The sequence below is a fragment of the Styela clava genome, chromosome 13 (assembly GCF_964204865.1).
Source record: "Styela clava chromosome 13, kaStyClav1.hap1.2, whole genome shotgun sequence".
Lineage (NCBI taxonomy): Eukaryota > Metazoa > Chordata > Ascidiacea > Stolidobranchia > Styelidae > Styela > Styela clava.
Genome location: NC_135262.1, coordinates 6,261,782 through 6,547,621, shown reverse-complemented (window position 1 = coordinate 6,547,621; position 285,840 = coordinate 6,261,782). Strand labels below are relative to the sequence as shown.

Sequence of the window (285,840 nt, the reverse complement as noted above, 5' to 3'; positions counted from 1 at the left end):
TTTAGATATATATTTACATTTCAAAACTTTTCATTTATTTCATTATTTACGTTCCATCAACGTATTTTCATCGTGTTTTATGAATAAAACATACTTCCCCCCTATTATCTATCATGTAGCTTGTTGTTAGCTAGTTTTTTTGAGGTGGGGCGCGAGACTTGACAAAATCGAAAAAGGGGGTGCGACCTGAAAAGTTTGAGAACCACTGGTTTAAAGTTAACCCCAATGTATTGCATCGAAGCTCACTGACAACGCCGCGAAGTGAGTATTAATTACATCGGAATGACGATCAAAGTGCTCCATATTTTTGAGCAAAATGCCATGTTTTTATTATTTTTCTATAGTGCGATAAATGCATCTTTTATAATAAGTTGAGCAACTTTCCGTTAACATTTCAATACAATACAATACAATACTGAACTTACTGATTCTTTTATATATGTCATTCTGATTTGTCAAGTGTTGTAGCCTAGTACAATATTGACGTTCTCGTGCTAAAATGAAACCGTTGAAATGAGAAAATGGCGATATCCTTTATTTGGAAATTAGCAAATATCAGCGAAATTACGACGTATTTAAACAATTGATTTGAGGATTTCAATTGTAGTTTATTCTATTTGGAATAAGTCTTTATAATAACGCCATTTGTAGTGGGTATTTAATGTTGGCATATGTTTAACATTATGCATATTCCGATGTAACCCAGTTCTAGGTTACACGTTTGAAAAAACGATGTCGTCTCAAATTCCACAAATATTGCGAATGAGTTGTTTTTCAGCTTCAGGGGGACACGTGATGTCTTTTATATATTGATAGGCTTACCATACGTCCCGCTTTAAGCAAGACAATAAATAAAGACAGCCGAGACAGCTTTAAATGTAGGCCTATGTAGTAAAATCGGAAAATGTGAAGTTACAAAATCACAGCTAAGGGGTCGTTGTCTTTTGAGGCGTCCCGATTTGAAGTCACAAAAATATGGTAACCCTATATATTGATAACCCTGCGACGTTAAAATGAGAAACAATCCTTACGCTAAAGCCGAAAACCATGTGACACAAGTTCTCTATGAGCCACTTGATGCTACAAAAGCTACACACTTTTCTGATATGATGAATAAATCATAACACCGACATTTTCACGACTTGATATATATTCTCCTCCCTGTTGATTAATCCCTCAAAGTAATAGTCACATAATTGCATGTATTACGATTTTATACTGGTCTAATCTTCTGCTAACTGATCTTATTTGCCGCTAATTTTTTATCAATGGAAACACTATTACTGACATGTATATATCGGCGTAACGCCCCGCTGATTTTCAATACGATCGACTGTGAGCTTGCGCAGCTCATTGTCGTCATTTAACAACGTGGCGGGAATGGGCAAGTCAGCGTGCCGTGATGTTTACACAGAATGCTCGTCACTGGTTGAAATATAAGGGAATTTCCAGCGTTATCGCGGTAGAGACAAAACTTACGGTTCGTTTATATTGTCTTGGGACTCAAATTACGTCACTGAGCAAACATCGTTTAAGTACGCATAAGGTTTCACCAGTTCGATAAAGACGTTCATGTATAGACGCGTTCATGCATAATTGCACCCAGGTTTGAAGATTGTATAATTTGGTTCTTGCTTCACGTGATTTTAAGTGATGTAACATACGATTATGATATTTCATTCAACATTTTGAAATTACAGAAAATCCATATCAGTTATAGTTTGGCGACTGTCAGTTCTGAAGCACGTAATACACAAAAACAAACTTTTTAAGCAGACAAAAGTAGTAGTAGAAAACTGCATTTATTGGAATAACAGGAATAGCGGTGCACTGTGAGAAAGAGTACTAATGTCTTATCTTCGTGTCACTAAAAATATTCGGCTTTCTTTGCTATAGCCGACAATGTGCAAATGCGAGCCGACAGGGACAAAACTCCACAACCTGCAAACTGAGTTCTCTGCAACTACCAGAAAAATGCAAGAGTCGGGTACAACTGGGAGCTATGTAGAGAACTGCATCAACTACCAACAACATTGGACCGAAGGTGTACCGTAGTGCAAAACCGTCAATCATAGTACACTGTGTGCAATCGTCAAAGTAGCTGTCTGGAGTTGGGAATTAGTGGATCCAGCAAACGCTTTTTTTCAATCAGTCATTGGATGGCGCTCGAGGGTTAAAAATGATCGTAGATTTAACACGTTTACACTGTACAGAAATACCTTCTTTATTTTGTTCTCCCGCGGTATGTGTACCAGGTTAGAGTTGGCCTATAATTTTATTCCGTGTTTCCTTATTTTAGTTCTATCACGAGTTCGGCGACTGTCTCTGTTAGGCAATTGAATATACCTGCCTATATAGGTTTCAGTCCCTTCACACAACTTGATGTGAAGTAGGCAAACAAAACTAGTTACCTCCATATTGGTTCACACATTTCTGGAGCGCCCTTTATTTTGTATACCTTCCACTCTCAGATTGCATTCAGTGACTGAATTTCATTAAATTGAAGTTAATCAGGTTTTCCCACATACGTGCATAAAATTACTAACGACAAAGTGCTAAGTCAGGGATGTTCAACCTTTATGGTCGAAGGGTCACATGTAGTTTACGAATGATTGCGCGGGCCACTCGACGTGGTAGTTATGTTCTAGTTTTCACTACACCGACTACAGGTTAATGAAAAAATAAACGAAACCCTCACACCTAAATTATAAGAACAATGAAAATACAAAGATACAGTGAAGTCAAAAGTTTTTCTCACACATAGATATTTCAATGTGAAATACGGCACTGCTTTTATACAACAAGTTTTTCAATATTCGGTGCGATGGACAATGTAGCAATGCCAAGCGAATTTTCCTTATGATGGTCAAAAATGAGTGATCTCATGGGGGCTCTGACATGATTCATCAGTGAAAAAACTTGCTCGTACAAGTAAGTACTGTCAAATATTGAGGTCGTGAAAACTGTCTCTTCTAGCTTCACAAAAAAGCAGATTGAAATACTTGGTAGACGATAAAAATAAATTCAAATATCTCTCTCCAGCAATAATGCCCGCAAAGAGACTTAAAAAAGCTTTCTAGTCTAGCTGGATAGTGCTTCTCGCACGTTTGAACGGCGAGGAATAATTTTTTATTAGAGGTTTCAATAGTGGCTCAGATTTGTGAAAGACATCGGGCTTCGAATAATACCGCGCGGGCCACTCGGAAACCTTCCACATGTGACCCGCGGGCCACAGGTTGGACGACCCTGTGCTAAGTGATCCCGCTTATGTAAATTGACTCGATAGACATCAGCCAAGATTTAGTCCTGTGTATAATTATTCGGTGCCTCGAAAATGTAGTGGCTCAATTGTCCCGCGTGTACTACTCGTCTCACTTCCCCTTCGTGTCGCACTTGCTGCACGTGTCCTACTTGTTTAAAGGTTGTTAAATTGGCGTATAGGTGAACTACACCTGATTAAATTAACGTATTGTAATTACAATTTATAAAAATTATTTCTTAATGCAAAAATTTGAATGGCGATACATGCATTATTATATCGCTTTTATCGCCGATACCGGTGTCGATCGAAATCGCCGATATTTCAAAATGTCGATAATGCCGGTATTCCGATAATGATATCCCGAGAATATAATGATCAAGTGGGACACGAAATTTTGGAAACACCCTATTTCTCTATGTTTTCTATCGCCATAACCCAGGAGATATTGTCAAGCGTTTGTTCATGCAAATTCTCTAATGGAACAACAACTTCCAACTCATGCGATATCCTGGAACATCAGGGATAATATGTATATATATATATAAAATATATGTGATGAAATGATATAAATATTGAGATATGCCACCATTTTTACCACAAAATACAAAATTTAGTATGCAATATAGTAAAGATCTATTTATTGAAACGTTGAAGTTCCATCGCCAAGTCCCCCACGTTAAGCGGTATATTTTTATTACTGTGGCAGGCAAAGACTGTTGGAAGCACATGAAGAATTAATTGGAAGTTGTAAAAACTTGACGTAAAAATATAAAATCGAGCGCGAATGATCTATTGTGGGTTGTGGAGATGTTAATTGGTGTAGCAGTTGGTAAGAGTAATAGATAGCCTGACGCATCATTGAGATAAGTTAAACTTGTCACGTGAAGAATTTCGTCACAATTATCAACTCATTTCACGATAAAAGTATTTTACCTCATTCAAAGTTGATATTAAAAATACCCGACATCGAGAATACCTGTCACTAAAATACTAGTCCAACTATATGTTAGAAATTCCTATTTTTGAACTAAAGCTTCAATATTGCCACGACTGACCATAACAGGTATAGAGAAAGTAACGGCGGCTGCGGCATAGCTACTGCTTCTCGGTAAATTCCAAATTCATGCAGTGTTTCATTTTTTACCTAAAATTGTTGCAACATGTTGCAACCAGTTTAATTCTATAAAAAAAATTTATGACGTCAATTCTGAAAAAAAGAAGAAAGTTGTTCAAAAATTGATTTCGGTTTACCATGATAGCACATACCACAAATAATCGAAATATGCTGGAAATCTATATGAACTTCCACATAGAATTTTATGACGTAATTTGGATGCCGTATGGTTCTACCAATCGTTGATGACCCGAATGATGTCTAATTCCATTGTCTCTGTGAAAGGGACACGAACCGCAATATGGACGATGACTTTTTGGTATGAAGATGCCTCACAACGATTCATACATTGGGTCGTAATAGTATGTCCTTTGATCTTCGATAATGCATAATACGAAGCAAATAATTTGATTACAAATTCAATCAAGAGAATTGGAGCAGAAATATGTTTTTTGATAGTCTATTCATTGTCTTGGTACGTTTGAAAAACTCCACCAAATGGTATTGGTGTTCGTTTCTTTCTACCAATAAGTGTTCTCACCCTCGGGCCTACCGCTATCCACTTATATTTCTATCGCAAAGATAAATCTCTATTTTCTAAAGCTTTCTGCGAAATACGGACCGTGGGTCAAATGGGTAATTCAATCTGACCCACTTGATGATGTTACAATCAAACTGAAACCAATTTTCGATATTTTAGCTAAAAAATAGCTCAAGAAATTTGTTGAGGTTGCGATTAAATTTAGTTTAGGCACGAGGCCTATTGTTTTCCAATTTTGCGTTTATAACACTGTAAATATTGTTCATAAAATGTAACTTTTAACGTCACACTTACATGGCCCGCCAGTCTAATAAGTGGGCACAATTTTGAGTGCAAAACCCTTGCCCACCCCTGTTCTATAGTGTCAGTGGTTGTTTGTTGACAACTCTATCAGTGCTGTTCTTAGTTCTTGGTGTTTGGGAACTTACATTCAGAAAACAAAAACTAAACCCTGAATTCACGCAGATTATGTTGATTTCCGATTTCCAAGTTCAATGCAAAATCTTGAAATGATAAAAAGTCGTAGTCGCCCAATAAGATCGTTTGGGTTAATGGATTCCTTTAAAAAGCTTTCGAGTAGAATAAATTTTTGGACCATTGTGCGATTGAAAATGATATATATTAAACACAAAATAAATAAAACAAACGATGGAATAGAATTTTTGAGGAGATCTTGATCCGAGAATAAGTATTACTTTATAAACACGCACAGATCAAACATTCAAAATTTTTAAAAAAATACAATGACGAATAACGGAGCTGGCCAAGAGAGTGGGTAAATTTACCAATACCACTACTGTGCATAATAAATGCTTCCCAGGTTATATTACATTAATTTACATAGACCTAGTACTTTTACCAAAGTATTACCTTCACTTTTAATTTGGCACTCACTTAATACAATTAAATACAATTACGAATATTGGTGCTAGTCAAGAGAGTGGGTGGATTTACCACCACTGTGAATTATATATGTTTCCAGGTTATATCTACATAATTCATTCCATTAATTTACATAGACCTAGTACTTTTACTAAACGAGTACAAAGACTACTACTAAAGTAGCCCCTTCACTTAGAATTTTATCTCGAAACTACCAGGCCGGCCGGCATATTTACCGGGTTTTACGTATTTCTATTCCCCACCAATCTTTGTATAAGTTTCTTCCCAAGCCATCATTGTATTCTTTTCAGGTGAATTCTTGTACTATTTCCTTGTTGCAAATCACAATTGACGTACTTCGCGTCATTAAACTCACAGTAAATTTTTTATTGAAGGCTCTTGCAACATGAGCAACTCGAATTTGTTGAAATTGAATGAAATACGCGTTCGCTTTCTTGATATTGATAATTTTTGCAAAATATCCAAGGTTCAAACGACAGAAGCAACCATTTGCATTGCCTGCATACAATAGGCAAATATATATTTCCGCACTCATACTGCCCATTCATTACCGTTCATGACTCACGCAAAACGTGTGACGTCATTTCAACGTAGCCACTACACGTTGCTTGATTAGAGAAGGACGCAAGTTACGCATCGCAGCCAAGCGCTTGCGCTCAGCAATTTGAACACAAGGGAAATTACAATTTTCTGCGTATCTCTGCGGACGCAACGTTACACATGCGTAACCTCTTGCCTAAATATTCAGATTAAGCGCTCGTTTTTCTGCCACAGTGTTACAGATAATGCTACTACAGACCTATCATTTGCTATACAAATGATAACATAAATATAACATATTGAAAATGATTGAATTGTTGAAGTTGTCAAGACCAACTAATATATGAAATCCAGTTCTTGAAAATTCCACTCTAACGTTTGACCAGCTGCTTGTTTAACACCTTGTAGTTCAATATCTCGGGTGACTATATTTAACTAAAACATAGGACTGTTAGCAGACACAAATGAAAGTTCCCAGTCATCTAACGCAGACACAATATGGATCACCACGTTATTTCAAGCCATCCATCACATAACAGTAAATACCATATACTTTCAATGTAATGTTTCGAACGAACATTTTGGCCTCTGTGTCTCCTTGTCTTTTCCTTGGCGTTTCCTGAAGCTGTTACCGCATTATAACTTAGATCAAGGGAAGTGGGATGATGTAATCTGCAATACCAATATATCAAGTTTAAATTTGAACGCTATAATGTATTTTTGTATATATATATATATATATAGTGCTGTGGTGAAGAAAGACCAAATCACTGTGCAACGTCAAAAATGAAAAAAAAAAATTTGAAGAGATTTTAAAAAAGGTCGTCAATAATTATGCCTAAAGTACAACGATTGCTGTTTTGCAATTGCTGCACTATCAACATGTGAATAAGCTACTCTCCACTTCAGCCAACTTTTGTTTACATCTCCACAAAGAGTAGTTGCACGCTTATGTCTTATTGTACTTTAAATATGCATTTTGGTTTGTAAACTAATTTATTAGGCACCAAGCGAGTAGGTATGTATATTTTTTGAATGGCTTCACCAACATTAAGGCGTGTCATATTATATTAGCACATGTTGAATAGAAGAATTGGTTCCAATTCCGAACCCAGCACTGGGTGTTTACATGCCAGATATTGCAATTTTGGTCGCATGTCTTTATAAAGCAAGCGGTCGACTGAATCGGAGAATCTAATCACATTATTATAGATCAACCTCCTCATGGCACACATGCATATTATTTTATGAAATACTTCGTATTATATTGGATTTTTTCTTTAATTTATTCATCATCATAGATGGTACGTTTATTTTACTTTTTGCCATGAAAGTGGAAATCTAATTTTAACTCAAAATTATGGAATACCGGAGTAAAAATAATTTTGAAACAATAGCCTCTAAAATGAATGACATCGCAACCTACAGTAGCGCGAAATGAGCCATGGTTGTGACTCAGGTAAATTTACTATATCTATATGAGTCAATGCCTCATGTATATAAATACTGGTAAGGTCGACGTAATTATCATTCAATTACTTGGACATACAACAAAAAGGTGAAACTTTAGACAATTGTACAGGGCGTCAGAAAACTAGATATGTTTTGCAACGAATACAAATTATTTTCTGTCATTATTATACTTTGCAATATTTTTCATTTGGGTGCAAATTTTTCTCTTCCAAATGCTCACCAATCGATGCAAGAAGAACGTTTAGAAGACAGCACCCCCTATCACGTCATCTCATACGGTGAAAACATGGACATCACTATAACGGAAACTCGCAAGAAGAGGGACGTCCATGAAGGCATTCCATGTGAGATAAAACTTAAAGGAAGCCATACTCGATACTTGACTGTAAGTTACAACCGAAGAACTAGAACATGGAGACCGATAACGCGAATTAGCTCTACCAACACAAAAGTTTGGCGATGTTTCCCTATGCCGGATACTAATACTAATCTATCAGGATTTCCTTACGTTTTTGCTGCAGAAATTGTGTACCCTAGTGGAAGTTACTTCAGACTTCTTGGAAATGGAACTGGAAATAAACTTGCTCTTTCAGAATGGTATAGTTCCACCAGGATAAGAAAGGTGGCTGAAGGAGAGATTACCAAGAAAGAGCGAACCAAATACTTGTTTTCTCATGCAAAAGACGATAATTTGGGTAAAACGGTTTTGCGACTTGATTCCAATGGTCGATACGTTCTTTCCAGTACATCCAGTACAGTTGCTTTTACAGACAACGGAAGAAATGCCGATGAGGTTACCGTGTCGCGATCTTAAACGGTGAATTTGCAACCATTCAAAGCCTGCCAAGTCCTAACTAAAATTGATCCACTGTGAAAATAGTTTCATTACATTTTCATTATTATTTTTGTAGAGAAATTTTATTTATGCCAAATTGAATATTATATATGTGTATATATTTTATGCTAATTAATAAATATTTTTTATTCATAAAATTGACGTGTAGTTATAGATATTGAGCATGATTTTAACGTAACAAAGACTTTTTTAGAGTTGAGGTTGCCCCATATCAGACCATAATTAAGAACGTAAGCCTTGACTTTTTTAATTGGAATGAATATTACTTAGATAAAGGGTAACAACGCTTTAATGTTGGAAGGGTTCCATCCCACAATTTATTTGCATCTGTCGTGTTTTGTTCTTATAAAAATTAGGTCGCACCAATATCCCATCCCATCTGAAGCGAGAGCGGTGTAGTTTTCTAGAAAGTCTTTTTGCGTAAGATACAGTTTTTAGTTTCGTCTTCAGTGGGAGTAACCTCCTCTCGTATTAAGTGTAAGTTTCTTCAATTTTACTGAAAATTTTCCACTTGCACAAAGTGACATTTAGATGAACTCACCTTGAAAGGAACGGGTTTTAAAGAAAGATTTGTATCAATTAAAACACCACACCCAGCTGCTACTCTGCTCCCATTTTATTGTCGTTTCACAAATCTTATTACTCGTCAATCATTAGGGCCTTAAACTTCACTCATGGCTTTTTCGAATTGTATGCTTCTATGTTCTTCGCGGCGAGATAAGGCTACGGATCATTCTCGCATGCGAGGCAAAAAAGTGATTTGATTTATCATGATTTGATAATTATTTTATTGGATTGTCGATAAATGCTGAAGTTTGCTTTTATTGTTTTTATTCAAAGTTAACCGCAAAATAAAATGTTCGCGATCGCGCGGTGTTATTGAAAACCGTATCCTTCGCTATGGCCTATATCCAATAAGCGTTTCGTTTCAGCTCACGACACATGGCCTAAATAAAACCCTTGTGAACATTGTAATCTGCAATTGGCCTCTTTCCTGGCGATATAAAAAATATATATATTTTCAGTATATGACATTTGAATTTCCGAGAACTCTTAGTTTTCGAAAAAGTGATGATTTGATTCGTCATTATTTGAAGAATATTTATTCTCAAATCCATAAAATTACCTTAACTGTTTATATTCAAGTTTGCTGTTATTGTTTTTATTTTAAAGTTGGAACAAGCGTCGAACGACTAAGCGTTATCTTACAATTGACATATTTCCTCACTCCTTTTGTAGTCGATACGCATTGTCGTAGCTCCCATCATGCTCTTTGACCCCATACATGGAATGGTTGGTTAGGGATTTCCAATCAGGATGAATATTGACTTGTTATACCATCAATGGCCCGAGTATGCAGTTTCTTAACTTTGGGTTCTTACTTCAGTTGAAAATTTTCCCCCGACCCGGTAAATGTGTCTACATTTCTATTTTAGTATATTTACATTTCATTTATATGTAAGTGAAATTTAAATGGGTCTATTCCACCATTTAAAAATTTGAAAAAACCTTCCAATTCCTTTACGTCACGTCTAAATGACGTTGCCCAACCAATGACAGTTCAGAATCAGTATAGAAAATATGCGATGCAATTGCATATAGGAGATTCACATACATCGAAATATAATTGAAAGTTCATAATATCATGACTGCAATTAACATTGAACATTTTAGTATTGAAAACAAGTTTGCAAATATGCATGATGTCGAGAAAAAAGATGCCTCGACGACCCAAGAGAAAAAAGTCTCAATACTTTGTTCAATTCCCAAATTTCAATAAAATTGGATTTTCTTGTTTCGGTATCTTTACTGGTAAAAACAACGGCACTGAATTTTCAATCGCAATGTAACGAACGACTTACTAAGAAAATATTTGCCTAATAATTTGCATTAATTGAATATCTATGAAAAAAAAAATTCTGAAGAAATAAAGTTACTCGGGTGGCTTTTTTAAGTGTTCTAAACTTTTTAATTTTATTTAAGAAAGCGTGAATATTGATGATTAATCAAAAAACAGGGGCTTCAGTGGTGACACTTTTAATGGAAATAAAATTAGAAATTGAATGTTGCATAAAATTCTGCGGTTTCCCACAGGCAAAATTTCCATCCGGAGCCTGCAGGTATATACGACGCAACCGGTTTATAATAATAGCACCACGCAATTTACGTTCAGTAGCGTAAAACTGTGCGTCAAAAAAATTTGCATTCGATGGCCACTCATTCATCCATTAAATACGACTGAAACCTAGAAAAACTGTCATTCGTGTGGATGAGAGACTATAGTCCGGAACTCAAACTAATCATAAGCTAAAATGGCTTTACATTTACTAAGTATTGATTTAAGTTATGCTGCTGCTATTTTGATATGTTTTGTTGGCCCTTGCTTATCATTGCTATTGTCAGAAGCAAGGATGGAACATAAATTCAATTTCACCCAAACCCGGAATATATCAGACAAAGTCAAAAGCGTGGAAAAAAATGATGCCGAGTTGGAGCTTTCACGCGAAAAGAGAGATGCCTACGTTTCTACCAGCTCTTGTGTGATAAGATTGCAGAAAGGCGGAATTCGACGATATTTATCTTTGTACCGATATGGAATATTCGGTATGTGGAATAGAAAAACAAAATGGCAATGTTTTATTTTATCAGGCTATGAATTCGAATTGCCTGGTGTTCAGTACGTATTTGGAACAAGAATAATTTATAAGAGGCGAGTACATTATAAAATGCTGACTTTCAGAAACAGTGACAAACGACTAGTACTGTCGTCCCGTTCCTGGTCTAATTATAATTCAATGGGAAATTCATTAAAAACTATGAATTTAAAAAAATACCTTTTTGTGAACATATACGACTATCATAAAGGCTTCGATGTGTTGCGACTGGACGATACCGGTGATTACGTTACTTCTGTGGGATCAAAACTGTATCTCAAGTCAAGTGGATGGAATTCCGACAAAGTTACCATATCTGTTTGAATACACCATAGCGCAATGTATCGACTGCTCTCCTTACTTGATAGATACCAATGTGTCGTTTAATTTTTTTTAAATCAATTTGGCTCACGCTAATTGAGCCTCGAGAAATTTCATTAAAATGTCTTCTATATTATGATGTACCGGCAATTAGTGAACAAACAAAACGGTTGGTGTTAACCTATTACTGGTGGTGTTTATCACTGTTAAAATTTGAGCAAACAATTCTCACGAGCACAAGGAGTAAGGTTAAAAAACTTTATGAATGTTCTATGCTATGAGGACAATCAACAAAACAAGGTCTTTGTATTGTTTTTATAATTTTGATCTACCTCAATAAAAAGAAGCTTTATTCAATATATATGTTTCAAAAATGCTAAATTTTAAGCAACTTTTATTTAAAAATGTTATATTTTTATACTTACGTCTTAATGTAAATAAAATTTTTGCAACAGAAAACAGCTTGGCTATTTTAACATTTTTAAATTTTCCAATAGCTGATTTCGAGCATAGAAACAGTTTTTAAAAAAGGTTTGGTATTATTTGGTTTCTCTGTATCCTGGTTTCTTCGTTGGTTATTTTATTCATCATTTAACCATATCGAGATTGTAGCATGGCCAACACTGAGTATTGCGCTTTGTGATGAAATATGACGTTAGTTAGATAGATGTTATGGTTCTGCTTTTCTTGTCAGTTAAGGCTATTTTCCTGACATTACTCACTTATGTAATGTTTACACCAAGAGAATAACACAAAGTAGCTTACTTGTTTGGTTATACAAAACAAACTGGCATCTGCCAAAGTATAACATAGGCTTTTCCTATACGGAAGTTGCGTGAATGTGTGAACGATGAGACACAGTAATGGAAGTACTAGAAATCTACCCAGTTGAGCCAAATCTGCCTCACTTTAGCACGAATGCCAAAATCTGTTAATGACTTCATATCTCGGTTTCAAATTTTCAATGAAGGACGGTTTCGAAAACGTTTCAAGCAAACTTCGGTGTGAACTATTATGGAATCATAAGCCAGTCAAACTTTGCTGTAATTGTACGTGTACAATGTCGGTATTTTCTCTAAAATATCTTTCAATTATTGAAAGAATGATTCATCATTTGAAAAAGAGTACGACGAAAGCGGCAATGCTGCCAAGTATAGCAGTATAGAATTATAATGCAACCATGTGTTGGGGTCATAGTATAAAAATTGTGTGGTGTTAGCATACTCTGATATTTAACGAGTTACAACAAAGTCTCATATTTTGCGCTTCTTTTCTGTTTGATTGTTATCGGCCCGTTACAAAGCACAGCATTTCTCTCATACAGCATGAACCAGAGGGAAGTGATTGAAACATGTGCATCATCATCTCATTGCACTACTGTGTTTCTAAATTAATCGCATTTATCGATATTTGGCAGGATATGCGTGGATGATTTCCTGGTATTGTTGCAAAATAAACCTATTCAGTTTAAAATTGTTTTACGGATGCGTTTACCGGTACGCTTTGTCTCATATCATTTTCATGCTCATAAAGTATCTCTAAACACAAGGAGAAGTTTCGTTTAAAGTACAAACTACTGAGACATATACAAATTAGTTGACAGAAGAGCAATCAAAAAGTTGTAAAAGTGAGAGCGATTGGAACATGCTCCTATTACTAAACATAAGAGCACACAAAATAACTTTATTTCCAATCCCTCGGATGTCGGAGTCGAAATATTTACCTTCACGGAGTCAGAATTTAAGACTTTTAGCAGTGATAATCGAAATCAAAGCTTTCTACAGAAACTCAACTTGACTAGGTGTTCATAATACTATATCAAATATGACTTGTATATGCCATCAAAACTCGATTTCTTCAAAATTACGGGGCTGGAGTAGGAGTCGCAATCTTCATCAACCTGGAGTGGGGACGGAGTCAGACTTCTCATTTTTTAAGTTGACTGATTGTAATGTATCCCCGAATTCGCAGCCCCGAATTAAATGCAATTTTTCTTGGTCAACGCTGCTTGGCCACAGGTTGGCGCTGATGGGAAATGTTTGCCAGCATACAATAGCATGTATTACATGTATTATTTTATAACAATTAATGATATACTTTGTACCTGGTACATATATAAGAAATCTCATGCCGATATCCATAACGAACCATTATGGTACAACAATAAATTACAATACTCATTCAAGAATGCTATGTTATATAAAAGCTTGGATAGAAAACGGAGTCTGTGAATTACATCATTTGGTGAACAGGAATTCTCTTATTTTCAACTGATAGAACACTCGATATAGAATACAATGCAAATGAGTATCGGGACTATTATAAATTGATTGCCTGCTTACCAGAATGTTGGAAGGGTTGTATTGAGAATTCTTGTGATTTTAATTGTTTACAGAATATAAACATGTTTGATTTTGATAAATTTTTATCCGGTACATTGCGTGAAAATAGGTGTCGCTTATAGTATAAATGTGTTATAGAAAAGAATTTTATTCCCCCGAAAAAAAGAGATTTTGAAAAAAAAATCCAAATTTATCTAATGACCTTAATTAGCTGTCATACTTTTCAAATAATTATTATCCAACTATTGAAACTAAACTGAGATCTTCCTCTGAAAGCCATTGTAATAAATACTGTGTTTTAGTTGAGAGAGTGAAATTATGTTATTGTTAGAAAATAAAATTAAAAGCATGCATTACACGCGTTGTTAAAAGTTCTAGAGCTGCACACAAATCTTCGTCCAGCTAACCACGAATCGGATCCCGATTTGCTTCAATCATATCTGAAATAACTGGAATTTATGGAAAACAATGTAGCAATTCCACGTTAATGCGTTGGTCTAACTATGGCAGTGTTTCCCAACCCGAGTCCGCGGTCTCAAATGAGTCCGCGGAGCGTTTGAATGAGTCCGCAACGAGCCAGATTTTCACTGCGGGCCGCAAACGTTTTAATTATCAGCCAGGTTACGATTCACGTTAGAGTTTACATAAAACATAAAAAGCAAGTTTATTCACATAACTACTGGTTATTGAGTAGGGCTGGGCAAAAAATTCGAATATTCAACTATTAGAATAGCAATTTACTATTCGAAAAATTGGTAACAGGTGACGCGACAGGTCACTTGCGCGTCGCTTAATAATCAAATGATGGGATTTCACAACTCACCCGCAGATTTCCGACGAAAACACGAGTCTGCACACGCGATTTTCTAGTAGATATCAATGGTGGGCTTGGTGGCATCCCAAATTTTCTAAATTGAAAAGCGACAATACAAAATACTAAAAATAAAACGGAGAACACCATCAGTTCTGTTTTATGATGGTCCGCGAGCGATTTAAAACGCTTTTTTAGACATTGCAAATCGTAAAATTTTGGGTGCTACCGCAGTATACGTACCAAGACATTTTCCTTGGGATTCTTTGCTTTACTGCCTCCACATTGGTATGTGCCGTAGGTGTTGTACGAACAGCTCAGATTTGTCGAATTCACAAATATACGAATCAAAACAAAATATAATCGGGCACTTGTCCACAGATTGTCATGATATTTTCTGAGTAGTATTGCTTTTATTTCGTCAACACAACCGCAGATTAAAATGATCATAATCAAATTTATAATAAAGCAAGGCGATGAATATGTAATTTGGATTTACTAATGCAGTATACTTTAAAAATATATTTTTATAAGTACTAAATCAAGTTGTACTTTCTGGAAATTTATAGCAGATAGTTGGATTTTAGTAACGGCGATAACAAATTCCCAAGATCACAAAAAATATGTATCAAAACTAAAATAATCGGGCAATATATTTACACATTATTATGTTCGCAGATTGCCGTAGCATTTAAGAAGTAATACTTTTATCTTGTCGTAAGTCGACGCAACCGCCAATTGAATTGAAACAGAAAGACATTTTAAATTATCGTCCTTGTCATGGATTCAATATTGTGCGACAGAAAGGCCATTGTTGAAATTCGTTAAAATTCTGTTGTTTTTGGTATTATTGCTTCTTCACACAAAGTACGGTTGAAATAAACGCAACTTGAGTCCGCAAAGATTTTCGCCGGTGAGTAAATAGTCCGCGACCAAAAAAGGATGGGAAACGCTGAACTATGGAGACATAGTTGATTGATACTAGACCCAAGACAGTGCATGGTTCGGTGCGAGAGAACCGTTGCACAAAAGCTAGGAGTTACTGGGAAAGGATTTTTTTGTTTTCCCAACTAAACCTATAATAAACCCCTAAATTTAGTTGACGCTTGTCTAAAGTTTTTTTCTGAGTAAAAAAGTGTGATTTAGATAGAATGTTTCCAAATTAATCATTAGCAGAGACAAACTCCGTTTATCAGCAATCATCGGCTAATCTGCAATGATCGCTACCGCAAGCATTCTGATTATGATATCGCGTTACTAAGATAAAGATTTGTAATATTAAAACCATTATTGCTTAAATTACTTGCTCAGATGATTAATGAAGTGATATTTTTAGTCAGTATCGCGTTTCGTACAATTTTAAAATAAAAAACATTGGCATATAGGAAACTTAGGAAATTCTATGGATATAAAAAAGGATCTGTTGCCTGCAACGCCATAATTCCAACGCGAAACAAATACAGAATATCAGTCAAGAGTCAAGACGGTACTCCCGTAGTGTGTGTACCAGGTTACGGTTAGGCCATAATTTTATTGCGATTTCCTTATTTTAGTTCTATTACGAGTTTGGAGACTGAACACACCCCCTTCCTGCCCATAGGTTTCTGTCCCTTTACACAACGTGATGTAAAGTGGATGAACCAAATTTAGTTACCTCCATATTGGTACACACTTCCATGGAGCGCCGTCATGACTGGTAATATAATCTTAGTTGAGTACCCTTGTGCGTTTACCCAATATTTACGCCGGTCAAATTCAGAAACAATACCTCATCATTTTTGTGCTCTCTCGAGTCGACATTACGTAATATAACACACGAACTTTTTTGGACTGTGGAGACAGATTTCGGAGAATTGCTGCCACTTTTAGAATATATTCACACATGGTTGGCCTCGTAGTTTTTACCGCAGAATCGGATAAGTTCCGCTGGTTAGTCACTCATAAGCTATCAAATGCGCTCATCTAGTAATATTCAGCCAATTGTTGTTTATTATATTTCATTTATATGGATCACCTATCAGAAACCTATCAGCTATCATAAACAGTCAGTCGTGCAGGAGGTAAGCTTCCCTTCTAAATTAAATTATATTTCCTTATATGGATGTCAAAATCTAATATTAGTATTTCATACAAAGTTTTTATCTCTTCTTTTATTAATCATTATTTCAACCACTTCGCACCTGGGTTTTACTACAGAAACATCGACTCGACCTACACACGTCGATTAGTCATAACACAAACTACAAAATAACAAAATAATTTTGGGGGATTTTTTGGACCGCAAACATGAGTCAATCACGGGTGAAGGAATGAATACTTATCACCGTAGGTGCGTTGAAAAAAGATTCGAGTAATTGAATTATATTTTTCAAATTTTTTTGAGATAATAAAATTTTAATTTATGGACGACCAAATTGGATAAACAATAGTGAATTGTGCCATTTAAATTGAGTAATTCTGTTTTTCCTTGCATACTAATTGCTCATATTTCCAATTTTATTAACGGTTTCTGACAGACTGCTTTCTATACAGAAGCAGATTAGCATTTTGCTTTGTTACAAATCATTCTAAATTAAGCTCACAAATACAACCCATGACGTCATACCAATTAAAAATCAAATTATCAAATGTATTTTGATTGTGGGCGACTAACATAATAGAACGAAACTAACTAACCTATCAATATAACCAGTGAATTCGCAATCAGTGCGTACTTAGTATCGCAGAAAGCCGTAAAGTATAATTTCGACTTCTTAATTATTTTGATAATTCTGTTATTTAGGGATGTTTGCGAACCTTGTCAAAATGATGGGTATGGTGAGCCGCTGGCTATACATAGCTCTAACATAAGCACCGATAATGCCTAATATTACATCAAAATATACATAGTTATGTAGATATAAAAATAGCTTTGTCAGTAGATGATGAAATTTGTGTTCTAGTATCTCCAGAAGTCTTGTATCGCTACTTCCACACTATTATTAGAAATGAGAATGACATTCAATATGCTCTTGTACGGATACTTTCATATGAAAACAGATGTAAACAAATACGTGCTTAATATACTTTGCTACCAATATGCTTTGCTGAAGTGGTTTTCAAACATTTTGACCGAAAACGAAACGGCCTTTTGTGACGTGCCAGACGATTTGCGCAGACGTTTTAAAAATATTTGCACAGATTGTGGTACGCCTGCTGTCCCCCAAACAAAGTATCATGTATATTAGTATCATGTAAACAAAATTTTGATCCGAAAATCATATTATTCATATCCATAATACTTTTCTGTAGTTTATCTCCATTATCCATTTGATACCTAGAATTCAATGTATCTATTGACATAACTGTTTTAAAAATACCAATTCTTGTTAGTGCAAACTAATCCTTTTCTAGTATCTCGATTTCAAGGATTTCTCGCATTTTTTGCATTCTACTGCTGGAGTACAACTTTCTCTGAATGATTTTCCATGTTGAAGAATGAATTACCCTCGAATAAATAAATTAGTTTATTGTCAAAATCAAAAATAATATAAAATATAAAAAACAACAATTCTTTAATCTCGACATTTGGTATAAATATATTGTATCGTCATATAAATAAATGATAATCGGAAGATCAAATCAAAAAAAATAAAAAATCACAGTTTTCAAATAAATATCAAAAAATAGGTAAAATAAATTTTAAAAATATATATACATGTGATACAAATTGTAAAGTAATTTAAATCTCTTGCTTTTAAATGCAGCAACTGATATTTTTATCTTCAAACAATACAATTCCCTGGGTTCATTTTCTGCAAAATCTTCTTTTCCGGCAAGTCGATATTTCTAGCAATTTTAATGACATAATATTGACACGGACGATGAATGCTATAGTCTTCAGTTTAGCTTATCAAAGCGGAGGGTTTTTGAACCTATTACACCTTTCGGTATCTTATCTTTTAGCAATACAATTTGCCATGGGTGAGTGACAGTACATAAATGGGGTTTGCTTAGGCCCTCAATCGCGATATTGCCGCCATTGAAGTCGAAAAACTCGCTTCGCCTGACTTGATTCGGTCGCATATAAACTAGTTTAGGTCCTATATATTTGCAATAACGAAGCACGGTTAGGAGGCTTGCAGGATTTCACTGGTCTTCCATTTGAAGTTAGTTGTAGGTGACATCCATTGCCATGGAATGCGCTGGTTCTCAAAACCACTCCGCCTATTTTTTCGTCTCTGACGTGAGAAAAAACGATTGAATTTGCAACATCTAACGAGTTAACTGCTGCACGTGCACTGTATCGCCGTAAAACAAGATGCTTGTTGCTAGATGTCTTTGAAACGCTCAGAAAATATCTTTTTCCTCCAATAATTTGCGAAAAAGCATATCCATAGATATTGTTTTTGCTGTACAAATGGCAAGACCAAGTGTTTGAACTGAAACGTCTAGTTATCCATCTTGAAGATAAATATACGTTATCAACCGATCTAACACGACATTCCCTTTCATACCACAGTGTCCAACCAGACGGCATCGCCCCACGACCGTTTTGAAATACGCTAAAACTTATACTGCTTACGTCTTGAGCACTGTGAATAGGACTCGATGACGACAAATGATGACCCATTGTCAATAAATCTACGCAGAGCATTGCAAATAATCGTCGTCTGGACTCCATAGCAACTGCAGTTTTATCTTACAAATACAGATGAGAAAATATCAAGATTCTCGCATAACGCAGCGCATCAAATTGATCGGAAAAGTGCTGGGAAAAGGTCCCATACCAACGATTATATATTCCAATTATTAAAACCAGAAAAACGCAATGCCCACGCACAGACATTCTGTCACAAGTCTGAAACGAAGTGTGGCTTTAATATATCAGTTTAAAGTATCCACACCGCTCAAAATTGTTTCTGATTTCGATCACGCACGGAAAGTTTAAAATATATCTGGGGTACAGATATTCACTCGACCGAAAGATTCAACGATATGGCGATATGGTCTGCACTTAATCCGATGCTCGATTTAGACGAACGCGGTCAGGATTTTCTCCTTACTCGTTTACAATAATTTTTTTCAACCAAACCAGACTAAGTATATATATATATGGGTTAATTTTTTGCATATCATCATTATAATTAATCTTATAATATTATACCTGGGTTGAACTTAGAATCATCATATAAATTTAACCATCGGCCTGTTGAAATTTATCACAAAAATAAAACGTTTTAAACGGGGACATTTCATGGTACTTTCGTGGTGGCTTCCTGCACTGTTTCTTCGACAAATTCACAAAAATTTCACAATATTCATTTAATTATATATATACGCAAGCTTTTACGATTTTTTCACGACACGTTCATTAATAGTTTCGATTTCATATGTACTTTTGTAATATTTTTTTCTAATGTTCTTTGTTTTCTCCACAAAAAGTACGTTTACAGTCTAATTCTGTGTTCAATTAGTCACATTTTTTCTTCGTCGGACACCAGAAAGATATCTGAATGAATCCGAATTTATATAACTCCTACGCGGTAATACAGTCTTACGTTACAATCCAAAAATATCGGAATTTTATATAAAAAACAGAACCTTTTATCTTATCAAGAACTGGAATACGACACATCATAATCGAAGTCCTAGTCCTATTACTTTTATTTATTTCGAAAATTCCTGTGGGCTCATTTGTTTTTGTGTGCGATGGCGTCATCAAAATCGAAAATTGGGCAACTTAATGGCGATTCTGCGTTGGTCAGGGGTCTAGTGGTCAGGCATTACGGTCCGGTTGTCTACATATCTACAGTGCCAGATTGCATGCCCTTACTACTTCGATTTGGCCTTTGTGTCCATATATTTGAGCATTGCTTTCTTGTAATATGTTTAGTGTATTATGAAATAATCCGTTCTTACCAAGACATATTAGCAGAACGGCACATAAAATAATATATCGATGGTCAATTAATGATCTTCTCCTTACAAAGTTTCGCATGCCTTATCTCGCAATATTCATGTTTTGCATTTAATATTCACTTTTCCATTTCATCTTCATTCGTTCCTGTTCAGTTTTAATCTAATACATTTCCACTTCAGTGTGGCCAGTGTCTTTTTATCTTATAGTTCCATATTTTTTTTTGCGAGATTTAAATCATGAGCGAATGATTTAAGAAACAGTGGTCGTAAAAAATGGCGATGAAACAATAATGCGTGTGGTTATCGATTAGGCTTGCACGTAATTTACAGATTTACGGAATTACGGAATTATTTCGAGTTACGGAAGGGAAGTTACGAATTACGTAAAGTCGTAATTATTGGTCGAGCGCTTTCGCGATTGAAACGAGCTCTCTTCAAAGCAGTCAATTCCGTCGATTGTAAAAAGTGAAAGTTTAAAAAGAAGTTAAAGCTTCGGTATTTGCAGCCGTTTTTCTCACTTTTCTCTCTCTTGCCAATACGTCACCGTGATAATTAATGTCGCGCTTATCAAACAGCAATATGACGACGGAAGAGAAATTGCGTAATGAACCAACGCAACTTCGTCTTTTCGGCATCGGTAAAGCGATTGAGACGGCAGAGAAACAACAATATGACGGGATTTCCCGCGATCCGGTAAAAATCCTTTGCGGACCATTGACGGTCCGCGGACCGGCGGTTGGGAAGCACTGTTTTAGAATACTTAAATCGAATCCAGAATCCTATTCTATTTTTATAGTTACCGTATTTAAATAGTGGGATTTTTCCACCACAATGATTGAAATTTAAAAAAAAAAAGCTAAATTGTAGCCTAAATGTTTAATGTATAACTATCTTTATGCAGTATTTAATTGAAAATGTCCTGTTCATTGGATTATATTTAACCAAGGCAACGAGATTCACGAATTTCGACAATCGTTTTTTTTTGTTTTTAACAGTTCAATATTCTCAATTTAACTACTATCAAATATCAAGTATGAGCCAGTGTGTTTATTCTGTGCGAGCACCATTTTCAATTACAAAACCTTGATGTTCTGTTACCGGTTTTATCGTTTTATATCAGTCCGGACTTGTCCTTGCTCAATATATTTTCCACAATGCCTCGCAATATTTCGGCCAAATATGATTAACTGTCTTTACCAAATGCGGCAACTTATTTTGATTCTTGAAAACCACCGACACTCGACCAAATTTGTGTCAATCTTGGCCGATAGGATCGTCGACTTGAGTTAGAAAAATAAGTTAACTTTTTCGTGCGTGCAAAATAAATGTCACAATATGCATTTTTTTGCGATATAACTTTGTATTTTCGGAAAAGCCATATCATATAAGTACGGTATTTAAATTATGCGCAAATAATTAATATTTGATCTAAATTTGTTGCAAATAATGTTACAACATTTAGGCCGCGACATGATTTAATGTAAAATGAAGCATGGTAATCGGAATAACGTCAATAAGTCGGCATCAATAATTATTATAAAATGCTGACTAGGTAGTAAAGTCGAATAATGTTAAAAACGGTGCAATAACAAGTCTTCGTCGCGAGGCAAGAGCAAGTATAATCAAACGAGAGAATACGCTCGTCATGGCATTGATAAATTGGAAACCCGACATTTTTTCGAATACGATTTTAAAAAAGTCAACTATCGTTTCATAAATATCCGTATACCAGTGTCGGTAATGATAAAATTGATCGCATAAAATTGGGACGGTTAATTTGCGAAGGTGATAAAGGAAATCAAAGCTAGCACAAAAGATAACATTCAGAATAAAATTAATTTGAATTCACTCTTGTCTTAACATCTGTCCCCGGCGTGTAGTACTGCCAGGAATATGAAAACCCAAACTGCCAAGATGTCCCAATCGAAAATGAAGTGGATTCAATTGGTTGTTATGATAGGTTTAAATGTGTGAAAAAATATCGCAATTACGGGGTCATTACGTAATCGATTTGGCCGTAATTACGGAATTGATTTTTGTCAATTACGTGCAAGCCTATTATCGATGCTTTACCTTGTTCGAAATTAACGTTTTATTATTGCAATACTATATTAACAAAATATATTTATAATTTTGGCGTTTTTTCATAATTTACCCAATATCGAGTTCTTGATATTTTATGGTTTCCAGAATTTGATTTGTTGTATTGGGTAACGCAGGGGTGTGCAACCTTTTTTGTCGGTGGGTCACATACCATATACCCAAGTTTGCATAGTTTGTTAAAATCAGCTTAGACAGAAGTTGTAGCATTAGCTGTATGATTAGGATTTTATGCTTGACGGGGAAAAATCTGAGTGTTGACACGGGCCACGCTAAATGGCTTGGTTGGCCGGGTTGTGCCTCTTATTACTAACATTTTGGTTTCAAATTTGCTCAAACGTTAGATTAAACTCTTATGTACTCGTCTGGCAACATTCAGATTTTTACATTTTGAAATTCGTGTGATAAATTGATTAGGAATGGTCCGTACTACTGAATGGGTCGTTAGTTTCTCATTAAATCTTTAGAAGGGTATTTCCATGAAATGCGAGTACATATTGGAAGTGGAGTTTCTGGAACTCGGGTCGTTATGAGTGAATGAACGGAAGCATTAACTTCAGTAAAAAAATCCCTAATTTCATATTTACGCAAATCTGATGTCACCATATATATGGTTTATTCTTCAAAATGAAAGATAGAAATTGTCTGAACAACGTTCGAATCCAAACATTCATCAATTTATCCAAGTATTCCTAAATAGTTCCGCTTGATAACTTTTTGTGGGGAAATCTAAACCGAATTAAAGCATTTTTTCTCATTCAAGAAAAATTTTCTTTTAATAAAATTATGCCTGAAGCTGCTAGAAAAAAATAATTTAGAATTGTTTTATACCATCAAATTAGTACCTACATAAAATCGCAATGATGATTTTGTGAAAGGAGACACGACTAAGGCAAGCTGGTTTGTATATTGATAAAAGGCGGATCCGAATTGAACTGATGACTATGCGGGATAATTTGATAAAGGTTTTAGTTTTAAATAAGCGTTCTAGAAAAACACACACGATGTTGATCATATGGGTTACGATAGTAGTACGAAGGAGGCAACACTTTAGCGCGAAAACATCGTGTGCAAGCAGCTGATTTGAAACATGATACAAGCAGATTTGAACTCGAATGACCCGCAACTCGACTTCATTCTCGATCGGGTTTTAGGAACTCCAACCCAACACGGGATGCTAGTGGGTAACTTGAGTTTGATAATATGTTATGCGTTAAATTAAGTATAAAACTTTACCCATGCGAGAAAGCTCTGACTGTCGGATGTGTGACAATACAAGTGGTTTATTCCAGAACTTTTATCGTCAAAGACACATGATACCATTCCACATGCATTTTTGTCTTAGCAACAACAACAACAACAACAATTATAGAAACAACATGAACATGTTTAGCAGAACGATACACAGGTCCATTTCGTGTCTAGTAATCGACTTCGTCGGTTGTGACTAGACAATTCGTCGTCATCCCTTGACTGATTAAACATTGTTCTCTGATCTAAATACAGTCAGATGGATGAAAGTAAGGAGAAAAGCACTTTTATAATGTTTATGAGTCAATATTACCTCTCACTCACTTTGTGACTTGTATGTCAGCTTCCAAACACTTAACTATGAACTTATAGGATGACTGGCATTTCACGATATTTCAAATCAAAATGTATCGTAGAAAAAATCTTGTAACAAACATTTCTAGAATATGGAAAGGTTCATTGTTAGAATATTTCATAACTGTGTGTCATTAACTAATCATTAGTAGGTCCATGAGAAATATCAGTGATGTACTCTTACGTGATCAAATATCACCAATTCTTGACCGACAGTACGTCTGGTGGCGCTGACGCACCATGTTCACTGATGTGAAGGCCACGATAGTAATGGCATGTTTATTGCGCAGAAGGGTGACTTCCAAATTGAATCAAACCTGCTCATCCCCCATGTGATCAGTATACTTCTTGATTTTATGACGTTATAATTGAGAAAGGATGGGAGAATGACTGGGATGAGAACGACGTAATGTCAAGCATAACATTTACAGTGAACTATACAACGAATGCTTTGATTGTTAAACTGGAGAGAAAAGAGGGTTAACAGTCCCAGTTTCCATGAAGATGTGTGACATTTTGACCCTAAATTCCGGTTATACGAATTTTGCGTCACCACGTGGTATTACATCATACCAGTCCGACATCTTTCAGATAAAGCGGCGATCACTGCCCAGCTGCAGTTTCGCCTGCAGGTTACCCATGTGGATTGGTAAGGCAGCGAAACTTTACGATTTAGATTTGAAGCCTTCAAGTAATCAGGTAACGGATTTCAGTGTGCTACCTTACCGGTACTGCCATTAGTCGTTGGACCTTTGTTATCCTGGAGGTACCGGTAGCGACATTTCGCGTCCACGGATGTATGTTTGTATGCAAATGTTGTTTTATCCAAAAAGCACGTTAAAATATGTGGATGGAACGTAAATATCCAAAAGAAGGCGGGCAAAATCAAATCTAACAAAAATAATTTTTTTTAATTAGCTTCACGCCTCTCAAAAACTTGTCTACACCCACCCCTTTGTTGGGCGCCCCACCGTTTGAGACCACTGGACTAGGCACTTTCATCTGCCTTTATACTACAAATAAACACTGTAACATATCGGCTATAGTATTTTTATACAAACTGTTAAATTGTCACAATTCCTATCCAATAACAACATCACGCATTAGGAAATTTTGGTTCGTGAGTGAAATTTTCAGAGACAACAAAAAATTGAATTGTTAAAAATGGTTTGTTTTATGATTTTACGGTGATAAATACAATTTATATGTTCACAGATAAGTTAAAAAATAAAATTACAAGTTTTTATTCAGATTTAGTTTTGTAGACCTAACGAAGACACGGAAAATACACAAAAAATAGAATAGTTTTACAAAGATTAAAGCTTTTAAAATGTCGGTAATTTAACTGATGTCAATATTTGTCATGATTCAATTGCATTGCTGATTTTGTAAACGCTTATCTGTGACAAATAACTTGAAATCGACCCAAATCGCAAGTGTCCTAAATGCTATAATTGCAGCATATCTTAATAATTGCATCTCATGTGGCCGGTTTTTGTTCTGTTCTTCCGCCGAAGTACATCGATTCTTAATTAGAAATGGCGATAATTGCTGATTTCAGAAAATGTCACATTCAAGGAGTCGTAAGCCATTAAAAAATTTAAGTTGAAAATATTTTCAATTCAGCGGTATCGGTCACGCGAACTCGAGTATAGCAGGTGGGCAATTGACCTGGTAGAGATATCTATTTGACATCAAATTCCGCTAGCTACTTGCTACTAAAAATTAAATCTCTTACAATTTCTCCAAAACGAAATTAAATTCACATTTAAGTTTATTGGTTTGTATATATGTATATGTAATCAATTATGTTTAATTGGTATTTTAATTTTGTTGATAAGAGCTTTTATGGGTAGTTCCCTCGCAATGTTGAAAACTTTTCCTGTTTTGGATTAAATTTGTTGTTTGCGATAATAAAAGCTCTCTCTTTCTCACTACTCAGGTATAGACGGATCCTTAAAGCTTGTGAAAACCTGTGTTGGACGGTTGTCCGTGTCCAAAAAAAACATAAACACTCATTTTCGTAGTGTCTTGGCTGAGCAACAAGTTTGCCGAAACCATCTGCGAGAACCGTGATAGAATGATCTATTCCCATAATAACATAGGTCGCAAGAGTGATCTTTGGATTAAATAAAAAAGAAAAAAAATTAGGTCCCATAATACTCATAAGGGGTAGTTGGGTAATTTGAAAAAATAAATGAAAGCAATTCATAACCTTCCAGAGATGTCTTCCATCTATACCTACTGATTTCGGGGAAAATTGATTTTTCCAACAACGTTAACATTTGAGTGAAAAGATCCTCATTTACACTCCGTAGTGCTAACCCGTTATCTGTATGAAAGCCCAATAGGTAATTTACAGAGTAGGCTATTCAAATTGTAATTAGGGTCATAACTATCCTCACTGCTGATTGTTTTACTTTTCTACGTATACATTCGCAATCAAGCTTTTTTTTAGTTTCAATTTTTAATACTTCAAGCACGAAATCGAAATACTTTACGCTATGGATCATTGGAATTTACAAATTTTGAGTTGTGTTTTTCAAGTTTTTATTTGAATAAATGCAAATAAATTATAACATGATCCGTCGGGGTTATTGCAACTATCTTCACAAACTTTTAGCTTAGTTTTGAGATTTGGGTAAAGCAGTGTAGACGGGTTCATTGGGATTATAAGGATTTTGGTCTGAAGGTTTTACGTTTAGAGCAAATTCCTTGACAAAGGTTATTTGAAATAAAAATCGTAAAATTTTGAAAAATATTTTATCGTTTTTTCGGGATACATTTCAGCTATATTGTAAAACAAACCCCAAGATTTTTTATTTAAATTATTGCCCCATTATGTAAGCGCTAATGACATTATTTCCCTTTCCAATATAGTTTTATCCACGGACCATGTTTATCAAAAGATTTCAGCTTTGACAATTATGTAAAAATCTAAGATAAAAATAGAATATTATTTAATCGTGTTGCTAATGTATAAATATAACCTTTAACTGAAGGATTTGTCAACATTAAATTTGAATACATATTGCCGAAACGTAAAGTTTTTGGTTTGTGGGAAAATATGCTCTTTCACACAAATCGAAAGATAAAAAATCAGCATTACGAAATCGGTTGAAATATTTGAACCTATAATTAGATAGCAAATAAAAATTCTAAATTTCATCTGGGCTTTTTCAACAGTTGTGTGACTTGCTCAGTTTTGATATGTGCTTAGCATTCGAAATCCAAATGAGTTGGTCAAATCTAAATAAATATCCATTGTTTTATTGGCTTTCCTCACAAACCTCTGAGCATATAATGATTATTAATTAGTCAAGAGAATCCGTGTATTTGGAATGATCAAAACTAGTTTTAACGGATATATTCAATTCTCCACGAAATAAAAGAATTTTCATGCCGTATACAAGGAGGCTGCCCCTTTAGTTTGTCAATACTTTTATACAATTTTCCTATGAAACTTAAATTAGTTTAAAATATTTTAGTTATATATGACGCTAATATTGAAAAGGCATTGAATAGTCGCTTATTACAATTATATCTAACGTTAATGATTTGAGTTCTACGGGAATAACTACTTATCCTTCTTCTATGTTGAGTATAGTTAGTTCCGCAGAAACCAAATCATTACCACAAGTAAGCATTGTTGCGAGATTCCGGACCCGAGAATGGATCATACCTACTCCCACCCACCAACTACAACAAGGATTGCATTTACAAACATCACAAAATTTGTTCCTTACATCAAGGCTCTTCATTTTCTTAGGATATATATATATCTAACGTATTGCTGAAAACTTCAAATCAACAAAAACTGGAGGCAAAATGGGGGAATCGTCTCGATAAACGAACTATATTTTAAATTACGGGGGACAGATTTTAATAGTTTTACATTCATACAAATTAGATATTGAGAATCTGAAAGACGAGTTTCAAAATAATAAATTCAATTTTTTCCGTTTTCCAATTCTTTTCAACGGTTTAGTTTGAAAAATATAATTTTTCGTATTTCAAAACTCAAAGCCGTTACAATTGAAGAATTTAACTTGAAAATGAAACACAATACAAACTATCGGATTCTGTGATGAATTTTATTTCCGACTTTCATGATTTGATCGATGTTCGTTACAATTTCGTTGATGGTCCTATTAGAGAATAAGCATAATTTGGTAGCTTGACAATTTTAGGCCAATGAACCTAGTTCAGTAAGATTGTCTTTGCTTCTGTAGTTTTGCATATTAACAAACAAGTTACATATCATTGCAACTACTTATTGTGTTTGGGTATGGGAATTATTGTATTGACTTTGCTAATAAGAAATTAAAAATTCATGTTTCAAGTCTATTGAATCTCGCGAGGTGAATAAATTGAGCTGGTTTCGCCGATTGGTAAAGATTCTGTTTTTGTACATATAATAGATCTGAATGGATAGGAGGTACGGTAGTTCACCTTATGAAAAATATCCGATTTAGTTGTGGTACTACGTTTTTTTTTTGTCAAAACGAAACCGCAACTGGTAGATATACTATAGTCTCTTTATTGAGTTGCCGGTTGCCAGCGATATAGTTGGATTACCTCGAATAATAACGATAGAGGAAGTGGAAAAACGAGCCAAAATATGAATGAAAATGTGCTTTCCATAACATTACATTTAATTATTGTTCAAATGTGTGGAACTAGCGATTAACGTTGTCAATTCTATACATCTATATTTAAAAGTACTGCATCTCATAGGCCACGGTATTGCTTCAGCGACAGAAAACACAGTACATATAGGAATGGTAACGAAACCACATTTAATTGCTCAAATGGACTTACTGAGTCCGGGATAACTAAATTCTTACAGCATTTTTTTTTTATATAAATGGATAAAGTGAAAGTACAGTAAAATACCAGGGGATTTACGAACAAAATTTTGCGTTTCATATCGTAACTTTTTTTTTTTGAAAAACTTTAGTTCATAACCTATTTTTCTGCTTGTAATTCAATGGGAGCATGATCTGGAAGGTACTGGTCTGGACCGGTGTTGCTCAAATTGTAGAAAATTCATCTACCTAACCCGAAAACGTTCACGAATTATTACGCTGTAAAAATCGCTGACTTAAAAATTTGGTATTTTCCCATCTGGCCAAAATCACAACTCAATCAAAAATTTTGATTTATATTTTCTTTATTAATTTAATAGCAACGACATATATAAAAGTACGATAAAGTGAAAAATAAGGCAAGAACGCTAAAATCGACCATAAGAAAAAATTAATTTAGCCTATGGCTGTGCATAGTAATTTTTGCTTTGGAACAACGAAAGCTGGATTTAATAAATATACTATTGAACGGGATATTCGCTTCCTTAAGTATTCATAATAATATGATTGATAAATAAAAATAAATAAACAATAATTTAAGAAATGCGGAAAAAATAATAAATAAACATGTGCTCTTTTTATTTTTATGAACCAAAAAATTGGAACGTTTTTTTGAAATAATAGAAATATAAAATAAACATGTAAACTTTAGGTCATATTCCAAGGTTAATCAATAAGAGCATTTTGTGTTCTATCAGTTCATGTATGTTTCAACTACAATTCATTCTTAAACGTTTTTAACACATATTTAAATCAATGAATATTTTCTGGAATATCATACTGCGAATATAAAAGGCAAGTTTGTATACTTTTAATGTAGCCGAAATCATATAATCAAAATTAAAATTTTTTATTTTCGACTTTAAAAGCTATGATTGTCTTAAACTTATAATAGTCTACCATGTACACACAAAATACAAAATTTACTTTTCAACAAAACCAGACAAAATGACATCAAAATAAAATGGCGTTAGTTTTCTAAATTGCATGTTCAAGCTCCAATTCCATGCATGCTAAAATTTAATTTGTAACTTTAATCAATTTAGGTTTAATTCGAGTGAAAAAGTTAATTGTAAAATTATAATTTTACTTGACAAATAAATAAACGTTGTCATTGTAGTTGTTTTCTACAAATTTTCAAATTAAAACCTCAGAAAAGTTCGAGGATATTTCAATTTAGAAATCTCAGAAGTATATAAATGGAAGGTTATTTTGGTGCAATTCTTACTTGAAACTGGTTTATGAGTAATGTATTTATATTATGCACGTATTACTACGAACATCATTTCCGTTTTAACATTAACTATGATGCTTCAAATTTAAGCAGAACGTTCACTAATATTGATAAAATAACTCTTTTTATGCAAGAAAGTGGTGTTTATGTGCTATCTATAAGCAGCAGACGAATCACGCATAACATCGCACTTTTTCTACGATCCATAGTTGATTCTGTGTGTCGTATAAATTACAATAACATTTGCAATATATGGCAGTGATAAAATTTTCGACGATGTTTGAAAATTCCAATCTTGTTGGGGTCTTTGGACGCTCTGAAAAAGTTTTCGGAAAGATGTCCTTTCACATGTGAAAATTTCCACATGTTACGTCACTGACTACGTAAATTTATCTTAAATTGATTAATAACATGTTTCTGTGATGTATAGTTTAACGAAAATCTTAGTATTGAGATCTAAACTGCTGGAAAATGTGTTTTTTCTATAATTCGAGTCTCAAAGAATCCAACGATATTTTTTTATCTTCCATTTTGTTTACTATACTTCGTAGTTCTCACCCACTTTTGGGCAAAGATTTTTATAATTGGCATAACTTTTCAGCGTTAATTCAGACCATATTTCCTGACTTATTCATGTTCATTATAGTTTACGATACATAGGCACCAAATTGTCAATCTTTTTTACAGTGGCCCATAACGGCTTCCGTCAGACAATTTTATGATTGTTCAATCTCTTATACATGAATGTGCAATATATGCTGCAGAATTTGAAAGTATAGATTGAAACCATCGGAAGATATCGCAGGTGTGATATATACAGTGGCTCAACAATTTTGTGAATGCGTCCAACAGACTTTAAAATTTGAAAATAGCCCAGGCCGCCTGCATTTTTTAAATAAAACGCTTCGATATATGTGAAAAAAACAATTTTCTTGGCCAGGTAGATTGATTCTCAATTGATCGTTGCCAGCTTTTCGATCACGTACATGTGTAAATATCATATGCTTAGACAAATGCTCAGAACTGTCTATATCTTCAACGTTAATCGTATCGTTTGTAAATTCGATTCGAATATTATCTTCCGAAGTTGTCAGAAAATACCTTTGATTTAATCCTCTTGTAGAGAATACGTATCCCATTTGAGAATGGGTCGTATACATGTAACAATCCCAATCGATTATCCCAACTCTTCCTCCCCATGGCATAGGTGATCGCGATTTTTTCCAATACTTCAAATAATTATTGTCGTCATATTTTATTCGACATTTTATCGGGTCCCTCATCGTTAATTGCCACTTCGGGTCTTCACTGATTTCTCTTGTTTCTCTGCTTAGAAGTTGTTGGTCGTCATTTCGATATAACGAAACACTCTCACATTCATTCAACAATATCGCAGCAAATACCAACGTAGTATAAAATGCAAAAACGAATCTGATATATTTCATGTCTTCAAGTATCCTGACTTATAACAATTATTTCACCGACGTATCAGAATATATAACGGAGCCGATTATTATAAAACTTTTTTCGTTGTTACTCCACGGATCCTTCAGGGGGTCCAGGGGTTGGAAAAGGTCTCCCGACGCTCTTATATTTCGCGTCTTTGGAGATTGTCTGTTCGGGTTGAGTTCCTCGACTCCCCTTATACTGTCCATTCTCACTTTCCCAAAATACCCCGATTGCAGGAGTCAACAATAAGTACCATGTAAATATTCTTTCAATAATTTTCTGGTTTTACCATAATATTCTGGAAAAAATACCACAATGAATTATTTATTTCATTTATATGCAAATAAAACAAAAATTCACCATATTGTCTTTCGTTTTGAAAGCTATTTTGTTCATTTTGAGCAGATTTTTGTGAGTGAAAAGCATCATAATTTTGCACTCTTAAATTTCACTGACAAAATTGATACTGTAGTTGTATTAATTACTTTTACCGACAAAAACAATTACTTTTAATTTTTAGTAATATGTTCAAATCTTTTTAAAAATTTTTTCCGGGTTTTACCAAGTTGAAGCTGTCGAACAGCAACGCTATACTTATACCCAGCCGGCACTAATACCAGGTAATACCTTTAACAATACTCTCCCAAAAATTAAAACAGCGGTTTCTACCTGGAGCGTCTTTCTTAATAAATTGGCGGACAAATACTTGTAGCAACAAAACTGAACACCGGTGCAGAAACTAAGATTAGAATGCTACAGAAGCTGTTAAAGGGGCTACCTGTTTGGTATCCGTTCGTAAAATACAGTTTTTTTTCATCTGTTTAAAAATAATTCTTCGAAGCGCAATCGAAATACTCTTATCGTGTTTAAATATTGGAATAAATTTCAAAAATGATACCGATAGTGGTTGCCACTGCCCGTTTTATGCTAAAATAGAGTTATTGTCATTATTTATTTACAAAAATAATCCGACAAGTAGATAACGTTTGTTGGTTATTTCTTGTTTTAAAAATTTGTTAGCACGTCATTACCATGTTGGCTTCTAGTGCTAGTATATATCAAACGCCATATACAGTATCTTATCTATAGAGATAATGAATTAGGTTTCGAAGTTAATCTAAACACAGAGCAGTGCTTGGGCCAGTGAAACTATAAGCCAAGTGGGGGTCTAGTCTGGCCGGCCGAAGCCTTTTCTGTATATTCAATATTTTTAAAACTTTGAGATTATATGAAGAAAAGGTTTTGATCATTTAAAATTTGGTGTTCCCTGGTGAATATCGGAAGATTGGACGAGCGCAAATATTGAGTAAACAAATAATCAAAGAGGTAAATTTTATTTTCTCGAATATAATTGTTTTGAATTTGAATGAAAAGTTTGGTACAGAAATGATGTATACACAATCGCTGGATTTTAACATTATAAATTTATTGAGACAAAAGTTTCATTTTCAATATAATTACTTCCTGTATTCCTGTTCCTTTTTTTAGTAACTCGATATTTCCTAATCATCATAACATTGAGAAAAATTCGTTACACGGTTTCTTTCAATTTCAGTTTTCTCTTCTATAGACGCGACGAATATTTTAACATAGATGTAAATATGTAAAATAAAGCGAATAGGAAACCATCTGATATCTGAACTGCGAAAATTCCACCATTTTTAACACGGGAAATATTATATGAATTGAGCAACATTTAGTACCTCATTTTCGGCAAAAAATTTAGATTTTTCCCTTACCTTGTTTACACTTGCAGTGCGCTATAGACCGCTTTTACTAACTCAAGTTAGTATTGTACCTTTATATTGGTGTACGTATTCTAATTCTCATTAAAATAACTAGAAACGTGTATAATGCGTTGCCACTAACCAAATTCAGAATTCGACACAAATGAAATTGCTACGCTAATACGTGCTGAAGACGTTCTTTACTTTAGAAGACTCGCTTTTATCTGTCTAATTTAACACGATTTCACCGTTTTAAATACTCGTGCGAGAGATTTCATTCCGGAAAATTATTTGACGATATTTTCGATTGTAATGAAATTTATGTGAATCTAAATAAAATTTATCGTTCAGCTTAAAATAGCGACACGCCAAAATCAAGTTTGGCAAGGTATGATGACGCAACTGCGTCATCAGGTTAATAGTGAGTATATCATACCACGGTGCATAATAATGGGATCATTATCGTCTACAACTGACCTTGAGAAAATTTTCACATATTTGCACATATATAACATATTGAAACAAATATATGAATAAATATATTTGATTGCGGTATAATATGTGGCAACATTACTTTCAATTTCGTCAAGGACTAAAAAAGCGTCACAAAGAGTATTTTAATTACTTACATATCCCAGTTATCATTATCCAAATGTTTATTTACATTTATATTCTGGTCGTTGGAGCCCGGTTCACTTCTTGGTCAATGCTTGGTAAAGAAATTTATTCTGGCAACATAGTTTCGATTTATTGTCATCGATTTGACGTAAAATGCGAAAATTTTAGGGAAAATTCATCTTTTTATAAAATAATTCAAAATATCATAGCAAATCGGAAGCAATTATATCTCCATAAAACGAAAATTTGTATATTTATATGAAACTGATAATCATATTTGGAAAACAGAAAATGAAATCATTTGGGTTAAATGTTAACTTATTTTAAATCAATACCATATACTTTTAAATAGGTTCCAAAGTTGAGAGGCCCTAAATATCACATAACATTTTGTATGGAACTTTGCGATTTCTTCAAATCAAAGTGAATATATTTCGGGAAAATTCAACCACGATTAACAATATACGAAATAGAATATACGAAACGTCAAATACAATAAGAATTATCAATGTTCATTATAAAATGTCTGTACTTATTAAAATATTGCGACTTTAGTGCAGCTGAACTGTGATAACTTGAGAAATTGTTTCAAATTTGTTCGTTTTCGGGGAGGGAATTAGTTATATATATCAGTAATTAAAATATCAAATTTTCTCAAAAAAAAAAAAACGCAAAAATAAAAATAAAATGCCATCAGGCCGCTTTTATAATTATCAGGTAAATACTGAAGATAACCAAGTGTATATTGAATGTCGTCAAATCATAGGTCCACTTTTCGTGTGGGTAATGAACAAGTAACGATTGACTATCGAAAACACGGTTTGACAAGATTTGTAATCAGTAAATGGAACCACGGCGCCAATTTCTGGAAAGCTATTGCTAAGACAAACAATCACGGTTTCGATACTTTGTTATGGCGCCACTGAGAATTGCATAAAGTTTTTTTCCAATATAATGTGTTACCCTTGATATAGACTAGCTAAGGCGGTCACCAGCGACTTCCCTTTTGAGCAAGGTTTTCGGGAATATAGATGGCATTTTAGTAAGATTTGTACATAAAAAAGCCCAGTAAAAGTCTGCGTTATTCATTAATTCGTTTCGCATAAATGAGCATAGCCAATAAGACACTGGGAGAAATGTTGGCTGACGCTGTTCATCGAAAACCAATACAATCACAAACTCGCGTTAGCTCTCATTAGCACGTCCCCACTTTTCCGGTGTCGCCAGCGTTCAACCGCGTTTTAAATGGCAGTTAGTAGGTTTTGTGGGTGTTCTATATTTAAAATATCGGGAAACGCGACAAACCACAGCCTTGTAACATTAATAGTCAACCGGCAAAGATGTGTCAAACGAAAATTACTAAATCACTTTCCATTTGGAGACTTTCCAGTTTTAATTAGTGGAATTATATCGTTGTGATTTATCTCAAATGACTCAAACTAGTTATTAAGGAAATTGAAAACGCTCAAACATTAAGGACAAGGTAACTAAACGAAAGTAACACTTTGTAGACTACAGATTAAGACTCGATAAATATATCTTGTAAAACAGCTACCAACAGGTGCACGCATCTCCTAATACTGAACAATGAAATCGCATTTTTCACCTTAATATAACAATGGTCATGTATGGCCACCCGTAGTAATCTAGCAGTTCAAACAAAATTAAATAAAGAATTTGCATTGCGTCATATCACAGTAGAAAAAGTAGCAAATCAATTTAACTTTTCTTTAGGCTTTTCGCCTTTCTCGTTAATTGAAATTACCATAATCTAGCTAATCTACTTTCAATAATGACATAGCGTTGCCACCGGTCAAAATCCAATAACATAAAACGGAGGTTTGAGCAAGCCGTTAGAGAAATGAGAATTAAATTTTGGTAACCAGTGGGTACACTTACGCAGTTGCAGGTGACTTTGATTCTGGAATACAATTTTGACTTGATGGCTTGGAAAGTGTTAGGCTGAACCAAATAAATCTGAGTGCAGTTTTGACTTGAAAGTGTTCCAGCTCAGCGGGAATATATATATGTATGGCAATGAGTATTATTATCAATCTTGCTTTCAAACACTCCGTGATTGTTAGAAATTTACATGAAAACCACGCCTACACGTAGGCGAGTAGAAGACACAAGTCTTCCGAAAAGCATAATCAATAAGACACTGGGAGAAATGTTGGCTGACGGTATTCATCGGAAACCAGTAACACCAAAAACTCGTGTTAGCACTCATTTACACGTCCCCCACTTTTCTGGTGAAAAATTTTAACTTTCCGTTGAGTCGCGGAACCACATTTTTCTTCTGAATAAATAGGGGTCATTAAATTGATATTACAGACAATCCCGAAAGTCTACGCTTTACCTGTGACTTATTGTAAATACTTCCCAGTTTTGTAAAGTTACGCAGATACACCTCAATACACACCCTATTACAGTCAACCAATCAAAATCGACCACGGTTTAAATTAAAGTTCCATAATAATATTCCGAAATTAAAACTATCCCTTCAATAAATTTAGTCACTATATACAAATAATAACCAGTATCCCTTCGTGTTCTATTTTAACTTAATCATTAGCCTGGTTGTAAAGTTCCTTTTTATTACGCTGAAATGGTTAATTACACATCATATATTTTTTATCTTCGAAATTAGATTTCGCTCACGGCATTCTGTCTATTCGAATTAGTGGAAAGATAACTATAAAACTAACTCTAATCCAAGCAGGGCGGTTTTGCCTCGACAAGCCAAGCAACTTCTGTAGGTATATTCGTCTGTGATTTATTGGATTATATATCCAGCCTTTTATATCTATTATTTTAATGAATATTCCAGAAAAAAATTAAATTAAATTTTCGTCGTTCACAGTACGTGAGTCGTCAATATTAATAATAACTTTGAATCGGATTCGATACCTGGAAGAATCACTTTATGCACAAATCTTTAAAAAAGTACTAAAATATACAACTGAAATAAAATTCATGACTTTCAATACATGTTTTGAATATTTCAATCCTTAAAAATCATATAACGATTAAACGTGACGGCCAAGGGTACAAGCAAGGCATGACCTGATTTTGATAAGAACGTGGCCCAAGTGTCACAAATTCGAGCCATGTGCTTGCGCCATGCATTTGGCCTTGTTATCCGAAAGAGTCATGGCTGTACTTAAAGATATAGGTTTTGTTTGATACTTGCCATCGTTATGCGCGTACATGGTTTTTTAGCGTACAATCGAGGAATGACATAATTTTTTGTTTATATTGTTGCACAGGGCGCGTGTCACCGAATTAGTTAGGGGAGGCCGTTTGAAATTCTGTGTATTTTTCATTATTACTTTGACTATGAAGCTATATTTACCAGACGTGTTTCAAATTAATAAACTGTTTCAATTCTATTCATCTCTTACGCATATTAACGTCATCTTTCCTACTTCAAACACCAAATACAGTCATAAATATTAGATATTTAAATACAAATGAATATTGTTGTTATAAATGTAAGATTATGTCGAGCACGAAATAAATCATCGGGTCACGCATTTTCACGCACAATTGAATACATTTTGCGTATAACTTGATATACGATGCGTAAGAAACGTGATGATGTCACTGCGATAAATATAGCTTTGCGTGAGACTCGTTAACGGAACGTCGTCTGCCCTTGTTACATTTTATTGGCCCTTACTAAACGTAACGTCTGTCTGTATGTTTCACGGCACGTTTTAGGCAGAATTCGCGAGCAGTGAAGCCTGAAAAATGCAGCATTAAATCTTTTAATATTCAATAATTTTTTTTTAAAGGCTGAAAGAAAAACAGAAACAACCGTGGAATTAATTAGGTATTGTAACACTTGATAGTGTGCTGATGGAGGGAACTAAATTTAAGACTGAACCCGACCGAGCTTTAATATACAAAGCACGAGCGTTTTACAAGACAACCACGTCACAGTCTACCTGGTGCATTTATGGATTGCATTAATGAAGTTTACGGGCTTCCATTGGCGTAGTTGATTTTTCATTCAGTTACATAATTGTTAGCGACTCAGCGCGTTGGATCGCAAATTCTTGATTTCAGTCCTTTTCTTCCAAAACATGACACAATGCCATGTAGAAAGAATCATGACAAGTTCAAGGCAACGTGGACTGTAGCTAAACAGGTTCCTGTTATGTCATGACTCAAAAGAGAATTAAAAATCCAATGGATTTGAATTTTTGGAGAAACCTTCGTTTGCGTGGGAAATGTTTACGACAATAACACAGTCACACGCCGTTAACAAAGATTTGTCGACATAGCAGGAAACAACTAATCTTGCTAAATTTGAATTTTGGAAAATTTCCGGCATTTTCGTCAACACAAATACGCTACTCTATTTTCGACTTATCAGAAACATTAATCTTAGGTCTTGAAGATCAAGTTTATTTTTTTTGCTTTGTAATCATTGGGTCGGAAATGAAGTCATAATCATCAGGTAACGATTCTCAATACGGTCGAATAAAACAACTGAAACAAAAACCTTTTGCATAACAGAATAATTTGAAGCTTGATATTTTAATCAAGGTGATGTAAATTTTATGTTGTTATTCTGGATAATGCTAGATATAAAACTTTGGGAAAATGGTTAGAGTACGCCAACATTGACCAAAATTCAAGCTCGTAAAAAGCTTTTCACGCAATTGAGACCAACCTATTTTATGAAGTCCTCTGTTTCATAAAAAAACAAATTAAAGTTTATACTCATGTTTTAAACTGAACGCTCATTCAGTTTAATTTTACAACTATGAGTTTAAAAGTCAATGGGTGATACAAAAACTTAACTCAAGTAAATCTGGCAACACCCAAACGAAAGCTACAGTCCAGTACAAGACGCCGTAACAAGCTGCGGAACTGAGTCTACTTTTGTGCCAGATTACTCTATTTCGGAATTAACCCATTTATGGTGAAAAAAGTGTACGAAGCGCAGTTTGGAAATGTTAATTTAATGACGCACGCCGTCGTCTCATACCGAATGACCAAGTGTCGGGCCTAGGCCTACGTTGGAACTCTACACTACACTAAAATTCACGTGAGTCTTTGAGTCGATCGTTCTGCTATTCAGGCTGAAATGCGATGTAAGCAGGATAACAATGTAGCTGATACAAGAGTGAGTTTCAACGCTCTTATGCTTCAGGTCACAAGTAAGTCTTACGTTATGAGGACAGCCATATGTTCGCAAACAGGTACAAAAGACAATGCATACGAGTGAAAGGACACGTACTTCTCCAGAAAATATTGTGAAATACTATAATATCTGATTCTAAAACATTTGTACGGAACGTGATATTCAAAATGATCTGTACGAATTACAATGCAGGTAAAGGAAATAGGTGACTTTAATTCAGTCATTGTCTGCGTCACAGGCAAGGAACGACGTACAATTGTGACGGTATGTTTTTGACAATGATTTATCAATTAGTAACCTATGAACTTGTCAATCAGGCGATGATGACACGCCTTTACCGTAACAATCACCAAATTGATATTAATTGATCCCTCAAAACCGAAAAAATGTGTGAATCAGGGTTTTCTTAATATTCCTAATTCTAATTTCCTTAATTGTAGTACGTACGAAAACAAGAGTCATGAATACAAAACCATTCCAAAGCAATATTTTCAATTCTTAAACAATACAACAACAAAATCGAAGAAATGTGGAGAAAGACATATTATGATCTGATAATATCAAGCGGTATTCCTGAAACGCTGAGTAAGTACAGTAGTAGCAAATGGTATTTATCTGGTGACAAGACTAACGACCGTCGGTAGCCCTAATTTTTGAGTGTATATGGAGGCTTAACAAAATTATTAAAGAGTATAGGCTAAAAAATACATAGCGTTAAAATCTTTTTATGGTCTGCAGAAGTTTTTATTTTTAAAAATACGTTTAGAGTTATTAAATGACGAAACATCGATGTTCTGGAAACTAGGTGATATATCCTTAATGCAGTGTCTCTCAAACGATGAGGCGCGCCCTACAAGAGGGGCGTAGACTATTTTTTTAATAGAAAATAAAAATATTTGTTAGATTTGATCTTGCCCGCCTTATTTTGCATATTTACATTTCTCCATTATATACAGATTGCAAAGAGCTGTACTTTATTTGCGTTCCATCCACATATTTGCAACGTGTTTTTGAATAAAACTTTCAAACCGGCCAAAACTTAAGCTCGGAATCTTTAGCCTGAATCGCGAACAAGGTAAACTAACGCCTCGATGGATTTCATGAAAATTCAGCATTTTGATTTTTTGTTTGATAACTGGAGAATTTTAGAGAATTTCTCATTAGCTCGATGACTAATATTCGAATGCGGTTTAGCATGTCTGGTTTACTAATTTCACGTCGTGGGCAGTTTTGAACTTAAAACAGCTTTGTGGAAACAAAAATCGACGATTATGACTAATTGCAGATATACCAGCTCGATCATGTTACGAAATTTAGATTTTTCAGAATCGTCGATGTTGGAAAATAATAATAATACGCCTGTAACGTGAATAATACCAATGACTAATTCAATCGGTTGGTGCAAGTATATCATTGCATTGTTCTAATTTACATCCATCAGCGCGATTCGAGCTTAAGCCTTCGGGACACATGAGATCCCGACGTAACTTCTTACGCTGTCGGTAAGACTTAAATTCTTCTCCAAACCTTTATTATAATCCAATTTACCACGTTTATTTATCACGTTCCAGCGATTGTTGATGTTTCAACTAATCATACACGAGAAAATACTACGTTTCGGAATCTATATTTTTGGTGCTTTCAAGCTTTTACAATAACGTTACTAATAACTTATACACAGACTTTGACTACTCTGACCATTGAATCAAATTTTCGAATTATAACTTGGTATATATAATATAATTATAAAATGTCATCTAGTAGGCCTAATATTAGATTCATAATTTTAAAAACCTTGGTCATCGTGTTGTCACAAAAGCTTATGCCTAACAATGCAGCAATACACTACAAACGATATTCCAAATGCAAAATTACGACTTGGACAACGTAAAGTATAATCACCCCGACTTTGACGACAACAGATTAAATAAACCTGCTCCGGTCTTTTTTCTTGTGAGATTCTCTTCCTTTTGCTTAGTTTATAGATAAATATATATATGAGATCTAGTTTTTCGATTCTGAGCTATTTACAGAATTGTTTATTTCAGAGAGTGATTTACCTGGTTTTGATTTTGCCAAATGTCTATTTCTACGACTACGCTAAAACGTACATTTTTTCAGGCTAGAATTTCTTATAAAAATGTAATGTATAATCATTTTCCTGATCGCATCAACACTCACCAACCGATACCAACTTGTGGTTAGAAGATAATAATCCCTGCTAAAAAAGGGAAAGCACCATCTTAGGATCAGGCAAAACCGAGTTTATGCAAATTATCCAAGAACAGAATATTATATATATATATTCATTCTGCCAACCTTATATAAAATGCTAAAAGCTGAGAATACCGTTGCATACAATTAAGGGCACCATACGTCTAGTAAACGATTCAATAATAAAAAACAAGGATATATATATTAAATTTAACAGATAGGTATCATTTTTAATAAACTGCTTGCCCGCACCATCGTTACAAGTTAAAGCTAAATAAAAAAGTTTAATAAGTTTGTGTTTCCGAATGAGCGTCTACTTTAATTAATCAAACGAAAAATTTTCTAAAATATTTGAACGAAAAAAAAATATTCCAGCGAAACTTCGTTATGTGTATATTTGTTGACACAACAGGAAAAATTATGATTATGCGACCACCATCACTTGGTACGTCACAGCACGGATTTTCGTGATGTCAACTTAAGTCTCACCTCGGATGGAAGTTCGCAGAAATTACCACGACTGACTTAAAATAGTCTCTATTTTTCCTGTAGAAAATCAGGAAATTTCAAATGATATTTCTAAAAAATTATATATTCTTGATAATATATATATGAGCATACATTATGTCATTTTTGTAAAGTGCTGATTGCCACTCCTAGATTTTCGGTACAAATGGCGTGATATGCAAAAAGTACATTCCTAAGACTGAGAACAATTGCCCATATTAGTAGACAAGATGAAGCTCATATCAAACAAACTTTTGAACCAACAACTGAATTAGCGCAATCGTTGCGGTCGATGTTGTGCCACAGAATAGTCCTAAAATCAAATTAACGCGATACAAAAACGAAAGAGGCACATAGACAAAATTATAATTATATTAACCAATTCATGACATGAACCTTGATACAAAATTCTTCATCAAAATCTGGCAACTCCGCTTTCTCTATAAAACTGATCACGTTGCTTATGTGTGTTCATATTCCTACATCCAATCTTATATACTTTTGATCAGTTGTTCGCTGAAAATTGGCAAATACTAAATTTGGTTATCAATTTATATAGGATTTTAGAAAAAAAAATTTGTTTCATCAAAACGCATTGTCAAATTTCGTTCCCATTTTACGCGCATATGTCTAAGTATATTGCGTCACTGTGATTACGGATGATGAAAGGTATGTCATCAAACGAACAGAGAAAATCTTTTTCCTTTTCATCCGATTGATTTCTGTTGAATTGTACGAAAGAAACAGACTTCTTTCGACGAACATAGGAAGGAAATGACACTAGTAAAGCAGTAATTAATCCAATAAAACGTCATTTGGTGAGTTTTAGAACCAGTTGATAACGCAAAAAACTTACCGACATTTATCGTTTTCTCAGTTTTGATGGGTCATAATCATACCTAATTATATTTATTAATTGAATATAGGTTCCCGACGAGGAATCGTTGAGAGACTCGACTCATCATATTGAGCATGGGCATTCCACATATTTCATCTCAATATTAATGAACCTCCCAAGAATGACGACATATTGGTATTACGAATTGAATGGTAAACGTCTACGGTTTCATTAAATCCCTCCAGGGCAGTTATACAAAAATTCAGAGAATTTATCATGCGAATTTAGCGTTGTCCCGCTAATCGACTGATGGATTTTCCACGTTGCGTCCCTGCTCATCACAGACGGAAACGCCAATGAACAGCGGCCAATTATAGCTTCGGGTTTTCAGTGAGGTCTTATTTGACTCTGTGGCAATGGAACGATCACGGCAACGTCGTGAACATTGCCACCTTAGCGTGCTCGGTGATGTTCGATTTCGAAACATTGGGCTCACAATTCAGTCTCTATTCAGAAAAAAGTATCTGTAAAGCAGGGTGAAACCAAAATTTCAATAAACAAATTTTACTTGGCATCAATCAAAACGGAATCGCCTAAAACAAAGATTTATCAGCCCTTATCTATACAAACCAACGACACGTAGTTGTACCGCTTTGTTGCCCGGCAGATATTCGCTGTATATATATATATATATATATGATTCTCATCTTACATACCACCACAATGAGACTTATTGAATGACAGTTTCCACGTGATTTTATACTAGACGTCTATTGGTGGATGAAGACATCGTCGAAGGATATTTGTAAAGAGGCCGTGTAGCAACTTTCAAAGCGCCACAAAATCGCTACGTCATTTCATTTATCTTAGCGACCAAACAGAAATACACATCTTGTCATGTTCATCTACATGATCGAGTTTAGCTAAACTTGGTTAATATTTATACTTCCTACCTTTTACTTTTCTGATATTGCAACAGTCACAGTATGGCGCAACAGTTGGCATTGGCAAGAAAAGTTGATTATTTCTTTTAGATAAAGAAATATGTTTTCTACCGAATAATTTTGAAAAAAAATTACCGGGAATACATGATTAAAATATGTCGTATTTTGTAATTTTTAAATCCATAATATTGTGGGTAACGAAATACACAACACCCGTTTTAAATTTCAGAGTTTATTGAAAGTTTCAAAACTATTGCAAAGTGAAAGATAACATATATATGACATTGGATCCTTCCGTAAGATTTAATATGAAATATGAGTAAACAATAACATCAACTAAGAAATGTAAAAAATTGCGCAATTCTGTCTCACTTTAACAAGCGTGCCAATAGTTCGAATCGGGGCACTCCCATATAGTATGTGTGATGGGATTCAGCCGGTTCGCACTGGTTCTATAGAACCTCTCACGGAATTTTATGAGATCAGCGAACCGGTTAGCGTTACTGGTTACTGTCAATGTTCTGTTTGTAACAAAACCGGTTGAAAAATATGACATTTGTGAATGAACCGTCTGACAAAAAATTTGAATCCCACCACTGAATATACCCTCTGCCCATAGGCTTCAGTCTCTTTACACAACTTGATGTAAAGTAGGCAAACAAAATTAGTTACCTCCATATTGGTACACATACTTCTGAATCGCTGGAATCGGAATGGTAATGTAGCGTTAGCGATTCGAGTCACATTATGTCAGAGATTCAAATTAAGCCGATTCATAAATTGTTGGTTTGAAATCTTGAAGAATGGTTCCAATCAAAAATATATCTTGTTCAATGACTTGGCTGGTTCAACTGGAAGTATGCTTTAGTTAGATAACTTTTTATGTGACCTATGTTTCTAGGAATTAAATTTGCTTTGAACCATAAATGGCAAATACCGTGCCAGAGAGTTTTAATTTTTTTTTGCATCAGCGGAATAAACTAATCGGCTTAGCAACGATTTTTACAGTACGGATTATTTTTGTTGCGATTTCTTTTGTCTCTAAATACTTTATCATATTTGTTGTGAAAATAAAGCTGTAAACACCTATTGTACTTGTGTCAGCAATTCATAATAAATTGCAAGTAATTAAAAGTCGCAATTGACCGACTTCAAACGAGACTGTACACAAACAACAGACATGCTGAACATGTCTCAAGTTTTCAAACCGGAAAAATAAAAATTTTTGTATTGTGTGAAATCCAATCTGACAAACAAAATATTCTGAAATATAAATAGTATAAAAAAGTAATGCTTAGCCTATCCATAACACAGATGTTGTAGAATTGTTTTCTTACATTTTGTTTGAAAGAAAACACAGCGAAATACGAATCATTGAGCCAATCATGCAGTCATAAAAAAACTGTCAAAACAAAAAATATTTTATTTTACCAAATAAGGACGAAAAACAAGGTCCTTGAAGCAACAATATCCTAAGATTATGAAAACTTCCATTGTTGAATGCCATTATTTATATCTGTTCTATCTATCCCAACATACCAATAACAATAATCACAGTTAAATATCTTATTATCATATCATTCATATGTGTCAAACGAAATTTAATAACAGTATAATATTGCAGTTATCTCAGAGCATTGGTTTCCAACCGGGGGATCAAGATTCACCAAGGAGATTCTATGGGCCCATGAGCATTTTGTGTATAATATGAAAACATAGAATTTATAGCCATTCGCTGAATGACAAAAAATCAATCAAACAGTATATGTAAACCAGGATACGATACAACAGTATCTCATATGAAAAACAGTTTATCATGTTTTCATTTGATCAAGTTTAATGGGACGTTTGACATTTTTTTTTCCTGAGTATTTCCTATATTTGCGAACAATTTTGAAAGGGAATATCCTTGAGCATCTTCATAACTCAAGAAGATTCTTATAGAGAAGTATTATGTCTGGCAGAGCATTAGTCTAGTATACCAATTGTACATAACAGTACATAATTAGTTTCTTGTAGGATAAATAATGGATGAGATATTCTTTAAATTAGGAGTTAGTGAAGAAATATCACAAACATTCTTCGAAAGTTAAACAAACTCAATATCTGCCATAAAGTATTATATATACCTGTATACACTTGCTCACTAACTAATCTGGTGTTGGCCAACTAGTGCAGGGATCGACAAACTACTGCCTTTTTCTTTAACATCCAATATATCACTTTGAAAATCTTTAATTTGGGATATTTTGCATCTCACATTTTAACTGAGGATAACTATATGATAAGTCTTTTAAATAAATTACTTTTAGAGTACTTTTCTAAATGCCTGTTACGGCGTGTCTGCTCTATAGTACTCAAGCATGCACGTTTCATCTTTTCAGTTAATTTTCTTCATGTTGAGAAGTTTTATCATAAACCATTTTCTAAAGTAATTATACTGGATTTTATATCAAACCAACTTTTTATTTCCCTTGAATCTTTTTACCAGTAAAAAAAATCTGATTTATTTCAATTAACACATTCACTATGAACTGACGTAGAGAATCTATTGTTTTATACTAGTAATATATGAACTGTACTACACATGCGACACAATTCACGATTATTGGACGATTTTCCGTGTGTAATTTTAACTGAATTGTAACACAAGTTCAACTTTTATCGGCTGGATCTGCGATATGCGGTAACTATATCATTTCAAAAAATCGTCATTATTAACGTCTGTGCAAAAGTGAGAAATTCCTGAGTAACTGGTCCTATTACTTTTTCTATAAACATTATAAATTTTATAGATAAATTTTTTCATAGGTTTTCCCTGAAAATTCACGCGTATTTTGTCAAACTTAACGAAATATATTCAACAAGGTTTGTTTCCATCTAGCTCTAAAAAAAATCAGTATTTTACTAGCATTTGGCAGCAACTCAAGAACCGTTTAACAGCGTGCTTTGATTTTACATAAACTTCCATGTTAGTTAAAAGTGCTCTGTTGGGTTTGAATATGCAAATTGCGTATAAAACAAACACGATAGAATATGTAATAATAGACTGTAGTAAAAAGGTATCAATAAATAAACTTATACATCACATGAACATAGAATGAAGCCAAACGCGTTCAAAAATTTAGACGAATAGCGTTACGCTATAACTTATTAAACTATAGTTTAAAATTTATCTTTAACGCCGTTTAGGGACATCAGTTTTAGTTGATATAATAAAAAAAATCAATTCAAATCTGAATTTAAAGTGGGAAATTTTGTACTACATTCTTCTATTTTCTGTGACATTGAGTAATATATAGTGGAAATACAGTGTCAAGTATGGTAAACACTTATTGCCAATTGCCATATTTTGATGAGATACGGAGATTATTTCCAAAGTCGCTGAAGTTAACCGCAACAAACTCATTCGTGGGACATGATTCAGCATTACCTTCTAATCTCGATCGACCATCACAATTAGCTAAAGAATAATAAATGCAGCTTGCATATCGTTTACATCAAAACAGTAAACACGTCTTACAGAGGCAAATAAAGGACAATTAAATGAACCTGAAAGGTCATAAAAAAGGCAAAAAGTGTTTGAACGATTTTAACTTTACTGTTGTTAAATTAAACTGCATTTTAATAATTTAGACTTTAGAGAATCGAAATAATACTAATTCAGATTAATTGCAAGAAAAATAATGATTTACTTTGTGATATTTATCCCATGTGTGATTTCACTGTCCCGCGAACGAATGGTTTTATTAGGATCATTACAGGCGCATCAATTCCTGAGAATATTTATAGAATAGCTACGTTTTCGAACATCAATATCTTTAACATTACATTTTTTGTTGTTGTACATTTGCGCTCTTCAAACCACCGAAAAGAATGTAAATTTATAACCAATCCAGTTTAACAATTATGTCCAATATTCCTTCCCTCAGGTTTAAAATTAGTTTTCATGGTACTTTGGGCAACAAGCAGACTTGACACAAACATTACCTATAGGACGGGGATGGACAAAATACGGCCACTAAAAAAATTTGTGCGACCCCTGCTCTTAGAGCCACCCATTCAGGGGTGACACCCATGAGTCTTTAATTTGGGATATTATGAAAAGATGAAGTACTTTTATAAATGTGGCTCTTGCTCAAAAGTTTGCCCACTCCTGACCTAGAACATACATATCAGTAGCAGTTAGTCAGTATAAAAATCATAATTTCAAAATCGAGTTTCTATTTTTGATACTATTTTGAGAGATTACACTTTCCCGCTTTTTTACTCGCTGATGATGCAAGCCGTTTTTCCGGTCTATTAATATTCGCCGCAACAATGTATTAGAATCGAGTAACGCCTCTAGAAGTTGACGCCGCGAGGCCTTGTGTGTGGAATATATTAAAATACTAAATGCTTCACTTTGAAGAGATAGCCAAGGTATTTCGCCGAGCATAAATAGTAGACAAAGTTTCATCTTATAGTGAAAAAATTGAATCTCATTGATTAATTTCTTAACTAGACTTGAAAAATTACACATATTAGGCTATTTGTGTCACTTTTGTGATAATTTCTGATCGTCGAGATTTGAAAACATAAAAATTATTCATCAGCAATTTTCTTTTCCTCTCATGTTTTTTTTCGCGTGAATCAATTCCCACAAAAACGTCAACAACAAAGTTCATGTCGATGTTGCCCACTGGCTCAAATTTACATTGGCGCGGAAGTGACTTTTGTCTGATAAGAACAAACAAGTTGCGGTGAATTTGAAGTTCCAATAAAATCAACATCAGAATCAATCAAATACCATTTTTATCACACTGGTTGATCTGTATATAATAAATTTAGGCATGATCCGATTCGATGAACTTTGGAGTTTTATTGGCCTGAAAAAAGTTGAAAACCACTTAATTATCACTTTTGAATTTTTTTTCATTTGCGACAGGGCATGTTAAATAGACTTTAAACCAGTTTGTGTACACGTATACGAGGACCACAAGATTCGACACGCATCTACATTTTCCACGTACGCTATTATTCGATATAATATCTAAAAAAATAGCGATTTCTTCCATCAAAATGTTTATTCAAAACTGCTTCATGGGCATCGCCTAAAGTATGATTAATATATCTAATGACAGGATCGCTAGATAAAATCAGAGTCACGAGAAATTAGTTACTTGTAGTTTACTTATTTCTGACGACATGGCTAATTGCAAGAGCAGGGTGAAGGTCAAAAGCGAGAGTGTGGTTATGTCAATAGTCTTCGTGGATTTGTTACCGCCAGTACACGTTAACTCTTTTATATAGCACGAGGTCCACTGTTCTACAAAAAGTTGAAATGTGATGCATTCGTTGGTTTTTAACTTGACATCTGCACCCCGCGATAGAAGGCCACACACACGCATATAATACACAAAATGACAGTACGAAAGTTCAAGAAAACAAACGAAATCTGCACTTATTTTTTATGAAAATGTCAGCAAGATTACAATCTGCAAACAAAACGTGTCTACTCAAAAAACCGACCAGAAACATGGATTGAAATAATTTCAAGGTCATTATCTCAATTAGTGGATCAATATGTTTATACTTGTTGCAACGTGGTACTGTGGGCGTAATGAAATCTGGTATCTCAATTAGTCGTTTTAAAATGTTAGAAACACGTTCCGATTTTTTTTCACCTCACTTTGTCAACCCGCTGGGCACTGCGATCTAAGTAAAGTAGGCCATTATTTCCATCTTAAAACAAGTTTTTCCGAACAGAGGTTAAAAGCTGTGTCAGTTGGTTTATTATATTAGGCATTTACGAATACGTTCAATGTTTCACGGCTGAGCATCCACACAAGCAGGACTGGTTCTAAATAATGCAGGGCCCTATGCGAAATAGTTTGGGGACCCAGTTTGGGCAAAGATAAGGATAATGAGTTTAAAAAAAAGGAAATTTTTGTAGTGTCAAATAAATTTGTGTTTACATTTTATCACTTTTAACTAAGCACAAAATCACGAATAAAGTAACTTCGCGAGTCTCACGTATACAGTATAAACACGCTGATCTATTATTTTGGTTAAATTTAATAATTTACAATTATTTCGGGGCTCGATCGTATAAGCAGCGGTGCCAAAATGTTAGTTCTGTACACAAAGATCTTTCGCTTTAGTATGTTCGGTTGCATAGAAATTGTCGAATTACAAATTTTCTCATCAAACAGGGCCAGAAAATAGGACATACAAATCCACCGCAAAATAAATTTCCATGAATTTCTAGACAAAAAAATTGAAAAAATTAAATCAAGTTCAACAATATATCATCTACAAGGCTAATTCCGTTTAATCGAGATTCGATTGAAAGAAAACTTAAATATTCTTCGATGACTAAACCAATTACTCACTACCCATCAATTTAAAAATTCTCACATATTCCGAAAATTTTATTAACTTTCTAATTAAACCACCTAAATCCAAATATCCTGATGCTCACTTCAAATTACTAGTCTGTTTAGTCACTTCTGTTACATGTTAAAATTAGACAGGAAATGTTTAACTAGTCAGCCTCGGTATTTCAATTACTAAATAATAACTTACTAAGCGATACAGGAAAGAATCCGACAGCTGGCACGCCGTTGTATAAGCGTGAGAAACGCATTATTGTCGCAAACGATTCATTAAATTTTTTTTACAAACAATTTAAGTGTTATCTTAAGTTGATAAGAATTTTTTCGTATACCAACAAAATTCTAACAACGCCTCTCCAGGACTGTGTACCAATATGGAGGTAACTAATTTTGTTCGCCTACTTTACATCAAGTTGGGTTAAGAGACTGAAACCTATGGGCAGGGGGTATATTCACTTGGCTAACACAGATAGTCCCCGAACTCGTAATAGAACTAAAATAAGAAAAATCGAAATAAAATTATGGTCTAACATGGTACAAACACTATACGGAAGTACCATAGGTCTAACATATATATTTTTGCAGAGAGTTCTTCTTTCCATATGCCTTACTTTTATTCCAAACTTTGCCGTTTAATTAAAGAAGTTACCACCAAAATACAATTATAAAATAGCATGAAAAATATAATATTGGTCAACAATATCAGGTTAAGTTGCATGCTATGAACACGAAAATTGAAATAAATTATGGACGCATTTTTCTCAAAATAAATTAAATCTCCCATTTAACAACCGTATACTCTTGTTCGACTTGCAAATAAAACATTACATGACAGCTTAGAGAATCGAGAGTGAAATATGTTAGGAAAGGATTTAGGGGTTAAAGAGGTGAGGTGAAGTGTAACTTATCCGATGTTTCACTGTATTGGTTTTTTGTTTGACTACTGCACGGTTCAATAGGCATGACCTCGGTAGAATAACTGCAATGTGTGCTTGAATTTTGGCGCGTGTTGCAATGCGCTAAATGTACGTTATCGCTAAGCTGATTGTCCTACATGGCGTGGCGCAACAATATTTGGGATAATATGGAGACCCCCTAGCCCCCGCACCCCCCAAAAAATGAACTTTATATTATCCAATATTTGCATATGTCATTCCTGACTACGTGATCAAAAAATTACGTCACTGCTATGTCACCTCAAGGGTCTGGTATCTTAGTTTGGGACGGTTTGGTATGCAGTGAAAAAGGCTGGTGCATTTAAGACATTGTCAAAATTTGGTAAAATAGCATATTCGAAATTCTGTTCGAAATATTGTACATACGTGAAAATAAACAACTTTTCATTTTCTCACTAAACAACAGCGTGTCATTTGTACATGTCGAACCATGCGACCTAAGAAAGTATTGTTTATGAGATTACATGGTTTCTGGTCAACTAACTTCACGTTTTTCAAAATCAGCAGTTTTTTCAACCTGACAAGCGTTTATGGAAAGCATACGTAATTCTTGTAATATCACATTTTTTAAACTCTACAAAACACGTCAGATAATTATAGTTTTTGTTTGCTATCAGTTTCAAAAAACACGAAATATAAATAAACAGAATATGAAAATTATACTCGAAATTTAATTTAGGCGCTACAATAACATTGATAACATGTTTGATTAAATGAGTACCTTCGAATGTGTCTGACCATTTTTGCAGACCATAACTTTCACAGCACATTTTTGACTCAAAGTTCCAAGCAGGACTAAAATCAATTGATATGTATCGTATACAAATCGTACAAAAATTTTTTTTTTGAAAAGATCCAAATTTTTGAAACTAAATAAAGCAGAAAATCTTATATTTTCTTGACAAAAATAGCTTTGGACATGTATTTAATTCAGTATCGAAAATTTGAATAAATGTCGACGTGGAAAGTGTATAACAACCGCAGCATCTTAAATAATTGTGACATCACACAGCATTCGGTTGACCTCATAGGAATTCAAATATTCAAATCATAATCCTCATCATACGCTTAAAATTCACTTAAAGATAACTTAATACGAAAAAATAATAAACTATTCATAACGATGAAGATCGCAGGTAGATTTTTTTCGTGGCAGATAAAATTTTCAAAGAGTTTTTTCATTAAGTATGTTAACAAAAAAAAACATTATAGTCACTGGACACAAGGAATATAGACGACTGAACTCGAATCTTCACAGAATAGTGTAGACATGACACCGGACTTTTTGATTTCTGTGGTGTCACAGAGACTTTAGCAAGGCTGTAGGTTTCGAGTCAGAAAAATCGGAACGGAAGGTCTGTGATTCGAACGAGATGTTTTGACATATAGATCTGATAAGTATTAGGTATCAATTTTTGGTTCAGATACTAGATAATGTGTTATGCAATAAATATAAAGTTATATTTGTACAAAAACAAGATTTTTTGCGATCCGACCGAATAAAAATTTCGTGACCTTTTCAGGGCTTCGATTAATTATCAATCGTGGTCGCAATGTTTTTCTATGTCGTGGAACTACACTTAACAAATTACATTATCGTTGCCACGAAAAGATCCTATCTAAAGTTTTGTGGGATGCTTAAAGCTAGACACAGCAGAGAAAACAAAGATGGCATTCCAATTTGGTTTAGTTAGATTTAGAGTGGGTCTAAAAATACTTTCGAAACTTTATTGAAACAAACTGATGAACTTAGATTCGCCTTAATATTTGTTTCTTCTGTCGAGTCATTGAATTAACATAAATTATAGATTATAATAGTCAAACTAATGAAAATATAAGATTCAAAATAATAAGAAAAAATGGTATTTGAATTAAAAAATATATGAGTAAAACAATGATCTTTTTTACATTTCTGCTTCCTTTTAAAAATCGATCTTTTTAAATAAACAATATATGCATTTATTATTCAATATTTAATTAGAATGTATTTTAAAATACTCAACATTTCAGTTTTCACAGTAGTATTTCTACCATCCGTCTATGTCAAGCTGCCCAGCTAATAACAAACATATTGTTCTTACACATATTTTCCACTTTTAGTCATCAGATATTTTTATTTATATCTGTTTGCTGAATTTAGAAAGTTACAACCCTCAATAGTTCTGAAATAAAGCTGCCATTCACTGAAGGTCTCATAACGTCACTTCAGAATTAATAATGACGCAAATATAGAAAAGAGAGCAATATTTCTAGCTATCAAGTTTTTTTTACCACACACACACACAAAAGGGATTGTCTTCGGTGTAAAATAAAAATAGTTCTCCGCGAAATAGAAAAAAAATTCTTTGACAGAATGTGGATTGACAGAAAATTTGAATTTGCACACAAATGAAAGTAAAACCTTTTCATTCAAAAATAAATAACAACGCCCTCACAAACATTTGCCTACTAAACACAATACCAAAATAGTAAAACACTGATACCAAGCATTCGTTTCTCAAATATATATCCGCGGAAAAAAGTATAATAAAAAAGTTTATTCGCCATTTTAATTTTCTCTTATGACTCATTTCTTAGTTGTATATATCACCAAAATAGGCAAAAAAATAGGCATTTTAACCCCAAAAAGTTGAAAAAAGTCAGTACGATTCTTGTGGTTTTTCGTTCAAGAGCATATTCTCCCGTTCAATCTGAAATAACTTTCGTTTAAAACTGTCTGTATTATCCGTATTAATACATCATGAATCAGTTTATTGTTTACTTTAAAAAAATGTGGATTTACTAAAATATAAGGTGCTGTAACCATAAGTTTTCGTTTCTTTTCCATGCGCGGTGTGTAATATATTTTGCCAAATTGATATTACATTACAAATAAATATAACTAACTTTACCACTTTTAACAAACAGTAATCTTCAGTTCGTCGCATTTTGAGTAAATAAAAAATAAATCTCATCCATTAGTCATCAAGAACAATTCTGATTTATGCCGACATGTGATGTAGATTTGTATGAATATTCATGACTTAGGATGTTATTTTTGATCTTTTTCACGTTAAGTTTTTGTCTCACTATTTTGGACATATCGTCGGACATCACTACTAGCTTTAGGTAGTAAACAAAATAGTGTCTCGCGAAATAACAAAGAAACTCGCTCCGTGGCCCCCTATGTGGGCCTACGTCTAGCTCGGCATTGCAATTGTCCACAAATGAACCGAATAAAGCTACCATAGTTTGAAATGAACTGAATCTTTTCTGGTGTGAAATAGGAAGCGTTCCAGAAGTGTGTGTACCAATATGGAGGTAACTGATTTTGTTCGCCTAATTTACATCAAGTTATGTAAAGGGACTGAAACCTTATGGGCGGGACCGGGGAGTGTATTCACTCGGCTAACACAGGCAGTCCCCGAACTGGTAATAGAACCAAAATGAGGAATGAAATTATGACCTAATCCTAACCTGGTATACACACTACGGAAGTACCAAATAGGATACCCGATATATTATAACATGGATGCGTGAGTTTATATCAATCAATAATATATTGTTGATGATTAATACGGTTATATCCTTTTTAATTTGTTTTTGATCAAATACTTTTTTTTTAGTTTCAGTGACTCACTCACGAATTTGGTAGTTTTAACAAAGGTTACTTAGATGAATTGAATTTGTAATTGTGTTGCTATAAATTTTAAGCGTTAATGTTTTCGTCGTGAACGTTTTCGTCGTTTTGCTTCATTTTTTTTTACTTAATTCTGTCTCTAACGGTAACAGAAAGCGACTATAATGGGAAATTTAGATTAGAAATTATCAGCCTCACTTTTTAGACATTGAACCTCGTTTGAACTTGAAAATACAATATCTGATCTACAATTTAGGTATTTTATATTTGGAAGAAGGCTCAATAACTGAATTAAATTAATGTTTATCACTTTTGAAAACTGTGAGGTCTGTTGAATAAATAAATTATACTATATTAAAATATTGCTTTTTAAATTTGTTTTGGACTCTCAAGTTAAAAACCTAAATCCAGACTTCATCCGGAAAGCCCGTCCCTACTTACAACTCTTTTTTTGACCTACCTTCAAAATATGACACTGTGGCAGACAACGTTCAGCCACTATCGGCGGTTGAAGCCCTGTTGTGGTTAGTGGTTTATCTCGACATTTGGAACATTTTATGACTAATATTCACGCGGCTGAAGTATTATTTAACCAAAATTGTATCAAAATGTGTAAATTGGTGTTTTGAACGTACCGACAGGTCTACTTAAGTGGCACATTTACCCTAAATTCAGCGGTAGACAGGTGTCGCAGGTTAATCAAACACGGACAAATATTTTGATGGTATTTGTTATATAAACCAGCGGTTTTATGCATTACCTTTAAGAGCACTTTAACTTTAAGGAATTTTGATCAAAGGCAATGATAAGCTCTATGCAGTCTAGTCGATTCCTTATCGTTTCGAGAAAATAGGAGATAAACTTGTTTCTTTTGACATGTTATTATATTGAAAAAGTCCCACGCAACGAGGCGGGAAATATTATCGGGAAACATGATTCATTCTACGGAATAAACCCAATTAACATAGATCAACAATTAATTTTCAAACATAACCTTTATATACTTTAAAATAAATTGCGCTAAAATTGATTTTTAGCCATTTGCTTGAAAACGTTTGAAACTATTATCTAACCTTTCATGCAAGCATATAATGCTTTTTCAAATTGAGAGATTAAAAAGGGTTTGTGGAACACAAAGAATCGCCATTGGGGAATCGGACATTGTTCAATCAAATTAGTTCGAAATACCTTTAACAGCAACAGTTTCTGTATCGGGACATTTGCAGAAAAAAGTTTGAGAAGTACCACTATCATCAATTGAAATTACTATATAATATGTCCAATTTAAACTAAATAAATCATCTTCTGTATACGAATCACAATTGATTATTTCTATTTAAATTTAAAGCAAACTTCACACATATATGATTACGCTTGATTACATAGTGTTACTAACCACTGGTTAGTGGATAATCAACAACTTGTCAGCCATAAAAGTAACTGCAGTATATACACAACGGCTGGACTGATCATTCGTATTAATATATCCAAATTACGGAACAAACTATAAACAAAGGTAAAAATACCAAATAATAATATAAAAAAATACAAAGTTTCTTACCAATTAGCTAGATAACTGAATTTTTCACTTTATCATGATTCTCGTGCTTTGCTGATGTCTTTTCTATTTTTTAGGATTTGGTAACTCCAACCTTGGCTTACACGATACTAGACAGAAATAAACGTAGCAGAAAGAAGTTAGAAATTCGTGACTTGTTGGTCAACCATAATAACAAAGAATGTCATAAGAATAGCATAATCCTCGCCTTTCGAAGTTGTCTAATTTTCTGTACTTTATGTTTACATGTTAATACTAAATCTGGTCTGCAAAAATTAAAATCACGTTATCTAATTTTGATTTTTTGTGTAAAAATATTTCATATTTAAAAAAGATTTTTAACACAGCTGAATAACAAGCAATTTCCGATATTTAAGAGGTCAATTTTCAAATATTCTGGCTTAAAGTCTAAAAAAACGACAAAAATAGGCAGATTTGCAGAGAAAACCGCAGACAACATTGTAATTTTCGGCTTTCGTCATTAAATAACCACTATTATAAACTCGATATTTTCTGCAACAAATATTTCTATATTGCCAGACACTAAATATGACCGTTGTATACTTTTTATATGGAAATTAATTGTAGATAGTTTGTTTTGTAAATATGATGCAGAGAGGTCAAGGAATTATATCGAGAACAAATTGGATAATGAGGCTGCTTTTAAGAGCTTATTAAAGTCTCATTTAGTATTAAAACCAGATAAGAATATCGTGCGAATGCTTATTTCATAAAAGTCGCGATTTGTATAAATTTTGTGTTGCCAACTTGACATTCTTAATCTTTTATTTTTCGAAAAGAATGGTCGTTTTACTACAGTAAATATGAAAGTAAATATAGAAAATAAAGGTGAATTACAAACAAAAATTTTTGAATACTAGCTACGTTCCCACCACTCACGTTGCAAATATTTTAAAATTCAAATTTACGGATAAAACGTTTCATAATATCAATAGATATATGTCAATAAAAGTAAACCAAAATGAAAAAAATAATTAAAATACTTGTATGTTTATTAATTCTGTCAGCAGATTACTGAGTGTGACGATTGTATTTTTTGTTCCCGAATGCAACTTTTGTGTTCACTTCAGATGTTCAAGCAAAGAAGAAAAAGCTTGGGATGTATAGTTTGTGGTCAGGGTCATGATCTGATAATATGCCCTCACTCATATATGGAAGTAATAATTTAGTGCTCAACAGGTGGTCTGCCTCAAGCTCGTCGTGGGCGTTACCGTTATGTTTAACAATATTTAACCGTGCTCACCGGTGCCATATTTTCCTTGTGTGAAACGTGCTGGCTTGAGATGTTAATCGCATTAACATTTAAAAAACCTTGTCGCCACCGATTGTTACATTTTGCTGTTTACTCGTATTTACCGCAAAATCCGTCATACTCGAGTCGCAAACCTATTGTTGCAATGCTTAGTTGTTAATTATCGACAGCCAAACTTTCTACTTAGCATCACTCTCACGGCGAACCGTCTGATCATGTCGATTGTTTATCGTCACAATTCTAGTTTAAAAAATAAACCGATACTGATTACTGGCAACTGTCATAAACGTTTCGGTTGTGATCCTGAATCTTCTAAATAAGTTTAAAAGTCAATTCTTTAATCTCCCCTAACAGAAAATGTCTTTTGCCAAAAAAATGTAGTTATATTGTAGCAGAGTTGAATAAGATTACTGTAAATGTATATACAAAAGTGCATTACAAATATGCCCATATAAGGTTACAGTGGAAAAGCGAAACAGTTTAAAATTTCGAAAATATAGACGAAATATAAGAGTACAATAGAAGAAATCAATGTATATACGCTGAACTTAGTAGTTCATCTTCAATTTAAAAAAAAAATAAACAAGATGTGATTTTTTTACAGAATTTAATGTATATGAATGATAATTTTTCAGTCGTCGTGTATTTGTTAGTTTCATTGAATTGAGCTTTTCTATTTTCAGTAAGACTTTCTAGTATTGCCTACGATGGAGTTCCGGTTACTTCCGGCCATTATTCTTAAATTAAATTTTTATTTTTTAAAACATTTCGATCATTTACGATTAAATTATGATAAGACAAAAAAACGAGTAATAGAATATTAGATGATATACAAATTCTGAAAATATTTTCCTCATTAGGCACTGAAATTATTTATTTGAAAAACAAAGTAAGCTCAAAAGACAAAATATTGCCACTATAATTAAAAAACGGCGCTCCAGAAGTGTGTGTACCAGTAAGGAGGTAACTAATTTTGTTCGCCTACTTTACATTAATTAAGTTGTGTAAAGGGAGTGAAACCGATGGGCAGGCGGTATATTCACTGCTAACACAGACAATCCACAAACTCGTAATAGAACTAAAATAAGGAAAATGGGAATGAAATTATGGCCTAATCCTTGAATTATGGCCTGGTACATACCCTACGAGAGTACCAAGCAAACAATTATCATCGTTACGTGATCTATCTGTTCTGCAACTTTCATTACTTAATCGTACATTGAACAAATATTTAAACTTAATTGCAGCCAAACTACGAACTTACTTTGTCATTCAATCTTGAAGTAATAAATGTTTTCGATTACAATTACCAAAAATGAATTCAAATCTAAAACATTGCTTTACATTACGGCATATACAAGAAAGTTGTCCGTTGGTGTACCCAATCCACTCACATTGAAAATTTGTCACATGGGATTTGAGGGTAGGTGGCCTTCAATGACAGTGTTAAACTATTTTAACGTACTAACGTTTCAAGGATGAAATGCCAAATTGCCACCCTGATTGTTGCAGATATTTCCCCAGAGTATGCTCTAACCTTATAATGGCTTCAATTTACCCTTCAAAGGATATTTTGAATCAAGTGTATTATTTTTAGATGTAATTCTATCCAAGCGGTGGGAGCGCAAGGTGGATATTATGGTTTTTAAAAGATTAAATGCTACGACTTTACGAGTGGAACTCATATTTTAAAGTTGGCTAACAATAGCGGAGGTTGTATATCTTTAGGACGACCATAAACCTCCATGAGTGATTACCCATGAAACATACCCACATTTTACCCACAAAAATCATATTCTGGACGAAGCTGAAATTGTGGACTATCGCAACTTTCTAGTACCGGTACCCGGACTGCCCTAGCTATACCAGGTCCGTGACAATGATGATACACGTGTCCTAGGCTAACGTGAATCAAAATGCTAAATGATTTGACTCACAACTGTAGTATTAAATCAATAACAGTAATTTACCGTCTACTCCAGTGCTCTTCAACCGGGTATACGGTATACCCAGTGGTGGGATTCGGCCGGTTTGCACCAGTTCTATTTATTGCGTGGTGTGCGATACTTCTCGTCTGCAAATGACAGTATTAATTTGTTGTTGATTTTAAATTAATATGTTACCGACATATGGTTCCAGAGTTACTTCTATCTTACGGTATAGTAGTATATATATCTCCGTGATAACTATAATTGCGGCTACGCCATTTCGAATAATTACGGGAAGCGCATAGGGCGTGGTGCGAAGCATACAAACAGACGGGCGATTAGTCGTCGATCATCGCTTCCTAAGCTCCGCACCAAGTTCTTGCTCAGTTTGAATCCTCGTCGCTCGACCAAGATTGAGTGGCTTATCGGTGATGGAAAAAATATGTTTGGTCTGCTCGAAAGTGTCTGATTTCATTAGCTTGCTTTGTTTTTCTAGTGCCTTTAATCGTGTTTTATACCCTATACATCGGCTTACGATGATGATAGTAAAAATTAATTTACTTCCACATATTGCTTTCTGCCAGGCGTCTATGATTATTCAGTGACCTGTAAACTACTCTACTACATGGAAATTCTGATCTTTACCTAATATATAGTAGTTTACTTATAGTTTTGTGCTGATAAGAACATGCTGATCATCTTCAATTAATCTCCATGAAATTTAGAAACAGTACTCTACTCTACAGTAACTTACCGTACCTACCTAAAGTTCGTCACCGATATCGGAAAACTTTCAACTTCTGCAAGATTTTATAAAATCATATCGCAAGATAGCCGTCAAGCTTGTCGTGTTGAAAACTGTGTTCCCGTGGATAAAAAATATTACAGCAAAGTTTTGGATGAAATATCAGATCCCATAGGAATCATAGAATATTTAGGAATAAATAAAAGTAATAGCCTTCTAGCGACAACAACAATTTTTAAACACTGGAAATTTCAAAGCAATTGATACGGTAGTTAAAGAGAAAAGATATATTTTCGTAACAACAAGGACATGAACCGGAACATGACAAAGAATTCTAACAACAACATAAAATTAAATTGATATATAGGTCCATTTCGTGTACAATAATTCAGAACTGGCCACTACAAATGATCGTGTTAGGTTAAAGGTCACTGAAATGCGGAAGCGTATTCCCAAATTCTGTCAAAGTCACTTGCTGTGTACTGTACTGTTTTCTGCTTTGTATTTAGGCTGTTGTAGGCACTCGTCGTGTTTAAATCTGACTGCTTCTGTTGACTAAAAAGTTATCTGTTATAAATACTGATTACTAAATAATATATAAAGTCTATTTATATATATGTATGCAAGAGGGATTTGGCAAGACAACAAACGACAGAACCAATTCCAGAATTCAAGTAAAAAAATTTAATACATCAAATTACCCATTAACTATATCCCGATTTGATCAGAATATTGCACAAAAATAGCAACACAAATTAGAGAATAAGCAAAAATCTTAGCTACATGAAGACCAAAAGAACATCTAGTAATCTATTAAATTTCTAATGCTTGACTATACAAAAATGGGAGAGCAGTATTGATCAATTGTTGTGAAGTAGCCATCCAATTTCTGGACAAATAATAAATGAGCAATATTTCATCATTCTACTTTCCTTTGAGCCATCATTTCCATTGTCCATGGTTTTTCACCTCTAATCAAATTGATGCAAGTTTGGTTATTTTTTGCTGATTTTTTTAAGTTAAACTTTTTCATTACAACACCAAGTGAATCATTAACTCCATCGGATGCATATTTTATATACTTATTACTCACTGCGCCAACATCAATGCAATCATGTTGTAACTGTGCATTCATTTTGTTCAAAGTTATCAGGTCTGCTTGCATTCTCTCATGACCATACGCTTCAATCTTTTTCCAAAACGTGTTATTAAAGTGTTGATAAACTGCTGCATCGATTTTATTCCATTCATAAATTTTCTGTTTCACTCTATCAGTTAGCAGAGTCATAGGAGCGTCTCTCGCATTTATTTTCAAAGCTAAAATATCTTCCATAGACCAACATAAATGTTCTCTCAGCAACAACATCGACTCCGCAAAATAATCAGACAACAAAACAAGATCGAAAACTTTGTCAAGTTCGTTAATTGCTCGTTGGATATATTTGTCATCGTCGCTCAAGTTGTCATAACCCATATCAAAAAATACTCCATTCTTTGCAAACCACCAGAATCGCCCATCATTTCTACCACGGAAGAAGCTGAAAATAAATGCAGCATATTACAGAATTATATATATAGCCCATATGTATCAGTGGGGACTGGTCTAAAGCCTTAATATGAAACATTTCATAAAATCTCACATCATTACATTAAAAACTTGGTTTTCGAAAAACTTTTGATTAATTTGCCTCCATGCAATTTTATTTTGGGTCAGGTTAACTTCAATCTGATAAAAAATTCCACGAAAATAAATGAAATACTCCATGATAAATACAAACTTACTAATCAGTGTGGTTTAACCAATATTCCAACGAGTTTGGTCTTTTATTGACTCTCGAAAATGGCGTACTATCATAATGTAGATAATCGAACATAGATTCGAAAAGCGAACTTGGTTCTCTTAGAATCGTGATATAAGCTGAATTTCTTGGCATAACTTTTTGTAATTCTGGGTAGTTGAAGACCATATGATGACATAATATATTAATAGGTTTTGTTGCAGGTGCCACAAACTGTGCTTGGAATTTATGTCCATAATGAAATCTTATATCTTGAGTATTCGATAATCCAACTGTTAAATCAGCTTTGTTTGCATATCGAAGCAAAACATTTTGGACGGCTGAACTAGCGGTTTTATGTGTTTTAGAAAACATGATATCAGAACGAGGAGAACAAATTCTATTAGAATTTTCATTGAAATAATAACCGTTCATCCGCAGAACTTCCTCTACTTTTTCCTCTTGTTGACTACAAAACAAATAAAATTTTAATTTAATATATAATAAAATGAATCAGCTATTCTATTGAAATATTCAATAAACAAATGAATTGTATGTCGGAAACTAAACAGATGAGAATATAAAGATCCCAGCTGATTTCTGTCTGTAGATAGTTTGACGGTTCAGTTCAATATGCGTCTAAATATGCTAAAAATACATGTTCCATACCCAACATATGTCAGTTTGTAAAATTATTACATAGGCTCGAGGAACTTTTGTGCAATACCTGCGGAACCCTGGTGGGGAAGTGCTGTCTTCTAGTGTTGTCTCACCTGACATTAGAATGGTATTGTATGAAACGTTTGTGCAATTGTACTAACTCTACTGCATTCAAGTGTCTTCTCCCGTAATAGCCGACCAATGTTCCAATTGCGAAGGTCCATGAAGTAAGCAATACAAACCTCGATTTAGAAAGAAACATATCTTGCCACAAGCAGGCGACACTCAGTGATCCCTTCAATTTACCAAGAACAACATTAAAAAGTTGAAGGAAGGCAAAGCTCTAGTATTTCTAAAGATGAAAAGTAATATAAAAAAGAAAAGGTTGAAAACTAAAAGAAAGAAGTGAATGAAATTTTGTGTTTATAAATCGCGACTTTATGTTGTTAAAAAATAGCTTTCCCGCGCAAGTAATAACTTTTAAGTACTTTTGAAGATGGCGAAGTCACATTAGTCAATGGGCTATAACTTTTATCTTTATCTAAAACTCTAAACGCTATTTTAAGGCTTGTAGTTTTACTTATTTTATTATTATTTGTTTCTCAAACTCTCCATAAAACACTAATAAACTGCTATGATGTTGTTAGGGCTATAAAATCACAAATACGACCACTAGAACTTTCACTCTGATTTACAGATATTTAGGGAATCAGTGGTGTATGTGACAGGCCTACTTTAAACATGTTCTAAACCTAAAGTGCAAAATTCATCGTGTAGGCTAATCATTCTTGTGTATAGTCTGAAGGTATAAATATATACAAGTCAGATGCGTATGCATGATAGATCGGTTGTTTACACATATCAATCGATATCAACTCTATTATTTGTTTGTAGCTGCAATGTTGTGATTGATTCGCAATAAAACTGCTGGTCTTTATGAATCTCCTTCTTCTTTGTTTCGTGTATCCTGTACACTATGATTACGAATAACGTGTTGAAGATATTTAATACAGAGGATATTAAAATATCGAACTGATAACAACATTTTTTCGAGGTATACAAGTGGTTTTCAGCTGTAAAAAATTTGATATTATCAAAACAATATTTTCAAAGGATTTTATGAAGTACACACAATGATTCATGTTTCACGATGCATGAAATTGTGTTAAGAAATCTTCGTCCATATGTTAAGAGTTATCACTATGAGCGATCTAAAAACTGCAAATTTCAGTTTAAACGTTTTTGATCTAAGCTTTTTATAGTTTATCTCTCTTACTCACTCTCAAATCAAGTACTTACTATTCATAAGCGTTCACTTGGAAAGGAAAATGGAAAACTTAGTGGCCGATTTCAAATACAAAGAATTAAAAGTCCTAAAATACAGACATATAGCAAATTACTTAAACACAAATGTTATGAATACGTGGTCCCCAACTGTCACTCAAATGACACCGACGGGTTCGCTATTCTTCCATGATGAAGCACAGTACAGCTCATAACAATCACAAGCTATAGTTATGATAAAGAAAAAGTGTAAAAATAATGAGAAATAAAAGAAAATTCTGCGGAAAAGCAGAAAAACCTATTGACGAAACTGCCATATCCCATCGGAAATACGGTACATTTAAACAATTTCGTCATTTTAGAGTTTTGTCTTGTAGTAATTGCTGAAACCAGGACACATCGGAATAAAATCCACCTGCATTTATTCCCCGGTCTTATTGTTATAGTAAAATATTTTGTATTGCTCGTCATATTATTGCAATGGCCATTTCGGCTTTCTAGGTTTTAGGATCGCAGAGTACCTTTTCATTTTTATACTATTGCGGAATTTGAACTGACATTTCTCGTGATACGAACGACCAGTTATTATGAGGTTTTATGACAACATGTGAAGGATTTTAAAGGGAATTTTAAAGGTATTATTTTGAATGAATGATATTATTTTTGCAATGTTTCAAGAATCTACTAATGCCGGGGGTCCTCAAACATTGGAGATATATGACCCTCTTTTAAAGACTGGCGGCACCCTAAACTCTTCTATGAACGCTTTCGGTGCGTTTCCAGATGTTACTTTGTGCGTAAAAATCTATAATTTTTTTCATTGTCAGTAATTTGAAATATACTAGGTTCGAAAGTTCGTTTCAATCATGCGTTCAGGTGTCGGCATGGAAAAAGGTAATGAAAATTTTGTTCGAATCGTCAATGTCTCAGTTCTTAATTTTCGACATATCACGTACGTCGTACGGTGTTAGAGATAATAGACGCGTTTTAATTAATTTATTACGTTAATTAGTCTCCGGGACCACCGTTATTAAAGTGATACTTGTTTTTTGTCACGTGCTGTCTCTTTATTGTTCATTGTCATACCACGATGAGTAAGGCATTTTCACCTTATAACCTACTTGCCAAAGCTTGCACCTGGTCAGATAGGTTTCTTCATGCAATAAATTACCGGAAATTGCGGGGATCGCTTACAAATGAGAAGTAGATAAATAGGATTGGTAACTTTTAATTTGAATACTTTAAATTGATATGTAATTAATTACAAACAATGACGTCGTTCTGTTACAAATGTGATTTGTTTCTGGGTGAAGTAAGTAACGTTTTGTTCGTTGGTATCTAGCCTACGATTTTTCAACAATTAGTAAGGATTTCTCTAATGTGCCGCTTAATTGTCCAAGTGTTGAAATGGATCTTTCACATATACAATCTTAAGGTTGTTTGTAACTTCAGCAAAGATAAATTGTACTAATTTGTCCTCACAAACTTGAATGAAGACATTAAAACTATCTATGGAAATCGTGAACGAAACCGTATAGCTCGTGAAACATAAATATAAATCAAAAAGTTTTGTTCTCGCTTTCTAGCAAGTATCACTTTCTATTTGATATCACACGTGTTTTTGAATGAGAATATATTTGTAAATCCATATAAGCACGCAAAATATTATTATTCCATACAAGTCAATTGATTTTAAAATAGATCTTTTCAATGAGCTTATACTACGTGTTACATGTGTGTGTACTTGTGTATATTTTCATTCAAAATACTTCATTCAAAATTATATCTCTTTATAAAATGAAAAATACTTCCCAACTATAGTTCTACATTTAGTAGAATATTTATACTGTACTAAACTATCATTGGTATTTTGTAATATATATAGCAGCTTTATTTTACCATAGTTAAGCAATTACAGATTATTAGCTCCTGTGGACATGGATTTTAAACATGAAATAGACTTATAGCTTAATACGTAAAAACCATGACTTGGCATACAAATAAGCGTTTACCATACTGTTAGTGCGTATTGGAATTGTGTGAAAGGAAATATCTCACTTGGTGAGGTCGTTCCATTGATACGTACGTGCGTCTATAATTAAAAAAACTAACTTTAGGACCCCTTAGAAATATGACGTATATTTTGACACTAATTGGGTTCAAATATGACAAATTGGTTATCTTTCTGCTTGTACGTGCACCTATATTCCTGTATTTTAAGAAATTCGATAATAAAACTTAAGCAAACGTAGGATATCTCTATAAATACATAATTTTCGTGAACTTTTGCACGCTGGATAGAAAATGCTTATACGAAAGACGCATTAGTGTAATATCAGTGTTTTATGTATGCAGCTACGATATTAAAATTCTCTGATGAAGGAAGATCACAGTTTCTATGAACAAATTCAACTGGATGGAAATCGAAAACTTTTCAAATAATTCAACTCTCGATACTTTCTTGATCGTATACTGATGACGCATTAATTCCCAGGACCGGTTTACAAATCCAATATTACCTATTCGCTTCCAAGATAATTTCGCCAACAAAGTTTTAAATAAGCAATTATTATTGGAATAAACGGATATGCCTGGCATTTCATGAAAGATCTATATATAAATGGACATCCACAATGTTTGTGAACTTTGAATGAAGCGTATGAATCATCATGGGTAATGATATATTTAAGAGGAAATTGATAAAATTAAAATCAGGAAACCTAATTGTAGATTAATAATTTTATTTGAATTTGCTAAATGGAACTTTTCTATATATTCAGCTATATACAGGTTTATAAATTTATGATTATTATACCTTCACTCTTTTTCAAGAATAACGTAGTGTTTCTGTGCCATCTTTCACAATAATATTTATTTCAATGAAATATAGAACATTGCGAACAAAATTGAACCACATTTCCGGAAATGCACACATATAAGTTTCATCATTATGTATTCAAAACAGAATACTATTCGCCGATCAAAAAATCAGCTCATGACTGAAACCCTCATTGGATTTGGTGGGGCTCGATTTATACGAGTTCTTATAGTACCTGAAGACATTTATAATTTCTATGATACATAAGCGGTTACCGATTGTGTTATTAAATTGAAATAACATACTATTGCGAGTGCGATTATATTTCGAAACATAATCACCCGAAATTCAATATGTAATACCGTTTCCATTTTTTAACAGCTTGGAAAACGGTATTTAATTGGTGTAATATCGAAATGATCATGAATATATATTTGAAGTATATATATTCTATCCCAAAATAATAATTTGCAATCCTTGAATACTAGTTTGTGAAACGATGTATGTAAATACATGAAAAACGACACTTTGGAAAACGAGTTAGTAGAGGTAAACTCTACCCAAATTACTTTAGGCCGCGAGCCGAGGCCCTGAAAAACGCCTAGAAAGTGAGTTTCGTAGCGCACATCAGGTAACTACCTGAAAATGATTTTAAAATGTTCCTTAAAAATTTAGTAACAAATATTGCCTTGTTCCCACTTCCAAAAGTTGCACGTTTTACGGAAAAGACGCTTTTACTACAAGAAATATGTGCTACGATCTGTCCTATATTCTCTACATTTTCGGCACTGAACAATGACTTCTGCATGACGTAACAATTGAATTAAACCAGCTGTTAGCGAGCGGATGAATATTAGTTATTTCTGCTCGACCTTGCGCTGAGTTGGGCAGGCTTTCCATAGCCCTGTTTAGTTATTATTAGTTAAGTTATGCTAAGACGTTGTTGAAAAATGTATAAGTAAATTATTAAACACTTGTAGATCCTTACCACGGATATGGGCCGTGAGACGAAACCATGAAAACGCCCAGAAAATGAGTTTCGTAGCGCACATCTGGTAACTAAATAAATTCTTCAGTTTTGTGTGAAAACGAACATAATGAACGCATTACAGCTTGTTCCACAATCCTGGTGCGAAATTGAATATAAGAGGTTCCCGGAAATTCAATAACCATAAGTTTACAACGCATACATAAGAACTATACAATTCGAGAGCCCTACAGCACACTAACACAAATGTTTTCCTGTAATGTTTTGCCTGACCAAAATCGGACTTCCTCAGTCAATCATAATTTATTAGGTAGATTACGAAAAATATGGCATACATGTAACCAACAACAAAAAATACTTTAATTGTGTGACAGGAGTCGGGAGTGACCTCGAAAGCAGCGACACCAACAACGCTGATTCACATTTGAGAATAAATTTTATGTAATAACCACAAGCAGTTTACAACAAGAACAGCATAAAAAGCTACATCCGTTTTATAGAAGCTATCAAGTATCAAACGTATTTATTTTTAAGCAATGAAGTCACAAATTAACATCGTGAGCACGAAAACACAAATAAATCAGTTATTTCTCACTTAGAAATTTACCGCAAAAGTCAAGAAAATTAAATGAATGTACAATATGTACATAACATAGTGAACAGAAATATTACAATTTACAATTAATCTTTTTTTAGTTTATGTGGTTATGTATTTGAACAAAGGCAATAATATTTCTAGAAACAGGACTACGACACTAACAAATGTCCGAAAAAAAACAACAAATGTATGATACTTATTAAATCAACTGTAATATCTAATTCACTTTCTTCTGAATTGTTTTCGAAATCCACTATCTCAAAAATCGAATTTTCCTCTATAGGTGTACTGTGATTTCTGCAGTCAATACAAAAACAAAAATCTGTGCAATTTAAGTTGATTTTGGCACACTTTCATAAATTATTTTGACTATTTTTCTTTGCAGTTTGCCAACTCAAGAACTGATTTGAGGGCCACATGCTTTTTCAGTGAATCATTGTTGGGTGGAGAGTATAATCCTTATGTTTGACAGTGTTAAATAGACGTGCCCTGGTACCGGTATCATTTACATTCTTCATATCCTCTTCAAATTCCTCAGCTTTATTTATTAATACCTCGTTAACCTCAAAAGATCTTCATAGTCGAGGGAAAAAAATGAATTGAAAATCTCAATGAAGTCTCCAACATGAATTTGATGGGCAGTTCCAATTGCAGAAAAGTATACCTCATATACCTTTAAGCTTCAAGACTTCTTGTTTAATCCATTTTATAGCACTGATAGCAGCAGGGATCAGAGCCTGCGTTAGGTCGGATTGGTGGAACATTGCCGTTTTCTTTTGTAGTACAGTATCTAAAATAAGGAAGAAAATAATATTTGGAGCAGCATGATTTTAAAAATACCCCTAAATACTAACTAATACCTTGAATACATAATGCATTTTATCTGATGTACTAAATGAGCGTATATATGCTCATTGCATGTTCTACAGTCCACTCCAGCAGTGTTTGCATACCATTACTAGACTATATCTACACTAAATTTTGATATATCACAGTCTGAAATGTCCTATGACAGTATGAGTATGGACTATAGACTATATTTTGAAACATCAACTGTTTGTCTACAACTTCATTTCTCACCTCTCAATCATTTCCAATGCTACATTTCTTTCCACTCCGGCATAACTTATCATTGCTTCCCAGGTTCTTGTCGACTCTATGAATTTAGATTTAGACCAACCGACATTAGTAAAATTGATTAATTTCTTCTCTTTCACACAGCCGTGCATAACATGAACAGCCATTCATTTCTATTTCCAAATATGCTGTGGCCTATATAGTAGTATAAGTCTGCTGAATAGTCAAGAAGAGTCATTAAATTAATCATAAACATTTCATGCAAGCCAGAAAATATCGTTGTTTGTGACATATTACAGTATTATTCTAGGTCTAGCCTTCCTTGGAGTTACCGCACCGTACCTATTTAACAACGTCTTATGAGCTAGTGCTCAACTAAAATTGCTATTTATGGCAAGGATATACAAGTGTTTAATATCTTACCTATACTTTTCAACACCTCCTTAGAATAACTGGACTAATATTACCGGTAACTGAAAAAAACTATGGAAAGGCTACTCAACGCAAAAGCGAGCAGTTGAGTACATCTGATATTCATCCGACCACTGGGGATCCACCTACAGCTGACTAACTTGACTGTTACGTCGTGCAGAAGTCTGCGTTCATTGGCCCATGATACCGGAAAAGCAGAGAAAATAGGACAGATGGTAACACATATTTATTGTAGTAAAAGCGTATTTTCTGTAAAACGTGCAACTTTTGGAAGTGGGAACAAGGCAATATTTGTTACTAAATTTCTAAGGAACATTTTAAAATCATTTTCAGTTAGTTACCTGATGTGCGCTACGAAACTGAAAGATAAATGGCCTCGGCTCGCGGCCTACTTGTGATTTGATGAATTTCCAGAAATTCGTTCTAAAGTTTAATTTTTATTCCTAATGGCGTTGAAACATTTCGACGCATTCTCTCTTTGGTGCGTATGCCAGTGTATCAGAATTTTGTTTTGGATATCCATCGGTTTAGACAGAGGCACGTAAAGTTCACTATATAGACGAATACAGCTTGAGGTTCTTCAAGTTGGAGCTGAGTCAGTATTCACAGTCACATGAAGATCTATGCCGCCTCCAAGCGACAAAGATTTTAAATTATTTTTATTATCAAAAACCGGGTCCATTAAAATTAATTGCATTCGATTTGACTAATCTCAATGGATACGAATTTAAGTAAACATTAATTAAGTGATAGACGTTACTACAAGATAGGGATATGGAAATACTATATACTACCCTAGCGTAAACTAGTTGTGTTGCGGTAATTTTAGAAGATCTTCAACTCGATTATATTAATAATCACTTATTGAATTCAGTTGAACGTTCATGAACATTGTTGCACTGACATTTCAACATGACAAATGAAGCAATAGAGCAGTGGTTCTTAATTAACCTTTGCAAACATGTCGAAGCCTACGTTATTCTGCAAGCTTCCGTCAAACCCCGGTTTTGAAAAGTTAAAACCAGGGGCGCAATAAAAACTTTGTAAGCGGGAATATAAATTGCAACAAGAGAACTACTAACTCCACGCCCGACTGAGAATGAAATTGCCTTTCAGACAAACTTGCAACCACCCCGATCATTGTGGTGTAACTTAAATTGTCCTTACACTTTGTCGAAATATCCATTGTTGTGTCACTAACAATGACGTATAGTGACAAGGGACTTGATGACAGAAAGATGGTTTATGTTGTATAACTTGTGTGGGTGGAAACTGGATAGGGCAAATAATGCATTGCAAGTAATAATTTGGAGATTCGAAAACTGAAACAATATACCCCGAAAACGGTAATGGCTCTCGTTATTTTTTTTCTCAGATTTCAAATATTCAGCGTGAATCCCCAACGAAGCCATAAGCAGTATCTAAAAATGTTATAATGCAAAAGTACGCAAAAACGTGCGACAGTTTCGATGAAGTTTACCGAGATCAATCATTTCCAGGAACACAGAAACGGAGAGAAAAATAAAAATTAGAATGCACTATAAAAACGAATAACCTTCTACGAATATACGCGATACTTTCATATTCACCTGCATAGAATTTATGACCGGTTAGCACAGTATTTAAAGAGGGGAATGTTTTGTCGAAATATATAGGTTGGCCTAATTCTGACCCCCTAGGAATTATGGACAGGCCATGCAAAATCCTCATGAAAACGACACATTTCATTCGCACGTGACAGAGTAAATCATTTTGAACAGCACAATTCAGCTACCTAAATTCTGCATTCTATTATCGGCAGCTATCAGGAGTCAGGACCAGTGGATGCATTAGATAAGATACATACCCTAGTACAGAGGTTTCCGAAGGAGGGCGCTGCAGTTTATTCATCTGCTGGACCGAGTTTGGCGAACATGAGTGATTTTTTTAGTATTTCAAAATAAATCAGAAAAAGATAAGAAATGAGACTCGACATTGTCTTTATTCTTTGAGCCTACCTGTCTACAAATTTGAAAAGCATATGGTACGCATTAATCACAAAACTGAGTTTCATTTAAATTTTAAAGGCAGCATTTTTTTGTAACGGAGTCGTGAGTTTTTTCCGGATAATTTGGCTCTGCACGAACAACAAGTTTGGAAACCTCTGCCTTGTTAGTCTTTCACTGCTCATTTTGAGTAGAAAAGTCAAAAGAATGTTGATTGGGGGAGAAAGTATTTCTCAATGGGCTCATTATCGCCACGTGTTAGGACAACTTTGTAAACCAAATGAATCAACTCTTTTCGACAAATGTTATGTACTGGGCTTGGGGCATTGCAATGAACGTAAACTACTCATTAACTTTCAATGATATAAGGAAGCGTGCATTCCATTTGCCATCACCAATGACTTGCTCCACATCTTTTTAAAATAAACTGAAATGAAGGGAATGGGTGGATTTTGCAAGGGCACGATGGCCTTCTCACAATTCGTAAACCAGTCACTTTCAATTCAAAGAGCGGTTCATCTGAATAGTTTAATTGTCAACGAATCTTTTGATTTATCAGTGACACTATGATGGGTTATTTCTTGTCTAGAGAACCTTCTCGGATTTATAATGTATATGAGACAGGAGTAAAAAGTATTGTTGGTTTTGACGGTTCAACGTACTCGAGTGCAAAAAGATGGGGTGGAGGTGGTCTGTCTCATATACGATTGAAAACTCTGTAGGTGATTATGTTCCACTGAGTTGATATTCGAAGCCAAACGGGCATTTCCCATTTCGTCCGACACTGTTGTTGAGCAAACTGCGTCAGGCTTTACGAACAGGAAAATTTTGGACAATAACAAAAATCTGCTTTCTGGAAAAGTCGTGCTCATACTAGATTAGATAGACATTCTTCGCACACACGAAGCATCGACGTGCTAGATTTTACAGCCAACAACAACATCGAAATGATCAGCTTGCTTACACACTCAAGGCACATAAAACAAATCCGTATGAAGGAAGTCATAGTTCAAGACAGTAGTTTGAAGTGAGGAGTTCGTGATGGCAATAATCTGAAGCAGGGGTGTGCAACCTGCGGCCAGCGGGCGGGGAAGTTCCAATTTTCAATTGGGCTCCCTTGATCCAAGTTTTTGATTTAGTCTAGTATGTTCAAATAATTCGAATGCCTTTGCGCTGCAAGAGTTTGTGCAAAGCGAACAATGCATGTCATAAGATCAAAAACCAAAATGTTTGGGCCTGCAACTATTAACAAACCTAAGCTAAATAAATAAAGGCATTTCAACCAGTTATTAGTATCTGGCCCTCCTGTATTAAAGGTTGCACATCTCTGATCTAAAGCATAATACAGAAATCAGGAAGTTGCCTAGGAAAAAGGGAATAGTGGTAGGATGTGAATATTAAGAAAAATAATCGTGATCTGATAGTTTTTGTTCAATTTGCATATCTGAATTGACTTATGATTTGCTTTCTAATAAGGTAATTTCAGTATAAACTCTGAACACATTTTCTAAAACCTCTTCATGTGTGTGGACTATAACGTAAGATTATCATGTGCAGTTACTTTATTACAAATCGCTAGTAATGGCCATCAAGCCTACAATTTACTTCGTGAGCCATATAAACTTCTTTCAACAAGAATTTGCGCAAAGTATAGTCACGCGTATACTCACTCACAAGTATTGCGAGATGGTTTATTTTGCTCGGAGATTCGAAAATATATAGGGCAGTATATTTGAATTGTTTGAAACAACAATGAATTATGGTTTGTTTTGAAGCAAAAAATACTTCAAAGCTAGAACGTTCATTAGCCATGCCAAACAGACATGCTCATCAGCTAAGATAATAAAATATGCTAATGAACCAAAGAAAAATGACGTTATGCATGTAATACAATTTAATACACTATACAAACACGCCTCAAGCTACGATAAATCATTACTGTACATTGATGTTGAACAAGCAGATTCTTCATACAATCTGTTAAGCCAAGCTTTACGCAACAAACGAAATTTCTATTTTTTTTATAAGCAGAGTAAATTTAGAGGGAAAAAACTAAAAAGTCAAAATGGTTTTTATATTAGAATTCTTTAGAGCAGGAATTCAGGGGTGGCAAACCCAAATGCGATCTGAGTGCTAAACAAGGGGAAACGCAAACATGTCATGAGGTATCGTATACAAGATGATTTAACAAAACGTGCTGAATTTATTTGTTTGTACCACTTGCTTACTATGACGCTGGTATATGGGTGTACGCTCTATGTTTATGCTGTTGATTGTGGCATCACCGTTTGGTTTCACAATGAAAACGCTTTTTGTTGATTTGGTGATTTGAATTTTTATCCAAATATCCATATTCATTTTAGGTTGGAATAGCAGTGAAAAAATAGATTAGGCTTCCCGAATCTTCAATAAAATCATGGCTATTAAGCAATCTTTTTTTTTGTAGTCCATGCATTTTATAAATGATTAGCGAGCAGAGGCGAGTAAGCTGATGCTCTGCCTGCTCTGCCTGCATTTAACGTAAGACTGACCTTAATTTTTTAAGAAATAAGTGAAGTAAGTTTCTGTCAATTTTTCAAGTAAGAACAGGCAGTATATATAAGAGCATATATAATGTGCCTGTATATAAACTATTCGGAGAGGGTTTTTGTTAGATAAAAATTGTTTCCAGTCATATTGGAAGTACTAAAACCTCAACCAAAAAAGTTCTATAAATTAATAAGCACGGAATCGCCGGTGTAGGTGGTGAAGAAATATGTGTTATGTGTTCTAAAGAAAATGCCTAGGAATCCCCTCCAGATACGGAAATTAATTAGACAGTGGCAATTCCCGATTACAGAATTATTGATTTTCAAAAAAATATATTCATGTGATTTTGCTAATTTTAATTGGAATAAAAAATGAAATGTTTTCGCTTATTTTACTAAATATCCCCACATAACCAAACTCTGAAGTTCAGTGAAAAAATATGTTGAACAGTCTACTCATAAGAATAGTAATCCGGATTCAATCACTCATTTATATTAAATTAAGCTCCTTTGTTTAGGAAAATCATTGCTAGTTATTATTATAGTGTTTCACAGGCTTGAAATATGAATTATGAAAAGCATGTCGGACTATTATGGATTATTGCAACCCTGATGTTGATGCAAGCTATAGACATCGTGGCTTCCTCTCCCCCATGGGATCAAATAGGTATGTCAAATTCAGGTAGTTTGATATGTATTATGGATTAGAGGCATGGATATTTGTTGCTCAAGTTCAAAACTTTTTAGTTGGGTGCTAAATTCAATTCACTATCTCATCCATGGTCAAATAAGTGTGCTGTGCGATGTCAAATGTGAAAGACTGTCTGTTCAATATACTTTCTCGCTTACTATGTAAAATCTTTCAATAAAAAGTGGGTCTAATTCGTATTCCAGGAGGCGGATTCAAGGAACAGTTGGAGATGAATGAATATTGGAGAAAAATTATTGAAGAATGAAGCCGGGAATATATTTCAAAGTCTATATTTTGGTTTATGCAACCCGCACCAATTGTATATTTTTGTACAGTATTGCCTTAAAACTATTGTTCTTCCTAACAGGTAGTCATCGCGTATATCAGAATAAACATTGAAATTTATTATAATTTGAAACACACCCAATATGTATTTACGCCTAAATAAAAGCTGAATTGAAATAACTGTACCTACGATTTGTTATTATTGCCAGAATGCAGGGAGTTCCAATACATATTCTAGCGATCTCATTTCCTGAATAAGCATGCTCGACAAGTCTGCAAACCCCCATATTCCGTGTACTGCAAAGCTACACAACTGGTTAGATAATATGATCACGAGCGTAAAATACTTTATGAAACTCCAGAAATGCGCGGTTTGTACAGTTATATATAATACAGAGCAGCGAAACTTATCGTCAACAGCAGCCAGGCAAAAGAGTAATTAACGGCATGCTAAAATACGGTCACGTGGACAGAGATGCTCGGAGTCAAGTAAGTACAGTCAATCTCCCTAAACTCCTGTACACGAAAACCGAGACCATACAAACCAGGGGTGGGCACGGTTTTTGGATCAAGGGCCAAAAAATTTGCCCATCTAGACTGGCGGGCCCTGTAAGAATGACGTGAAGAGTCGCGTTTTATAAACAATGTTCACAGTGTTACAAAAGCAACAGTGGAAAACAATAAACCTGGTGCCAAAACTAAATTTAACCGTAATCTCAACAAATTCCTCATGCTATTTCATAACTGAATCATCAAAATTTGGTTTCAGTTTGGTTATGACAGCATTAAGCGGGCCAAATTGAATTACCTAGCGGTCCGGATTTGGCCCGCGGGCCGTACTTTGCCCATGTCTGATATAAACCATCGGTTCTCAACCAGTGGGCCAAAACCCACTTCGGTCACAAACTTTGAATAATAATTGATGATGCTGAGGGGTAATTCTCATATTAATTACTAAAGTGGAAGTGTTTATCTTTTCGAAAAGAATTTTTTTTAATTTTCCTGTGGATTTTTTTGCAAAGTGGGTCATGAAAAAAAAGGTTGAAAACCACTGATGTAAACAAATGAAACAATAAAAAGAGCCAATTCAAGGACGCCACAATACTCGTTAAAAGCTAACTGGTTACCAGAACGTTTCTTATCGACGTCTAATTCTCCTTATGAAAATCCTATCCAGATTTGGTCACCCATAGGAAATAGAAAATGACTGTTCAGGATTGAAAAACGGAACTGTTGGGGGAGAACATTGTCAAACGGTTGAAGACTGTTGGCTCTAATCCACAGGTTTTCAACTAGTCGGACATGGCTCACTACTGGGCCACAGAAACATTTTCAGATGGGCCACAAACCTACTGGAAATTGAGTTTCATTTGTCGCAAGAGTTAAATTGCAGTAGCCATAAATGATGCCGCTTTTGTTTGCTGCAGAGTGGTTCATTTTGATTATTAAACTGGGTATATTGCAGAACGAATTCTTAGTTTTGTATATTTACTCTGGCATGAATACGGGCCGCGACAATTTTTGTACTGGGCCACGACCGACGAAATGTTGAGAACCACTGCTCTGATCTAAGCGACACGCTCCCAAATCCCAATATGTTCGGTACAGAGGTTTTAATCCAATAGTGATTATTATGGGATTTTGGAACATAACCGATAGCCGTTTTGAGGGTCCACACCGGTGACCAACCATAACAATCCAGTAAAATAGAGTTGCCGGTATTTTCAATATAATATATTACCAAGAGACCGATGCTCAAATATATGGACACCGAGGCTAAAATTAAGCAAAGGTATGCAATCTGACAGTAGACTACAGCCACAAGGTGCGTGATTTTTATTTTTGATGACGTCATCACACACACAAAAAAAAATTCGTTAAACCCGAAGAAATTTTTGAGGAATAAAAGTAATATCCTTCCAGCGACAAATACATTATTTACCCACTCAAAATTCTAAAGCAATTTCATACGTGGTGTCATTACATCATTCTAATGACTTATTGGCCTCTCAAATGGTTAAGAAATGCTATTCTGATATTTCGGTATAAGTATTTCTAATTTCCCAAATACAATCGTTGTATAAACATCCAACACATATTCCATATACTTGAATTATTTAATCAAAACAATGATTTATATCTTAACCAATTATATAAAATTATGAGTCAAAATGAACGAATAATTATGTGCATAGTCAATTATGATATTTACTGAATACTGTCACCAATACAAAAACTCTATACTAGGATTTGATCTCCTAGCATAAGATACTGGAGATTACCAATATTTTTTTTCGATAAATTTAATAATTGTCAGCCTGTTCACCCTATATTGATATTCACCTAGGCACCAGGGATAATCAGAAATATAATATTCAAAATGTTGATTTTAATCTCATATACATTTTAAAATATGCTCATATTTTTCAATCTGGAATATATATATTCTGTAACAGGCAAAGTAAACAACCCATGTATAAGTAAGAACGTTGAACCTAGAAATAGAGTAAATATTCAACAGCATATTAGTTCTTCATCCTAGTTAAACTAAAATTTTACAGGCCGGACAGATTCCAGCAATGTACTCAAAATTGAAAGCAAATGCGAATATTTAATACAGCTTCATTATGGATAGATTGAATTCTCAATTATAAGCATCATTGTCAACCATAAAAAAATTATATATAGCAGGCATATATAGCATAGTTTTAAGTTGAAATATTTTCAGTAACTCCAGTAGTATAATTTCAAATTGGCTCTACACCAAATGTAAAGTGAATATCTGGTACTTTGTTATGATGTAACATGAAGAGTAACCATTTATGCATCAGGATTAACATATCTTCCAACAAATAATATGGTATTGGTAGGTTTGTGCTTTATGAAAAACAAGAATGGATGATCACACATGAATTCATGTGGCGGAAGAAGTGCCATCCTCGTCATAACAATTGCTGTAGCTGCTGCTGCTTCAGTGCCTTCTTCGTTAACTTCAACAAAAGCTTTGTGAGCAATCGCTGACACATAAAGATCTTCTTTACCTGCGAAATAGTAGTCATATGTCATGAAGCTGAAACGATAATTTATTATCTGAAAGATTGATTTCAAACTGGAAAATATGAATGGTGATTTGGTTATGTATTTCAAAATAAATGTCTTTCTGAACTTAGATCACTTATTGCTATACTGGCCAAACTACTTTTATTCGGCTTGTATTTGTATAAAAAATCTATTATTTAGCATGACAAACTTAGGAATGAGTGGAAGTTATATAAGAATTACACTGGGAAAAGTTCAAAATGCTTTGATGAACTATTTTAATCATACTCAATATTCCAAATTCTTTTTTTATGCTATTTCAACAATATCCCTCAGGTTGATAGTAATTTCATGACTTGAAGTTGAAATTTCAACAATTTGTGCCCCATGTATCCAATCAGAACAGTTAAATAATGCAAGCAATAAACGTGTCTTGCATAAAAATTAGTTTTCAAAATCAGAAATGTATTTATTTTATCAGACTACCATAGCACCGGGACACAAGATATACAAAATGAAGAATTCAGATGATTAAAATTGCATTTTTTTGTTTGTATAATTAGCCACTTTTGAGGGGAATCACAAATATATTTCTAGCCTACACCAGTGATTCTAGACACTGCACACTAATTTTGAGGTGCGAAACTGCACTTTAATTCCTAACTTGTATTTGTATATCCAGAAAGTGGATTATGTGCCGATGTAGATGATCGATCAAATACATTTTGCAACTTACAAATAGTTTTATCGCCAATAGCAAAATATCTACCACCCCATAAATTTGAACATACTGTATAGCCCTAAAATTAAAGATTAGATTTGGATAGGTAAATCAGCACACCAGAGATCTAATATTAAATGTGTTAATGAGAATCTCTTACATGAAATTTTACTGAAGTTGGCACCAGATCCGAAGATACTTCTTGCTCCAAGACCTTTGAATGATTCGACAAGGTCACTGCTGTACTCAATCTTGAATCTTGGCAAACTAAGAACAACTTCTTCTTTGAAATAATTTTTTTCCATTTCGCTTAGTTTTTCTGCAGAAAATTTCTTCTCAAGCTCATTTAGACCAAATTTTTCTGATGGAAGAGCAATAACCATTGATGTAGTTTCACCACTATAGGGAATTTCCAGCAACTGCAATTTCAATTCTTCATCAAAAGCAAATTGATATTTAGCCTTTCTCTTCATGAACTTCGCTTTCACAACTTTCTGTGGTGTGACATGAAAATCTCTTTCTGTGGTATTCTCTTGTTTGAACTGTTCCTGCCAGTTTCCTTTGAAGTATATGGCATTGGCCAAAACAAGGCGGGTGTCTGCAGTTATGGTTCCAGGCTGGAGCAGATCTTTGATTTTGTCTTTGGTAACGTCTGAGACCCATTTATTAATAGCTTTTCTTGCCTCTTCCCCATTTTTAATAAAGTCTAGGGGCTGTATGTCTGTCTGGAACACTTCTTTAACCAGAGCCAAAAAATCCTCCTTAATTTTAAATGAAATCTCTGGGTAAAGTTTGTTAGCTGTGCTAAGTTCTACGCCTTTCACCGCTTGTAAAATAGAACTTCTTGTTTCCCGTAAATGCTCAGGAATATTACTGACATTCTTCAGACTCAAAGCTTCTTTCAATTCAACCTCGCTCTTTTCGGCACTACCCAAAAGCAAAGCGCTGGCTGCGGAAAACACGCTGAAAGGGGAGAAGAACACATTTCTCTCGGCATTATTGCTGGCTTTGAGAAGCTGGCCGAGCAGAGCAAATGCAAACTTATTGTTAGCACTCTGTGTGGGTTCTTGAGACATAATTTTCAAACGAATTAGTGCAACTGTACCAGAAAAATCGATTGAATAACTGTGGGCGTACAGTAACAGTCAAATAATTTATAAGCTTAGGAAAATAAACAAGCTCGTCGGCATTGCGTTAAACATTAACTATTCACCAATGGAATGATGTGTCACATCACATCCGTAGCAACGTCAGTAAACCATTGGCATGGCTGTGACATGTGATTAGGTAATAAAGTGAACCGGTATAGAATTATCATTGTACCCAGTGCGTCATTCGTCATATGACAGCTTGAACGAATACCGTACCGTGCGCTTTGTGAAATGTGATTGACAGTGAAATAGTACCTTTGGGCAACTGCATGAATACGTGTCGATGATTAACTCGTTTACGGAAATGACGGAAGAGGTTGAAGAAAAAAAAAGTTTCAAATCGAATTGGCGTATATTTGAGACGTATCCACACTCAAACGCAATGGTATTTGCAACACGTATCCACACTCAAACGCAATGGTATTTGCAACATATATTGCAAATATTGTTAGCGGTCTGATGTTTGACTGACAATAGTACTCGCTAGATGGCGCTGGTAAGCTGAATTTTTGGAAAAATAAATGTGAAAAACATACTGCAATTGTACCACTCACCCGTTCCCTGTAATATGGAGTTTACCTATAAATTGCACCAATGTATGACATCCTTGACTTTATCTAGACTAGACTTGGACATTTCACCTTCTTCTTGTTTATGAATTGTTTAAAGCGGCCAGTAGGACCTACTGACGAAAGCAAGATACAATATACTTATATATGATGTAGGGCTTTGTAGGCATATGTCTAAATTCTTCGTACGCGCTCAAACCTAAATATTATTGTTGTATTTTTACCCGTATTGTCCTGTAGAAGACAAAACAAATTTATACGATGCCATAGACTCGCTCGGGTATAATATTAAATTCAGGTTTTTATACAGACAAGTTTATTTGTTCATAGAAATCTAATAGAAAACAAGTATATAAAAAAGAATATCAGTGAAAAACATGCAATTGCCAATTTTCATTTATTTATATTGCTTACATTTTCATGCTTTGGAAAACTATATTTACAAAATGTAATCAGCAAATTTTCCACCAAACCCCCAAAGTTTCATTAAACCGAAATCTTTAGTGCCGAGATAAAATTAGTGTCATTTGCTTATTCCATGTATAATAGAACACAGTTTCTGAGTGCGATCATTGTGCAATGCTCTTTATGCACTTTTGCGCCGACGCCGGAATATTCACAGATGTTCCGTTTTTGCGTTAGAATAGAATAGATTATTATATTTAACATATATATGAACAAAGATTGTCTGAGTATTATAGATGCACTCAAAAACAGTTATAAAAAGGATGGATAAAATAGTACGAAATGAGAACTGTTTTAATAGGCGCAATAGATAGACAAGCAATTTACAATAACACATAATTACATGAAATCCTATTTTTATCAACAGAGGACTTCAACGAATTCAAGGTCATGTGTTTCTGGCGAAAAATGTTACAGAATTTCCAAGTCATGATATTAAAAGATGACGGAGATAGGTATCTGGCATAGTTGTCACCAAATACATCCATACTGATCTTCAATATATAAAACGCAACCGAAGTGCGCAAAACATTTATATAAAGTGAGCGAAAAAAAAGCGACGATATTTTTGCCACTGTGTGAAAATTTATAATATTTAAAAGTTAATAATAAAGTGTATGAAGTTCACCAAAACATGTCTGATAAAAATTTTGTTTGGATTGTAAATGTCAACGAAAAAATAATAATTAGAGGTATTATGTCAATTATGTGTCATCATAGGTTTAGAAATGCTATATAAAACAAAATAAAATGCCACAGAGTACGTGGAGATATATTTGAAAAATGTTTCATTATGTACTTTCAGTCAATTATCATCCTTAACGCAAAGGTCAGGAACATTATTTCATATTTGCGACAATATCTCTGATGTAGAGAAAACGACGTCAATTTCTTCCATCAATTTTTTACAATTCCATCATAATAAATAGGCCGAGAAATTAATAAAAAATAGATCAAATCGTATTAGATATGTACCTTTAGTATTTGCTTTTGCTTAAAATAAATTTATGCAAATGCCAAATTTCCATACAATAAATAGACATTTTAGTATTGAAAACCCATCTCACGCGTAAACATGAAAAGGGGCATATTCAGCACTCTCGTGAGAAAAGCGAATAAAATAGCAATAAAAAATTTTTCTAAGAATATTAACTGTTTCTTGATCTTAAAAAAGGTTGAAATATAACGCCTTTTAGCGCTAAACATCAAATAACGCTTTTTAAAATGATGTGTGAATTTACAAAACAAAACTGAAATTTATGCTAAGGTAACCACATTTCCCATCGGACGCCATGTTAAATATGGACATGTAGGACGATTTATTTAACTAATATTTTGATGATGCTTCATTAAAATTATAATAAAAAAGGGTTTTCTAATCGGGCACAAAATATGTTGAGAGCCATTATAGTTTGTGCATGTCACAATTTTGCTTGTCAAGCCCTATCAATATGAGTCACCGGCGCCTGCGGGGTAAATACCGAGTCAATTTTATATGCAAAATTGGTTGATTGTATGTGCAGTTCATATCCTATCTCCAATTGTTTAAAAATAGTACAAACATTGATGATGCAACGAGATGAATGACATACAATGGAGATACTCGTCCGGCGGACGATCCGTCTCCGTCACTTTCTTGTTTCTCTGCAACTCCAGTAGGCTCAACAGCAACTGCAGTAATTGCAACTTTCACACTCTTTGGAGATGGTCGCGGGGTGAACTGTCCAGGGGTCTCTTTTTGAGGTTTTTCTATAACTTTATCTGTGGTGGCTAACACCTCATTTGTCGTTGTACTTGTAATGTCTGTCGTGTAGTACGTGTCTTGAGACGTTGTTTCAATCAAATCCGTTGATTTGGTGCTTTCAGTTGACTGAGGCAATGTACTCGTTATTATTTCCTTCGCAGCTTCAGTCGACCGTTGCGAAGTTGTTTCGGTTGCAATTGTTGCTGACGAAGCAATACCGCCGTTTGTTGTTATTACTTCCACACGTGTCGTGGTGGTGAAAAGTTCTTCGGGTTCGTCGGTTAAAGTTGTGGTGGGGTTGGTAGTTGATATAGTCTCAGACTGTAACGTGGTAGTGGCTTGTGGTGTTGTTATCATACCGGTATCGTTTTCCTCTTCGAAAGCCGTGGTTTCAAGATAAATTGTGGTGGTTTCGCCTGCTTCCGTAGTTATATCTTCAGTAGTTTCTTCCAAAGGCTGCGTCGTTTTGTATTCTTCGGTTGTCTCCTGAGAGGTGGTTGTTTCGGTGCCGACAGTTGTAGTTATAATGTCGGTTGTTATTGTTGTTGCAGCAAATGAAATCTTGGTAGATTCAGTAATTAGTATTTGAGTTGTCGACTCATTCACAAAATTTTCTTCAGTGGGAATTTCTTCGGTGATTTCAACTTCAAATGTTGTCAAATTCAACATCCAAGATGGAATTGTTGTCGCCAGATCTATAATAAAATAGGTAATGAATACATGGTATGCTTTTAAATAAAAATTTTAAACTATCTGGTAAGTGTTACGGTGAGCAACGAAGAGGTTATCTTCAAGACGGGTGTGATTGATAAGTACTGATTTTGCTTTGACGTCAGTGTTCCCACAACTTACAAAAAAAATCGAAAAGGAATGAAATGTGTTGAACTCGATTACAGTCATGTCTAAACTTGTGTAGAACGTTCATTCATGTGAAGTGATAACTAAGTACTCACAGGCAGTTGTTTCGTCATAGTAAGTTTCGTAGTCTTCTGTCGTTTCTGACGGCGGGGGTACGGCGGTCGTTACGTTAAAATCACCTAAAAAGAGAAACAATTGTTTACTGACTAGTGTTTCTAGGTAAAACAGAGTCGTTTCGTTGGGCTCTTCAATTTTTTTTTATCATTTGTGTAATCGTCGATATAAAGTAAAGTAATTCTATATCATTCGAAAATGCACGATGTTACAACTACAAGAGAATTGGAAACGCTCGGTGTCCAGAAAATGATCCTCCGTTTCCATTCGATTACGCTTACAGTAACTCTACTAGTGTATGAGTTTTTCGAACAAACAAAAAAATTCAATATTTTACTAAATATATTTATATAGAAAAAATACTTACGAATACATAAGAAATCACTTTCGTCGTCTTTTTCCGGACAGTCAGGATTTCCGTCACAGATTTGAGCATCTTTAATGCAAGTCACTCCATCCATACATGGATAGTCGTCTCCCTCGCACTCATCTATTAAAGAAAAAACATTGGTTGTTGAGATAAAATTCAAATTTCTGGCTGATGTAGCGATGAAGGCGATATGTTGGGCAAAGACTTATCTCTTGTTGCTATAGTATTGAAAAGTTATGCAAAAACAAGGCATTGTTAACATTCTAATTGAAAAAAGTAAACATGTTCCCACTTAAAATACATTCATCGTATAATGTAATACGGTCCAAAATAAAAAGTGACGACATTTTAATGCCAACAGGTGGAGGATTTGAACTCCTGTACAATCCTGTCAAGTGCAAGAATGTTTTTTTGCCAAATTTAAATTCAAGTTTTTGTTTGTGTTGAAACATTTTCAAGGTCACACAATTTTCCAGAACATTAGAAAATCCTTATCGCCACAAATACAGATTGTTTGAAAAAATCGCCCGAAGCTTTCGTAATTTCACCCAATTATGTCCAAGGTAACGATTTCGAAGGCCAATTTTGGATGTTTTTGTGGCAAAAATTACAACGTTCGTATTGTAAAGTATTAATTTAGCAAATATGTGAATACCTCATTCAACAAATCGTGATGGCAAAAAGTCATATGGGGAGACGATTGGCGCACGTTTCGAGTGCTACCGCAAAAAAGATATTTAAAATGGATTATAAAATTCTCTATCCGGTGAGATTTGACATTTTGCTATAGCTCGATAACAATTGCTGGTTTATCGCGTCTCCCTTCACAATGAAATGCATTTTTTTTTATCTTTCTTAATTATGTTTGTCCAATGTGTACTTCCGATTTTTGATAAAATAAACTACTGACTATATGTCATATAAATTGTGTTACAACTTAATTTTACAACAGTTTTGTATAGCGAGGGAAACCTTAATTGATATTTTAGGCGGATTATAATATACTTTGTTACGAAATACTATCTTCAAAAATATATCCATATTTGTTTTCCAAACTGTTTCAAAACTCAGCATCAAATTTTCCTCTCATTCTTCATATTAGGTTGTGAAGTTATTTTTCATAAAATATGTAATATAACACAAAAATGAATAATGATAGAGTTATAAACAGAAAATAAAACACTCACGTTCGGGTACTGGAGGTTCAATGAGACGACCTTCCTCTCCAGCTATTATAAAAAAATATATTAAGAGGTAAATTTCAGCCAGGTATTGCAATTTTCATAGATTCTAGACTGAGTACATTCTGGTCTTGAACAAAAATGAATGAATTGAAGAAAACAATTGAGCAACGAAATTTTGAAAATAAATTGTCGTTGTGTTGAGCAATACAAATACGGATACGAACAACTGAAAATCATATTTGTCTGTCAAGTGCATTTTCGAGCGTTATTACTGTAACGTTAAGATGCTTGGGATTGTGACTCATTCACTTATCGTCTGCAAAAGCGGAGACGCGTGTGCAATTAGAAACCGCAATCCCACTACGACCGATACAACATATTTTCGAATGCTGCGCGATGCACAAAATCTTATTCATTGCCGTCTACAAAGCAGTATTTTTTAATCAAATTTCGTTTGAGAACTTACCGTCCGAATCCAATGACGAACACGGTTTGCTATGTACTGTTATATCGTCGATAGCGATATCAGATGTGTAAGCTCCACCTCGCACGCCAGCAAACATGACCTACGATAATAATAAAAACAAACATGAAGATCAGATAGAGTGAATTTACTCTTAACATCCTAAGGTTATTTTTTGGCCACAACACAAGTAACACTGCTTTTTTCCGATATCTCAAGAAGATGTAACAGCATTGAAGGAAAAGCTTAATCATTATCCAACTGTTCTAACACACTCAATGTACGACAAAATCTGTATTTTCCTCGGTAAATTTTTTTTCACCGTAATAGATAATTAGCTTACTTTGAATGGATTTTCCGAACGTTCTATTCCGAAAGTGGCACGTCTCCATTTATCTCCTTGGTTGCCAGATTTTATCCATTCAATATTTCTATTTTCACCGTACGCCACACCTACTACAAGTGACCCAATACCACTACCATACATATGGTACCTGAAAATAAGCGTGTAAAAGATATATATATAATCGTAAGTTAACCAGTAAAAAAATTAGATTCAGGAAATCGAAATTACGGCGAGATGAGAGAAAGCTGACATAATAAACATTAGATGTTTAGCAATACAACGTTTTTACATGAATAGTTGTTAAAAATATAAAGAAATTATCATTTCAACTCACCAAAATTCGACACAGAAATTTGTTTGACCATCAGCGAATTTCATTTCGGGACTGGAAAAGATTGCGGTGTCGTTTTCTTTTTGAGGTTTCGATCCTTCCATGTAAGCGTATTTGCCCACTGAAGTAAAATGCAAACACAGTTTTAATTTTTTTCAATCAAAACTAATTTCTTCATTTTCGATCGAGTTAATTATTCTATACTTTCGAAAAATTCAATTTATTTGTAATATTATATACAATTTGGATGAGGCGATATACAGTAATTTGAAAAAAAATATATTCAAATAATTAAGTTAATCGACTTTGACAAAAAAGAAACCATTTTAACCAGCTACGACGATGAATGCCGCATATTTACCTTGTTTTCCAGTTGTATGATCAACAGCTGGTCCCGTATTAAGTGTTTTTGTTTTTCCACTGGATATTTCCCAGTCAAATGTATCTTCGCTTGATTGGACATTGTTCCAATCTTTGCAAAAACCTTCTTCGAAGTTGCACTGGTATTGTACTTCTTCTGCAGAAATTATATTTTTATAAAAATGAATATCATGTAAAATTAAATATTTTATAACAAGCAGAAAAACGAAATATATATATATATATAAAAACGCCTACGCTCAACTTTTTAAGATCTCATACCTTTATCGCCTTCTTCGGTCGGTTTATTTATTGTATCCCATGACAACACGAATCCTTCTCCTTGGCTGTCGCTGTCAGAATAAAATCCAATCCTCACTGCGTTCGAAATACTGACAATTGGGTCGAATGATTCCTGCCCGCAATATCGCTTTTTGCCCAGGGCGGTTGGTGGAACTTGTGGGTCAGTCACTCCCATTGCAACTGGACCATGCAAATGGGGACTGACTCCAGCATCCCACATTTTTCCGTAATCCACAACGAGAACACCATCGAAAGGACATTCTGGCGGCCCAACTTCAATGTCCATGTAGTCAAATTTCATCTATGAGGTAACAAATTGTTGAAATTGTCATAATAAATTTGAATAAACAATTGTCCTAAATTTGAAAGAATATGTTTTTGTGGCTCCATATTTAATTAATTTAAATCATGTGAATCTTCTTTATCACCAAGAACTCTTATTGGAATCATTTTGAGATATGTACATTGTTAACTCGATGTACAGCAAAGATATTTTGTAGTCGCCGGGTTTGCGGTCACAAGCTACTGTAGACACGTATTAACTTAGAACAATAAAAAAGTAATATTATCGATAACGGTATCTTTTTATTTTATGTAAAGCGTGCAATAAAAACCAATTTTAATACATGACACTCACTCTGATCAGCTTTCCTGTTTGGACTTTTATCTCCCAAGAGCAGTTTGAGTTTGGTGGATAAGTTGCGTTTGGAAATCTTGGACTTGCAATTCTCCCAGTTTCTTCAGTAAATTTGCCTTCGCAGGATCCCATTGCGTCAGCTGTGTAGAATGAAGTATTTTAATTTGAGAATATTATTTTACCAATACTGTTCAGCTGTTTATGTAAATAGATTAATAAAATTTGTGGCTGAATAGTTATCTATTAGGATATATCGATCAATCATACACTTTAAAAACGAGGCGCAATACATGAATATGGTCGCACTAATATAATAGAATATTTGGTACTCCCGGAGTATGTGAACCAAGATGGCGGCACCGGAACGTAGTATGGTTAGGGTCAGGCCATAATTTTATTCCAACTTTCCTGATTTAGTTCCATTACGAGTTCGGGGACTAGCCAAGTCACTCCCGTAGTATTTGCACCTGAAATTATGGCCTAACCCTAACATGGTACACATACTACGTTCCGGTGTCCGCCATCTTGGTTCACATACTTCGGCAGTATCGAATATTTCATACAGGAAGGCCCACTCAAACCCGAATAGATGAAGGTCGGAATACGGTCAAGGAGGTGACGTCACATTTAAACGCAAATCAATTTCTGTTACATATTATGAATATGATGTGTTTAGCAATTCAACTGTTACTTTTGCTTCAAATTAGAAACTCAAAATTATATTATTTGACGTTTATATATATTAGCACTAACAATTATATTATACTAAGAAGGGGAAAACGTAATTTTAGAATCATTAAACACATTTTTCGGGCATTATGGGTAATTTTGCGTGTATGTATAAGATATTTTTACTGAATACTGATGATCTACCAGTCTCTGCTACAAACCAAACGGGATTCTTGACAAATGCAGCTAATTTTAAGCAATTAGCTACTAATGTTATGTTTACTTGTTCGAATTTTTGTTTCGATATAGTCTAATGCAAATCTACTTCTGTTCACCTGCTGCATTGTTTTTGGAGAAAAAAATAGTTTTAGGAAATTTATTGACTTGCTTTACCGGTAAAGGTGTAAAAATTGTTGCATAAATAGAGCATCACCCCATGTCGCGCGGTGAGTGTCATCAAACAAATAACAAATAAATACACAGTCACGACATTGTTTTGTGACACATTGAGTATTATCATATAAACTTACGAACGATTTTTAAGAAGATACATAAATTTTTCCAAAAATTACATGTTATTAATTTTTCGTTTTTTATTTCTTGTAAAAATATAGTTAATAATTATACTATGGCCAACGGGAGCAGCTCATCAAACACAAATAATTATAAAATAATTTTAAATAAAAAATAATGTAATAACGGAGTAATTTTAGTAATAATGTGCAATTTTGTTGACGATACACAAACAAGCCAAGGTATCACGATAATATGATTGCAAATGCGATAAAAAAAATTATCACCTATCACACATCTTTTGAAGCTCAAAAATAATGTACATAAAATTTTTTGTTTTGAGATATAAAAAGATTAAGTAAAATATCGTTTTTAGGCAAACATTTTTGCACTAACACACCGCATTGGTTCAGGTATAAGAAATTACACAAACCGAGAATAACTTTTAGTGAAACAAATTCGTGAGTAAATGAAGATATATTCCTATCCGGTTTCGTAATGAATATACATGCGTGCAGAAAAGTCGTTTAAAAATAAGTATTTGAACTATTTACTTATACTTTTGTTTATGTTAATAGGAAATAACGAAAACAGTAATTATTTAAACGTGCTACTGATTTTGTAACATAATGTCGTCATAGTTGATTGATAATATCACGGGTTTTTAAATTATTTATTATTCTTATTTCATTTTTTGGTAAAATATTTGTAACAATGATCCTATAATTAGTAATTCCTTGTGCGAAGTGATACTAATTTGCATATTTCTTTCGAAAATGATTGTTTGTGATGATAACAATTGACCTGAGTCAGCATTTCATAAGTAATAATAATATAAACAAGTAAAATCTGATTTGAAAGTAATGTTGCAGCCAGCCACGCACAAGCTGACACGATAAAAATTGCTTCAAAATATTGAGCTTATCGTGTTAATCACATTTCCTGATTTTAATTGGTGGCGGTGATAACATCAGAAAGGGCAGCTGGATAAAAGTATATTTTTATTGAAATTCAACTTCTTTCGTTGCGTGTCGTAATTGTGCATTAAGTGGAGAAAATTTGATGTATTTTTCCCAAGTTAAAATCTCAATTTAGCTTTGTATACTGTTACTATAAACTATTTATTTACAAAAAAATATTTTATAACACGTGTATCATATTATACATAAGTCAAAAATTATGATTCGAATATATTGCAAATTGTGGAATCCTATCTTGAATAAGCTAGAAATATGAGAAAAAAAATTTTGGTTAAAAAAAATCGCACAAACTCTGACTTAAATCGGCAAATCTTTTCGAAAATAAAACTCTAAATGTGGTGTCGAGCATAAAAATGATTAGGCTGTGGGGTTAGTGTAAAATGGCCGTTTCATACTTACGTTTTGGAAGGTCATTAGGAGGCGGTATGATCGAGTCAAACGGATCAATTACGACGCGATCTCGTCCATTCGTATCCAATGCAAAGTTTTCCATAATATTCAGAAAGTCATCGTCGCTAACTCCAAGCGCTAGTTCATCGATTTGACCTTTTGCTTTGATTATGAAAATCCCACATAAGATAAACAGCCGATATAGCATGCTATTCGTCATATTTTGATGTATATATGTTATTTTTTGATAAATGGATCTACACATAAAAAAAAATATGATAACAGAGAATAAATCTTATATTAAAGTCTCAAGTACCAAGTTGCATTTAAACCAATGAAACTTATAATATTTAAAAATAATTTGGAATATAGGAGCTAAATCATTTGAGTTTGAAAACGAATTTAAAATAAGCAATTAAAATAAATGAAATTGAATTACTTCCAAACGTTGATAAAAAATTGGAAAAATTTTAGAATGCCAAACTCCCTGTATGTGAGCATCGTAAAAACATCGTTATACTAATTAAAATTACGTATCTTGTCGATCTGAGTACATTCTCAACATGATTTTACTTCAGTCATTACTCGCAAATGTTAAAAAATCTTGATATACACAAAGAAACGCATCATGAAAATAAATAAGAAATGCATAGGATTTGATAAAAACGAATTAATTTAAAAACCGACTTGTTGATGGTAGGCGAGTTAACTTAAATACCTTCAGATATTTGATGAATTTGTATATTTACTGTAAAAATATTCGTAAAAAAAAAATTTCACCGATGAAATTTAATACAGATTGATGCTTATGAAGTATATGAGTATTTTCCCAGCCATTTTATCATCTTGTAATCATAATGTTTGCTGTCGATTCACTTTCACTTTTTTTTTTGAAGTTTATTGGAGAGCGCATTGGCATTTTCTTACGCTACGTCTTATTTGCCCTTTACTCTTTTCACTCACATTTAATACCCAATTCTCCTCTATGCTTTGAAACATCTAAATGTCGATCAAGTGATTGAAGGCTGGCGAGGAAATATTTGCCGAAATTTGGATAACAATGCCAGACTCGAGATATGAAAATATGCCATTTATACCGAAAGTAGGAAGCAATTTGGGCTTTACAGTTAACATATCTCTGGTGTTTTCCGACCACTTTTCTACCGAATTACCGTCTGTCTGTCTGAACGCTAATTGCCGATTGACAACTAATCTTTCGCCTTAACAATTCGTTACCATTCTGATTTAAAATATTTATAAAAACAAAAAAAAATGGCGGACTGAACCATCAAAAATGCATAGCAATTATTGAACAGCTTCGTTGGTGACGTTGGAAAAGCTAAAATTGAATACTAAAACCCGTCGTTTTGAATCCTAATCCCAGTTCAAATTGTTTAAATTTGTAATCAATTTTTTTAGTTTATAATACAGAATACTGTGACCTGCAATTGGCATTTTTATTGAGAAAAGAATAACGATAAATTAATTTTTTATACCCTTTTGTATAAAATTTTTGATCATGCTAAAGCAAGGCTACTAAAATTTAATGTCAACTGATAAATAATCATTGTCACAAGAAAAAGTTATGCATTCTTTTATCAGTATTCGTTTCACCTGTTGCGAAAACAATTGAGCTTTACTTTTTGACATATGTGACCAAAATATTTATCCTATACTCTGAGTATAATTAACGTTACACATTTCTCGTATCTTAAAAATACATCTTTCAGCAAAAATTCAAAATTATGTTTAGAAGCAGCTCTCAAATAAGTCATAAATATTTAAAAAAAAGTAATTTCTTGATCTGTCACTGTTACTCAAAATGCAATCCAGTTAACTTTCCGAAATATCTACAGGAGCGTTCTGATGCTGATTTGAAACATCTTGCGGTTTTCAGCACTTATCTCTTGTTATCATGAGGTTAGTTTGGTTATTTACCAACATTGATTCCCGTCTTTGATATGCTTTCTATACCAGTTGTTCAACTCAAAATCGTGCTGCCGTTTAGAATGTGATGAATAAGGCGTTTGCTACTGACTTGATCTGTTGTCTGATAACGCTAATTTGACGCCAACATCAATAAATGACTATTGATTGACCGTCTAAACTTATGTATGTTGTCTAATAACTTGGACTCAAAACTTCAGTGAAAATGGCTCGTCGCCGCGTCGCAGTTTTCAGTAATTACGCCTTTTTCTTTTATTTCGTTCATTTCGAAGCGCTCGTAACCACCTTTAATTTGCAGTTGCATCTTTGTGGCATTCTAAAACGCCATGTACCACACACTAATCATCGAAGAGCTTTCGGAAACGTCATTTTAATTATACGGTTGCCACCTACGAGATCGTGATTTAAGTATGAGCAATAAAATAATTAGAGGTGCATCAATATAGTTTAAAAATAAAATAATAAAATACGATAAATGTGTCCGAAATCAACCCCCAATATAAAACTTGAAAATAATTGATAACGCAATGAAATTAATTCGCCAGTTAATCAAACTTTTGAATTAATTCTCAACTTTAAGTCAAAAATATTCGTAGTGGGCTTTTTAAATAGATAGGTAAGTTTTGATATAATATAATATCTTATTACAGACAAAACCATTCCTCGCAATCAAGGTACATTCAATTCCCACTCAAATCCAAACTTTTCACCTCAACATAATTCCTCATTGCATAATTTAAAACGCAATATTCATCAGCACTTAAACCTTTATCTTGAATTAATATAAATATAAACTAAATGAGACAAATTGTTATAAAATTTTTCAAAACGCTGTATATCATTCTAATTTTAACTATCTGACGAGTTTCCGTCATTGTACCGCATTGCTCTATCGCACATTAAAAATTAGTTTCACTGGTTACCGAACTTCAATTTAAATTCGTATATTTCATTTTATATTACTTTTTTTTATTATCAAACTGAAGGCTGTAGATACATCACAGACCCTCAAGGCATAACCATTGTTGGTGATTTTCCAATATTGTTTTTTAATGTTACCGACGATCTTAGTGAACAAAAGTGGTTGGTATTCCATGCTCATGTAGGCGGTCATTAAATATCTAACAAGATGAAAACTTCGTGCTTCATGTACAATTAATTTGGCCGATTTTAACTCCCGGTTGAAGTATTTGATAAGCGGTGGCAAGTGATATGTCCTTTGTTTAAACTTCTCGTCAAATTAAGCCGCTTTTATTTGATATTTACAAACAAAACAACAAACGAATGTCGTTAACATGTCGTCGTTATGGCATGAATAATGATGAAAGAAATTCGAAGAATGAATAACGATGGTAATTTTCAAATTATTCAAATCATGTTTTCGTGATTTTTTTTGCGCATATGGAATGCATTTACCTATTGAAACATACAAGAATATTATGTCCTTTAATGTTAATTAACATGTTAGCTTTTTGTTTCGCTCAATTTTTTTTTGAATGAAATGACAAATATATATATTTGTTTCTAGATTACGTCCGAAGGGCATCGGGAAAACTTGGCTTTGATTTTTGTATTGTCAGACTAGTTTAATTTATCTTGTCATGCGTTTGTTCCTTGTGTCTTAGGCAAGATTTCAATACTTACCCAGAAATGTTATCTATGGTGAAACCCATTTGAACAACTTCAATAACTACACGGCACCAATCAACAAGATGTAAAACTTCAATGGAAATTGTCCTTTTTTTAGGTTACTAAAACTTTTTTTATCCGCTCCTAAGTTTGCTCAATTCAGAAGTTACCATGAAACACCACACTGAAACTATAATTGAAAGCGTTGTCCTTTATTACACGAAAAGTACAATTTTTAGATGAATATGACAAACATTGTTTCCAGAAACCGAAACTTTATTGAAATGTCCTGATTAAACAAAACACTATCGGAATTGGCGCAATGTTTCCATAACAAAACTTGATGTTTGAATTTTAATTTATTTATAAATATTATTGACACGTTCATAAGCTATTATCTTAGAAGTTTTGCTCTTTGCTCCATGTTTACTCATAATTGCAACAAATACTCATTTGCATATGTTTCGAGCACCAATTAAGTAGATGAAAATTGATGGGAAAATTAGAGCAAAATATTTCAAAATTGGGGGATGATTCAAATTCGTCTTTGGCTACCGAGAATCCGATAGATGCTAATTTATATTCCTGATGAAATATTTACACATTGTTATGATCCTTACATAATTATATCCTATTTAACGTCACTTTGTTATTCATCCATCATAGCATTTACATGCTGTATCATGTTACATTCCACGTAAATATTTTAGAAACAAACTTGTATCGTTATTAACAAACATTCAATGAGTCTTTTGTCTTTAGACCTTTGACGAATACCAAAATAGAACTCTTGGTCCGTTCTAAAACTGCTTCGGTTAAATCAATTAGTTCCAATAATAAGTTTCATGAATACAATACCCCGATACAATATTGCTCTCATGCGCTATTTTTGTAATGCACATAAACCTTAAAACAGTAGTAAGTAGCCGGTGGTAGGTACATTTGCTGGCGGCGATATGAGACTTGCCACTGCATCAATACTTAGAAGGCGTGAAACGTCCTTATATCATTCTGAGTATTGGAATCGAAATTAATCTTTATCGTTGAGAAAATGATCTTTATTTGTTGGGTACGAAGTGTACATAACTACATGTAGGTTGCTTTGTCCAATTATTCTTGGAGTGGGATGATTGTTGTGAAAAAATCGTTTTTTCTCCGCCGTAATGGGCGATTCGATTTCCAACCGATTTCAAAGATACCCGATATTTCACCAAAACTTTTGTTGTTTTATTTTAGTTCTCTACTGCTTCTGCACACGGAAAAAACAAGGAAATCGCCGGTTGCATTTACTGTTTTGATTAGAAACATATCGAGCAAATTTTTTAAAATTTGATATATCTATTCATTTCTTACATAATACCAATGTCTTTGCTTGGGTTGTGATCGATTCCTAAAGTATGTTTTCAAGCGTTTTTCGTATTACTTTCACAACATCGTATACCGGCCTTCCAGGTATTGAATGTTCGTGTGTGTACTTCAATCAGTAATTAACTCGCCTACAATCGTTCCACCTATTTACTTGGAACCTTTATTGTTAGCTAATATAATAACAACTAAAGTTGTTATGTAGTGCTCCGAATGAGTCCGTGAGCAAGAGCTACTTACTCCCCACGTGGAGTATTGAATTATCCAAGTTCGTTATAAACTCAGAAATATCACCTTGATCAGTTCTACATATATTTTAATTGTAATTTCATATGTACAGATATAAGTATGATGCACACTAAATTTTTTGTTTTATTTGGTAATGACGCACTATTGTCTACTCGCACCGCAATATTTAATAACAGTACTCGCATGCACGCCAGTATCGCATCTTTGTCCTCTGAGCTATCTGTGTTCGTTAGCGTCATCGTGCGGCCCAGGTCTTAGTCCGATATATTCGAAATGATGCAAGCGTTCAGCGACTCATTTTTTGGAGAGGAAACTGAATATTGACGCTGTTACAGTGTTTGGCTTTGATTTTTTTAATGCGTATGTATGACCTTGACTATGTCAAGTAATCACTCGTATGTCTTCACTTCGGCATTGTCTCTAGTCTTTTCCCGGTTCTAAATGCAATGCTTTGCGTATGTCATTACTGCATATATATATACGTTCAGTATTATTTGCGCTAGAGCCACAAATTGGAACGAAATCACCTAATATACAATCGATCCTAATATATTTTTTTAGGAATTAGTCGAATCTTGAGTGGTTTGAAACAATCTCAAGTGGATTTATAGTTGGGCTCAAAATATCTTCAAGAACCGACTTCAAGCCCAGAATTATCAGATTTGTATATTCAATAAAACAAAAAGGCACTTAACATTGATCACTAAACAACGTCTTGTATATTATACTAGAATCATGCAAGGTCGGATTTTATATCTACGAGTGAGTATGATATATAATTAGTGTAGTAGGATAGGTTTCTATTTGATTTTGAAAGACAGAAAAGATCGTTTTTACTGTAATCGCGAAAAGTGCCAAGAAACTTGTTTCTATTTTGTAAAATTAATCTCACACTAGTGACTAGAACATCTTGATTTTACTTGGGGGTTTCTACCTGAAAATGAATGAGTAACATAGGAAGGCACTTATTTGTAGTTATTCAAGTGTTTATAAAGCACAGACTAGTCACTGCTCCAAGCTCTAAAGACGTATAAACGTTGGCTCTAATGTTGGATTATTTTACAAAAAAAGGCATAATATGATCCAACAATGATGTAGATTGTAAATAGTTGCCTGAGTTGGCCTTTATTGTGTTTTAAATAATGGTTTTTACCTCGGCTAATTTGTGTAATTTATGTTCTCTGTTGGTTTACTTGTCTACCACTATATGGATAGTACACCGCAACATACTACTTTCTCACGCAAGCAAACAATATTACGCGTCACAAGTTTTATTGAACACCTTACCTTTCGGTTTACACTAAATAAACTACAAATTCAGCAATTGCGCTGTAGAACTGCTAGCAATGTATGAACATCGACAGATACTTTTGCATAGCTTTCAAGGATTTCCAGGGAAGGGTCTTTTCATGTACAACGGCTTTCAATCTCAGTCGGCGTTTTACGGTTGTGAGGTTGCGGTTGACTGGTCAAGACTGTGACGCAATAATTCTCTTTGTTACTAGCAATATTCTTAGGAAACGAACAGTAAACATAGCATCGATAGGTTTTGCTTAATTCCGAAAATATTTTAAAGCTTTGTTTGCCGAAGAAGCGTAAGTTTTACGTTTGATGCCATCCCTATATTCCAACGTATGTTCCATAATTCCAAGTATATTTTCACGACGCCAACAAGAGGGCCGTGTAAACCCGTTTGTATCAGATTCAAACGCGTGCAGCTTTGTGTAGTGGACAAGATAAGTCCGTATCACGTTTCGCTTATAGAGATTAATATGTTTGGAGACTTCTAAGTTGCACTATTAGGTGAAGGGTGAGCAAACAAATGAGGAAAGTTTTTAGTAATTCGTTGTAGTTCGCTATCACAGCTACACAGTTATTTTTAGCAGAAGCGGTGTAAAGGCACGGGATTTTAGGAATCTCTTAAAATCAGATTCACAGAAAATCTGGTGTTTCGCGGTCATGATTTTCTCAGGCAGAATACTACGTTGTTTAGTCGCGAGCCTTTCACAGGTTTGATGTGTGATTATATATAGAATTGTTAATCCCTTTCTTGAAAGATTCGTTCTTGACTTTTCCATTCTGATGACGACCAGTTAGTAACCTTGGGACCTACGGTATTGACAATGTACAGTTTCCAGCATAGTATCCAATCTTTTGTAAAAATTGTAACGTGATATTGCCAAAAATTGAATCTCTAATGTGTAAAAAAAATCGTCGTTTAGATAAGTAAGAGTCACATTGCCAATATTCGTGATTTCCAGCTAAAATCTGTGACTTGCCAACAATGGAAACGAATATAAAAGTTCACTGGTGTTAAAAACTTGAAATGATATCAAGAAAGAGACGGATATCATATTAAATCAGCAGTCCCACAGAATGATTGCGTAATTTCTCGTTTTATGAGGCTTTTCCGCACCTTGACTACGAACAGGGTTCATTCCAAACGGATTTGCATACATTAATGCCACAAACATTCGGGTGTGATGTTTTACTTTATTACATACTTCAAACTTCACCAGCGTTCACTCAGACGCAAGTTTCATTTTCTGGAATACGTTCGCCCAAAACGAAAGTCATAAATTAGGAAAGTTATGCGCAAATCTGTAATGGAATAGATAACAGCAATTGCCATACAATAAGCGCATTGGGATGAGCTGTCATTTTCAATCGCAACTGTGGGACAATGTTTCGCGTTTCATTCATCTTACATGTATTTCAGTTGAGAGAATATTTATGTAAATGAACGCAACGGAAATGTTTTAGTCACTCACCTCGAATTTTGGTTTCTGATTCAATTAGTCATTTTTGACGTAATATACGTTGTTTACGTTTATGACTAAATCGGCGTGGTGTTATTACACTCAAAATATTGTTGATACAGGAGGAACAATTTGTTTGAAACATCTTACAGGCGAGAACATAGTTTGTTAAAAAAATGATTTGCAAAGTTTGGCGTTATTTTTACTGAAAAGAGCATGTTCGAATAAAAACAGCCAGCTTTAAAGGTGAGTGAGGTTAAAATCAACCCAGTCGTTCTTCATCTATTTCCGCCTGCAACCCCGCCGAGAGCGTCAAATTTTCAAAGGCGAGATGTCAAATATAAATATTATAAACAGACGATCATAAATCAATGAACAAAAACACCTGTGAGTAACTCTATCCTTGATTAATATACGATAAGCGCGAAATATACTCGATATGGCCAATTAATACATAATATATTCATGAATGCGTGAGTAATTTAAAGTAGACGGCTAATTACGAAATTAAGGCTTTTTTATGCAAAAATGGTAATTTTGTGGCTTATATATATATGCAGGATCGAAATAAATTGTAAAGGACTATGAATATTTTTGAGTAGCATTACAATTTTGAATAAGTCTCATCAATGTCGAGGATATTTAAGTGCGGAGATCAAATGATACAACTTTTCTTGCATAACTTTGAAATATTTGAAATCTTACTTCTGAGAGAATACGACGACTGTTTTTGTTGAATAATTGTTAGCTTAGATTCTCCATAATATTTTACTAAATTTCAATATCAACTCATTTCCGGAATCCAGACATCGACGCATAATTGCTGGTGGAGTGTTTACACAAAATTGTCAGTATTCAAAAAAAATAGGGATACTAAAATAAATGAAATACATCACAACTTAATTTTCTTTACCATCAGGATAATGTAAGAAAGAAGCGCAATAACGCAAGCTAAGTTATTTCAATCTGACATGTTTAATACAGGGTTTAATCAAATCACATGTCGGAGTTCCTTTATTAGGTCTGATTAAAATGCCTGCTGGGATTTCTCAAAGCATCCGTGCGTTGAACAAAAGTGTCCTGCTGGTATGGCTCATATTTTATGATAATGTTGTTGTTTGTGTTAATATAAGAAAAAGCGTCAATTCTAAGAGTGTGTGGAAATATTTGTTCAATGATTTTGATAATGATTGTCGTTCGAAAGGTTTCCTCGATGTTTCTGTTTTAAAATACTTGTCACGTAGATGGGCTTAAAAAGACATCCTTTTGTGATAATAATAACATTGGTTGTTTACTACTCGAACTAAAATATTATTCACGTAGGCAGATGGACATTGGCCATTCAAATTTACGTATGTGTTGTTTTCCCATAAGATCATTGAGCAACGAAGATGGAGAATAATGGTTTGGTCAGTAGGTGTCTGACGTCACACTTGGACGCTCTAACATTCGTCATAATGCAAGAAAAACAAGGTTCGTTCACGCCGTCGCGTTCTTCAATGAATCTTGTTATTGGTAGTAGCCATGGGGCTTTTACCCCGAAACGAAATATATTGGTCTATTCACGTTAGGACGATTAGCATTGTTCCCGTCGCACGGGTGCTATTGATTTTATCAGACGTGTATCGATTTTTAGACTCTTATTTTTCGCGTTTTTGTTTAGGCACGAACACGATGCGGTTTTTAGAGAGATTCAGGAAAAGATAACGCCAGAGTAGATGAGGTAGTCATAGACGATGCGCTTGCAGTTGCCAGTATCGGGTTGACAACGCGGAGTGCGCGTGTGGTAGGTGCGAGGCAGACAGTTGTAGATGCAAAAAAACAAATTATAATGTACATGACATAATTATATATTATCGGGTTGGGAACGTCATCTATATTTGTATTTTAAAAATTTCTTCTCGTTTGGACTATTTTGGGAAGTTACTGTGTTTACGTGATTTTTCGAGGCAGATTTGTTAGTTATGAATTACGGCAAATCTCTAATAACAAAGTCATGCTTATTGTATTGTGCAGAATATGTTACTTACGAACCTTTAGTTTAATTTTGTTGGCGTTTACTGTTCAGTATGTAGACAGAATGCTTATATACAGGTAAGAGAATTTCGAGTTTTCTGAATTTTTTTTCTTGAACGATATTTGGGTAGTCGATATTTACCGGGTTGTTATCGCAAATACTAGACGTTAAACCAAATCTTGAGATGTATGAGAATTTAAATAAAAATATGTTCAAATGATCTTATGGGTTTGCTTACATAAAATAAGAATGATATAAAAAAATATAATATAAGAAGATTCCTAAAAATGCAGTTTTATTCAAAAACACGTCTGAAGGCGTCAATTCTTAAGCAACAATGATTAAATTCGTCTGCGGTACAGTGTGTGACAATTATGCCAAGATCTTGCTACATTGTACCAAATGCGCTACCGTGTCACAAAACGGTGAACCTTTGTGGTCCGAGCTCATTAATAAACAAAGAGGTCCGTATACACTAAATAAAACATCCATGTGCCGTGAAATTGTATACAAAATACAATTAAAAATGAAGTGCAAGTTTTCAATACAATATCTAGTTTGCTTAATCTGTTATTTCAATTATGAAAAACAATACTGTGCTGGTCAGATTATATTACATGTTATGGTTAAAAAAAAACGCTCACGTTCATCAAATCAAAAATTCCGTTGCGGTATATCGCCTTGATGTTTGTTCCTCGGAATATATAACCAGGATTGCGGGATTACCTTATACCAAAACGCTTGCATAACCCTGCGACAAATGCCAGTGCAAATGTATTATTCAGTATCAACGCGTTTAGCGTGTGTCGCGTACGACATAGGTCTACAGAAAGCTATTTTGCATACTGTAGTACTACTGCCTTGCGACGGTGACGTATTTGTTTATATTCTTTTGATTTTAGCGGTTTTCAAGCTGCCCGTGAATGCGGTAGCAATGGTGACGTACTAAAACGTCAAATTTATGAATAAAAATGAGTCAAATACGCTCAGAAGGATAATTGAAAGTAGCTTTGGTTTTATGGAAAAATACGACAAATCCTCGGGGGTGCGCATACCTAGCTGTTTTAGGCTGTTGACAGTCGGCTGGCGACAACACATCAATGCAAACGCAACTTATTAATTGAATTAATACTGAGTGACACTGGGTCTTCATAGGTTGCTGAAAGACATCATGTATTGAAGTTCGACTTGACAGGCGCCACACGTCGTAATAGTAACATGTCGAAACTATTTTTTGATATTCCATGAGTTATGCTCGCTCGATAATTGATAATTCATTGAGTTATTCCGCTATAATATTCATGTCGATTATATGATTCTGGTAGATGTGCCGTCAACCCGACAATGACTGGACATGTTCCAACTTAATGGAGTTATTGCTATGACAACGCTCCAGGAACTAAAATATGACCAAAGTAAAATTTAATGATACAAAATATATTAAAAAAAATAATAAAAATGGCAATACTTTTAATGAGACCGATGTGCTTACATATCTTACAAAAAAGATCGAATCTTGGCTTTATTTTGGCGATGACGGGTCTCAGTAATGGTTCCAAAGTTTTCAAATTTAATCGATATTTTCTTTTAACATAAGTTAGTGTCGAAAAAGATTTACCGCGACCTCCATTGAGCCTTTCCGCAACCCACCGGGGGTCTGAACCCCCAGTTCATAGAACCCTTGTATAGGGAATAAGATAAAGCCACCCATCACCCGTATATGTTGTAAAGGCAATAATATCCAGCTCATTACATATGTATAGGCCTATTCAATGCTAACATCTAATTAAATTTACAACGCATATACGAGCTGATTTCATTTCTTACTCGTCATCTTTATTCCAGAAAATATTGCTTCGGTAATAATAGAATTGTTGCATAAATTTGCCTAATTTGTATCAACATATGTCCCGTGTTTATGCTGTGATTGTGAAATCGATCGTCAGCTTACTTCTACAATAACAAGATACGATGTCTATTGAAACCTCGTACTCAACCCATGGGAACTTTGAGGTCAGCTCTCCGAGTCTGCATTCTATACAGATGCATAACGAAACCACAATGTTCGTGTTGCGGCATGTATCAGCGATTTCATCTTCCGTGACCTCGCAAAACTCAAAGAACATTTTCGCCTCGTCTGAATATGACGCTCCAACAACTGACGCAATGGCGCAATCTTTGTACACCAACGCGTTTAATGCAACGTATTACGATGTTTTTACCACGCAATCGGAATATTTTAATAACTCAAATTCAACGTTATCTTTTGAACAATGCGAGGAAAAGCTGCAGGTGAGTTGATTTTTGTCTTTTTTTAAATCTCACTCTACCGCTGGCAACTATACACGGCGCTCCAGAAGTGTGTGTACCAATATGGAGGTAACTAATTTTGTTCGCCTACTTTGGATCAAGTTGAGTAAAGGGACCGAGACCTATGGGCAGGAGAGGAGGATAATCACTTGGCTAACAAAGACAGTGCCCGAACTCGTAATAGAACTAAAATAAGGAAAATCGGAATAAAATTATGATCTAACCCTATCCTGGTACTCACACTACGGGAGTACCCTATAAAACGGAAGAAAAAAGTATCTTCCATGGTTTTTCAGTGAAATTCTAGATTACCATCACTTATTAGGGTTGAAAAAAAATATCTCAAACTATTACGCTATTTCGGAAACTCAAATTAAAACAACATAACAATACTATATCGTCCTAAGCATTTCCATGAGTTAACGGCTCAGGGGTGGACAAGGTTTTTGGACCAGGGGCCAAAAATTGTGCCCACCTAGACTGGCGGACCATGTAAGTGTGTAAGTGTGAATAAATTACATTTTATGAACAATATTCACAGTGTTACAAAAGCAAAAGTGGAAAACAATACGCCTTGTGCCAATATAAAGGTAAACGCAATATCAACAAATTCCTAGAGCTATTTAAACTAAAGGCAGCATCAGGCGGCCCAGATTAAATTACCCAACGGTCCGGATTTGGCCTGCGGGCCGTAGTTTGACCACGTCAGCGTTAACCGGTGGTTCTCAACCTCTTTTTTGGCACATTCCTCCACTGGCCTGGTTTTGAAGCTCCTAATTCGTCCCCCTCTAAGCATACAAGTTTCATTTGCAATTGTTATTCAACTTTTAACATGACATTTTATTGCGAGACTTGCAACACGCACTGTGGCTTTTGTACTTTTTGAACAGTTTATAGTGTATGCATATACATGCGTTACAATAATACTAAATGAGTAAAAATATCAGTGATGCTACACGCAAATACCAAGTAAAATTTCCTTTCCAAAGACTTTCAAATATCTCCCCAGGGATAAATTTATTCCTGCTGGAAAACGTGCAATAATCTATTTTGTGATGTGTACCTTTTAAGTGAATAAGTGGAAATAAGCAATGTCCAAAAATATGAACTGTAATTTTATATCATTGGTTTTTATATTGTATTATGAGCAAAACACTACAAAACTAATCATACTTTTAACAGTTGCCGGCAATAAAAGAAACGTGAAAACTTGAATTTTCTAAAGAATATTCGTTAAAATTATATATAAGGATTATTAATATTCATCAAGATAAACTGATAGTGTACCTTTCAAGCTTCGCCTTTCTGCTATTCATAATTTAGAAAACGTTTCCTAGAATTCTGTGTGTGCAATTTGGTCTGTTACGACGTATCGACGACATATCTTTTGCGACAAAATTATCAAATATAACTCTTGTTTTATTTGTATACAAAATTTTTTTTACAAATTTGCATGTTTCTTGTAATGTAGTTTGGTATGTTTATTCTGGTTCCAATGTAAGTATTTTACTAACAATGCATAATACATGCATTTTAAATTTTTGCCTTTTGTTGTCAGTTTCCACAATGTTTCTAAGTAAATCTAATTGTCATCGGCTTTCTGTCATCTCATTGTAACAGCCAAATCTTTTTTGTGGTATACACTACCAAACATGAAACGGAGGTATCGAAACTATTTAATCTCGCTTTACCTTCGGCCGTACTTAATTTCGGAATACGATACCGGTTAAAGCGATGCATTGCGGTGTAAAATGATACGTTTAATATTGATATCTCGAGACGAATTATATTACGGAAATATTTATGAATTTGTGCAGAATTATACGCTCGAGTAAGTGGCAATATGCCTCAAATCTAGAGAGCGCTAATCGCCATAAAATGTTTGTATATTACACAATCTTTGCGATAATTTTGAATGACTTGAAAATTTAATGTGGTTTAAATGTGGAATTGGATAAGATCGAAAAATGGATCAGATGAAATCCACTTTGGGCTCAATATCAGGTAAAAATGATCGTCACGAAATTGAATTAAGAACCACATGGTAATCTTTACTATTGCGTTGGGGTTTCAAATAGAGTTAAAGTCAGTTTTCGAAATAAAGGTGACTAATATACATTTTATCTTTCCACGTTATTATGCGATACCACATTGTTACAGGTTAATTATTGGTATGTTTTCGGATGTGCCTGGACCACATTAAAATTCCCCCATGCCCGGAGATGGACATTGCTTTCACTTGCTTGTGCAAGGTTCTTGTATGTTACAAACACGCACCATGCTCGATTGATATTAAAAGTATATATGTCAGTCAACGAATATTTAATACTTGACATGTAAACCGCCAAATACAAAATCTTTACTGACGGCATCAAGCCTTCAAGTTACAGTTAGCTTCTTCTTGGCTAAGTTGTCGTTCCCTCCAATTAATAATTTAAGACCACCTGCCGCTTTTTGACATATCTGCAAAATTAGCAATCCTCAGCGGCCGCGCTGATGCCATATTGCAGTATATAACTACTCTGAGCTAACACGCCGTAACTTAGTATAAATCTTCGAAATATAAGAGTGGATATAACAACAATGGACCATCGTAAATATATTTTCCACCTTAGAAAAGAAACTTGGGCCCTATTTGGCGAAGTAGAGGATTTTACGCCAATATTGACGAGCACCCCTCGGGAAAGGAGTTTCAACGCTAATCGGTCGATTGAGGTTGACTGACGGGGGTGACTTTTTAAGATATTTTGACCTGCAATAAAAATTTGCAACGATTATTTGAATCAGTTTTACTCAACTCGGGCGATAGAATGAATTTTGAAATTTTGATATAGCTGTTGACGTTCCAGACGCGCATAATGTCCACAGCAAAGTTTATCGCCTTTTACGAAAAATAGTGAAGTTTTATCATCAATTACAGTGAATCTTTCACCCTATGTCAATGCACCGCTCCTATGGCAACGAAATTGTTATATCCCATAAGCCCTATACAAGTAACTCATTACCATTTATTAACATATTTTAGATATTTCAGTGGAGTTTTCTAATCGATTTTTTGGGGGAAAATGTCAAAGTCAGTACTTTTCAGTGACTTGAAATTAATAAAATATCCTTTATTTTCGGTACGATCCGTATTCCCTACTTGAAGTTTTGAGTAGACGTAGTATTTCTCAAAATCGGCAAGTGTGTACGAGTGTTATCGCAAGCTACCGTGACATTTTGACGATTATATTGACAGGGACAGGTGTATTTGAACGCCATTGAGATTTATACCTCTAATAGGTACTTCTTTGTGATTCGCGTAGCACGGTAGGGAAACCACAGATTTACAAACAGTAACGCAAAGTGTTCGGTACGGTATTTGAAGATCCGAAAGGTTTTGTCTTGCTTTTTCGTTACCGCAGACAAACAACATTCCACACTTTTTGATCAAACTTTCAATACTCCTTATGATTTGAAAGTTAGTCACACTATATATGCAAAACCAACCAATTTCGGTTTGACGTGAGGTTTCGTGTGGGCGGACAAAGGTACAATAGGTTGCAGAAAGCGCGAAGAGCATGCACGCATACACACTAAAAAAGGAAGAGCTGTAGTTTATGACCTAGCCGGCGTTTGCAATGTATACCACGTAAAATCGACGATTATACGATATCCGATTTTATTCACCACGAAGGCATGTTCTGTACCCTCATTCCAAATACTTCCTGAAATTATTCCCTTTTTTGATTCTTGCATTCCTGTCATTCATTTTATTCCCGGCTTTCAGTAATTTTATGTGGTGAATAAAAGACGCTGATTTTGCAAAGTGATCATTTTCTGCCATTAATTTTATTTTGAATGAACGCGAAGTAACTTTAGCAGGAATGCTCGGTTGAAAAAAATGTCATCGATTTCATTAAAAAACCCCAATGATCGGACGGCTTTGCAAACCATGTTTGGAAATATGTAATGAATTGTAGCCTACATAGTTGATCGAATTGGCACGATTTGTCCATGAATTGTGAGGTTCCATTTAGTATTTTTCAATATAAAACAAACAGTCAAAACAAAAATAAATTAACCAGTAATATAATAATTCTGAATATTCGTGTCTCAGTTATTTTTTGTTAAAATTAAAATAATTACTAACATTGGCCATTATTGACAAAAAACTAGTTAAGAATTGATGCCTGGGTTATACTTCTGATCTCGTGATTATTTTTGACCTATAATGGTCTTGATCTATTTAGAATCAAATCTTTTATATATATATGTCTACCATATATTGTGAATCAGATTGTTCCAAGTTCTTTCGACTGACATCTCACGAGGTTCGACATATATATTTCTCTAAGTGGGGGTTTGGTAAACTTGCAAAAATTATCGAATTTTGATAATTTTTTTCCTGGAAAGTCAAAAGTCTGTTTAAATATATTTTTTTAATATAAAATTCTTTAGTTTTATTTCAATGACACGTAAAAATTTTACGGCGATTTGCGAACAAAAATTGTGGACCATAATATGTGTTAAAGAACTTCCGTTACGAAATATCTGATGTTTTGAATGCAACAATACAGAAATTACTTCAAATGCTTTCATTGGAAAATGAATTTTTGATGAAAAAATATGTATCGTACGAATGTATGTAAAATAAAGAATCGATATTTCGACAAATTATGATTACAAAAGGGATCGTCCACTTACTAAAATCGATACCACCTTTGTGTTAAAAATACATTGTCGTACGTTACATTATAATTTAAAAGGAATTTCTTCTATGTTTAATTTGCTCACAAGAACAATCCGTATATTCTACAATATATTCAAAATATTGGTTAATTTATCTCGAATTTTGAAGTAAGTTCCCTGTCTTTGATTGATTACGTGATGTAATTGTCAGGTGTAACGACAACGGGTCTAAGGGAAAGTAAATTTTCATTTCAATCAACATTTATTACGAATGGTTCTTAGTCATCTAATAGGTGTAAATAAATTTATTTTTGTTTTGATATTTTTTCATTAAATTATCACATTGCAAGGATGGCGCTACTTGGAAATACTGGCCATTGACATTTAAGGTATTCTGCGAATGAACAGGCAGATCCCAGACGCCCCCATTTAATTGCCTAGCTTACAGAGTTAGTTGCTTTTTTAGGTTCTTCCACAAGCTATAATAAATGCTACATACTTATTACTAACGAATTCCAAAAAGATTATGAATCAAGATTAGTTTCTCCCCTTTTCAACTCGTTAATAATGATGCATGTGAGTTTTCATCATTCATATTGAAAGTCAAATGCAGGTCGTCTGCTTATTTTAACGGAACGTTAGTAAACGCGCCCTTAGAGTAAAGAAACATCAGTTAAGCTTAAATAAAATATCCAAAGATTGGAAGCGGAACATAATTTTAATAATTTAGAAAATTACTAAAAAAGTCTTAGGTCTCTCTCTATCGTGGGTTTAACAATCAAAGTCGAGATCCATATAGTCGGCTACTCGGCTCTAATACGAACATACCAAACTTTTCTTAGTTTGGCGCGGACGCATTACGCACTATTGAAGCGTATATTTTAAACAAATGTAGATCTTCTTACGAAATTTTCATCAAAAATATCATTAATTAGTGCTCTCAAATCACTATGAAAAGGGTGCATGAAATAGGAATTCTTTTAAAGTGGTAATTCCGTCATATTTCCTACAGTTTACGTCATTTACGTACTTTTCACAGATGGTTATCAGGACACGCATTGGCATTAAAAAAAGATTGCGTAATGACAAGTGGGACTCGAAAAATGGAACATCTGGTTACCTTGAATGCTGTGACAATGAGGAAATTAAATTGTATTTAACACCACTGAATAATAAATATGACACATACGTTTGTGCGTGACTGATGGTAACATAACCTTCCAGTAAAAAAAATTGTAAACTGTAGTTTAATAACAATACAATCTAACAAAACGCACATTTACAAGGAATTTGCGTCTAACTTTATTTGATAAGTTGTTATGATTGCTAAGTTACGGGAACTTTCCAGAAGGTACAAAAGCAAAATTTAGGGATTTCGTCAAGCAGAGCATTTACAAATGATGAGAATTTGTGTCAAAATTCAATCATAAAAAATATTTAGTGTTCTCAAATACCGATACACATTTAAAATATTCTTAACGCCATTTCAATACCAATTCTGAGTTTGGGCTTTCAAAAACTTCAATTCAAATTAGCAATCTATTCAATTACATTGCAGCAAAATCCCATCAATATCTTACTTGTGGCATTACTCAGTACCATATTGGATTCAAATATCAATCATTTTGAAATGAGTGTCATAAAAACACATTTTATAATGTGACTCATGTGCAAAATATTCTATTATTTTTAGCTAAAAACAAGTCGCTATGCGTACTACAGCTCAACTGGGATTATGGAAAGCTTACCCTACTGTATTTAGTCTAGAAAAGGTTGTGCAAGATACATTCATATGTAGATAGAACGCTATAAAACTAAAATCAATAACGCATTTAGGTAACTACAGTAAATTCAACTTCTATCAGGATCACGGTAACCTAGATTTTAGAACGCAACAATTCTAACAAAAGAAGTTGGTATTTTACGCGGTCGACATCGTTCAATTTCCTTGCAAATTATCCTTGCTGTTATTTATCATTCCATATTATAAAAGTTCAAAATCGAAATTCGCAAGTTCTTTTCAATTTTGAATTTTTTGAAGACGAAACAGAAAAATAAATCGAAATCCGGTACCATTTTTGCGACGCAAATTTGAGGAACCTACAAGCTTAAACAAAATTATCGCGTCATGAAAACCAATGCTCCACGATTCGATGAAATTTTCATGAGCAGCATCAATAATTCAAGGTATTGTGGCTCAGTATAATTCCTGTGATTTTCGATTTTAGTCGTTAACCTACCATTACCCCCACTTCAAATATACATATTTAGAGTGTTGGATGATTTTGCAAAGTTGGAATAGTTGAGGTCCCATAATCGCACCTTGTGGTATACCAATTTAGCGTTCCGAGATTGCTTTCTTCAATATTTTTGAAGATATTTCGTCAACGCTGTTTCGTGATCGCTTGTCCTGCTCTTGGTTTAAATATATAATATCAGATGAAAGTAAATCATGTCATAATTTCCTATGTGTTGTAGCTACAGTCTTGTTTGTGCAAGATTTCCACGATAAAATATGGTTTATAATACGTTCAAAAAATTATTTGCATATATTTATTCCATCGTCGTTTATTTAATAAGATTGATGTCGACTCTAATTTTATACGAAATTCCCTTTATTTTTCTCTCATATGATTTATGACTGATATTAATGCAATTTATGACTCATCGACCATCAAAAAACACACAAAATAAGAACAAAAGCAGATTTTCTCCACTACTTCAAATATTTGATGAGAAAAGAATTTTGAATAGCTAAGGCCAAATCGGTTCATCAATCAGGGAGATTTAAGTCGATAATTTTTGGATTGTAATTTAGATAATTGGCCAAATTTTCGGTTTGTAATCCGAGCCTTGCTCATTGATACGCGTTTATAGGTCCATTCAGATAATACGAAGGTTAAAATGTCAAGAAATTATATAGCATTACGTAATGCGGTGTTATATTTTTCACGGTTTTAATAAAAAATTCAACTAAATAGTTAAACACTCATTCTATGCCTGTTTGTATGAACAGTTTCATTTTATTTTTGTCCATATTATTTACTCACGGTAAATAACAAAAAATAATTCTCTAATATTGGAAATTTACGTGATAAAATTACTGTAAACAAAATCTATATAATTTACTTAGATTTTGTAATGCATCAAATTCAGATCAGATAAAATTTACTCTCTCCATAATTTAATGGTTTACATTAATTACTGCAAAATTCGAAACAATATATTCATTTTTTGAATTTATACCTCTTACACAGTGATAGTATTGTTTGTTTATTACAGATGAAAAAACTATAAAATATTATGAAATAGATTTCGACATCTGTAAATATATTGAAGTGTTTGTCTATAGAATTTAAATATAATTTTATTGTATTTGGTATTTCAGTAGGACGGAAATAAACGAAATCTCTGATTAAAAGGTTGCATTCGGCATGTTGCATTTTTATAATTTAAACCGGGTGGTGGTACTATAAAATCTAAATATAATTTTATTGTATTTGGTAATTTCTTTAGGACGAAAATAAACAAATTTTGTGATTAAAAGGCTGAACTCGGCATATTGCATTTTGGTATTTTACCGGGCAGTGGTAGGGACCACATCCCTATAAGTTTTTTTAGACGAAATAACTATGTTGGAGATCTAAGAGATTATTTCTTGTAGTGGTTATTAACCTATTTAGGCATTTACCAACCACCAAATTCACGTTCTCGTTTTTGCCAACTATGCCGAGAGATATACATCAGAGCCATTCTATTCTTCCATACACCAACCCAAGGTGGGGTTTTTCAAATATACTCCATCTTTAAAGCTTGGATGAAATTTTTATTTTGCTAATTTAGTAGTGATTTATTTCATTTTTTTTTTTATAATTCCAGGAGTTCAAAGCCGAGTCAAATCTGGTATTCGATCGTATCAACATGGTTAGAGTTCTGGTCACGTGGATAGTGTTCCTGATGTCAACAATCGGAAATTCATTTGTGCTTACAAGCGTAACAATAAAGCGACGAAGAAGAAACATTTCTCATCCTCAGTTAATGATGATGCATCTGACTTTTGCTAACTTGGCGTTCACATTCTTTATTCTTCCAGTAGGTTAGTAGAGCTATTTTTACATTTGTGTGGTATAGTGCAAGGTACACACCGTATGTTCAAAGCATTTCGTTTAAAACGGATTTTGAAATTTGTCACCGCTGATGGGGATGACTCTATCTGGGGTGATAACTGGAAAAGATGACGCAGTCTGTTTTGTGATGATTTAGCACTAGGGTTGGGCATTTTTGAATACCTGATGAATTCAGTACGGAATCGAATATTTTTTTCGAGTCGAATCTCAGATACTTGGGAGAAATTTATTGTTTTTTTATGGGGATGGGTCCTCTCAACATATGAATTACTGAAAACATAGAATTCATCACTTTTTGTTCATAGAATTCATCGACAATTTTGCTGATCGTTTACCCACAATAAAAACAGATTTTACTATAAACTCGCTAGGAAGAAAATTTTATTGAAAAAATATGGCTCCAATAAAAAAATTGGGGAATTCATCTCGATCTTTCTGGGCACAGAAAATAAAACAAGATGGTGGAGATTCCAAATTTTTGTCTGAACCTATTCGAATATTTCACTATTCGATTCGATACTGATATTCTATCCGAAATGCCCAGCCCTGGTCAGCGCCAATTGCGATTTTCTTTTTCAACTTGAAGATTAGATGCAAATTCCCGAGCACCAATTGGCGACTACCGAACCAGTTCAGTTGAATTTGAAAATGAGATTTTAATTACTTCAATTTGTAAAGCAACTATATAGTAAAATATTTATTGGTTAACATTTAAAGTGTTTTTTAAATATACCAGGCAATCGTCGAAAATATACAGAATTGCAAATCATCAAATGAAATATCAATGAACTGAGCCGAATTAGCAATTTCGCAAAAAAAAAAAACGATGTTTGCGATGAGGCGTGGACCAAAAAAATGGCGTAAAAGGGTGTACTGACCATCTGACACCAAAACCTATATTGCATGACTTCTTATTGTGCGATCTGGTTTATAACAGACTTTACAGATAGTGATGATGAATTGATATCGTTACGTTATTTGTAATTGTAATTCAGAATCTTTTTCGGAATTTTCAGACCACAAATATAGATTTATCCATATTGTTCATTCTCGTTAATTACTCCAATAAATAAAATAAACAATCGTGAGCAAAAACAAATGTAAGGGTTATGCATATTGATGAACATTTGATCGAATCAGTTTAAAGCGGGATTTTCGAATTTGGAAAACAAATGTCTCATGCTTTCTTTCACTTGTATTGTTATTGACTAACTAGTTCCTATTCAAATTCGATTGGGAACCCCATTATATTACTTCATTTTCTTGGGCACATGCCAGATAAACAGCCGCCAGTTTGTCAATTTTATTGAAAGCCGAGTACGAGAACTATCGCTCGTGTGTCTCTTGGCAAACACTTATGGTAATTTAATTTTTGTCTCCTCCCAAGAGAAAATGTGTCCAATTTGACAAAATAAAGACAACTTGTTTACTGATGCTTTCAAAGACCGACATTTCCAAATGACGTAGGTAATGCCAAGAGTAATCAGTTTGTAGCATTACACAATGTGCAATGGTCTCACCTCATACTACTGTTATTCTAATAATGCCTCTTGGTGATTTCTTGTACCATTTATATCCGTTGACTGGACTGAAAGTAACTGGACTGGACTGAAAATAATTCTCACTAAAGATAACTCACTAACATAATTTCTCACTTAAGTCCGAACTTGGGATTGTTTTATTCCTTTCTAATAATCCATGACACGAGGCTAGTTTACAATTTCAAACTAAATTTTTCTGCATATTCTTAGCGATAATTTTCTATTCATTGAAGGGTTGACCCCCGGTGAAATATATATGAATAATCAATACCAAAATTGCAATGGTAAAAATATCAATAAAATCATTATTAAATTATGCAACGATGATGATTTAAAAACGTTTAAATTTTTGCTTCGATACTGTGAAATCAAAAAAATTTTTTTTCGTAAATTTGCCTAGAAAAAATATGTCTCCATAATATTATATTTGGAAGCATTTTGAAAAAAAAAAAAAAAATTAAAATTGGGCTAGAAATGGAAACATAGGTATGCGAGGGCTTTTATTCCTAACGACTCCAAATTTCTGTCTAGCCAACAAAGCCTTCTATTTGATAAACTACATTAACGCGTGTTATTTTGTGTTCAATTGATCCACAACAGGGCCGTATGTCGTTGAGTGGCATTATCAAAATACATTAAATTTTAATTTGAAGATGACGAAAATGTTTACCACCTTGAAATAGACAGGGGATTTGAAATTAATGTGAAAAATAGCCTTCGGTTATTTGTTTGAACGCTTGGTATTTGCGTTGCTGTCAAAAATTTAAAACTTTTTGTTGAAGAAATATTGGTGTTATTTGATGAAAACGAAACCGAAAACAATTCAGATCTTAATTTAAATCAATGATATGTTTAGGATTAGCACGTGTACCTATGTTAAAAATTATTCCATTCAAACATTTACAAATATCCAGATTTGCGCGATAAAATGTAATTCTTTAAATTTGCAAAAAAAAAAATAGACACGGATTCACAGTTTTCTTTTCTTTTCGAGACGTCTTCCGCTGAAGATTCTATTATTAAATCACAGCCAGGCTTGCCAGAACGCAATCATGTATCGATTTCTTTTTCAGATGCGATATGGAACACTACCATGGAATGGTATGGAGGTGATTTTCTATGTCGGGCTGTCAATGTTCTTCGACAATTTGCAATGTACATTTCATCAGCTATGATAGTGGTAAGTCAGGCAACCACGATTGTGAAATGTATTAGCAGTATATATATATATGCATATCCGTTAAATAATGCGTCCAAGTGTTTATTATTTGTGATTTGAAGGTATAGGTTCCTACGCGCGAGACGAATAATTTTATCTATTGTGACCGAACTTACTTTACTATGCGAAACTTCAAACCTAACTTATGCTACAATATACAATTCTGATAACTTGAAATATCTAAAGTATGTTTGTTGGTGGGCTAACAATGTAAAAACTACGTACAAAGCCACGCCCGACATTGGAACACTTATCTATATCGACTTCATCGGCGTTTCAACAGACATACTTAATTTAATTACAGTATTGCGCAATAAGTCTCGAAATTCTACAAAGTTTATATTACGATATCGTTTGTGTAATACATAGGTTTCGTTTACAATTTTATGTCGCACACGTCCGCTTCCACCAAGTCACGTAGCAGCGACTCGGAGCTCAAATTAATCCGATGCCGTAACCCACATTGATTGATAATGAAAGGGATTGAACCCGAAGTCTGACCGTAAGCTGTATTTTTGAGTGGATCTTTTGTAAAAAGCCCTGCGACTAATGCAAATAGGTGAGATTTGAAAAAACACCACCGCCAGGTTTTTGAGTTATATACTGCAAATTGCGCTTCCTGCGTTTAAGTTATTGCTCGTTCAGCGCATTTTAGCAGTGGCGAGGGGTTTCTACGAAAGATCTATTTGATTTTACTGCAGCGAACGTATGTAACTTTGATCTAGAAATCTTTGAAACATAAAAGAAACCACCACCCAAACAATATTACTAATTGGTATCGTAGACAAAAGGAAAACAATATTAATGATGAAATGCTTTGATCTATAATTTGCAAGGAAGTCTGTTGCCAGCTGCAACGACCAGTTGAAACGGACAGGTCAGCCTTGGCGCCAAATACCAGATATGACCTTTCGGACAATACGTTATCACTATATGCACAAACACGTTAAAATAGATAGCATAAAGTAGTTATTGCAGGCACATAATAAGCAATAGACCTTGTTACCAACATTGCTTATAGATAAATCGTGCGTAAATATTCAAAACAAGCTGGACTGATCGGAACCCATTTCATTAATGTTGACATCCCGGTCCGGTTGACGACGAGATAGATCATATTTTATATATTTATATTACAATCTGATATATCTTCAATTACTGTATTGTCCGTTTCCCAAGGGATATTATCGGCTATTAAATAATTTTTGAACAGAAGTCTTTTGAACGCGATATGATATATGTGCCATGGCCTAGCGGTTAACGTATTAGACTTAACCGCATTTGCATCGCAGGTTACACATATCAGGTTCAAATCCTGCTGCCCACAATCTCATCCAGGATGTAAGAACCAGTTCAATGGCGATATCCACTTGTACACAAGTAACTACCGGTTTTAGAATCCCTCTGGGTGCGGTGTTGGGCATGGGTGGTGATTGCGAGATATTTTATCAACGGCGGCAACATAGCTATAAGTGTTTTTATGTACTTGTATTTGAATTACCATTGGTACATTCGCCAGCAACCATGGTCTCCCCCGCGCTTGGGGTGGCAAACGGTATTTATAGAATAAATGTGAACATGATTTTTACCTGAAAAGTAAATCGAATTGAACATGAAAAAGTATAACACGTCAATATAAAGAAAATGTAAGACTTTTCTAACTGAGCCAGCCGATCAAAGAAATATAAGAAATAAATAGATAATTATTCTGTAAGTGGTACATTGTCTGGCGTATGATACATTTTAAGATAACTAAAAGACGCGTCAACGGCAGACACGGACAATTGACGGAGAAAATAATATGCATAAATAACAAATATAAATTGTTTCGAGGGGCTGGCAAACTCGGCGATGGGTTCTCAGTTCTCACTACACTCTAACGCTCACACTGTAATCACTTGGTCCACGGTTGCTTGCATGAGTTTGTATTTAATCTAGTTAAGTATTTAGAAATCAATAACGTGTATCGGTAAATGTTACTGTATATTGGCCATATTCGACTTCCATTCTGCCCTACCACTGGAAGTTATGTCCCCAGTCCTTGCGTATTTTTCATCTTTCAATATATCTAGGTGATGGGAATAGACCGAGTAACTTGTTTGAAGTGTCCGAGGGCATTGGCTGGTCAGAGGCAGCGGATTACAAGGATGTTGGCTATTGCTTGGATCTTTAGTTTTCTGAATGCAATTCCAGCGGTGAGATTTTTTGTTTAAATTGGAGTTCGAAAAAAAAAATTATTTTTCAAATTGTTCAGATATATCGATAGCGCGGTGATCCTAAAACTCTCGGCAATGTCAGTCAAATAACATAATGATTATAATGACTGCTCAATGAATAGTATATGCCCTGTATTTTTGCATGCATTCTCCGTCGTATAATATTGGTAATAGGGTACTCCCGTAGTATGTGAACCAAGATGGCGGACACCCAAACGTAGTATGTGTACCAGATTAGGGTTAGGCCATAATTTGGGTACAAATCCTACGAGAGTCACTTGGCTAGTCCCCTAACTCGTAAAATAAAATACCTCGAACTAAAATAAGGAAAATTGGAATAAAATTAAGGCTTAACTCTAACCTGGTACACATACTACGTTCCGGTGTCCGCCAGCTTGGTTCGCATACTACATGAGTACCGTTAATAGGACACGAAGTGTACATATGGTTATTATTATGTTGTTGATCTTGTTAGTCCCTCTTTTCTACCCGTTGTTATGAAAAATCACTTTTCTCTTTAATTACTGGACCAATCTGATTTTCAGTGGTGAAAGATTGTTGTTGTCGCCAGAGGCGATTACTTTTATTTATTTCAAAAATTTCTGTTGGTTGTATGAGATTCGTTTTTTGTATATCATGACGTCATTTAATTAAAAATTGCGTACCTTGTGGCGGTTCCGCGTACTATCTGGTGGTCAGGGGAAGCCGTGCAGACTGCGGTACCGGTAGTCTACCGTGAGTCTGCGACAGATGCATACCCGTTTTACTTCGTTTCAACTTTCGTTTCCATACATTTGAACGTTGCTATCGTGTATATTTATGGGTATATTTATGCACTTGTTGTGCCCAAACGAAACCCAGTATTTTTAGTAAGCACCTCCGACCTTTCTTCTCAAAATATATGGATATAGAATATTGAAACGGTCTTTTCTATGGCTGAACCATTGTTTTATCAAATGTACACGTCCTTATGTGAATCGTTTCCTGTATGTGCATTTTCCCGATAATATTTTATATTGTTGCGAACTAGACTTAAAAAATGCAATTGGCCTTTCAAGTCTCATAAGTCGGATGCGATGATCTATCGATTACCGCATTGGACTTGGCAATGTTGTCATCGTAGATTAAAATTCTTCTGTTGAAACACAGTTATTTAATAAGTTGGGGAGGCCATAAACATCCCGGTTCTTCCCACAACCAAATTTATCTATTCGAGTACCTCGAAGGATAGGGCCACGATTGAAAAATAATAGTTTCATAAAAGAATCCCAACTAATGCAGACTTTGATTTCGCGACAATGGTTCTACATTTCCGATTCATAATAAAACTTTGAGAATCAGTCGAGCTATCAAGTTTTTGGAATTATCTGGAAAAAATGTGAAAATACTTTGAGTTCCTGTTTGAAACAGATACCTTAACTGCTCGATGACCAGTTTTGGCTTCGTGGCTTCCCTTTGCAGTAGAACTGTGTGATTATCTCTTCTTTTCTTTCCGATATTGTATAATGTATATGATAGTTTTTTTACTGGTTGGAAAAATAAACTTGACTTGACTTGTTTTCACAGCTTATTTTTTGGGAAAAACATCTAAAATTACCATATAAATTCGGACAGTCAGGATTTTTAATCATAAAACTGATGTTCTCTTGTTATTTTCATCTTCACTTTTGAGAAAACAGCAGACGTGTTTGGAGAATTTTTTTTAATTTAATAAATCTGAATCACCGAATGATTTTTATATTAAAAGCTTCAAACCTCCGTAATCTTGGGGTGACCAAAAGTTGTTTTTGAGTGATTTGCTTTCTCCAGGGATTTCAGTTTTTTTATACGTTCATTAAGCAAACATTTTTGACTACCAGAAAATCCTATTTCCAACTGTATTATGATTAAACTTGACGCTGTTTTTGAGCTGACTTTTGGTAAATATTATCCTAAAAATAGAAGCTTACGCGCTAAAGGTTGCAGACAACCGTCAAATCTCTATTGATTTTTTGTTATTAAACATGGTCTTCCAAATCCCGACAAGGCTTAATTATCAGGATTTTTTGGCTTTTAAATGACATTTTTCAATATTGAGACAAAGTTTAGAAGATTATATGCAATGTTATGGTAGGATAGTCGTGGTGATTGTGTACATTATTTGCAACCCAGATTTTTATATAACTGGGAAATAAATAGCTGACAATGGTATTTGATAAATCGCGCCTGGAATTTCACTACACTTTTATTTGTAAATAGTATGGATATCGATGTAGTAAATTATGCACTTTCGCAGCAAAATGAAGACATTTTTCAGATTTTTTACATAAAAAAATAGCAAAGGTTCCAAATATTACAAAACAAAGTAGCTTCCACTACAAATATTTGTCGAATACCAATTTGAACCTTTAAAAAAAAAATCTTTGAACACCCCTATCGATTAGTACATGTGAGCGAACTTTAAGTGAAGACCACTTTTTTTTCAGAAATTTTAATTCGATTACAGGTGCTACATTTGGTTTTTTGCTGAGCATATATAGCAGTTCTAATATAGCAGATAGCATTACCCTGTATATCGACCAATCGTAGTGAACCGTAGCGCAACTATTTCGACTATCTATTTAAAATGACTTGGTTAGAAATTCTGGCATTTCATTTTCACCAAATATATTCTATAACGTTTCGTCTAGCGTAGTGGTTCTCAATCTTTTTGCTTTGGTTGCTTTAAAATGCTGTGGCCCTAAACGTTTTTAATGCAAGGGAAAACTACAAGAGAACAAAAACTTCTTCTCGCAATAATGGACAATAACTTTTTAATAACTCTAGCGATTTTTATTAGGTCTGTGACCCAGGTGAAAATGTTTCTGTGGCCCAAATATGGGCCATGAACGCACAAATACAGAAAAAAACTAACAATAATTATATACTCGTTATTCCAATTAACACAATTAAATGTTTTTGTATTTTTCTTAATATTCAGGGCGCCATATTTTCTGCAGTGGAGCACACACCATATCCTCGCTGTCCCGAGTCAAAAATAACTCAGTGTCTGGATTTGAATGTGTTGGGACGAGCTAATTTAGAAGCATACTACGTTTACACCATGTTCATATCTTTTTTTGGTCCCCTCATCTGCATCCTGATATGTTATATCATAATAGCTTGGGAAATATCAAAAATGGCTCGAATTTCGAAAGGTAGGTGGAACGACTATACATATATACTTAGATAAAAAAAAGACATATCAGATTCTCACGTATTGGACACGAAATGGACATACAGATCTTTTTGTTATAATGTTGTTGTTGTTGTTTTTAGAGTTCTTGTACAACAGAATCAATTGCTTTGAAATTTTCAGTGGTTAAAGATTGTATTTACTTTTATTCATTTATAAAAATTTCTGTGGGATCTGAGGGTTTCGTTTTTGTATGTAATGACGTTATCAAAATTAAAAAAAAATTGCGCACCTTGTGGCGGTTCCGCGTGTTCAGGCGGTATCGGTAGTCTACTGTGACAGACTGCATACCCGTACTACTCCGTTTTGGTCTATGTGTCCACTGTCCATATATTTTGAGCAGTCCTCTCCTGTTTTCTATGTAAATTGCAATAGTAATGGATTCAGTCCTAATTGTACCTGAATTGTTGCCATCAAGAAGCAAATTTGGGTGGTCGATTTAACGCTGCCTACAGCAGTTCGTTTGGATCAATCGATTTTATTATCGCTTGGAAGCCACTAGCCCAGCGGTTCACGCCCGAGATTCTGTGTCTAGTAAGACCTCCCGGGTGTTTATATTAAAAACCTACATGTAGCGCTAACGCGAATTTTACTTCTGGATAAAAATATATAGTCAACGAGAAGTTATTTAGTTCATGTCTGGGATCTCAGCCATTGGGGGTAAATTTAACAAGCATGAAAGTACATGATCAAATGTGGCTGTCGACCACATAGCAAATTGCAACATTGTTCAATTGTAACATCCTTTGTTCCGAGTTCGCGTTCTTGCGATCTGCCGTTCAGTTGAAGTCGTACCGGTACTTACATACTTGTACTACTTCGTTTTGGCTTTCGTGTCTATATATTTAAGCATTGCTTTCTTGTCTACAGAAGCACAGAAAAGGTGTTCAATAAAGCGAGGAAGCAATAAAAGCGTAACCAGAAGAGGACTTGATCGAGCTCGCAGAGTATCACAGATAGTTACTGGACTGATAACAGTAACATTTGTTTTATGTTGGGGTCCTTACTACGTGGTGGGATTTATCAATTGGTTCGATAAGACGAATCATACGGGACCACAACCTCCGGAAAAGAGATTATCTTATTCAGTAAGTGTATTTCCTTTTATATGATAAACATAATGACATTGTACTGTTCAATTACAAAATTGAGGGCGCCGGGCGCCAAGGTACAGGGGCGCCAAAATGAAGCTTGCAAAAATTTCACAACAAGGGTAAAAAAACAGTCACAAGCAAGATAGCACAGTTCTTTTAATTCTCTGTGTGTAGAATGTAGATACATATGAAGGTTAGAATTCCCTCACATAAACTAGAATCAAGTTTTGGTTTTTGTAGTTTTTACCGGAGCTTTTATTTCGCTTGCCTACTGGCAATAACAATAAATTGCGAGAAGTTGAAGAAACGAAAATATGATAATTAAGATGTAATAACTGCACATGAGACAAAATATGTACGGAAATTGTGTTTAGATTTTCACTCTTATAGTTGAGAAAAGACATTTTATTTTAATTATCTCTAGCCAACCCGCGAAGATTGATGCACACATATCCGTGCAGAGTGTCTTTTGTTTTGGTGTTAAATGATTTATCCCAGTGATGTATTATTTTATAGCCGCCCATGGTCGACTTCTTTCTATAATCATGACAAATTAATTCAAATTGAATCCCGTCTGTGGTATAGGAAGTGGAAACGTTGATTCATTTGTATTTATAACCAATCTTACACTTTAAAATAAAAACGAAAAATGTGCTGTAAATATGCCGTCGTTATGATCATAAAAGCAGCATAAATGATATATAAATTATTATGTTGGACTTGCGGTAATGAATTGCTATATGGCGTCACATAGGTAATTATATTACGTATAGTGATAGGTGGAATATTAAATTCGGAGGAAATCACAATTTGAAAAGGAGAAAAATATTTATCTAAGAAATAATTTATTGGCATTAGTTCCTCTCCCCGTTGAGAAATATTTTTTCATGTCTATATATAGTTCGTATTCGCAAAAAAATATTCGATAATAATAATCAATACGAGTCACTGTATATTAAATAAATTTGTTTAATTAAAGAGCTGGCCTTCAATAAGAAACGTATTTTGATTATATTGGTTAAAATATTTTTTCATATAACAAGTCCCATAATTAAGATAATTAGTGATTCATTTGACTGTGACATACATGATTTGACACGAAATTCTTTCGACCTCAAGGGGATTGTAATGTGTCGAAATTTTCCCAAACAGCATTGTTTATAGTTTAGGCCGGAATTTTTGGCCTTGTGTGTGTCGGATTCAAGTTTGTGTTCAGATTAAACATTTTAAAAATCGTTTCAAGAGAGAGAAAGATTTATTATTTCGTCAACCAAAAAATACCGGTGTCAAAAAATACAGAATATGTCACAACGTGAGCAGTAATTAAATACGACTCATTGATATATATAACTTCTTCCACATCACCATTTTTGTCAATAATGAAAATAAAAAGTCATCTTTATGTCGATTTATTTTATTGGGTACGTTAATTTACATTCTTAGCCAAGTTGAATTCTTCGAAAAAGAATATTTTAATATGTAATTCACAACTATGAGCCACTATGTATGAATATGTAATTTTTGCATATTCCTTGTTCGTGATTTAAATGTATTGCCACTTGCGTTTGGACCTTAGGAATGCCAATGCATTTGTGGTATGCTTTTGTATGTCAGATATACAACGACGTCCCATTCATCTTATAGAAATTTCAAGAGAAAGTTGCCTTCAATTACCGCCTCCGTGAAATTCATTTTTCCTTTCTACGAGACAAAATCTAATAGATATCGAGCGGAAGACAGGTCGGAACTTGTGTTTTTCTATTTGACATTGTCTAATTTGGAAAACAAAAGTTGAAACCTTAAATTATCAAACATGACAACACGTTGAAAAAAGTTTTCAATTTATTTTTATCTCGCGTAACCTAGGTTGACGCTCAGTACCTTTTAGCGCAAGATCTTCAATAAACGCTAACAATTTCGATTTAATATATTACTTAACAACGCAAGTTATATTATCGTTACAACTTTTTCTACACTCTTCTATCTATGTTATACATTTATCTCTTTCATAAGTTTAATTTCCTCGCGCAGCAGTTTAATTCCGAAATAAGCTTGAAAGAAGCCAAACAAAATTAATCTCTCAAGTGGTTTATTGGAAAGCGTAGCTGTATAATCAGCATGTTAACACTTGAAATTACTATGGACCAGTTACAGTGCTACAGTAAGTTTGCGTGTATGTTTTTTTAGACAAAGATTTATTTGTTACGGGTGAGGTGTCAATCGGAACCTCAATTCTCATCAAAGATTTGCTTCGTCTGAAAAGGCTATATAAAATTTGTCATATTATCAACTCGATAGTTGAAACATATGGAAAATCATAGTATACGGGCAAACAAAAAAACGATTGTTCATAAAACGATTGTAAATTAGCTATAGATTAACATTTAACATACCCTATATGTGTCCTTGATGAAATGTCTTACCAAAACTGACAAGAACGCGCTTTTCAATTATTGGACGCGAAGTGTACATATGGATCGTTTTGTTATTATGTTATTCTTGTTCTTTTTCATATTGTCGGTCTACTGAAACATACGCATTAATGGGGAAAGACAACTTACAATACAGTCTCAAATTCTAAAATTCGTACTGAATCTAATACGAATTTTCGTCAATATTCTTTTTATTTTCAAAGTTTGACTCGTGTTTTTGTTATTTTCCTAAACACAGCTTTTCTCTTCAGTTTGTTGTTCAGACAGAAATAAACTCAATACATCTGTGTCATTTCTATTTCAAAATATACATTTAGCTATTGTTAAAAACAATGGTGACATATGTTCGAGTGTATGCACATTTACATATATTGAAGAAGTACATGTAAAGCGCGGCCAATCAAAAATCAGCTGATTAAATTTGTCTGAAAATATCAAGGGGCAGTCTGAAAATATCGGGCTAAAATTGTTTCATTTTCATAATGAAATATTCATAGTAATTGGACGTCGAAAAGTTTGCTCGCGAGAGAAAAATGTCAGCGTGTATTTAAGATCACGTTAAGTGTCGATTAGAGCAGTGTTTCGTAACCTTTTCAGTTTTACGAATCCTTAAACTATCAAATTTCGTACATCTTGCGACCCTTTATTTGTCCCTTTAATTGACGTATGATGTAAAATAAATAAGTGAAATAAGTCGTGGTACGCGAGATAACAACAAAACCTGCATTCGCAACCAGTTTTTGGAGGCTTTCATCTTAAATGGGCATGAATGGTAAGATTGAAAATGCTTGGAATAAATCCATTTGAGTTCTATCATAAACCTCAAAAACCTTCTTAAAACCTTCACTTGTTGAGACTTACTGGTTTGAAGAAAGCAAATTTCTAAAACAGATAAAATAACAAGGAAGGGTATGATTCGCTTGTTTTGCAATGTTGAACATCACATGTTTCACATACGGAATGTGTATAGTAAGTGATGAACTGTCTAAACTCTAAACCCATTTTATGAAATAATTCGTTTCATTAGTAAAAAAAACAGACGGTCGTTGAAAATAACACAAGTATACCAAATTTTCGATCATAGTAAATTTATCGTCCTCACAAGTTTGAAATATATTTTTGTGTATTTTCATAAATGAAAAACCGCACAAATGTGTAGCATATGGAAAGGATTTTGGTACAAAAACCCGATTAATTTGGTGGCGGAATATTACTTATAGTTTTACTTATAAATATAAGCCACTGATAAAACTAACATATTCTACTACAATGCAGCTTAAAAATTGATTAATACGCCGATACATAGGTATATTATAGCGACATGAGTTTACATATCATATTGTTAATGGGTTTAAGACGTCTGAGTCATCTGCATAAACATGTGGCCAGTTCATACCTTATTCATGGAATAAATAAATACTCTCTTTCAACTTGTTTGAACTAAGTAGATGTGTGGTTTAAATTTAAAAATGTTATAACTTAGTTAAAACTATTAAAAGACACAACTGGTTCATGATGATATTGAAAAACGTCCAGTAAATAACTGCTATAAAATAAAACAGTCGCCTATTTACTTGTGCTTAATGTAATATAATTTTTTTTTTGCTCGACGCCTATTTGGCGCTGAAAATCAAAGCTAACTCAATTATTCCAATACGGTTCTTTATCTGCTGTTTGGAACTCCAATGAGATCACCTTTTGAAATATTCAAGTTTCTTGAGACACAAATATAGAAGAACTCCTGTGTGCTAAAACTGCAAGATATATTATCCCTAGCAAATTTACTATTGTTGATTACCTTATATGAATTTAACTCATGTCTTGTTTATTAATGCCGTTCTATTTTACCAGGCGCAAGTTGTGATGCTGATGTCAATGTATTTAAATCCTATGTTACATCCAGTAATAACTGTTCTTTTGATGAAAGAAGTTCGCGACAATGTTTTAACACAGTGCCGAAAACCTAGTGGCTCACGGTGAGATTTATTTTGTTTCGGTTGTGATAAACAAGTGGCTTTGAGCTATTTCAAGGTACATCAGTTAGTTAGACTGCTTTTTATTTTCTTCCCCGTAATGTAGTAAATTTGCAATCGATTTCGACACCCCGGATCCGGGTTAGGAAAAATTTTGACCTCTTTTCCCCAAATCTGGGTCGGAAAAAATGTCGACTCCGACTCCAGCTCCGAAATCAAAGGAAAAAAAATTTCGATATCAAAAACATTGGCGTATGCAAGCCTCTTATATTAGACAGGTTGGAACACTTTTCGGGTTTCTGAGGAAAATTTTGACTTTAATTATCGCCATTGAAAGTATGAAACTCCGACTCCGGTGAATTCAAAATTTTGACTCCGGACAGAATGAAAATTCGAATCCTGCTTCGACTCTATTGATTTCGACTCTATGTCAAAGTTATACTTCCGGCTCCACCGCCCTGGTTGTAAATAAAGATCATAAGGTTATTTCAAGCAAATGTTAAAAAGATAAATCTTTTTTATTGTTTTAATTTTTGAAAAGCGATATATCAATGTTTTATAATTCTTTCAGGACTAAGGTTTGTTGATTGGCAGTTTTCTCACTTTCTTTTTAACTATAATTATTATTTTTTAGGCGAAAACCAACAAGCAACAGGAAACCTGTGGGTGCGATGGTAAATTTAGAAAAGAATGGTAATATGGAACTTATTCCGAAAAACAATGGGAACGGTAGTAATAGACCGCCGAGACATTGGGTATAACAAAAAAAAAGTAAAACAAACTTGTGAAAATTTCGCGAAGTTTCGCGTTAAATTTGCACCATTTTCTTTACCAGTTGTCTGCCTTCAAGAGCTTCCATTGACCTTACCAGTCATATAATGCATTTGTTTTAATAAAAGAAACTGACAAAAACGCAATTTAATTTTGCAGTATTTATATTTATTTACATATTAGTGGCACTATCACAACGCAGTAGAATTACCAAGACACGCATAACTGTAACAAACCACACATACCAACTTTTTAGTTTCCCCTGTTTTCTATCGATTTTTTTTTTCAAACCAAGTCCAGATGTAGCCCTGTAAAACGAAGTATTACTAACTTTTTTTTCATTTTTAAAAATTGTCAATTTGGTCAATTTTCAAAAATCTTTCGCTTCTTAAGAAACCATATATATATATAATGTAATGTTTCAGACTTTTTCCAATAGAACAAGATAACTTTAGTATATGGTAAAGATTTTATGTTTTTGAAGGGCTAGAACTTTAGAGTTCAGCACATATGAACTACCAATTCATTGCAATAGAGTTGTGATGGGTATTGGTTTCAAACCCAGATCTTTGGTATGCGACGCAAACTTAGTTGGGCTACCAGGCTAGCTATTAGGCTGTCTTGCCCTTTCGACGGCCAGTCTGATTCACCCTCATTTCGTGTTAATACAGGATATGCTGGCAATTTTACACAATTTTTGATAACTTACATTGCACCATTTTTTGGCCATTTTCATCCGCCTTCCATTATTTAGTTTCGCGCGAAAATATCTTTCTTATGATAATTTTCTTATTGCTCACAAAAACATGACAATAGTTGTTTCTGTTTTTATTTTGTAACTTATGTTTCTGCTAAGTTTCTCTTTTTATGGCGTATATATAATTTTTTCAATTCGTTTTTTGTTTATGTTGCCTATACCTTTGTGCATAGAAAGTATATACATACCTTAATCAGGGGGTATAAATCGTGAATATGTTCAAGGTAAAAGCGTTTCATTTTGGCTGAATCTGAAACGTATTTTGTACTGATCATTTTAGATATCACTATATGTGAACTTTGTATCATCTTATGCCGAGTAACGATTTTAAAGAAGTTTTAAACATGCTGGTATGATTATTCTAGAACAACCAATGGAATTATTTTAGTTCTAACGTGTATACGTTTAAGTTTATTTTTTTTTTATAAAGCGCTGTACATGAATTGTTAACCAATTAAGTCTCATGTGAAATGTTGTTTACATTCTCTATTGTACTTAAATACAAAAGTAATTATGGAATATCATAATGTCATCGTCGATCAGAATCAATTTAATTTTGAATATAACAGCTGAATACAGAATTCTTTCTCAACTTACCGATACTCGATCCTGGCGTCGAGTATTGCTAGAGTCATTGTCCGGATTCGAGTTGGACTTCAGTCACCTAAAAGGAAAGACTCGTGCGCGCCAGTGAGATTCATTGGTTTCATACTTGAGATTTGGTTGAACCTCGACTGGTGGTTAATAGATTCCTACCCAACACTGTTAATACAGTTTGCTTGTACCTTATAATACTGCAAAACTATGGTGCTGGCCTTGTACCATTATTGTTTGTACATTTTTATTTGATTTTTTGTGTACTGTCACTATGTTTGTACCGAAGCTGAAATATTAGATCGAAATAAAAACGTTTTCCATATATCCACACCATGTTATTTTCGACGGACCCCAATGCACTTTATTAACCTCAGATTACAAGTCGTCGCGGTAGCGCTCGTCTCAGAGAAACTGTGATTTGGTTGCCAATTGGTGAGTCTTACTTAAAAACATCTGTCTTGCTGCACCATTGAATACGGTAGATCAATTCATACTATTGTAAAGTTTGGCAGCATAAAGTCTAGCTATACAGTATTTATACAGCACACTGTATACATATAATGAGTCGCAATAGATAAAACACATTTTTCCAAGAGCAATTTGTCCATTTGCAAATGTAATTTTATGTGCACAATTTATTGTTTTACTGTGTCAGAATGTCTATTTTCTATATTGCTGTCACATTAGTATTATTACGTGTATTTACTTCAATTAAACAAATTTTGATTGAAGACTGTTTTTGATAGCAGGCTTCCGAACAACAACATATGGTTTGATTAAAATGGGCTTGCGATCTCATCTTGATTAGTTAGATCAGATTCAACTTGTACGATGATTACATAAGCTGCATATAGTAAGGAGGCAATTGACAATAAGTCTCTGATTTCACAGGATTGAAATATAATACCCAAATTTATCAATTTCAATGATAATTTTTCTAAATCCAATGCTACATAAGACCTGATTGTTTGCTCGCCACCAACAGGCAACATTCGTAAAAGCTATCCCGCATATTTTGAAAATCCTACCATGTTTTGGGAGTTACCGTCTCAGTTGGAATAATTAACACAATCCGGGAAATCAAGACAAAATCAGTCATTGGAGTTATGAAATCTCGTAGCCTACTTATCCCTACACATACCTTGGAGATTTTAGCATTATTACCGTATATATATTATTTATACAAGACTTGAAACTTTAAAAGTAAGGTAACAAAATTTGTTTGTTCTAAAATGAACAGATTTTTCAGATTCAAAACAGATTCTATTTTTCCTTTATATAATAATTATGGAATCAAAGAGCAATTATTTAATTTGTTGAAATTTAATATGTCACCTTGAAGATAGGAAACAAATTGTCTAAAACTAACCAAACCTTGTACTCTAAATAAAGTACAGTGTGCCACAAGAATCCCCACTTGGTCTTTCGTTTTTCTTAACTTATATAAAAAAAAAACTGAATTGACTCGAGCGTGTTTTTGTGGAAAAAAATTGGAGTGAACTGACTACTGTTCCAAACCACGACTTTTCTAGCGTGTAAGCATGATTCACACCTTGGATGCTCATAATTAAGATGTATGGAGCGCAACCGGTGTAAGCAAAACGGTTTAATATGCTGGCGCATCGAATTTCTATACAGTACAGGAAAAACTTCAGTGTGGTATGGCGTGGCATGATGGTACTCCTGAAGTATGTGAACCAAGATGGCGGACACCGGAACGTAGTATGCGTACCAGGTTAGAGTAAGGCCATAATTCTAGATACAAATAGTACGGAAGTCACTTGACTAGTCCCCGAACGCATAAAAGAACTAAAATTCGAATAAAGTTATGACCTAACCCTAATCTGATACACATATACGTTCCGTGTCCGCCATCTTCGCTCACATACTTCAGGAGTACCGACGTGATATCATGATATAAAAATATAAAAGCAAATTAATGAAATATATGAAAAAAAACAGGTATTACTTATTTTGGCAATGGCCATCAAGGCGATGCAACCAACTAATCCCATACCCGACATGGGCTGGTTACCGAGAGGAAAGACTCATATAATTGAGCCGTTCACCCTATCGGCTTTCCTAATCTCTGGGGAAAAAATGTAAATCCCATACTATTTTGATTTGTACTTTTCGAACCTTATTATTGATTTTGTTTGTTATCCTTATTTTTTAATTGCACAAGAAGCTATGGCGTCCACTCGCGGAAATGCATTGCGGAATTGATTTCAACCGTTTGTTTTGGGTTTGACACGTGACAAAAATTCCCAAGGTAACCAACCAAGCGAAGCCGGGAAATTTGCTCAAACTTTGGATCGACGTCTCGTTTGTTTTTGTTTTCCTGTTTTTACGTATCTCCGAATGGTAACTTGTTAATTGGAAATGGATTACATTCCCCAGCACGACGCTGGGGTTTCCAGGAGCCACACTGCTGCCAAATCAACAAGTGAGTTACGGTACTGTTTAGTAAACATGCGCCATTATATGCACAAAGCATTGAAAATATACCGTACCGGTATATTTCAGTATTTGCTATACTGCAATATAACGTTATATATCAAAGAAAAAAAATTATGACAGTTAAAACTTACCAAGGTCATGCATATAAAAATAAAAATAAATATGGTAGTCATCAGTACTTACTAATAATTTCTATGAAGTATTGTTTCTCAACGATTGCTTATATGCTCTAAAGGTTTGCTCTTGAAAAATAAGAAAGCTACTTGCAGACTTGTTGAAGACCTCTGCTTTATTACAGAACCATACTTTTTGCATGTTTGCAGAAAATTTACTGAAATATATCTCCTGAAGTACAATGCTACATATATTTTACTTTGACATTGTAGGAAAAAAGGTTCAAAAATTCATTATTCAGATATTTCAAATATAAGCACTTATATAAAAGCACAGGCTCGTCACAGTCTACATCACAAGCCGCGTGCATGAGCAACACAGATTTCGAACATGCACATACAGACATATAAAATGCAGAAATGCAAAGAGGGCAATGTTGGCGTATACTAGAATAGGTACACTTTTCCACAGGCAATGATAGATAATTATCGAAAAAAAAATTTTCTCATGTTTATAATATAAACTGCACTGCACTTGTGCGAGAAACGTGGCATATCTGCAACTGCTATTGCCATATCTAGAATTATATATAATAATACTATATTTCAATTCAGGGTTGTGGAATCTGAGTTTGGCAGATTTTTGTTGGAATTAGTGTCATATTTACAAAGTTGTCAAAGTCAAAATTATTGCTTCTACAGGCTCAGATTCAGAACTTCAGTGTTTCAATGCTGATAAAAGAAGCTGTATTTTCTTCAGAAACTAGATTAGCGTTTAAGTTTAATTTCATCAAAATTGTATTTTCTATAATTTCAGAGTTTTAGTTGGAGTCAAAAATTTTTTTTAAGTCCGAGTTGATTGATTGAATCTTCCCCTAGACTCAACACCTCCATTTTAAATTGTGGATTAACAGATTAATATTAATTTAATTATTGAGTTCCTCTATTTGCTCACCTCACTTGTTATAACAATAACATTGATGATGACAAAACACCACCAATCCATCTTATATACGTGTGGCAGTATATTACATAGGATGCATAATTTAGCTATTTGTGATCAAGATTATGTGGGAATTATCGATTCACAGGGATGAATCCTCAGCAGGAAGCTCATGCTCGTGCCATGGTTAGTAAGTTGTCGAGAGAAGAACTCGAAGATCAATACCTGAGGTCACAAGAGGAAAACATTGTTTTGAAACGACATTCTCGAAAGCAAGATGAGAAAATAAAAAGGTGAAATTGATAAACAGTGCTCCTGAATCTGAGAAGTTTGAATCTGACTTGAAATTCCTATCAATTTTAAAAAATATCTTGGCTTTGTTTTGGCGGAGATGTTTTAAGAAACTGATTAAAAATCTTCAACTCTGACTTTGACATTTGCAAGTGTTTTTCAGTTATTAAAAACTTCTGCGAAAATCAATATCTCACCTTAATTTGATTTTTATTATTTGTATAAGTTTAACTCTGGGTACTTCCGTAGTATGTGTACCAGGTTAGGGTTAGGCTATAACTTTATTCTGATTTTCCTTATTTTAGTTCTATTATGAGTTCGGGGACTGTTTATGTCAGCCAGGCGAATATACCCTGTGCCCATAGCCTTCCATCCCTTTACACAACTTGATGTAAAGTAGGCGAACAAAATTAGTTACCTCTATATTGGTACACATACTTCTGGAGCGCCTAGTTTTGTTCTGAGAAAGCATGAATAATGAGATCTCTTTTGTTTTTCAGGATATCCACTAAGTTGATTCGACTTGTAAATGACAGAAAGAAATGGTCAGCAGAAACTGGGACGCCTGGTATGTATTATACTTATTTGGATCTGTGTAAGCTATAGTGTTAATGAAGTTGTTTTTGTTTTTGTTAATGTTTTATATGTTATCGAATTATAGTAGTTCTCTCGATATAAAATGTTGGGAAATTTATTTTTTCATGCTAAATAAGATAGGATTTTTATATTTATAATGGGGCGGCCATAATCGAGCAACATTTACGGGAACCACTCTGAAAAAAGTCGAGCAAACCTATTGTACATAAGTATTCCCCACAAGATTCAAATCTGCTAACTCATGCAGGGTAATCAGAGGTGTGAGGGCAAGTATGTTTCTGAATCTTAGCATGATGTCTCACTTTTGGACCTCAAATGATCAATGTATTTAGGAAAAAGGAGCACACGGGAAGTATCCTTGGAAGAAACTATTGAAACACAGCAAGATCAGATTAGAAAATTACAGAAAGACAATGAAATGCTTAAGCAAAAGGTAAACAGAGTCTACTTATGGTCAATAACTCACACAGTAAAATTATCATTGTAAAAAATAGTTGAACATCAGAATTTTACCAACTTCTCATTAATGAGTCAGTCACAAAATTAAATATTTGAATGTTCAATAATTCTATGTGAAAAAAATTATACCTGTAATTGGCTTTGATTGCGGGTCATTCAGTAGGGAAAACCCGACACTGGGTAACCTGGACACTGGCTGGGCTATTGTTTTAATTTTCTAAACTTTCTGATGCATATGTTTGTGACATTCCTTCGGACAGTTTGGCATTTTATAATTTTGTCTAGTATTTTTAAGCCCCTAACATTATGGCGCAAATTTTGGTAAAATTGGTGCTACAAATTAGGACGACTATAATTTTTAAGACTCAAACAGTCATCAAATAAACTATTTTTCAGCTTCATGTTGCCAATCAACAACTTTTGACACAAGGCAGAAGACACACTCCCTATGGTCATGTACAGTCTAGAATTAACTCTGGGATTGAGAGAAGACCTTTCAGCGCAAGGGAACGTTCAAAAACTGGAACTAGATCAAAAAGTCCTGGTCAAGACAGGTAAAGCTTTTCAAATCACTGGTTAATATGAACTATGATTTTGATATAAATTCTCGGGGGTCGGAGTCAAAATTTTTTTCAAGTCGGGAGTGAAAGTCAAATTTTGTTTTCATGTCAGGAGTCCATGTCAATTGCAAACTTCCCCTGACTTAACATCCGTGGTGGTTAGATATTTAGCTAAGAACTCAGTTTTTTTCCCATATAAAAAAAGATACTGAATTTACTGTACTGAATTTCAAATCTACCGTATATTTGTTTTCTCATTAGCTTTGCAACCTCTGTTGGTCCAAGATACGGCCATAGCTTGTTGGAAGAAGCCAGAGAAGAAAATAAAAATATGCAGAATGTTATTATAAGATTACAAGAACAACTCGCCAATGCTGAATCAGAAAATAATCAACTCCAAAATGAGCTCAGACTGAAAAGTGAGTAACATTGTGTTTTGATGAGTGAATAAAATCATTCTGTTAAATTTGATATAAGGAAATTTTTCGCAACTTATGATATTTTTTGAGTGATCAGAGGTGCGGGGGCATGAGTATTCCTAACGCTTATCTTATGTATTTGTACATAGCTGTTCTGTGTGTGATTATTGATTCTAACTCTCTTGGAGCTCTCAATGTAAAGTGCTTTTTGAGATTTTATCTCCATTGAAATTAAAGTTAGCAAATAGTTAACCATGCTGTAAAAATATCGTGATTGCTCTCAGGAGTAAATGGTAAATCAGGGTCAATTATTGCAGAAATAAATTTCTGACCTCCTTATGACTGCATAATGATTTATGTAACAGCTAGTAAGTCAAAGCTTACTGCATTGTCCAAGGCCACACACCTGTAATGATAATAATAATCCATTTAGATATTCCCATGTCTGGCCTATGTAATTATGACTGCCCAAAGTTATTGAACATGAAGTGCACATATGAATCGTTTTGGAAATTTTAATTTTTTTGTTTCGATGTATATTGCACCACCACGTGGCATTACATCAACCTAATCCTCCATTTTTTTGGTGAAGACGTTATTCAGCTATTCCATACCGGTACTGATGTGAATTGCCATGGCATTAGGACTTGATTGTCCATTGTTTGATTCGAAGCCTATGAATTATCAAATAATAGATTTGGTTGTAAGCCACATAGGTTATTGGTAATGCTAAGAAAATCCATGTCCATAAATTTGTGAAGACGTTATTCAGCTATTCCGTACCGGTACTGATGTGAATTGCCATGGCATTAGGACTTGATTGTCCATTGTTTGATTCGAAGCCTATGAATTATCAAATAATAGATTTGGTTATAAGCCACATAAGTTATTGGTAATGCTAAGAAAATCCATGTCCATAAATTCAAGCGTTGCTTTCTCTTAGAAATTGTCTTTTTCTCATGTTTTATTCTGATTTTATAATAGATGTTGCACATGAAGATGATGTTCTCAAATTTAAAGAGCATTTGAATTCAAACAAAAAAACAACACTGGGTGAAAATATTGAGCTTATAAGAATACAGCGTGAACTTAAGGAGAAGAGTTCAGCATTTAATGCAATGGAAGCAAGGTTAGTAATATTCAATATAGCTTCTGTCTTAATAATATGCCATAATTTTTATATTAACTAGGGATCGGAAAGCCTGTAAAATGGCCCAATCCATAATCATATGATGAACCACGGCCTTTTGTCCGATTACTAGTCCATGTCAGGTTAACCAGTTACTTGTTTCAGATGCATGGACTTGACAGTGGAGGAATTTGTATCCTACCAGTGGTAACTTGGAACACTCCGCAGCAGCGAGAAGTCCAGCAATCCTCTCGAACGTAGCTATCCTCACAGACTCGAGACTTAATAAGCTTATTTTTTTAATTTAGATTCATATTTAGGTTTATTTACGATATTCTGTCATAATTAGTTATACCTTCTCGAATAATGCTATTCGACAGATGTGATTGAAAATTTGTAATTCCTACAAAATGTAACAATTTTATCAGGGTTTCCAACTGGGTAGGTCAATTTACTCCAATGGTGTGCAAGTCAGAAATGCACACCTCTACACTTCTCAGAATTTATCAGTATTTGTTTCCGATGCAGTCTTTGTGTATGAACAAACAATGCTTTGCATTATTTAAATGATGTATTCTACAGATATCGAGAATTACAAGACACACATCAAAATATTCGACTCAACTATGACAAAGTTCTTCAAGAAATGGAACATCTCAAATCAAGACTCCATGAAGAAGAAAGTCGTAGTTTTAGTTTGCAGGTGAACTTGTGTTTTCTTTTATATACGATTTTTGTCTACTATTTTTGAGCTGTTTCGAAATTTATGGGAAAATAAATATTATGTATAAATGATTATTTATATTGGTAATTTAATTTTGCAGCTACAAAAGCACTACACTTAATATTCGAGAAGATCTTTGGGTCATGAGATTTTACAAATATATTTTTTTTTTTATAAAATTTGAGTCACTTGAAAAAAAGTTTGGGAACCACTGACATAGAACTTAGAACACTAGGGTTCTGCAGAACCCCAGTTAAAGAGCACCCTTCAAGAACTCATTCATTATGTTGCTATTTTTATTGAAGCTCTCAATGAGTCTCAAGGTGAAACTACTTCTCATTGCCAAATAAATTGAAGTTTGAGTGTTTATTGACTATAATAGCCTACTAGAAGGAATGTTATTTAGTGGTCTGAATATCATCATAAGTGTTCATCAGGTCAAGTGTTTTGAAGGAATTAGGATTACTGATTAATAAATTATAATTATTTATTTATTTATTTGGGGTTTCTTACCTTTTTTACAAATTAGGCACTAGTCAAGCGGGCACTATAAATAAGATAAGATATTTTTTTGAATTTGCCTTGGTAGAAGAAGAATGATTAGAGAATTTGGAATGTAGTGAAATGCTATCAAATTTTCAAATTTCAAGAACTAAAAATTTTCTGAGGAATATTGGGTACTAACTTGGTTTTAAACCAAGATTTCTTATTATAAACATGAACTAATGAGATTTGATGCCTTTCTTAAAATTCAATCAAACCAATCATAAGAATGATTTATGTTGATCTTTGCAAAGCAAACCCTTTTTTCAAATGTAGAAAGAAAATATTTCTAATAAATGGTTATGGGAGATTAGCGTATGTCCTGATTTAAAAAAGAAGCAACCAATAACAATTTTCTTTGCCAGGCCTGGTTACTGTTTTTCTGGTGTGCATAAAAAAAATACACTTCATTGAAGATTTTCAAAGTATTCAAATATTTTTAGGATTCAACAATATTGATAATATTTTTTATCAAATTATGTGTTGATCACATTGAACAATGTTATTTTGTTATTTTGCTACAAATTTTTAGAGCCAGATGAAAGGAGGAGGCACAAGCCAGCGTAAAACTGCTGAACTGCAACAAACAATCTATGATTTGGAAAGAGAACTTGAAATATTGAAAGATGCTAATGAAAGATTGACGAACAAGTATGATCGAAGATAATAATAGTTTGATAGTTAGATAGAAATCCAGGACGCTATTACTTTTCATTTTTCTATTATTTTAAATTTTCCTTCAGTCTTCAGAACCCGATATTTCAGTGTAAATTTCGACGTCATATTTTAATTGAGAGGTAACATTTTTTATTTATTCAATATTGCTTGACCACCTTGATTATAATGTTAAATTTTATCATAGCCTTAAATGATTCACTATAAACTAATTATAAAAAAATCCTTTCGACAGTGCGTTCGCATCAGGACAAGAACAAAAATGGAGGCATGTTGAACGTGAACTACGATCTCAAATCGCACAGCTAGAAGCTGTTGTACAATATGATCTGAAAGATAAAGATTCAGTTTTACAGAAAGCTGCTAATGAACGAGGTATTTTACGATTTGTTCTTAATTTGTCAAAAACAGCATATCGACTGATCAAACTAAACACACCATCTCAAAGCGTAATGACTCAACTACGACTCTACCAACCAGAGTCATTGTATTAGCAAAAAAGCTTAGTGAAATAAGATAGTACTATGTTACATTTTTTGTTCGAAAAAATCCAAATTCACTAGCTCAAAGCAGCAATACTTTGAACCAGATTGTGTTAGTGTCAAGGTAAATTGTTACCAATACATAATCAAATCAAAATTGGTTTCAAAATAACAATGGTAAGCGTGGTGTTGGGCATAAGTTTCTAAACCCTGATTCGTGATTCATGGATGGCCCTTGTGTCTTGAGTCTCCGCAAATTTTAAAATTTGAGTCCCAATTCAAGCCACTGAACTCCCGAGTCCAAAGTCATTTCGACTTGCTGCTTTCTAGTCACAAGTCAGGCGGATATCATGGTAGATTTCATAATTATCAGTGAAATGGATAAATAGGAGTGTGATGTAATACTGACTGGTACTAATATATATTAAATCAATCGTTTTCAAGCAATGAATGATCGCATGCAAAATGAAAGACGAGTCGCTCATGAAGAATGCTCTCGACTCCGAGTTGAGAATCAAGAATTGAGGAATCGACTTCGATTGTTATCATCACTAGATGATGCTGTTGATGTGGTCGAGTTAGAAGAAGCTCTGGCAGTCATTCGACAAAAACGACACCTGGCTGCTGAGAGAAAGCGTCCTGACTTTCTGGAAAGTTACGATGAATCTAAAGGTTTGGAGTTTTTTGGTTTAAAGACTTGCAACCCGTCTTAAATAATGCATGTTTATGTACTGTCATCCCATTTATATCCAATAATTTTTTGTTGGGTTATTTATATTAAAGATGAATCTTTTAATCAAAATAATTTCAATATTGCTGTTTTTGAAATACTCAGGTATAAGAATTGAACATTATCAAATTTAAATTGCAATTTTCTATGACATGCACCATTTATAATTCTTGGTCCGTTTCCAAAGATTCCCATCACTTTTGGCACTCACTCTTCTTTAAAAAATCTAATTTTTGTTTTTACTTGTTTTCATCAGTTCGTTTATGTGCCATGTTCAATATTCAACAATCCAAAACACAAGAATACATGTATTATGGCAAGCAATCAGATAAATCGTGGCCAATCTCCTTTAAATAAATGTAGTCAGCCCGGGCCGTTGCCATTGACCCCAGAAAACCATTTTGTGGCCCCCTGCACTAAACCATTGCACACAATGGCTAAGATTGTATTCTATTTCTCTTTAGGAAATGTTTCAGTCATTGTCTTATTTATTTTCAGATCTTGATACATTATATAACGAGCTACAAGTTCAACATGCAGACACTGTTCGTGAACTTGAGAAAACAAGAGAAATGTTATTAATGCAACATAAGATTAATAAAGATTATCAAATCGAGGTTTGCAATTTATCATTACTGTATATTAGTATCTTTTTTATGAAAATTTGTCTCAATGAATCACAACATACCTTTTCTCTCTCTTGAGATAAATATGAACAATAGGAGGCCTCATCAAATTAATTTCATTTAAAAAAAGAAAGTTAGAATTTCGAGCCTTGTAAAAAAGCATCAGCAGATAACTTTACTCAAAATTTTTGGTAATTTCACACTCATGAACAACACCAGGTATAGTAGGAGAAGATTTAAAATCTGCAATTATTTTCATTCTATTACTATTATTTATTATTTGTAAACTTGAGATTTATTGAGAACAACATTTCAGGTGGAAAGTGTTTCAAATAAAATGGAACAGATGAAACGAGAATATGAAGATAAACTCGAACATTTTGCTCAACTTCTTGATGCAAGAGCTGCTAGAGTAAAGGTAGAAATATTTCTTGAATTGTGTCCAGGGCTTCTGACTCCGGCTTAAAAAAATATTAGCTTTCGACTCTTGACCTCGAATTAAAAAAATTGTTTACTCAAAACTACTTTGGGTTGTAAAAAATGAAAATTTGATAAAATGAAATTTTTGATTACGAAAGCTCCGTCGTATGCAAGCTTTCTTTAACTGATTGTTAAAAACGATTTATAAATTTTCCCTTTTGAGTTTTTTGGAGACATTTTACCATTCAAGTCTAAACTAGCCAACTAGGACTAGAAAGACCAAAACTCTACTTTGACTTCATAGGTTGGATTGTGGCCCAGTGTTAGAAGCAAATTGTTTTTAGTTATTTTTTATTTGAATTGGCGTACTTACAGACGAACTAAATCGAAGTATTCCATTGTTCCCTTATGTGTAACAAAAATTATTCGTTTTCAGAAATTAGAAAAGCAATTACATGATGTTGCATACGGAACAAAACAATTTAAATATAAACCTGAAGATGAGGATGAGGTAAGTAGAGGAATAATAACTTTTTTTAATTAACTTAATATTTAATAATTAACTTTTTTTTAAAATAAGTTTTTACTCAAAGTGTTACCTGCACATTGTTCATTTCAATCGATCATTCTCTGTTTCCTATCATTCATTTTGGTTTGAAATTCTTTTTGCTGAGACGCGATAATTTAAATCAAGTTCTGAAAATTCTGTGGTGCACGTTATCAGAGGTGCGCAATCTTCAATACAGAAGGGCCAGATACAAATAACTGGGTGAACCCGCGAGCTGCACCTTTATATTACATAAGCTTTCTGGTAGTCGCAGGCTCAAAAATTCTGGTTTATCTTATGACATACGTTGTTCACGAGCTCTTAGGGAATTGTAACATAGGTATAGATTGGACTCTGGTATAGGCTTTGCAGATTGAACTAAATTAAAAACTCAATTAACGGGTCGCACACGATTCAAAATTGGCACTTATCCGTGGGAAGCACACTTTTTCCTTGTGGGCCGCAGTTGCTCCATGGGCCGCAGGTTGCCCACCCCTGCAATATATTATTAAACCATTGTTACAATAAAACTTCGATAAATAAAATCTTAGTATATTGGACTTGCAGTCAATGATTATTGTACATCATCGAAACGAATTATTTCACTCAGGTTGAGGCAGAAAATGAAACTTTTGATTTTGCTCGACTCGAGCGAGGAGAAAACTTATTGGAGATCAGTATTACTAAAGTATCTCTGTCGAGAGATGCAATACAAGCGATCGATGACAGAGAACCATCGACTTTCATCACTTTTGCTTTCTATGATTACGAACTCGTCAGCACACCGATCATCAAAAGTGGAAGGTAGTTTTTGTAGAGAATATGAAATTCAAACATAGATCGGAAACAAAACAAATAATATTTTTCATACGATGCTAATTCTTGTCTTTGCTCTGAACAAGGCTCTGCATATGCAGCCTCTAATATCTAACAAGGAGGTAAGGATTAAGGACTTTATTATTGGAATTATCGATTGAGTCTGGTTAAATTTTTCTCGCATTCAATAATTTTTTGTTCTTGTTTTTCAGTCCAAGGTTTGATTTCACTTCTCAGTATATTGTAAAGGTTGATGACTTACTACTTCACCATTTACAGAAGGTATTATTTTGTTTTTGCATAATCACCAGTATCATTGTTACGTTTTAAATAATATTATAGGTTTTCCCGATTTTCTAATTTTTCTGTGTGCCCATTGCTAGGTTTTTTGTACGCTTTTCAGCGAAATCAAATTAAATTTATAATTCATATTATTCAGTAAATTATCTAATTAAATAAAGTAATTTGTTTAAGTGTCATTTCTATTTTTCAGGATAGCACGTTAGTGGAACTTCATCAAGCATTTGGTACTGAATATACAACAATATGCGCTTGTAAAATTCGATTCAATCAATTGCTCGACAAACCACAAGGCAAACTGCATGGTACAGCTATTTTAACAGGTATGTTTAATTGACCAACGACAAGTAACATTTTTGACTCGGCGGTGTGATACTGATGCATCATGCTAAGCATTAGGAATACGCTCGCCACCTCGCCTCCGCGCCTCTGATGATTACTCTGCGTGGGTTCGAAGATTCCGGTATTGCCTACCCAATTCAATTTATAAAATCCAGGGTGAGGTCGGGGTCATGGGTTTTAAACTCAAGAAATTCGCCATGTCATGCCTGTATAGTCAAGCTTCAACCATCAGGCCACCTTGCTTCATGAGATTACATTTACATATTATAGGCAAAAGCTCTTGGTACTTCAGTGACCGCCCTCAACTTCTCTAGCGATCACTCATCACATCTTATTTCTGTCTGAGTGCACGTAATCTTTGAGTGATATTTTTTAAATATTTTTCCATTCTGTTTTATCTGTTATACAATTCATTATCTAGGTATAAAAGATGGTGCAAATTATGGAACTTTGGATTTTTGGGTGAGATTGAGAGTTCCGATGGACCAAGCAATTCGTTTATACAAGGTAAAATAATTGTATGCAATAATCATTTTGTTGCCTACTACTGGTTTTCCTAGCAAAAACTGATGCTGAGTTTCTCATGAATGATCTTGAGTCCTGACGCTCTGTACAACACAGAACACTTTCAAGACGATCTCCAGTATCTTATCATTACTGGTACCTACTTACATAACTGTCAAACAACGGATGTTTCCCCAAGCATTGATTTCCTTGTTTATTCCCATAACAATGACCAATTAGCATCAAGTCAACGATGATGTAACAATTGCAATTTATGCAGTTGCTCAGACACTACTTTCGCTCAGACAAATATTCAAGCATGGTTGTAAACATTGTCTCATTTTAGTGCTTTTGCATGTTACTCATCAGTTTTCAGTTGTTTTTCCGAAAAATAGTTGCAAAACAAATAACCTAATTGTCATTATGTCTTCCGAAGACATTTAGTTTTGTTGCAATAATTTAAAATTGATAAACTCTGCGATAGACTGGCCTAAAATCAGTTATCAGTACCTGTAAGCGGCACATGGTTCAATGTTTTGAATGAAAATGATAGTTTTGATTTTTGAACATGTGAGCCAGTTGGCGCCAACTGTGGGGATCAGAACCCTGTTGTGTCTGCCTTGTATAGAAAGGGGCCAAGGATCCAAACACATTCTTATTCTACTTTACAGGAAAGAACAAAAGCACTCGGATATTTATCAGCAAACACAGCTACAACTCAGAAACATCTTGATGCTGCATTGACAATGCAACCTCCTGAAGATAATTTCAACCAACTGGATATGCAAATTATGTCATGCAACCATGTACAAGCTCGTAGACCAGGTAATTATAATTTTTTTGAGCAGGTGTGTCCAACATTTTCTGCAGTGGGTTATATAACTAACTTCAGATATCTAGCTGAACCTCTCAAAAAATAGTTCTTGTATAGTTTGTAAACATCAGCTTTGAGGGAAGTTGTAGCATAAACTGTCAAATCAGGATTTTATTCTGTATGGGGAAAAATGAGTGTTGACAAGGGCCACACTGAGTGGTTACTATTGTAATAGTAACTGGAATGTGGTGGGCCGGGTAAAAAAATTGCCTAAATAAACTGCCACATTTAAATTATCCATAATTCAGTGTAGTGTCTCAACGCTGTTGTTCTCATGGTTACCTCGCTTGTCATTAAAATGTGTGATTACTGGGTATTCCAAGTCACTTCAGCATACTTGAATATCTTTTCGATATATATAGTTTGACTTTCATTTTTCCATCATATGTTAGACTTCTTTAAACGTGACGCTGCTCAAAAATCAGATTGGTTTTCTACATCTCCTATCACCCCGAAATTTTTTTATTATTTCATTTTTCATTCCTTATATGTAGTGAAAACATTCGAGGAAAACTCATTTAGACCTTTTTCCAGGCTTTTAATAACATTACTGGTATACTAAAACGAGAAAAAAGAACAATTTACAAGATGTAGCAATCTTGACCCACACTAACCAAATAAAACCCTCGCTTTGCCACGCGACTATTAACATCACTCGGTCATGGTGCCACGTTGGCCACATTAGGTGACGCTAATTCAATTAAATCACACTATGTTTTGTGCATATTTGTAGCCTGGTTAAAAATAAACTACCGATTACCAGCAGAATGATTATTGTTAAATCTGGCTTTTAAATAACATTGTTTCTAATTTCAGGCGTTCAACCGAATGTATACTGTGTTTACAAGTTCTTTGATTTTGCCGATCATGATACAGTGATTATTCCAAATTCAAACAATCCACATTTTGATGATCATCAGTCATTCCCAGTACAAATGTCATCGGACCTGGATGCTTATCTGAAATCAGAGGTTTGTTGCTTGTTTTATCTTCAAGTAGAGATAAAGAAGTGATGAAGGTGCAGATAAGATAGATTAGTTGTGAATTGAGTACATTTTGTCAAACCAGACAAATTTTATTTTTCCTGAAAACATAATACAGTGATATCTCGGTGGTGGAACAACTCGATACTCGAACAATTCGGTAGTCGACCAGAAAGTTCTAGCTACAAATGCTGCAGTACTCAAATGGAAATTATGTTCGACTACTGAGTTTTTCCCTGAGATTTCCTTACACTGCAGGCAGCTTGTCTTGAGCCTTCTTTTGAGTGAAAACTACTACCTCCACGCATTTACAAATCGAAGCTTTATTATGCTCGACTGAACTTGGGCCTTGTTAATATAATATGATAATATATTTTAGAACCATGCTCAAAAAAGACAAGTTTCCAAATAATAAACTAAAATTGAAATCCAGACCTCATGAAGGGCAATTTTTCGTATCAGCTTGAAACGCTTTTTAGACCCACACAATAGGAAGGTTCAGACCCTTTCTTTGTAAATTCCTCGCTATGCTCCTGCTGGAGTCTACAGCCAAAATTTTATTCCTTGCAACGGGAGGCAATTAAAAATTCTCCCCGACTTCCCAGCCCTGGTCTTATTTAAATTTTCATGTTTATAATACTGGTAACAAATTTTCTAAAATTTTATGAATTTCAACATTTACTTTTCAGAAATTAGTAATATATGTATTCGATGACGCTGATCCAGACATTGCATCTTATCTTGGGAAAGCAACAGTGGATCTGATACCACTCGCTCATAACAAAGTAATTAAAGCTCCATTTCAGCTGTATAAAGTAAGTCATTTTGTGATTTTTTTATCGAGGGATGTTCAGAAGGAATCATGTGTTCATGTATGGTATCAATCTGAAATTCTTTATATTCAATATTTGAAATTCTTGAATTTAGGAATAAGTTGGAATAATTCCAATTGAAAAATCATGATTTTCAGCAATTTGAGTCTCACTCTATTGCCAAAAAGGACTTGATAATTTTTAAAACTGAAAAATATATAATATTATTTATTATTGAGATTGAGGGAAAACGTATGATCCTACGCTATTCCACAAACATTCCTAAATAATATTTACGAATATCGAATCTTAAACTAGATTGAATAATGCTGAGAAGATATAGAAGTCAATGTTTAATGACTGATTTTGAAATCCAGAAAGAAAAAATGATTTGATCACATATTTTAACGTTTCCGAAACTAGTTGAAAACTATTTGGTGAAACTTCAATTGCCCAAAATGATAAGTTTTCAAACTAAATTAATGAAAATTATCCTTCAGGAATTTAAAATTCCGGTACCGGTATTGAGTATAATAACGAATTCCGAATCAAGTCAAATATTTTTTCATGTTCGGCATTCCTGCTTAAAGTATTAAATAATTAGCTATGATTTACTTTTTTAACACAGCCTGATGAATCGGAAAATGGAACAGTCGAAATTTCAATGCGTTGGAAAGTACAATACAAAGCTCCAGATTCCGTCATGAAAATTCCTGAATCTGACTCGGAACGAAGAGAAAAACAGCAACAACAACAAATGATTCCAGAGAAATTGGTTCCTGTTTCAAAAGTTCCAGCATCAAAGCAAACAATGTAAGATTTCACTATTTTGACTTGAGAAGTTTTGTGGTCATAGACTGATTCATGAAACCACTCGTTGAATACAATTCTTACACCATCAAGCATCTGGAACATATAACTAGTTAACTATTCAGCTTCTCCATCTCCCAGCTTTTCTATCTCCCAGAATAAATATGAAAATCCCATTTTCTCGAAACTTCAGAAGTACAATAACACCTTTTTTTTAAAGGCCTCAGACACAAAAAACAACGAAGCCAGCTAAATCCGTCCATTCGACTCCGAAACCTAAAGTTTCACAACCAGAGATCAAAGAAATACCAATCAGTCCAGTGAGTTATTATCATTATTAAAATAGTCTCTTGCTAAGCTTGAACATTGATGAATTATGTCCATCATGTATGGTCGTGCTAAGTAAATCAAATATTGTCAGCAAGTCTCCTTGCTTTATGATTCATTTTTTTAAAGGATTGTTTTGCGCCTATCGCTCTGAACTAGGCTTCGCACAAGCATTCACTCCTGGGTAAAGTGCAACTTTATGCACGAATGACCTGAAACTCCTGTAATTTTAATCCAAAAAACAAAGATTGCGGTCATTTTTAAGACTTGTGCTTATCTGGTGATTAGATATTCACTGTCAAAATATTGTACGTAATTGTCAAACAAAAAATGACTTATTTACAGTCTGGTAATTCTCATGCCAAAAATTCCTCCCAAGTGGCAGTAAAAAATTTATCATTAGGTTATCAACATTTAAAAGAAGGAAATTAGGGACATTGTGATGTGATATATCTACCATAATTCTAAAAATTACTGATCACTTAGTGGTAAAAATTCACTAGCATCTACTTTCATTTTACAACTAGAAATGGCCATTTTGTAAAACTATTTGATAATACGATTGCCGTGTCTCAAAAAGACCAGAGAATTTGATAAGAAAAATAACACTGTCAAAAAATTACTAATGTCTTCAGCCCAAAAGGGGGATCGATACTCAAACAAGCCTACCTGAGAAAAAAGTATATTTTTGATATTTAAACCTTTTTGAAATAGTTTGGTGAATATTGCTCCAAACTATGAATATAGATATTAGATACCAGCTTAAAGAGCACCAATTCCTCTTAATATTTCGGAAAAAACTTTTTTTTTTATTTTAATTCTTACCCTTTTTTGCCTTGAACCCCGGTGCTATTTTAAAACAAATCAGGGTAATTTTTTGAGTATACCCTGCATATTCCACACTTAAATTTCCTTTTTCTGTAGGTTGAGTCCTCCTCTGTAAAAACAGTTGAAGAAGCTCGTCAACCACAACCAGTAGTGAAGGAAGTTAAGGAAAAAGAACCTGAACCAGCGAAAGTCTTACCTCAACCTAAAGCCAGAACTGTAAGTACCTTTTCTATACTATGTCTTTTACTCTGAACAAGGCTCTGTACAAGCAGCAGCAGCAATTGTTACGTCCTTCGTATATTCGTAACCATTAAATTGTACTGATAGCTTAATTATACGGTACCTGCATCGGCTCCTTGCGGGCGTTCCCCTTCCCGGCCCTCAATTATCCTTCCACTTCTAATTTTGGCCCCCGGTCAATCAACTCTGGGAACCACTGGACTGGATCCTTTGAATTCATTAAAATAATAGTTTTGTCACCAATATATCTCTGCAGTAAAATCAAATGAGCTTACTGCCAATTTAAGGTTTGGAGGAAAATCTCATTTTTGTATTTATTGGATCTATCAGACAACTCTAAAAATAGACACAAGGCACCAACACAAATAAAAAATAAAACAAATCCAGACCAAACTGGGGAGAGCTGACTTTGATGACCATAGGTCATATCGCTTCCTCCAGTTTAAACTGAAAAAAAAACATTGTTCTAGAACAGTGGTTCTTAAACAGGGGGGCGCGAGAGGTCACAAGATGGAATCGGAAATTTACATGTAACGGCTCCTGAAACGGTCTCCGCGTTCGTTAAAAATACCGGCTTTTTCGTGTTATAATAATTTTTTCTGTCTCGTAATAACTACAATAATTCAAGATGTCTCTCTATTTTAAGTCATTTGTGTTCAAGGTAACTCGCGGTTGCGGCGACTTACGACAAAATAAACTCATTACCTACATAAAATACCACGCCAATCCGCGGACATAATAAAGTGTGATCAACTGCCCGATTATATTTAGTTTTTATATATATATATTGCACTCATGCGAATTCGTTGTCGTTATTAGAAAGATCTGGTATAATATTCCAGAAAGTATATTTAATTTAGTACAATTAAAATACATGTAAAGTATATATATTAGTAGATGAAAAATTCATATTCATCGAAACGAAACCCCCGCTGTACGGCTTTTGAGTCAGTCCTCGAGATTACGCCAGTCGTTAAAAGAGCCGACTTTTTCAACGGATATGTAATGGTTTTTCTGTGGAATAAAATATTCAATCCATGATTGATATACTTATTTAAAATGGTTGCTTTATTTGTTTTGATTTTTATTCTTGCCAATTTCACCAATATGAGCTGTCCCTGCAACTCTTACTCCGCTCTATCGCAATGCCGTCACTCGATTAATTTCAAGATATCACAGTTACAGATATTCCAGAGTCTGCGATCCCACGGAGAAAAATTTATATCAAGTCTGTGGTTTTAGAAAACTACTGGTGTGCCGCACGCACAAGGAATTTATGAGATTTTCAATGTCCAAGAAAGTGTTTTTAATCTGTCGCGGTCCACCCCAAAACAAAACTCATGGCGTTTCCCGTTTTATTTTTAGTATTTTATTATGCCACTTTTACAGTAAAGAAATTTTAAGTTACGGATTCACTTTTTTATTCTATCGTTAGCATTTCGTCGCTGATGATTATAATAAAAACTAACTCGTTTTCCTCAGAGGTGTCATGGTTCCATTCGAGAACAAAAAAAGTAATTATAATCGTCTTCGCGGCTCAAGAATATGTCGAGGGAAATTTCGGATTTAGGAAGAATAAACACCGAAATCAAGATTTTTAGGGCTTAAATAACACGCCACGCTGACGTAAACAATGGAGATTTGAACAAAATGCAATCGTAAACGCCTTAGCGACAACAATTGATTGAAATTTTACGTGTCTTATGTAAACGTTCAATCAGAAAATATATTAAAGCATAGGTTTATTGCTTGTTTAGTTTTACTTAATAATTAGATTGACTTTGCCAAGCATTGAAAACTGAGCGGAAAAACGAGAATGTATGATGACCAACCACTATTTGGCTTTATACATACGACAGTGAATGTCGAAGATGTACTCCGAAGCGTTTTATGCCTAAACAATCTGAGCAATGACGCTATGAGACCAACACTCAGTTATAGCGCCATCTTAATATATAACAACTTGTCCATCACAAAAGCATTTTTTCAAAGCAAAAAGAGGGGGGGCGCGAAGTGTGTAAAATTTTTCAAAGGGGGGCGCGGCTCAAAAAGTTTAAGAACCACTGTTCTAGAAGCTTAATATATACATTTTTAGTATTGTTATGGATGTTTCATTGGTTGATGAATAATAAATCTCTCTTTATGACAGAATATCGAAAAATTTTATTCCTGAAGATTGTAACATAAACTACTTTGCATTTACCGCTACAACATACTAAACAACTTTTTTAAGTTTTATCGAAATCTTTATTTCTATTCATTATCAAGCTGAAACCTGCTGCAACTCTTGAAAAACATTTTATATCGGAAGAAGAAACTATACCGAAACGAATATCAGATGATGAAACAATTCCGCAACCAGTACCTCAAAAAGTTAAACCAGTGAAAATTGTTCAGCCGGTCAAAAAAGAATCAGAACTGGAAGATTCAGCTCTTGAAGGTTGTTGAGAGACATAATATGTTGAAATTTTTCATTTTTATCCCCGGAAAGACCAAGAAAGCAGCATATATTATTATAGTGTATCATTGCCGCTCGCCTGGTTGGGTGTGAGAATAGTTGATCTGGTATTTGTACTATATCCGTGTACTTTGGCGGTGGAGAAAGCCATATCCAATCATTACATGAACCACGCTGTGACAGTGAGAAGTCTAGCAATCTTCTTGCACATAATTTTACACCTCAGGATTTGATCCTGCGAACCCAGAAAAGGTAGTTATCATTGCAGCGACAAGTATGTTTTAATGCTTAGCATGGAGCTCCAACTTCCTCTTCCTCCAGCTCCCCCCCCCCCTAATATATCCGATGAGATCTCAGATGCATGCCTATGTGTATCGATCATATAGCCGTACAAAATATTAAAGATAGCCTTCATGTTTTTAGCGTGGAAGGTTTAATCCATTGACTGAAATCTGAGACCAAATTAATGTGTATAAATATTGTGAATTGTTCAACTTTATCATTACCAGTTTGGCTTTAGCATCCCAGTATACTTTTTTATAAAAATTGATCAGTTGAAGTAAATAGAAATTTATTTTTATCATAGATTCAATACAAGAGGATATTACTGAAGATCTTGATGAAGACGTAACTGATGCTGATGATATTGAAACAGATACTGACAGTGTTGTTATTATGCAAAGTCCTAATGTTACAAGTAGAATGAAGGTGAATTTTTATCATGCCCAATACAAAGCGTTAGACTGGCAGGTTTGGCCATTAGTAAAGCTTACCTATAATATTAGGGTTTACAGGATTGAATGGGATTTACCCCCGGGAGAGGAAAGTCGATAAGATGGGTTAATCATATGGCGAACCACGGCTTCTCGTCCGGTTACAAGTCCTTTTCGGGTATGGGATTAGTTCGCCAGTTAGTTGTTTTCAGATGACCGTTAGTAAAGCTTATCTATATGATTTAATTCTGGGTAAGATTTAAGTAAACAAATTTGACATTTCGGTGCAAGAGTTACTCGGTAACCCTTTATTTCTCCACCATACTTAAAATTCGCTTCGTATAAACAGTATACGGAATACAGTAAATCCCCTGTTTACTTATCGAGCATCACCATCTGCGATAAATCCATAATTTTGTTCACATAATACCCATTCGAAGATTAATATTAATTACTAGGTTCCATATTTGTTCTGGAGGGGAAATGTCGATGAGACAATCTTTATTGTTACAATAGGTTTGGCGCAACATCTGTAACCTCCGATATAAGGGAATAGACCATATTTTGATTATAAACATAAAATCACCCCTTTCTTTTAATTTTAGTCCGTTTTTTTCTGCTTATTGCTAAAAATTGCGAAAATAGTACATTTTCTCCACACAGACTGATGATCAGATCCGTATATCGGTGAATCATCTTGCAATTCATCCTGAAAGTACAGTTTGGAAAAATCCTGATATTCAGAGATTATTCATTGAATATACATTTCTCGGAGATGTGGAGGAAACTCCTGTTGCTCTTCCTAAACCAAGTAGTGCAAATCAAGAGATCAGCTATAATTTCAGTAAAGGTTAGTGTTGTCTTCAATCATGGAAGAAGTTTTCATATTACTTCCGATTTTAGGGCCCCATCTCACAGTGACATCATACAGGCATCTATTAAAAAAAACATTATGATGTCATAATAATATGTATCTCTAAAATTTATTATAAAAATCTACTATACTCTAGGCCAGGGCTACTCAACTGGCGGACCGCGGTATAAATCCGGACCTTTCGGGTATTCGATTCGGACCGCTCTAATTCTTTATTTTGAATCATTAGCCCCACTTTTGAAGTTTCCTTTTATAAAATCACTTTTATAGATTTAAATATATATGAAAAGAACTATAACGCCATAATAAACAATCTTGATTAGCTAATAATCATTAGTCGGCCGAGGAAATGCGTGTTTAAGGATGCGAAATATAATTTCTGGAAAGACCGGACCCAAATATTTTTGAAGTTTTGTATGCGAATCTTCGACAAAAATAGTTGAGTAGCCCTGCTCTAGGCCAGTGATCACCAAAGAGTGGGTCGCGACCCCAAGTTGGGTCGCCTTGAATATTTCGGGGGTCGCCGAGTGTCCGGCGATGTATTCTTGTTATATTTTTCATTATACGTGCATTCTACACTGAGCTGACTAGCACTACATAGCAAGTTTGGTATTCTGAATTACAGTGATATCTTTTATAATAAGGCTATGGTGTGACGGCAGTAATTAAATTGTAACAGGAAATCTAAAGCGTGTGATATAGTTTTTGGGAATGAGATTTTACTGTGATTAGATTTTAGTGGTTTGAAATATTTTTTTCTTTGCCATACCTAAGCGTCACAAGCTTATCATACGTCATAATTTTTGAAATGGGGTCGCGTCTCAAAAAGTTTGACGAACACTGCTCTAGGTTATTATGGGAATAGTTTTGGGCAAAAGTCGAGTCTCGAGTGGATTCCTTCGAGTGGTGTTAAATCTCACTCGTGATTGAGTGAACCTCCCAAACACCGTATATATATATATATATAATTTACTTTTAAGTCGCTTTACTTTCATCCAAATAAGCTGAATCCTTTTTGTTTCTAGTCGTCCATGTCGATGCGGAATCAAATGAAGAGAAGCGGAACCATCTTGCAGCAATGATATTGCAGAACAGTGGCGTGGAATCTACAATTGGTTTCGTTGTTGTCTCGGAACCACAAGATGAAGAAAATGAATGTGAAGAATTAGGTTGGTTTGAGTTTTTCCTTTTTCTTTTCATCATTTCTTGTATACTTACAACTCAGTGTTTCAAAAATGATGTGTTGCACATTTGGTCCTTTTTGCTACACACGTCCCACCTGTGTTCCTCTTGTCCCACTGTTTCGAGTTCGGGTAGATATTTATTGCAAGGCAAATAGGTAAAGTGAAGCATATGAAGTGGAATCCATGATATGTTCTGGGTTAGAATGGATATAATACTTTGGCAGAAGGTTAGAGTTTTCGTATGAAGTGGAATCAACATAAAATGCGCATTATTAGCAGGATTGAAATTAACAATGTTCCTTCTACTCTTCAGGTGAAGCCACAGTGGACTTGAATCAAATACTTATGGTAGGGCAAGATGTGAATGACGCTGATATTGATGTGATGGACGAAAATGAAGTCATCGGTAGATTGAACGTTTCTGTCGAAGCAGTTGCCGCACTCAACTCTGTTGTGAAGGAAGTTCATCATTTAGTTGAACAGCAAAAGGAAAAGTAGATAATGTCCTCAAAGTCAAATTTTAAGGTTTTAAATGTTAAAGGTTGTGTGTCAAAATATGGAAAACGAGATGAGTTTTTAACTTTTAATTCATAAAACATGATTTTATTCTTGAATGTTGTTAAATATTACAATATTTTTGTGAACAAATGTTTTTAAAGCTAATTTGAACTTATACAAATTCATTGGGCCATAGTGTGTACCAGATTAAAAATGCAGTACTTGAAATGAACATTAAGCATTGCAGAATTTTTTTTTTTTAATTCAAAGAAAATGTAATTGAATCTCTTTACGGTCATCTTCTCTTGGCCAGTTGTTTTCAAACGTTCATCACCATTGCCCCCTTTCAAAGAATATCAGTTTTTGACCTCCTGCACTTCTTATCCATGTCACACAGAGAATCACTCGGTGACTATTAAGGGGCACCGTATCTGAAGCCCTGCTCTAGGGAAATTTAGAGTACAAGTACATATTGGGGTAAAACTGAAGGATCTTTAGTTATTCTTCCAAATTGATAAAAATATCATTTATTGGAAATTCGAGTCCAATACCACCTTTTTTATTTCCACATTTTTCTGTAATATTCCCAAGTGCTGCTGATATTACTAGTAGTTAATGTTATAATGTTACTAATATATATCTGTTTTTATACCTTATATTAAACAAATATTTCCTATGCTTATTATTGGTAATGGTGGTAAAGAAATATTCGAATTGAGAATTATTACTTGTAATATTGAAATATAAATATTAATAATAAAAAATATTTGAAATTCACTGGATGTTTTGGTGTTACCAGCACAGATTTTTGTTGTAGCCGGAGCCTGAAATAGTGCGCATTTTTTTTTCTAGAATATGCACATATGCATTTGATTTACCTTGTTTGAATCTAGTAAATTATAATGGTATGATCTCATGTGTTATATGCTTACACAACTTATTAAGGAGATAAAGTTCAGGTTAAATGGAAGTACAGAGGGTGTGGTTACACAGTCTAATGCAACATTTTAGTTGGTAATATTTATACTTTTCTGTTGAAAACGATAGCATGGATGTACGGATTGTGAGTTAAATAACTCGATAGGATTGGATTCATGCCGATAAGAGGACTTAATCGTGTGGCGATCCACGGCTTCCCGTTACCAGTTCATATGTCAGGTATGGGGTTAGTTGGACGGTTATTTATTTCGGGTGCATGGACTTGATAGTGAAAGCGATAACCGACCAACGGTTATGTGTACCACCCTACGGCGGCGAGGAGTATAGCAATCCTCGCACATAGTTGTCCGCAACGGGATTCGAAGGGAGCCATGCAGGGTAATCAGATTGGTATATATATATAGTTGAATTTAGTGTGTGGCTCAATTCACTTAAATAGAAAATCGAAGTTCTGGGCCAGGAGTGTTGTTCATATTTACTTTTTCGTGCTAAATGAGTATTATTTTAATCTTATTTCAGTTAATTAATAGCAATTATTAATTGTATCTCTCAACTTTTGCTGTAAACATAGAAGTGTGCAGCCTATCTGAAAAGTCTGGAAGTTTCGAGAAATATATCTTCTATCGCCTATCGGTAAATTTCCTATCTCACAAGTATTCCTCTTAACATTTTTCTCGTCCGAAACTGTGCGTAAAGTGTGAAAAACTCTATATTATGGGTCATCTGAGACGAGGCGCTAAATACAACCTAACGATTGAATACGCAAATCCAATTTCCACTGAAAAATAAGGAAGTAAATACTAAAAATAAAAAGCGGTGTCATAATATATATATGTATATATAAAAAACAGAAAAATCATAAATTTTGTGTTAGGAGTGCCACGACAGATTAAAACTCTATTTTAGACTTGGTTAAATCGCGGAATATCCGATCGGAAACTATATCGTTGTCACCTGAGGTTGATCTATCCCATTATCCATTATTAAATTACCGTCGGGTCGCACACAACTCCTCCTTATTGTGACGATGGCATGAAACTAATCAAAGTAAAATTTATCGCCGACCTTGGGATTTTGCTACGACGATATCTTGAAAATAATCTTGAGCGGCTCAAATTTAACAAATTACCAAGAGCGTAAAAATGCGAATTAATTCTAATAATAATCGGGCGGTATACCCTATATTTTTATGTGAGTAATAATACTACTACTATTTTATGGTAAGTAGGGTCGAGTAACGTTGAAAATAATTAATAAATATGGCAAATCTTTGTTAATAATCGCATAGCGGTCATGGACTGACTATTTTGCGCAACAGAAAAATCATCATCGCTGAAATCGGCAATTTTAACGGATGGCATAATCGCCATTCTAACAAGGAATGATGAGGATGATGAATTGCGACTGTACCTGCCTAAATGTCTTCAAATAATAATAAAAAAACCTTGTTGAAATTCATCCATCTTATTAAAAACATCAGAAATTTCCGACGTCGATTTTTCGATGGTGCTCCAGTGTTTAATGAAAGAATTTGAGTTGGTGAGACGACACAGACCTCAATATTTGTTCGGTCGAATTTAAATCCCCAAGTACCATCTCAAATACCTCTATCGATGTTTAAAGATCTGTTCTAAAAAAATTCATGCAAATTAATCGCAACTTGGCCCCCAATTAGTAACAAACACGGAACTTATTTATTAAATTTCAGATACCATAGAAGGCATAGAATACCAGTTTCATAATTATTACTATTTATATAAGAAACCAAAATTGTGGGTAGGGCTGGGCATTTTCGAATACCTTGTGATTTCAGAATTGAATCGAATAATTTTTTCGATTCGAATCGAATCTCGAATACTTGAAAATATATAATTGTAAGCGACTTTATTATAGTAATTGGTCCTCTCAACAAATGAATTACTAAAGACATAGAATAAATCACCCAGATAGATTACTGAACGTTCACACAGAATAACTCACTACAGGAAATAGTCACATATATATATATGTTAGAATTTCGTTGAAAAAATATGACTCCAATGAAAAAAAAACTTGGGGAATTCACCTCGAACATTAGCGAAAAGATAAAAACAAGATGGCGGAGATTCGAAGTTTAGCTCTGAACCGATTCGAATATTTTACTATTCGATTCGATTCGAATATTCGATTCGAAATGCCCACCCCTAATTGTGGGCACTACCTACTCACGATAGACGCCATTCTGAAGACACGAACATGCGTGGCAAACTGTCCGAATATATATATATATAGTTTTGATTGGGATTTTTTCGATCTTGTTGAATCGTCAAATTTGATCTGTTACTGCAACATTGATTCCGCTCTATTGCAGTCGATCGGGTGTTTTAGAGACCATTAAAAATCCCGAAATCTTCAATAGAATTCCAAGAATGCATACTTTACATTGATTAGCTTATATTTCATCACATTTCGGGAAAAGATGTCGTGTGGCCTCGACGTAGTTTCAGAATGAATACAAAGGTACATCGCACGGCGATTTACTGCGTTTCATCTGTAGTGCATGTGGTAGGGTATTCTGTTTTACCTGTCAAGGGGTTCTTACGACAGAATTTATGGTTTTTTCGTTTTATTTTCAGTTGTATGATAACGTTTCAATATATATGTGTAAAAGAATAATAATATATAATAAATTTAGAAACAGTAAACCAGAGATAAGAAGTTCAGTTAGCAAAAGAGATGAAAGAAATCAAATTGATGAACCGTTTTCCAGCCTTAGTATTCACTACACTGACAGTCAAAAATTTGGGTAGCGAATTCAATCCTCAAATTATCTTACTTATCTTATCGCCGATGATTGCATAATTACACATTTTACAGATAAACAACGATTAATAACGGGATATCATATTAATTTCCCGAATATCCCCACACCCAACAGCGCCCACAATAGTGCCAGATGAACGAATTCCATTCGGGCATAATCACACCTGCTTCAAAACAACTCAGCATGTATATATAATTTTTCGGGTTAATTATGCTCGTCGTGGTATGCCAGGCATGACGTTGTTAATTAAGTAAAATTCTGATCCGCCCGTTTCTCGTCAGTAGCGGTGGCGCAGGGGAAGCGTGGAGACATGGTTGAACATGAGGCCAGGTATGAGTGTGGGTTCGAACCCCACAAGGTAGACCTAGTTGTAGGAAAGGACCCCACAAGGTAGACCTAGTTGTAGGAAAGAGTCAGCAAAAAAGCCAGGTTGGTCCAGGGAAGAAAGGGAGTCGGCGGACAGGAGATCGAGCGAGAGCAAAAAAGGCCAGGTGGAAGGCAGTCAAAAGAAGGAACAGACAAGAGGGCAAAAGAAAGGTGTCCAAGGAGGAAAGGCCGCAAGGTAGAAGAACCGAGCTGTAGGGAAGGGTCAGCAGAAAAGCCAGGTGGGCCGACACCGAAGAGCGATGTGGGAAGGCAGCTGAAAGACAAGAAACATGGCCGAGGAGGAACAGCCGACGGGCAGGAGAGAGGAAGACACACAGACGGAGGGGCAAAAAAGGTCACCGTCCAAGAAAAAGATCCGGCGTACAGAGAGGAGAGCAAGAATCAGACGGAATTATCAAAAAAGAGAGAAAGTCCAGCGGGACAGCCAAAAGCAGAAATTTCAGGGGAAGGAATTTAAAAAAAAAGTGCGAGAAAGCGAAACTTCGTGGAGTGAAAGAATAATAAGCAAACAACAAGCATGGCCGACGAGGAACGGCCGAGGAAAGGAGAGAGAGAGACACAGACGGAAGAAGATCGATCGATCCGTCGTAAAAGGGGAGGGAGCATGGCCGACGAGGAACGGCCGAGGAAAGGAGAGAGAGAGACACAGACGGAAGAAGATCGATCCGTCGTAAAAGGGGAGCAAGAAAGAATCAGACAGATTATCAAAAAAGATGGAGAGAAATCTAGCGGACAACCAAGAGAGAGAGAAATACAGCGGACAGCCAAGAGGAGAAATTTCAGGATTCAGAATAATGGGCAGACAAAACAAGGAAGGAAGAGGAGGCGGAGAAGCAGAAATTAAAAAGAAGAGCGATAAAGCGAAAAAAATGGAAATTATGGTGGCATCTAGACAAGAAAGTAGATGAAAAAATGAGTTCGTTCTGTGGTGAGGAGCAAGAAGAAAAATCTTCAGTCAGTCAGTCAGTCCCCTTATAAAAAAAAGTGGAGGAGAGGAAGTGTTGAAGAGGAAGAAGAAACTGGTGGAGAGATAAAAAAATAAGAATGCAGCAAGGAAGAAATTTGTAAAAAAAGTCTCCCTTATAAAAAAAAGTGGAGGAGAGGAAGTGTTGAAGAGGAAGAAGAAACTGGTGGAGAGATAAAAAAATAAGAATGCAGCAAGGAAGAAATTTGTAAAAAAAGTCTCACGCATCGCCGCCACAGCATATAGAGCAAGCAAGTAAAAGAAGCCAGCCAATCAGAGCAACAACGAACACAAAATAGAAGAAATAGGGCGCGAGTCAAGTAAAAAAATGGTGACTTTCAATGATCTTTACTGTTGCATAAAATAAATATTCAAATACGGGCATATTTTAGAAGTGGACATAGGGTGGACATAACGATCGTTTCAATATTATGTTGTTTTTATTAATTGTCTCCACCATTTTTAAAAAAATCGTGTTTCTCTTTGAATACGATCGTTTCAATATTATGTTGTTTTTATTAATTGTCTCCATCATTTTTAAAAAAATCGTTTTTCTCTTTGAATACTGGACCAATTATTGCTTTGAAATTTTCAGTGGTCAAAGATAAAAATTTTGGTGATCCCGAAGTATGCGAACCAAGATGGCGGACATCGGAACGTAACATGGGTAACAGGTTAGGGTTAGGCGATAATTTTTTTCCAATTTTCCTTCTTTTAGTCCTATTATCAGTTCGAAGACTAGCCAAGAGCCTCCCGTAGTATTTATAGCTAAAATTATGGCCTAACCCTAACCTAGTACACGTATTACATTCCGATGTCCGCCATCTTGGTTCGCATACTTTGGGAGCCCCAAAATTTTCTCCAGTAGGTCAATGACATTAATGTCATTGAGTAGGCTAATACTTTTTTTCGCTATGACGTCATCAAAATTACCGCCATTGGGTGCTACGTGTCCATATATTTGAGCATAACTCTCTTGTTAATTTAATTGGGATCATTTTAACCTGCGGTTGTGTTGATTAAATCAAAGAATTACTTCTCAAAAATACCATGACAATCCGTTGACATTAAAATGCGTGGTAAAGTAGCTGATTATATTTTGTTTTAATTTCTATTTTTCTGAATTCGACAAATCTGTGCTGTTCGTGCAACCCTTACGCCGCTCCAGTAATGTACGTAACAATGTGGATTGTGGAGGTAGTAAAGAAAAGTATTCGAAGGGAAACTGCCCAGGTATGTGTACTACGGTAGAACCCGAATTTTTGCGATTTGCAATGTCTTAAAAAGCGTTTTTAATCGGTCGTAACCATCATAAAACACCACTTTTGGTGTTCTCAGTTTTCAGGTTTTATTTTAGTATTTTGTATTGACGCTTTTGAATTTAGATAATTTGGGTTGCCACCATTGGCACCTACCGTACCAGGAAAAAATTTATTCCTCGTTTTTCAAACTTGCGAGAAACACCACTTAGGTAGGTATCTATCGAAGCGACCTGTCGCGTCAAGTGTTACCAAATTTTCGATTAGTAAATTCTGAAATTGCTATTCTAATAGTTTAATGTTAATTTACTAAATGCCCAGCCCTACTCAGTAACCAGTAGTTATTGACTCGGGTAATGTTATGCGAATAAACTTGCTTCCTGCAATTTAGGGTTCGTTCCGATAATTCAGTACAGCACACTATCCAAATTCCAAGAACTTCCTCCATTTGGCTCAATGAAACAAACACTCTATGTGTCTTACAAACAAGGGGCGTCTGGGACCTTGACAGATGCTTCATATCACGCCATGCTTGTCTCAACAATAATCTAAATGAATCGCGGCCGTGACATGACCAAAATTGCGTTTTTTTGCTAAAAACTTTCGAATGCTACAGTAAAAGATTTTTTCCTTCGGTAAATCTGATTATTTTTTCCAAGGAATTCAATGATGACCTTACTAGATTGCGCTTTTTTGTAGTATTTTTTGCAACTTCATTATACTGTAATATTACCGATATTGAAGGACAGCAATGACCAGACGTCTCCCGAAGGAGAGGTGTCTGATCATCTGTAAAATGGGTTTCTCTGAAACGGGACAATGTCACCCGATTTTATAGTGTGCCGTACTGTAATTAAAAAAAATTATATTTACCACTGTCCCCCCAAGTTTGCCGATTTATTTATATAAACATTGCATGGAAGTATATGAAATGGCATTTACAAGACATATAAAGGTCCGTTCTGGTAGGTTTATGTAGATTCTCCACCCCGTTCTGGTAATTAAAGGAACCGCACTGGTAGACTATACCGGTACCTGAAGCCTATACAAAAGTCAGTAGGTGCCGTATGTCTGTACGAGACAGGTGACAGCACTGCAATAGCATATTGTAAGTTATAAATATACTTTGAACTGACTTTGTTCGCAAGCTGTGAATATACAGATATATTTCAATATCTGAATCAACTGACGGTTATGTCAGTACTGCGGTATTTCTACATTTTGAAGAAAGCTTGATCACTCCTGTGACAGTATACTTCTGTACTTACTACTGTACTACACGGTATAGTTACACTCTTAATTAGTGTGGTTAATTCAATGAGGCTTTCTTTATCTAGAGAATTAGACTACGGTATAGTAAAATTATTTTGTGTAAGCCTGGATTATGTCGACAAGAGTTCTCAGGAAACTTCATGGACGTGATGATGAGTTGAAAAATTTAGCAGCGTTAGCCGCTGTAGAAAGTTCTGAAGAAGAAGATTCTTCTGAGCAAACTGAAAAACCATCTCAAGAAAGAAGAAACCTATTTGACTTGGTATTTAGAATTTTTACTACTAAAGTACGGCACAGTTCTCCAATTCCAAGAATAGCCCCTGCATTGAAAGTCATGAAATATAACAGTGAGTGCAAGGTCCTCCACATCGCCACAAATTAACTGCACAATAAACTAAAAAGGAATTTCAATCTTAAAACATCACCTTTAGATTTTTTAATAAAAATTAACCCGCTGTACTGAAGGGAAAAATATTTCACCATGGCATTTGAAACTTTTTACCAAAAAAGTGCAATTTTGGTCATGTGACGGCCGACACCTGTTGCGATTGATTTAAAGCCGGCACATTTGCCATCATGCCAGATGTCCTCATTTCAGAGACGAATAGAGTGTTTGTTTTATTGAACCTAATGTTGGGACACCTCAGGATCTGAGAACTGAAATAAAAACAGAAACAGAAATAAAAATTGATTTTGATGTGGCTACTGTTTAATTAATGTGCATATTTTGCCCAGAAGCACATAAAGTTTGCAGACCACTGATTTAGAGCTTTTACCAGCTCCAGTCATTTTTTTGATTCCAGTCATTTTCTCATAGACTGAAGGTGACCCTTGATTAACCGGCAACCGCCAGTGAGACTTAACTCTGTTATCGACTCGACTTGATAACCTGTGACTTGAATTGACTCTCGACTTAGATTTAGAGACAACTACCCTACCAGCACTGGGTTACACTCAAAGTAAATTGTTTATATCAATGGATTTCTAAAGTATTAATATAAATACAGTTAAACGATGAAAATGAAGATGTAGAATCAGATGAATCAACGAATATTGACAAAGATGAAAATGTGAATGAGAATATAGAAAAACCAACTCCAATACAAACTGGTGCTAGGAAGAAAACAAAGAAGAAGAAAAAGAATGTTGCAAAAAAGAATGTATGTGGTACCAAAATATTAATTCAGACTTGAAGGTTCTCAATTATATGTCCATTATTGTTCCGTGGCACCAAATTTTTATTTACAGTATGGTTTTAAGCTAACTAGATATTGAGGTTCTGTCAAAATCCTTGACGTTAAAACCCCAAATTTTATTCTCAATTAAGGGGAATGTCATAAAAATGCGTATTTACATAATAAGTTAATTTTGCATGAGGGATACCAGTTCTGTCCAATTGATTTTAGCTATGTATTCACAATTTTTGAATAAGTCCCAAAGTAACCTGATTCGCAGGATAAAAAAATAGGCTGTTATGACATATGTCCACTATGGCAGCCTGAGCCGTGGAGTTTGAGAGAATTAACAATCGCATCTTACTCCGGGCGAGACAAAATTCTGACTCAAGCACCGAAGTGCAAGAAAATCAAATTTTGATGATAAACACCCAATAAGCATTATGCAAGACTTCTTCAATAGACTTTTAAGAATACTTGTAGAGTTGTGTAGGAATTTTTAACTTCTTTTATCACCACTTCATGAAATTCGGAATGTTGCTACCGACTTCGTTGAGTTAGAAAATACCGGTACCACTCACTGACAACATGCCAGACTCCCAGAGCTCACTTGCTTGGAAATCTATTATTAATCGAGTATCTGGCTAAAATTACTTTTTGTATTTTTTAGAAAAAAGACGAAGAAGAAGACATTGAAAAAGTTGTCAATGAAATTGCTCAAATGGAAAACAACAAACCAAATAGGGATTTTTCTAACCACAGTGTCCAAGTGAAAAAATATAAATATGTATTGACTGTTGAACACAGGTAATAATAATTGTTTTTCTTACTTTCAAAAAAAATTTTGTTTCAGTTTTAAACACAAATCACTAGAAAACTCCCAACCCAACTCCAGAGCCTGGTCATATCCTTCATTCACCTAATTTGGTTTTAATATTTTTTTAAAGTCATTTTCATTGGTACGTATATATTTTATTTCTTTCATTTTTTTGACGAAGATATAAATTGGATTTCAGGTTTCTTAATCCAGATAACGAACTCAAAAGAATATTTGGTACTCGGACTCTACTGGATGATGCTAACTTCAGGCAAAGAAATCGTGTAAAGACGTTAAAAGGAACTTGGCTGACTTCACCTACTTCAAATTGGCCCAGATTAACCAAATGTGGATTGAGTATGACTTGCCTGGAAAAATCACAGAAGTAAGATTATTGTTAAACAGGGAATTCCAGACTTTCAATAGTGATAAAAGAAGCACAGAAACTTAAAGCATTTAATTCTACTAAGTGTTTTTAGTAACAGTCTATTGATGAAGGCTCGCGTATGTGTCTCGGCAGTGTGGTGCATCATGCTAAGCGTTAGGAATACGTTGACCACTGCACTCCTGATGATTACTCTTCTCGGGTATGCATGCCGAGGAGATAATTATGTGCGAGTGGATTGCTGCACTTCTCGGCGCGTAAGGTCGGTTACAGTTTTCTCCACCATCAAGTCCGACATGGACTGGTATCCGGATGAGGCGCTGTACTTCGCAATATGATTAAGCCGTCTAATTCGCTTTCTCTTCAATTGGAATAATTATGTGAATCCTATCCTTTGTCAAAGTTATTATGTTATGAAAGTGGAGAATTGTCTACTTATATATAATTATTGTATTTACAGATATCAATATTTTACGTTCGAACATAGCAAGGAATATCAAAAAGCGCAGTTTGAATTTTTAGATGCAGTCGACTCATCTGACCACAATCAAATTGCGGTAAGTAACACAATTTTTGTATTCAAAAACAAAATAATGTTAAAAATGTAAGAAATCAATTACTTTTAGCGCATTATAGATTTGCTATCTTTATAAATGTTATTGGCATTGCATTATACTTTCGACACATACACTTCATGATCAACATGTAGCATACCACTGCCAGGGATGGGCCAAAACCGAATAATCTAGTATAAGAATACATTCTGAAATAACCTTTACGAAATTGGAATAACGAATATATTCTGAAATGGGTCTGTTTCACAGGAGAAATTCTTCAAGACTATTGTAAATTCATAGAAATCAGATTTGCTTTTGCCGAATAATTGGGATAAACAGTAGTATTCCCTATTTTAATCTGTCAGAAGTTAATTAGATTTTTGGGACCTCCTGAAGTATGCGCACCAAGATGACGCACAACCTGAACTCAGGTGGTGTATAAGGTCATAGTTCAGGTTGTGTGACATCTTGGTGCGCATACTTCAGGAGTACTGTTTTTTGTCTAACATAAAATATTAAATGCTCAAAAAGACATTTTCAAATAAAAATATTTCAAATTATCCATAGATCGGTACTGTTGGGTTTGTCATTGAGCCTTGGTGTATATAAATATATTTTTTGAGCGTTAATCTCTTGTTTATTCAAGTTGCAATAATTCTGAGAAATATACTATATTCATAATCACCCTTGCAGGAAAATGTATGACTCGTTTCGTGTTTACATTCATTACCTTTTAATTCAATGTTAGTTTCATTAGAATTAATATTATTTATTTTTATCAGGAAGTTCTCAGACTAAATAACTACCATGTCGATTCTTTGCTTGGATTGAGTGATGTTTGTAGGATGAGTGACGATACACAAATGGCAAGAGAACTTATAGGTAATTAATATATATGGAATAGTTGTGTGGACTGCTGTGGAGAGTAGACACATCTGACTTTCTGCCAAACCCAATTCCTTACAGCTTGTTTTGATATAAGGTTTGAACTTCCAGAAAAAATGAGTTTCAAGTCCAAAGCTTGAAAATAAGTTGAATAATTTCAATCAATCTTTTTATTTTAGAACGAGCTCTTTATGCTTTGGAAATGAATTTTCATTCTCAATTCAACTTAGCTACAGGTACATGCAGATTACAGTATAAACGACAGGAAAACAGGTCAGTATATTTATTTTAAGATGATTTGCTAATAAAAGTCGTATCTAATACGCATCCTGTGGTAAAGTAATCTGATCTCTGAACAAATTGCAGTCAGCTACCGAAATACCGGTACCAAAAATTACTGGAATAATTACCGGTAGATTTTATTTGAAAACGTTCCATTAAATGCTGAATGACACAATATTTTGAGAAATACAATCTTCAGTGATGATATGAATGATATAAAAATTTGTCAGTTACTTCTGGTGTCATACGTTACAATTTTTGATGTAAATGCATTTCAAAATTGAAAAATATTTTACGTAAAATACATTTTTTTTGGATTAATTTTCTCGATTTAATGAAAATATTAATTTCAACTTAGTTTGAAAAAATTGTATTTATTTTAAACATGTTTTTGTGTTCAGCTTTATTTTCTTCTTATATCTATAAAAGCATTTTTTCAACATGCTTTGTTTCCTAACTGTACAATTTCTGTCGAAAATTATCTAATGACATATTTTCAGATGTCTTTTCCTTGCATTATATCGTCATCTTCATTTCGTATTTCAACGAGGATGCGGTCGCACAGCACTTGAATTATCAAAGATTCTTTTGAAGTAAGTTTTATTAAAAACGAAATTTTTTGGGAATGTATTTGGAATAATCTTGATCTTGATTTTCTATTTTAGTTTAGATTCTGATGAAGATCCACTTTGCGTCTTATTATTCATCGATTTCTTTGCTTTACAAGCGGGAGAATACGACTTTCTTCTTCAGTTATTTTCGGAATGGGAGGTGAATTTAATAGATTGCATGAAAATTGAATGAGTTGTTAACGCCAATGCTTACTAAAATAACACAGTTCATAGTTGGTTTGAGAAAGAGAGCAATTTTTATTCTAATCGGGGTTTGAGTTACCGTGTTTTCAATGGATTTGGGCCAGAGTCGTAATTTTTAAACTTCGTGAGTCCGAAAAAATTTACGCTTGACTGGATGACATTTTCCAGATTGACATAAAATTTTTGACTCTAACGTCAGGCCGATGGACACAACTCTGATAAAATCAAATTTAAACCACAAAAACCTTGCATGTGAGCCTTGTTTCTTGTCTGTTAAAAATGCTTAGCCAACTTCACAGCTTTACTGGTTTAAAAACTTTGACTTCTCTTAACACAATTAGGGGACCGAAATTCTCTCTCTGAACTTTGACTTTGGTTCAGACTCAGTCACCCCTCTGAGTGGGGCATTGCCAGGGCAGGGGGTTAAGGTCAGTCTATTTAAAGTCTAGGTTCCCCTTTGAAATGTAGAGAGAAAAAAACATAATTGTGTGTCATACATAGCAATTTTTGTAGCTTGAAATGTATTTTAGACTCTCAATCAAGACTATTGAAAATTCAAGATTTCTGGCAAGGCCCATTAACTATTGCGGTCTAACTTGACAATTTGAAAATTCAGACCTCTTATTTAAAGATTCATGACTACGCACCTGCCCTGTTCTCAGGAGTTTGAAAATACTACTCAGTGAAAACAATCTGACTCAGTACTTTGCAGCCTGTCATAAATTGAAGCTCTGTTCTTTTCGATGATATTCAACTTAGTTTCAGTTATTCTATTTTTATCATTCACAGAAAATTGGTTTTAAAATACAGTATCATTGCTTTCCAGGGTCATAAAAACTTGTCACAGTTGCCAAACTTTGCATACTCAGTAGCAATGGCTAATTTCGAATTATCCTCAGCCGGTAACAAGAATTTTGATATGGCTGACACTTTGGTAAGAAAGTTTTTGTGTTCCGCAAAGGCATTTTCTTGAGAATAATTTCTTAAAAGTTATCATCCAAAATATTATCACTGTCTGTTACAATTATAAGGTATTTTTAATTTTATTTCCTCATGTTTTGTTGTAAATTGTCTTTGGCTGGAAACATAATCCAATTTGACTTGCTAACATTTAACCAAGCAGTAGTTATTATGAAGAAAATTCAAGTTGAAAAATCATCCCTCAAATTTAAATCATCATGAAATTTATCATGACGCTTAATTTAGAACCATCGACTTGGGTTATTTATCACTCAAAGATATTTTCCATTTCATTTGTCATTAAGGAACCAGAGATATATGCATTAATATTACAATTTAAGGAAATTTTATTTCTATTACTTTACAGCTACAAGATGCTTTGATCAAGTTTCCCTCCGTAAGTTTTATTTTATATATTTCTTAACATCTTTTACAGTAGGTTTGATAATATAAGAGTTCAATAGTTGCGATAATAGTGTAAAAAGGTATAAGCCAACCACTGTTAAAGAACAATTATTCTTTTAAGGTTCTGATGTTACTTTTGGAAAAATGTTCAGTACAACCAGATAAAAAAGTATCAGATCACAGCTTTTTTACAACGGAAGCTGAACAGACGTAAGTTACGGTACAAATTTTTGGCAAGAAGGAAACTATATTGTTTCTCCCTACCAGTTATATATGGTGTACTATTTTGGGGTATATGATAGCTAATTTTTGCCTTGTCTATTATAGCATTTCTCAGTTTAAATTTTCGATTACTTCACATGAGCTAGAACTCCTTTAGGGACATTCTTTTTACTTTTAAATTTTGGGAACACTATTATAAGCTGACAAATAACTAGTGTCTGAGCGGATACTAAAATTTCTTGTTCACGTCACCTTTGAAGTAGCCAAGCAAAGTTCATTCATTGTTTTAAGGACTGTGAATATACGGTACTCCCATAGAATGTAAACCAAGATGGCAGACACCGGAACGTAGTATGTGTACCAGGTTATGGTTAGGCCATAATTTCAGGTACAAATACTACGGGAGTCACTTGGCTAGTCTCCGAACTCTGGATAAAACCAAAATAAAGAAAATTGCGATAAATTTATGGCCTAACCCTGACCTGGTACTACTTTCCGGTGTCCGGCATCTTGGTTCACATACTACAGGAGCGCTGAAACCAATATACAGTAAACTGAGTATATTAAATTAAATCCTGGTGAGATTCATATTAATAATTTTAATTACTGTAATTTCTATATCATTTTTCAGTTCACCAGCTGGCTTGAAATTGCTTTGTAATTTATTTGTTGCAAGAAATCATTCTTTATGGAAATCACCCGAAGTTTTCTCCTGGTTGGAAAAAAATGTTAATATTGTTCTTGACAAAGTTGATGCGAAAGATCCTGAAATTGCTAAATGGAGGCAAAGGTATTGGTTTCACTTTATTATTTTGTTATTTATTAGGACATGGGGTCATCAATCTAGTTTAGTACGAAAGCCAATATGCCTTACTTGTTTTTTAAATTCAGTTTTTTTTCTTATATACAGGAGGAAAAGATATCAGAAACCACCAAGAAATATTTATCGATATGCAATGATTTGTGAATTACCTGGAGTAATTGATCTTTTACCACCGGTATGCAAATATAGTTTTATAACATTCTTCCGTCAGAGTAATTTGTTATTTTACTAAGTTTGTGCAGGAAATTTGAAGCTTCAAAACCTTCAATATAGTATTTTTGCATGGTCTACGGCTATGGGTATGAAAGGCTTTATAGTGAAAAATGCATAATGTAAAGAGAGGAGTTTACAATAGCGACTAGAGTTGTACAATTGAAATTGATTGTTCCCTAAAATCTTAAGTATATTGAGCAGGGATGGCCAAAATTGAATAATTTAGGAGTATGAGTATGAATACATTCTGAAATAATGTTTTCAAAATAAGTTATGTTCACCAGTTCAATTTGCACATATTATTTTTATGAAGTTAGGGAAATTCAATTAAGAAATGCAGAGCAATTGGGATCAAATTATTCTGATTGATTTTCTATTTTTGATAGTAATCAAACCTTAAAATAGTGGGTATATTTTTGGTTTTACTATTATATGTCAAATTTGTTAACAAGTATTCAAATGAAAATCTGCTGAATTAATCCTAAATCGAAGATTTAGTATACAGTATTTTGATTTCGATGTAACCAATTTTGAAGTTAACCAAATACTCAATTTGTGTTGAACATTCTGGTAATGGTATGATTGAACCTGAGTGTGACCACCAAACAAAACAACTTAATGGTATTTTTTATTGGCTATCAATTTCTAAAATATATATATTCTATTATAGGAGATTCGTTTGGAACAGGTTTTTGGTCACGATCCATTGCCACCAGCAGATGGAATTAGATCTTATGAAAGACCAGAAAGGTAGGTAGCAGTCAATTTATGATATTAATGGCCTTTGGATAACCAGAATACAATATGAAATATTTAGGTTAATATTTACCAATGCCAGTAAAAATGAAGACAGGAGAGCCGACAAATTTTTTTTAAATAAATAAAAGTAATGGCCTTTCAGTGACAAATACAATTTCTAACCACTGAAAATTTTAAAGCAATGGGTCCAGTAATTGAAGTGAAAGTGCAATTTGTTGCACCCTGGGTTAGGTGCTGTGCATGGGTTTAAACTCGAGGTTATCTAACCTGTCATTATATGATAGGATTTTATTTATAGGGAAAGATGCAAGTTGTTAAAAATGCTTATTAATCACAGAAAGGTGATCTTTGGAGCTAGCCAGGTTAAAACCATTCTAGCATTCAATATGCACAATATGATGCAATAGTACTCATTTTGAATAATCATAATTGATCTCATGTTGAATAATTATAACCATATCAAATTTATTACTGAATGAGCCATGGGGTTTTGAAACTGATTGATTGATCTTTGCGGAGTGGTGTACGTGACTGATCAAAATTAAATATTCATCATTTTGACTGGAATAATTTTATCCTGAACCCTTCTATGTTTGCTTTTACAGGGCTCGTCGTGGAAGAACAGGAAACTCACTCGGATTGTTTCTACACTCACTCATGCCTCAATTTGATCCATCACAAGAGACTGAGGAAGAAGGAGCAGCAGCGCTACAGCCTGGTCAAGCCGGATTGCATCAACAATTCCAAGCTTTAATGGTCGCCATGAGAGATATGCTCGGAAATTTAAACCTTCAAAGAGACGATAATGAAGAGGCACAAGAGCAAGAGGAATTTTATGAGGATGAATGGGACTAAAATATCTCACAATCTTTTGCCTAATTGCACTTAGCCCCTATATATTTGGTGATAGTCAAATTCCAATCACTTTGTCTTTGTTCTTATGAGTTGATACAGGAAATAAAATTTTGCAGGGCTATAAGCAAAATTGACATGACTTGGATAATGTATGCTATCTAAGTGATTGTTCTGAAGTCTGTAATTCAGAAAATGAGAAAATATACCGTTGTTTACTTTCCATTATGATTATGTTAAAAGAATCTTCACGTTTGGTGGTATATTAGCCCACAAAAAGCCTGTCAGTGAATACAAAGAATCAGTCAAACTCGGTTGTGTACCTATGTAAAATGGCACCCATGGCAAAGTTTAAAAATGTGCCCCTCTTGATAGTTGGTTGACAGTCTATAATAGAGCTCGACCGATATATCGGCCAACCGATATATCGGGCCGATATTGCGTGTTTGCCGATATATCATATCGGCCCAACCGGCCGATATATCTGGCCGATATATATCAGTGTTCGTCGCTTTTCCACGTTCTAAAAAATGAGTATTTTTGCCCGGGAAATATCTGCGGCCAAGCGTTTTCTTTTTTTCGCTTCTCTCATTTTGCCTTTCAGTGAACGGAGTTCTCTATTTCTCTCTCTCTTTTATCTCCTCGTGCGGCGCAAAATCCTCGCTTTCGAATCTCTTGCGTCCCAACTAGGCTTGCACGTAATCGACAAAAATCAATTCTGTAATTACGGCAAAATTAATTACGTAATGACCCCGTAATTGCGATATTTTTTCACACATTTAAACCTATCATAACAACCATTTGAATCCACTTCTTTTCCGAACGGGACATCGAAATTGGTTTTCATATTACCGACAGTACTACACGCCGGCGACAGATGTTAAAGACAAATACCAAGGAGTGGATTCAAATTAAATTTATTCTGATTTTTATCTTTTGTGTTGGCTGTGATTTTCCTTTATCATCTTCGCAAATTAACCGTCCCAATTTTATGCGATCAATTTTATCATTACCGACACTGGTATACGGATATTTATGAAACGATAGTTGGCTTTTTTAAAATCGACTTTCGTATTGAATAAAAATTTCGGGTTTCTAAGTTATTAATCAACGACAAGCGCATTCTCTCGTTTGATTATACCTGTGCTTGCCTCGCGACGAAGACTTGTTATTGCTACGTTTTTTACATTATCCGACTTTGCTGCCTAGTTAGCATTTTATAATAATTATTGATGCTGAATTATTGACGATATTCCGATTACCAAGCTTCATTTTATATCAAATTATTTCGCGGCCTAAATGTTATAACATTATTTGCGATAAATTTGGATCAAATATTAATTATTTGGCCGGCGATAAATTCTTACCCGTAACTCGTTGTAAATTAATGCTAATAAATTCTATTTTGTTTTTTAATGCGCCGTGATTTGTATTAATAAAAGTGATTGAGTCGGGAAAAGAAAGTAGCCTTCTCTCCTTTTGAGGGCCCATAGCGACGGTAAATTCGTTTCATGTCTGTTTCACGGAGAGAAAGAAAAATACGCCTTCCGGAATTACAATCAACTATCACACATTCTTATTTATCATTATCAGCGCCGAATAAAAAAGATACCAAATCGTGAAAACAAAAAAGCCTGTCGGTGTTAATTGCGTTACGGTGATAACGCTCATAATAATATCGTTTTGACCGTGAAACCAAACGCTCAACCGGGGTGGCAACGTGTCATGCCTTCCCCCACCTGCGTAACAAGAGAGAGAGAAACGGAGCGAATACCGTAACTGTAACTTCTTCTACTTGTTAAACTTTCATTTTTACAATCGACGGAATTGACTGCTTTGAAGGAGTACGTTTCAAACGCGAAAGCGCTCGACCAATAATTACGACTTTACGTAATTTGTAACTCGAAATAATTACGTAATTCTGTAAATTACGTGCAAGCCTACTCCCACCTACTACTGTATGGATCAGAATGGACTTCCAGAACCTTTTTACTGACTGCCTTTTTTCTTTTGTGCTTGGTTTTTTCAAACATTGCCTTCTGTGTGTGTTCTTATTATTTGCTGTGAAACTTTTATCAATGACGCAAGCACTGTGTAGGACTGCTTTATTTTTCAAGATAAACTTTTGATTGACTGAAACTGAATTTTTCTTACTAGTATTTACTGCGGGTTCAGGTTGTAGATATCGGTATGTCGATATCGGTTATCGGTCACTAGTTGGCCGATATATCGTTATCGGTATCGGTACCAAAAAGTGATATCGGTCGAGCTCTAGTCTATAATGACTGTTATTGAAATGAGATATTCATTAGGTACTTTATCATTTGAGTAAAAATAGGAGTTTGGGTCATTTTCAATTTAAATAATTTTATTGAAATATTTTACGATTAAAACTTCTTGCCGTTTATGCAGCCCTGTTCAAACGGTGCCCATGGCTGCCACACCCCAGATGCGCCACTGGTTACCATCAACATTGACTAATTATTTACAACACATGCAACTCAGTGATTGTATGGATTATTGCCAAATCCAACATTTTTTTCCTGCTTTATGTTGTATATAAATATCTCGACTGTGAATTTGTGTGATTTGGTGCTGTAGAAATTAATTTTAATGAGGTTTGTGCAATAAATTGTGAGTGCCTTATTTCCCCGGCTTCCCAACAAATTTATTTGTACAACAGAATTGATAAATAATGTGAACTCCATCATGAGCAGTTGTGCATGTGCATATAGTGAAAAACAGGTGTGGGTAATCTGCAGCAAGCGTGACAATTTGGAAGGGTATGCTGGGAATCTGCCTTGCATTTTCTGCAAGTTACAGGGAATGCTACTTAAAAACATTTTATGACTGATTGTTTTGAACAGTAATGAAGTTGAACGATGAAATGCTATTTAAATCATTACTCGGCTGACGTATTTTAACAGTATTGAAGTTTGTGATATGCTATTTAAACGTTTAACGACTGACGCTGATATTTCTGTCTTCTGACTTAACCAAAACAGAATGCAGAGATATCTGGGAGATGGATACACATGAATTTTCTTTCAAAAAATAGCACCAGGGCTTATTTTGGGGGATGTCTTTTATTATCATTTAAAAAAAATTACAATGTAGATAATTACGAGATTTTCGAATGAGCAGAATGTGAAAACCAATATCCATTTACTAACCCTTTTCTCTCTCAAGCGTTATGCTAGCGCTGTCAGGTCGTTAAATATAAACGGATAAATGATTCAGTCCAGCAGCCATTGGGCACGTGGGATTTTTGTCTTGGATACCGGTACGGTATGTCTTATTTGTTACGCCACGCCCACTAGAAGGTATTCAGGTATGAGGTAAGAAAGTAAATGAGACCCCACTTGTCTATTAAAAATTAATTGCCTTTGTTACCGTAGTGATTTATCGTACCGTCAGACCGTAGACAAGTTGGGGGAGTTGACTTTGATGGGCTGACGGCTAACTCGCCATGCGATGGCGGTTAACGGGTATGCCTGCAACTGCACGAAGGCTCTTCTTGAAAATGATAAGTTGAGACATCCTTTGCGTGCCGAATACTGTACGGTACCGGTATGCCTTTCGGTACCGGTATATGAGCACGTTTTCCTGTCACTTTGTTATCCCTTGCACAGTATTCTAACCAAACACATTTAATTTAATATATTTATCCTCGCTATTGAAGTTGTAAATGAAAACAGCCACGTTTCCATCTCCCATTACAAGAAGAGCTTTCGTGCAGTTGCAGGCATACTCGTTAACCAAAGATAAATAAAACACAACCGGTGTATAACAAAACGATATAACTTGTCGACGTTTCGAATTTCGATAGTTAATCGTGTTGCGCAATCTGTGACGTCAGTCCCGTTTCTTTTTAGCCATACCTCGTAGTCGTAGTAGCTGACATGGGCAAAGCAAACTACGGCCTGCGCGCCAAATCCGTTCAGTTGGGTAATACGATCTGACCCGCCTGATGCTGCCACAAACTAAAACCTGAAAACCAAAGTTTGATGTTCGAGCTAAAAAATAACTCAAGGAATTTGTTGAAAATTGTGAATAAATTTAGTTTTGGCTTATTGTTTTTTGCTTTTGTAACATTGTACAGTTGTAAATATCGTTCAATAAATGTAACTTTTGTGTCACACTTACATGGCCCGCCATTCTAGATAGAAAATATTTTTGGACATGGGGCCATACTTTGCCCACCCCACCCTGGAAAGTATTCCGAATTTGCAAATACAAAGTATAGGTTTATTTTGACTCTTTAACCAGCAGGCGATAAAATAATTGATCAAAACAAATCTCTGAATCTACTGAAATTAATATATATATCTATATATAAATAATTGGTTAAGCATTTATACTTTGTTTTACTGTAGATAAGTAATATATTTTCTATTTCTGTATTTTCTGACTTTTTAAATAGATATCCCTATAATTCCTATTTGTAGTTTGCTTGGCCAACTGAACATAAAGATAATGCAGAATTGTGGGAAACTTGCAGGATATACTGTCTTTATCACTGGAGCTAGTCGAGGTATCGGCAAAGCCGTTGCACTGAAAGTGGCTCGTGATGGGGCAAACGTAGTTGTTGCAGCAAAAACTTCTGACCCACATCCCAAATTACCTGGCACAGTACATACAGCAGTCGAAGAAATAACACAAGCTGGGGGAAAAGGGCTGGCTTGTATCGTAGATGTTAGAAAAGAAGAAGAAGTCCAAGCTGCTATTGATAAAACAGTTGAAACCTTTGGAGGAATTGATATTTTGATTAATAATGCTAGTGCTATTAGTCTCACTGATACCAAGAATACTACAATGAAGACATATGATCTGATGAATCAAGTAAATGCACGTGGAACCTATCTTTGCTCAAAATTATGCATTCCTCATTTGCTGAAGTCCAGAGAAGCAGGCAGGAATGCTCATATTTTAAATATGAGTCCTCCGCTAAATATGTCACCGAAATGGTTTGCGAGTCATGGTGCGTACTCCATAGCAAAATATGGAATGTCAATGTGTACGCTTGGAATGGCAGAAGAATTTGCGGAAGAGGGAATAGCTGTAAATTCACTTTGGCCAAGAACAACTGTCATAACTGCTGCAGTAGAAATGATAACAGGAGGAAATAAAATGGCAGCTGCAATGTCTAGGTAATTGCTCAGCAATATTTTTGAAATTTTGAAATTTGAAATGCTTTATTCAGTTATATAATCAACAATCTTTTTTGACCTTAACTGTTTTTCATCACATTTAACTTTTTATAATCTGCTCTTCCACATAGTCCACATGAGACAGGAAAACTTGTGGTTGGCCATCTGGTAGAGTTGCATGTCTCTGCAATATAATCTCTAGCGAGCAATTGCTCTCCACAGTAACAGTTCTGAAAAAAATTAATTTTCTGTTCAATTTCGATTACCTAGATATTAGAACCCTAAGTGTCGCTGCTTGATAATTACTGTAGCTTCAGTTTCTCACTTCTTCCCTTCCCAGTAAAATTGCGCATTCAGTTTATTGTTGTCGTTTTGTATGCCATGGCTATCATTACTTATCGATTTTAATCGGTAAGTATGTTGATAGGTATTTGTCTGTCTGTTTGTCTGTTAGATGCACGCGATATCTCACGAAAGCGAGATTGGATCTGCTGCAGATTTCGCATGTGCATTCATCATATCTCGTACCAGAAGCCTATTGATTTTGGTCGTATAATTAGCGAGTTATCAATTAATTAGTGATGGGACACAAGGTGTCACTATGGAGTAACAGCGCTGTTTTGGGGGATCCCCTAACTTTCGATCGATAAGTCTTCGGTCTCTGACCAATATTCTCGTTTTTAATTTTACCGGCTGGAAAAAACATGACTGTCAGTCTGTCACTATTAACGGTCATATCTGTGGAAACTTGAAGGCATGTCTGAAGCCGGACTGATGAACATAAAGGCAGGTTACCATAACAAATATTTTATCTGTCCTCAATCTCCTAGAAATCTTCATCTTCGAAAAATCTCGACTATATGCTTAAATAATAATATGCACCCGTTTTAATTGAAATATGAAACTTGATAATATCTTTAATTTTAGGAAGCCTGACATCATGGGAGATGCAAGTTATGCAATTTTGTTGCGGGATTGCACAAAATGTACCGGTAACTTCTTCATTGATGATGAAGTATTGACGGAAGAAGGCATCACAGATATGGATCAGTATGCTGTTGATCCAACTCAAAAATTGGTTGATATTGTCAATCCAGGATCATTATGGAGTGCGGTTGTGGGTGCTTTCAACAGTAGCAAATCAAAACTCTGAAATTAATTGTTATTTTGTATTTGTGCAATATGCAAGGAATTATTTTGATGGAAAATTGAAATATTATGCAAATGGTTAATTAAGATAGCATGAATCATAGTCAATTCATATTTAAAGTAATGTAATCATTAGGATTAGTACTTGGTCGAGGCCTTTGCTCCTGACCGCCATGAGTTCTTTCTGTGCCCCCTTCCCCCTAACGGGGTCGAGTTTGAGTGACCCATCTCTAGTCTCTTCATTACTAAACATTGAATATGGCCACTGTTGTCTCATCTTTATGGCTGATAATGTTAAGAGTTGGTCTATTAATATTTATGCTATGTGTTTTCCCCGCTTATTGATTTTTATACCGACTACTTTAGTTTTATAATAGCAGAAGTTTGATCATCCTGGATGCTCATAATTTGTAAAGATATTATTATTTGACAGATATATAATATTAATTTTAAAAATTGTGTCATAAGATTTATCGATATCTTTTATCTAACTTTTTTTTTCATTATTGATGATTCATCATTGATTAATCAGCATATAAGATTTCATAGATTATTGTATTAAACCATGCATTTGAATTTTGAATTCCTAATCAGCATTGAACCAATGGCCTCATCTCCTGTATTTTATAGATTTATATTGGTTACCAATTCAGATTTCATGAGGTATATTTGCTTGTATTTGTATTGTATTTGGTGCGCTTCTGTGATTTATCACCTCTTGAAGCCATTGATTGTGTCGTTTTCCTTTATCCCTCAATGCTCTCCATTATCCTGTTCAATGTGAAATGTCTAATGTCGATAGATTAGCCTATATAAAAGATTTCAAGTTGTACACGGCCTTTCAGAGCAAAAGGTTTAAATAAGCACCATTTAAAATAAATAAAGTTTAATTACTCCAGTTTATATTTCTAATTATAGGATAGAAATTAGGCATGTCTATGAAGAGAAAAAGGTTAGATGGATCAATAAAACTCAATTCAACTATTGAAAAAGTTTTTCGAAAATATGGTGAATCTGATGATACCAGTACTGGATTGGTAAATCGTGATCCAATTAAAGTAGGACGAAAACAAAAAAGAAGAGACAAAAAACGTCACAAGAAGGAAAATAAACTAAAACATTTCCAATTTCTATCAAAAAATAAATCAAATACTGAACAAAATAATCAAAAAGTGACTCTTGAATCGACAATAAAATCAAACGAAACTAACAAACCTGTAAAATCAAACGAAACTAACAAACCTGAAAAGAAAAAAAGGAAAATTGAAACTGAGAAAACACGACAAAAAAAATCACTTGCAAGGGACAATGCTGCTGATGATAAAGTAATTACTTCTCTGGAGAAAAAATTGTATCTAAATAAACGAAAAAATACAAAAAAGCTGCCGAAATCTTTCACTGATGCTGGTTTGGACTATATCTTAGGTGCTCTCGACAATGGGGGTGAAAATTCTGAAGATGAAATGATAGCAGAGGAAGAGGATGACTTTTTTACTGATGAAATCAATAACAATGAACAAGAAATGAATTTATCTGATCAGGAAAATGAAGATTCAGACTTGGAAAAAGATGATAATTCTCGATTAGAGGAGGCAGAATCTGAAAAAAAATTGGAAAAAGATGATGAATCTCAGCCGGAAGAGGCGGATTTTGATGAAACTTTAGAGGAATCTGATAACGATAATTCACAAGATGATTTTAATATGATTGCTGGAGATTCTGAAACCACCAACACAGGAAAGTACATTCCTCCTGCAATGCGTGTCAAACTTTCTCAAGAACAAGAACAAAATATACAAAAACTAAAAAGAAAAGTTAAAGGTTTATTTAATAGACTCAGTGATGCAAACATGAGCAATATATGCAATGATATTGAAATGCTATTTAGAGAAGGAAGTAGAGCCATTATGTATAAAGTTTTGACTGACGTGGTCATGGATCAATTTAGTGCGGCCGATCCTGTACCTGACAGTTTAATCAATGAAACTGCCATGTTGGTGTCGATCATAAGTACAAGAGTGGGAATTGAATCCCTAATGCATTTCTATGAAACAACATCTACAAAGCTCAATTCGATCATACTTGCAAAAGGTGATTTTTTTATTGTTTCTATTTTGTTTTCACATTCTACACACCTGGATTGTATGTGGGACAAACAGGTATTTGTTTCAGATACACTGACTTGATGGTGGCAGACCAGTAGTTAGGTGAAGTTCTGAGATGACGAGGGATCCAATAATCTTATCGTACATAATTATGCCCCATAAGTTTTGGACCTGCGAACCCACGCAGGGTAATAAGAGATGGGATGACAAGTGTGTTCCTAATGCTTATCACGATTGGGACTGGAGGTAATTTTGTTGCCTTTTTTATGCCTTTTTTAATCGAACATTGTTTCAGATAATGTCCATGGAAAAGCTGCAAATAATTTGCTCAAAGTCTTGGGATGTTTATATCAATTAAAAAGAATAGACTGCAAGGTTATTCTTGACATCTTTCGAATATTAATTTCATCATTTACGGAAAAGGACATGGAACTTGTACTCGATATATTGAACAAAGTTGGATTTCAACTCCGAAAAGACGACCCGGAATCGTTGAAAGATATAATCAAGGCAATTAACTCAAAATGTGAAGGTATTGTAGCCATGGTTACCAATATTTTATAAAACATTTCTAGTTTGCTTTTTTCTACCCCAAATGGATACAATCGCTGTTCAAGTTTGTCTTCCAATTTTTAATAATGGATCATTAACTAGTAATATGTGCAACTCATGTCCTAAATTTTGTACACTTTGATTAGTTTATAAATTGCTGCACTTAATAATACTGCTGAGTTATTATGCACCTACATTGCGTGAAAGAATTTTTTTACGATATAATCTTTAATCCAAATTTAAACAAATTTCCATTCGTCAAGTATATTATGTTTAGGACATTATTGCACTATTTTTTTACAGAATTGAATGTGTCCATGGATGATGGTTCAAGAATGTCTTTTATGTTGAACATATTGATGGCTGTCAAAAACAACAATATCAGAAAAGTCACAGGTTGCTTATTGAAGATTAATACTTGGTTATTTTTTTAACAATAGAAAGACTGCGCAGATGCCATGCAGTATTAATTATGATGCGTGATTGGTTTGACAACTAATTTTGTTTCGAAACAATGCTTAAAATTGAAACATTGATGGTTGAAAATTTATCATGTTCACTCTAAAACCGTATTTTCAATTCCCATCCCATTCAGTTCTCTTTTCATATTTGATCACAACAAGGTAGTATTCATATATATATTTATCTGTGGGATTAATAATAATATGAGCATAGCTTACCCAATTCATTGTGTGTCATTGCTTGAGTTATAGTCTTTAAAAACGTAGTGGCTTGTGTTAAAGTCTATGTGCTTTGTTTAGAGTAAATGTTAGGCAATAACGAAGTTTGTCTTGTAGGTTTTGACCCCGATGCAGTTTCTAAGATGAGAAAAAAATTTGCTGCACTGACAAAAAATTCAACTGGAGATTCCAGTTCTGATACTGTACCCCCAGTTAAGTTACAGGTACAGTCAACACTTCATATATATAGGATATATCTATGAAAATGAATTTATGATATTTGTTACATCTTTAATTTTATGTATTGCTTGAAGTGATAATATTTAATGTTGATGCTGATGAATCGATGCTCCAGAAGTATGCGCACCAAGATGTCGCGCAACCTGAATCCTAACCAGTTGTGCGCCATCTTGGTGCGCATACTTCTGGAGGTCCGATGAATCAATATGCAGAAAAGTGTTTAGTGTTTAGTATCACTGCTGGTTAGTTGAGCATGCGTTTTTGAGTCAGTACCACTTGAGTTGAGGTGATGACTCAGGCCTCCTCAATCAAACCATGGGTCATCCGAGCCGAGTCAAGTACTGAAATAAGTCTCATTGGTGATTAGTTGAGTATGAGTTTGCATCATTTTGTTTAGATGAGTAGGGTCACTCAAGTTGAGTCAATGATTCTGGCCTTCCCAATCAAACCTTGTTTAGTATATAATTTAAAAGGAAAGATTTTCCATAGATGAGCATCCCTAACCAAAATATGCTACAAGCAGCCCAAAATCTCTATTTTTCTTTGCTTGTATTTTTATCTCATAGCACGGCAAATAAATGAAGGTACTATTAAGCTAACTGTTCACCTAATTCAAAATTGAAACTTATTGCTTACAATTGTGGTTAACTAAAAATATATTTGTTAAATTTTTTTCATTGTTATTGTTTCTAGTTTATAAATTTATAATCATACTTATTTCAGGATTTTCTAGATGCTGAAACCAATGGTAGATGGTGGATTGTAGGCAGTTCCTTTGCTGGTAGACCAATGTTGGATAAAACAGGAAACAAGCAAAATGAAAATGAAATAAAAATTGATTTTTCTGTATCTAAAAATATTGCCGATGCTGCAAAAAGACAAAGAATGAATACTGACGTTCGTAGAAATATATTTTATGCCGTTATGACTGCAGATGATTTTGTCGATGCTTATGAAAAAGTCTTGAAATGTGGATTGAAGGTGAGTAAATGGAATTTGATTATGGGTTATTGGCAGAATGAATTTTCATAAATAAAATGATTAATCTACGCTTTTTATGACAAGATTTGTGAATTCCTCCACCCAAAATACTACTCTATCAGATTATTCTGGTAGTTTTAATTTCATTATTAAAAGTAGCAGACTAAACAAGTCAGTGTATTATATAAAATATAATACGGAAAGTAGTACAGTATCTGTTAAAATCCAAATTGAGTCTGTTTCCACTTTTGATCTATTTTATTTCTTACATTTTCAGGGTAAACAATTGAGAGAGATACCAAATGTAATCGTCGACTGCTGCCAACAAGAAAAATTATTCAATCCTTATTATCTTCATTTACTTGACAGATTTTGCCAAAATGATCGGTAGGTTGGTATTAACCGCATGTGAAGATGATTTTAACAAGAAAGCGCTGCGTTTTATGTGCATGGGTTAGAAACATGCTCATGGTCGCACCCCTTTTCAACCTACTCAGGTTCAAATTCTGTGGGAATAATTATGTGCACGAGTATTGCTGCACTCCTCATTTTTATAGAGTAGCTATCATAACTGCTGGTTGGTTACGACTTCCTCCACCATCAAAACCACTCATGTCAAACAAATTAAATATTCTAATACCTGACACGGACTGGTAACTTAATGGGAAGCTGTGTTACTGTGGTTTGGACACTATGGTTGATTTATATTGGCGAATTTGTGTTTTCATACCTGAGTATCATTGGTGATTCACATTAGACCATTAGACCATTTTTTGATTTCTCTAATAATGGATGCATTGTGAAGGGAGCTCTATTCCCCTTCCGCCCCATCTATTTTTTCCGTGAGGTCAGTGGTATAAATTGAAAATACAAAAATGAAAGTCTTTACTTTTTCAGTCAATTTGGGATCAGTTTACAATGCACTTTCTGGGATAAATTCAAGGCAATTGATTCTCTCAAACAAAGTCAGATGAACAACATCGTTGAGTTATTATCTCGACTTATAATCATGGAAACACTAAGTTTATCTTGTTTGAAGGTATGTACAAAATTATCGTTTTTGATACCTTGTGTTTTTGAGAGAAAGACCTTTGAATATTCCATGAGGTCGTCGTAAACAAAGCTTATTTCTTATCATTCGATCCCCTTAAAGGCCTGGTGGTTAAAGTGTTAGACTTGACTGTGTTTCTATGCAATACCACACATTTGGTTTAAAATTCCACCCACAGTTGTAATAATAATAATAATAACAAGTTGTAATAATATTAATTGTGTAGGCAACCAGAACGGTTTGGTTGCCGATTCCAAAAATAGTACCATATCTCTTTCAGTGGGGCTTGCTCAAAGGGAATAAGCATCTCATAACATTTTGTTTTCGAATGAGTCTTCGAATTTGAATAATACAATATTGCTTATTGTATTGGCTTATTGAAACAGGTGTTCCACCCTAACTGGGATTTACTTTTGTAGTTTGGGGTTCATGTTCTTATTTTTAACCAGAACCACCATGTGAGAATTTTCCCACTTGTATGCATATAACAGTTGCATTTTTTTTAATACTAACCTTATAGATATATTTCTCAATGTTCTATATGAGTATATATGCAACCTGATTTCTTAATAATTTTCAGGCGATAGATTTCACAGAAATAGACAAACCTATGATCAGATTCCTTAGGTTGTTTCTTTGTTTGGTGGCGGAAAAAGCTTCGAGCGAGGATCATTTGAAAACTATTTTTGAAAAGCTGAGAACGTCAAAGAATAAACTTGTCAAACAAGGAGTTAATTTATTTCTACAATACTTTATGCTTTCTGATGGACAGTTTATAACAGAACATTCTTCACTTAATGAACGTTTTCAAATCATGTTATCGTCTTTAGGAAAATCACATCAAACATTTTTATGATATTGGTTAGTTACTCTTGGATTCTGCATATTGCCTTTAGGTTACAATTGGACCTCCTGAAGTATGCGCACCAAGATGGCGCACAACCTGAACTCAGGATCCAGGTTGTGCGAGATTCTGGTGAGCATATTTCAGGCGTACCTTATAAATTTTACTGGTGATGTTGAATGTGTATGTAATCATGCGTCAAGAATTTTTGTTTGTATTGATATTTTCAGTCACTACAATTCTGTTATAATTTTGAATCTATTCACTAGTTAAGATATGTATTTGCCAATATCATTTTGCACAATCAATCCCATGTTAAGCAAAGTTAGTTACAATTGACAAGAAAAGATAACAGCTTCGATAATTTCTAAAAATTGGAGAGCAGCCAAAAAACTTGGTACATTTTGCTTGGTACTATGTCTATGTGGTACTATATACTTATCTGTTCTTCTAAATTTAAGTTTGAAACTTTTTTGCTTATAACAGTTGTTTACTAAAACTATATATTACCTAGTCTGAATCAATCAAATGGATTTTAAATTCAATTTTGATGTCGGCGATAATGACACAAAGCAAAAGGATCCTCTGGATGCTAAAAAAGACAAAACCATAATATCAAATGATTGCACATCGAAGAAGTTCCCGTTAAAATCGAACAACGTTTTAGAGGTTTCGGACATTGCCAAATGCTGGTTAAGTAAACCAGATGAAAATCTGTATGAAGTGGATACATTAGAAGTGGGGCAAGCAATTTCACTTCAAATTGTGACTCCATGTGATTTGACAGATCAAGATGAAAGTGAAAAAGGTCGTACTGGGACTACACCATCGGATTTAATACCTAATGTTTATGAAGGTGGTTTCAAGGTCTGGGAATGCACTCTTGATGTTTTGGAGTACCTATCTCGTCATGCAGAGGAAAATATTTTTAAAGGGAAAAGGGTTATGGATCTTGGCTGTGGTGTTGGAGTTTTAGGAACGTACGCTATATGTAGTGCACAAGCCGGCTTTGTAACATTTCAAGACTTTAACAAAGACGTAATAACAGATGCAACAGGTCCAACATCATTACTAAATTTTAAAATTGGTCATAATTTGGATGGAATCTCAACATGCCAGGAGACAGGATTTCAAACCAAAGATTCTTGCAAATCGGATGATTCAGAGTCTGCGAATGAAGAGATTCTTTCTAAAGCAACAGATTCATTGTTAAGTGACTTATGGAAAGATTGCAAATTTTTATCATCTTGCAAAAAAAGGGTTAATTTTATGTTTGGTGACTGGTCCGATCTCATAGACTGTTCAAATAATAATAAGTATGATGTTATTTTGTCATCTGAAACGATTTATAATACAGCTTACTATAGCAAGTTGCATTCGTTTTTAGAAAAATTTCTGAAAAGAGATGGAGTGATTTATATGGGTTCAAAATCACATTATTTCGGAGTTGGTGGGGGTGTCCTTGCCTGGACTGAATTTGTTAAAAGTCGCGATGTTTTCGAAATGAGAACAGTGCATGTTATTGAAGCTAACTTAAAAAGGGTTGTACTTTGTATGAAATTTAAATCTGAGAATAAAATGTGATAAAACTCGTATGACTATTTTTGGTAGTCTGTCTGTTTTAGGATAGGATTTACATATTTATTCCGAGGAGGGGAAGGCCGATAAGACGGCTCAACCATGTGGCGAACCACGGCTTCTCGTCCGCCCGCCATTCCATGTCGGGTATGGGATTAGTTAGTTGTTTGTTTTCGGAAGCATGGACTTGATGTGGAGGAAGCCGTAGCCAACCAGCGGTTACGTGAACCACCCTACGGCGGCGAGGAGTCCAGCAATATTCTAGCACATAACTATCCCAGCATGGGATGCGAACCCACGCAGAGTAATCAGAGGTGCGATGGCGAGCGTATTCCTAACGATAAGCCACACCGTCGCGCCGAGCAATCTTCCGTGTTATTATGAACTTTATTAAACTGGAGCTAAAGATATGATTTCGAGACAAATCTCCACAAAACAGTTTTTAGCCATAATTATGCTAAACTCGAGTTGTCCAGCAATTTGACAAACTCGAGGCCTCCTTTTCCATTCTCATAAAAACTCGTCTGTGATAAAAAGATCGTTCATTTCATTGCTTTGTTGCTATAATCAAACATAAAATTGTTGATAATCCAACATAGATAAAAAATGATAACCCTGCAAACAATTCAAAATCGTGGTACCATATTTTTAGGGGAACGTTTAAAATGGAAGATTTATATTTTAGCGCAAAAGTGACTCGCGATAATTAAAACGTACTTGATAAGTCAAGCAGAAGTGAACGAAAAATAACAATAATATGATGTCAAAGTGTAGTGTTGCATAGGCTTGATGTGAGTTATAATTATTTTGTTAACCATCATTCATACCAAGCAATCAAAGGTATACAGAAATTAAAACTAGATCAATTTAAATATAACTATACAACATTTTCAGTCAAACCTAAGTGGTACCGATAATATTTACGGCTTTTCATTATCGTAGGTTTATTCGGCAGTTGGTATAATTAATTTAACCACACATATAGTTTTTTCCTGTTTATCAAAATGCGCCAAGTTTACAACAATTAAAACAAAAAATAAATTCGATCACAAGGAAATTTTAGTTCGATCAGGAAAGCCAGAAAATAATATACACTTCTAAAATCATATTCGGATCCTTTCAATATTTCACAAATTAGATTCATCAAATGCATAGAATTAAAATAAACTAGACACAAAAATCGATTATGTCCTCAAACCAAACTCAGAACAGAAACGCAAAATAACGAAGGCTGGATCTTAGAAGAAGCTAACGGGAGCCTAACGACCTCTTCCGCTCTGATCATCAAGTTTACCCTTATAAGTAATTAACAAAACCAGTGCCAGTCAAGATCATATCGTTTATTGCTTCACTGGCCAGCAACGGTCGTCAAGGAAAAGCTAGTTTGGGTATAACTTCGTTCCAGAAATACATTCTGTTACTTTGAAAATTATCCTTGGAGATAGTGATGCCCTTGTTTATTACTGCGTATCTTGGGTACTGCGGCCAGCCAAGTTCTTCCGGCGGAGATCTGGGTTAAAAAAGCAAAAATTGAAAATTAACTTAAACGCACTGAAACATAAAGGTGTCAAATGATTGAATAGGATAAATAAAAATAAATATCTAAATGGAACAAAATGAACCCCTTGAGTGGCTGCTTGTTTTGTGCCTCCATTTTAGCGACTGTGTAAAAATTTTGACGGACATTTTGTCATAAATCAATCTGCACGTCGTGAGCATTCATAACGTTTCACCCATCGTTAATTAAAACTTGAATTTTCGGAATCATTGACAGTGCCACTACAGTGTTGTGTAAACGTCCCCAGTCGCGAGTCACGGATCGAGTCGATAACTGAAGTAAGTCTAATTGATGACAGTCATTACATTTAGATCACTCGAGTCAGACAAATGGTGACTCGAGGAGTCTAACTTGTGTCGAGTCGATAACTTCATCCTACCCAGAACCGGACTGCCACATTCGGCATGCGTTTATTTGAGATACATTATCGTAAAATCATCTAGTAACAGTTTGATAAATTCTTATCAATTCTACTGTAATACTACTTACCCAGTTTTTGCAAAGTGAGCAATTAAATGCATAAACTTCTTGCTTATCTCCTTATCAATATCAGAAAAATACAATGCAGGATTATCTCCACCTGCCAATTCTCGTACGAAAGGCAGTCCGAACATGTAGGGGAAATCGTCAGCATGATCTGCTGTGTCAAACTTAAACAACCGCGGGAAATCTTTGGGTCTGGCGTCGTACATTGCTGGTTTTAAGGTAAATTCGAAGAAGTATGCCCTTTGACCCGACTCTGAAATTAATAACGATTGTATATTGTTGTTTGTAATTTCAACAAAAAATCTATTTAATTTACAGGAAATAAGGTATTACAGTAAGTTTCAAGCAAGGACTGCGTAAACCTTCGGTCCCCCTAAAGCGGTTTCCAAAGTTGATTGAACGGATGCCAAAATTACCGGAAGGATATTCGCAGGCCAAGAGAAGGGTGCTTCGGAAGGAAGCGGATACCGGTACGTATACTCAAGATGCCAGTATAATTGAATTGTTACGATTATACACGTGCTTGAACTGTGATAACGATGTAACGATTAGCGGTATCCAGAACGTTACACTATTTTACATGAGTTCGACGGGTTATATTAGAGTGTTACGCGGGCCGTATTTGGCCCGTGAGGCGCGGTTTGGGAACCACTGCCCTACATGGTCATGAATTGTTCGGCAGAGGCCTTCTCTTGATGCCATTCGCGACGACTATGCCAATTTAAAGTAAATTGTCTCCAATTTGCTTATTTTTTTCACTGCAATGCATATATTTTTTACTTCCATTTGTTGCATTTTTTATATTAAATATGGCGCACAAGGCACTTTTGAATTTAATAACACCTCAAGTTTATAAAAGATGTACCTTTTACTTTTTCTGCGAACCTTGCAGATTTCGAAACGAACCAACAATCCGCTATTGCTTCCATAGTTCCTTTATAAAGTTTCATTCCCTTGTTCCCGACTTTCTTTGGATCGAGATATTCCAGTGTAACAGCCTTTAAAATGGCATCAACATTTCCACTCTGATAACGATCGTGGAATAAATTTCGAAGAGCACTTTCGGCTTCAGATCTTGTTAGATCAGGCCCTGAAATTTCATAAATGAATCCTGTGTTACAGCAAATATTAAAAATTAACGAATTTTCTGAATTCAACAAAGGGGTTTGTGGACAATCATTCATATCGTATTTCTATATCTTCAATTCTAAATTATCTATGATCAAAATCAAATTAAAGGAACTTGACAATGAAAACGTACGTATTAATCGCCATGAACAAATGAGCCATAGTTGAGACACACATACTATATAGTATACTGTGCTTAAAACAAAATAGCTTGAATAAAACATTGCATAGATGGTCTCACCCTTTAAATAAATATTAGAAAATACGCGCCGAGATAATAAGTAGTTTTGCTCTCCATTCATAACACCCATCATCACTGGTACAGAGGACACAAAAGTTTTTGTTTCGATGGCTTCGTTTATCGGAACTGGAAATAAATCTCGGTCTTCTAGCATCTTGAAATTCTGAAATAGTTGAAGCCAGTGGTGAAAAACTAAATCTTCTATCATTTATAAGCGATAAGCAGACCTTTTTTTTACGAAAAATTGAAGTAACATTATCATAGGCTCATAAAGTTAAAACGTACCAAATTATCGGTTAAATTAAAGTAAAAATACGTAACTAGGAAATGAGTGAATACATATGGATCCCATTTAAAGGAGATCCCATGATGGTTAGGTTTAAAAATGTTAGCAGACATCAGCCATAATTTCACTTCATTTTAATGGAACTTTAATTTTATCAACGATGCTTTCGGGAGTATTCATCTTGTTAACATTACACGTTAGGGTAAGTTGAACGGAAACGTTTTACTCTTCAGTATCGCTTAATGCTAAGGCTCCACATTTAACATTGTGCATACGGCTTGAAATGTTCATCAATTCTAATCCATCATTGGGACAAGACCGTTGTGATACCGTTTTACTTACAATGTCCATATCTTTGACTAACTTCATAATTCTGGAAGTTGAGATTTTGTTTCTCAGGCAAGTACTGGTGTACGCGTTGTCGTCAAATTTGCAGCTCACGTTCTTTGCCATCCTAGATAAAATGTGTTTCAATTACTTTGTGCAATTAATTAATATTAATCGGTAACTGATCATTTTGGTAATTGGTAAATTTCAAAGTACTTTTTAATAATAGAGATAAGTTCTAAGCGATTTTAATAATAAGTAGAGAAGTACGCGGTTCTCTTCAACATAACATTTATGAATTTAATTCTTGAATTCATAATATCACTTCCAATTCATCGACTTCACCCTCCACACATTTATACAGCTGATAGTTGTGGAAAATTGTAGTTTATACTTATTAAGAAAGATATTTCAAATACAGATTTTAGATTTATAAAAACTGCTTATTTTATCATTGATAGTATATTATTTACACGGGTCTCGATCTATTCAAAAGCTTTTTCTCTTTTATGTGTTTGTTGAACCGAAACTTATTAGACCATTATTAAATCACAGGTTTCCAAAAATGTCTTTGTATGGATCCGACTTCAGATGAATACTCTAATCTTCTGATTTTTTTTTATACCTATACTCAACCCGAACATGGCATGACAACCTACTTTAACTATTTGCCCCACAGAATATATATCATTTCTAATTCATGAGAGTGGGCCAGGTGTTTTAAAAAATGAAAGTGGTACACGACATACCTGAGGCATCGTTTAATAACACCATTATGCATGCCGTACACCTCATATTCGTACACTTGAGGTGGTTTTTAATCCGTTAGTATTTAAATTTTATAAAAAGTGCAATACCTCTCAATTGCATCTCCGTATGTTTTTGGCCAAACCATGGAATTAGGAGCACCACTTGTAGCGAAAACACGATGAAACAATCCTTTGCTTTCCGGAATGAGAGTATGTGCTGTTGCAGCAACAGCTCCAGCTGACTCGCCCATCAGCGTGACTAGATTTGGATTTCCACCAAATGCCTCAATATTTTTCCTATAATAGGAACAGAGTGTAATATGTTTTTTCTACTGTGGTTATGTTATGCCACTAGATTTATGACTGTTTTGGAATACCCCAATGGGAATGAAATATACATTAGCATTCGACAAATTTTCACGTAAATATCCGTTTAGTCAAGACGACATCGATTCTAGACAATTAATGAACAATAACACCGGACTATACCGAGGATTTGATGACTTTCTTTGTTTCAAATCGTCTGATAAATGATACTTACTGAACCCATTTCATTGCTTTCAAATGATCATGAAAAGCATTGTTAGGAGGCGCCCACTTGTCTTCCGTTGTTAAAAATCCGAAAACACCTAATCGATATTGAATTTGAACTAAGACGACATCTTCAAACGCAGGTAGGCCCCATAACTTCGTTGTGGAAAAGAATGCGTCCATTGACCCACCATGAATCCATAAAACAACCTACACGTAGGAAAAAATAGACTTGAGTATCTATGAAAGAATTTTATAATGATTTATTGTCGAATGCCTAACTGCTATCGTTCAACTGTAGTTAATGAAACCTTTGATTTAGAATATAAGCTCTTAATCTTGGAATAATAATCCTATTGAGTAGGCTTATCTGTGACAAAGTGTCTAGCATTAAATCGATGTAAGTAAGCATTTAAGAATATTCAATAGAATTTCAAGTGTAAGAATATCGACGTAAATGGAATATATCTACATTAGCTTACAGGTAGTAAATTATCTCTTTTTGTGTCGTTGGGTGATCGTGGAGTAAAGATATCCAATACTAAACAATTCTCGCTCATGAGCGGGTTGTCCGGCAAAAGGTACTTCAGGTACGTGTCTTTCCGTAAGCCGTTCAAACGAACTCTGTCCTGTTAACAAACGGTGTGATATTCGTTATTATTAATCTATATAATATAATATTGTATACCATTGCTTAGAAAAGACTCAAACAACAAATATAAAATTTATACTCAAGGTAACATTGAAATGAAGCGTCATATATGACACGGGAATAAAGCAGAGTTTAACAATGATTCATAGTTACTACTCATTAACATTTAATTTTGACTAATTACTGAGGACATATGGATCTGGGAAATCCCAAACCATTAAAACAAACAATATTTTTGTGTATTATGTCATAGTTTACATGTTTAGCAAGAGTATTTGATGTATTCTGCTACCGTTATTTATGAGCATTTGTGATGTAACTTGTACCTGAACACACATGGGTCTGTTCTCATTCGTAGCGTCACGTACGCCATCCCATGTCCACGGGTCTTCGGCCGGCCGGAACCTAAAAACATAGTCCGGCGATCGGCCGTATTGAACTCCAAAATATGAATAAACGGGCCTTGAGGATCCAATGGCATTTCTGAGCGTTCCTTTAACTTTTCCATATTGCGTCTGCACAATGGGATCTAGAGATATATACGAAACCAGTGAGAAATAGGCAAATAGCAATATTTTCTCGCTGACTCATACGCCTAATCCATAATTCAACAGGTATTCATTATATACCTTATGATCACAAGTATTTCGTTGAAAATTGTTGAATCCAAACAGTTACTTTTTTGCCCAACAGGAGGATTGTCAGTGTCACCTGTTTTAGTATTGCTGTACAGAATTCGTCAATGGCGGTGACTAAATAGTGCCAAATCGATTAACAGCGTAAACTTGAAGCCGTATTGAATTGCGACTAACGTGGTCGATTATACTTAAGAAAAAGAAGCTTACACATGGCTATAATATTGCGCTTAGACTCACCTAAGTTTGCCGCAAATGAATATTTCAGCACACATCCCAGGTACGATAAAATTATAGTTTTCAGCAATATATCCATTTTGAGTCATCAGCTGATCGATCCTATAGTTGCAGTATAACTTGCTGCCTAGGCTAGTCAATTTCTACCGAATGATAGATATATAGTAAAGCCGGTGCTTCCTGTCAACGGAAACGCCAGAATACGTGCGATGCGAAAGTAAAACGCGCTAATGCTCAACACAGACTGAGCTACTATTTCAGTACTAGGGCTATCACGACCGAGTTTTATCAACGCAAAGTAGTGCGATTGTTGAAGAACTGGCCAGGACAGTGTAACGAATCCGCCAGGAATTCAACCGACCGTGGAAAAGATTCACTACAGGGTTACTTACTCAGTAAATAATACCAGCAAACTTAAATATCGGTCGTGCAAACGAACGGGCATCATCCCACAACGCGAAATGTATTGAGAAACTCTGTCGATACCCTCAATCAAATATATAGTTTCGCAATCATAACCAATCAAGCAAATCGCAAAGCGAGTGGGGGCAAAGTCCTACATGACTGCCGCGATCACAGCAGAAACAGCGCTCGTGATGAGCCAATTTTGCCAGAGAATATATTTCTGTGAAATGCACCTATTACAGCAGTACCAGACCAATCAATAATTGAATATTCGGCTACCAAACGTATTGAAGGATTTATTACTCGTAACTAACCTATCAGTTAACAAAAAGAAAAGTATGACATGACATAAAAAATTGTACCAATGCCAACTTGACTAAATAATCACGCATTTCTTTCTGCTGTGAGCAGCACGATATTGACACAATAACTTAAATTGTCGGGCGCTACGGTACGCTCATCGATTTGTGATCAATTTTCATAAATTTGAAGTCCTATAAACATATTGCTACATCTGCTGCACGAATGGTTGGTATTGGGTAGTCATGTTTTTCCATTTAACCTTAAAGTTAAGGTATGTTCTCAGTTTTATTATGTACCGGGATAAACTGTTTGATGCCATTAAAATACTCTTTGGGCAGGGCTCAATATAGCTACCACCAGCTCATCTTTTATTATTATACCACAATCAGAACACGGAAGTGTTTCAACCTGGAACCTGCATTGTCGAACAAATCCCACTGGTTTCGTCGCCCCTGCAATACCGTAACGAAAATAAGCCGTTCCAAACTGGGCTACCAGTACTATGCTCTAGTCCAGGGTGACGAGAAATTCCGACTCAACAGATGTCACACGTCGATCAGACTAATAACGAAGTCAGTCGTGCAGTGAAATGAGAATTAGTCATTATTAAAATTCGAACAATAACCAAACATGTCATTAAATGAAGAAACATAAATTCTATATAAATAAAGAAAAAGCAGCCTAACTATGCTTCTTGAAACAGACTGGTCCGACCAAAAAATATATATACATGAATCGGCGATCCCAAAGTATGTGCACCAAGATGGCGCACAACCTGAACCCTAACCTGGTACACATACTATGTTCAGGTTGTGCGCCAAATCTGCAGCAGTTACAATTGAGCCAATTTTTATATGATTCATAAGCAATAGCAAAATCACATAATGTTATGCAGGTAAAAGAAAAGCTTGTGTGGTTATTTGCATATTATGATCAAACAAAAATGTTCAAATTACTGTATAATTTTACTTGCATTATTGTTGTTTTTATTCTTTTCGCCATCAGAAAGACGGTAAAAAGCGGATAGCATTTGTTCTCGTATTTTATCACTAAGTTCTGGGACATCGTCCAAGGTCATCCCCTCAGTTTTCACATGCGGAAGAACCTCAGCCACATATTTTCCTAGAATGAACTTGCGTTCCTTCTTGTTGTAAAAATCCTCATATGATTTGAAGACGACTGGCACAATCGGAATTTGAGCACTGACTGCTATATTAAATGCACCTTTTTTGAATGGTAACATTCCTTTTTTGTGAGATCGTGTACCCTCAGGAAATATCCATAGTTTAAGTTTTCGTCGCAATACTTCGTTAGCCACATGTTCTACGACGTCTTGAGAAGATTTGTGGTTAGATCTTTTTACAAATACTCCCCCGCATAACCAAAGGGCTAGCCCAATAGGCCCTGCGTATAACAATGTATGTTTCCCCATAAACGACGAATCCGGTGGATATAATTCAGCCATTCCCAAAACATCGATAGAACTTTGGTGGTTACTTACAATAATGCACGGTTCGTCTTCAATCATGTTTTCCAGTTTTCTTAGCTCACTGGTCAAACCCAAAGCTTTGCGAATCGGGACCATCATTCTGGAAATCAACTTCAAATTCTTGGTACATCTACCATTGTAAATGAACACGGGAAGCCCGACGATGCTGGTGCAGAGTAGATATACATAAAAAGTTGTCATTCGAGCTTCATATCGAAATGGTGGGTAAATGGCGTAAAGCAGGGCAATCCCCACGCATATCGTAGTAAAAACTAAGATTAGAATCATTTTGACCACAAAAAAACCTAGAAGATATATATTCAACAAGAGTACAAAGCAAAATTTACTTTAATTTTGCTATTTTTTTGCATTATTAAATACTACATTCAAATTTTATCGCCTCATATACATACTGTACGTTGAAACAAACTATTCCGAATTGGTAATTGTAGCCCAGGGGGCATACATAGCTGTAATAAAGGCCATTTTTACGAAAAAAAAATATAATTTTAGTAGAGTAGGAAAAGACATATGATATCATGCCCAATTCTATCGGCAAAGGGTAGTTTTATTACATAACATCCAACCGTATCGATTGCTTTCTCGAAGAAAATTGTTACTTTCTTTGTGCTAACGATGCGATTATACTTTGACCTTTCGAGATTTATGTTGCGTTTTAATGTCTAGTAATCGAAATGTTTGAAGCTTAACCGAGAAACGAAGAATCTACTAAGCAATGAATACAGCGATCGCCGAACATCTGATTTATAATATTAACCACCATTCATAGTAATCGCTAAATCTGCCTAAAACTTTGAAGCTTTTCTGTAATAGTTTGTTTATATCCTATTCGGTCAAACGGTCTATCAAATCCGTCGCTGTCCCTCTCCTACCTCGCCTGTCATATCACACTGTACGGTTGCTCGTGTTTTTAGTGATTTGTAAACACCAATTTGGTCACGTGCGCAGCACATTCACTGACGAGTGTTAAATTATCGCCAGCGTTTCACTGCTGTCACTTGGAAGAAAGTCGACAAAGCAGATCGATTTTGCATGCGAATAAGTCGCGGCTTCAAAGGACGTACGATCGTTTGCTTAATATATAAAGAGAAGGTTTTCCTCTTTTTAGGTTCCAATGATTTCGGGAAATCATATACTTTGCAGTAACTTCGATTCAAATCATATGCTTTGCAGTAACTTCGATTTCCCCATTTGATCAGACTAAAGCTGTTAGCCTTCGACGGCGACAAACTAGAGGCCTGAATGACTTAAATGCAAGCTACCATGCGCTGTATATGAATCAAGAAGCTACGATATTTCAATAATGGATCGAAGTATTTCAAATCAGGTTTCTGGTCCCATTTGGCAATGAAATAATGGTTGGAATACACAATAATTTTCTTTCATTTGCTGCTTGCTTTAATAATAACTATGTCTTCTATGAATTTCTATGAAAAATGAAGCTTATTTGTTTGTTTATAAAATAAAATTATCCAAATGAAAAAAGATAGATCCTTTACTTTGAATTTGCTTCATTATGTTTTTGATAATTTGAATTCTTTTTTCTGTTTGTCGAACAAAATGCATTTAGGAACATAATCTTTGAAAAGCTCGGCTAAATGAGTTTAAGATGTAGCCAGCCTTCAACAGGATATTCATCATTATTGCTTCTTCAAAACTTGATAATTTGCAAAATTGCAAATAAATAAATTTAAATTTGTCGTCTTAATTTTTTGTTTCTCATATTGCAATATACTTTTTGAAAACCTGCCAGAAATTTTGTTTCGGTGATACACAATATATATACCATAGTTTGTGCCTAGAGTTCTGTTTATCTGTTGTGCTGTATTTTGATAAATGCTCAGTATACCACGAAGTACATGAAGCACTCGAAAAGTTTTGTATTACAAGGAGTATATTGCTTCTTATTGATTACTTTCTAGCCCAAATCATTCGAAAGAATTTTTCCTGGGCCAAGGGTGAAACGGTTATGCTTAGCAGTTTACTCTAGCTGACTGGAAAGCCAGAAAATTTTATTGGACACCAAGAGGACCTATTGATCGCTATAACATTTATTTATTTATTTCAAAAAAAATATTTTGGGCTTTATGGGATTCGTTTTTCACTTCGAAGTCTTGTGTGATGACGTCATCAAAATTAAAAATTGCCCACCATGCCACGGTTCCGTGATCACATCTTGGTGATCTGGTAGATAATGTACCAGTATTGCAAAAAAATTGATACTACTCCGTGTATTTGAGCATTGTATTTTCAGAGTAATTGATATCTTAGGTCACGTCCTAACATACGGGCATTGCAGTTACGTGAAACATCCTACGGCGGCGAGGAGTGCAGCAATTCCCTCGCACACATAGTTATCCTCATAGTTTGTTTCATTCGCTACGGGAACATGACGTCATTGAGTAATGTGGCAACCACTATTGTGGCGGGAAGCGAATTTTTGCTCACGATCTATTTCTAAGGATTTCATTCCGGATCGTAATTTTGGAGACGTTAATTTTTGCCCATTCTCAAACACGGATTTGTCACTCTTGCTCTCACAAATTTTACGTTGATTGGTAGGACTGAACGTTGATTGGTAAGGCCGAATATTCTAGAACGGTGGTCCTCAAACTTTTTTGGCCGCGCCCTTTTCAGGAATTTGTCAAGTCTCGCGCTCAACCTCAGAAATAACCAATTAACAAAAAGCTACAAATAACAGATATATAGTTAAACGAAAGTAGGCTATGTTTTATTCAACAAACACGTTAGAATACGTGGGTGGAACGTAAATATCCAAATTAAAGAAATGTGGGTATTACCGCAGTATGTGTACCAGGTTAGGATTAGGCAATAATTTTGTTCTGATTCCCCTCACTTTAGCTCTATTTAAGTTCGGGGACTGTCTGTGTTAGCCAAGTGAATATACTCTTGCTCATAGGTTTCTGTCCCTTTACACAACTTTATGTAAGGTAGGCGAATAAAATTAGCTCATATTGGTACACACACCTCCGGAGCACCGAAATGAAAAGAAAAGATCAAATCCAACCTTTTTTTTATTTTTAATTAGCTTCACGCCCGTCGTTTGATAACCGCTGTTCTCGTAAATGCGCGGATTGTAACGCGGAGTAAAAGTCATCAAAATAAGTGGGAACGAGGCTTGATTGGTAAACTGAATATTCTAGAAAAAGGGCGTGGTAATAGTCACCAGACAAAGTAGGAACGATCGTTAATTGGTTAAGCCTAATATTCTAAAAAAACGCACGGGGTAAAAGTCATCAGAAAAAGCAGAATTGGGCGTTGATTGGTGGAACCGAAATTTTACAAAACGCGGGATAGTAATCAACTCGATAATCAACGCTGCCTCGACCTGAGTCGTGTTAGTATACTTGCCGTTCGCGTGTCATCAAGATGTCAAGATGCTACGTTTTTGTTTTGTTTACAGGGCTGTGATAGGTCAGTATTGAATATGACCTAAAGTTATGCAAGAAGAATAGTCTTCAGAGTAATAAAATCAAGTACATAAGAGCCTTCCAGAGTTGAGTTTTAAGCGTGCGCGTTTTTTAAGGAAATTGGAACAAAATAATAGGCGAACCCTTGTAGCCAATTAGTTGTTATGTAACTACAAAACTACACCAAATTGGCCCAATTCGTGAGAAACTCATGAAAACGAAAATTAATTATTCCCGTTATAGCAATTATCAATTTCTCAAAATCCAATTTCAAGATTTAATAGCCTTTCGGTGCCATCCCATGTAAAAATAAAATTTATTTCCAGTAATATTCTAATAACGTAAATTCGAAATATCTTGTTAAAACCAAATTATCCACTTGAGAACAACTTTTTACATCTCATAATTGGAGTAAGTACGTGACCAGGAACACGGTGACTTGGCAATAACAAATTAATTGCTAGTAATGAACTTCAAGAAAACACTTTTAATAATGTTTGATTATAGTGAACCGAAAGCTAACCAGAAACCGGAATGACGCGTGATTCTTTAATCGTTAATGTAAAAATCTGTTTCTTTATTCTATTTTAATTGCTTGGTAGAAAGCTATATATTCAGCAATGTGTTTTGTGTTAATCAGACTAGATTTGATCAAATTGTGTGTACATTGTATTTCTGTATATATTGTCGGAATTGCAATAAACTCATAAGGTGTTTTCAAACGTCTCCTTACTACAGCCGAAGGCTATCGACAGATAGACAGTTCGAGTTAACGAACGCAAGACAAAACTATTGTCAGTCAATGCTGGGGTTATAATACATAAACCAGACCAATCTACAAACAATCTATGTGTAGTGGTAACTAATCACTATACCCTAACCTGGATTACATGCTACGTTCCGGTGCCGCCATCTTGCTTCACATACTTCAGAAGTACCAAAAATTTAATGGCATCTTTGGCGCCGCGAGCAAAGTAAATGAATAATAAATGATTGATAACTCAGTAGTAACAAACTTGTTAAATGATTTACAGAACACGAAAAAAATCACAGTTTGATATGGCGATTTTGAAAATTGATTTGCAATTCCTGCCGCGCATGTTTACGTCATCATGGACTGACTGACTGGATGTTCCGAAGATTTCAAATACGTCATCGACTTCTGCTCATGCTGATATTGTTTGGGAAAAAATTCGCGCGCCAGAAGTATATATGTGTATCAACATGGAGGTAACTAATTTTGTTCGCCTACTCAACATCAAGTTGTTTAAAGAGAACCTATGGGCACCTGCCTAACACAGACAGTCCCCGAACTCGTAAATAACTGAAATTGTAATTGAAAAGAAAATTGGAATAAAATTATAACCTGACCCTAACCTGGTACACATACTACAGGAGTAGAAGAAATCGATTAGAAAATTGCACCAACATCGGAGTAGAATATTTTTTTATTGAAGCATTGCATTCAAATACCAAGAATAAAATTATCATTCTATTGACATTTACAGGTTCAAGAAAATTTCATAATATTCGAGTGTTTTTAAGAAGACCGGCCACAGACATCAACCAAATGAGATGAGATACAACAATAAATAATTTCACCTGCGTCAAATAATCGTTCATTCAAGACGATAAAGTTACTAAAACGTGAGAACAATATTTTTAATTTGGTGCTTCTAGGCTATTTCTCGGAACGAGGATTTTAAAAATATCCAACTATTGAGTCGCTAAAGTTCATAACCTGCCTTGTTCGTGCGTTTTCTAGTCTTGCTAGGCAGGGCACAGATGTTGTCAGATTATATTTTGACCCTGAAAAGCAAATTTAAATTTCCGGATGTCATATGCAGTGTTATCATTTTTTTTTTATTCTAGGCCAACAGAACTTATAATTTCGCAATATTATTCTTAGTGTTCCCATGTTTTTTACATCTCAGGGCCAAATAAACTCATTAATTATAACAGTAACAAGAAAGCTATGCTCAAATATATGGACACGTAGCGCCACCCAATGGCAATAATTTTGATGACGTCATAGCGAAAAAAAAGTAATAGCCTTCTGGGGAACAATTTTATCTTTAACCACTGGAAATTTCAAAGCAATTGGTCCAGGATTCGAAGAGAAAAACGATTTTCTAAAAATGATGGAGACAAATAACGATAACAACAAAATTTTGAAACGATCGTTATGTCCACTAAACGTGTTCAATAAGTAAACTCTTAAATGTTTCACAGGAGACGAGAAAGATCCACTGTTCGTATGGCAAGCTGAAAACTGATTTGTAATTCATCTGCCGCATCATTTTACCAGGACATCTCAAATACGTTATCGACTTGGAAAGGGTATTTATTGAAACAATTTGTCGTTTTAGACTAATTATTGCTGCTAATTCAGATATTGTTTTAAATAATACGGCGCTCCAAAAGCGTGTGTACCAATATGGAGGTAACTATTTTGTTCGCCTTCTTTATACATCAAGTTATGTAGAGAGACTGAAACCTATGGACAGAAGGTAACACAGATAGCCCCCGAACTCGTAACAAAACTAAAATAAGGTAAATCGTAATAAAATTATGACCTAACCCTCAACATATACTCATACTACGGTAGTAGCAGAAATCGACTAGGGAAATGTACCAACATGGGAGAATTTTTTTTTTTTTACAAATGCATTGCATTCAAATTATAAATTATCATTCTATTGCCATGTACAGGTTAAAGAAAATTTCATAATATTTGATTATTCAAAAAGACCGGCCACAACATCAACCGACTAAGGGGAAAAACAACAATAAATATCTAATTACGCTAAAAAATAATCATTCATTCGAGCATTTAATGAGGGGAGGGGGCACAATGCTAGGCGTGAAGCTGGCTTTATTTTTAATTCTGCTAATGAAAATAACACTATAAATACCACTGCAACAGACGGGCCATAAGTGCTAAAAGCATTCGGCCACAGAAGGTTGGGAACTCTCATCCAGACTATTCCTCCAGACAAAAATTTCAAAAACACTCATTTAACAAAAGGGAATGAGTCACTATAGATTAGAGGGTAGCAAGGTTTTTGAACCGGGGTTAAAAAATTTTGCCTACCTAGATTGACGGGCCATAAAAGTGTGACTTAAAAAAATACATTTTATGAACAATATCAACAGTGTTACAAAGCAAAGGTGGAAAACAATAAGCCCCGTGCCCAAAATAAATGTTATCGCAATATTAACAAATTCCTTGCGTTCATTTCAGCTAAAGCTTCTAAATTCGATTTCGGTTTGATTGTGGCAGCATCAGGCGGTCCAGATTGAGGTACCCAACGCGCCTGATTTGGCCCACGGGCCGTGCTTTCCCCATGTCTGCTGTAGATCATATTTCGGCGCTCCGGAAGTATTGTTACCAAGATGATGCACAACCTGAACCCTAACCTGGTACACGTACTATGTTCAGGTTGTGCACCATCTTGGTACGAATACTTCGGGAGCACCCATATTTGACCTTGTTCATCGAGCCTTGCTAGAGAGGGTACATTATTTTATACAGCAGTAGTTTGATTGCCTTGAGTTTTTACTTTGGAGAGCAGATATAAGTTTGTGCCTGGAATTTACTGCCTATCTATGTTCTTTTTGTCTTGACGTCGGCGCTTTTTAACATTGTTTGCAGGCTGCATTTAACCATTTTCGCTGATTGCATTTAACCATTTTTTGCTGGCTGCATTTAACCATTTTTGCTGGCTGTATCTATTTTCTTTGCTTGCTACATCTAACCATTTTTTGCTGGCTGCATCTAATCATTTTTTTGCAGGCTGGATCTAAACATTTTACTATTTTTTTTGCAGGCTGGGTCAACCGTTTTCACCATTTTTTTGCAGGCGGGCATCTAACCGTTTTTACCATTTTTCGCAGGCAGGCATCTAACCGTTTTTACCATTTTTTGCAGGCAGGCATCTAACCGTTTTCACCATTTTTTGCAGGCAGGCATCTAACCATTTTTACCATTTTTTGCAGGCTCTGTTCAACCGTTTTTCCCATTTTTTGCAGGCTCTGTCTAACCGTTTTTACCAAGATTTGCAGGCTGGGAGTGGGACTAACAGCTTTTACAATTTTTTACAGGCTGAGTTTAATCAATTTTACTATTTTTTTGCAGACTAGATCTAACCACTTTTTTGGAGAGGCTGCATCTAACAATTTTTGCAGGTGCTAGGTCTAACCATTTTTACTCTTTTGCTGGCTGCGTCAAACCATTTATTCTTGCAGGGGCTGCGTTTAACACATATGAAACACTCCGGATGGCCGGATCCGGCCGCGGGCCGTAATTTGCACACACTGGATTAGAGCACTTTAGTAGCTGTGAGCATTCGTCAAAGGTAGTTTGTTGAAACTGAATTTTTTTCTTATTCGACTTTAGAGGAAAGCCAGAAGCTTCGTGAAACTGGGGTTGACATCAGATCTACAAATTATCATTAGGCAAAGACCATGGCAGGTATAAAGCTCAATCATTCTTGTTTAGTCTTGTTTGCTACACAAATCTGTTAATGGTATTTATCAAAAATATTATCACGTACTCGAGGAAAGAATATTGGACACTTGTCACTTGACTCTCTGGTATATAATTATATTTTGTTGTATATTATTAACTTATTCCCATTCTAAAATTGATGTACAACCTGTGTTTTGCAACTTGAACTGGATGAATAAGAGTGTAGAGTAAAAACATTCTTGTTTGTCTAGTTCGTAACATAAAGCTTTGTTGAAACTGAATTTTTCTTTATTTTAACAGGAACGACGGAAGCGTTGTGGACATCAAATCTACAAAATATCATTTAGCAATAACTTGAAGCAGGTAAAATATTAAAACATCAACCTCGTTTTTCTAGTTTGCAACACGAAGCATGGCTTGTTTTGGTATTTGTAAAAAATATTTTTGCAAACTCAAAACTTTTTGCATAAAACAAAATTAAGACACTTGTCATTTCTAAAATCTTATTTTACAGGTCGATTGATTTGCAAATGGTCGTCACGATCTAAAGGCGGTTCTTCACTACAGCACTAATTCCGATCTACACCAATCAAGAAACGTGGAACTATAGACTTGAAAACACTGATCGGAACTATTACCACTGTCGAACTGTGACACTATGAAACTCGGAAATGTGTCAGACTATCAAGACGTCATAACTCTGAAAATTGTTATACGCAGACAATAATGCGATAAACTCGGTGAATTTAGACCAGGGGTGGCAAAGTTTTTGGACCAGGGGCCACGTGTGACGTAAAAGTTACATTTTATGAACAATATTTACAGTGTTACGACAACAATAAGCCTCGTGCCAAAACTAAATTTAATCGCAACCTCAACAAATTTCTTGAGCTATTTTTTACGCTTTAATTTACCTTTACGCGTTTAAATTACGCTACCTTTTTACGTTTTAATTTGGTTGTGGAAGTATCAGGCGGACCAGGTTATATTGCCTAATGGGCCGGATTTGGCTCGCGGGCCGTAGTTTGCCTGTGTCTGATTTAGCCCCTTAACAGTGATTCCAATGAGCTATCTTGCCACACGTGTTAGGCTATGTTAAAATGCTCGATTGTACATAACCGTATAAAAAAAATACCAAAAAAGGAAATGATTTATACAAATATTTAAAAACACAGCACGAAAATGATTAGCACAGATGGTGTACCTACCGTAGAATTGAGAAATCTCAAACGACTTAAAACATTTATCCTGCTAAGGCCAGACATAATTATATGATCAACGTAGTTTATGGCTAGATATATCTAAACATATTCACTAGAAAGCGAAAACTTAGATTATTCGTGTGTATGTATATAAACTGTTCGTCAAAAAAACATTTTGTTAAAAATCTAAAGAAGAATGCTAAACTGCCATTAAGCTACAACCTCGTCACTTAGCAATCCATAATTTCTTCTTTTACGTCGGAAATACCAGACACCTACAACCAAGACCAGGATTACAATAATGATAATGATAACTGCCGCTGATGCTCCACCACTACCGCCGCCACTAGAGGGAGATGCGGGTTTTGTGAACGACTGTGATTTGATTTTAAGCGAGAAGCAATGTGGTGTGCTGTGAGGTGAGCCAGATGGACTATGTTGGAGATCGTCGCCTACTGTGTCGAGACAACAATATGTACCTCCGTCGTGCTTTGCTGTACCTGAATTGATAATAAGTGTAAATATCGTATAAATTGGAAGGAACACTGATGGTTAATTATGGAGTCTAATCTACTCCAACACCATCTGACACCAATGTAATTCGAGAAACAAAAAAAGTGAGAAATTATATTAGCAGAGACATTTTTACGTTGTGATCTGATTAATCTATAATAATTCTCCGTGATCACGGAGAAATTTAATTTAAAAACTATATGCCACACTGCCATGTAGGCTACCAAATTTACTGAAGCATATTTCATTGAGACTTTTGGCATTGACGAATGCAGTATTGATACCAAAGCTACACAAAAGTAACCCTGTATCTGAGGCATATAGATGTAAATGAACTTCACTTGATCGGACATTGCTTTATTCAGGCCACACCGATATATATCGCGAATAAACACTATGCTGGAACGATGCTTCTGATATATATATATATTCATGATTCAATCAAGTTTATTATATACTGTGTGTTATACAGGTTCATAAAATGCTTTAAATTTCAAAATACATTGTACCTATGTTCATAGTGGGAATGACATATAAAAACATACCGGTTATAGTAAGCACTCCGAGAGCTATTTTTATTTTCTCGTCTTGCTCGATTGGAACAAACGAACCATTCTTTGATTTAGATGAATATTTTCACGACGTTGAGAGTTTATCCGGGAACTCAAGCGAAATAGTTGCAGCTAGAAAGTAGAAGAAAAATCATACAAAATTGTTATAAAACACGCGATCTAGTTCGGGTATGATATTGACGATATTCGGGTTTAACTAATAGTGAGATGATCTTGACTCCTGACTCTGAGGAGCAGTGGGATTTAGTTTTTGTATATTGGGAGCACAGGTCAGCTAATCTCATAACTATATATATATATATATACCTACCCAACTCAACATCCGGACGAGATAATGAAGCCCGGCATATGAATATCGGCTTTTCTTTCGCCCGAGATAAATATGAAAAACGTTATCTTTGGATTACTTACTAATATTACGTTTGAAATTGTCAAAACAGCAAATTTGTGTTTCTGACGTAGCGTTTCATTACGGTGTTTTGTATATATTACACAATGAAAAGTAATGATTTTATAAGAAGAATGAATTTTATGTTATTAATATGGAGAACATTGTTTTGTTAAAAAGACTTTCTGAAGATTAAAAACAATTTTGGAAATTGTTTGAAAACTGCAGAATTATCGTAGCAACCGTAGTTGTCAAGCACTTTTGTGAGTTTGTTTCGTCACAATTTGTAATGATGTAAAATTTGAATAGAGACCTCTTTATAAAATCCGGTAAAACCAACTACTCTTTAGCAATTATCTTGTAGTATAGTGGCCTTTTGAATGCTATGTCGTTGTCATTAGTTTGCTGGTTGTTGTCGAAGAAAGTTTTGCTATTTAATTTTTATGAAATCCAAACTTTTTTCTTAAAATTTTGAATTTGTATGTTAATTCATGAGAATACGACGTCATTCCGTCATCTTATACCACTTGGATCGATGCGTGCCCAAACCCGGTGGATTGGATCTAACTGCATGATACATTTAGTCGTTTGTGTCCACTCACAACAACACTTCAGCAAATGGTTTTACATGGCTACTTTGTGCTTAATGATAGGACCGAAATCTAGTTAATTGTTTTTCCGGATACTGCAAATATGTCATCATGCAATACATGACGACATCGACATTGTGACGAAACAGATTCACAAAGATTCTTGACAACGGCTGTTGCTAAGAGATGCTTCTTCATTTCTCAATCCTAACTTTCTTTGAAAGATCCAATCCAAAAGATGCAAGGACTGCTGGTATTTACCTCAACCAAATAGTTAAAACTGTAGGCTTCTAGATCTGGGCTGAAAGTATAAACTTTGTTGATGCCAAGTGCCAACATTTGCAGAAGATTAAAAGATTATTTTGTTTGCAGCTATTATTTGTGCTAGTACTCAAGATTAGTCTACTATTTCACCAGAACCCCACCTGAACGATGAGCAACAGATCCTCGTGTGACAATTTTGTCACTGTAAAAACGTCGCCTTATCCATCGTCCAATGGTTCTCGTATGATTCCATTGTTGACCCCTCCCAGGAAAAGAATAAAGATGGATTTTTGTCCTAGAGATAATTCGATCTGGACAGTCCGATCCCTCATAGATCGCTTCAATGCTCCGGAGTCAAAAGGAGCATCCAATAGCAAAGAAAAATCAGCTATATCAACGAGGGTTGACTGCCTCCAAAAAAACCAACTACAACAACAGTTTTCAACAGAGGTATGTTAAAATCAACTTTATGCTGTTCAAATTCTGTTCCGAAACCAAATTTTCACAGGAATGGTTAACACCCGAATAATTTGAATACACATGTGACTTGCTATTCATAGATTTATAGTAGTATATATATTACTTATTTGAAGTAGCTTTCTCTTACTTGTTAAGCAATACTTGAAAAATTTTTACTGAAAGCCATTTGATTTTTTCTACAGGTAGAATTTAAAAATCTTCATGGCCCGCCAGCAGAGAGGACAGAAACAACTCGACTAGAAAGCACAGTTGTAAATATTGAAGTTCGTGACCGTGTGGTCTCTTTAGTAAACAAATGTGAGGTAGAGAAAGTTTCATCTGACGAAATCATTAGCGATATTCACAAAGATAAATACCTTGTCAAATACCTGAAAAAGAAACGAACACTGGATGTCGATATTCGGAAATTCACTTGGATACGGAAAAATGCAAGAGAAAAGCACAAGAAAAATTCAACTCTTCTTATTCTTCAGGAATTAGATCTGACAAGGTATATATATTTGTAAATAATTATTTTTTATGCTTGTGCAACGTAGATATATGTACGGCGAAAAAATATTTGAATTTTATGATATATTTGAAGTGATATTTTTTGTTAAAGACTTACACTGATGTAGAAAATACGACAGATGGCAATGACGAAGATTCAAATCAAATTCGTGCTACAGCTGTGGAAATCTCATTGTCTTCGGTGACATTGCCCGAACCAATTTTTTCTATTTTTGACAACTTAACTTTCGAGTTGAAAGACCCATTTGAAGACGATTCGGTATTTTTTTTTTATTCAATATCATTTACTATTCTGTTTTTTGCTTCGTCGTCTAACATATTATGTATTAACCAACTTTGTTTCAGATATTCCACATTAATGGGAAGGACATCTTGTTAACCCCAGTGCCGGCGTTTATTACACGTTCGGGGGAGGTTTTTTCCGTTATTGGCGGAATATCGGTGGATTACGATCATAGGGAAGTTTTCTCAAAATTGTCAGAATCCACTGACACTTTGAAAGGTAATGGAGTTAGCTTATAACGCATTTCATTGTACATATACATTGAATATATAGTTTTCGATTTGTTCACTGGCTCGACGGGCTTGGGTATAAACCGAATGCATTTTGCCCTTGGTTCGAAAGTTAATGACCTTTTTCTTTCTCTTTGTTTCTAGCAACGAAACTTGAAGCAATAAATACGGGTGCAAAAATAAACTATGAATTTGAATTATCGCAAAAATTGCAGCAAAATGTCTGGTGTTCAAAATCCGAAAACTGTTTGAATTGGGTAAGTTGTACAATAATACTTTGTACAAAGATGTATTATATTGAAAGCTTGAAATTGTATGTGAGATCATATACATGTTAGTTCAATCACTTGATCGGATTGATCATTTTTATTTTTCAGTCTTCAAAGCGAATGATACAAAATTCTTTATCGCAAAATCGCAATTTTTGTAAAAATGCTTCCTTTTTAATTTCAATACAAATCCGAATCTTACCTGTATGGATAGATCTCGCAAAAAATGCATCCTGTCCACCTCTTATTGTGTTTGCATCTTTTCAGATGAAAAATACCACAGATGAAATATATGATATTGTTTGTAAGATGAGTCGATTGGAGCGAAGGAAACTTTTTATCAAAATGGAAATAAAAACTGAAAATGTAAGTTACATATTAATTAGTTGTTGTATTTTTTTTAGTCTCAAATTTGTGTTTCTGACGTAGCGTTTCATTACGGTGTTTTGTATATATTACATAATGAAAAGTAATGATTTTATAAAAAGAATGAACTTTATGTTATTAATATGGAGAACATTGTTTTGTTAAAAAGACTCTCTGAAAATTAATTTGTCATTCAAAAGAAGAATGTGTTCCATAAAATTAAAAAGTTCTTCACCCCGAATTGTTGTCGTTCTAAGAAATCCAACAACTAACTTCAACTTGAGGAAGAACTTACAGATATCCGAGAACAACTTGAAGGTCTGCGGGAATTGTTGCCATTGTATAGAATTTTCCTTAATAAATTCGAAGAGGAATTGTGCGAAATCAAAAATGAGCCTTACAATGGCGAATATTTTATAACTGACTCTGTGGTTTTGCAGAATTTGAGTTTTTCTGTGTGATTTCAAATATATTTATATAAAAAAAACGCGTGTTATCCTGAATTAATTACGAGAAATGAAATATCTTTGACAAGGCTAATGGCCTGTGGATACTGGGATATCGATGTTGATCCAAGAATCGGAAGAATTCAACATCTAGTCTTGTATGATCAGTCTTATATAATTTGTACAAATTGAGGGAGTGGAGATCTTTTATAGACCACTACTCCGGACATTCACACACGATAAAACCGCGTCCACCAGATCAGGATTGTTTTTAATCTAATTAATTTATTCTGCTGGTATTGTTTGTGAAATATTCTCTTCAACCGAAGGTGGTTGTTTACAAAAGGACTGCTGTCTTTCTGATTAATGATGACGTTTGGGATTTTAAATATATGAAATTATATTCATTTGTGCGTGTAATCTAGTTAGTTGTATATAAACACCAATAGTTTTGGTAATAGATACATAGACAGATTTTTTACCCGAATCAGCGAATCAATAAATAAATCCAGTTATAAAAATTCAACACTTTTTAATACATCCAAAGAAAAATGCAATATAGATAAAATAAACGAATTAGTATTTGTGAACAAGTAAACGAATAAAAATAGATTTAAAAAAAAAACAGGAGCACATAACTAATGTTAATTCGATACGACGAAAATCACCTCATCCGATAAAATCATATGTGCATAATCAATAATAGTTGCAGCTGTGCATCGTAATGATGCAAACAAAGCCAGTGCGATTGTTTGAAAATATTAAGAGTACTCTACCTGTGTTTCGATGTAATAATACTTTAATTTAATTTCTGACGGTATACTATCTTATAGAGCTCGAGGCATTGCCGCGAGTCACCGTTTATCAAAGACCTACAGTGACTCAAGTCGTCTAGTTTAGACAGAATGTTTCGGACTCGACATCAACTAATGGCCAATGAAACTGTGCTCAGTTATTGACTAGTCTTGAATGACCCATGACCCGGGGTTTAGGAAACATGTCACGTTTTGGCGAAAAGCATCAGAATGAAAGAAAACAAACAAACTGACGAGTTGAAAGTGTTGCTTTCTATCATATTCTGTGTATGTGGTTTTTTATATTTTCCTAAGATTTATCCATAGATCCTTTGTTTTGTTTAATCTGTGAATTTTCTTTTGAAACCGACGGAAATTTACGTTTTGGGCTGGTTTCTCCGATGTAAATACCCTGTTCCGTAAACATATCACTATCTTTTTCTAATTGCTCTAACAGTGGAACAAATTTCTTTTTCGTCGGCGAAACCGGTTTTTCATCTCCGTTCAAGCCGTTATCAACAGAAACGTTTATAGATATACTTTGTAAAAGCGACATATTGTTTTTAGAATTTTCATTCGCACTAGAATCGCATTTGGGAGTATCATCTTTAGAAGTTTGCGCAACGACTGAACTCTGAGCGCTTCCTTTAACAGTTTCATCTATTGATGGAGGAGTGAGCATAACGCTGACTCTTGATTCTACAACTCCTTGCGGTGGCAATATTTCGGCGCTAACGGCCCGTGAAATTCGCTTCCATCTCTTCCCTTTTTGATTCTGCCTTCTCCTTGTTTGAAGCTTTGTTTCTGGTAAGCCAAGTGTAGAAACTGGCAATTCACTGCCGATAGAAGCTCGTCCACTTAAAATAAAATTTGATGTCGCCAAACTTCGCAGCCTTAATCTGTCTTTACCTATGATTTCGCGACTGCTTTTCGTTGGAAATGTCCTACTGGAACTGAGACTGAAATGAATAACACATCATATTAAAATTTGCAAAGTAGGATATGAAGTTCATATTTAACTCGGGATAAATGATAGCTGATATGACGGCGCAATCATATGACGAAACGCGGCCTCTCGACCGGTTACCACTTCCAGTCCAATATGGAGTTAACCAGTTATTCGTTTCAGATGCATGAACTTGTATTAAATGAAAGGTATATTCATAAAGACCCTTCAAACAGTATATTCCAAACGGCGGGCATGTACCGTATAAAGAGTATTAAGATTCAAAAAGTACAAAGTTCTGGGAGAATGTCACGGGTCACCTAAATTAAATTATGACGTCACACACGCAAAATTTCTGTTCACTATTTAAAAATATTGCACAAATTATTATTTTTACCTGTAATTATGAAGTTTGTTGTTCAACAATTTCCTACATACGCAACCTCTACATAATATGGTCCGTAGGATTCTGAATAACACTTTCAAATATCCCTGGCGAAAAGCTTTGCTCAATAAAGCATACAGGGCAGGATTCATTGCGCTGTTACATAAGGCTATCCAATTTACCACCAATCGTACAGACGATTCACCTAACAAATAAAAATATAAAACGAAGTTTATAAGTTAAACTACAAGTCTACTATTTGGCAATGACATTTCTTAGTGTCAGCTTTTAGTAGCCAAGTCGACCAGTTCACAATCCAGTTAACAGCAATGAACATCTGGGCACGAACCAAGATCGCGAGACTAACAATGAAAAACTTCCACGCAGCATTCCCCACCACAAATTGACACGTATGTCAATTGATTGTTTATTCCAAAACCGGATCGCCCATTTTTGAAATAGAATACATTAAAAATAGATTAGATGAGTGAATCCATATTAATGTTTTGCAATATCTCAGATCAAAGTTTAGTTTGATTTTGCTTTGTCTAATATATATCGATATTGTTGATAACGATGATAATGTTGATTGACGTTTCGTGTGATAATAATTATTAGCCAATCCCCCAAATAATTTGAATATTCGAATTGTTATGAGATCTTAATTACCATCATACTATAGCAGTGGTTCTCAAACAGGGGTCCGCGAGGGAATATCAGGGGGGCCGCACGAGCCTTAAGTTCTTGCGTTATAGGCTAACGTTGTCATTTGCATTTTCGTCTTGTTGTGAAAAAAATTGCTTTTCTGTTAAATAAGGGATCAAATGCTTCGAAACTTTTAGTGGTTTATAATTGTTATTGACGCTGGAAGGTTATTACTTTTACTTATGTCAAAAAAATTCTGTGTGCTCTATAGAATTCGTTTTTCACTTTGATTCCTGTGTGATTACGTCTTCAAAATTAAAAATTCGCACCGTGCCATGGTTCCGTGGCCGCATCTCAACGATGTCGTCGGACTACACCAATACTTCAAAGTTTTACATTCATTAGCAGCAAAATGGCTGAACAGCGAAAATACGACAAAGACTTATCCCAATTTAGGCCTTCAGTATCAAATAATGTTTTTTTTTATTACATCTGCACTTTTTGCTGTATTTTATAATGAAGTACAAAACGAAATTCAGTTTTGATATCATATCCATGAGTATATCGCACAAAAACAATACTTGTGAGCATAAGGCCACTGCATTTAAAATCATTATCCATTCGTCTCCACTTACTTATGTGGACATGGATTTTCTACACTTGTTCAACTCAAGACGATAGCAAGGAAAAACTTGATGTGCAAGATCACATGAGATAAATCAGTAAGCTATCGGTATAATAGTACCGCATTTGCTGTTTTGTAAATCCAAATTTATTTGAAATTAACAAATTTTTTTATTCACTCATTCATTTTTGCTAATCATGGACGGAGATACAAGAAAGGCACGCGAAACTCATAAAACCCTGATTTTAAATATAGTTATAAAATTGGAACCTATTTATTAAATATTTATTATGCACGCATATTGGAAACAGTGTACAGATTAATTCTCCACTGCAAAAAAACACACGGTGCAATGGCGATATTTGAGGGATTTCGACATCATTGTTAAGTTATATAGAAAAGCTATTTTGAAAATACGAGGATTCGATGACCTTACAAATACTATTTGATGGCAAAATAAAAAGACAAACTTCCATAATTCGGAAGAAAAATGATCGATATTAATTAATCAAAGGACACATTCGATTCTGTGACATTATTAGACATTGAGCTATATATCACTATGCCACAACTAGGGTTCACAATTTAATTTGTAAAACGTATTGGCGGATGTTGTAAACGAATAGTTTTTTTTTATGACTTGAATATTTGAAAATGACTGTTGTCGTGACAATCATTGCACGAAATTTTTGTGTATTGATAAGAAGTAAATGAAATTATGAAAACATATAAAATATATCGAACAAGTCTCGAAATTTATTTATGATTTTTGTTAATACTAAGCTATATTTCAGTGTTCAAATCGATATGACCGTTGCACTCGACGCACAGCTTTCACAGCGTAAAATGTTATGATCTGGGACTCAAGGGTATATAAGGAGAGAGATATAATCAAAAAAGCCACGCACAAATAATGATTTTTGATGAACGACTTTTAAATATCTTGAACATTTTTATCATGTTTAAAATTATTAAGAAGCACCAAAAAATTCCAGCAATGTAAAAGCCAGCGTTGTGTTGAATTGTGACCCGAAAACTATAAAAACGAAATTTCTGCTCTGGTGACCAGTGACCACATTGTTTTATTATTCCCGCGTGGGATTGGTCGTAGATGATTCGGCGCCATTCACTAGACTGAAAGCTGAATTTATTGCAGAAATTGATTGATTTATATTTAAATTTTTCGTAATAAACCTGACGGGTTACCTGACTTCCATTCGTCAATGGTCGAAGTATAATCATATATGATAGCTGGAGCCCAACATAATATGAACACAATCACTACAATTGCCAGCATGAGTGATATTTTCCTTTCTTTCTTGTATCGTTTTTTGAGCTGTTTAGCATCCAAGGCGCCTTTCATTCTAAATATGAAAACATGTACAAACTAAATGAAGACATTTACAGAGTGAAGATATGCGGGGAGGGTATCAGAAACTGAGTCATAAAACTGCAGTTGTGCCTTTTATCTCTAGTCTATAGTGCAGTGTTTCTCAAACTGCTGTTCCGCGGATGCTCCGAAGCGTTTCGCAGAACAGGGATCAAAATTGCGACTAAATTGGTCGCTATGGCGATCTCGGTTGTACTTCGGCGACTCTGAGTCGTAAATTTGTCAACCAACTGGCGACAAACAGACGGAGAGGCTTTGCCATCCAAACAGGCAGACAGTCCTCGTGTCAGTCTAGAAAGCATTGGATTTTCGTTGACTGTTCAATATCGCTAACCGTCGATTTAATTTTAATTTTACCATTTTGGAAACCATCCATCAATTTTACCTTCTAATTCCTTGGCGTGCCGCGAGGCGAGATAAAAAGCGTAGGTGCAAAGAAAAAGTTAAAGAAACGCTGCTCGAGTGCATTAATCATCAGACTGCAGTTTTTACACTAGCAACTTAATAGTCGCCACGTTAAAAACAACATTACTATATTTAGGGCTCATTGGCATGAACAAAAGTGATTTAAGTTTTGAATTATACTAATAGCAAATTTCAAAGACACTCATCTCAGATATAAGTTTTGAATTATACTAATAGCAAATTTCAAAAACACTCATTCAACTATCTTTTAGACGAAAGCCAGCAAAGCTTTTTTGCTTTTATACAAAATTATAAATCAAAGCTGAGAAATTGTAATATCGCAAATAGTATAAAAAAAATTTTACGTCAAAATTGTACAAACTTAGACACAATCTCAATTTATATATATAATACAAACCTCCTTCGACTTTGAACAATTTCCATATAAACCAGTGCGTAACAGAAAACAATAGCAAGCAATGGAATACACATCACAAAAAATCCGTTTGCATAAGTATATCCGCCATGGTTCTTTACGCCTACCATACAATCGTGTGTTGACTGATCATATACTACCGGTGGACCACTTCTCGGATATGAAAAATAATAACCTAAAATAATAGAATTTCAATTTGTTCAAAAAGAAAATAAACACGACTCTCTTGAGTGTCAGACTGTACCCGAAAAATGGAGTTTTTATGGTAAATGCTTATTCAGAAATTACTTTTTATTTAAATTAAAAATATTTAATTTATATTTCATGTTTGCTGCAGTTATTTAAAAAACCGAAAGGGGTTCTTTTCACGCCGACGTAGTTGTTCAAAATTATTAAACAAAGGTGCACTCTTTAACAAAATATACTCTCAGGCAAGGTGCACTAATGGTATATAGAAATAAATACGATTAGAGTATCAATTTGTTTGTATTTTTTCTTGCATTGTTTGAACAATGGTTTGTCTATCACAAGGTTTCCCAAACTCAATGTTGATAGTTACCCTTTGGATAATTTATAAATCGCTTGTGCCCCCAAAATTGTCCCGCGTGCTATGATTGAACAAAATAAGTTCTGTGAACGCGAATGTGGACTCGGTAATTACTGTAGTGGAATTTAAAATATTTACTGAGGTGAAAATATGGATTTTCAAAGATTTACTATACAAAGTTCTTTAAATTATTAACATCATGTGATACAATATTTTAAGGCATATCAGAAGTTATGAAAAGAATAATTCTTATACTCAATCTAATATACCACTGGGGATGAATGTACCCAGTTTGGGAACCCCTGTTCTGTCAGGAAGGTGTGTTTACAACTAATCGAGACAGTCAATTAACCTCGAACTTATAATAATCTTTTTTTCTGCTATATTGCATGTGGCCAAGTAACCGGCAAACTTTTGCCACTATTAATCAAACGTTCGAGTCAAAATACCTTACCTTCTGTGGAATTTTCCTTTAGCTCTTTGTTGTTTGGCACAGCCCATCCGACCATAATAGGAATATTGATGAGAACAATCCATAACCAAATTAGTATTATCGTGATAAGGACTCGTTTCTTTTTAAAATGATTTGCATATTCGTCCATGCGACACACAGTGTAATAACGATTCAACGCGATGAATGCTAGACTGTACCTGAGTCACAAAGTTTTACATTAATTCGGGTAAAACTGTTTAGTATAATTCGCACTGGTTTCATTTTCAAAAGCAAAGTATTGTCAAGTTTATTTGTGTGGACTGATGTGCGGTATTCAGATTGATAGGTAACACTATTTAGATGGTGATTTATTTGAAAAATTCGAACTTGTATCGTTCAGAAACTGAACTACGTAACCGACTGGCAGGGGGTACCAATCTTTTCTGATGCCCAGGGCTAGTTTCTAATACTGATGCTCCTTATATCAGACTTTAAAAATAATTCGAGGGATAAAACAACGTATGTTGTTGTACACGAAAATGAATTAACGGTCAAGTAGAAGCGAAATGTTTGTATTATTAATTAAATCATTAAACTAATCAACAAACTCGCATGTATCTATAAAATCAAACTATTTATCTGCTTTCCCATACAACGCGCTGATCGGGGGCTGCTCCTATGGCCCTCCCCTAGACTCGTCCCTGTCGACTGGTCACGTTGTTAAAAATATTTTCACAGTTTTTGTTACTCGATTTCGTCAATTTTGGCATTATAAAAAGGTTACAGTAACTAGTTGGTAACCTTGTGTTGTAGTGAAATACTGCCGTTTTCGTAATAAAATAAGTCGAATTTTATAATTTGGGACAAACTTCACCGATCAAAACCTTGATTTTGATGCCAACTTACCATGATACGTGAAGGGCGATGATCTTCACATACGCCGAAGATTGACAAAACGCAGAACTTTCAACATAATCAATATAATCACCGGCCAATTCACTATAAAATTAAACAAATTCAATTCAATTTTATATGCCAGTACTGTAAACACTTTCGAATTATTGGATGTTAGGTAAGTTTCATCAAGGCTCGTACTTTATTATGAGTAATAGCATGTATTTTGCATCGCTAATACTGACGCTTCCGCATTTCCAAATTTTAATTCAGGCTATCACAATTTGGCCAGTTTGTACACGTCATTCTACGCAATGGTTTTTGTCCAAGAATCAGTCACATATCAATCACCCAAGAAGATTGAGTTTAATAGTAAACGATTATTGATTTACTTCAATCATCAAACTTTTGTAAACTTGATTCACCTGCTTAAATTATATATAATTGCAGGAATGCTAAATGCAGTTATAATGATGTCCGATACAGTCAAATTAATTATGAAGTAGTTGCCTGGAATTCGAAGTTTCTTTTCCTGAAGATAAAAAGTCATATGATTATTTAATTATTTATTTTGCAGTAATTTATACCAATACTATTAATAAAAAATAGCCAGGTCAAGGTGGTTTAACTGCGAGCTGTTTTTACTCATTTAATAAATTCTCAAATGTTACGAAGTATGAAAAATTGGGAAACGCGATGAATCAGGTTTCTTAATCTATTAAACAAACACGATTGTACCGCGATAATAAGGCGACGGTGAGATACGAGCTACTTTTCTGCGTACTTTAATCTCTATTATCAATAAACCATGCAATTCCAAATTAATAGTTCTGAATTTAGGCAAATATTATTTTTTTTGTGCCAGAATTTACTTTTGACTCGTTATATTCCTATTTGTGGCAACATACTGCACGAATTTACACACTTAAAAACACAAACTGTGCCGAAAAAAATAGGTAATCACTATCAATTTGCATTTTGTGGCGAGACAATGATAGGCGGTGTAATACTAAACCCAGGGATGTCCGAAACGAATCGAAAATTCGAATTTATTTAAAATTCATTATATCGATATATAGTAAATCTTTGAATATGGGAATAATTTAGAAAATTCATTTTTTTTAAATGAGGGATGTTGAGCTGCCAGACAAACAGATCAATACATGCGATATCCCAACTGCCAACAAAGAACCCAGAGAAAACAATGACATTTATGTTTATGTCGTTTTAGATGAGATCAACATGAAAATTAGTAATTTATGAAATTTTCCACAAGAACTTGCCCCAATTTAAGAAATTTTCGATGTTTCATATTCGAAAATACTTTTATATAATATATTCGGAATAGTGAAATATTCGGATTTGGCCATCGCTGATTATACCCACAACGAAATCAATCTTTATATATTTATGGAGTTGGGTGTATATTGTAACCATGCCCTATTTTTTTAACTTCAACTGTCGTTTAACTAATTTAGCTTCCAAATTATGGTGATATAGTGCGCTTTGTATGGGGACTAGAATCAAGAGCGTTAACCAGAGATACCCGACATATCTTTGTATAACGCGCTAAACACTAGTGTATTCAAAATTGAATGGCAACCTTCCCAGTGCATAGAATGGATTCAGAAAGTCATTTACTAAAATACGCGGCAAGCTTCTATTAACAAACTTATTCATTCAATAACTTCTAATAATATTAACTTACCTTCCGTATGGTAACGATGACTAAAATATTTCCCAACGTTCCAAATATTGCGACAATCGCCAAGAATATAATTTTCCCAACATTTGCACCTAAGTCATGTGAGTTGGTTGAACTGGAATTGCTGAATTGTTGTGTCACTGAAGTCGCATATTGTGGGCTAGTAGTTGAATTGGCATCCATTCATAAATATTTCTAGCGTCACTAATAGTTTATGAGCGAACAATTATAACTATATGGTATTATCTAAATTTATGAAAATTTAGAGAAATATAACTATATAAAATAAACGTTTATAAATAAGTATTCACCAACCAACTTCCTTTAAAATGATAAAGCTGAGCAATGCCGTGTCAATTACAATTTGCACGCATAATACAATGGCGAGTTGTAGAGCGGCCGGTAGGCAAGTGCTGGCAACAGTAATATGCCAGAGGGCGTCGTCTAAGTGTATCAGCTCTTAATTCAGTCTGCAATATATTATAAAGATATTATATCTTTTAATTTACAGTGGTAAACATCTTTCACAAAACGATTATTCATTTTAATACTTTTACAATTAGAAGCTTTTAGGATCTATCTGAGCACAATACTTTTGAGATTATTCTCTTAAATGATATTCAATGTTGTTAAGCGAGAATGCTTGTACAATTTTTCACAATTAAACTAATTTCACACGTAAAAACTCTTGCTCATTTTGTATCACAGAGGTATCACAACTTTCAATTCAAGGCCTATCAGTACTTCGACGCTCAACCATTGTATAATATGCTACTGCTGCGCGATGATATCATTTAGAAAGATCACAAACAATATACAACACAATATAGATACAGTATAGTCAACAAAGTATGTAAATGAGTAATTACAATTATAACTATGAAACCACAAGAAAGATAAATCACCATCAGGGTACCACCTCTCAGCACAACACTAGTGCATGTCTGTGAACGACAGCACGCTACTAGTACGACAATTAAAATACTTATAAATCGATAAATCTCATGTTTCGTTTCTCATTTCAATTTCATGTATATCCGGTGTAATTTGAGATGGAACGAGTCAAGTTAGTTCAAAAAACAACGACAATAATATAAAAATAGTTTTTCATAAAGATTTAGTTCGATAAAAATAAAAATGCGTGTATTGGCTTTGTTCTCCTGAATTCTGGGTCCTTTTGCTTTTGAAACTCATAGTCAGCTAAATATTAGCTCATCTATTTGAATAGCTGTCACCTTTCCAGTTGCAAAGAATCTTTTCGTACCTGTAGGTCAAATGGGCTGGATTTTTGAATGAGGAATGCAATACGAGTAATCATCGCGGTAAGCGGAAACTCAACATTACCCGAGTATCACATAGTGATGCTAGTTTATCGTTATCTATTTTTCTCTCTTACGCTTAAATAACAATCATTACAATATTGACTTTAATAAAACATGCCTTAGAAAGCAAGCTTAGTATTACATGTAAAAGGGCATACGATAGTTGAACATAACTGCGCATACAAAGAACCTTTACCGGGACGAGGTTTAAAAAAATCGACTAAACACAAAATAAAGTCGAAAATAAAAGCGGAAAAGTCACCTGCGGTCGGGGACCTGCATAGCTGATTTTCCATTATTTCAAACTGTTCGATGCAATTAAAACGTTGCATGAGTCTGCCTTATTGGCGACATGGTTGGTGCATAAGCTGCAAATGTAGACGGATACAAAAACTATCGGAAAGAGCTATGAATATGCCGAGAGCTATCTTTTTACAGTAGACTGTTATGTTCTCTGTCCGGCATAGACTACCTTATCTAACACACTTCTACCTATTTAGACAAGCATTTATATAAAATCTGAAACTAATAAAACTGCCCCACTTGTTAAAAACGTTTGTGCACGAAAATATCCAACTATCGTAATGCAATGCTGGAATTCTAAATATCGCCGGCTCTGTGACAGATAAGGTTCGAATAATTCATACGTTTTGATTCCGCCTGTGCGTAATCTTGCTTACGTCAACAATATTAAAAACGTCGATATCATTGCCAAGTCTGCCTACAGTCAATTCTAGATAGAATTAATAAGGAATTGTATTATATTTCATTTGATTGGGTATTTCCAGCATAAAAAAACGACTTTGTTGACAAGGAACTGCTCCACTTGGCCAAAACTTTTGTACGAAAAAATCTACACCAATTTTACCAATCATAAGGTAAGTTTAAAATTCTAAATTTCAACGGCACTGTGACAACAACGTCAACGATATCATTAATGTCGACATCATTGCCAATTCACGATAGCATTAATGGAAATTGTAATATACCACATTCAATTGATTGGGTATTTCCAACATGAAAATACGACTTTGTCAACAAGGAACAATTGCGGAATCAGTCGGATAAATACATAAAAAGTATAGCTGACAATCACTATACCAATTTCGCAAAACAAAGTTTAAAGCGCCAGTTTAGAAATGAGTCTGGAAGTCTAAAAATACTGTTTTAAACGTGACTACGTTCAGTTCAAATATCCGGTAAAAAACACTATTTGGGTTTACAATAACTAAGCTAAAATAGATTGATGAAATTGACGTAATAAAAACGGGAAAAGAAAAATTAGTTCATAATTAAAGTACATCGCTATCATCAGTGTTTTATGAATTGTATTTATTGAGGGTTTTTCATCAAAACGCGGATTCAAATCGGAATGAATTGACTTTGATTTTACATCAGCCATATTGCTTTGTTTCAATGTAATCAGACAAAAACAAACCTCTGTAGATTGTCATCCCGCATCAATTCACTCTAATGAATTCTGTATTTCTGTTAGCCTTGTGGTGTTAATACACGTTCAAATGTTGGCCCATCGTGCTGAGCACTGGGAACAAGCTTGCCATCGCACCTATGATCACCCTGAGTGAGTGGGTTCGTAGGTTTAAATTCCATGGGAGATATTTATGTCTGGAAGGTTTGCTGGACCTCTCGTCTTCGTATGGTGCTGGTTCATGAAACCAATGGTCGGTTTCGGCTTCTTCTACCATCAATTCCATGTATCTGAAACTGATAACTAGCTTATTATTCCCCATAACCAGCATGGACTGGTAACGGACGAGATGTTTTGATTCGCCATAGTACCAAGCCCTCATAAAAACTTTTCAAAATCTGACGTGTTCGTGCATGTACGCTTGCTACACACCACTAATTACTGTTGACTCGACTTACACGCGTACACAAGTTTGCGGAAACCCAATTGATCCTCATCTTGACACAAAAATTGTGCGCTAAATTATTTATATATATTATTCGTGAAATATTTATTTTTATATTTAAAATAAGTACGAACTGATGAAAATACTGAATAGCACTATAGATTGTATTGAAGAAAATGGGTTTAGGGCTGGCCCGGATTGGATATAAAAAATAATGTAGAAGCCTGGATTGAAAATAAAAGTTTTTACCGAAGAGATTTCATTATTGAAACCCACTGAAGATACCATACTACTACATCCGGGATGAAAGGGCAAATATGACATACTCTGACATCATCATATTTTGAATAATCTGGCAGAGAATTTTTAAATTACTTTTTCCATTATTGTGTAACAAATACTCTGAATGATATGTCATTGATAGTTCGTGGTTATAATTGGAAACTATACGCACCGCTGTAAACCGCTGTCCAACTTTCGTGTAACCGAGGCTTATCATCTACATAAAATATGAATGGAAGCCGGATTTCTATACCGTGTTTGTGGATATATGAATATCAGTACAAATCATCATCTAAAAGCTTTTACTCACCCAATTATTTATATATATTCATTCGAATGCCCCTACAATTGCTCAAGATGTTAACCCTCTCGCAGCGTACATTTGACAATGACGTTCTAAGTAGGTAATTGGTATATTTATTTATCCGAGTCATTGAAAGTAATTTTCAATTTACTCAGTAACTTCAATCGGTAAGTAACTACGTGTTTTTCGTTTTTATTTTTATAAATTTATTGTCAGGCACCATAAATATTAGTCAACCTCGTAACGGTCTTCATAACACCAAAAGTTTGAGAACCCGTGAGGTAGACAGCAGTTGTTTATTTTTTGTTTAACTTACCTTTTATCTGCAGATATATATTATAATAATACCTCATTCAAAAGATCAAACATATCTATATCCCTAATTACATAAACTGATGAAACTGCTCTTCAGCCCAAAATATTTATTACATTCTCGAAATAATGAATTATTATTTTTAAGAGGCGAACAATATCGCAAATAAGACCGTACATGAATAATTTAACAATGCCTTTAGTTTTGATATGCGCTTATCTTCATGAACAGTAAATTGTCATTGCTATTAGGAAGTCGTTGTGAAAATAACATCTTCTTTTTAAAACATTTTGAACTGGATTGAGACCCCATTTCGAGAAAATAACGTATATATAAGATTTTTCGGATCTTTTGTAGAAAGCCCTCGCCATAAAACACCTCTGCCACCGCTCAAAAATAGTAATTATCCAGCTAGAGTCAGGGTTAGAGTAAGAAATAAAGATTGCACTGAAAATTTTCACATCATTCCTAACATGAACCATAACCCTAACTTGAAAATTTCTAATTCTTCTTGTTTAAAACGCGGTCGGGGTGTTATTTTTTAGTCCAATCTCACATTTTTGAATTCGTGGCGGAGGCTTTCGATGAAAGATCTTTCTATTCTTTCTACCAAAATAATGCGAAATTTATATTTCTGAAGTTTTTTTGGGGGGGCACTACGCTCAGAAGATATCAATCAGCCATGTTTTCCAAGTTTCGATTTTCATGGGGAATTCATTCATTCATGGATTATACAATCGTTCAATTATTGTGCATAACTTGAAAGAAAAAGCACAAACGGCGACAAAGTTTCAAAATTTGCCTGTCTGACCGACCTATATACTGTATAGGTCTTATACTGAGTCTTAGACAATTGACTCGTCGATTTCAAAAGGACCAATTGTACATATTCATATCGGTGTTACAGTCAAAAATTGAATTACAAAAAGACCAAGCGAAAATAAAATACAACTTGGATGACGTCGAGCAATTTGAACTACATTCAAGGTATTGAAAACAGGAAGTCAATATTTTGGTATTTCCGAGAAATTCCTTCGCGAGGAATAATTTTATTTTCACTTTTTTTTTTAAATTTTTTTTATTGGGGTGGGGGGGGGGGCTAATTAGTAATATTGTAATGCATATTTATGGACACGGTATTTTCGATTTAACCTTCACAAAAGCTAGTTCGATTTGCGCATATCACTACCCAATGAGCCACTAAAAATTAAATTTAACAACAAATGGAAACAAAACACAACAAAATATGGAAATTTGAGAGAGAAACGAAGCGGTTCAAAATAGCAATTAGGAAAAAAGGTTGTGAGCCACTCACCGTTTTATACAAAGAGAAGTAATATATAACAGAGTTGGCAACATAATTAGATCTTTTATTATTGATGGGTTTTGTGTGTATAGTATATCAGCAGATACACGGTCTTGTCTGAGTATAGTTAACAACTGCTTGACATAGTTGTATGTCTTGTGTATGTGTATGTGTTTTTAAATGCACAAAAGCCGGAATTGAACTGCTGTCTAGCGCATACTAGCGGAAGTCGATTAACCACTGAAGAGGTTTCCTGATTTTCCTACACCACCCTATAAGAGGTGAACACCCCTCCCATTTAATTTAAGATGTGACGCAGATGGTCAGTCAAATACATAATACATTTTGGTAAGTTACAAATAATTTTATGGCTGAAAACTAACTATCTATCACCCCCTGAATTTGGAAACAGCCCTTTTCTAAAATGAAAAGCTCAGGAGCATACTAAGCTACCTAAGGTATACTCTCCAACTTCTCGATCATTCCAGTCACAAATGATTGAGAATACAATCCCTATAATTTTATGACTAAAATTATTAGAGAGACAATAATGTCACGGAGTTCACACACGAATACCAAAATCAGAATCTCAAGATACCGGAAGAGAACGTCTTCAATATAGCTTTCTTTAGTTAAGCATTTAAAAAATTAGAGACCATATAGAAACCAAATATCTTTTGTAGTGTTTTGTGTAGTATCTGCATAAATCAGACAAATCTTCCTGAAACGCTAATCGTAGCTTTTTGTGATACTTGTATTTATTTAAACCTAACAGTGCCGCAGTATTAAACAGAAATGACATTTCAAGGATATGCGTGTAAAGATATCGAAGTGTTAAATAAACCATGAAACCATCATTTCTTTTAATAATACTTATTAATGTTCAAGATCAATTTATTTTTTGTGTTAAACAAAATAACATTTAAATAAAATATAACAGAATTCAATTAATATTCGAAAATCAGACATGGATAGTTTCTTTTGATATACTAAAAACAAAACAAATGACGTCGAAATTTATCTGGAACAATATGTTTGTATGTACATGATATATATAATATATCTCAAATTTTAAAATGATAAAAGCTTACCGACTCACTACTTGACTGACAGGGAAATTGGATCAAAATTCTACGCAGTTCGCCTTTCGTAACGACACATTTAAAGAAATTAAGCAAAATGTGGTGGCGCCCAAGAGTCTCTACCAGTAAATTTATTCATATTCGGGGTTAGTATTCAAACATGTTTCTTTTTTATAACAAAGCTGAAAAATTTATTTGGCTATATGAAAAATATCATGCTAAAAATACGAATTGGCATTGGATTGATATGGCAACATAAAAAAAGTATTAGAATATTGATGGGGCCATGCTATTATTATGCGGGTGTACTCAACAGTTTATTATTGTGATTTCTATCTTGTGGTAATTGTATCATATACCATTTTCAAGTCCGAAACACAAAAACAAGAGAGCAATACTCAAATATATGATCATGGAGGCCAAAATGAAGGAGTAGCCTACGGCATAGGTTCTCAAAGTGCTCCGTACGGAGCCCCAGGGCTCCGCGAGAGAAACCCAGGGGCTCCGCGAGCTATTCGATTACTTTTTAAAATACTGACTAATTTCGTAACTGTTCAATGAAGCAATAACAGCTTTGATAATATATGACAACAGTATAGCCTCGAAATATGGCAAAGAGGCGTAATTAAAAAATGACATTATTTATAAGCAGGAGCGCAGCAAGGATTCTTAAGAGGGAGGTGGTTCAAAATTGGAATCGGAAATTTCCGCGCAACATTCTTTGCGATTAAAAAAACGGATAACGAGATTTCTGTTGCGTAAAATATTCAATCCATGTCCATATATTCAATCGTTACTCACGTTTGATTCGAGATTACTATTAGGATTACTAAAATGAAAGCATACTATTTTAAAATAACATAAAATACGTGATAAACTGCCAACTATAAATAAATTGGAGTCGTATTTTTGCGATCTTGGAATTTGTCAAACTTGATTCGTTCTTTCGCACTTAAGATTAATTTTGAGCAAGATATCGCCGTTTAAAAAATCGCAATGTCTGGGCAAAATACGAGCAATTGAAATTTATTTTATTGCATTCGGCTCCGTTGGTAGTTTCAGAATGAAAAAGGGTACATCGCGGATTGCGCGCACAATTGATTACGTGCGGCTCCGTCGGTAGTTTCAAAATGGGAAAAAAAGGTACATCGCGCGCACAATTGACTGTGTTTCGATTTCGCAGTTACTACTACGATGAAGACCTAACATAACACCAAATTTTGTGATTTACAATGTCTATAAAAGCGTTTTCAATCTGAGGCGAGTCTGCTGAAACCAAACGTGTGATCTTCCATTTTAAGTTTTAGTTTTAATATTTTGGAATGCCGCTTTTCAATCAAGAAATGTGAGTTGCGGATTTACCTCTTTATTAATTATTATTTTTAGCATTTCATCGTCGATGACTATAATATGGTAACATATTTTTCACATTCAACTGATAATTCCCCACGAGAACAAAAAAGCAATTAACGTCGTCATTGTGTAACAATGCATGTATATGCCGATCGACCCCTAATTTATTAGTATGTTTGTCAAGTGTCAAATTTACAGCTTTAGTATATATATATAATTTATGCTCAAAATTTAGTTTTATTTATGACTTGCATCAACCCTATTAAAAAAGGTTCAGCATTTAAATTGGGTAAAGTACTTTTAACTTGCTCAGGAATATTAATCTGAAAGTTACAATTTTAACATTTATTTTGGGGCTCCGTGAATAATAGTCAACCTTTTCAAGGGCTCCGCAACACCAAAAGTTTGAGAACCCCTGGCCTACGGGTAACTTGTCACAGTACCGGTACGATCGCGAACGCGGACACTTTTGGCGGGAGCTGACTCTAATGACCGTACGGTCCCCAGTCTATACCGAATGTGTATTTCGTATTTTTTCAAGGTATCAATACTTATTTTCTGGTTGACAAAACAATAAACCTCTCTCTCTCTCTCGTTTCCAATAACACCATCGTTTCCAGATATTTGTACAGTTTTTGAACAATCGCGCCAAATGTCATAAACCTTTTTTATGAATTATGAACCAGATTAAATATAATTATTCTCTATTATCGTTTGATCTTTCTTCCTTATGCTTTTAGATACAATATGTGTCATGAATGAGCTCTTATTGTTAACTGAAGGAATCAGATATCAAAATATGCCTATTATTTGATGTGGTGAATGCCGTACAACCTGTGGTTACAAAATAAAAATAAGCTCAATAATATTTAGACTGTTCCATAGATTTCCGTAAAAGGATCATGATACAATTAGTCAGCTTGATTGTTGATTTGCGCACTCGATCGAATAAAATGGGTGGGAAATGGTTGCATGGATCGCGTATTGCATTAATTATTTAGATCGGAAGAAATAATCATCTTCGGCGTTTCGGTTTACTTGCCAATTTGAATACTACACAGTCATTTTAAGCTGTTGCAGTGAAGCATGGCGTGAAGTGATGAATAGATGCTAGAAAACGCATGTATATTAAAACCTGTTATGCAGTGATGTGTATTAAACCTGACATTTTATGTTGTCCTAAAACAACCACATCCTTATCTTTTCGAACGACAACTGGCAGATGGAGGTAAGCTGTTTGTGTGGTTATATTTCATCACACCACGTCTGTAGCTCCATACTTAGTAAGGTAATAGCTTTTGGGTCACCTGATTTATTGTTCGTGTTTTGATTGGAATCTCCGCCGACGTAATTTCAATACATAATGTTTATTTGTAGATCCAGTCGAGCGTATCCTAGTTTATTTTGCTTTGTGTAAACAATGTTACCGGTATGTTACACGCGATCAATAGATTTAAATACAAGCTTTTTGTGCAGTGGGTCGAAGCGCGTACCCTTTGATGATATGTAAAATCTATATCGATTCATTTAGATTTATAGAATACCGCGTGACACACGAATGCTCTTGTAAAGATACTGCGAGAACTTCGCATGAGGATTTGGAGTAATTTGAACATGGAGCAGTGAAGCGTGTCTAAAAAAACGCGCAAGCAATATGCTCTACGCGCTCTGTTCACTGTTGTATTTCTGCAATTGAACTAGGTCTTGTCGAGTCGCCTCACCTCAATGGGCTTTCCAAGGGTGAGGAGATTGAAGACGGATGTACTGATAGGAATATATAGATTATCTTATGCCGTCACACGATTTGGTATTTTAATGCACAAAAACGAATATTTCGCCGTATTATATGTTGTGCTGACTCAGGGGTAATTGTACTAATTAGATTTGAAAACGTGGACAGTGGTCGTTTTTGTAGTCTGATTAAATGACTGCATTTAACTGTCTGTGCGATCAGTACAAATTCGTTAAATAGTGACAATTCGATGTTAATTTGTTTAATAAATCTAAATCGTTTCGCGCTAGACGTGTTTCGACTTGTCTAACAGCGACAGAGTAAATTTCGACGAAATTGATATATTGTTGAAAGGTCGTCCTAAATTAACGATTCAGTGTTAGTGGGGCATATTATTCAGATACTCATTAGTTATGTCATATCAAGTCGAATGCAATTATGCAATTTTAAAGTAAATCTGATTTATTATTGAAACGAAGCTGTTTTGTCTGAGCGAGATCGCACAGGGCTGATAGTGATCGTTGTTTTTCGTTTACTATTGTTGGATAGATAGAAACGAAAGGTTGTCGTTATGCCATGTTCGCAGCTGGAAAAAATGTTATATTGCAACGTCCAATTGTGGTCATTGTTGAAAACCCGGTCAGGATGTCGTTTAACTATAGATCAGAAAAACCTGGTTTGTACCTCGACAATTTCCGTTCACGGACGAGCCTTTAATCATAGAGGAAACACAGAAATTCGATTCTTTGATTAATGTGTTTTCGTTCAAAACCCCCTTCTAAGATCACGGTCTATTAGTCGACCATCACTGAGTTAGAGCAGTCTAATATTATACTGTATTTCTCTTTCATACAGAGCGTTTTCCGCATGATTGCTCTGCAGTTCAGGCGCACTGATGCGCTGTTTACTTGTTTTGACTTAAATAATATTTTGAGTCTTGTGTAATAAGCTTTCAGATGTAATTATGGATAGCGAAGCCATTGGATTACCAACAGGATGGGAAGTACGAGTTGGGCTCAACGGTAGAATTTATTATTACAGGTGGGTGAAGCTTGTTTATGTTTTGTTTATCTGGAATTGTTGACACTATTTCAATAAGTTGACACTTTTGTCAAAGTGTTGGATGGATATTAATACGCCTTACTTACACCATTACTGTATATTCGTATATTATAGCGACCAGTGTTCACTATTAGCGCACTTTTTTGCGAAAATTGCGAAGCACTTTCGCAACTTTTTTTAGGGACTGCGAAATAGCACTTTTTTCCGATTTTGAAGAGAAATAGCACTTTTTTCCGATTATGAATGGAATAAAAATTCAAAGTTAACAAATATTTTCAAGTATTAAGTTGACAAATAAGTAACATACTAGTACTTTTGTAACTCAATTCTGCATATCATAACGATATTTACCGGAATTCTAACCTATGAGATGCAGACATAGGAGATAAAGCTTTTGCATTAACGGCAAAATTCTTGTTTATAATATGATTATTATACAAGCACACCGATTCCGCTTCTCCCGCAAAAACGCTCCGCAAAAACGCTCCGCGTCTTTGAAACCAGATGTTGGAATACTACCAGTGCCTTTCTTTGAACGAAAGTGGTCATGTGACTATCAATGATATCGTTGAATTCAAAATGACTATAAACGTGTTAGTAAAGTGTTATAGTCACTTTGGATGTATTGTGACCAAAGTGCACGATTTTCAAATCAGACGAAACTTTTAGCAGCATGTCACAGATTTGCAAAATCACCAAATTCACAAAATACCATTAAGTGCCATTTTATTGTAATCACAATGTTGAAAGCACGTGGCATTTTGCGATATTTACACAACTATTTCTCATTGATATGCGAGTACGGGTGGGCAAAATTCAATATTTTATTGAATTGAATATTTTTAACGAGTACCAAATAACAAATATTTTTGGAACGTCGGTTGAAACATTAAAAAATCGGCAACAAAGCCTTTTTACTGGTTAATTCCGTTGTAATCGCTAATTGTTCTTGTCACCGATCGTTTTGGCGGCGATATCCAGGTTTTGTTAATCTATATTCCCGCCCTGTCTTTTTTACAAATATGAATTCTTGCGGGTCGGCGGACATCGAAGTTTTATATTTCGGGTTTACCCGTTTGTTCACATCGGCAACAGCTGTTGAAGACATTGAGGACTCAAATTAACATTTGCGTTGGCTTTAATATTGCCTATCAAGATTTGTAAATTTACGGCCCCAATTTTATGCGCATGGTAATATTATTGTCGATACCGTGATGCTGATATTTATTAAGACGATAATTAACTTTCTCATGTTTTTCTATGGTGATAAACTTGGCAAATCTGAAATTGTGCCAATCCTGAATGTTGATTTAAAATAGTGATTGAATAATTCGGCAATAAAGGCATTTCTGCGTGGACGAGATAACGTTAATGAACAGCACTTCTTTTACAGGATATTTTACGTATGCGACTTAATGCTGAAAAGATTGGACTCGAGTGCTTTTTTTTTTCGAGTGCTCGAATGTCTAATAGAGGTCAGGCGCTAATTGTAACTAATTCCCTCAAGTTTCAACATGTTTTCAACAAAACAATACCCCGGCGATAATTATAGCTAAAATGTTATCGAGCAATTCACAATTTTATTTATGGAATTTGAAAATTCACCATTTTCTTGACGATATTGATAATGTCACGCCCTAATTATTAGTGCAAAAAATACTCCCCTTCTTCCCCGGCGGTTTGGCGGGTTCTTTGTTCCAATCTTCAGAAATTTCTGACACGGGGAATATAGAATACTGAATCCGGAGGGTTGAATTCCTGTCGACTTACTGGTGATTTTCCGTTTTGGAATGCGTGGGACATTCTCTATTTTAAATTAAATGACGTTTCGCGGGCTAGAATTCTCCCCGAAAATGATGTGTACCAGACGTTAGTTAGACGATAGATAAAACATTAGATTAATATATTTCATGACGCCCCGTTTTCGAAAATACAAAATTATATCGCAAAAAAATGCGTTTTGATACATTTGGAATGAAACATTATTTACGGTTAATTCAGATCATATTTTACTCTTCATGACACCCGGTATCCGAAAATACAGTTGTATTGCGAAAAATGTGTTTTGTTACATTTAAAATAAAACATTTTTGCGATTAATTTAGATCGTATTTTATTTTTCAGGACACCCGTTTTCGAAAATACAAGGGTATATCGCAAAATGTGTTTTGTTACATTTAAAATAAAACATTTTTGCGATTAATTTAGATCAAATTTTACCCTTCACGGCAATCCGTTTCCGAAAATACAAAGTTTTATCACAAAAAAATGCGTTTTGTTACATTTATTTTGCATTCCCAACAAAATACATATTTTCCCTAATTAAAGTCGTCGATGAATCTGTTCCTGTCGGTCAACCTTGACACACGTTTGGACGAGTGTGGGGCGGTTTTTTGGTCGACGATAAATTAAAAAGTTGCCACACGTTATTTGTAAAACGATAATAACTGAAAAATTTGTCTCAAGATGGTATTTTACGATTCTTGCCCATAGAAAATAAACACGCTGACAGGCTTGGTTATAATTGATATTCGTTTAATTTATTTTACACTATTAATAAACGCGCCACACCGAGTGCGGCCATATAAATTGCAGTCGCATCGGTATGGACTGTATGTTTTTGGCGCTCTCACATTAATTATAATTTTCAACAAAACAATACCCTGACGGTCATTGAAGCTGAATTCGTTACCGAGTAATTCACAATTTTATTTACGGAATTTGCAATTTCAAAATCTCACTTGACGATTTTGATGATGTCATGCCCTAATTATTACTGCTTAAATGCCTCAAAATACAACAAATGTTATCATTTTCGACGATAACAGGCGCAACAAAACGAAATTCGCGATTGTTGCGACTCTCTCTGTTTTTACAATTTTAACATCCCGCCGGCCATGTATGGTCGAATAAAATGTTCACATATTCGAAACATGACTTGGCCAAGGATGGAAGGGATCACTAAAGAGCTAATAGAAAGTACATACGCGAGGGTATGATATTATTATCGAGAATATTTGTGAGCATATCACAGGACGGAAATATTTTGCACCCGGCTGTTTGTTGGCAGAACAACGATACGCTAAAGTTAATTGCTCGAATACAGGGAAGTATTTATTTATCATCTCACTTGCGAACATCGAGGTTTGGGCGGAATTGTACGATCATGTTGTCTTTCTTAAATAATAACTTTTTCAATAAATGTTCATTTTACTTTTGCGTCTTTATTATATGTCGGGTTTTCATTAATTTTAAATTCGAAATTGTCCGAAATACTCTAACAGGTGTATAAGTACAATAATAATAGTACTTACCAGGGAAGTTTAATACACACGATGTGTTAAGGGCGTCGTAACTCCCGTTTTTTAATTTGATTGTTTTACATTCTGCTTAAAAAACAACGTCGTTTTGCAGTCATCTAACCAAACTCTCGCGACCAAATCTTTTTTGTTTTGTATGGCATCGTCTTGGCGACGAATTTATTGCCGACTGAGTTTTAATTATGTTTTAGGATAAGTTATTTTCTGTTTGTTGGTTTCTAAACTTTACAAACGTGGGTAGCAATTACTATTAATGTGAGATTTGTGCATATGAACGATTGAACATCGCGACTGGATGTCCGATATCTGAGAATGCGTATATCAGCGTTCATGTGGTCGAATAAAAATTATTTATCAAATGGATTGGTATTTCGAGACACTCTCAAAATTATTTGGGATCCACTATCATATCATTCGTTTATTTTTTATATTCATGTTTTTTTTCAAGAATCACCCTGGTTATATTTCGTGTACCTTCGCAAAAGAAAACTCTTTGGTGTCATCGTTCCTATTAGTGTAATTGAAATATATGGAAACCTCGCAAGTGGCGTTGTGATGCGAATATTTGATACTAGGTCAGCAGCATTACAAAGAGTGCTATTTATGAATGCTGAAAGTACATGACATTACTAAACATTTTGCCAATATATGATGTTTTCTGCCTGATTTAAACTAACTCGCACGCAAAACAAGGCATGTCGACAGCTCTGAAATAGTATAATATAAATGTAAATGAGAAATTAGGTCACGCTAGCTCACGAAAGGGGAGGATTTTCAAAGTGATCTTGTGTAATATTTCGGAGAAAAAAGTTTAAAAGGAAGTAGGTCAACCTATCTCCTAAAACAGGGGAGTATCCTGTGTAATATTTCGGAGGGGGGGGGGGGGGGGGGGGGGGGCGAATCGAAAAGTTGAATTTCCAGCGCACCTAACCCTAATTAGTTGATTGCTATTTATATTTTTGGGGGGGGGGGGGGGGGAATTGTTTTGCACGGGATTTGTACAAATGATTCACCCTGTAACTAATATGGTTTCCAGCCTACGTGTATCAATCGTTGTCTGTTAGATGGAAGGAGTAACAAATGTGAAAGCCTTTGCTGTTCAGGCGAGTAAGCAACTGACATCGTGATACATTGCATGAAAGTTTTGTTCGCGGCAAGTGTTAGCAGATGTCTTTTCGTTGCCGATGAATTCGCTTGTTTTAATTAAACATGAATTCGCTTAAAGGGAACTCGGTTAACGGAAAGGCTTCTCTTTAATTCATAATATTAACCGGTGGAGCGCTTTTTCGAGTATCTATGCCCGTGTTAAATGGGTTATATGAAAGGCTAGAGCACCTAACTTGTTAAAATCGGCAAAAGCACTTTCGCACTTTTTTTTTCGACTGCGAAGCACTTTCGCACTCATAATTCGCTTAGAGTTAACACTGATAGCGACATTTATTTAACTCACGCAGAAATATTCCTCATCAAATTACGTTGTTTCTAACGTCTTGGTGGGTCAAAGCTTGTTAAGATTGTGGCTTTTCGCGCTACAGTGAAACAACTTTACCGTTTATTCGTAGCGCTGCCTACTAAAAAAGACCACCCGCTTGTTGCCTTTGTGAACGTACCATAACATTTTTTAGTGCTCTGTTTATGCGGCAATGTTTTCTGTAAAAAATTGCCTTCTCCCGAATACGACCTAATTCATCACACATAGTCACACATCGCAATGTCAGGTAAACAATTTTTCAATAATTCAGGTTATAGATGGTCGGCTAGTTTGCCGTCTATCAATTTGTTTTATCACAAATAGCGTCAAAAATTTGTAGTGGTACTCACAGCTTACGAGAGCACGCATAGACCACTTTCAAATAGGTTTTATATCAAGTAGCCTGTTGATAAATGTATACATGGCAAGGGAATGAGCACTACGAAATGCCAGTCTCGAAGACGAACTTGGCTTTTTTATAGTTTAAAAACAAATAGATTTTTTTAGTCGTCCTAGAATAGTTTTAGATTTTACTCTGATAAAGCATAAGCCATCTTTTCGACATGAGATACACACTTCAAACTCAATGACGAAACGAGAAATTAATCTAATTAATACATATACAAAAAATGAGGGCCAGTTCAATTTCCAAATCTTTTCTAATCTGACTCAAACCACGGAATGAGTTCAAATTTCGTTTCTTATCTTATGGCATTTCCATAATAATTTTCATTTCAAAACTGAAAGATGGTTTAAACACATGCTATCCCCGCGAGAATGCGCTGGTGCCGGACCCGTCGGCTGATATAAATCGTACAATATTGTCAAGCAGTCACAGATAACGTCCCGGGGGATGAAATAGTGTAAATCGTATTACTGCGACTTGGAGACCAATTATGAATTCTTTTAGATTCCGAGAGTTTTTCTGATAGCGGTTCAATATATTCCCTAGTGTCGCTGCTGTTGGAGTCAAATTTCTTTTGTTAAAACTCATGGATGTCGTTATTCTTCGGATGGCAAAAAAACTTTAGTCTGGTATCCGTAACACAATTTTGGTTAAGGAAACTGTATTTTTTATTTTATTTACAAAGAGTACTTACTACTCATATTTCGAATGGGTTTTGTACCAGATATGGCGTCGTACCAGAGTTTGAGTTATAAAAACAAACGTTTATGATGGAACATTATTGAAGCTATAAATTTTGCGCTGTAAAATCAGTCACTGGAGATTGTTTACCAGGCCCGGTCTTACAGTGACAGACTTATAAACAATTTTATCCCAATTTTATCACGGTACAGTATTGAATTAATCGTAGATACGGCATCACCCCATATGTGATGCTTCAATGGTAATTACTTGTGTATAGATATTTTGTGTAACGTCAATGTCATATCCTGTTTCATTGCGGGCGTAATTTTTATTCGACATTATTAGGACGTTTCGTAATTGAAGAGAGACACGAGGGAGTTATTGAGAATAAAGTTTTCGTATTATTATTTAAAAGGAAAATAATCGATATGTAGAATACAAGAATAAACCATGATTTCATTATCTAGGCAAATCAGACACGCACTCAAGCCATAGGGCCACATGGGAATATACACTTGTCTGTACAGAGTTTGTTCTTTCTCTAGATCTTGCGTGATAAAAATATTGGCAAATATATTATTAAACGTCTGTCAAGCTCAATTTTATTGTTCTCAATGTTTCCGCGGAAAAAAATTAAAAGAAGGAGATCCACGATATATTTTAAAATATCGGCGCTCCAGAAGTGTGTGTACCAGTATGGAAGTAACTAATTATGTTCGCTACTTTAAATCAAGTCGTGTAAAGGGACCGATTACTATGAGAAGGGGCTTGACTAACACAGACAGACAGTCCACGAACTCGTGATATAACTAAAATAAGGAAAATCGGAATAAAATTATGGCCCAACCCTAACCTGGTACACACACTACGGGAGTACCAAGATATCTGGCTTTTTTGATTTTTCAAAGTTTACCCCATAGATCATGTCATGATATAAAAATTGTTTGACATCAGTAAGCTTGGGCTAAAACTGCTTCAAAAATTTTAGTGAGAACATTAATTAACCAAAATCTTGATTCTTAGGTAGAGTACAAGCTGGAATCTAACAAAACAACGACTAAAATTCACAGCACGTGACCCGATAATATATGAAAATCTTTTAGTAAAAAATATATGTATTTCGTTGTGTCTTCATACAAATTTTTCGGATCAGATTAAGGAAAAAATGATATTACTAAAGATTCTTCTCCCAGTTAGACTTGGGGCAGATTTGGCGAAGGAGCTTCATTTTCAATACAATCATTCTTGTGGTGCAAACTTGCCTTCGAGCTTTGTACGAGGAAGCCAGGAATACCAACAGATTTGCCACAATACGATGAAGTACAAAATGTAAACGATGTTGCTCATCAATTTTGATATACGGTACATAAATTCCGCTCTTTGGCTGTATCAATTGCCGGTAAATGCGAGAAAATAATGATACGATTTTTGACCGGGATACTTTTGATATAACCACCGTTCACCATACTAGGATTACATCCATTCACCAAATGTGTATATTGCTACACGGAATTCTCATTAAACCTCTGAGGGGGTCATATGATTTGTTGACTATGATAGATATAGATTAAATACATCTTCAGACAAATATTCGTGTTTATTTGGCAAGCAAAACTTTGTTTGTTTACCTGAAAATGGTGTAATTTGTTCATATTCTCAAAAGAAAGAATTTTAACGATACAAAATGTTCAAATAGAGATTGTGGTTTCGCTGAAGAGCTTGGTTTGACTATGGAACAAGTTTTTTGATTAAGGTAACAATTTTAGCATTTTAGATAAATTAAGAAAGTTTGTGAAGACTTTGTGAATGTCAAGTGTCAATATTTTGAAATAATAATTTACAAACCCCCGTTGACGAATGGAAAAATTGAATTTTTACAACACAAACAACAAATTTTATGTGTTCGTTCGCAAATGATCTCTTTTTGACTCAAATGGTTCATTCAGTTATATACGGTATATTTGTGTTTTTTGATTTTTTGCTTTTTTGTATTAAACTGGTTTAATTGTTACTTTCAAGTGGCGAAATTGGTTTTCTTAATGACAGCCGTACAAAAGCTCTAAACATTTTGAGCAGACAGCGATATTTATTTAGCATCGTGTCGCGATTCGAGATGAAATAATTTGGCCTTCACATCATAATTGATACAAAATGAACATTTACTAAAAAATTTGCAAAATCTTCGATTAATTAAACTTTAATATATTCACTTCGAGATTAAGTAAACAGAAAATTGTTGTTTAATTTACTCATTTCTTTTGAAAGTATAATAGTGTTATGTTGACATTTTTAACTTGTTCATTGATTACTCGCTCATTAATTAATCAATTATCAGCAAATCTTATGTATTGGGTCCGTATAAGGACATTGCTTATGATGTGGTGATAATGCTTATTTTTTGTGATAGAACTTGACATAGCATATTTAGGCATATAAATGCAAAAAGTCTTTTCAGAATTAACTAGAATTGCATTGCAATACCTACATTGTCAATGAATTATAAGACTCATTACTAAAGCGCAAGCTTTAAGTTTATAGTTTGTGCAATATTTAAATATCTAAACCACATTGAAAATGAAGTACAGTAGAATGCAAGTAAATTTCTCCGTTTTACTCATTCATTGTATAAATCGTATAGAATAAAGATAGTAAACTAGTTAGTAGTAATGTTAATAGCCCATAAAAACACATTGCTTACAATTCGTGTAATGAGGTTATCTGCTGTTCTATGAAAGATGTTCGCTAATACTCTAAATTTATAGATTTAACAAACGTTAAACCTTAAATTTAATATTCGATTTTGAGTTGATTCGTTTGTCGAATTAGAAACTATGTTTTTAGTCTGTATTTTGTGTTTACCAAATTACCATATCATGCTTGTTGTTTGTAATTTATTTTCGATTGTGTAAAATTTTTTAATTAATTATGTGATGATGTGAACATTTGCGAAAATCGCCGAACAATCAGCTGTGTATGATGAGCTGTTTTCGGTGAAGCACTTTCAATTGATGGCTAATGCTTTGATCTGTAGTTTTGCATTATCTAGGATTCAATGAACGGAACCTGAAAGATACGTTACCCGCAGTTTAACCGTTGTACATGCTTATTCTAACCTAGCCCTGATATGGTATGGTCGCGTGCATCTGAAACAAATGATTGATGGCTATTCCCATACTCCGCGTAGACTGGTAACCAGACGATAGGCCGCCTCATCGGCTTTTCTTACCCCCATGGGTTGAAAATGAAAATCCTATCTTATCCATTTATTCCCAAAAATGTAACGGTCAGCCAGGGTTGTCCAAAACGACTCGAATATTCGAATGTATTCGAATATCAAAGTATTCGAATACCTTTTCGGCTGATTTTCGAATAATTCCGAATAGTAGCCACTTTCCGCCGTAAACGTGGTGTTTCGTTTTACGGGAATATTTAAACGACTTTTTACGCTGTCTCACATAATGACGATCTCTTGAATCGGCACTTTGATTGTTTATATTCTGTGCGATCGTACGTCGCATAGTGTTGCGACACATTTGCACGTTTGCATATTTAATTTCTATGTGGCCTGCTTATTATTCGCATGAGTCTTCTCAAGCATGATTTGTGTAACCTTATATTTGGGTCTTAGGGTCTGCCAATCATGATATTTAATCGCAGGCTGGTTATCGTTACTTTAAAGAGAAACACGTCCACCAAGATAAAGTGATTTGTGACCTTTTCGTTTTGCCGATTCAGCAAAACACGACAGGGACAGGAAAACAGCTGTGAAATAACCCGTGGACGTGGACGTACAGTGTAGTACCTATCACATTCCAAAATTATTTCAACATTCGGGTTAATAGGTTGTCCAAAATGATTGCCGTTTCACAACTTAAATTTACCGCTCAATTGTTAAAAATAGTTAATTCTGTGAGTATGATTCTACCAAACTAACATGATCTGGTTCTAAACATATAAAATTATTAGCGAATTAATGCCAAATACAACGGGTATTTGTGGACATGAAATATGTGGTAAACTGCCCAATTATAATCAATTTCGTATTCGTGTTTACAAAATAATAAAACTAATTATTCTAAAATGCAACGGCGATTCGTGGCCTTCAAATGTGTGGTAAACTGCCCGATTTACCAACATTTGAGTTATGATAATAGAATTAAATTAACACGGTAAGGCATTTTAAGTAGTGGTATCGGTCATGGATTCGAATATTTTGTGCAGCACAAAATCATCCTAGTAAAAAGTCCATACTTTTAAATACAAACCAATGGCAACCATTCTCCAAATTAGTTCCCAAGAGCGGGATAAAATATAAATTCTTTTTCCGTGACAATTTTTCGTGAGTACGAAAATAAGAATCAAAACTAATTATATTCGGCACAATATCACGGCCATATGTGGACATATATTGTGTGGCAAACTCGCGAATAATATTAATTTTTGATTCCTATTTTCGTATTTACAAAATACAACGGCGATGTGTGGACTTACAATGGATGATAAACTACCAGATTATAAATAGTTTTTGATTCCTATTTTCCTATTTATGAAATAATAAAAGTATTATTACTCAAACATACAACGGCGATCTGCGGACTTGAAATGTGTGGTAAAGTGCCCAAATATAATTAATTTTTGATTAGTATTTTTGTACTCACGAAAAAATTGTCACTAGTCGGAAAAATGCCTCATACTTTATCCCGCTTTTCGACAAATAATTTGGATAATGGTTGGTATTTAAAAGTATGGGCATTTTACTAGGATGATTTTGTGTTGCGCAAATATTCAAATCCATCATCGATACCACTATTGTCGTATTAATTTAATTCTGTTAACATGACTCATGGTATATAAAATATATACTGCAATAATCTGCAAATATGAAATGCCTGGTAATATAGCTAGGTTGTAACTTGTAGATAGCAGTTATTCCATTGCTTATTGTATGGAAATTCCTACATACATTTAGGTAAGCTTCAATTAGTGGATTTTATTTTCGAAGTATTCGAAATTTCATATTCGAAAAAAATAATTTCGAATGTATTCGAAATAGTGAACTATTCGGTATTGGCCATCCCTGCGGTCAGCTGCTCATTTCCCACCGTTTTCCAAGTTCGAAACTACAGGCGCCGGCCGACCTGTCACGAATAAAAAATTGTACTAGATTCCGGAGCTGAAATAACGTTTTAATAAGGTGTCGTAGAATTTCGCCTATTTATAGTGATTATGACTGAGTATTATCATATTTTCTTGTCCATAGGCCCGGTTAGCTCATATCTTTGCATAATGTCTTGTTTATTTATATTTTTTTCACAAATCATGGTAGGTAATTATGCGCACGTGTCTTCCAATATAGCAATTTACATACGCTGGCTGACAATAGAATAGTATTTATCATTGAAGTAAGGTAACCCATTCACCAACACACTTAAGAGTCATTTGAGGACATAAAGCACTTCCAATTTCCATTGTTCCTTTATCTTCGAGAATCAACTGGGCAAATACTGACCAATCGACATTTTTGAAATTCTTGCATTTAAGAATCAACTCGATTACCATCGAAAAATCGCCAGTAGTCCTGATTTTCAGGGTAGATTTTGAAATTAGTTGAGTGATATGCAAAGTCACTCATTTCATCGCCTTTTACAATGAGTTTTCTACACAAGTGCGATCGTTTAGGAGTTATCGGATGTTGTTGGCTAAATTGAGGTTCGCCGCATGGCAGACTAATAAATGTAGGAGTCGACTATTTCACCGCCATGATGAATGAACAATATATATTTGTTTCGAACATTTCTAATTTCTATGAATTTTTTGTTGAACAGTGTTTACTATAAACATATTTTCTGTTGCAGTACTTCAACGAAAATTATATTTTTCGAGTGTACTTCAACGCAATTAGTTGAATAGAAGAGATGACGTTATCCACACTCAAATGGAATTCTCAAATCAAAGTCATCATATCGCTTTCGTTTTGGTTATTCAGTTCGCTATCAGGAAATACCAAACGTCGCTGGTCGTACACACATAGATAGGATGTAAATATTGCTTAATTGAGGTCAGAGACCTGCTATTATTATTGTTTATGAAACCATGTTGTAAATAAGCCTGGACATAATCTTAATATAAAGAATCGCATATAGAAAAGGTTCTTATCGTACATTCTTTGCTACATCATTAGCCCAATCATTTGTCATTTTTTTATGAAAATGTCAGGTACAAGATCTAGTTCGTAAGCCAATCAATACAATTCCACTCCGTCACTACTAACTTTTAACCTCAATAGCAAATCGATGTTGATTGGATCAAATCTGGAAAAAAATTGAGTATGAACCTTCCGCTTCAAATTGACAGCTTTTTCAGAGCCTTGTTCCGGGAGATTATGGACAATCGTTTTATGAAACAGTTATATCGAGATACCGTAATAAGTATTTCGTATTCTGATGTGAATTATAACACGTTAATAAAAAAAAAAGAATTTTTCATTGAACTCATCGACGGATCAGGCCTTTTCTCTGACGCTTAGTATAGTCATGAACAAGGCCAGTAATTGTCGACTGATTTTAAATAAACAGAACAATTAGGGTCGTTCCAATAATCTAATTAAAAAAAACATCATTATTTATGATTAAGGAATAGTTGAACTCTATACATCATAGAGGGCGAAAGCGCGCGGAGTGGAATACCGGTAAGTGTTATGGTTGTTTGTACACTGGTAAAACCATCCGTCTGAAAACATGTACGTTTAATTGCATCGGGAAATGTTTTTATTTATCTAGGGAAGGAAACACGGTTGTTAGCAGCAGTCTATTGTTTGGCTCGAGATATTGATCCGCATGACGGAATTTGAATTGACTAATTTTAGGTCTTTAAACCCTGAAAACCGACACGCACGTCACGCTGTTACACTTAGGTACGAATCCTAAACGTTGTGCCCCCGGAACGTTTTTGTTGTGAAGATTTTACACTTCAGTTGCGTTTTATTTGTAGAACGCGCGATTTAAGGATATCGGGCTTTAAATTACCCTCTTTCCTTCCTATTGTAGATCCCAATTTTCAAACAGAGCGATGTATTTTTGCGCTGTTACGGAGACCCAATAAAATCACATTTGTTCGTAATTTTGTAGCTTTTCTTCATTTTATGGTTTCAATTTAATATACTACACTACGGGCCAGTAAGGATTCTTATATGAAGTTTTCCTTTTTCCATGTATGTAATGACATAACGGTGCAAATATCCAATTTTACATCTTCCACGTACAGCATGGTTTTGAAACAATTTGATAACCCTTTTTTGTTCTAATTTTTACGTCACAATTTAAAAAACAATTTGAATAGAAAGTTTAACGTATTTAAGATTTTTTGTTATAATCTTTTCAATGGCAAAGGTACTGGCGCCATGAGGAGACAATTTATAAACTGTTATTTGGTACCGTGACTTGAAGCTTATTGTCGAAAACACGTTTTATCGAATATCGGGCATTGATGGTACCCTGAACCCCAACAACGAGTATGCTCGGAATGATATTATATATTTATTCAAATCGTTTTGCCTCTCTTTATCTTCGTATTAATTAACCCTACATCATTGGCGCTACTCAATGGGACACATCGCTGTGAGCATATGTGATAGATTATGGCAAATATGACAGCTCAATTTTCCCTCTACGAAGTAGGGCATTCCCATGGCGATTGAAACCATGTTACCCTCTTCGTCTAACCTTTGACCTCCAATAAACTACAAAAAAGTCGGAATCCAAATTTGAAATGGAGAGAGAGAGAGAGTTTAATTCTTGTTAAACCAATAAAACACAATTAATGCATATATCTATATATATATATATATATAAATAATAAATTAACAAACGCTTTCGGTACATGACTTGGTGACAACGACACTTCCTTTTACCCATACCAAAATGATCTGACCCCTCGTCAATGTCCTTTTACGATATCGTTTGTTAATTTTGGCCTGGCGGAAAATTCCACAGCGTTTATGATTAGCGATGTTATGCATTGTACATAGGCTTTTCACAGCGGTTGTCTGTTTTTAATTATCAACAATGGTAATTAAATCAATTTGTGAATGAGCTGGAGTAGCGTTACCATTACTCTGTAGTATATCATATTCATGACACAAACAAAAGTTTTCCGAGAGCCGTGTTGGTTCATTCCTTTTCATTCATAATATTTGTTACAATCAGTAAAGGGCTTTAGGAGTTGAAATCTGTCTTCTTTCGATAGCCTGTGGTTGTTCAGTTCGAGAGTAGTTTCAAGGCAAGGTGACATCATTTTAATCTTCAATTTAGATTTTTTATTCTCAGTCTAGGTTCGATAGTAACTAGCCGCCATTCAAGCATAAAAACAACCGGAAGTTGCAAAACTATTTGCCATTTGTTGATTTGCCATTTGTTGGGATTTTCAAATCAGACTTCTGACTGCTCATTGACAAAGTGACCGACTTAATCGTGTAAACATTATGTTCTGCAAGTTCATACCAAATCTTCATTTTCTATATTAACCGTCTATTATTACTATTAACATAAAAGTTAATTCAATGTCAGTCTAATAATTATTTCATCAGTGTGATTTGACTTTCTGAAGCACATTAGACTGTAATAATGTTTGGGTCAGTGTAAGTTGTGGCTTTAAATTTCAGTGCCTCTCTTAGCAGTGAACTCATTCAATAGATTCACCAATATAACCCACAAGGACTGGTGGCTCACGATAAAGACCATCATTATTGTATATTATTCAAAGGCGTAGGAACTATATTTCCTCAGTTTGAGATTGTTTGACTTTAGACCCGTGCTATCGCTACGATATATGGCCTAACCCAGGGGTGGGCAAGGTGTTTAAACCAGGGGCCAAAAATTTGGCCCACCTAGACTGGCGGGCCATGTAAGTGTGACGTAAAAAGTTACATTTTTGAACAATATTTACAGTGTTACAAAGCAAAAGTGGAAAACAATATGCCTCATGCCAAAACTAACTTTAACCGCAATTTTAGCTATTTCTAGCTAAAACATCAAAATTGAATTTCAGTTTGGTTGTGGCAGCATCAGGCGGGCCAGATTGAATTATCCAACGGGCCGGATTTGGCCCGCGGGTCGTACTTACATCTTAAAGACATCGCAAAACAAATATCTAGCGACGAACTAAACCATGCATATCGTTACTATATTATTACGATGACATCAGGTCCTGACGCGTTTGAAGCATCGACCATTTGAAATATTAATGTTACAGGCGCCATAAAATTCTTCCAAAAGTTCTACCTCTCTCTCTCTCATGGTTATCCTTTACCAAATGAACACCACGGTATTCGATGCATGATTTTCGATGTTTCGTGAAAAGTGTCTGTTATTTTATCTCGTAATAACACTTAACTTTGACTGCTGAATCCCGTGTACTAGACTAGAGTACTTCGTTGTGCCATTTTTAGTTTTTAAATAATAGTAAGCGAAATTATGTTAACTATATACATGGTCGTAACACGTAAAAACCTTTAATTTTCACTGCCGGATCCCGCGTATTTGAGTACTTCGTTGTGCCATATTTAGTGTTTTGTTAATAGTAAGAAAAATTATGTAAATGAGAAATTTTGGAATAGCACCAAACAAAAATTAAAAATAACCTTATCTGGTAATTATGTCTTACGTATAAATGTTTTTTTACTATGCTTTGTCGTATATGAATAATAATAAGCGAGTTGAGATACCAGAAATAAGTTTTGTTATAGTACAAACAGGTGTGCGGACATACAGACCTATTGCAATTACCCCCACGTGGAATGAGCCAAATTTCAACCATGTCTTGCTTGAGTTTATCTCCTCAACCTTGTTTTAATTAGTGATATTATTAGCGTTTTATTCTCGTGCATTGTTCAACGGTGCAAAAACTCGATCATAATTCTTTTGTTTTACCTTGATCACTTTACGTTTCTTTAAAGATCTATTATCCAATTTATTTTGATGTTCAACTGAATAATTCATACCGCACGAGACACTCATTGAAGATTAAATTTTTAAAATATTATGGGCCAGTTTCGTGCCAATGTTGGACGCTTTCTTTATAGTTTCGATCGCTACTTTTCACACATGATTTAGTTTCTCGCGCGAGCTAAAAGTTGCATATTCCCGAACCTTTCTTTTCAATCGCTTGAAGTAAAATCATCCGAAATCGATTGTGACTACAAATATACAATTCTTTTCTTGTAAAAAATTTCACCTTTGAAACGGAGACGTTAAATCAATAGAGACAATCGTAAATCGCGAATATTGAAAGATTGAGGAACCGCTAAAAGCGTTTTATTTGATAAAAATCGTTACTGTATATCCGTTTTGTTAGGCCTAGATTGTATAACTTCAACCTCGCAAATTTGCAAAATTCGTCGCAAATTACAAAAATATGCTAATTAGAATCGAATTATCGAATGGGGACGAGATCCTCATATGGGCGCGATTTCGGGGATCTTCATACAATCCAATTTCGGCAATGCCGCATTAATCATTGACGTTACGTTTTAGATATAGTGATATTATTTTATATTTTACTCTAAAAATATTACCGAAAAAGTACTCCATTCATAAGACGCTTTTCATACTCTTTTCACTTCGAGCAAGGCCCCGTATATGCAGCCACTACTGGGGGCCTGGGGCTACTATCTTTTTTGGGAACCGGAACCTTGTCGCTTCCCCATTACGTAGCCAATTCATTACACTACACTGGTTGAGGTAGTTGGCTTGAGTTTTAACCAGAGACTTATTTGTGCCGTGATATGATGAAAAAATCTTTTCATGTCCAACGAACGACAACTAAAGTTAATGATCCTAAGTGATTTAAGAGTCTTGCTGCACACTAACACAAATATATTTCTGTAACGTTTCGTCTGACCAAGGATAAGTAGAAACCAAATAATCAGCTAAAGTTAATGATATATGGATTTTCTCAAGCCTCCCGTATATCGTACACTCCAAATTAATTTTCCACGATCACAAATATCATTCATTGTTGATATATAATAAATATTGATTCATGACAATATCACTTGCTTGATATCATTATTCTGTTCATAATGTATAAATAGTCCTAATGAATTCAAACAAATAAAACTCTGCAAAAATAAACTGGCTATTAAATTTCGATACTTCACGTTTCTAATTTAACCATTTTTTTCTCAGTAAACAAAGTCAAATAGTTCAAATTCTTCCTCCGCCAGAAGTCTGGAGATGTAAACATAATCTACCGTATGGATGGGAAATGGCAATCGATTACGACAATAAGAACTATTACATCAAGTGAGCATGACTATTACTGGTATTTTTACAAACCAACAGCATTATAGATTCTTCTAGCGGCGTTATATGACGAAAAGTGCATTGTGAGTATAGAGCTGGGCATTTTTGAACCTGATAATTTCAGAATCGAATCGACTCTTGAATATTTAAAAGATATTCAATTGTGTGTGACTTTCTATTGTGGTGGGTTTTCCAGACACATAAATTACTGAAAACTTAGAATTCATCACTCAGAAAATGACTTAAATAAAAAAATTGAGGAATTCATCTTGACCTTTGGCGGTCAAATAAAAAACAAGATGGCGGCGATTGAAAATTTCCATCTGAACCGATTCGAATAATTTGCTTTTCGATTCGATTCGAAATACCCAGTCCTAATTCCCAAGTCCATCATTTACTTTGGCATCCTGGTAGGTAAAGCCTAATGAATCACGTTTCGGAAGAAAGCGTGTAGCTGGATCTTCAAAAGTGAATATTCTAGCCACCGTTGTTACTATTTGGGTAAGAAAAGTTAAATTAAAATTATATTTTTCAGTCATATCACGCAAACCGTAACTTATGAAGATCCGAGGACCGAGGACGATCAGTCTACGCCTGCTGAATTTCATGCTTCACTAGAAATATTGGTATAAATATTTTTCTTCCGATTTTTGTGGGTTTTTTTTGTGCTTATTAACATTATGTACTATGATACAGAATAGCATCCGGTTTAAAAACTGAATGAAAATAATACCATATCAGAGATTTCAAACAAATTAGTTAGTCGAATTTCAAAATAGGTTTACTCGAAAAAATGTTTTGTGAAAACCTTGAATATTGAAGATTTTTCTCATCTGTCAGGTTGTTTTAATGTGAAACTTGGTTTGGTTCAAGTTAAGAAAACATTTTATGAATTTAGGATAAAAGATATCGAATTATTCGAAATTGGAATACCAAGTAGTGCGGGTCGGACCCCTCTTTTTAAATATAAAAAAAAGCTTTTTTCTGTATCAAACATAGCAATTTTTCGTAGCTTGAAACGGTTTCTAGACCCTCAAGATTTTGTTACCCTCGTTTTTCGGACTCCGGCCGGACTCACTAGCTGTTAAAGTCTAACTTGAGAATCACACCCTATCCGAAAAGACGTTATGTTCATTATCATCGCCGCATTATCACAAAAAATAACACCCTTCCTTGCCTTGTTTACAGAGAAGTCCACAACCTCGTGAATATGAAATTGAACGTCATCATAATTTGGGATTCGGATTCATAGCAGGAAGCGAGAAACCTGTCGTGATCAGATCAGTAACACCAGGTGATAATTAGAATTATATTTGCTAGATTTGAACTTTTCTTTCTGGTGAGATTGTAGCTTGAATTAATTCTTAAGACCGAAACTAAATGAGAAGCCAAGCTCGAAGGTTACGATAGCGGGGGTGGTAAATTTCTTATAGTAAATTTCTACCACATAGACTCAGCGTTGTTAAAGTTTGACAAATACTCCTATTTTCTCTTTTTAAATTAGGACGAATAAAAGGGTGACGGCAATTTACGCCCTATTTTTAAATTTACTTGCAAATAAAATTTGCTCTTAGGAATATAAGAATAAAAAAGATTTGACCCAGATGCACTCCTTTTTGGGTGACTTTACTTTATTTTTTAAAGACAAAAATGCCAATACAAACGCATCCCATTTTACGTCGATGCAGCGAACATATGTGAAACCCCGATAGCATGGAATTTCATGTAGCGTAGCAACGATGCATGCGACACGTATTGTGGTCGGTTTGTATAAACGCAGTGCTCTTGTGAGAAACCGCAACTAACAAAGACTTTGTTTATGATTAATACTGTTTCTGCGTTTTGTTACGGGCGCAGTGCGTCACAGGAAGAAGATTTCTATAATGAAATTCCGTTCTTTAAAATTCCGGTCTTCGATATAGTCTTATTTTGGTATATTTAACTAAACAGTGCGCATCAAAATGACCCACTCCGTGTTGTATGCGTTACATGCTTGGCTAGAGCAGTGACAAATGGTGATACCAGTGGATAAATAGCAGTGTCTCGAAAAATGTCGTGTCCGACTTGTGCAACACTTACCCCATTTTCGCCACTCTTGTCCCTGTTGTACAAACCTCACTTCATATAAATATTTACCCCTTTGTCAAGGTATTATATGTATCCTAACCCAGAACATACCATGAATCTCGCTTCATATTCTTACATCAACCATTTGTCCTACAATATATACCCACCAGAATTCAGGACAGCGGGACAAGTGTGCTAAATGGCGACAAGTAGAACATGACATTTTTGAAACATCGAATAAATAGTAACGTACACGATTTCCCAATTACTTGTATCCGACGATTTATCGCTAGAAATGTTGACAAATTTAATTTGTATTTATTTTAGGCGGACCTTCGGAAGATAAACTCCTACCGGACGATCAAATAGTCAAGATTGGTTCTGAAAATGTTATGATGGCGGATAGAGAACGCGTTATAGAGCTGATAAGGTATTGGAACGGAATGTGGAATTATAGTCTAACTCCTCAAAACTGGTTGTGTTTAATATCGACTTAACCACAAATATGAAGTGGAAAAATACGAACTGCAATTCGACATCAATCAACATTCGTTGGCTTTTCTGTTTAATATGTATGATTCGTGCCCGATTTTAACAGTTTACCAGTGCAGAACGTATGTTTAAGCTTGTTCCTGTACAACACGTAGACATGACTTAGTATGTTCTCGGTAACCCAAAAACCCAACCCGAAACGGCTACAAAGCTGTTACATACAAGTGTGTAGGAGTTAATCCAACGAGTTAGAATAAATATAGTTCTAGTTCTTCAGAGCAAACGAATAAAACTTGCTGTTTGTATTTCATCATCTTCTATAATGTTGTTATTTTGGTGAATTTTTGAGACTGTACGCTGTGTCACCGAATTAAGGATAGTTTAGTTTAATCTATACATGAATTAAAACTGAGATGTAGATTTTATAACCCATCCGATTAAAGCACAAGTTTATATTGACCGTAACTGGGAATTTGTTTCCCGCAAATGGACCAGCGAACAGCCGTTGTCGGAAATACTATTCCCGCAGACGAACCAATGACACTGGAAGTCTGGTTCACATTTTGAATGGATTTGTATACTAATCTGCAGAGTAATTGAAATATAAGATCGGGATATATAGCATTTTAATATATTTATTTTTTCTTTAGAGAGAAAACCGACAGTGTCACACTAACAGTACTTCAGCCAAATCGGGTAAATAAAATATTTCTTTCATTTTTTAATGTAATTTGAGTTTTGGATGAAATTTTCGAAGAACTTTCAATTCAAAGAACTTTTGATGAAAATTGTTTGTCAACTCGATCATGAACTTGATATATCGGTGGTCATGCTTGATACGGTTTTATTTTTACGTTGATAAAATTTGTGATTATTCAACTTCTTTATTAGTCAGCAAATTCGTCGTTTCTCAATCCAACGAAAAAGACAATACGAAGTATGGATCGACCAAAAGTTCGATTTGCTGATGATGTCATAATCAACGGACAGGAGCGAGTAAGATTTTACGAAATAGAGTTTGATTGAAATAAAAATCAGTGAAATAAAGTTCATTCATTTTGCATCGGCAATCCTTGTTATCACAAATATGTATACAGGGAGTCCTCGACTTACGACGTTGTTCCGTTCTTGAGAAGCGGTGTAACCCGAATTTTAGTTTAAGTCGGAACATTATACTGTACAGCACATAAATTACTCTATACATATCGCACTGTATTGTAACGTATGGTACAGTAATAAAATGTACAATTAATACAAAAAGTACGATGTAAATGAGGAAAACCAATGAGCCCAAAGCACTGATTTACTTGATCACAATTATCCAGTTTAAGGGCTTAGATATTACAGTACAGAATTATATTTTATATTTTTTTGGAAGTGCGTTCGTAACCTCGAAACAGCGTAAGTCGCAACTGTCGTAACCCGAGGACTCCCTGTACTCATTAAGAAAATCTACCGAAAATGTCGCTTCCCCTTTAGTCAGTCACTCTTGTCACACACCTTTCCACCCCCTCGTAAGCACTCTTGTCAGGCTTTGCCACACTATTTCACTTATTATATTCTTGTACCACACGTGTCCAATTTTTCCACACTTGTACCACTCGCCCCATACTTGCCCTACTTGTCCCACTGTTATGAGTTAGATTCGATGTATATTGCGGGACAAATGATAGGAGTAATCATAAGAAATGGGATTCATGCTATGTTATGGTTTGGGATATATAAAATAGTTTGGTAGAAGGTTAGAGTATTCATATAAAGCCCACCTAGACTGGCGGGCCGTGTAAGTGTGACGTAAAAAGTTACATTTTATGAACTGTGTTTCAAAAGCAAAATTGGAAAACTAAGCCTCGTGCTAAAACTAAATTTAATCGCAATCTCAACAAATTCCTTTAGCTATTAATCATTAGTTAAAACATCTAAATTTGGCTTCAGTTTAGTTGTGGCAGCATCAGGCGGGCCAGATTCAATTACTGAACGCACCGGATTTAGCCGCGGGGCCAGATTGAATTACCCAGCGAGCCTGATTTGGCCCGCAGATCGTAGTTTGCCCATGTTAGATATAGAGTGAGTTCCATACGATTGGGATAAGTGGGACCCCACATTTTAAGACACTCTTCATTACACCCTCAGGTTGAAGGTTCAAGTCCACTTCTTGTTTCGCCTGGTGTGCTGAGAATCGAACTCGAGATCAATCAGACGAGATCGTTTCAATTTCTCCCCGAAACAACAGCTGGTGATGCGGTGGCCGGACTTTGTGATAAACTTGGATTCAAAGATCCAAACTTGTTTTCTCTCGTTTTATCGCCACCTGCAGACAATGGAGAACAGAGTGAGTTTTTTCACGAAATTCCGGATTGGAAAGACACCTAAATCTATTCGGATAGCGCGTGATTGCGACAGGATAAGTCTTCCTTTAAAGCTAGTTATTCAAGTTGGTCGCTCACCTATAAAAATTTCGTATTTGGTAAAATAATAAAACCAACAAAGGAAGCAATTATCGAGTCAAGCATTATTCTCGACGAAGGAAGTCTTCGGCCCACAAAACTTTTAATAAAAATTCGAGTATAAAAATGTTTTTTTACAGTAAACGTGTCAAAGGCCAAACTAATCCTTTTGTCTATTTATCAGCTTGTCAAGTTCAATTCCAAACCTTGGTTCAGCCTCAAGCAGAAATTTTCCTATTTTCAGTTTCTAATTGATGACAAGCCCACTTGTAAGACCACGTTTTGAAATGACTCTAACTAAACGAAATGAATCTGAGTCGTACTCAATTACCTGTCAGTGAAACTTGACTGGGTGATTGAATCGACTTCGAACTCGCATGATCATGTGACTCGACAGCACTAGCAACTTGAGGATTAATAACGTCTTTGAATTTCAATATATGATTTATATTTTCCATTTTTTTTAGATGAAAATACGAGTAAGACATCATTGTATGGTTCGATATCGTCAGATCAAACTCCATTGAGCAGTTCTTCGCCAGATTCTCTACTTATTGCACCTTGGGATTGTCTATCGAAGGTGCTGTATATAAATATGTGCAAAATTTGATATCGAGTGTTTAATTTTTTGCCTGTTCGCGTTGGTTTTCCTACGTGTTTTATTTGACCAATATTTCCAAACTTTGTATTTTATACGGGGTGACCCAATACTAGTTTAACAGGTATTAAATTGGAGAATCTCTTGATTGCCATTTCAGGTGGTCAGTAACCCCTCTTTCCGGCATCATTCGTGTCACTTCCGGTTGGAGTTCATGCCGAAAGATTTTCACAAGTTAGCTAGGAATGATCCAGAAGCTTTCCGCTACTTGTACATGCAATGCGTCAACGACGTCGTTTCAGGTGAGGAAGTAAGAGCTCACTGTAGTCAGCTCCGGATAGACAATAAATTGAATCGGACTTAAACTTCGGTTCGTACAATAATTTAAAATTTCGACTCACGACTCCGGAACCAGAACTCCGACTTCACAGCCCTGACTTGTAAACTCTATAGTCAATCGAATATTTTTATTTCTTCCAACTTGCGGTTTTGAGCTAGCTTAGTTATAATACATCGATGTAAGTTGCCTCTGTTAAAATGCTGGTTTGGACTAATAATAATGGACTAATTGCTTATTGTAAGATGCTGATTTTAACAAAATTCTAAATTACCGTATTCCTATTAATAAAAAGAAGATTGTTTGTAACAATTTTAAGTTAAGTATCATAAGTATTTTTCTCAACAGGCGACGTGTATACAGACGATTTGAATCGGGACGAAATCATCAAATTAGCGAGTATACAAATGCAAGAACTCGTGTTGAGTGCGTTACCTCCGACCCCACCTGTCGACAAGCAACCGAAAAAGAGTAATTCGCTCGAGTCACACGGACAAAGAAACGTGTTCCGTTTCTCAAATTTGAGTGGGAAATTGAATCTGAAATATATAGAGTGAGTGTGTTATAATAAGTAGTTCAGTAGTGACTATAATTATTAGGAGGTTATGAGTGTATTCCTATGATATGAATGTTGAAGTTGATTGTTGTACTCGGAGTGATTTTAAATGAGTTCAATGAAGAGTAATTTTATGTATAATAGAGTAATTATTGAGTAATTTAGCAAGATAGGAATGATGAAGGGGGTAACAACGACTTGTGCGATGAATTGAGTTTTGTGAGAGTGAGGGTCGGTAAAAAGTTGAGTATTTGTCACTCGATTTAAAAATAACTAAAGAGTGCGAATGAATTTGCTCATTACAATTTTAAATGCAACGAATATCGAGTGAGTCCATAGCGATAAAACGAATTATTTTTGTGGGTAACTTGCAACGTCAAGTCTTTGAGGTTTTAAAAATTTTACAGGAAGGAATATGGTTTAAGAAGGTTTCTTCCTCCATCGTTGGTTTGTACAATGCAAAGGGAAAATCCGTCCGCAAGAAGCGTCAGGAAATCATTGCAACAACATTTGAAGGTGACAAAAATTATTTCACCAAACCATACAATTCTGTGTTGGGTAGAGGTGCCTAAACCCCGAGTTGTGATTCCAATATAGTCCACTCGAGATTCGAGTCAATCGCTGAGCTGTGACGAGTACGAGTTGTTCCATTAGGTGACTCGGGTCACTTCGAGTCTCCGTAACTCAAATAGTGATTTCGACTTTAACTCGAGTCGAGTCGAATGCTCTGGCCTCCTCAACCTCAACAATTCTATCTATGTTGACCCAATTGTCCCACACTTCTACTTGTCCTACGGCCACTGGTCCTATGTTAGGGTAGATATATATGGAGGGGCAAATTTTTAAAGTAGGCTCGGGAAGTAAGATCCATGCTATATTCTGGGTAGGAATCAATATACTATTTTGAAAAAAAGGTAAGGGTTAACACATGAAGATCACAAAATTGGGATAAGTTGAACAACTGGGAAACTTGAGATACACTCGCTTAGGGCTTATTTTTTATGTAATACATCTTTTAAAAATTGTTATTTTTTCCAAGGCTTCGATGAATACAGCCGTTTTTAGTCAATATCCGACGAGTCCGGTTATTCCATTTTCTCCCATGTCGCCAACAAGTGGAAATACAGATACCGCTTTGTTGCAATTACGACTTCAGTATCTGAAAATATTGTCGCCTCATCATCTCTTCGGTGGAAGATACTTTTCAGCATCCATGCAGGTTGGTGAATATTGGGTTGGAATCTTATATCAATATGGAGATAACTAATTTTGTTCGCCTATTTTACATCAAGTTGTGTAAAGGGACATTGATACCGCCAACAGAAATATGTCGGCGGAACAGAAATTGCGTAATAAACAAACACATCGTCGTTATTTCGGGATCGGTAAAGCGATTGAGACTGAAAAACAACAAAATTTTTCGCAGACCGACAAAAAAGCTTCCAGTGCCGGTCCGCGGACTAGGGGTTGAGAACCACTGCTTTAAAACACAGTTTAAAAATTATTAGTTAGTATATTACAACTTTGTTTGGTGTTTGATTACTGGGGGTTCGTGTTGATTATTTTATGACTCGGGGGGTACTTAACAGGAAAAAGGTTGAGAACCCCTGATCTAAACCCTGAGTAGCAACCTCGAGTCACGAGTCATCTGAGTCACAGAGTCGAGTCAATTGCTGAGTTAAGTCGGAGTCATTTAATTTATATGACTCGAGTTACTTCGAGTTTTTAATAATATTGTGTTTTAGGGTTTATTGGAGTCCGACATTACAATACTTGTTGGTCATCATTACGGTATAAGCCAGATGATTAATTCGAAAACAAAGATGGTTTCCGTGTTGTCGGAATTTCATCACGTGACTGGCTTCGAAGTAGCCCCATGTCAAGCTGAATCAAGTACGACCATAGTAAAGCTGGAATTTGCAGACAAACAGGTATGAGTTGAAGATCGCGGGTTCGATTCCGTTACACTTCGTTTTAATGAGAAATCAATTTCAAACTTTTAACTCTTTTTTGATTTATTAGAAATTATATTTTTATATTTTGTAATTTGATAGTTCTTACAGTTTTTTTGGGGCTCCCGAAGTATGCGAACCAAGATGGCGGACATCGGAATGTAATATGTGTACTAGGTTAGGGTTAGGCCGTAATTTTAGGTATAAATACTACGGGAGGCTCTTGGCTAGTCTTCGAACTGATAATAGGACTAAAATAAGGAAAATTGGAAAAAAATTATCGCCTAACCCTAACCTGTTACCCATGTTAAGTTCCGATGTCCGCCATCTTGGTTCGCATACTTCGGGAGCACCGTTTTTTATAAGACGTATTTATATGCTTTTTGCTTCAAACAAGCAGCCTTTGATATGTAAGAGGAGTTATGTTGGAAGGACTGGCATCTTTCCGGTTCGACATTGTCTAACAAATGTCTTACACCCTGGTGAGGTAAAGTGGTGGGCATGGGATTCGAACCCGCTGTTTAAAAACCTGCGGTGACATCACAGTTATTTTATCGCTTTCAATTTATGTATTTTCAGGAGTTACAACTCTCCATGGAGCCCCAAGCTGCCCACAATTTTGCTTTCATGGTTGCCGGTTACTGCAGAGTATATGGAAATATTGACATGGTTCTCACATTACCTATATCGGAGAGTACAAACGGTAATTGCATTTTCATTTCTCGCACTTTTAACTTTTATCTCAAGTTTTCTCTGGACATGAGGTGTTAATGGAAGGTATGGAAGCAATATTTTGCCAGAAACAGCATTTGTGAAGTAGACTTGCCAGAATTTTCTGCGTTGATACATTTCTAATATTTATTAGTTTTTATAATTATTTATATTTCTAAAGTTTTGTCTTGCAATTATGTTCAATAATTTAATATTTATTATTTGCAAAATAATTTACTACAATTGAAAAGTTCACTCCATTTTTACGGTGATGTTTATTCCTCACTATGGTTTCTAAGGTTGCAGTCTTGCGAACTGCGGAAAATTTATATCCGACTCCAACTCCGAATCCGGGCTAAGAAAAACTTTAGACACTCGATTCCCAATTCCGGGTTATTGAATTTTTGCCTCCAAAATCCGAAACTTTTTTAACAAAGCATTTGGCATATGTGAGCCTTTTTTATAAACTTGTAATAGAACGCTTAGTAAATTTGGTGGTTTTTGGTGTTTGTAGAAAATTTTGACTTTTTCTCACAACCAGAGTCTATAGTTCCAACTCATTTGAAAACATGCCTAACTAGGATCTGCCAAATCTCTTGAAAGCGGCGATTTAACAATGATAGTTGGTTAACGGAAATTTAAATTAAGAAAAAGTACATGAATTACAGTGAGTCTGTCTTCATAGCAATGTTATAAATTTATTTATATCTATCTCGTATTTTAGCCCCCATCTACTTTGGGCCTCACAAAGTCAAACCATCATTCTGGAATTACCCGCCAACCTCATCCATGTACGCGATGAATAAAAACTCAGTTCCAGACGTTTGTCAACATCTTGAGAGATCAAATACTCATCGTGATTGCGATTTTTCTGAGCCAGTCACACCTGCAGTCATATTCAGCAAAAATGCACCGTTTTCTGTTAACACCCTACCGAAAAAGAGTGTTCCCCATCGACCCGCAACGCCTCCTCCATTATCAAGGGAACCCGTGGATTTCGATACAGATGACGTAGAATATGAAAACGACTTTGCTGCGGATATTTTAATTCATAATACAAAGAGTGCTGGAAATGAATTCGATAATGATAAAAACAATAACGAATCACTGGTATTTGATAACACGTTAGAGGATGCGACGTATGAGGAGATTCACGAATATCGTATTAATTCGTCCCCAGAATCCAGGTTCTCATCTCCAGGCGGCAGAATAGAGAACACCGGTAATTTCAGGTCAATTTTGCCTGTGGATAGCGATGACGATCAAGTAGATATTCCTAGTGCAAATGGATATTTAATCCCTACACCGCCAAGTCAAAGGTCAAAGCGTTACGTCGTCGCTGACGTAGAAGAAATGAAAATGAGCGATTCTGGTAGTGAAAGAGATTGGACGGATTTAATGAAAGTTCTTGGCGCGGAAGATAGCGGAATGAAGAAAACGCAAAACCTTGAGGATGACATTCCGGAACCGCTCCCTCCACCACCTAGATCAGAATCGGTCGTCGAAAACAATCTTAGAGACATAATAGTCCCGCCACCTCCTAGCTATCCCCCGCCTAAAATAGAGAGGAGTGAATCCACCAGATCTGATAAATTCGTCAGACATCGAAGCGCCAAAGAACCGGAGCGTAATATTGACTCCGATCAACACCAAAAACAAAAACAACGTTACAGTACCTCTTTCGCAGAAGTTAATATCTTAGAAGGATCGCCTACCCATCGCTTCTCCTCTTTCAAACCAAGCGAAGACGAATTAAAAGTATTTTCTCAGACTAGGAAAGATACAACGACAAGTCAAATTGGGACGGACCCCAGTCCTGCCGCAGATGGAAAAAAGTCCATTTCCGGGTCTCACGATGATAATCAACTCCTTAATGGCCACGACAACAATCTTGATCCTGTAACGCGACAAAAATTGCAAGAAACTGAAGATCTTATCAAGTTTTTTCGGCAAAGGAGAGAGGAGTGTTCGTCAGCTGAAAAATCGAGTAATAAAAACGATTCACGCTCTCCCGTTTCTAGTCAAGAATTTGGATCTAGCGAAATATCGACTCCGAGAATAGTTACTGACATAGCAGCCGGTAATAAGCGATTACGAAAAGCGGAAAAAGCTGCGAATAAAAACAGAAAATCCTGGGCTGGAAGCGAAACACTGCCAACAAAATTAAGCGTTGTGGAATCGCCAAAACAAATGTCAATGTCAAATCCAGACTTGAGTTCGTTTTCTTCACAAAAGAAACGCGGAAGAAGTTTGTTCAGGTATGTTTTGGCGCCCATGATGAGGCAGTTAGCACGCATGACTAGATTACAACAGTTTATTGTTTCGTTTAATGATCGATTTTAGTTTATGATGAACTTTCACCCTGGCACTGTTAAAAAAATTGGTAAAATGCAGTTTTTTTGTGAATAAACCATAAAGGCAATAAAAAGTTTTAGATATTTGAATACCTTTCCAATGTTTTACGTATATTGTAAAATTACTTCCAAGTAAATTTTTTATTCATCTTATACAAAAACCCTGTGTAATTAGTAACTTGTCAAGCTCAGAAACTGGCAGTTAACATTTATGTAAGCAATTTGACAAAAATAACGCATCTAATGACTGTGAAATGCCAGTATATTAGCTAGTTAGTTATTAGTGTTTTCACTCCAGGAAATACGCTTTGAATGTTGTTACGTCATATTGGCATACTCATTTTTATAACGATATAACAACGTACCGCGAATTTATTCAAACCAATTGGTCGGTTTAGGTAATAGGCTGTTACTTTTACTTATTTGCTAGGTGCCATGGTCATCGTAGCTATATTTTTGATGAAGTTTTGCATCATGTAAATTAGCTTTGCTTGATTTAACACTAATAATTCAACCTTGCAGACGAATTTTTGGAGACCGAAAACGACGATCACATTCAATGTACGAAAGTAGTGGATCGGGATCCTTCGATTCCGCGTTTGGATCTCGGCGTCGTCGTCGATTTCGGCTACCAACACCGAAATTTCGACTTCGTCGTGCATTCACGTTCAATTCCGGGAAACGAGAGAGCAGGAAAACAGTTCTTCCAACCGAAACGTCGCCTTCAACGAAATCTCGTCATTTCAGTTTTCGACCTTTTTCAAAGAAAAGCAAATCCCACGGAATGTTAGTTATTTCGGAACCTTGTGACGGTGTACGAGGTGTTGATCTATTGCCAAGCGGTAAATACACAGTAGCCGGTACCATGTTTGGCGAGGCCAACGAATCTGGAATCATCACAGTGGATAATAGTTCGAGGCATTCGTCCAAAGAAAACTTGAAAGCGGACAGTAGAGAGAACATAGCAACAGAAGAAATAAACAAAATGGAGAAACATGCCACGATGCCAACATCTTCGGGAGTTAAAATGAGGGAAGCTTTAGCGAGGTAAAGCATTTCGTTTTTCAAACAATGGTTGCGATTCACGGTGAATAATATAATTTTTATCTGTCGTATTTTGCGCACAATAACGCGCACTTGGTTATATGGCACACTTGGGTTTTTACCCACAAGACTATAAGACGCATCGATACTGGTGCTGGTTCTTATTGATACATACATTGATGGCCTATAATGCGCACTATCGATATTGACAAAAAATGATTTGAAGTTCACCTTATGGTAATACGGCCATACGGTAGATAATATTGCGATGCATAATACGGATTGTACAGTCTATCAGTACTCTCTGGAATCTGTAAAAATATCAATTGTGTTAACATGAACGAGATTATTTGATGTATAGCCAAAATGTTATTCATACGTTTTATACGTGATTTATGCGTTTTGATCTGAAAACTTCTATGCAGAAAAATAAGGCCACGTGTCTTGAATTGCTCATTTAAATTTGTCTCTAAGAAATATTTTCTTTTGGCTACATATTTTTCTTTCAATATATATTTGTTATAAATGAAGACTGTAATCCTGTAGTCTGTCAAAAATAAAAATTATATTTTTCAGGGATTCTGAACGACCATTGAGTTTCTCAACGTTTCACCAATCTGTATTGGAAGGTCAAGTTCCGGATAACGCATCTTCATCACCAGACATGCATATAGACTCTAATCACCACAGTCCATGTGAGCTGTCATTAACAGAATCATGTGAAGCACTTAACGAAATGCCAAATGTATTTGAAGATGATAATTCAGAGAGAAATCGAACACTACCTACAGGAATCTCCGTGGAAAATGATTTACCAGAATCTACATCGGATGGTCCAGTTAAGCCAACGAATAAGTTAAATTCAGTACACAACCCCGTCATTCCACGCGAAACATCGCAAAAAACATCTTCTCTTCCTATTAAAATGTTTCCACAAGAACCCGCGGCCACTTCCACGCCGATACAGAGAGGATTAAAAAAGAAACCATCTACGAAACGCCCTGCACCACCGCCACCAATCGCTCTGACACCCAAGCCAACGTCGGAGGTTATCACACAGGATAGAACACAAGATGCCAAAGTCAACGACAAATCACCTGACGGGGTGAAATCGGACTCGGACGAAGGCAATATATCGGGATACGATTTTGATAGCTTAGGTGAAAATTCTCTAGTGACAGAAATATTTTCGTACCTTAAAACTAACAATACAAAAAATCCAGATGGCGGTAAAATTACGTCAACAAGAGACGCAAATACGTCGTCGCCTGAATCCGCACTGCCATACGACGAGAATTACATCATGCCGGGATTAAAAGCAACTAATTTGCCAAACTCGAACTCTGAAAGCACGTTTGATGAAGAGCGAATTCGTCTGGTGGAATCGCGGCAAAAAACAATGGCTGAAATATTCCGTGAAGAAATGATCTCAGAGAATTCGCGACTTTATTTATTCGCAGATGAAGACGAATATGCTGATTCCAAAAGTGACAAAAATTCGAACTCTGATAGTTCACACACTGAAAATGTCCAGCAAGGGTCATATGACGTCACATACGATGACGTCACACGTGATAATTTTGAAAAATCTAAACACAACAAACAAAATAATGTACTATTGAAATCGTATAAGCAAGTTGATACAGGAAACAATAACGACGATGCATTTGTTAACCTAAGTTACGAATCCGTGGATGGCAATTTCCTCAAATCAGATAGAGTACGGACGACGGATTCGTCCAATGCAAAATCAAAACCTCCCACTTCTCCGGGGTCATATTTTACATACCAAAACCTAATAACACCACAGCATTTCAATAAAAACTTTTCGAATCGCACGAACTTTAACCCGAAACCCCCTTTGCCCCCAAAGCCTATATTTCACTGAAAAGGGGCTTTGATTCCACAATCCTTTTCACCGCCCAAGTTAATTAAGGAAATATCGATTTCAATAGCACGGTACAAACTGATAGTATACTACTTCCAAGAGCACGAAAAAGAAGGCTGTTATAAAGTATATATATATATATATTAATAGTGTTATCATAGCAAAAAGTAGTTATTTAAGTTTATCATACAACTTGGAGTCGTGACCTTTGTTTGTAATATACGCATATAGATATATTTATCAAAGTGTTAAGCTCGGGGCCTCTGCGAATTTGATGATAGTAATGATACAGCTGTATTCTTGAAGCTGGTGATTTATATCCTTTGAAACTTATTTTGTATTTGACATGAACAATTTTTTTTGTATTATCTAGCATTTTATGCTTGTATATTATGATCAGATGCTTTGCCATAAATTTTCTTAATTTTCGTTACTTGGTGACAAACGTTGTCATAGCCATTTTACAGGAAGTACGAGAACCATATTTCTGCATTTTTCTGTCCAAAATTATATATTTTTTGTTTTTTTGAAGTTTAATCATGCATTATTCCATTTGCGCCATACTTTTTTTTTCAGTTTGTTCAGTCGGAACAAATTTTTTTATTGAAATTTCCCGATTCATATTAGTATGAGTAACTTAGTCTGCCCAGGCATATCGACCAGGAAAAAATCAAATAAAATTTTGACACGTGATCGACGTTTGCGAACGACCTAAGTCACGATGGTGCCTATCGCATAAATTCAAAAATAATTTTCTTCAAACAGCTTGGTATGCTTTTAAAAGCAAAGCTTTCTGTCCGGTGTTGACTCTCTTTTTTTCTTGATTTCCTATCTTTTTGTCGTTGTGTTCACAATGCATATGTTCCAAACTTTTTCAAATTTTATTTCACTTTTTTTTCTATTTCACTAACACTTTCAAAAATTGTTCTGTTGCATATTGTTGTGTTCTTCAAAATCATAACATTATACCAATATTATAAAAAAGAATGACGAAAGTTTTGACGCCAAAAAACTGCTGCTTATTTTATATTGACCGCAATTTGCAACATAAGGTTCGATATTCAAGATTCACGCAAAATTTGTGTTAGGTGTTGACTACGGATGTCAAATAATTTCTCAGATCGAAATTATCAGGCATCCGTAGACAACACAAATTTTGTTTAAATCTTGAATATCAAGACGCCGAAAAGTATTCTAGGTTGAAGCTACCGTGAAAGAATAAGATATGGAGCATGATACGAATGGAAAGGTTTTCTTGCAGCGATATGATATGGAAATACAATGAAGTATCGGGTAGAAGTCCCTGAATCTCGAGTCCAGAGTAGAGACTATCACTGATTTTAATCCCACAGATTTTAATCTCACCGGCGGTCAGTTCAACACGGGACCGAGTTATTTCAATTAGAGGCACTTTGAGTTGTTAATGATAGCTCTGGACTACAGTCTCCTAAGCACTCGTTTAATCTGTGCGTTCTAATCTGAAAACGATGTCGCTTCACTGGTTATGTCTGCCCTGTCCAGGTAATCGTGAGAACGTTTTGGCGCGGCGGTGTGGCTCATCGTGCTGAGCGTTAGGAATACGCTCGCCACCGCCCGCACCTTTGATTACTCTGCGTGGGTTCGAATCCCATGCGGTGATAGTTATGTGCGAGATGATTGCTGGACTCCACGCCACCGTATGGTGGTTCACGTAACCGCTGGTCGGTTACGGCTTCTTCCACAGTCAAGTCCATGATTCAGAAAACGGATAACTAAATAATCTCATACCCGACATGGAATGGTAACCGGACGAGAAGCCGTGGTTCGCCATAGGGTTAAGCCGCTTTATCGTCTTTCTTTTCCCCCCGGGATAAATATGTAAATCCTATCCTAAACATGACTCGGGTATGATTGCCTTCATTTCAAGAGCGCAATCACGGACACGTTTTGATATAATATTCAGAACCCAACTTCACTACTTCAATTGAAGAAATAAAAGAAATACCGTTTAGCAATCCTTGGTATTACGTTCTGGCATAGTGCTGGATAACAATTATCCGACTATGGTTCAGTGACAAGTGATGTAAAATATGTTAGTATTCTTAGTAAAGTCACTTATGGCATGATACACCTGGCTCGCACACTGTCTTCTCGACTTCGCCAATGAAAATCTAGTTTGATGGATGCTTCCCCGACTGTTTAACGTGTTAGGGCTCCTAAACGGGTTTGTTTCTCCAGAAGCACAAAATATTTATATTCTCATTGAGCGAAGGCAGGGGTGTGAATTTGAGGAAAATATTACAAACCATTCCAACTTTCGACTCCGATTTGGAAAAAAATTGAGTTCAACTCCAGCTACGAAAAATCTTGGCGCATGCAATCCTTCATTTCCAAAATTTTTGAGAAGCGCTTAATAAACTTGGTGCTTTTTGAGCTTCTGTAAAAAATTTGACTCTTTCATCGCCATTTAAAAACTGAAATTCTGAGTCCGGGAAAATCCGAACCAGGGGGGTTTGAAAATATAACTCCGACTCAAATGCCCAGCTCAGACTCCTCAACACTGATTTATGTTACGGGCAGACGGACGTGACTACCCTAGCCCACAATTTGCCATCCCACAATTTCGCAGTGGTCAGAGGGTTAATCGTGCATATATTTACAGCGGTCTTACTACTTACTGAATAGAGCGCGAAACAGCGCAGAAGAGAGGGAAACATTTTTCTTTCATTATTTATTAGCGTCCGTGAAATTTTAAACAATTTGATGGGAAACAGTATGCAGTAGTAGGGAATGATCACGAGTTTATATCAGTAATCTTTAACATCTTTAAATAACCTCACATGACGTAATATGAGCGCACCAATAAGCAAAATCAAATAAATTTTGGAACTCCAGAACACAGTATGTGTACCAGGTTAGAATGTGTCATAAAGTATGTGCACCAAGATGGTGTACAACCTGGACACAGGATGTGTACCAGCTTAGGTTGCGTCATGAAGTATGTGTACCAAGATGACGCACAACCTGAACACAGTATGTGTACCAGGTTAGGGTGCGTCATGATGGGGTATTTGAAGATTACTGATATAAACTCGTGATCATTTCCTACCTCTGTGTACTGTTTCCTATCAAACTGTTTAAAATTTCAGAGACGCTAATAAATAATGAAAGAAAAATGTTTCCATCTCTTCTGTGCTCTTCGCGCTCTATTCAGTAAGTAGTGAGACCCTATTTACAGCGATTAGGTGATTTTTAGCAGGGCATAACTAATGAATTTAGACATGGGACTAATATCATGATCTTTTACATCAAAACCAATCTCATTAATCAAATCTGCAGCACGCTAAACTAAAATGTGGGACCAGAATTGTGGGCCAGGGTAACCGAAATTTGCCCAACAACACTAGATGTCGTGAAAACAGAGAAAGAATTTCGATTTTCGGCGAAGGTTCACAATAATAACCACTTTTGATTGTGTATTTTATCTTCGAGTTCATGAAAAAAATAGATTGATTGATTGATATGCAAACTAACTATGAAATAATACATTGAATCGTCTGGGATGATTTCTTAGGCAACGACGCTTTCTTACGCTTAGAAATATTCTTATGATTTGTCCAGAATAATTGTTACGGGACTACATTACCTAACATTAATTTCTATTTTATAGACAATTGCCGCGCATTAGTTTATTACAGATGGAAGGAACAAAAACATACCTTTCAGAAAATAGTAAAATAAACTGTACTTTTATGGGGGACTGATATGCAAATCAGCTTTGAAATACTCTTATATTTCGTCAGAAATGATTTATTACGGGACAGCATTACCTGACATAAATTTTTATTTTATAGAAACTTGCTACACATTAGTTTACTACAGATGAAAGGAACATAAAAATACCTTTCAGAAAAAAGTAAAATGGACTTGACGTACATGTGGGAATGATACGCATATTAGCTCTGAAATATGTCTATTCTTCGTCTATAATATTTTTTACGGGACGACATTACATAACATGAATTTCTATTTTATAGACAATTGCCACCCATTAATTTATTACAGATGGAAGAAACATAAAAATACTTTTCAGAAAATAGTAAAATGAACTTTACTTTTATGGGGGAATGATATGCAAATTAGCTTTAAATAATGTTACGTTTTGTCCAAATTTTATTTTTTACGGGACGATTTTCCGTCATTCACACTTCTTAGTGAAATTTACCGTAGTTCCCGTAGTTCCCGCATTTTAGTTTTTGCAATTTCCCGTTGTTCTCGCAGTTCCTGCATTTTAGTGCATTTCCCGCAGTTCCCGTCATTCCCGTTTCACGCATTTTAGGGTTGCCCCGCGAGATGCGCAAAATACAACGGTATTTCTCAGGAATTAAGTTTAAAACTGAAGGGGTAATAACTGGGTTCTCTCCGACTTCGGCCCGCGAGACCTCATCAAAACTTTTTGCGGTCCTTCAACCTAGCAACTTTGAACCACTCTGAGGTAGACTACTAGGTACCAGTAAAATATCAAACTACAGTTGTGACTTGTATCCTTTGGTATTTCGATTGACGTATTTTGATTGACGATTCGATTAACGTTGAGACTGGAGACATGAATCTTTATTGTCACACTTCCTCATGATGAGAGCTCAACCGATATATCGGCCCGATATTGCGTGTTTGCCGATATATATATATCATATCGGCAGTAAACGGCCGATATATATATAGGCTATATATAACAGTTAAAAAACCTAAAAATATTCGTAAAAGTTTTATTTACTGTTGGGTGTGATAATTGTAATGGATAATACACTTTTATATGTTATTTATTGTTTTTATTGCACATGAGGGGGCACCAAAGTCTTCAGTTCTTAGGGCACCAAACGGGCTTAATCTGCCCCTGGTTATGACCTTTATTAAGTCTCGTAACAGGAGTAGCCTGAAAGATGAAATCAGTATGTCGTGTATTTCTTTGAAACTAAAAAAATATAAACCCAATGTAAAATCTCTATCAGCGGTAATGCAGCAGCAGAAGTCTCACTGATATAGAATAAGAAAGTAATCAAATCTATTTGTCGGACTGATATTTTCCCGAATAGTGAATCTGTCTGTACAAGGTTTATTATTGTGTATTTTTGTTTTGAAAGTAGCAAAACATTGTTTTTAATTTCGGTCGGCACGCGGAAGAAGTTTGTGGTCAAATTTAGCCGATTTTGGCACGCGAGACGAAAAAGGTTGCCCACCCCTGTCCTAAGGTATGCCTTCAGGGGTCCCCCGATAAATAAAATATTTATTCCGTTCTTTGAGATAAACGGGTCTGTAATAAAAATATCCTAAATTGTATGTTATATACACAATTATTAGATTCTATGTTGTTAATAGATATTTGTTAAGATTTTTTCTAAATGAAATTTTTCTAAATGAACTTTGCGTTATTACAGTAAAAGCTGTTTAGTTAATTTATCGTATCTCATCTTGTTTTAAATCAAAAATATAGAGTGTATCAAATCAAACATTCAGTTTTATAAAATTTTAAATCAGTAATTTAAAATCTCATGGAACACCTCCATGTAACCCCAGGGGTTCGAACGAACCCAGGTTAGAAAACACTGGGATAAAACGAAATTTTTCCACAAAATAATCTTTGCTGCCAATTCGATCATTTATTGAACTTCAAATACGCCCATATTTCTTATTCACCCGTGTACAACCACTTCCGATTTTAACTTGTGCATAAAACTGAGCTTCATTTTACTGGTAGATTATGAACTTGAACGTTGACGCAAATATTCAATTCAAGTCAATCTCTTGGCTGAAAAGACATGCTACTGATATTTGAAAAGTGTATTTTTTTCGAATTTTCAACTAAGCCGATGTATGCAAAATAGGTCATTTCCAGCAATAAATTATACATGAGTACAAAACTTTGTACCCGTCGACTCCAATTTGTATTGTGTAGAGTTTGGAAATCTTATTAATATCGAAAAATAAAATCTTGCCGCTTATTGGCAGGAAAACATGCTGCTGATATTTGAAAAGTGCAAATATTTTTGATTTTTCACTTCTATGCCGATGTATGTGAAACAGGCTTTGTCCTAAATAAATTACGCAAGAATATAAAATTTTGTGCTCATCGACTCAAATTGTATCATGTAGATTGTTTTTACTTGATTAATATCAAATAATAAAATCGCGCTTCTCTTGAGTAGAAATATGTTCTGATATTTATCTAAAATTTTCATAATTTAGCATTTTCGCGGCCATGTCTAGGTTGCGCAGAGTTCCAGAGATTGTTCCTCTTCATTTCTAGTGAATAATATACTTATACTTTGATTCTATCTTTTTATCATAAAAATATCATTTTTGTCACAATGTTAACCTTTGGAAATTGCAGAATTGTGTTGTTTTGGGGTTTGCATTTTTGCAATATCGTCGTATAGTCATGACACGATTGGGTTCTCCCGTGGAATATGTACCAGGGCAAATATCCCCATATATTTTACTTATTGAGTCAGGAAATTATTTCACATTATGGTATGAGTGAGGTTTAGTCCACAAGTCATTAGTATTAGCAAGCTGTTATTACCCTTTTCTTACATTACCCTCACTTTAGCTTAGTAATTTTACCATTTCCCTGAGTCCATGTTACCCATCTTGTAGTTTGTATTGGCCTGTTTTTTTCAATGTCGTACATGAATGGGTGGGCTTCAATGATTGAACTAATTTGGCATTGTAAACGAGTATTTTCTGTGAAGTAAATTCGGATGATTAAGTAATCTAAAATACTGTCTACAGATTGGTTCTGAGCATATTTTGATTGCCGGGTATATATTTTTTTCAATAAAGTACTTTGACAAATAAGTGAAGAAAATGTCAACGCGATCGAAGCGCCAGGTTGTTTATCACTCAGGTTCCGAGAAAGCCATATTTCTATGTTACCGAAAAATATACTTCAATTTACTGCTTATCGTGATGTATTTCGTCAACATCTATAGTCCGGGAGGATTTTTTTGTGTTGAATTCTGGGTTCGCCAATGTCTTGCATAACCACACTTCACTGGGCACGAAAGTGGGATTTAATGCACCACTGCGCAAAATTAGAAGAAGGCATGCTACTAGCTTCATAGTACTTGCTGAAGGCTTCTCAGATATTAACTCATGCGTAACTATCGCCAGGACATTGTTGTTCAAGGTTGCCACATTTTCAAAATGAAGAATATATTTGAATAGATTTCCTTTTATTAAATACTTTTTTACGGACAATTTGTTGAGAAAAAGACATACGAATACGTCAACAATACGTGGGAATATACCACACTTTATTATTTTTTAAATTGCGTATGATTCATTTTGCAGAATATAATTGGTTTTATCTGATTCGTTCAACATTATCTGCTGATCAATCCAGTAGTAGCTGAAACGATGACTTGTTCTTCTCGTTATTTTTTTGTTATGTTTCTCGCTCGGCGAATAGATAACTGGATTTTAATTTCTTTGTTCAGTCCTCAAGAGGAGGTCAGAGTACAACGTTCCCAACAAATAATTTTTCTCCTTTCAACTCAGTGGGAAATGGATGGTCTTCGCCAAATTTGTGCAATGAGTGAGAATCGTGAGCCCACACAGACTTACTTGCAATACTCCATATTACATTATTTAAAAAGTTCATGTCCGTCATATAAGAATTTCCCATTTTTCTCGATTCTAATAATTCCCTCATATTAGGAATAGCATCATGCAGTCCTCCCCACATTCCTCCGTTCATGGGATACCTGGAATGATTCGGATGATCTCTCAGAACATGGAACTTTCGCCCTGAAGATATCCATTCATCCACAGCTGCCTTTCCTCTAGGAAGCAGCCAAGAATCGACATCTCGTATGGCATACATTTTCACAGGTTCAGAAGCGACTAAAAATCTCCAACTCATCTTGCTTTGAATTTTGCTCTGAGACATATCAATAAATTTTATATCAAATTCACAAAGTTCTTTCATAACTGGCTCCGGCACGGTACCGTCTGTATATATCCATATCTTCCATCCGGGGTAAATACTGAATACTCTACGCGCATTTTCAAGTGCAATTTGGGTATACCGTCTGCTCTTACCGTAGAGACAATATGATATTACTGGTCTTGTCCAAAATCGACCTTCTTTTTCTATTGCTGTCATTGAATCCAACCGATTGTATCTCTCGTCTGGGCTGGTACATCTGTCGAAGTAATATTCGATACCATTTTTTATCCAATCAGGAAATTCACATCGGTTAAACCTGTATGCAACCTTATTTTGTCCGCATTTATCCTCTGTTTGGTTTGTCAGTCCGACCTGCATACTCAATGATTTGGAAGGATACATGATACGAGCATTTACACCTTTCAGTTCTCTCTTCCAGTTGAAATTTACAAATGGTTCATTTTGGGATTTTAAAATTTTTTCAGTCAACTTGTGAGTTACGGCAACTCCATAAAATCCAATATCGTTACCGCCACCTATGCACAAGTCACCACTCATATTTTCGCAATCTACAGTGTAATTATGCATAATCGATGAATGGTAAAGAGATAAAAATCCATCCGTTTTATCGTGAATATTATTCTGAATAAAAGTTTTCCAATTTTTTGAAAATAATGTCTCAACATTTGCAAGTAATAATGTCTTATAGTGCGAACTAACAAAATAGTCCAGTACTTTTTGAATTTTGTCATCTCTTGAACTTCCAATGGCTGAAATAACACGAACTTTTAGTCCGTAAATATTTTTTAGATCGTCTCTTCCCATACCTATGGATGAGTCAGTGAATAAGTGAATCTGACTGTCATTAATACCGTGATATTCCTGCCACACAGAAGCTGTGAATTCTGTGTATCCAATTTGTGGTGTCAGTATGATTCCCACCATAATATCTGCAACACAACCAAATTTTCCGGGGTGCCGTTTGCAAAATTCATCCACGGATACTTGACTGATACATGATAGGCATTCTTTTGTAATATCATCACAGCAATCTGGGATTTTCTTTGTTGTGACGCATTGGTAATGTCTGGGATTAATTTTACAAAATTCTTCTGTTGTCATATGAGTCATACAAGCAAGACATTCTTTTCTTTGGTCGCTACAGCATTGATCTGATAACAGCTCAGGACAACCAAACTTTTCAGGACTTCCGGCACAGAATTCATCCAAAGTTTTCCCTCTTTGGCAAGCCCAACATTCGCTGGTAAAATCCCGACAACAACCTGATTTGAATTTACTCGAGAACGTTGAATTGAAATACGTGGCAAAAACTAACGCCAGTATGACAAAACAGCATATTGTTAAATGTGCTCTTGAATTATAAATTTGTTTAAACATCTAGTATTTTAATAATACAACTGAATAAAAACAGAAATACAATTCTTCCAAACAGCAAGTTTCATATTTTAGCATAAATTTTTAAACGATTTAAAAATCAGTTACAAGTTCACTGCAAAATAATTTAGGAAAGTATTAGCAATCACAACAATAAATAAATGAAATTCTAAATGTATTTCGCAGACAAACCAATCACTGCGCTTTAGTGATTAAATGTGTTTACTCAGTTTTTGCATTGAATTACTTGTAACCGTTTCCAAATTCCAGCTATCAGGGAAAATTACAACGTCTTCGTTCTGAATTTTTAAAATTTGTAGAACTGACGTCCACTCTGAGTCACTGAATTGGATCATTCTAACCGTTCTACCGTAAAATTATTAGTTAAATCAAGCAAATATCGTATTTCAGCAAATCATTTTGTTTCGATCGTTTTGCTAATCCATGTATCAAATTACCGACAGAGTTTATCACGCTCGAAACCAAAGTAAGGTCGGCGCTAATAGTAGGTAGGTAGGTTGCAGTTGCCACGGTTCGAAGTAAAGTCCTGGATAGTGAAGTGTTTATATGAATCATGCTTCCAAATTTCGCCATTTCAAGCAGACAATTCCAAGCATCATTAAATTGAACATTTTCACAGTTACCGAGCAATTTCAGAAACGCTAATGTTGGATGGTCGAGTCCGATACCAGTGGGTCATTTTCTGTCAACATTTCTCGAGTAAAATTAGTAGAAATAAACTCAGGAGCATATTTTATGCAAATGACAATTTGTCTTTACTCGGTATCAAACAATCAAGTGAGTCGCGTATTCATAATAATCAATTTCACAAGATTTTTCAGATTCTAATGAGAATGCATATCTTATATAGGTATTTAGTTAGATAAGCGTATCAAAATCTCGAGCGGGGGGGGCAGGTCGATGATGTTTCGAGTCAAAATTTATAGTAGACATAATCAGCAGTAAAATAATAAATCTAAATCACTATGGTACGAAACGTCTATTCTGCTTTCAAACAACGTTATTTTAAAACTCAGATCATAATTTTATCATGTAATAACAACATTTACCTCAACATCAACAGTGCCTATTGGGTACTTCCGTGGTATGTGTACCAGGTTAGGGTTAGGCCATAATTTTATTCCAATTTTTTTTATTTTAGTTCTATTACGAGTTCGGGGACTGTCTGTGTCAGCCAAGTGAATATACCCAGTGATGGCATTGAGCCGGTTCCATCACAAAAGTCATATTTTTCAGCCGTTTCTGTTACAAACAGAACATTGACAGTAACCAGTAAAGCTAACCGGTTCGCTGATCTCATAAAATTCCGTGAAACGGTTCTATAGAACCGGTGCGAACCGGCTTAATCCCACTACCGAATATACCTCCTGGCCATAGATTTCAGTCCTTTTACACAACTTGATGTAAAGTAGGCGAACAAAATTAGTTACCTCCATATTGGTACACACACTTCTGGAGCGCCGCCCATTGTTGCAACAGGTTAACAAATTATCAATTGTTTCGGCACATATTAATCGACAGGGTAAATCGAATCTCAACAGATTTTTTCTTATTCCAAAGACTCGCTCCAATTAGATGCATAATACGCGTATACGAAATAGTGTTGAGCAATGGAGTGACCAATTGTTTAGACGAGGTGGCTGTTTATAGCGAAACAGGAAATCGCGTGACCAGCTTTTGTCTAGATGAAATGGGATAATCTTCGAGGAAGGTGTTGTTTGCATTTGCATGAATATTTTGCATTCATTTATTATTCTCAATACACTGTATGTATTATATTATATATATTATATTATGTATTATATTATAAAAGAATGAATTATTGTATACAATTACGCAAGCGTTGAAAATAAAGATAAATTAATAAAATAGGGACGGTATATTATTCCAACTCATTGGCCAAAAGTGACTAGAAAACAAGCGTAAAGTATAAAAAATAGTTGTAATCGTATTAGATTTAACACATGACAACGATAGATTTTTAGCTGCTACCGAGTATTAAAGACAGTATAGGTGTGGCTAAAAAGAAACGAGACTGACGTCACAGATTGCGCAACACGATTAACCATTGGTAATCAACACTTTTACAGTGTGGTGTAATATGTGTTCTTTGTTCAACAGCTTTTTTGACACAATATCGCAATTATTTTTGCTCTTTAGGAGCCATAGGTGAATGTGATTAATTGCTTGTTGAAAAAAAAATTGCCGTGCGAGATCTGATTGAGTTTTTTGGCGATAGGGGGTTCAATTGCAGAATGACGATTGAGCAATGAATTAACATTAAATTTTGTGTCAAACTTGGAAAAACGGCGACTGCGACTTTGAAGAAATTGTGTGATGTTTATGGAGATTCTTCCATGTCCAGAACAAGAGTTTTTGAATGGCACAAGCGATTTGTGGGATGCAGGGAGGATGTGGAGGATGATTCGAAGTCAGGAAGGCCTTGCACTTCCACAACTGATACCAACATCGAAAAGGTATCAGTTGTGAGTTCAGTTGTGAAAGGCAGTTGATTCGCAGCGACCGTCGCTCAACAATTCGCGTCATTGCGAAGTTGGAAAAGACAAAAAAAAAACGGTTCGCACCAGTTTGGTTGACACTTTTGGCTTGTGAAAGGTGAGTGCCAAAATGGTGCCAAGGCTGTTGACTGAGGAGCAGAAAGCTCAACGATTAAATGTTGCCCAGTTGACATGCATTTTTCCAAGTTTGACACAAAATTTAATGTTAACTCTTTGCCCAATCGTCATTCTGCAATTGAACCCCCTATCGCCAAAAAACTCAATCAGATCTCGCACGGCAATTTTTTTTTCAACAAGCAATTAATCACATTCACCTACGACTCCTAAAGAGCAAAAATAATTGCGATATTGTGTCAAAAAAGCTGTTGAACAAAGAACACATATTACACCACACTGTAAAAGTGTTGATTACCAATGGTTAATCGTGTTGCGCAATCTGTGACGTCAGTCTCGTTTCTTTTTAGCCACACCATCTCTCATCTCAAACGCAAATGAACACAAAAATTTCCTAGGATTTCATCATAATCGTATTTGACTTACTCCAATCCGAGGCTATCAGGCTTTAAATGAAGCTCTCTATGGTACCATTTCTACACTACTTGTTAGCAAACACGCAGCAGCTGTGCGCTCATTCAAATTTGATTAATTTGAAAACGCATTTTGTTTTATTCAAATTGAAACACAGATCTTTTTCAGTATTTCGTTATACGTACTAAGATATTTAATGCTAGTGTACTGAGGAAATTGTATTCATGTTTTCGCTTTCGTGTCATGAAATTACTTATTTTGTCGTTTGTTGAAAATATCTCTCATCTCAAACGCAAATGAACACAAAAATTTCCTAGGATTTTATCATAATCGTATTTGACTTACTCCAATCCGAGGCTATCAGGCTTTAAATGAAGCTCTCTATGGTGTTTTGCCAAATGTTTATATATTTTAAAGAAGGCCCAATTAAATTGAATAATTCCAGGTAACCGATAGTTGAGATTACGATTAGACGCATATTACGCGTATATGAAATAGTGTTGGGCGAGGGAGTGGCCAATTGTTTAGACGAGGTGGCGTTTGGAAGGAAACAGGAAATCATGTGATCAGCTTTTGTCTATATGAAATGGGATATTTTTCGAGGAAATAGTTTGAAATCCTACGCATTTGTTAATTTAACGTTGGCTAACACAGGCAGTCCCCGAACTCGTAATAGAACTAAAATAAGGAAAATCGGAATAAAATTATGGCCTAACCCGAACCTGGTACATATAATACTAGAGGAGTATCTTTAAATCATCCGTAACTCACCATATGCACTTCATACTTCGCTACAACACTTTACCCGCCATGTCTTCTAGTACAGTTCTTTTCAATATATTTACCTGGAGGAACGGTAACATAAATCACGAACGAATGTATTTAGAACACCATTTCTACACTACTTGTTAGCAAACACGCAGCAGCTGTGCGCTCATTCAAATTTGATTAATTTGAAAACGCATTTTGTTTTATTCAAATTGAAACACAGATCTTTTTCAGTATTTCGTTATACGTACTAAGATATTTAATGCTAGTGTACTGAGGAAATTGTATTCATGTTTTCGCTTTCGTGTCATGAAATTACTTATTTTGTCGTCCCATTTGCTTTGCAATCACATTCTTGTCTAACACCAAATTTAACGACGAAATACCAATCTCATTATTGCGCAACAGATTAGTGTTTTCAGTAACCTTCAAAAAGCAAGAGCTTGAGACGCAAGAAAAAAAAAGAAAATAATTATAGGCGGGACGACAAAAAAACGACACTTGTTTGTGGACCAGCTGCTGGAATACACTGGTCCAGTTCTGGTTCACTCACACTTCTGGAGCGCCGCCTATTGTTGCAACGAGTTAGCAAATTATCAATTGTTTCAGTACTTACTTGTTTCAATTACGCAAGCGTTGAAAATAAAGATAAATATTAAAATAGGGACGGTATATAAGCCCTACTCATCGGCCAAATATCCAATTAATTAAAAACCAAAGCGTAAAATATAGTTGTAATTGTAATAGATTTAACACACGACAACGATAGATTTTTACCTGCTACCGGGTTTTAATGATAGTAAATAATACGCAACATCTCTCATCCCAAATAAACGCAGGCTAACACAAAAATGCCGTGGGATTTAATCATATTTGAAATAGACTGTAAGGATTGAGTTCCTCTTACTGTGTTTTATATCCATGGCCTGACATGAGCAAACTACGGCCCGTGGGCCAAATCCGATCCGTTGAATACTTCAATCTGGCCCGGAAAACAGGAAATCACGTGATCGGCCTTTGTGCAAATGAAATGGGATATTCTTCGAGGAAATAGTTTGAAATCCTACGCATTTGTTAATTTAACGTTATCGTTAAACGTTAATTTATACTGCTTATACCAAAGAATACAATTTATTTTAGTGAAATAGAATAAAATTGATTGAAACTACATTACAATGATTGGGTTTTGTATCATCGGGATCAGCGATAAAATCGTGTCGGTCACTTCAACGGGCTTGTTTGCACGCGAAATTAACTATTTATTTAATCTTCAGTGCGCTCAGTATTTGCGAAAATCCTAATCCCGAGTCGTTAATAATAATATTTTCCGCTTTACAAGCAGATATAAGTCGGTCAGTCGGTATAAGACATAAGAAAAGATATATATAAGTGACCAACTTAACCGCAAATGTTACCATACCTGATTTTAACAAGTGACCTTGCTATGTTATGGAGCCATCTTATTTGTTTTTTGTTTATAAAAGGCTGTTCATACTACCTGTTATAAAATCCAATATATATAATAAACATCTTCCATTTTTAAGTGTGGGTCAAACATGGACCCTTGTATATACCCTTGTATTCATGGTACCGCTTTTTGTTTGACGAATTGCTTATTTCATCGTCCTATTTGCTTTGCAATCACATCCTTGTCTAACACCAAATTTAACGACAAAAGACAAATCGCATTATTGCGCAACAAATTGGTGTTTTGAGTAACCTTCAAACGGCTAGAGCTTGAGGTGTAAAAAATTGAAAATAATTATAGGCGGAACGACTAAAAAACGACACTTGTTTGCGGACCAGGGGCTGGAATACACTGATTCAGTAAAAAGTTATATTATATGGTATGATACAACGCTTTGTGAAGCGCAGAAGCGCCAAAACAAAACTTATAGAAGAACTCCAACATCGTATTAATACATGAAGCCAATACTACGTCAGCTGCTCATGTTCTCTTTATATTGATATATTAAAGGCGTTCCGAATATAACCTTTTTTGTAATTTCTATTGTTAAATGGCAATACACGACGATGGCGCACAGTTTTATATTCAAAGTCGATGTTTTTTTTCGGTAAATGCTTCAAAATTGACTTGTCTACAAATTCTCAACGTAAGAACCATCGTTTTGTCTATTTTAACTCAGAATATACTGAAGTTTTACACATAATGATGCCGTTAAATCTCTAAAGAAACCCAATCTGACTTCACAACTTTTTGTTTGTCCGATCTCACTTTCTTCGACATATTGTACAGAAATACAAATAAATATTGAACAAAGCTTAAATGAACGACATGAGGCAGTTGCAGCGAGAAACAAACTATGATTGAGTGTAGCTTGAACTTTGAGTAACAATTGGAGCGAATATCATTTCGTTATTAACTTCTGATTTGCTTTGTCCTAATATGAGATGAGGTGACGAAGGTGCCACCTTGTGCCCAATAAAAAAGAGTCCTCATACATTATTTCAGGAAGACACGGTCTATATAACAATAAGTGGGAATCGAATATCTTTCGTGGACAATCAGTTTCGCTATGTCTGGCTGAACCATTGTATCTTCTCGATTAAATAACACACACTCACATAGTACGGACCATCGTTGAAAAATCTTGCGAACAATCTTTTTATGCTGCGACCAATTTAAATTGGTTTATTTTCCGAGTCACGGTAATAGTAGAATAACATGTAAAAAAAACGAAAAAAAACCATCTTGTTCCGCCTCTCCCTTTATTTTATTATTGCAAAACTTTTGAAATATACATATTTTGAGAGTGTTGGTCATTGTTACGAAAATAAACAAGGATGTCGATCGTCGGGGAAACATTCATTCTGTTAATTTCCGGCGCACTAGGCAAATCTTGGTTGACTAGGTAGTACGTGTTTCCCCGAAAATAAGACTGGGTCTTATTTCAATTTTCTTCCGAAAAATAACACCAGGGCTTATTTTCGGGGAATGCCTCATATTTTAATTTATCAAAAACAAATTACAAAGTAGAGAATTACGAGATTTTCGAATCTACAAAATATGAAAACCGATATCCATTTACTTATAAATAACACGTTTTTATTCAAAATAGCTGCAAAACATAAATTACACTGGCAAACAAAAAATTTTTTCTTAATGGTGCCTAAGATGTTTTAACCGTTTTTAGCAAATTTGAGGGCGGTGATTCCAGAAATGCTGTTATTTTTTTCTTTATCAGGTCTATTTTTTTAAGGTATATCCCCCTCTGCAGGATACCGATAGCTACAATGAAAATAAGCAAAATGGATAAACAACATTTTTCTGCAATTTTATTGAACATATTCATGGAATCTCACCAAAATATTCACAATTAAGGCTGGAAGTTGTAATAAATGCTAACTAATAGATGTCATCAGCTATAAATTGACGCTTTACTGATTTTCTAGAATGGGAGGCCCCGGCATCATCGCGCTTGATAGACCAACAGTTGTCTGCAAGCATGGTGGCATCACAACGACCTTGATAGCGAACTTCCATGCCGCTTATATCTTGATGTAAGAGCTCCCCTTGCCCAATCATTCACACCACCTAGATTTTCTAAAAAAAAAGGGGAAAATGGCTTTGCGAAATATGTAACTTTATGCTTATATTTACACCAAGTTGACGGAGACTTGTGAGTAGTTTTTCAAACTCTTTGTAGTTGGGCCCTGTTTACTGCACAGAAGTAGCAGTCATCAAAATAATTTTTTAAAAACCATCGGAATACCAAAGCAGAGTGATGTTCTATCCTTTTTGTCCACTGTGGAAGATGCTCAACACATTGCGTAAAGTAAATTTCACTTTTACTTTGAAGGTGTGTGATGGCATAATCGTTTGGCATACATCACACAAAAAACCTATACTTGTAAATATAACGCTAAAATGCATATAGAAATATCCCTAATTTTAAGGTGAAAAAAGGGCGCTTGGGTAGAATGTGCACCAAAATGGCGCACAACCTGAATTTAGTATGTGTACCAGGTTAGGATTATCAGGTTGTGCGCCATCTTGGCGCACACACCACCCAATCACTAAGAGGGTATAAATTAGCAATTATTTCAACAATTTGACCTGATGAGAAAAAACGGATCTCCAGAAGTATGTGTACCAAGATGGCGCGCAATCTGAACATAGTATGTGTACCAGTTTAGGGTTCAGGTTGTGCGCCGTCTTGGTGCACATACTTCGGGAGCGCCGAAAAAACTAGTATGATTTTCGTACTCAGCACTCCTAAATTAACCTAAATCGGCTTAGAAATCTTGGACAGCAAAAAATGTTGTGTTAGCCATGGTTATCAATCATTCAAAACGTGTGGGAGAGATTTTTGAAATTCAGGGTAGGTCCTATTTTCGGGGAAACAAGATAGTGCGCCGCAGCGCCCTCTTTTGCAACCACTGAACTAAACAATTGCTTTCTGTGCTTACCGCCTCCATTTGCGCTGTGACTAAAATGTAGCTAACTTTAGGGGCTTAGTTAGATTTTTCGACGAAAATTAGACTAGAATGTACGGCAATACTGGTAACGGTACAGTAATACTGGAAATAGGCGTTCTGAGCGATAGATTTCGTGATTTCGTGAATCGTTACATGAACAGGATACAGACAAAAGAATCCATATTTTGAACGTAAATATGTTTTTAACCATTCTTAGAATTTTGCCTCAAAGGTTTGTTTTGAGTTTGATTTTTTCATTGAAGATTTTGCAGTCAATTTAGTACGGTAGTACGGTAGTTTAAAAAGATTGTCAATGTCTGAATGTGACAGTCCCGAGTTGCATTGAATTTTATTATAATTTATCACAAGTCTGCAAGTGGTATTATCTCAAGAATCCTCAAATACTAATCTAGACTATCGCAGAAGATGTGGACTGAATTTTCAAAACCGATTTCTGGATTTAGCTCTGGTTGTACGAAAATCTAGCCATTTCAGTCACTACCAAGAAAGTTGGACCGCGAACCGAGGTTTCTAGTTGTAACTAGGCTATTTAAAGACAGTAAAATCACCTCTACTAGGGTCATTCTTACTTTTTTTAAAGGTTATTATGACTTCTTTCACTATCAAGTCAGGAAGTTCATACATCTCAAATATGGAAATGGCTTCCTAATATTAAACCATGTTATCGACTATTCTCTCCTTACAGCCTTAGGAAAAATATGAAAATCCTGTCCTTTTATGTGTGTATGCTTTTTATAATAATACCCTAATTACAATTATTAAAATCTGAAAAATTTGTTGTAACAATGTAATTATAGTATTTTTATGACTCTCTCAACATGTCGTGGTGATAACCAGTTTAGATTGAGGTTAAAATTTCAAATTAAAAACAATTTTAGTGAAAAATTCAAATATAAAATTTCTGTAACAAATTGTAACAATTTTGCTGAATAGTAGGGTCTAGTATACTTTTGCACCTCAAATACTTTTAGTGGGCCTAACATAACAACGAATTTAGCATATGTTATTCCTAACCCCCACCTGGCTATGATATCCAAAAATTACGTCACTACGATGTCACAATCACGTCGAAGAGCTTGCCAAAATATAGCTACGATCAACCAAAATGGCATCTTCTGCGCCAATAACAAATTTACTAACGCCAGCTATCTCTCTCATATCTGGGTTATTGCGACGAGAAAACGAGAGAAATAGCTTGCTCGATTTTGGGTAATCATCTGCACGTTTTGATTGACTATCCATGTATTCTGGAGTGCCTTATTACATTGATGTGACCTCACAGTGACATAGTCAGGTGGGGGTTAGGAATGACATCTGCAAAAATTGCTGAGTCAGGCCAACTAGAAGTGCATGTGGTACTAAACTATACCTGACCCGAATATTATACCATTAAATTGCCTCACCTAATTATATAAGGGTAACCCTAAAATGCGGGAAACGGGAACTACGGGAAATCCACTAAAATGCGGGAACTGCGGGAACAACGGGAAATTGCAAAAACTAAAATGCGGGAACTACGGGAAATTTCACTAAAAAGCGGGAAATTTCACAAAAAATTAGGAATGACGGGAAATCGCTTAAGGTACGGTAAATATTCATTTTGGGGTAAGTTTAGGAGATATTGTTCTAGTAAGCGAAAGCAATGGTAAATATACGCTTGGGGGTGTATGTACGTGAAAATTTATCCAAAATGTGGGAACGACGGCAAATCGCTTTAAAGTACGGGAAATACTCATTCCAGAGTATGTTTAGAAGAAATTGCACTAGAAAACGGAAGCAATGGGAAATATTCACTTGGGTTGTGTGGATACGGAAATTCACTGAAAAGCGAAAAATTTCACAAAGTGTGGGAGTGACGGGAAATCGCTCTAAGATACGGATAATATGTATGTTAGTACAATTACCCCGTACATGCACACTCAAGTATAAACGGCACTCCGGAAGTATGGGCAACGAGCCCTAAACATCACCAATTTTGGGATAGGTACATGGTGCAACATATGAACTGAGTTAGGCCATTGGATTTAGAAAGGTGTACCAGAAATATACATAGTTACATGGAATTCACGAAATATATAACATCCAATAAAAACCAAAATAGGTCTTTCGTTGAACGCCAGTTGTGGTCCCGGTCCCGGTATTCCAGTATTCTGTTATCACAAGCAGTTGGAGCGCATGTACGACGCGTTGGCAGAATCTCATGGTCTAGAGCAGGGGTTCTCAAACTTTTTGTGTTACGGAGCCCTTGAAAAAGTTGACTGTTATACATCGACCCCTAAAATAAATAATAAAATTGTTAGCCTACTTTCCGGATAATATTCCTGAGTAAGTAAAAGTACCCCACTCAATTTAAATGCTACCCCTCTTTTAATAGAGTTAATACAAGTCATAAATAAATCGAAATGTAAAAGATAAATTATATTTACTAAAGCTGTAAATGTGACACTTGACAAAAATATTAATAAATTAGGGTTCAAATCTTTTCCCTTTAGACATTTTTGAAAAAATTAAAAGGCGCTAATAACGTACGCGATGGCATTTTGTTACAATCGCCGATTGTTTTTGTCAGCATGGCGGTGTTTATTCTCCCTAAATCAAAAATTTCCTTCGGCATACACATGTATTGTTCCACAATGATGACGAGTATTGCTTTTTTGTTCTCGTGGGAAATTATGAGTTCAATGTGAAAAACATGTTACCATATAGCCATCGAAGATGAAATGCTAAAGATGGTAAAGAGGTAAATCCGCAACTCAAATTTCTTGATTGAAAAGCGGCATTCTAAAATATTTAAACTAAAACTTAAAATGGGAGATAACACTATAAGTTTAGTTTCAGCAGACTCACGTCAGATTAAAAATGTTTTTTATAGACATTGTAAATCACAAAATTTGGTGTTATGTTAGGTTTTCTTTGGTTATCGTAGTAACTGCGAAACCGAACACGGTCAATTGTGCGCGCGATGTACCTTTTTTTCCATTCTGAAACTACCGACGGAGCCGCATGAAATGGAATAAACTTCAATCTTTCGTATTTTGCCCAGACCTCATAAACGGCAATATCTTGCTCTCGAGTGCGAAAGAACAAAATCAAGCTTGACAAATCCCAAGATCGCAATAGTATTCTTTCATTTTAGTAATCCTAATAGTAATCTCGAATCAAACGTGAGTAATGATGAGCACAATTAAATCATTACGACAAGACACTCCATATGCTCGCACCGATCATGGATTGAATATTTTACGCAACAGAAATCTCGTTTTCCGTTTTTTTTTTTTTAATCGCGAATATTGTTGCGTGGAATTTCCGATTCTAATTTTGAACCCCTTCCGTCTTAAGAATCCTGGCTACGCTCCTGCTTATAAATAATGTCATCTTTCAATTCCGTCTCTTTGTCATATTTCGAGGCTATACTGTTGTCAAATTTTATCAAAGCTGTTATTGCTTTTTTTAACAGTTACAAAATTAGCCAATTCAGTATTTTGAAAAGTAATCGAATAGCTCGCGGAGCCCCTGGGTTTCTCTCACGGAGCCCTGGGGAGAGAATGACGTCATCGGGAACACCGCACTCATTAAAATTTCAAGGAACGATTATCAAAAATCTTGACTATGTTTATCATGATAAAAATTTCAAAAAAGATGTAAAAAATATTCTATCTTCAAAACTGCTCACGTATACAATGAAAGATACATAGAAAATCACAAAAAATGCAAATTTCTGCTCTGTTGATCACATTCCCCATAAGAGCTGATGTTAAAATTGTTTTTTTTACATCACTTTTCTTTTTGCGCGTAGGATGGGTGATGGGTTTTAATGAATAAGGTCTATTCCCTATTCTTTGCATGCTGATTAGTTGGTACTCCCCAAAGTGACTATAAACCAAGTAGAGACAATGTGAGTGCAATGATGCATTCCGGACGTCATTTTGCGTCCAGCGAATCGGAAGAACGCGGAAACGTCGGTTTATTTTAGCTTCGTTAAAAGGTCTCTTTCGTCAATTTGTTTGAAGATTTTTTACTGTTTTGCATTTTATTTGGGTAATTTTATTATTTTTCTTTTGCTATTTGCCTCGTGGAATCATGCTTGTATCGTGCGGTTTCGTGAAAGTTGCGATAGTTATCTTATTATCCCGTTTGAGTTATTCAACTCTGAAACCTCATATCTCACAAACCTTTAATATATGCAGACAAGTTTTATATTGTTTGAAGGACAATCTAGGAGAGTAATTATAATTATGAGATAACGATAAAATGTCGCGATTATCAAACAAAAATCAGCAAAATTGAAAAGCTGAAATTTTTTTGAAAAGCTTTTGAATTAAATAACAAAAACTTCGATTTGCTTGTTTTAACCTAATATGACATCGACACATTTGCAGAGGTTAAGAATAGCTTTTGACATTAGATATAATTTGTCGTGGACCAGTGAAAGTGTATAAGTTATTTCATTCAATGTTCTCCAATTCTTAACATGTCTGCGCCAATTTGAGTTAAACAACAACATTCCCTAATTACTTCGTTACGCAATTACGTCGCAACGTAGCAACGTTCCGTATGAAAAACACATATCGCTTTCCTTCGCAAGTGTGAAACGTCATTAACCTAACGCATACGTTTAAATCAGGTACTATTTGAACTGGTATTATGATACCTGTTCACACCATGCCAGAAGTTTAAAGCCTGCGTTTTACATTAATCATTCCAGAAGCTGATGAAATGAAATTTCTCGGAAAAATGTTTCTTAATTTAACGAGCTGTTGCAACAGTTGCTCCAAAAATTATAGAATGTAAACGATTTCATGGATAGCACATTGTGTGGCCTAATGAATTTCATCGAAGCATGTGCATTATAAGGTACAAAATTTAAAAACCAGCCGCCGCGACTGGTGTTGCAGCTCTTATCAAATTATTATTGGCAGGATATTTCGATTCTTTTGCGTCGGAAAATGTTGAATATTTACTAGGTGATCTAGCGACACCATCATGTCTTCTACGTTTTCGTTGATAAAACTTAATTGTAATTTTATCGATGTCCAACAGTGAAAAACTATTCTTGGTGTTTCTGGGGGAACCCCATAAAGACACAGGGTTCAAATTGTTTGTTTGTTTCTATGGAAAGTGTCAATCTCAATGAATGCCCATAATACTAACTCTTTTTAGGTCTTACACATCTGATAAATATTTGAAAATTGATAGTTTTACCCAATATTCATGCCACCCATCCAAAAAAGCAATCGTATATTTGCGTGAAGTATAAACTATATTTCGCGCAAATATTAATGCCTTTCATAATATATGTTCGCCTGTTATTTTTCTGACAGATATAAAGTTGCTTGAAATATAATTTCCCATCTTGCCACAATATCGCTTTTAAAATTTTGTAACGTTTTCTCAACCTAAGGTTAAATATTTACGCAAAAGAGGAGACAAATAAAATTATTGAAAAACAGTATGCTAGTAGACCTGCGGCAAGAGCTCAAGTCAAATAGATAATATATTATTTTATACACGCCAGACTATTAGATGTTCTTGTAAACTTGATATACGCCGTTATCCTTCATTTCATGCATGTAGTATATATTTTAATATTATTTTGGCAATGTACACCTTGTTGAAAATTTGTGATACGCATATTTTAATATCATAACATGTACCGCAAAAATAATGCAAGTTTCTGTAGTATAATTTGTATTGTAGTTCTGTCAGTTTGTTAAAATAGGTTCTGTGCAAGTAGCGATACTTACATCCGGAATTTTATAATAATTTAATAATAAAATGTGCATCTTTTTGTTTAATATTTTGGTCTTATTGGGTTGTTGATTTATTGAGTGAAGTTGGATGACTTTAACTTTAACTTCGTATATGCCGACCACACCGCCGAGCCGATTTATCCAAGAAACATCTGGTCATAATTAATTTTCAGAAGAATGTTCATTCGTTTTGCCGCTGCGAAAGTTTGGTCCGAATTATTGAGCATTGTTTTTTTTAATCAGCTGTAGCGATCGCAGGTTTAAATCACTTAGTTAGGACAATGACATTAAAACAACATGATAGGCAACTCTGACCTCACTCCATAAGACTACAGACGAAAGATTGTATTTTATGATACGCTCCAATGCACATATTTCTCGTCGCCTTTCGCGTCCGTTTTCCGCTCGCTTTTGCTACTCGGCGTCTTTTTTACGTGTAGTACCTGCCTTTTTGCGCCTGTAACGAAACAAAATAATCTCTATATCTAAAAAGTTTTGCTCACTTGGAAAGCTGGAATGGCAGGCAAGCTGTAAAGAGCAATTCTGGACATCATAGACGTTTTTTTTTATTAGAGAAGATTACAAACGCGATAGCGGAAAGATTTGTGTTGAACATTTTGCAGATAATGACAAAGTTCAAAGTTAGTAATTTTGATGTTTGCGCTTAATCATTGAAATTTCATTTAAAGAGGGTGTCATACAAAACTGTGCTGTGATACAATTCCATAACACAAAGTTTGCACCTATCGAACTTGCTTTTGTAGGTGAATTTATTAGACATATTACCTATTCAGTTAATCGTAGGTAACATTGCTTGTACATAATGCATCGTAGATAGGTTTGTTTCAATTTAGGAATTTAGCTCATAGCCCACTAATTAATATTATCTTCTATGCGGAAGGTTGCGGGGCTGAATTCAACTTGCAGCCTTACCTACCACCTGACGATGCTCATTTAGTTTGGCTCGAGCAATACATTTATGTCATCTGGAAGCAAAATATGCACACTAATTAATAGTTTGGCACATTGAGATAATACATCATGACAGAAAATACAAGTTAAAGATATGTATGACCATCACATGGTAATTAAAATTTAAAAAAATTAATAGGGGCTGTGGAGTATGAAAAGTTCAAGACAAAGAAAAGAACAAATGTTCATAGCTCATGAACTCTCAATTTTGCCTCCATTGCTTTGTGAAGGCCAATATATTTCGAGTGGCTGAATTGGTTTACCTTTATGATAGCAACGATTTTGTATTTAATATAGCGAGATTATTTCAATTTAATTGAAGTGATAATATTTCCTAAAGCAATGCTTGAATCGTCTGGAATAGATCAATGGTGTCAAACTTATGGGTTTTCGAGAGCCGCATTGCATTTTGGAAATTGTATAAACAGCCGCAAACAGTTTTTGATAATGTAAACTTAAAAGATATTTTTAAGATAGTTTTAGTTTGTGACATATATTGTGATGCAACTAAACAGTTGGATTAAGTTTTATTATTTTCTTCAATTTCAAATGCAATTACATATTAATATTTGCATTGCATTATTATTGCAACATTTGCAAGTTGCATTTTTGAACAAGCTTTGAGTAAGGAAAGAATAATACATACACTAAAAATAACTTAATCAAAATATACCTAAAATTAACAAAAATACTACAGTATAAACTCAATGTTTTAATAATTACATTTGTCCTGACGTTTGGCATCTTTTTTGTGTCACCAGCATACTAAGGCGAGGCTGTAATGATTTTATAGTACCAACTCTAACTAACGAGGCCACATGATCATGGGTTAATCTGGATCTTTGCGAATGTTTAATTAATTCCAGTAATGCAAAAAGTTACTTTTATCATTTCATGTACAGATCAGTAAAAAAACAAATGACAGATTTTTTCGACAAGACATTTCGCACCACATTGCGTGGCATAGGATTGCTTGAATTATTATTGATATTGATTTTTAGTAACTAAGTCGTTGTATAATTATATTAATATACAAACACTTGGAAATTTCTGTTCGAAGTTGGTCTTCGAATTTGTCATATTGACTGCTGAGCTTGTTGTGTTTTTTCATTGTATTGATGAAAATATGACAAATTAAACAATGTGCTTCAAAATTTTGTGAAAAGCAGAAGTGTTACAACTCCCATTTTCTTCGAAAATGCCACCTTCTTCATGTACTTTGCGTTTAATTTAATCACTCAAGTGTTTTATTCGAGTATTCTTTTGCAAGCTTGATGTGTATTCTTAATTGGGTCAAAATGTGGACAAAAAAAATTAACATTTCAAAACTACTTTCAGTAAATTGTTTTCTGTGTGAATAATCAATTTCACTTCAAAAGGTTTGAAAAATCTATTACGTTTAGATAAAAAAAAAACTTCCAAAATACTATTACAATAATTGTTAAGCGTTCGAGGGCGCACTGGAAGTTCTCTGGGGCCGCGAGTTTGAGATCCCTGGTCTAGATTGAAGTTGTCCAAAAAATATATGATAGTATTTTATCATGAATGATGATTATCCCCCTTCCGAAATTTCTTCTATAGTACTACCAAAAGTTGATGAACCAAATATAACACAGGTGCAGTGGGTTACCCTCATTTTCCAAAGCTGTTTTAAGTATGACTGGCGTGTTTTATGCCTTTTTATAAATAAGACCGAGTAAACAATTTTACGCTTTGGAATTTTTAGTTATTTTCCTCAAGCCCTACAGGATGTGGGGGCCATACACAACTCTACCGGAGGGTCAAATGTCTTTGCATGCCTCCATAGGTTGTTTTTCTATTGCAGACTGCAGAGTACTCTAATTATATTTCTTGGAATCACACTGTCATGATATGTCGCCAGACTTCTGATATCTCCCCTTCTGCTATAGTTGTCCCGTGAATAAATAATAGTTGAGATTAGACGAATAGTTCAAAAGTTTTGCTTTATGTCGGTTTAATTTGTTGATTGATATACTTACTATTTCTGCTATTGCCTCTTGTGCTGCAGGAGTCTCACAATGCTTAGACAGGTTTGTCCACAACTTTTACATCTGAAGAAAGAGAGGAGATTTATTAATTTTCGTTAAGAATAAATAAAGCAGTCTATATGATTTAGAATGGAAAAGCTAATAAATCCAATATCTCATGTTTTATGTGAAAAATATTATACTGAATTTAGTATATAAACCAACTAATAAAAGGGTTTAGTCAGAAAATTACAAGCATTCGTGGCTCCAAATACTTGAGAGATCAGACTATACAATATAGACCGGTATGAGTGAAATGTTAGGTGAACTTGTTAACATTTTGATTCAATACGCAAAGAAAAGTGAATACGCAATAGTATGTTACAATGAGCAGCAATCAACAATGAGTATATATCCCAGTGGCGGCGCGTCAATAGGGCCAATGCCCCGGTTGTTTTTTCGGTATAATAAAAAATATTCGAGAAATACCTCAATATCGGTTGCACGGACTGTCTACACCAGCCATATTCTCTCGACATGGTTCATTTTTCGCTCGCAAAGCCTTCGCCGAACGTCGACGGGGCGACGCCGATTTTGCTCCGGTTGCTCATTGAATATCGTACTCTCACTTTTATCTTCCACTCGCCGCGTTTGTTTTCTGTTTCTTTTACTAAATCATCGGGGCTAGCCCCGAAATTATGACGACACAATGCCGACGATTCTTACAACAACGTATTGACATATTCACGCATTCCTTCTCGTTCGTTGGTTGCTTGAAGAGTTGATAGTTTCCTCGCCTTCGTTTTTGTCGCTTGTTTCGCTATTTGAATCAGTTAGAGACCTATGGTGGCCCATCGTTGTCACGCGTAAAATTGAAAATAAAAATAAAAAATAAAATAAAAAACCGATAATAAAAAATTTTTTGTAAAAAAACATAAAAATAATTAAAAAAAAAATGAAAAAAAAAAATGAAAAAAAAAAATTAAAATTAAAAAAAAATAAATAAATAAAAACGAAAAAAAAAAAAAAAAAAAAAAAATTAAAAAAAAAAAAATTTAAAAAAAAAAACTGAATAAAAAGAAAATAAAAAGGTTGACAACGATGGTCCGCCTCGTGGCCCATCGTTGTCACGCGTTTTTATTTTTAGAAAATTTGCTTCTGCTTGGGACCAACGTTGTCAGGCATAATCCTATGCGCACAAATGTGTTCCCTGGGTTTCAAACTCACTACTGATTTTCTTGAGCAATATTCAATATGAAAATGTTCTATAAATTCTCCATGCTACAAGTTCAACAAGAAGTAATATATTTATAATAATGATAAGAGAATATAGAATTGAATACGAAAATTCGGAAAATTTGTTTTTACGTGTATAAGGTAATTTAATTGGAGAATGCTGCTTAACTACTCAGTTGTTTGGACACTCGCGATGCCGGTACCGTACCGTCTTACCAAATACCGGTAGTCGGTTATAGTCGCTTTGCGTCTGACCGTACCGGTAGCCATACAATCACTCATCATCTCCCATTCTTTCACGAGTGATTGCATGGGTACCGGTACGGTCAGACGATACCGTACCGGCATCGCACAATGTCTGAGCAGTTAAGCAGCATTTTCCAATTAAATTACCTTCTACACGTAAAAACAAATTTTCGTATCCAATTCTATATTCTCTTATCCTTATTATAAATATATTGCTTGTGGTTGAACTTGTAGCATGGAGAATTTGTAGAACATTTTCATGTTGAATTTATTGGATATTGGTCATGAAAATCAGTAGTGAGTTAGAAACCCAGGAAACACATTTGTGCGTGTAGGATTAAGTCTGACAACGTTGGTCCCAAGCAGCATCAAATTTTCTAAAAATAAAAACGCGTGACAACGATGGGCCACGAGGCGGACCATCGTTGTCAACCTTTTTATTTTCTTTTTATCCAATTTTTTTT

At 34.8% G+C, this 285,840-nt stretch overlaps 14 protein-coding genes and 3 long non-coding RNA genes across 19 annotated transcripts; 10 read left to right on the top strand and 7 right to left on the bottom strand.

Annotated features, from left to right (window-relative positions):
- Window positions 1-61,124: 61,124 nt before the first annotated feature.
- Window positions 61,125-63,206, bottom strand: LOC120332761 (galactosylceramide sulfotransferase-like). The gene is made up of 3 exons (XM_039400077.2): window positions 62,985-63,206; window positions 62,216-62,680; window positions 61,125-61,971 (listed from the first exon to the last, which is right to left on the bottom strand). Exons 1-3 carry the CDS (start codon window positions 63,131-63,133, stop codon window positions 61,353-61,355), a joined length of 1,233 nt encoding a protein of 410 aa, XP_039256011.2. The 5' UTR covers window positions 63,134-63,206; the 3' UTR covers window positions 61,125-61,352.
- Window positions 63,207-68,248: 5,042 nt separating this feature from the next.
- Window positions 68,249-70,447, bottom strand: LOC144431299 (uncharacterized). The gene is made up of 2 exons (XR_013479927.1): window positions 69,640-70,447; window positions 68,249-69,349 (listed from the first exon to the last, which is right to left on the bottom strand). It is a non-coding gene; the product is annotated as an uncharacterized LOC144431299 (long non-coding RNA).
- Window positions 70,448-75,084: 4,637 nt separating this feature from the next.
- Window positions 75,085-75,742, top strand: LOC120332817 (uncharacterized). Its single transcript, XR_005568156.2, has 2 exons — window positions 75,085-75,248; window positions 75,476-75,742. It is a non-coding gene; the product is annotated as an uncharacterized LOC120332817 (long non-coding RNA).
- A 1,913-nt stretch (window positions 75,743-77,655) lies between these two features.
- On the bottom strand, window positions 77,656-80,829 carry LOC120333380 (leukocyte elastase inhibitor-like). The gene is made up of 2 exons (XM_039400788.2): window positions 79,478-80,829; window positions 77,656-78,598 (listed from the first exon to the last, which is right to left on the bottom strand). The coding sequence occupies exons 1-2, from the start codon at window positions 80,391-80,393 to the stop codon at window positions 78,378-78,380; spliced, it is 1,137 nt and encodes a 378-aa protein (XP_039256722.2). The 5' UTR covers window positions 80,394-80,829; the 3' UTR covers window positions 77,656-78,377.
- A 507-nt stretch (window positions 80,830-81,336) lies between these two features.
- Window positions 81,337-91,035, bottom strand: LOC120333379 (uncharacterized). Its single transcript, XM_039400787.2, has 11 exons — window positions 90,774-91,035; window positions 88,213-88,352; window positions 87,555-87,876; window positions 87,274-87,429; window positions 86,916-87,033; window positions 86,579-86,729; window positions 86,239-86,338; window positions 85,776-85,817; window positions 84,586-84,708; window positions 84,200-84,283; window positions 81,337-83,941 (listed from the first exon to the last, which is right to left on the bottom strand). Exons 1-11 carry the CDS (start codon window positions 91,027-91,029, stop codon window positions 83,034-83,036), a joined length of 2,400 nt encoding a protein of 799 aa, XP_039256721.2. The 5' UTR covers window positions 91,030-91,035; the 3' UTR covers window positions 81,337-83,033.
- Window positions 91,036-102,579: 11,544 nt separating this feature from the next.
- LOC120332499 (gonadotropin-releasing hormone receptor-like) lies at window positions 102,580-128,405 on the top strand. Its single transcript, XM_039399752.2, has 8 exons — window positions 102,580-103,022; window positions 111,591-111,807; window positions 114,453-114,559; window positions 116,671-116,793; window positions 119,774-119,990; window positions 120,899-121,116; window positions 125,406-125,530; window positions 126,162-128,405. Exons 1-8 carry the CDS (start codon window positions 102,702-102,704, stop codon window positions 126,286-126,288), a joined length of 1,455 nt encoding a protein of 484 aa, XP_039255686.2. The 5' UTR covers window positions 102,580-102,701; the 3' UTR covers window positions 126,289-128,405.
- Window positions 128,406-129,916: 1,511 nt separating this feature from the next.
- Window positions 129,917-152,386, top strand: LOC120332714 (protein fantom-like). The gene is made up of 29 exons (XM_039400023.2): window positions 129,917-130,098; window positions 131,317-131,461; window positions 131,960-132,027; window positions 132,389-132,489; window positions 132,912-133,069; window positions 133,337-133,494; window positions 134,479-134,623; window positions 135,206-135,326; window positions 136,423-136,541; window positions 136,801-136,940; window positions 137,492-137,719; window positions 138,276-138,394; window positions 138,720-138,821; window positions 139,260-139,334; window positions 139,981-140,174; window positions 140,399-140,468; window positions 140,680-140,809; window positions 141,250-141,335; window positions 142,004-142,157; window positions 143,023-143,177; window positions 143,879-144,004; window positions 144,630-144,814; window positions 145,032-145,131; window positions 146,063-146,182; window positions 148,475-148,646; window positions 149,251-149,372; window positions 150,041-150,227; window positions 151,277-151,420; window positions 151,749-152,386. Exons 1-29 carry the CDS (start codon window positions 130,035-130,037, stop codon window positions 151,931-151,933), a joined length of 3,873 nt encoding a protein of 1,290 aa, XP_039255957.2. The 5' UTR covers window positions 129,917-130,034; the 3' UTR covers window positions 151,934-152,386.
- Window positions 152,387-159,613: 7,227 nt separating this feature from the next.
- On the top strand, window positions 159,614-171,353 carry LOC120332893 (ribosome quality control complex subunit TCF25-like). Of its 2 annotated transcripts, XM_039400229.2 has the most exons (16): window positions 159,616-159,819; window positions 160,565-160,717; window positions 161,403-161,539; window positions 161,749-161,934; window positions 162,395-162,491; window positions 163,274-163,373; window positions 163,556-163,649; window positions 164,159-164,251; window positions 164,324-164,429; window positions 165,300-165,407; window positions 165,801-165,830; window positions 165,960-166,048; window positions 166,692-166,850; window positions 166,971-167,058; window positions 167,767-167,846; window positions 168,461-171,353. In XM_039400229.2, exons 1-16 carry the CDS (start codon window positions 159,670-159,672, stop codon window positions 168,708-168,710), a joined length of 1,920 nt encoding a protein of 639 aa, XP_039256163.2. In that variant the 5' UTR covers window positions 159,616-159,669; the 3' UTR covers window positions 168,711-171,353. The 2 variants fall into 2 exon arrangements, with proteins under 2 accessions (XP_077975104.1, XP_039256163.2); XM_078118978.1 differs by lacking the exon at window positions 160,565-160,717 and having other exon boundaries at window positions 159,614-159,819.
- A 1,753-nt stretch (window positions 171,354-173,106) lies between these two features.
- On the top strand, window positions 173,107-175,924 carry LOC120332338 (hydroxysteroid dehydrogenase-like protein 2). Its single transcript, XM_039399561.2, has 2 exons — window positions 173,107-173,857; window positions 174,785-175,924. The coding sequence occupies exons 1-2, from the start codon at window positions 173,184-173,186 to the stop codon at window positions 175,008-175,010; spliced, it is 900 nt and encodes a 299-aa protein (XP_039255495.2). The 5' UTR covers window positions 173,107-173,183; the 3' UTR covers window positions 175,011-175,924.
- Window positions 175,924-181,945, top strand: LOC120332335 (nucleolar MIF4G domain-containing protein 1-like). The gene is made up of 8 exons (XM_039399559.2): window positions 175,924-177,097; window positions 177,407-177,643; window positions 177,967-178,059; window positions 178,461-178,567; window positions 179,307-179,564; window positions 179,842-179,951; window positions 180,462-180,603; window positions 181,196-181,945. The coding sequence occupies exons 1-8, from the start codon at window positions 175,939-175,941 to the stop codon at window positions 181,469-181,471; spliced, it is 2,382 nt and encodes a 793-aa protein (XP_039255493.2). The 5' UTR covers window positions 175,924-175,938; the 3' UTR covers window positions 181,472-181,945.
- On the top strand, window positions 181,350-183,052 carry LOC120332336 (histidine protein methyltransferase 1 homolog). 2 transcript variants are annotated; one of them, XM_039399560.2, is made up of 2 exons: window positions 181,350-181,476; window positions 181,974-183,052. In XM_039399560.2, the coding sequence occupies exon 2, from the start codon at window positions 181,988-181,990 to the stop codon at window positions 183,041-183,043; it is 1,056 nt and encodes a 351-aa protein (XP_039255494.2). In that variant the 5' UTR covers window positions 181,350-181,476; window positions 181,974-181,987; the 3' UTR covers window positions 183,044-183,052. The 2 variants fall into 2 exon arrangements, with proteins under 2 accessions (XP_039255494.2, XP_077975105.1); XM_078118979.1 differs by having other exon boundaries at window positions 181,458-181,476; window positions 181,946-183,052.
- A 1,310-nt stretch (window positions 183,053-184,362) lies between these two features.
- On the bottom strand, window positions 184,363-191,017 carry LOC120332445 (fatty acyl-CoA hydrolase precursor, medium chain-like). Its single transcript, XM_039399689.2, has 10 exons — window positions 189,871-191,017; window positions 189,322-189,524; window positions 188,826-188,972; window positions 188,354-188,553; window positions 187,921-188,109; window positions 187,079-187,190; window positions 186,451-186,613; window positions 185,947-186,171; window positions 185,085-185,334; window positions 184,363-184,547 (listed from the first exon to the last, which is right to left on the bottom strand). The coding sequence occupies exons 1-10, from the start codon at window positions 189,944-189,946 to the stop codon at window positions 184,406-184,408; spliced, it is 1,707 nt and encodes a 568-aa protein (XP_039255623.2). The 5' UTR covers window positions 189,947-191,017; the 3' UTR covers window positions 184,363-184,405.
- Window positions 191,018-191,155: 138 nt separating this feature from the next.
- Window positions 191,156-192,387, bottom strand: LOC120332446 (1-acyl-sn-glycerol-3-phosphate acyltransferase alpha-like). Its single transcript, XM_039399690.2, has one exon. It carries the CDS (start codon window positions 192,350-192,352, stop codon window positions 191,528-191,530), a length of 825 nt encoding a protein of 274 aa, XP_039255624.2. The 5' UTR covers window positions 192,353-192,387; the 3' UTR covers window positions 191,156-191,527.
- A 3,081-nt stretch (window positions 192,388-195,468) lies between these two features.
- On the top strand, window positions 195,469-200,628 carry LOC144431329 (uncharacterized). Its single transcript, XR_013479948.1, has 8 exons — window positions 195,469-195,520; window positions 196,551-196,746; window positions 197,025-197,163; window positions 197,749-197,856; window positions 199,655-199,704; window positions 199,916-199,990; window positions 200,288-200,350; window positions 200,502-200,628. It is a non-coding gene; the product is annotated as an uncharacterized LOC144431329 (long non-coding RNA).
- A 3,014-nt stretch (window positions 200,629-203,642) lies between these two features.
- LOC120332769 (uncharacterized) lies at window positions 203,643-204,748 on the top strand. Its single transcript, XM_039400083.2, has 3 exons — window positions 203,643-203,966; window positions 204,179-204,486; window positions 204,598-204,748. The coding sequence occupies exons 1-3, from the start codon at window positions 203,685-203,687 to the stop codon at window positions 204,611-204,613; spliced, it is 606 nt and encodes a 201-aa protein (XP_039256017.2). The 5' UTR covers window positions 203,643-203,684; the 3' UTR covers window positions 204,614-204,748.
- A 1,870-nt stretch (window positions 204,749-206,618) lies between these two features.
- On the bottom strand, window positions 206,619-215,553 carry LOC120333145 (alpha-1A adrenergic receptor-like). Its single transcript, XM_039400503.2, has 8 exons — window positions 215,309-215,553; window positions 214,026-214,132; window positions 213,613-213,705; window positions 212,728-212,924; window positions 211,709-211,901; window positions 210,702-210,859; window positions 208,238-208,430; window positions 206,619-207,853 (listed from the first exon to the last, which is right to left on the bottom strand). Exons 1-8 carry the CDS (start codon window positions 215,486-215,488, stop codon window positions 207,205-207,207), a joined length of 1,770 nt encoding a protein of 589 aa, XP_039256437.2. The 5' UTR covers window positions 215,489-215,553; the 3' UTR covers window positions 206,619-207,204.
- Window positions 215,554-224,261: 8,708 nt separating this feature from the next.
- LOC120332440 (uncharacterized) lies at window positions 224,262-258,834 on the top strand. The gene is made up of 19 exons (XM_039399682.2): window positions 224,262-224,369; window positions 225,729-225,914; window positions 243,000-243,116; window positions 243,652-243,742; window positions 244,305-244,410; window positions 245,511-245,613; window positions 246,326-246,371; window positions 246,567-246,671; window positions 247,809-248,007; window positions 248,590-248,702; window positions 248,881-249,022; window positions 249,406-249,610; window positions 250,021-250,129; window positions 250,653-250,832; window positions 251,359-251,544; window positions 252,145-252,268; window positions 253,001-254,534; window positions 255,153-255,677; window positions 256,251-258,834. The coding sequence occupies exons 2-19, from the start codon at window positions 225,838-225,840 to the stop codon at window positions 257,560-257,562; spliced, it is 5,274 nt and encodes a 1,757-aa protein (XP_039255616.2). The 5' UTR covers window positions 224,262-224,369; window positions 225,729-225,837; the 3' UTR covers window positions 257,563-258,834.
- Window positions 258,835-285,840: the final 27,006 nt, after the last annotated feature.

Excerpts from the sequence above, each read along its gene's own strand:
- LOC120332761 (XM_039400077.2), bottom strand. The coding sequence starts at position 63,133 with ATGTTTCTTTCTAAATCGAGGTTTGTATTGCTTACTTCATGGACCTTC. Across the intron at positions 62,681-62,984 it reads CAATACCATTCTAATGTCAG|TCAACAAGAGGAAAAAGTAG; the intron begins GTGAGACAACAC and ends TTTGTTTTGTAG. Across the intron at positions 61,972-62,215 it reads TGGTTAAACCACACTGATTA|CTTCTTCCGTGGTAGAAATG; the intron begins GTAAGTTTGTAT and ends ATTTATTTTCAG.
- LOC120333380 (XM_039400788.2), bottom strand. The coding sequence starts at position 80,393 with ATGTCTCAAGAACCCACACAGAGTGCTAACAATAAGTTTGCATTTGCT. Across the intron at positions 78,599-79,477 it reads CAACTTCAGTAAAATTTCAT|GTAAAGAAGATCTTTATGTG; the intron begins GTAAGAGATTCT and ends ACTATTTCGCAG.
- LOC120333379 (XM_039400787.2), bottom strand. The coding sequence starts at position 91,029 with ATGTGTAGATCCATTTATCAAAAAATAACATATATACATCAAAATATG. Across the intron at positions 87,430-87,554 it reads GACCGAAGAAGGCGATAAAG|AAGAAGTACAATACCAGTGC; the intron begins GTATGAGATCTT and ends TAATTTCTGCAG. Across the intron at positions 84,709-85,775 it reads TGAACCTCCAGTACCCGAAC|ATGAGTGCGAGGGAGACGAC; the intron begins GTGAGTGTTTTA and ends TTTCTTTAATAG.
- LOC120332499 (XM_039399752.2), top strand. The coding sequence starts at position 102,702 with ATGTCTATTGAAACCTCGTACTCAACCCATGGGAACTTTGAGGTCAGC. Across the intron at positions 111,808-114,452 it reads ATTCTTTATTCTTCCAGTAG|ATGCGATATGGAACACTACC; the intron begins GTTAGTAGAGCT and ends TTTCTTTTTCAG. Across the intron at positions 114,560-116,670 it reads TTTCATCAGCTATGATAGTG|GTGATGGGAATAGACCGAGT; the intron begins GTAAGTCAGGCA and ends CAATATATCTAG.
- LOC120332714 (XM_039400023.2), top strand. The coding sequence starts at position 130,035 with ATGGATTACATTCCCCAGCACGACGCTGGGGTTTCCAGGAGCCACACT. Across the intron at positions 132,490-132,911 it reads ATGAAATGCTTAAGCAAAAG|CTTCATGTTGCCAATCAACA; the intron begins GTAAACAGAGTC and ends ACTATTTTTCAG. Across the intron at positions 133,070-133,336 it reads AAAAGTCCTGGTCAAGACAG|CTTTGCAACCTCTGTTGGTC; the intron begins GTAAAGCTTTTC and ends TTTTCTCATTAG.
- LOC120332893 (XM_039400229.2), top strand. The coding sequence starts at position 159,670 with ATGTCGACAAGAGTTCTCAGGAAACTTCATGGACGTGATGATGAGTTG. Across the intron at positions 164,252-164,323 it reads TTATCAAAGATTCTTTTGAA|TTTAGATTCTGATGAAGATC; the intron begins GTAAGTTTTATT and ends TTTCTATTTTAG. Across the intron at positions 166,851-166,970 it reads ATTGCTAAATGGAGGCAAAG|GAGGAAAAGATATCAGAAAC; the intron begins GTATTGGTTTCA and ends TCTTATATACAG.
- LOC120332338 (XM_039399561.2), top strand. The coding sequence starts at position 173,184 with ATGCAGAATTGTGGGAAACTTGCAGGATATACTGTCTTTATCACTGGA. Across the intron at positions 173,858-174,784 it reads ATGGCAGCTGCAATGTCTAG|GAAGCCTGACATCATGGGAG; the intron begins GTAATTGCTCAG and ends CTTTAATTTTAG.
- LOC120332335 (XM_039399559.2), top strand. The coding sequence starts at position 175,939 with ATGTCTATGAAGAGAAAAAGGTTAGATGGATCAATAAAACTCAATTCA. Across the intron at positions 177,098-177,406 it reads TTCGATCATACTTGCAAAAG|ATAATGTCCATGGAAAAGCT; the intron begins GTGATTTTTTTA and ends ACATTGTTTCAG. Across the intron at positions 180,604-181,195 it reads TAAGTTTATCTTGTTTGAAG|GCGATAGATTTCACAGAAAT; the intron begins GTATGTACAAAA and ends AATAATTTTCAG.
- LOC120332336 (XM_039399560.2), top strand. The coding sequence starts at position 181,988 with ATGGATTTTAAATTCAATTTTGATGTCGGCGATAATGACACAAAGCAA.
- LOC120332445 (XM_039399689.2), bottom strand. The coding sequence starts at position 189,946 with ATGGATATATTGCTGAAAACTATAATTTTATCGTACCTGGGATGTGTG. Across the intron at positions 188,973-189,321 it reads ACAGACCCATGTGTGTTCAG|GACAGAGTTCGTTTGAACGG; the intron begins GTACAAGTTACA and ends GTTTGTTAACAG. Across the intron at positions 187,191-187,920 it reads TACGGAGATGCAATTGAGAG|GATGGCAAAGAACGTGAGCT; the intron begins GTATTGCACTTT and ends CATTTTATCTAG.
- LOC120332446 (XM_039399690.2), bottom strand. The coding sequence starts at position 192,352 with ATGATTCTAATCTTAGTTTTTACTACGATATGCGTGGGGATTGCCCTG.
- LOC120332769 (XM_039400083.2), top strand. The coding sequence starts at position 203,685 with ATGAGCAACAGATCCTCGTGTGACAATTTTGTCACTGTAAAAACGTCG. Across the intron at positions 203,967-204,178 it reads AACAACAGTTTTCAACAGAG|GTAGAATTTAAAAATCTTCA; the intron begins GTATGTTAAAAT and ends TTTTTTCTACAG.
- LOC120333145 (XM_039400503.2), bottom strand. The coding sequence starts at position 215,488 with ATGGATGCCAATTCAACTACTAGCCCACAATATGCGACTTCAGTGACA. Across the intron at positions 208,431-210,701 it reads CATTGACGAATGGAAGTCAG|GTGAATCGTCTGTACGATTG; the intron begins GTAACCCGTCAG and ends TTTATTTGTTAG. Across the intron at positions 207,854-208,237 it reads AACAAACTTCATAATTACAG|TCTCAGTTCCAGTAGGACAT; the intron begins GTAAAAATAATA and ends TATTCATTTCAG.
- LOC120332440 (XM_039399682.2), top strand. The coding sequence starts at position 225,838 with ATGGATAGCGAAGCCATTGGATTACCAACAGGATGGGAAGTACGAGTT. Across the intron at positions 244,411-245,510 it reads GATCAGATCAGTAACACCAG|GCGGACCTTCGGAAGATAAA; the intron begins GTGATAATTAGA and ends TATTTATTTTAG. Across the intron at positions 249,023-249,405 it reads CGTCAACGACGTCGTTTCAG|GCGACGTGTATACAGACGAT; the intron begins GTGAGGAAGTAA and ends TTTTCTCAACAG.